Source organism: Hermetia illucens, chromosome 6, assembly GCF_905115235.1.
Source record: "Hermetia illucens chromosome 6, iHerIll2.2.curated.20191125, whole genome shotgun sequence".
NCBI lineage: Eukaryota > Metazoa > Arthropoda > Insecta > Diptera > Stratiomyidae > Hermetia > Hermetia illucens.
In genome coordinates this window covers 2867906-3156263 of record NC_051854.1, presented here as the reverse complement: position 1 = coordinate 3156263, position 288358 = coordinate 2867906, and the positions used below count along the sequence as shown (strand labels likewise).

Here is a 288358-nt window from a genome sequence, read left to right as displayed (position 1 = left end):
GGTTCAATGCACACTACCTGACCAGGGTCCCGAAGGGGCTGGCTCCTGATACACGTCACAACTACCAGCTTGGTAGAGCTACGTTTACATCACCCCGTCGACGTCGACAGAGAGTTGCCGATGGCTCCGGAAACTCCCAGTGTGTCCCGACGTGTACCGGTAATTCGTGGTTAGCCGAAAAGCTTTCTAGAGGCTACTACCTAGGACGCAGGAGTCAGAACTACTTACTCGGGCACCTCACCCCGTATCGTAAGCGACCCGTTGAGGGTCACTGACGGCCCTTGAGGATGCGACCCCTGATGGTGCGACCTCTGAGGGTTGCCCCTTCATGAGTTAATTGTAGTTTTTTAAAAGGTTTTTATTTTCTCATACTTGGCTGCCATGGCCTCAGTTCTATCGGGGAAACTAAGTTGATCTCGGAAGAGTCCCTATTTGACGAGACAACGCTAGTTAAAACTGGTGGTCGCCTGGTACCCAGAGTTCACCGTTTACGGCCACATCTTAACCTTTGTGACCATTCTGCCCTCGGCATGGTAGCCACACCTTGGCTTGGGGTTTTCATTACCGCTTGGCTTCGGGTGTCACCTCCCGTTTCTTGAGGATGCTTACTGAGCTCCCTCACCACGACAAGATATGTAATCGTCGAAGGAGTCGTTTCTATGTTTTGCATGAAAAAAGATTAGGGAATTCGTAGTTTGCATGGAACATACAATCGCTGACTGGTATCTTCCTGGTCACAGCCTTTCTTTCAATTGCCCGTTTTCACTTTCAACTTATTGAATGCACTTTCAACTTCCATCTTTGTTCGGAGTTATTACAGATTAGAACATAACCGGCTCTATCCAACTGCCTCCTTGCTTCACTTGGTTATGCAACTAGTGAAGAGGTACTAGGGATCAGTTGCAGCCTACTATCTACGACCAGTTACCGATGCTTTCTTCCGCGATAGAATTTTCATCTTGGGTCCACTATTAGTTCCTCGTAACCCTTGCAGCAAAAGTGGTGCAGCCACTCTGCCACGTAACTCTCCAAACAAATTATTTACAATTAAATGAACCACATGAAAGGGGCAGCAAGTGCAATATGAACCATTGCATCCATTTAAATTCAATTTCGATATTTTTGCGCAAGTCAAGCTTTTCCAGCGTAGGCGAGCACTGACTCCTTTGCCTCTAAGTACTCGAGAGTTACCTTTAATATGACTGATTGGGATTTCTCGAGAGAATTGCATAATAATATTAATGAAAGCATGATAAAGTGCAGCGTATTCATGCGTGGTTGCAATCGAATAAGTCCCCCTTGCCAATGCCTCACACAAAGCTATTCCCTGTTTGCTAGTCTTTCACTGGATAGTGTCCAGTTTTCACGGAGTTGATTTCGTCCAATAGTTTACGAATCAAAGGCACAATTGTCCGAGCTGATCTGCGATAAGGTCGATTAATCAAAATAATACTTCATTCATTTCCGTATGCAATTAATAGGCGTGCGATGAGAGAGAGAAATTCACACTTAAATGCGCGAACTTACTCAAAAATAGATTTCGTTTTTTTTCCTCTTCGGGGCCGCTTTCAATGTTCATTTGTTAGAAATATTTCGCTCAAATGGTTTGGAAGTGCCTTGAATGGGAGATGACTTTAACAAATTGTGGATGGCGTTATGCAAATAGCGCACTCACTTCTTGTCTGCTGATTCGAAAACTTATAAATCATACTGAACACTTGCAATTTACATCTCGGTTTCATCTTTATGCTGCCCCCGCTTTGAAGGATGCTTTCTTGGGGAAATGTATCGTTTTGATTTTGGTAACATGGAAATGAAATTGGAAAATATTGGGTGGAATGGAGTCACATTATAGATGCAACTGCATCCGTTTTGCCGTCTAGGTAGATATCATATTGGCTGGGGTTGATAACTCTCCCAAAAGGGGCCGGTTCTGTCATCATGTCTCGCCAACTTGTTTTATAACGTCAGTGGGCACTACCCTCACAGCGACTACTAATGAATCAAGGGGGTTGGGAATTCGTACGCCCAAAAAAGAGCATGACAGGTTGATCTGGTAAAACAGCGGGCAAAACTTCTGAAGGTGTGTTCTCTAAGGCGTCCAAGCTTACTAACTCGCGAGTTTTAGGACAGCTCGCCTTCCTAGCCGATCAATGTAATTGGTTCTGTGTTCACTGTCCGCTTTTTTCCAAATGTGAGGGTTTAAGAACTAAGCTGGGGGCCTTCAATTTGTCCACGCTGGCTTAGCAACGTCATGTAATTTGTATTTCTGAAACCTGGCTCCGGACGATAATATATTGAACACGGAGCTCCTTGAGGGATATTTCGCTTTCCGCAGCAATAGGGATCGGGCTGTGTTACGTAAGTCCATTGGCGGTGGGATCAGTTCAGTTCTAGATACTTTACATTGGAAGAAAGTGTCAATTTTTGTTCCTTTAACCGCGAGAGGTGAAATTCGAACACCCTCGTCTCCGTTTTGGTCGGATTTATACCAAATCCTCATCTTGCACCCCACAGGTACACCTTGGTGCCCTTCAATAATAACGGAGGGAAACATTCTTTACAGTAATATCAGTAAGTCATCGGCTTACGCGACCATCTTCACCATGCTTCTGTACTGGGGCGAGGAGATGAGTCTTTGTTTGACTTTATTGCCAACATAAACTTTTATTGCTGTGTAACAGGAGCAATGCAACAACCTTTAATTTCCCCAGCTCGGAGAACTGTGACGATTGCAAGAAGGTCTTTGATATCACCCTACTAACCATCTATGAGATTTTTTTACTACGAAGATGGTCGTCAATTGTTGTATTTTTTCTGGTCGAGCGAGGAGGCTGTGGAATAAATTGTAAAATTTACTTGGGAGGTAGTCCACACGCTAATTGTTATAATCTCATACGATAACGTAAGGCTCCATCCATTCACAGTGTTTCTATTTTCTTTCGTTTGACAGACTCAGATGTTGTCATTTGGTTTCAAAGGTGCCTCCTTTCCACAGAGCACCACTGTTTTGCTACCACAGCTGCCAGTACAGCACAGGATTTGTACCACAGGCCGATAAGGAGCAATTTTGATAACTGGAAGAGCAAGGCATCATTGAACTAATCACTGGGCGAGTCCGTCAATTTTACCCCCAACGCAGATAATTCATGGCACCTGCTGACTATCAAGACAAGAAGACTGGCTCCAGAAGATAAAAGTTACGGAATTTTCTGAAACTGACTTACCAAATATCGAACATTGAAGTCGATGGGTAACGACCAAAAGGCCGACCTAAATAACGGTGACCTGATATGCTGGATGGTGATTTGGAAGTTTCGTGACTGCATCTAGATCTGGCTTTGATAGAGTAAGGTTGCGCAACCCGATTTCGGGAATGTGTTACTTTTATCGTCGCCAGTTGACAGCCCCATGGAGTAGATTTTTCAAAGGCTTGTTTGTCAAGGAAAAGAAGACTCGTAAAGTGGTTACACACAACGAGGACGTTACCTAACAAAAACAGCAAAGCAGCACCTGGTAATGTTACTAGACCCTCGTTCCTGAAGCCAGATGTTACCTTTGCACTGACAGCAGATGACTCTCCCTTATCCTGTGCCACGTCCTGACTGGAAACGAGTTAATACCTAAGCAGCATCATACGGGAGAGCTTTTGACCCGATACACAGCTTGTCTCATTCCAGCTTAAAAGACATCGCACCATGGGCATAGAAATGCCACTCTTGCTAACGCTTTAAGGTGTACCTTTAAAACTTTAATGCTCTAGGTGCCAGATTTGATTACCCACATATCGACCTAAAAAATTGCCATAGGTTCAAGGGTTACAATACGGCCTTCAATCATCGACAGGATTACTTTGACATCCCACTACCTGACTTTTAAATGGTATTTACTCCCAGCCACCAATTCGAGTTATGATTTGGAATCGTGATTTGTATCATAAGTAAGTGGTGTTGCCGGCGTTTGGTGCAATTCCACCTGTCAGATCCATTGAAATCGACGTAGGAATCAAACGGCTATCGAAAACGGTTTATGATTCGATTGCAGAATGTGGACAACCTGCTGGACACGAGGGTCCCCAGAATGCTCACTTTCTCTAAGTGGAGCAAGAATTCCAATGATTTAACCTGGACATTCTGGGCCTAAGCGAAGTAAGATGGTGGGACTCTGGAGAGGTAATGTGCTTTTGTACTCTGGAAATCGAGTGGTAACAGATGCAAAACCGATTGTTTCTGACGGCCATCGTAAGCCACACAGCTTCCTTGAGGCTTCCTAAAGTTGACATTGTCATCGTGATTGGCGATCTGAGAGCCAAGGTGGTTTCTGACAGCACCTTGCGCGAATATGTGATGGGGAAGCACGGTTTTGGTGACTGTAACGATAATGGAGGGATGTTTGTGGATTTCTTCAGCCTGGTCATTAGTGGCACATTGTTTCTGCACAGAGCCTGCCATAAGGTCATTGGGTTTCAACTGACTGAAACCGTACGAGCAATCAGATCGAACACTTTACGACATCGCCGTCGTAGGGAGTCACCATCCGATTGTTACTTACCTTCGCTTACGTGTTGCGTCTGCTACTTTTTTCAGGGTTGCATAGCTGTGATCTCCCAAGTTCAACATCGATCGCTTGTATGAAACAGCTGCCGCCTGGCAGTGTAAATAGCTCTACTGATTAGACGGCAGATATACTGAGTAACCCGTCTGAGAACACGAATGTGCTATAATCAAAAATGCTCTTTCCCGGGAGCCTTACAGGTCGTCGGCTATGTCCCAAAGGGGCATCTTAATATCTGGCTGACTGCTGAATTATGAAAGTGCATCGATAAACGGAAGGAGGTGGGTATGACGCGTTCGAGCTCTGATATCCAACGAAATCCCGAGAAGTTCTGCGTGATGTACGCCGTGACAAGAGTGAATTTGCGATTCTGCTGGTCAGGGAAACGGAAAATGCCGCAGAATGCGATGATTTCAGAAGTCTATACCGCATCACCAAAGTGAACCTATTTGTGATATTTGAAGGGGTTTCGGCATGCTCCCTGCATCTCATGGGAACGCATTAAAGAACATATCGAAAGTTTGATGGACAAAAAGCAGGTCAGTGTCCTCTCCTAGAATGCGCAAGGACATGCATGTTTAGGTCCGTACCAACACTCCAAAATCGAAAAACACAGAGTTAACCCCATCCAACCGTTCACAGTACCAGATTGCAGACTTCAACACGTGCACTTAGACATAGTCGGCCCGATGATATCATCTAATAGTTTCAGATATTGTCTGATCATGATGCGCCGGTACTCAAGATGGACCGAAACGGTACAACTCTCGGATCAAATGGTCGCATCCGTTGCAGCAGTTTTTTACTCGAGTTGGGTTTCCCGGTTCGGCGTTCCACACATAGTGTCAGGGGGCACAATTTGAGTTCAACCGCAACGAACGGAAAGTTGGAACACTGGCATCGACCTCTTAAGGCCCCCATTATGTGCCACGAGCAGAACCCAGCGTGGGTAGATGTGCTCCTAACGGTTTTGCTTGGATTGAGGAATAGTTACAAGGATGACGTTGGGGAATCTAGTGCGGAGATGCTCTACAGGACAACGATTACGCTTCCAGGGGAGTTCGTAGCGTCCGAGGCCAAACGCATTTATGGAGCAACTTTGAGAAACAATGCGACCACTTCGGCCCATGCAAGTAGCACATCATTGTCAACGTAAAGTTTTTCGAAGAGAGAGTTTGGAAACCTGCAATCACGTTTTTCTTAGAGTGGACTCGGTGTGAAGTAGTAAAACCATACTGCAGGCCTCAAAAGATCTTGAGCAGAATATCCCAAGTCGAATAAAACATTGACTTCAATGGAAAGGAAATCAAAATTTCTACGGAACGTCTGAAGTCTGCACTTCTTAAGGTTATAGCATTCGTAGTAAGCAACATATCGACATCAGCGAGTAAGTCGACAACCGCGCCAACTCAGCGGATTCCAAGTGATGGGGCGATTCGATGAGCTGCAATCAACACGTCCCCAAAAAATACCGCCCGAACTTATCCACCAGCCGCGGAAGCGGGTAATAGTCAGCGCAGACTTCCTCAATCAGGGGGGGGGGGGGCACACTGTACCAATTCAGCTGAACAAACCCAGCTGGCTGCCACGAGATGCAACAGTGTCGATAAAGAGAGGTATCGAGAAGTCAGTCGCAACAACCCGTAACCTTCTAGCTTAGTTCCATCCGAGGAGTGTTTGTATTTAGAAATTTTGTGTTTCTTTTATAGAGAGGGCCGTACACGCCCTATAACTTCACATCCTTTGGAAAAGGCAACATAAGGGCTTGAGACGGGAAGCGAAATTACAGAGAAGAAAACAAAAGATTTAAGCGAGCAACTTGTTGTTTATTTAATTGAAATATATCCAGTTTCCTGAAGAAAATCAAAAGACTTAAGCGAGTAACTTATCGAAAATTTTGTTGTTAAGTTTGTTAGCAACTTTTTTTAGGTTTTCTTTAGTTTTTAATTGTTGGAGAAAAAATGGTTAGTTTTATGTAGAGTTACTTAACTAGGTCTGTTCGAGAAGGATGTTGTGGTAGGGAACGAAATAGCCTTTTGTTGTTCAGTTTCAGTAACTTGGCTCAGGGTTTATTTGAGGTGTGTAAATTGGGATTACTTTTGCGATGGTGGAGTTGGTAGCTATTAGGCTGAAAATGATAAAAATTGACAGGGAGGGATCAAGCACGGGTTCTAGCTCTGTACAACAAAAAAGAAGGAGCTAAATTTCCCTTTATGTGCTAAAAATCTCTTCCTTATCTTAAAAATCCTTCCGGTGTGAAAGTATCGATTCTCCTCTCATATTTCACTTATCCCAGGAATCGACCTTAACTTTGATCATATAAAATTATACTCACGACACCAAATATTTCGAGCCAAATAGTCATTGAATACCAGAGTCGTGTTATATGGCAGACATTACACGATTCGATGTTAATTTTCATTTGAACAACGACGCTGGGTTGATAGAGGTGAATCTTTCCTTCGTGGCCATAATAGATACGAAACGGCATTTGAAAGGTCCACCAGGTCCATGATGGTGTCTATGCATATATAGAGTGGAAAATCCAAGTGAGAATTCAATTCAATCATAAATGTTGACAAGACGAATGCGATCATCAGCATTAAATTGAGTTTTCCATTGCGATGATTGTGATTAATGTGCATTTTGGGATTTTCAATATATGACAAATGACTTCAGTCAAGTCGGGGAGTTTGGGCTTGTGGTGATGTTCGGTGGTTGGCGGTTAAGTCCAGATAGCAGTGTTTTACATTTTGGGGGCTTAGGGGGGATGATTTGAATAGATGAAGGAGTTATCGGTATTAGAAAATTTTTATTCGTCTTTTCTGCGTTTCAGTTCATGTGTCAACATGGATATTATCAAGTTTTATTTGGTAGACTGAGAGGTCACCTTCGTATAGAATCATCTAGTGTGATTGAGCATGTCAGCTTAACTTTTCTGGATTAGGAATCCTTCCCTTTCACTTTAAGTCAAGTACTTGCAAATAGATTTAAGTTCTCTCAAAGACTTCCGCCATATCGCAGTTAGTAAAACTAAAACGTTTGAAAATTATCTTTACATAAACGTAGTAAACTCTAAACTTGTCATTCTCAATGGAAAGGATACATACAATTGCCTGCATGGAAGGCTAAGTGTCATGGACGGTTAAATGCATTATCTTCAATCTTTAAAAATCCTCCTCTGTCTCGTGGCTGTGCCTTTATGCGCTCATGAGAAATTAACGTATTCCATTGGTCTGTCACTTGATTCAACAAAGGCTGTTTATTTTAAAACTAATGTACAAATATTTGCTCTAGTATAGATACAATGGCGTCGATATCATAAGTTATCTGAGCGTACAATATTGACACTGCAGTTGAATTTATGCATTATCCGTCATCAGTTTTAAATCCCTCTTGTAACAACGATGGGTTGCATGCTCTGCTTCAATAAGTTCAAAGTAAATATCAATGGAGCCATCTTTTCATTGGTGTTTACAGTCGAAGTCACTGTTTTGTGCATTTGGGTCTTGCGGAAGAAATTTTTTGTTAGTTTATGGTATACTCAACAACCTTTGCTGCAAGAGATTTGAGTCTATTAATCTAATAAGTTACTGAGTGTCCTTCGCCTTGCAACTTCGAGTGCTGACACTCCTCCTAGTCTGTATTGTTACAACCCTTGCGATTTCTTACTGAAGAGATGGAAAGTTCTAAAGAGGGAAATGGGAAAGAAGGTCTTAAATGAAGGTCCCAACATAGAGCCTAGCCAACTTTTTAGCCTTGATTTCAGCCCTTGTAAAACTGCATCTAAACCGAACTGAGGCTCGAAAATTTTCGGCCCCATATACAAAACTCCCTGGCTCTTCCTTCATTATCGTTACTTCCTCTACTGATGCCATTTTTCCAACACATACTGTTCCGGTGGTTCACATATGAGTTTCTAGTTGCTAGACTAGAGAAATGAAAATGCATTGAAATTTAATTTCAATATGCACTCACGCTTCGTATGGTGCACAACCGATTCAGGGTCAATGTTAAATTTCAATAGCGCGTTAATATTGGACCATGTTTCATTCCCTTCCGTAATGCCGCTTTAGTGCAAATGGATTATACTTTTGAAGGGCAAGTAAAAAATGCACCAACCGAGTGTGCTTTTGACGGTATTCAAGGTGTGGTGATGATCGATTTCTTGGGAGATCGAACTGAATAATGAGAAAGGAAAAAATGACTTTATGGTGTTTATGGCGTGCATTTAAAAATAATGATCACGATTTGATTGAGTGATATAGACGTGGTGAGATGTAGATTAGTAGATATTGGTGAGTACTAATTCAAACGCATAAGTAACAACGAAAATGATGTTATCCATTAAAGCAGGAGGAAGTTGTTAAACACTGCATTCATCAGACGAAGAGAGTAATTTCAATGCTGAGCTACTTCACAGTGGAAATGTTTCCTTTTGGCGGTCACTTGAGGATTTCCAATTTTCTTCCTTTATGGCGCTACAGTGTAATGTCTGTCCTTGGCTTCCTGAAGTCTTCATTTACACTCTTTTTGACCGAGCAACCCCTTCTTCGACTCAGCGTGTAACTTGGGTTAGCCACGGAGTCCTCCGATCTGTTTTAGGTGGCCATTTACCTTCTACCTTGATTTTGAACTGGTCTGGTAATTTTTATGACGTCCGTATGTTCAACATGACCTCTCCACTGAAGCTTTGTAATATGAATAGCAGCTTCTGGTTCGTGGTATGATGACACCACTCCTTGTTGCCTCTCATTCGCCATGCGCCACCTATCCCCATTGGATTTAAGATCCTCCTGAGGTCTCGACATCTTGTTGCGGTAACATAATATCGGTCGAATTAGCGGATGAGTTGTGGCGTGCATCGGGAGGCAGGCCCTCTTAGACCCTGGTTGGGTAGTGTGCATTGAATCGGTATTAGTAGACCGCGTGGTTCTGACCGATCACCGTTTTGTCCGTTAGTTCCGGGATCAGCTATGCGTAGGCTAGGTCTTAGGAAACTAGGGTAGGGGTTTTGTCCCCGAGGGTACACCTGAGCCTGACTATTGCGGTCCGGTCCTTTGTACAAGATGCGCTGATAGATTTCCTATTCAGAAAAAGTGTATAAAACCGAGGAGATAGTAGGGACGAAGAAAAAGTTGCCTGCGTTGGAGGGAAAATACTTCGCGCACTTCAACTTTCAGTACCCTGAAGAGGCATAGAGGAAATCGCTGAAACTGGGCAGATCACTTTGAATATAAGTCAAGTTTGAGCACAGTCCTTGCGAAGTTCGAAGACGAGGGACTTAGAAAGAAACCCGCGCTAGTTGTGAAATGGTTTCGATTTGTAACCTTCTTCTTAAAAACGTCTGCAAACGCGTGAAAAGCAGACTGAGGGAGCCGGAGGAATTCCTGGATAGCATTTGTTACTACAGGTGGACATGAAGGGCGATTGGAAATGCGCGAAATGAAGAACGACCGAACTTCCCGCGGAGAGCACCATAAACGCGTCAACGGGTTCGTAGATAGTTCGTTGTAGAGTGAACTGAAAAAGAGGAAAGTATGAATAATGGAGTGCCAAAAGGAGAGGAAGAGCGACGAAGAAGAATTATGAATGAAGGTGAAGGGCAAGATATTTTGCGCAAGTTCTTAGCTAAATTCGCTATAAGATCAAGTCCCAAAACAGTGAAGTAGAAGTGTCTTCCATATGAAAAACGAAGGGAGTGGAGTCTTCGCCGAATTAGGTGTAAAGACAACAAAGGTACGTTCTGTGAGGCGGTGAGGGAGCTATTGGGAGAAAAGGCTCGAGTCTCTAGCCTAAAATTATCATGTTTTCTGGACATCCGAGGTCAAAGTAGAAGAGTCCATCAACCGTGAATTTTGCCGACAATGAAAACTCTCTTTGTCGGAAGTTGCGGAGGAATACCTGAGGAAACTACATAACAGCGGAAAATCAGAATTGTTTGGGTTGTTTGTAGAATGCGAATGCGTATAGCCCTCGCTAAGTGTGCTTATATTGAAGGCATATGTCTGTCGCGGATTCTACAGGGGGCAGCATGCCACTGATGCGGACAGGTAAGTCATAAAACCAATATGTGTAACGAGGAACAGAGTTACATTCTCTATAGGGATGGTTTAGCGTGACTAGCCGTCAAGTCGTCTTAAGACGCGAATTGATATTGTGACTACAATCAGAGTTGCGTTGTGTCGAGTCCTGTAGTGTCAGTTTGTTCTGAGTCCAGGCTCACCATTCATGCTGGTTAAAGCAAGATTTGAACAAACCAAGGAGTACAATACCCGAGTTTTACATGAAGGTCCTGGGGGTTTAACGTGAGTACCTGCCGTGTAGGCATAATTCCACAGTCCTCTTCGGACACGGATTTATTTAGAGACCACAATCAGAGCCGCGCTATGACTGGCGCAGCGGTACTGATTTATACTTAGGGCAGGCTCAGCGCTCATACCAGCAAATGCAAGGCCTATCTAACACCTCTGCTGCAATTAATGGTACGCACCCGAGTTGTACAGCGCAAATCCACGCGTGAGCTCACAAGGAGCTCTGCCTGCGATATTGACATAACCACAATCACAACCACCATGAAGATTCCACAATAGTGCCAACCGCAAATAACCGGCCCTAGAACACATCCTCCAGGAATTTTCCTGGAGCATATGCTCTCAGAGGGCCATCCCGGTTCCCGTGGTACCAGATAACCTCCGATGAGGTTTCATTGCTAGAGCCACGTGTCTGATCGCTCTCCTCGAGTACGCGGGACCCGAGTTGTACAGCGCAACTCCATGCTTGAGCCCAGAAGGTCTCAGAGATCTGCGATATGGACATAAACATAACCCTCATCAAACTTAAATTTGGGGGCAAACCGCACTTACTGGGATTGATAATTCTCCTGGGACATATGAACCCAAGGGGCTGTCCTGGTTCCAATGAAACCAGATAACCGTACCGCATCCCACAGATCATTATTCACCAGGATGCAAACACTCATGAGTGGCTAGTGTAGTTAACTGCGGAAGGTACTGGGGGTTTAATGTGCGGACTTAGGACTCCCAGCATCCTCAACAAAAAAAATATTATTTATTTACATCGGCCTGGTTTAGGTCTAGACTGAAGACGGATTTCACTTAAATATAATTCGTACCCACTAAGTGTTTGCGACTATATTTAAATGGACCATTTTCCATCTATCGTTACTTTCGGTCACGCTGCTCCCAGGAGAGAGGTGAGGCAGCGTCTGATGAGTTGCCTCTGCCCTGGACGAAACCGTCAGTCAACTTTTTGCTTTTTTTTGTAAACTTGGGTTTAACTCAAAAAAAAGAGGAGTCCATTGAACTACAAAAGAGGGAGTAAGTTTCTCCCCAAGTGGTTCGGTCCGTCACTAAATGGGTGCGGACTTAGGACTCCCAGCATCCTCAACAAAGAAAATATTATTCATGTTATGTGATTGCAGAGGCGGACCAGCGCACACAGCAGTTTTGTTTAGTCGTAATGTTGGAGGTATCTCAGAATCCCTGCAGTTCCCTTTGTCGTAGTGGATCCATCGATGAATTCGCATGGCCTACAGGATCGGTAACTCTTCGAAACGTTTTCGATCTGCTAGAATCTCGTTTGAGGGAGCTTCATCCCATTTTCTGCATCAGGAGTGCTGCCGCAATTGTCATCGGTGCCAGCTGTTTTAGAGGGTTCAATATTCCGGCAATATTTGCTAGAAGGCATCTTTTTGTCACCTTTTTTGATGTATCACTTTTTTCATTTTTTAGCGAAAGTCATCCTTCAGAGGATTCTACATCTGACCAAGGTCGGTGCATTTATAAATCGTGCCATTGAGCAAAGTGATCCTTTTTGGTTTACCGAAAACGAAAACTGTTCTTTGATGAAGTTCCTTTTTTATAAACCCTCATTAGTTATCTACACTGACAGATATTTTTCAGTTCATTCCCAATCCACCTCATTCGATGTGACTTCAGAATTTCCAAAACTGACAGAAATCCCTGAGAAGCCCAGCAAGGCTATTTGCAGATCAAAGATAGCATCCCCATGCACTTTCCATCTTCATGCCTCCGGTGCTCACTTTATAGATAGACACATTAATGCAGACACCCAATTTGAGGTGGTTGCTTATACAACATCGAATCTAATTAGAAATCGATAAGACCTTATTAAAAATTCATTAGTCTAGGACGGTAGCAACGAGCCTTGGTTATATCGCGCGGCCGTAACCGTCTTTCAAGGAGTTTCTATCATCCCGAAGAGGGTAACGTCGCGCGGCCTATTTCAAATTTCGATCAAGATTTCGCTGAGAATGTGGCATTAATTACTGAACCTAGTATTCCGTACAGTATGCAGAAATTATCGAGATTACATATCGATGAAATGCAAGTTAGTATTCATGTCCTCTCGTCGTCTTTGGTAGTCATATAACGTTTTGCCTTGCAGATGGCTGAAAGTGCTAAAGATTATCATGAAAATGGTGGCTGGATGTACTTAATTAGTTTGATTTGCATTTAGCTTAACTAGTTGCGATGAAGGTAGAGGTGCTGCTGATAAGGTTGTCTAGTTGAGAGGGTATCGTGGAACATCTTCGTTGAAATGTATCTGAGAGCTGTGAGGGTATGTTTCGAAAAGATTCTTGGCTTTCGTGTGGAAGAGGGTTTTGTTCGCTTTTCAGGCTTAGGCAGCTGCAATTTCTAATAGATACATTCTATCGATGAGCTTGACTTCTGCTTTCAGAATGACTTTCTTTTCTGGGCTCGTTGTTTGGTGCTACTTTCACAGCTGCTCCACTAATTTGGGTCAAAAACTGTGTTGATTGAACCCCTAAGCTCCACATTTACCTTAATCAAGGTAATCGCAAACCCACTTGCTTTGCATACACTTATGAATGAAAATGTTCAACGGAAAACACAATCTGCTATTTTCTCTTCTTTATCACTTGAATCTCTCACAACTTAAATACAAACGCTACCGATACCTGCAAATTAACCCAAAAGATTTTCTCTGGTTCGCTAAGTAGCATGCCAGCCAGAGTCAGCTAGTTATGTGCACTAGAACTTTGCATGTCGATCGAATCACACACGAAAAAAAAACTAAATGCACATAAATGCAGGCACTGAATTATCCATAGGAAAACCAGAAAATGCTTTGGATTCTATTGGGAAAAACGGCAACAATAAAATTTCACTACTCCCAACTTGATTTAAATTTCTCGACCTAGAAACCGACATATGCAACTCTTGTTTATACTCGGACACATAAAGAAAATGTGATATTTACATAAATAAGCAACATCTCATGCTGATTGCAAAGCGAATCCATTCGCCTGTTGAGAAGTCAAGAATGTTGCAAGCAAAATGGATGTATGGACGCGCATATGGAAGATATGTGCAGAGGTACGTTCGCAACATGTCGTCTTCCCCACAGTCCACATATCCGTTGATGCTTGCATTATGTCCCTAACTTCTGTTATTAAAATCTAGTCTACTTCCTGAACAGGCGACGGCTGAGCTTGGAGACGTAAAAGAATCGTAATTAGCCTACGGTTAAAGATTAGATACTCTAGATGGTCGCCAGGGGCGGTGTTAAGATGGAGGGGCCAAAAATTGGATAAGTTTCTACCTAGTAGATTGTATTTATTGTTGAAGGATTGTTTAAATTATGGAAATAGGGTACAATTCAAGTATCTAGAAGGTGGGTGACATATAAGTTATTGACGCATCTGTAAGGATACTATGCCTTTCACTACTGGATGTACCACACGAAGGTTAGTTCTGTCTCTGTGGATTTCCATGAGTATGTGTCCGGTGCACTTAATCCGATGGTCTTTTCAAGATACGCATTAATTTTGTGACCACAATCAGAGCCCCGTTGAAGCGTGGCTTAGAACTCGTACTGGTGGATGCAAGACCTAGCAAAATCTCTACCGAATTATGGAGTACGGCCCCCGTGTTAAAATGCAACACCATGTTTGGGGTCCGAAGGTCTCTGTTCGCTTGAACGTAACCACAACCCCCATGAAGCTCCCATTACGGGACCAATCGCTACAACCTACCTGGAAATACAAGAACCAGTAATTCGTCTGAAACATGCAAATTCAGAGGGCGATTCCGGTTTTCATGGTACCAGTATACCTCTGGCAAGGTTTCGTGATTGAAGCCACTTCAGATGAGTCTCTGTATAGCCTCAGGTCTGATCGCCTTAATTAAGCCCTGGAACATTTATCTACCTCATCAAGGTCATCAAATCACCTCTCATCTAATGAAAGCTAAAATAAACGAAGTTCTTAGATTGACCCAGGGAATGGTTGCCTATGAACAGGGTTTGAATGCCGTGGGTGTGTCACGAATATTTGATCATCCTCTGGGAAACAATCGCATTTTAAATTATGTTTAAAAGGAGCCACGCAAATTACCATTTGTTCATTTTTAAGGCTTTGTTAACCTTATTAAAATCGGTTCAATGTCTGCCTGTCTGTTTTTTGTTTGCGTTGGAAGGTGGAAAGGTTCAAAACATACCGCTGGCTCCTGCCATACGGTTATGTGAGCATTTTTCTCACTAAAGCCACCTCTTTTTACGCGATACGCAGCTCCAATCTTTCTCTTATTTGCTGTATTTTTCAGTGCATCTGCCCATACTGGGGCTGCATACAGCAGGATCGAACTGACCACCGTTGAAATAAGGAGTCGACGGCTCGGCCTTGGACCACCTAAAATTGGTAGCATTCTCGCAACCAGCGCCCCAGAGCGATATGCCTTGCTTGCTGCACCCTCCATATGTAACCTCAAGTTTAACCTCTGGTCAATCATTCCGCCTAAGTACTTAAGCAGGCTTGGAATGAATTGCTTGTGTTCCAACTTTGATTTTCATGGAAGTGCACTTCCTCCGCTTGGTAATAAGTACTACTTCCGTCTTATGTTCTGCTAGCTGTAGACCAGCATTCTCTAACCAGGATTTAATATCGTAGACTGCTTCATTTGCATAAAGCTCGACTTCTTCGAGAAGGCGTGCAACAACCGTCACACCAATATCGTCCGCGAAACCAATGGAGGCCACACCAGTAGGAAGGTCTAGCGTCAGTACTCCGTTATGCATAATAATCCATAAGAATGGCCCTAGGACGGACCTTTGTGGAACTCTGCATGTCGTTTGGTATAATTTCATTCCTTCATCTGATTCGCAGCACAGAACCCTATTGAGTAGCAAGTCGGCAACGCTAGCCACCAGGTACTTGGCACACGCCTAAATTGATTAGGGACTCAAGTATCTTGCTCCATCTAGCGGAATTGAAGGCGTTCTTCACACTGAGTGTGGTCAACATTTGTCCTCGCCAAATGCGGTCTTAGCTACTAGGACAACTGCATCCGTTGTAGACCTCCCGTTTCGAAAACCGACCTGATTTTCGGAGAGACCGCTGGCCTTTTCGTCAATTGGAAGTAAACTGTTATAGATTGGTCGTTCGAATAGTTTGTCAGTATTATTTGGAAGGCATATCGGCCTATAGGACGAAGCTTAATTCAGCGATTTGTTTGGCTTGGGGACTAGTATTATTTTCTGCTTTTTGCATTCTTTAGGAAATGCTCCTTCTTTAAGGCACGTAGTGAAAGCCTTGGAAAACATATTTTCACTGTTGTTGTAAAGTTATCAATTATTGAGGATGCTATCCAAGCCAGGTTCTTTATTTCCAAACATTTTTCCGCAACTTCAATGACCTTTTTTTCACTTACCATGGGAACTTCGGCGGTGTCTACTTCGACAGTGGGGAGGTTAGCGGTACTCACATTCTGTGCGAAAAGATGCATTGCTATTCCATTAAGTAGAGTAGGAAAAGAAATTGGTGGGGAGCGTTTGCCGTTGGCTTTCGATATTATTGTCTTATAGGTGCCACACCAGGGGTCCGTGTCAGTTTCCTTGCACAGTCGCTTAAAATGTTCGCTTTTACCTTTTATTATGGCCTTCATGTAGCTGCTCGTATCCAGATCGGTTTCTATTTCGCTGACTGCATCTTCTGGTCTTGAGACATATGTTGCAGCATTCTTCGATTGCAGAGTTTCACCAAAAGTTCGGAATTCGTTTCTGGGATACAATACAACACACCTTGGCATGGAGGCGTCACATGCTCGCCGCAACTTTTCGCCGATCTGTAAAGCTTTATCTTCTGTGCTTCCTTCAAGCACTGTATTTCGCTGCAGAACTTCTTTGAAAATCTCCTCGTCAAACTTATTATCTGCTCACCTTTCAGCTCTCGTGCGGGATCACTTCATTCGTGTACCATGCATGATTTCAAAAATGATGGCCTGATGTATATTCTTTGTACATTCTTCACTGACATACCGCTGGAGATTCTTAGCTAAAATATCGCGAACAAAAGTGACATCTATCACGGACCTCATTTCTCTCTTTCGGAAAGTGTTCACGCATCCAGTGTTAGCAACTACAAGATTCAGACGAGAAAGAACTTCGAGTAATATACCTCCTCTTGCGTTCGTTTCTCGGCTGCCCCATTCTTCAGCCCAAGCATTGAAGTCGCCAGCTACTATCTTAGGACTATGGTCGTTTGCATCCATTGTTAGCTTCTCCATCAAAGAATGGAACTCCTCTCTCGTAAGGCTTGGAGCCGAATAGCAGTTGTAACAGATATTCCGCCTATTTTTGCTCTAGTGAAGCCACTCTTGACAATCATCGCGGTTCCTTCTATGGCTCGATTTCCTCATGTCCATATCGCTGCTTTTCCGCTCTTATCCGCGACCCAAACTCCACTGGCTAGATTTGTGTACTGCTCGCAGATAATAGCAACGTCAATTTTATGTTCCAATACCGTCTGGGAGAGCAGGTCCTTACCCACCTGACAATGGTTCAGGTTTAGTTGTAAGAACCTCATTTGGGCATCGTGTCGATCGCTTTCCTATACACCGGACATGTGTTGCTGCCTGTGATATGGGCGCTGCCAATGTCGTCTATTTTCCTGCAGAGCAGATAATTGGCTTTTTCTTCGCAGACTTTTGCAATGTGGCCTATTTTTCCCATGTAGGACACGGACCTGTAGTGTACGCTAGTACATATTGCAGGAAGTATCAATATTTATATGTGGGTACGTACCGGCATCCCCTGCCAGCGTTCGAAATTAGGCCGTTAAAACAAAAATTCAATCCACACTATTCCGGCTCCGGACCGGAGATTTAAACACGTTCACGTGGATATAATGAGGCCCTTAATCGAATCATAGGGATACAAGCATTATCAGATGATAATAGGCAGGTTCTCTAGGTGGCCCGAAGCTGTTATTTTGCCGGACCAATCGGTTCAATCGGTCGCAAAAGCGTTTTATAATCACTGGATTTCGCATGGGCTCACCTGAGTTGCTTATTACGGACCAGAGCACCCAATTTGAGTCAGCTTTTCTCAGGGTACTGTCGTCTTTGCTGAGCTGTGAAGGGAGGAGGACGTCCTCCTATCACTCATCCTCGATCGGCCTCGTGGAACGGTGACACGGTCGTTAAACCTTTGCTTGGGCATCGATGCATCAGCAGCCGAGATGGTGTACGGGTCGGAGGCAAGTGATGTGGCGGTTAAACACAAAAGCCAGCAGAGGATTTTTAGTCAGTAGTGAGAAGAGGAGTCGAATACGGAGTAGCAGTTGAGATTTAGACTTTAAAGAGCATGGAGCTTAAATGAAGTTTGTGTTTGTCAGTCAACTTGGTAGAGGTGAAATAAAGTTTTGTTTCGTGGTTAATTTTGAGTGGGATATTCTCGTATGAAAGAAATTTGGTTAGTACCCCTTTATCGTACGACAAGCCTTGCACATCCATGAGCTTCAAGCCCTCGTCAACATCTGTCTGCGTTGTATCATTGGAGTACGCTGACCTGACGTTATCTCAAACGAAGAACTTCGTTGGCGCACAGGAATGGCTTTCGTACGCACTATGATCGGAAGGCGGAAGTGGCAGTGGACTGATGATACACCAAGGAGGGGCGACAGTGGCATTACGCACTACGCTATGCAGTGGAATCCACTATCCTAAAATGGCCGACTAGTGAGTTGCCTAAGGGCTCTTGGCGCATAATAGTAGAGGGTGAGCGCGGGCGTCTCGGAAGGTCAACGGTGGAGCGTAGGTGTGATTGACACGCTATACTCTACCAAGGTAACTTTGCTCGACAAATATTATTTGTTTCCTGTAACGACCTTGAGGATAAAGCTCAAATGATGGGGTTGAGAGTGGCTTTTCTGTCCTCCTTCAATCAATTTCAGCGCTAACTCCTCTCGGTATTTCAACTGAATTATTATATTCCGCTGAAACGTACTCACTTGTATCTAACACGCACAACTAAACCTCAATATACAATTGACAAGTTCAATTACCTGATCAACAATCCCATAAAAGAAATAGAAACCCACAAAAGTCTGGACGACCTGCAACGAGGTAACATTATGATGTCTAACTGTTCCAATGTTCCGATCCCATCAAGCCAGTAATTTATATGCATAAATTCATCGTGGACTTAAGTCTAAACGTATTTCAATGTACGTATCCGAGTGAGCGGATACTGGAGCTACAAATGCACCACACCGAAGTGAAATAAATTCAACCTGCACTCGAGCAGAAGAAGATTCTTTTGCAGCACACATTGGCGCATCCATCCCGAAAAACAAGAGCAAGGTGGAAGCGCGTCGCTCCGGGTTGGCACTTTGTGAACACGCGAAGGCATTCAAAGAATGGCCACGATCACGAGCCAAGCCAGCCAACAAGCATATGTAGAAGACATGCTCTGGGAAAAATGACTTTCAGATGATCACAGTGGACTTGGGATAGTGTACCGGGGATGCCAGTCGTTGGCTAAGGAGTCATGTTCCGTCGGTCTTTTGATTCTCTTCATTTGCGCTGAGTGCTGGAAGGCTTTCCTTAGAAAGGAGTTTCAGCACATGTTAAGTCTGGGTCCTAGATTAGCCCTAATTGTCACCTCCCCCCATTTTTCAACCCTTCATAAGAAGCGTGTCCTTCGAGAATACCTCCTTTTTCCTGGTCTGCTTCTCAGTTGGCTGGTGGTTTAGCAAACAGAGAATCATCCATTGCGAAACCTAATCTAAACGACAACCCAACTCTCCGAGAAAAAAGTGAAAAACGACCCCAACGTTATGTTTATGGAGCAACATTAGATTCTATCCGCCTGAAGCAGGCTTTTTCCTTCAGGCACACATTATATGAATGTGTGTTGCATGTATCGATCTTCAAGATCAAGTGCAATATGCACTTATGTATGCTGCGCGTGCTTTTACTCGTTACTCGCAGCAGCGTGCAGTGCCGGTGCAGCCCGGGTGCATACATAGATATCTTGTAGTCTCAGCCTCATAACAGCATGTCTTGGCGCATTATGTTGGTTTTACCTCAAATATTTAGATCACTTTTCAGATCACATCTTGAAACAGGACTTGGGGCCAACTATTAGTAACGTTGGCCTATTTACAATCTTTAGTGTGAATCTTTTTTGAAGAAATTGTGGTGGTGATGAGTGGAAGATTGCAGGATGGGTGAAGGGTCAGTGATCTGCTGTTAGGGGATCAGTGAAGAACGTTCAAGTAAGTCGACCAGTATTCCTTTCCACGTTGCTCTCTCATGGGTCCTCAAATTAACAATCTTCAAGCATCCACTTGGCATCTAATTAAATCAATAATTGGCTTATAAATTATTTATTCGACAACTGACCGAGCTTGACACTTCAGCCTTCCTTTTCGCTGAGTAAGTGCAGGCACCTTAGGGCGTTTGTCTGCGCAAACATTCAATATTTGTATAAATAGCGGAAGCAGTAGGTAGCGTATCTAATTTTTTCTCACGTTCTTCAAAGCGTGACCAAGACTCAGATGGATTCCCGCGACGAGCAACAGCCATTCAACCTTCTCCGTGATACGGCCAAGTGCTCGTAGAAAGTAAAAGTCTTATCTTGTGGTCTACTTATTTTGACATTAAGTGCATTCCCGAATGCGGTCACTACGCGTTTTTGTTTTCCGTCTTGAAAAGCTGCCACTTCCATCATAGGAAACACTTTCGTTAGACAGCTGTTCTTTTACGTAATACCTTAAGATGGAGGCTGACTGACTTGCTGAATGAAGCAGCACCAAGTACGCCAAGTCAAGGTACTGTTGATGCAGCCTCGGCTCTTGGCAGTTGCGAAATCTAACAAGTGCTTCAAAATAAGCACTAATTTACATATTTCTTTATTTGATTTAAGATGCAATTGCTGTCAATATACAGCACTACTTAAAAGGTGTGCTAGATTTTCGGACCGAGCGTGCGGTCCAAATCGCCTTACAATTGTGATCTGTGGATTTGTAGGTTTGATATGAGTAATGTTTGGGCTTTTTTAGGCTTTCATTGGCCTTCGGGGATGAGTTTTTCATTTTCTTTTCCATTGTCAAGTGAATAGGCCAAAAGTATTTAAAGATCACTGGAAGTATATTTGAATCTTATTGTGGTCTATGCGGGAATTTATATTCTATAAAAAAAGGTTTCAGAATGCACTGGGCTCGATTCCATATCCAGTCTTCCCACCCAGACAGGAGCTGCGAACCGGCGACTATATTTTAGCCTTCCCAAATTAGGCATCATCCTTGATAGAGATTAACTCGCCTTTCTAGCCTTATCTCGCGCATAGTTCAGTTACCATTGACGGTCAACATGGCATTGATCATTACCCTCAAGTATTTAAGGATCGATTTCGCAACGATCTTGCGATTACCAGTCCGGATTTTGACAGCATGGTTTTACTTGCGATTGGTAATAAGGACCGCCAGATCCAGTTTTTCAATTTGTAATCATGCTTTGATGCCATGAATGGTTTCACTTCAATAAAATTCAACGTCCTCAGCATACTTTGCAACTGCTACCAACTCCAGGTCGTCTGCATACCAACCAAAGTTGTCTCCGTTAGCAGGCGAATTCCAAGCACTCAATCATAGGTTATGTTCCACAGCAGGGGTTCCAATACGAAGCTTTAGGAAAGACTTGCTGCGGTAACATATTCATTCGGTTCGTCATTGGTCACTTTTGATTATCGAGCTACGCAACCAGGAACATTCAGTTTAGCCAGGAGGCCTCTAATCCAGCCCCAGTTGGCCGAGTTGAATGCATTCGCGCAGCACTTACTAGCTAGATCCACGACCATTACTACTGCATGGATCGTAGAGCGCGCTCTCCCAAACCCATACTGTCGCTCCAATAGAATTTACCTATGCTTGCTTAGGCCGGCGGATCGATCGAGAAAGAGGGAAGTTCGCGCGCCAAACTCATACCAGGCCGTCAACCGTGGCGGCAAAGTACATTACGTCGCCACAAGCGAATTCTCCACGGTAATGCAGTCGTTGTTCATACTTCCGATGTGCCACCGCGCGCCACATCACTCCACCCCTAACTGAAATTACGTGGGTTCAGCGGAGAAACCCGGGACGTGATCCCGCCAATGGTGTTATCGGGCGAGCCTGACATCTTGTGGGCGCCTCGACGAGGAGACCTACTTGGGCTCTCCCCGAAAGCCGATCTTGAAGAAGTGTTTCCGTCATTTCAAGACTTTAAAGGAACATTCGTATAGTGGGTGCAGAGGCCTCCGAGGAGTATCCACCGTAATGAGGATCTATGAACATGTCTCTGGGTCCCTGGAGGCGTCGACCTCTGGCATCGTGTGCCGGGAAGGTGGAGTCGGCCGCAGTTTCAAAACTGACGCAGCATGCTGGAGTCGCTCAACCCTGCTCTGATATCCAGGGTCGGCGGGGCGCGCAGATTCTCCCCGTACACTATTTCCGCGGGCCTGGCAGTGAACTCTTCTCGATGGGCTATGCAAAGGCCGAAAAGCAAGGACTGCGACCATGATGGATCGTCGCGAGTCATCAAGGCGGCCTTTAGTGTCGGGTGCCAACGTCCAGCCATGCCATTGGACTACAGATGGTATGCAGTGGTCCTGTGATGTTTCAAACCAAGGAGCTTCCCTAACTCCAAAGAAACTGCATTCCCTGATCCGCGATGATTACGGCTGGTACATCAAAGCGTGGGATCCATTTTCGACAGAGGGGCTAGGCACATGATTATGCCGTAATGTTAGTTAGGAGCATTACTTAAGGCCACCGCGTAAACCTGACACACGTAAACCACAGACAAGTAATCTTGTCTGGTTGAATTCCGCCAGGCGTAATTATGCGGCCGAGAAATTTCACCTGCTTCTGTAGGAATTTGCATTTTCCAACGTTTAAAACGAGCCCGGCCTTAAGGAAAAATGCACTCGAGATGGTCGAAATACTTAGATTGGGAAGAAGAGGCGACCAAAACATCATCCATGTAATTGAAACAGAAGTTTAGGTTTGGAAGGGGAGACTGGATGAATCCATGAAATGTCTGCGCGGCGTTGCACAAGCCGAATGCCATCCTAGTGAACTGGAAGAGTGCAGATGGCCGTTTTCGGTATGTCTTCGGGCGCAACAGGTATTTGGTGATACATTGGCTAAATCCAAGGTCGTGGAAATACGGTAGTTTGTCAGGGAATACGCGAAATCATGGATGAGTGGAATAGGGTATTGATCGGGAATTCTCTGAGCATTCAGACGGTTGTAATCTCTGCAAGGCCTCCATTCGCCGGCTGAGGGACCCAATGGAGTGGAGATGACCAACAGCTATTAGAAAGTCTGCAAATACCCAGTTTCATGAGATCGTCAAACGGGGGGTGATAGAGGACGCACCTTTGAGAAGATCGGCGAGTCGGTCGTGTTGATGTAGTGTTACACATCGTGCTTAACGGGCTGCGAGCAACTATTTTCAGTAGTGGTTTTGCGATATTTTCAGAGAAGTATGCGAATGTGATGGTCGGCAGCGTCCTCGAAAATAGTGGGTAGCTGTCTTTTGCGGAGGTGCGAATTTTTCCTGATGAATTTAAAGAGGTTGCGCGGTGTTCTAAGTCTTTGTTCTGCAGGTTCACCAACAGCGCATAGTGGCATAGTGAGTCAAAGCTTAAAATGGGGTTTGTCCTCCCCTTAAGGCACAGTTGCTTGTAACAATTCCGCTTACTCTCCCATGTAGCCTTCTTAAGGCTATTTCGAATATCGCGATATTCTCTCTTCATTTGCCGATGTTTTGGCTTCTCCGTTGTCCTTTGACAAAACTTACACGCTCGCAGACACGATGATATCAGTAGCGAGATTTCTTTCTTCTTGTTCTTCTCAACCCTAAAATTGAAAACTTTGATGCAAATCGTATTGTTATTAAGAAGATCATAGTAACATAGCAATAATTTAAATTTGATTTCCAAATGCAATACATCGTTTGGACTAGAGTGTCTACAGCACTATAGCCAATATAGTTCTATTCAGATGCGAAGACCTGTTATTCTGGGATTTGTCAAACCTGAGGAGGCCGATTGTCAGGTTTGTGTGTGTGAGTATATGTGTTTGAAGTGGGGGATAGGCAAAGCCTCTGAGCGCTCAGCCCTTAGTGGTCCATTGTACTCGATTCCGCGTCTATCAGAATATCCCGGATTCGTTTATGTATCACAGGATTTCTGTTAGTGAATGTGATGCTACCCATCGCAGTGGTAACAAATCAGCACCAAAAATTTCATGTCTGATGCATCCGTAGACGGGGCACTCACATAGAAAATGTTCCGTAGATTCCGCTTTCTCATTACAGGATGGACACGTATCATCTCGGAGAATTCCTATTCTGAACAACTAGTGAATTATGGCCTCCACTTCTGAGACCTGTTCTCCCGGATGGTGTACTCCCAAGGGAGTCTGCATAGAGTCAACTGTGGAGTTCGTGAAAGTACCATTCAGTTTTCTAAGAGAGTCCAACTTGAGCGACTCATTCTTATTAAGGACTCTGCGCAACGTGGAAGTCTCCCTTTCACCTTCCAGTTTCTCACAGTATGCTCTAAAAGAGTCTCCTTTCGAACGTTTTACGAGCCTCTTATATTCAGGTCGAGTTCCGGAAGTTTAACCAGCCTTCATCTTTATTGCTTTTGCAAGCACGATTAGAAGTCATCTGGTTGATTTTCTGAGTCTTTGCAGTTCTTGGTTTCATCATGGAACCGTTTTACCACGTTGGCCTCGGCAAATAGTACAAGCCTCTTCAAAACACTCTCAAAGTTCGCGATTCAGAGTTTCTAATTGATATTCTATTGCCAAAGGAATACTTAGTCGCCTAGGGAACACCACTTTGTCGCCAAGAAGTTCATAGAACTCCGTTCAATCTATTTACCTACGCTTCCGTCTTTGTATTACAGACTGTTCGCCGGCAATATCTAAATCTGAGAGTCAAACTTCATCTAGCAGCAGTTTGTTAGGTCAATAACTTCACTTTTACTTGGCCCCACGAATGTAGGGGCACACCCTACGTCACCAGACCAACTGAAGAGATAATATCAAACAGCTTCTCTCCTTTAGGAATGCATTTGCTACTGTCCCAAAAAATACGGTAAGCCTTCGCATCACATCCTATTAAAGGTTCAAGGCCGCTTGATTCTGCATACGCTATCAGATGCCTTAGTTCTTGCGTCGGCGGAGGGCACAAAGAATCATAGGGTAAATGGGCAGAGGTAATTTTGACGTTTCTCCTCTTACCTTTAACCTAGTACTGCAAATCGATCGCAACAAGGTTTTGGAAACAAAATTGTCTCAGCATGGTTGCCTCTAACAATTTTAACATCAGAACGCAGGCCTTCGGTCTTATCTCATGAAAATCTCCGCTAACTGAAAAATCTGCTGCGTTCAGTGTGGATCTCACCGGGGCTACCAGCTTGTCCTCACCTTCCACCGAAAGTTCCTCATTCTTGCGTCCGATTTCTCTGGATATCGCCACACTCACGCACCTGATTCCTAAAAAAATTCGCCTTATTTCGCAGTGCCTTCCGTTTTCGTTGACTACAAGCCCCCCCCAGGTTCAAGGTGTCCGGGCTGCATGGATCTGTTTCCACATACCTGCGTTAGACCAGTTGCGTCCACATTGCCAGCTTCCCTTTCTTCCGTTTTTTTAGGGTACAGTCGGAGGAGAATATTCTGACAGGCAAGCCTGTTGTCCCTTCTCCTTTGCGGCTAAAGTATCCTTCTACCGAGTCTTCGTTTTCCGTATTTTGGGAGAGTTAGACAACAGTGCTACCGGCAGGCCGGCCGTAGCCAGGTTATCAGTTTCTCTCATTAGGGGAGTTGCTGTACTATCCTTTCTGGCGGACCACGCCGTAGACACCGGGTGTAGTTTTTCCACTGAAGTGGAGAGTCAGTCTTCCACAGATTTCTCCGTGGGGGGAACATGAATTTGGTGAGACCTCCAAAATCCGTGTCTCGGCCACGACCCGATTTCTAAAAATCGCGGGTGGATTCGAAGCCTGTGACTTCTTACCACTTAGAGAGTTACAATCCTCTGCTTCTATCTTCATATGGCGAGACTTCTCATTTCTGAGGAGGCCGATTGTCAGGTTTAGTCTGTAAGTTCAGAATTAATCTTTTCTGGTTTTTCCAGAAAACAGTCACAGTTACTTCCCAGGAAATCTCATTAGCAAATGGACTTATTTAATTCATACAACGATCCACAAATTTCACACGACAGAATTAATTGATTGGCTCCACATAACAGACCATTCCGAAGAACCGACACGTACCATCACCTCTTCCCAAGATATCCATGTCCAAGTGTTTAACGGAAACCATCCATCCATTTCTCTGTACTTTCTATTTATAGTTCTTCACTTGCAAGATTTTCATCACCGTCCAAGATGTATTTAAGTGTATGAACGATAATAATGGACGAAACAAGCCATAAATCTGAGAAACATTCTAATCAAAGACTTGGGCATGAAAGCTAGCATTTAACACGTTCTCAAGGAGATAGATTAGTGAAGGCCATTGCTTAAGGACTGCAATAAATCTTTTGTGTTACTGCTTAACATAATTGCGGTTACTGTCTACCGTTACTTAATTTCTTTTGTAGGATTTCCTGGTGTGCATAAAATTTTCCTGGATTTTCCATGGAAGGGCTCAGAATAATTCATAGTCCATTATGCAAAGGGGCTTCTAACAGACTCCGTAGGAGATAGTCTCCAGAGTGGCACCGCTTGTTCTATACCAGGGCAAGTGGTAGACGAGCCTGTAAATTAGGAAGGAGCAAGAATAAAAATGAAGTAGAACACAAATCACTCCCCATTCGGTCTTGTAATTTAAGACAGGAATTGCACAGCGCTTGAAAGGCTTCTGCCCATCACTACTATCTTTTGGATGCTCTCCGCTTTCAAGAACCTCTAAGACTGTTGAAGTATAATTTCTGCAGGAAGCCGGCACTGCATAAAATAACCATCGTTTTATGGTGCTTAACCTACCTTTAATCACTCAACTGTAAGCTTCAATTAGATTTATTGCACGAGCGCCTCCAGGCACAATTCTAACTGTCCTGTCTGCACCACCCGTCCGCCGATATGCAAAACCCCTACACATCACCATTTAACTCCTTGAAAAGGTGATAAAACTTCTCTCCTATTACGCTCAAAACAATTATTAATTCCATTATTGTGGAGCAATCAACCTTTTCATTAAGTCGGCCAACAGTAATTTTCGTTTGTCAGAAAACGAGAGTGGAAAACCCCCTTTCAGACTTGAGCCCGCGGACGTTAGCTTTCAAAGCAGATATTAATTACATGGAGGAATGATATCGGAGCTGAGATTCTCTACGATGATTGATTTGGCTCGGCATGTATCGCCTCAAAATGGCAAGTAGGTAACATGAGTGTACGCCGTATAACACGGGAGGCTGAAATCCATCAGCCATCAAGGTAGGCGCCATTTCTGCAATTTTCCCGTCTAACAGAACGTAAAAATACGATTCTAGCCGGGGACGTGACGTTTGTTGAAATTGTTAAAATTTCAATTACCAGGATTGAATCAGTGTAAATTATATATTTAGGGGTAGTTTATGTTTACATGTATAATTAGTTGGGAAGCTATATTGGAACATTGTTTACAATGCGATGTGGGAAGCTGTAGGCGAAAGGTTGCTCGAAGTTGATTTTATTTACAGCCATTAATTTTATAAATGTGATTAGTATTTTTAAGAGACTGGAAGGCAAGAGTGTTCCTTTTCAGGACCTTCTCAGAAATTCAAGCGTTATTTGTGCCACTTGAGGCGTTGGAATGAACATGAAACCCAGACACGTTTCAGGTACCTCGTCTTATTTTTTTACAAAATCAATATCTAGAAAAAATTGCCAAAAATACCCTTACTTCATTCAACAAGTGATAAGGTAACTAATCATGCCGTACGTCCCATTTAAATTTGGGTCCACTACTTGTCATTGTGGTAATTATAATATTATTTGCACCAAACCTCTCAGTTTCGGAAATTTTAAAAATTCCAAGTTCAATCAAAGGCAGGAGATATTGAGTATCACTATGTGAGTTGGAGCGAGTACTAGTTCTGTTGGTCAACGTCCTTGGGTAACGGGCATATTTTTGTCATAAGCCGTTTCACCGCACTTCCTTTAGTCCGTATAGTCACTACTCGAGTTAGACCATCTTCCCCTGGATGGAGCGTTAGGATCCGAAACAATGACCATTGGGTCTTTTAGAAGTTATCGATTGTGATGAGCACTAAGTAGTTTGGTTTCACTGTTCGATTCTCACTGGACCATTTTACCAGATAATCTGGGCTCCATCGCTGCCAAAATTACTGTTTCCATTTTTGGACGATTTGTCACTTTCTGCTCACATTATTCTCCGCCGCTCCGTCAGGTAGTTCGAATAGGTTTTCCCCAGTGAGGTTAAGACCATTTGGGTCTGTGTTTATAGGCGCCAATGGTCTGGAAATGAGGCGCGCTTCAATCTGGGCTAACAGCGTGTACATCTCCTCCATGTTCGATAAATTCGGTTCGATTACTTTCAGTAGATATTGCTTCATTGATTTCACGGCTGCTTCCCAAATACATCCAAAATGTGGACTTCGCACTTCGCAATTTCCACTGTATACTATTAGTTGCGAGTCCTTTGCTCAAGCCAGGCAACCCCTTTCACCAACGGAAGGGAAGGGGAGGAAGGGTTGGTTCAAGGAACCCCTTGCCATACGGTTCCTCCACCGGTCGAGTTGAATCTTCTTCTCAATAAGAAGAACACCGTACGTAATGCGCAACACGACTCCAGCTGCCAGTGCTCCTCAGCATCTCTCTGACAATGTTGTCCATAATACGTATCCCCACGACTTCGATTCTATCGTCCAATCTTCGTTTTGGACACAGGGGGTCTTCGTCAAGCCTTATCAGAGGACTAAGCTTCGTGAAAATATTCGGCCCACCCGCCTGCCTCGCCGAACTTAAATAATTCTAACAATTTTACATTGTTTTATCAAAATGTAAAGGGTCTAAGGACCAAGCTCTCGGATTTCAAATTATCTGCCTTAATATTCCAAAATCACGTCATCCACATTTCTGAAACCTGGTTGGATGACAAAATTTTAGGTTCCGAGCTCCTCGAAGGTTACTCAGTCTTTTGTTGTAACAGAGACTGTGCTGGGCTTGGCAATAGCTGTTAAGTCCCCTCTCCGTGCCGAAATTATCTTTTCCTCCTTCTCCTCCGCTTACGATTCTGTCACCATTCGAGTCATTCCGCCAAAGTTATGCCCCTTTATCATACCGTGTGTATATTTTATTTGCCTCAGCCTGCCTTCTCTGTACGAGGATTTCTGTCATAGTAGATATAGGGCCCCCAACATTCGCCATTAGCCAACTCAATACCGATACTCCAGCTGCAGCCCTTTCCGTTGCTGTTTTGATTTGTTTGAAGAACCTCATTTTCGAGTCCAGCATTAAACCAAGGTATTTAACTGCTATTTTCGACTCTATAATCAACTGGCCAAACGATATGGGACGGAAGATCGGGGTTATTTTTCTGGTCAAGATGACTACTTCGGTTGAAATTATGAGCAGTGATCCATCCGCTTATCCGTCGCATCAAAATGCCAAGTCTGCTTTTCGCATGTTCAACAGTGCGTCCGGCAACAAGTGCCGCATCGTCGTCTGCATAACTGACCAGGCGCGATTCTTCGGGTATATCGAGCCTCAGCAGACTATCGTAGGAACCGTTCCAGAGGTCTGGCTCTAGGATGGATCCCTATGCTACTCCCGACGTCATGTCCAACCTCCTCTGGCACTCTTGCGTCTGATAGAGCGGGGAGCGGTCTTTCAGATAATTCCTCAATATCCGCAAGAGATAGCTTGACAAGTGGAATGAGTTTTCTAACGTGCTTAGCATATTTGTCCATCATAAGGAATTGAAAGCATTTTTGACATCAAGCATTATAAGGAACACTATCCACGAACTATATAACAGCATCCATCGAGCTGCCTTGAGGATAAGTCCCCGGCAACGCGGATCGCTTCAGCAGGCCTACTCCTGATGAGCTTCTCGAGCACTTTTCCGGCCAAGTCAAGCATACACAGCGGTCGGTATGCAGATGGGAGCTCCGGGTCTCCTTTTCCCTTGTTAATCAGCACGAGTCAGGCTAACTTCCAGAGAAAAGGAAAAATGCGCTTCTTCAAGCAAGCGTTGAACACCCCGAGCAGCAAGGTGGGCCTTTGCCAGAACACCAGTTCCGGTGTAAGTCTACACGGAATGCCATCAGGGACTGGCGCCTTCTTGTTTTTCATAGCGAGAACCGCTTCTTCGAGCTTTCTCATTTTAAAACTGGCCAGTCCTCGACGTTTCCCGTGTTATTCACATCAACTCGCACCGGATGTCTGAGGAATAATGCTGGTACAATGCGGTCCATCTGGTCGGTATTTACCATGCAGGGTTTTCGCAGAGCGCGTTTTGCTGATTTATACTGTGCTTTATGGCGCATGCCTCCCCACTGGTATGTAAACGTGAACTTATGAAACTCCCACTGTAGGTCGGCAATTTTTGCCGTTCACCAGTACATAGAGGGCTTGTTACGGTTGGAGCATTTCCAGGGCACGGAAGCCTCACACGCTGTCGTTATCAGGTTCATCACTGAATTTACGACAATGTCAACTGCAACGCTACCACCCCGCGAAGCGCCCTTCAGCGCGACTCTGCCTGTTCCAGGAGCTTCCGATGTTCACCATCACGACATTCCACACGCAAGCGGAACGCCGGGTTGGTACACGCCCGGAAGTAGCGTTAGCCACTTCGAACGCGATGTACTACTGATCACTTGCTAAGAAGTCTTGCAGGACTCGCACCCATTCACCGATGGTGCCAGATGACAGGGATGCTTCCTTCGCAGTCTGGGCACCCAAACGTTGGAGTGGATCCGGTGTTTAAAACTGCTAGCCCGGTTCTCGCCGCCATTTCCAGGGTCCGTTTCTCTCTGGAGACTGGCTGACGCATGCAACATTCAGGGGCCTCAGCATCAAAATCACCGCCTACCAGAATTCGATCAAGACAGCACCGAAAGTACGACATTGTCTCATTCGGCGTCAAGTAAACGCTAAAAAAAAGTGTTATCCCTAAGCACAGAATCCAGACAAATCCATTCCCTCGGCCTTGGACTAGACAACGAAGTCGAACGTCGTCCCGAATCCAGATGGCAGCCTTACCCGATAAGTCAAGATGCGATAAAGTTGGGTCCCTGTTCCTGTATTGCTCACTGATTAGCACTAAATCAGCCTTTACCTCCGCAGCGAACCGCGATGGCAGCTGGTGAGTGGTTGTACTTTAGTTCATGTTAATTTGTAGAATGTTATTCGCGTCCTAGTCCTTTCTAGTTCCGCCCTAAAGATTGGAAACGATTTCAAACCAGTATTATGTGCGACGCTGTCACCAGACACACCACGATCCCTGCACCGAACGCAACTTCACAGGGTTTTGGTTTGTTGCTTCCTTATGGCCCTGGAAACTATTTTGATAAAGTCCCCTGTAATGAACTAATGAGATTTAGAGGGTCAAATGAGCATCCTGAGTGGTCAAGATGACCTAGAGGGAAGAGGTATCCCAAAACCTAAAGAAATTGGCAAAATGAACCGTGAAGGCTGCCCGTAAATACTGAAGCTCAATCAAAGCTCTCGGTTGACACGTTCTTGCACGCCTCTGTACTAGCCAGGCTCGGGAATGCGGGGAGTCCTTTGAGTGCTTCGATCCCTCACATGTCATTATACAAAATTAACGTGTCTGTACCGATGCGAGGGGCTGCGCCTCATTGAAAAACTGTGTCAGAGGAATTAATGATTGAGGCTGTGGTCCGTCGTAGATCTTTCATCCCTCGATCGTAGCACTCGGGTCCGGAGGTTTACGGCTCTACGCGCGCGGTTGAGCCGTTTTTTTTTTCTTTTCCAAGTTTAGCTCGCATTCTGTTTTAACTCGTTAGGCTATCGCGAATTCGCTTGTTTGTTTGGTGATTTTCAGATCCGGTGTGGACCCACGCATCGGTACAGATACGATAATTTTGTATAATGGCACGTAAGGGATCGAAGCACTGAAAGGATCCCTCATATTTCCGAGCCTGGCTAGCACAGGGGCGTGCAAGAACGTGTCAACCGAGTTCTTTGATGGAGCTTCAATATTTGCGGGCAGATTTAGATTTCTTTTAGGTTTCGGGGTAGCTCTAGGTCATCTTGGCCACTCAGAAATTGACCATCTAAATCTCACTAGTTCATTGCTCCTCCTTCAGGCATGTCTTCTTCTTTCCGCTTTTTCCCCAGTTCGCTTTGCAGTGGGCTATCTAAGATCCGTTTGGCGTGCGGCGTTATCAGCGGGAAGTGCGGCTGTTTCTACGTTCCTAGTGTCTTGGGCTATTCTCCACATTCGCCTGTAGAAGGGGATGCAGTCCATTCATTAAGTCAGATCAACCCATTTTTGACGCCTTGGCTGACGTTTCTCTGGAGGACCGTTGCCGACTGCATACACTTCACCCCTGGCGCGCATTTCCTGATGGACCTTTCTTCCTCGGCTCTGGCTAGGACGATCGATGCATTTCTGCTCGTTTCGTGCCCGAATCCACTTGCTTAGGATTAGCGATTTTGACTGGGCTTTTTTCCAGAACAGTAGTAGTAGAGGGTATTGGAGTTGCCGTCCCCGCACCGTCAGTCGATTCCTCTTTATTGGGGTGTCCTGGTGTCAGATCAGGTATTTCAGCCCTCGTTGCCTCTTTCGCTGATCGCTGCGGTGGGCCACGCAGTTTTGTGGTGCGCTCAAACGAAGTCAGCTCTTCCTCCTTCCCTGCTATTTCGTCGTTTTTCTTTTTGTATTATTAGATTTATCCTCTATGGAGGGGGGCCGCAATAGTCAGGGACAGGTGTACCCTCAGGGAGATAGCCCTTACCTGACCTACGCTTACCTGATCCCGGAACTCAAGGACGGATCAGACCTTGCTTGGGGCGACGCTGTCTACTAACACCAGTTCAATGGAGACTACCCGACCAAGGTGCCGAAAGGGCTGGCTCCTGACACACGTTACAACTATCACCTTCACAGAGAGAGCTTCACATCAACCCATCAAGTCGGCAGAGAGCTGTTGACGGACCCGGGGACTCGCAGTGTGTCCTGACGTGAACCGGTCATATGCGGATTGCTCTTCACCGAGGGAGTTTCTCAAGGCTACTACCTAGGAGACAGGTATACTGCTAGCTATGGGGTCAGAACTACTTGTTCGAGCACCTCGAGGACGTCACGTCCTGTATCGTAAGCGACCGCTAAAAGTCGCTGACGACCCCTGAGTGGGGTAAATGGCAACCATGCTCCCGGCGGAGTGCTACATTTTTTAAATTTAATTTTTGTTAATCAACTTGGATTTTCTTCTAATCTCCTATCAAACAATAACCTTTTTTACGCGTCATCATTTTACATAAACTCATATCCAAATACACTCCAGACAGACCGTCAATCGGTGATTGAATCTCGTAAGTCAGGAGGCAATTTTTGTTGCTTTTTATGAATCGTAAACAAAGTCATCAAATCATCGTGGCTGTTTCTGATGGCAAAGAAGATTAAGTGGAATTTTCATTATTTTATGTTGATTCGTAATTGTGTCACGAATAAGTTAAAGAAAGTTAAGGTTTCTGCGCCGGTACTTGACTCAAACCATGCGCATAAGAAGTCTAGGTTTAAAGCTCTTTAAGTATTGCCACTGAGATTTGTTATAATTCAGTGCACTTTCTTCGGAAGATGGGATATGGCACAGGTAGATTGCAATGGACGTTTTATATCTTTCGGTAAGAAGATAGAATAAGAAAAAAAAACACGCGGTATCTCATCTAACAGTTTTGAAGTTGAAAACGCTTCCTTTTATGTATTTAATTGATTTCTAGGTTATATTACCTGCCTTGAAGCCGAAAACCTCTGCAGATCTAACCTTTTAACGGGCCGGAAAACGGAGATGATGATATATTTTTTGAATTTCTAATAATACCCTGAGTACCGACCGTCGGTTCCACTCTACCAACTCAAATGTTGCGAAAGACCCAAATGAAAGCCGGAACCTATAAAACAAAAGATTTAAGCCAGAAGCGTGCGGAAAAATTTCAAGATGCCCAAGAGCCTGAATTTTGATCCAAATAATTGTCATAGGATCGGCAACACCACCCCAGTCAATTATCTTTTCATCGTTCATGCGGTTTCCATCTCTTTAGATGATTCTGTTACTGACGATGGTCAGAGATGAAGATTAGATTTAACGTCGAACGTTATAATCAGATTATCAGATTTCAAATTTAAGATTTTCGTTGCAAATCTTTTTGTTTTCACTTTCTAACACACGACACGGCAAAAGTTCGCACAGAAAACCGCGGTACAATCTCATCCGGTTTTATAACCGTTCGACGGGACATGCACCAAATCAAATTAAATTGTCGCGGCCAATAGTCGGCGGCAAATAGTGTTTGGTATCTACAGTTTTATAATGTAATAAACGCACTTCAATCTCATAGTGTCAATCAGTACAATGTCTCGCCTTTTTGGACGAAATTCATATTTAAATCAAATATTAGTTTTCAGATCTATCTGATACCAATAAATCAGAGCTGACGGCGCTAATTATACGCTTAAAGTGTCCTAATGTGTCCACAATGGACAATTTCGCGGAGTTTGTCACCCAATTTTGTTACGTGGAAACATGCTAACTATTCAAACAATCTTTGATCGGGTTTTGTATCTGTTTTTACGTAATATGCGTATTTAATCTAATTTCGAGAATAACTGTAAACTATTGCATAGCTGGGATTATAATTATTTCTGTGAAATAGCTGGATCGAATTGTGCAACTTGAAGTTAATTGACTGTTACATGTGTGACTAGAGTGGGAGCTTCTGGAGCAATGGTGATATATAGATACAAGTATTTAAGCCTTAATTATAGATATTAGGAAATGTCGGCAGGTTTGGCACTGAATTTCGATATGATTCATTTAGCAACATTTTAAGTTGCAATGGTAGAAGATGCTGAGGTGATTCATGTAAAAATTTCATCACTCTCTTCTTTTTCTTCAGTCTTTGTCCCTTCACAAGCGGGGTCGGCTCGTCGTGATCGGTTTCGCCATTTGGCTCTACCGAATGCCTGATCTGGGTGCAATCTCGAGGCTTTTAAATCTCCATCCAGAGTATCAAGCCACCGTTATTTCGTTTACCATCGAGTTCGATGTTCAGACCAATCTTGACAAGTGAATTCTCGTTAGCACGAATTGCGTGACCATACCATCGAAGACGCCTCTCTAGCAACTTTTCCACTGTCGATGCAACCCCATAACGATCGCGGATATCCTCATTTCGGATGTGATCAAAACGTGTCACGCCACTAGTCCAATGTAACATCTTCATTTCCATTACCGCAAGACGCCGTTCATTGTCTTTTATAGTTGGCCAACACTCAGAACCATAGAGAGCGACAGGACGGACAACATTGCGGTAAATTTTTGATTTGAGACGTTTGTTGATACACCGATCACAAAGAACACCAGTTGTCGAACGTCACTTCATCCAGGATGCGTAATGCGTGAAGCAATTTCATAACGCAGTTCTCCGTTGGGTGATAGCGTTGACCCAAGGTATTTAAATCGCTCAATTCTGGGCAGATCACTGCCGCTGACAGTGATTATGCCTGTTTCATGGGGATCCGTCGTTAAAAATTCAGTTTTGTTTAGATTCAATCTGAGACCGTGTTGTATGAGGCGATCATTTCATTTTTGGACAAGTTGCTCGAGATCATTTTTGCTATCAGATGCTAGGGAAACATCATCTGCCTAAAGCAGTGTGTAGGGCCCTGGACGTTGGATATCTCGTGTGACGGTGTCCATAACAAGAACAAAGAGGAGTGGTGAGAGGGCGCTTCCTTGATGAACACGAACAGAAACACGAAGCGGTTTTGATACACCCGCCATACTTCGAACTTTACTTCTCGGGTCGTGGTAGAGCAATTGAACCCAGCGCACGAGTTCTTCTGGCACGAAGTGTTGTCGTAAAGCATAGCAGATGAGTTCGTGTGGCACACGGTCAAACGCTTTCTCTAGATCCAGAAATGCAATGTAAAGAGGGCGATATTTCTCACGGTGTTTCTCCATGAGTAACCGTGCAGCGTGTATTGCGTTAGTTGTTCCATAGTTCTTGACAAATCTGACACGATTATTGCAAGAATTTCGCGAATACGGTTGTCAAGAATGCGTTCAAAAATCTTCATGGTATGGGAAAGTGATCGGATCGGACGGTAATTTGAAAATTCTGCTGGACTACCTTTCTTTTTCCATATTGGAACAGTGGTATTTTCTTGCAAGTCAGATGGTGTTCTACCTTCCTGAATAACCCGATTAAAGAATTCACTGAGACACAGTGTTGGGTCCCAGCTCTTCGCTTTCCAGAGCTCAGATGCGATGTCATCAGGTCCTGTGGTTTTCCTCGATTCCATTCGTTTTATTGCGTCCTCGATTTCAGTTGCGCTGACAGGTGGCACTGGTCCAAATGTCGGCAATGATTGTGGAAGTGGAGGATGAGCAAATTCTTCAGTTGAAATCTGCTCGAAATGTTCTCGCCACCTATCCGTTGCGACTCGACGGTTGGTAAGCAAAGTATCGTTCTTGTCATTAACGCAACAGAAGTGTTCGATATCCTGTGTACGTTCGTTACGACTTTTAGTAAGTCGATGTAGATCTCTCTCGCCATCCCGAGTGTCCAGTTTATCGTAAAGATTTCGTATTTGACCGCTTTCTTTGCTTTCCGGTTGGCATTCTCATAGATTTGCCAATTAGCAGGCGTTTTATCGTCGAGAAATTTGTGGTAGAGGCGTTTCTTTTCACGGACCTTCATTTCAACATCATCATTCCAAAGCCAAGTATCTCAGTTGATGTACCGCTTGCCCGGCTTGGTGACGCCGAGGGTTGCAGATTCTTCCACATTCGTAATGGTCGGCAATCGTATGAGTGAAATCGTTTCTTCTTTCTTCTCACCAAATCGTCACCATTTGATACGCAGCGAGCCAGTGCGTTCCTCACGCTGTTTTATCGGTGGCTTAATTCACAGGACGGCAATCAACGGTCGATGTTGAGGTGCGATGGTCTCATAGGGAACGACTTTGCAATCAGTGACGGTGGTAAAATGTCGGCGTCTTATGAGAATATAATCGATTTGCGTTTTACTGTTCCCACTATAAATGTAGGAAGATGAGACAATCGTTTGGTGAACCATGTATTCGTAAGTACAAGGTCATGGGTGTCCGCAAAATCGATTATACGCTCGCCACCCTCATTGCGCGCTCCGAACCCCTTTCCCCCATGGCACCTGTTACCGTCTGTCTTTTCACCCACATGACCATTAAGGTCACCGGCAATAATAATATAGTCGTCAGCAGGCGCGTGACAAGTCTTTTCACTGAGAAGTTGCCAAAAGGCATCTTTCTCGCCATCAGGTCGACTTGTCTGTGGTGCGTACAGCTGATATAGTGGTGAGGTTCATCAGCCGATCATCAAATCGTTCGACTTCTTTAATGACATCACGGAAACCCTCTGAGATGGCAATGCCAACACCATATTGAGTGTGGGGGTTACCAAAATAGAGAGGTTTATAGCTATTTTTACTGCGTTGGCGTTCAATCTCGCAGCTTTTTGTACCAGACCATCGGGTTTCTGGCAGAGCGCAGATATCAATGCGCCTTTTCCGAAGGGCTCTTGCGAGTTCCTCGGTCTTTCCAGTTAGGGCACCAACATTTAGTGTGCAGACACATATTTGTTTTGTTTGTTTTGTTCGGACTAACTTACGTCCTGACGCCGGCCATGCGTCAAGAACCCTTGCCCATTTTTCGACAGGATTAGGGCCCGTCCTGTCGCGGCGACTGAGGTGGACGCCCTAACATTTCTCCGAGGCTTGTGACTCAATCCGATCATCATGTTTGTAACGACATCGTATGCATTTTCTTGGTCGGCCTGTCGCGGGATCTGTCACCAAGAGAGATCAGGTAGGATTTAGCATAGTGGAATACCTCCAACTATACTCTATTTATCTCTTTCCCTGATCTCAGCATTTTATTTTTATTTTACTGAGGATAGTACAGAGTAAGTTGCCTCAAACCTCCTCCTTTACCTGGGCTTGGGACCAGCATATTATGTTAATAGCATGGCGGAGTTAAAAAAAAAAATTTCATCACTCTGATGGATAGAGTTTCATTTTCACTACAACCCGACCCATCTGTGTTTGAATTTCCCCAGCTTTCCATTTGGGTTTCAGTTTCAGCTGTGCCTATTGCAAGAACGTATAAATCACAAATTGACCACGCCGAACGCGACATTGACGAGGCATGAAATCAAAACTCCTGAAAAGAGAAAATTCGTCCTAATTAATGATGTTTGCTTGAAATATGATCTGTGTTGACTCGCCTAACAGGTTAAATACTATCATAAATTTCCTCGAACGGATATTCGAAATTTGTAGTCTTCATTTTCAATAAAGTGTATTTACCTACTCCTAACGAACGGACGAATAACAATCCATCAAATCATTCAATCGTTTTCCACTTGGCGGAGTTGAGCTGCGTGCAGCCGAGCAGGAAACAGATTGCAGAGTTTCGAGCTATCGGACAGAGAGTACTTCGATGACCGAGTGCATGGAGTCATTTCGAATAATGGTCATCGTAGTACAAATTAAAGTGTCCGCAGTTAATGAAACTGAGAAGTGAATTCATCGATTTATTTCAGTTTACAGGCAACAACTCAGACTTGATTAGACGTTCCGATCATTTGGATGGATTGGGTATGCGCCTTGGAATCAGGTGCATCGTCAGGCTGGAGCTATGACAAAAAAAAATTAGTTGGCAGATGCAAACGAATTGACCTCAGAAGGTCGCGCTTGTTCATCATCTTCATCAACATTGGCATGGGGAGAATCTAGCAGACACTGCAATCGATTAAATATCATAAATATTGAGCTAAGTACCAGCTGGTATTTACGCTACAATTAGTATTTGTATTGAAACTTTCACTGAAACAGGAAATAGTTGGAAGTACTGGACATATTTGCTGCGATAAGTATGATATATTCGTATAAGGTTTGAGGGGACGGTTTTCTCCTATTCAACACGTTTAATGACGTTAATATCATTGTCAACATCTAGACTTCCGAAAACTCAATAAAATCTCCAATCACACCATTTTCTAGCTCACAATTCAACATTTGCCCCTGGGGAAGTATTGAAGGCAAAACGAAAGATTTAAGCGAGTAACTCGATCTAACGAAACTGAAAGTACTTGAAAAAATTGACTGTGTTTGCTAATCAAGCTTTCTTGAGGTAAAAGGATTAATTAAAAATTATTCAACTAACCTTTTTCAATGGTTTTCCAATAAATCCTTACCTGGTTTTCCGATAACGAAGCAGCAACAGCTTTGCAACAAACATTTCCATAAGTTTTGATGGGGTCTTTTGGCATTTGCAAACTTCTGAACCACTGTTTCAGCTCCATCAAATTTGAAATTCGGTTGTAAGCCCAGGATTAAAGGGAGCACTCCTAAGCGCGAGTTTTCTCCTTCGGGATCTAGAAAGGGAACACACCTATTGGGATCTTTTAACTTTTATGGATTTTTTTTTGGGAGTAGGGTAAGTGAATGCGTTTACGGACAGAGTGTTGGACTCCCGCAACAGTATGCTATCAACTAAACATCTCCCTATCATCAGGGAACTAGCCCTGCTGCTCTCCCGGTTTTGGGAACCTTCAAGTCAGGGAATCCCTTTCACCAACGAGAGGGAAGGGGAGGAAGGGAGGTGTTAGTTTAGGGAACTCCTTGCCATCCCTTCACTCGTAGAGTTCAACCTTCTTCGTAATAATGAGAGCCCGGATATAATGTGCAATACAACTCCAGCTGCGGGCGCTCCTCAGTATCTCTCTGACAATGTTGTCTGGAGAGAGCTCCCCTGCGTCTCCATAAAGCTGCTGACGAAAGCCGTCCCACCTTTCGCAAGAGAAAAAGGTGTGTTCAGCGTCGTCCGTCACTCCATTGCAGAACACACAATCTGGAGATCTCGTCTTCCCAATCCTGTGCAGGTAAGACTGAAAACCTCCATGCCCGCTTAGAAGCTGGGTAAGGAAGTAATCAATCGGTTCAGCCACGGGTCTAAATTGTCGATGAGCCGCTCAGTCCATCTGCCCCTTGGCTTATTTTGCCAAGAGAGTTGCCACTCGATAAGGGTGCATTGACATTCTTCACGGGCAACCAGCTCTCTTAAGTTTTCGCCCTTACGGCGGTAGATAGCTTTACGCTTCTTGCCAAGGAGGGCAACGGAGGTCACTCTCGCACTTGCAAAGCTCCACGTCCTTGCATTTGAGCAAGGCGCCTACGATGAGACGTCTCCTAGTAGATATAGGGCCCCCAACATTCACCATTAGCCAAGGCCGAGATTCCAGCTGCAGCCTTGTCCGCTGCCGCATTAATTTGCTCGAAGAAACTCATCTTCGAGTCGAGCATTAAACCAAGGTATTTAACCGCTCGTTTTGACTCTATAGTAAACTCGTCAACAACAAGTGCCGCAACGTCGTCTGCATAACCGACCAGGCGCGACTCTTCAGCCTTATCGGGTCTCAGAAAACTATCGTAGGAACCATTTTAGAGGTCCGACCCTAGGATGGATCGATCCCTGTGCTACCCGCGACGTGATTTCCAACCTCCTTTGGCCCTCTAGCGTTCATAGAGCATAGAGCGGTCTTTCAGATAATCCCTCAATATCCGCAAGAGGTGGCTCGACACATGAAATGAACTTTCTAATGTGCCTAGTATATCTATCCATCTCACGGAATTGAAGACATTTCTGATATCAGGCGTTATGAGGAGCACTGTCTGTTGGGATCGGCGGCTGTATGCCTTGGCTCGATGAACTGCATCTATGACCTCCATAATAGTATCCAGTGTTCATCTCCCTGTTCTGAACCACCAACAGTATGCTATTTCGAACACGATGTGTTGGTGGTCACTTGCTGAGAAGTTGTCCAGGACTTGCCACCCGTCCACCGATGATGCCAAAGATTCTGACCCAAAAGTGATGTCAGGAATGTTTTCTTCACAGCCTGTGCGCCGAAACATTGGCGTGGATCCGGTGTTTAAAACTACGAGCCCGGTTCCAAGTGTGGCGAAGGATCATACGCTGCCATTCTCCAGAGAGTGAAAGCAGACTCCGAACTTAACAATTTGTGAGATAATGTTAGCCGCATTAGACGATCTCAGAAAGGAGACCTTAGGCTGGAGCTCAATAAGTCCAAGGATATAATGGCGGATAAATTCTTGAGTCAAATTGAAAAGTTTTTGGGACAGGAAGTCGAAATAAAGGTTAGCAGACCGAAGATCTTTATAGTTTGCAATGATATAGATGAGGTCAAGGTCACGAAGGGGGAGGTTCGCGAAGCTTTGGGAAAAGAATTCGACTTCATTGGACTTCAAGAGTCAGATGAGGGGAAAACCTAGGTCAGAGAGTGCTTGAGGAGGAGCTACGGGGAATATGTGGTAGGATCGGTGACAATAAGGCCCCAGATTTGGATGGCACTCTTAATCGAGCTTTGAAACATCACTGACCAGGCACGACCTTTTTGTCAACATCTTCGAGGGGTGCCTAAAAGAAGGAATATTCCCCGCCCAGTGGAAGAAGCAAAAGTTGGTGTTGCTTCCAAAACTTGATAAGCCTCCTAGAGATTCAGTATGCTATCGTTCAATCTGTCTGCTGGATACAATGGAAAATATGATGGACAGTGTCATATATAACAGACTCCAATCCATCATCGAAAGAGGTAATGGCCTATCGCAGCGCCAGTAAGGGTTTCTCCGCGCCTACTCTACGTGGATGCAATAAGCATGGTGGTGAGCCTGGCAAAAGACGCACTGAATGCTGGTGGTTGCTATGCCGTGGTGGCGCTGGATGTCAAAAACGCATTCAATTTCGCCAACTGGGACTGAATTAAGAGCGCCTAGGTTGACATAGATGTTCCTGAAAATTTGGCGTGTTTGGTGGCGAATTACTTCTCAGAGAGAACTGTCTGGTATGTGACGGATGAGGGTCCCAAAGAGTACATCGTCACATCGGGGGTACCACAAGGGTCGGTACGGGGTCCCTTACTGTGGAATGTCATGTATAATGGAGTGCGTGTGCTTCCCGTCCCAGAGGAGACTACGATTGCGGGCTTTGCTGATCACCTGGTTGTAATTGTTGCAGCAAAGTACCCAGCGGATGTGGAGGTTTATGCGACGGAGACGGTGCAGAGCTGGCTGGAAAAATACTGTATAAATCCTGGCCGATGAGAAAACGGAAGTGGTCTCAATAAAGAACCGTAGGAAAAAAACACCGTGAAGGTGGAAGCCGGTGGGAATATGATATATCAAGTACCTCGCGGTGATAATTGCCTTTACCCGCTATCGGAATAACAACTACGCTTTCCCGTTTCCATGCGCTTGGTATATATCTCAAGGTTATGCTGCTCTTTACCACCCTAAAGAGAGATTCTAAGATTATTTCTTATTTCTTACTCTAGCTTCCGAGCATAGATCTTTCACTAGTTCCTAGTACTCCTTTCTCCCCTTTTCTTTCGCTTTAGGGGCAGAATGTTATTGCCTTCCGCCGTGGGATAGGACCTTGGGAAATGCGTTTTGAGAAGTAGGTGTACCCTGTCCTCCTCAGTCTCCACAAATGCCCAATTAAATTGACAGAAGATAGTGCCTTGCCTTTGGCTATAGCTTTATATATCCTGGATGTTCCTGTGGTTTGTCCTATCACTTCACAAAATTCCCCTGAAGCTGATTCGTTTCGCTTTCCTGATCGAGTTGCTATACGCCGTCAGTGTTCTTTTGTACCTCTGCCAGTCCCCGGTTGAAGGGTTTTCTCTTTCATTCTGACTAGGTTCCTGTTCCACCAGGGAAACCCCCTGGATGACTTGACTGTCTTAGCCGGATAGCAGGCCTCATATGCATCAAAGACGATCCTATTGAAGCCTTCTATCACTGTTTCCAGCTCTATTTCCTGTTAAAAGCTTCAATTCAAGAATGATTTTGAAATCATACCTGGGGCAGGTTTCGAGGGTTCGTCCTATTGCCTCATAGGCATCCTATTCCGGCTTTGGAGTCTCTCCTATAGGAGCTTAAATGTTGATGAGGCTTATATTTCGAAACTTGCCTCGCAAACCCCTTTCCCTTGTGTTTTCAAAGCCGATAACAGCAGGTTTCAATTTTTTTGGCTGACTAGGAAATCTATTCTGAGCACATGGGAGGAGGTCTAGAAGGTCTCTATAATATATAGTGTAGTGGCTTTTCTCCAGGAAACCGGTCCCTGCTCAGCGCATCTCTTCCAACGTTTTTTTCACCAGCTCTCTATTGGGAAAGCGTGTCGGCTAGCTGCTTGGCAGCTCTTTTTCTATACAGGGGACGCACAATCCATGAGAAAATGCCTAAATTGTTAATCCGTTTTCGTTGCCGGGCTCGTCATTGGGTAGTCAATTCAGTCCAGGAACCTCGGTTTGGATTGACTAGGTGAGGGTAGGTTTGTCAGCGCTACCCAACCATCAACCTGGAGGTACAATTTGTCCCGCTTCAGGGGCGGGAGATTTGGCTTTATGTTTATTCGTCTGCAGTTTTTAATTAAGAAAGAATTCCCAGAGATCGCCACGTGGAGCTGGAAATAGGGTTTGGTAGTAGAGTTGTTGATGTTGGTTCAACAGGGGTTTCCCAGGTTTTATGCTCCATTGTGTGTACCAATCCATGTTTCGCCCTATTAAATTATTTCCTGCTCTTGGGGAGTGAGGATCTGCTCCGGAAATTTATTCCAAAGTATGGCCAGTTGAATGCTCATCACCGCATTAGCATAGCTAATGGCGGATCTTCTTACTCCTACCTTTATTTCTGATCTCTCTGAGATTCCCCCCTCCCCGCTTCACTGCTCTCTGCTTTCTTGGCTATAAAGGTGAAGGTTTAGGTCAATGCTGAGCCTTTTTAAGGGCCTCTTCTGCCACCTGGCCACTGAAGCTTGTCTCCTTGCTAACATCTGCCATGTTGACTTAGACGTAATCTTGCTGATCCGTGCTTTTTCAACAGGGATTTTTGCTTGGTGCGGTCTTCGCAGTAGGCCGACGTTGATTTGGTTTTCATTGCTTGACTTCCCAACGTCTTTCGTTTGGGTCTCAGTTTTGCGGCGATATGTCTCCGCCTGATGGGTCAGGTTGTTTATTGTTTCATTTCTTTTGAATCCCACGATTGTGAGGATTAGGTATTCGAACAAGAAAAAGGCACAACTGAAGACTACTTGAGAGAATGCTATCTAATGACGTCTCGGTCTCGGTTTCTGGAACCCCCTCTCTCCGTACATTAATTATAGATTCGAAGGATTAATTGGAAAAGTTCATAGTCTCTTCGGCTGTCCTTTCCGTTTGACCAGTCCTCATAAAGAATACAGTAGCCTTGCCTATCATTCTACGTTTTCTGTGCTATCATTTTTGCGTATATCCCTCTTCAAAATAATTGCAAAATATCATCGCCAAGTGTAAGAAGTTTAATAAAAGAGTAATCTGATATAGACTACATGTCCTTCCATTCGAATCAAAGATACACACTCGCAGCCAATAATAACTACATTAGATGACTGGACAACGCAAAGCCTATTGCCGAGTGCCGAGTATCTGAGTTACTATCTCAGAAATGTGTTTCAAGTGTAGCCAAAAGGCAAATTGAACGGTACACATTATCTTCGTTCCATATCGCAGTTCCAGTCCCCGTTCCGTCCGACATGATGTACCCAACCAGCATCTCCAGTCAACCAGCCGCGGACCAATGTGTCATTCATAATCTTCAATAGATATTTACATAGTAGTCAAAAAATTACCAAACGATGTACTCGTGGTCTTAAATCTTGAAGCCGAGCAGTTACTTATTCCTGACAGTAAATGATTATAAATAGTTGCTTTGCTCGAGGTTAAGTTGATTTTCAAGATGCTTCGCAACTGAACGTGTGCCACTGTATTTTCTGTATTTCAATGTAATTAGGAATTTCAAAACATGAAAAAGTCTGGGAAAGGTCTTCATTCGGATCTTGTGGAATGTTATGGTTGTTGATTCGATTCAATTTTCATCATTGTTCACATATGGCCGGCATAAGGGCAAAAAAAGATAGGAAGGCTACGAGGAATTTCCTCGAATCAGGTTAATTTCGTGATGTTATAATTGCGAAAAAGAAAAATTGCACATGTACCTAGGGCTCTTCAGTTGGTTGCACATCGAATGGGGTGTTTTGTAATCGGACCATGCTGGAGCCTCGTTCATGTACCCTTTTCGACTGAAGATACAGACGCTTAGTGGATACTTATCAGCACTCGATTCAAGAATTATTAGCATTTGAAAGTTTTAGAAGAAAAAGCATCTTTTATGCAAGGTCAGTATCTTTCGCTTTGATTTGGAATAAAAGATTGCCTGAGCGCTCTTATAGTCCCTCGAAACAAGGACTAGTCCGGCTCGAAAAGAAGTGGCTCTTGCTGGGATTCTCAGGGCTAGGTGTCTTCAGGCTAGTCCCGGATCTAATATTCTAATCAATCCGTTCTTCTTCTCTAATTTTTCACAGTTTGATGGCCCGCATCCAGTCATAGTTTCCCGAGTGTACTTAGACCGGTTTCCAGACTATCTATTCCGTTTGAAATTCCACGCAACTTTGACAATAACAAGTCAGATATTCACAGTATCTTTATGTAAGAGACGCGATTTGTCCGAATATAACGCTGAGGTAGTTGCCGGCAAAACAACAACATGATCAGATGCTAAATTGCGATTAAGCATGAAAGACTTTTGTTGACCTGGCATTAGATCGAAAAGTGAATTGTCTATAACTAATCATTGTGTAACGGTTGAATTGAATATTAATGACAGTCACGATTGTTAATTTCGGCAATAAACAAACATTGAAGTTTGTTTTTTCACGAACTCATTCCTGACCTCTACCAACATTGTATCTTTTGGAGGGTAAGTAGGATTTTTTGTTGCCGTAATTATGTCTGAATAAGATGGTGGTTCGGTTTTGAAAATATACATTTAAGTAGGAGGTTGACTTTAGGAAACCACTTGAAAAAAGTGGGTCAGTTTGATCCATATGTGTCATCGAGTTGTTACGCTGCAAATCTTGAGATATCTAGCGAGCTCCGAAAAAAATTTAGCTCCCCTGCTGATTGCATACCACATTGAACCATATTACTCTGCAGATAATTATTAAAATTTTCCATAAATCGTTGACCTTTTCTCTGAAAAATGAGTCATTCGTCTCATGGCGGCCACTTTATCTCAATTAAACCTCTCCTACAATTATTTCTTGGAACACTATTTATATCTCATGAATCCAATATTAATTACATCTAAAGAAATTAATGTGATCCATCTCTAAAACACACGAGCACTATCCGATCTGAACAATATCAGATGGGCATATGCGTGGTGTACTAGTAGTCGAGCTACCTTCGCTCCTCAGCTGCATAGTGAAAAATGCGCGAACCTCTGGAAACATACCCTTGAGGTAGAACAGAAAAAAAGCGAAATAAGGCACTTTATGATACTGACAAATCACCTGAATGCTAAATCATTAATTCGCTCAACTAAGAATGGGATAACAGAGCATCCTAAACATGTAATTATTGAGAGATATACTATCTCCCAGATTTAAAAGTGAAACGAACTTATGTGTGGATTGTCTGGTTGGAAATATTAATTTCTGTGTTGATTTATGAGGACGACTGGTGTTTACAACCTGATAGAAAGCAGAATATTGGAGTCAGGTTCATTCAGAGTAAGAGTGCTGGAATGGGGGGCTAAATTTTTGCCTCCTATCCTTTGTTTGCTTGTATAGAATTCCCCCGCCTTTTACGTTGAAGGCTATTATCCTGATTCCAAATTCTTGATAGTTGTTGAGGGTAGCGCATCCTATATAAACTGTTAAGTAAATAATTGTTTCACGGCAGAGCCTATCTAACCGATGAGTGATGGTTTGATTAGAGAAAACAGGGTAATCTTGTAGGTTACTAGTTAGGTTCCTTTGGTTCCTCAACTTCCTCAACTTCCTCCTGTTCTGATGATACCAAGCAAAGAAATATAACGTGCTCCAGATCCTCGGAAGAAGCGGTGAATATAGGATGGTTGGGAGATTAATCCGCTCGAATGGGATGCGAATAGCTCCTGCAACCATCGTGTTCATGAGCCGTGTCGGCACTTGTCCAGGTTTTCACTCGATCCTTTTTATCCCTTTTTATACCTCATATATGGCCCCTCCTGCTCCTTTTCAGGATTGCTCTTTATTGTTATTAGTGGCTCTTCAAAAGTCTGCCGTCTACTTCTCTTACTTAAGGTTATCTGGAAGATACTGATATCCTTGCTCCAATTTTTTGTGAGGCAGCCGTTTTTCAGCAAAGCCTTTCCCTAAACATGTTGATCTTAACGTCTTCTTTCTTAGTTCTAACAGTAGTTTAGTGGTCCTACGTGAAATTTTTGGTTATATTTGGAGCCATCTGTCTCACTTTTTACATTCATAAGAAATCTTTTTCTGACGCTATGAAAAAAAAGTTCAAAAACTCCCCTGGATCAGCCAAACATCCTGGTTCGCTTCTTTCCACAACGATTTTTGTTAGCGCCTTTTCGTCCCCGACGTTGTGGCTTGTAGCGCTCATTTACTTGAAAACCATCTGACTTTCAATGGACATAAAGTGATATTTCGGTAGTTTTATACAGGGGTGGGATAATTAACACTGTGGTATGCCCTTTCAGATCTTCAGAGCCACCTCGCAGCATTCACGAAAGAAAGCAGATCTCCCATCCTGCAGCTAGAGATCTCTCTGAAGTTCACAAGGAATGGTTTACCTAGTATCCGTGGTCTGGCTCTAGCTAGAGCTGGGTAATCGCAAAAAAGTATCTGAGGCTGTTCCCTCTTGTCTGTAGTTTCGGAAATACGAGTTGTTGGTTATGCCAACTCTGGTGTCATGGTTTCCTATAAGACCGTGCAGATCGCTGTAATATTATATGCATTTGCATGCGTCTGGCACAAGAGTTCTGGCGATCGGGTTTTGTTATAGACAGGCAAATTCCTCCTTTACTTGGCACAGGTTGTATTGCGAGTAGAATCCGCTCTTGACAGTCGCCAGCGAGACCCCGATTGAGTCCCCCGGGACAGCTCATTGACTTGCACCTCGGCTACACCGTGGGTATGTGTCGGGCAGGGGTTTTCAGTAGCGACTTCTGAGTTTTGCATTGGTTGGGCGAATTGCTTCACTAGCTACGATTAGTAAGTGCTACTAAAATAACTGGGCCTGTTTAAATCGCCTGTTGAAGAGCTCTGTTGGGATGTCTTGATTAGATCGCTCAGTCTCTTCGACAACATTAAGTATCCTCTCGACTTCGATGTTACCAAGCAGGTTCATGTCAACTGCAAATCTCATTGGTGGTGTGATGGGATTGTGGCAGAGCGATACCAAGTACCCACTTCACAGACCTGTTTAGGGCAAGCGATGCGGCCCGGCTCGAAGATTATTACACTCAGAAAACCGTTGAAATATCCAACCACGGCTTAAAAAGAACACTGGGCACAGTGGATAAAATACAGGACGTGCATGCGAGCCTCGTGGTTGCAGCGGTGTCTTGCGAGTCCGCCGATGTGGTGGAGTTGAGGAGATAGTTGACCGCTCTCAAGGCCAATATGGTCACATTGACGGCGGCGGTGAATGCTTTTTGTTCGAGAGGGTGCACTCTTCTCGGGGCCCCGAGCAATACGCCGCCTTATGGTGTATAACCCTCTTAGTGGGCGCAATTTTCTAGTAGTCCCTCATGGCGAGCAATACGCCGCCTTATGGTGTACAACCCTCTTAGTGGGCGCAATTTTCTAGTAGTCCCTCCCCGCCAAACTATTTCCTCAGCAACTGAAATTAGCGGCAGCAAACTCCACGCCCATCACAACTTATGGCTACAGGAAAATGGACGTGGGTCTTGGCTTGCGTACATTTTGGGTGATATAAGTGTTCCCATATTAGGCGCAAATTTTCTGTGTCTGTTGATAGATGTGCATCGTAAGTCTTCCAGATCCCACAATTCTCTTTAGTTTTCAGCAAAAATGTAGACCTGTTCGAACAACAATATTCTTTTTATCGGTTTTGACGACTTTGCTGGTCCTCGCATTCACCAAGGCTTATTAGCAAATACCTGTCGCTCCTGAAGATTTTTTAAAGAAAGCACTTTGCACACTTTCGGACTCTTGGAGTTTACACGGATGACTTTGGACTGTGCAATGCGGCGCAAACTTTCCAGTGATTCATCCACTCTGTACTATGAAACTTGAACTTTTGTTTCGTCTACTTGGATGAGTTTCCGGTCGCATCTTCCATCGAGGCGAAGCATTTGGCACATCTCGAGTGTATTTTTCAGCGTCTTTCTGATAATCACCGAATTATCAACGTAAAAAAATGCAAATTTCTCCAGGAGCAGGTGAAATTTCTAGCCCATTCCATCACCCCTGACGGCATTCAACCCGACCCAGTCAAAGTGCAACCGATCACGACTCCGCTGTGAAAGACTGTCAAAGACCTTAGAAGATTCCTGTGCATGGTAAACTTCTACCGTTGTTTCCTGCCTAAAGCCGCTCACCAAGAGGCATTACTTAACGCTTTCTTGTCTGGTCCTAAGACTAAAGATTCACGGGAGGTTGTGTGGTCTCCAGAAATCGTTCAAGTGTTCGAAACTATGAACAAACAACTGGTAGACACTTTTGGCATTCCCTCAACGATGCCCCAGACATGGCAGTATGGGTTAGTCTTCACTAGAGATGAATCGAAACTGGGAACCGCTGGGTTTTTTCTCAAAACAGTTGAATCTTGCTGAATGGAATTACAGTGCTTACGATCGTGAATGCTCTTCACTTTGTACACGAACCCTAAGCTTCTGACTTTTGCCTTACGCCGAAAGCCTTACAAAGTGTCCCTTTGCCAATTTCGGCACTTAGCCTAGATCAGCCTATTCACATCAGAAATTCAACCTATGTCCGGTAAAGACAACTTAGTCGTTGATGCTCTGTCCCGGATTTTCGAGGTCAACATCCCAGCTCGTACACCTCGACATTATAGATCCTTTGCAAGATTCGTACAGCTACAAGTATTCCTTCACGTCATTTGATCGGTTTACTCGGTGGTCTGAGTTAACACCTCTGAAAGACATAACAATGCAGTCATGTGCCGAGGTCCTCCGTCGAGAGTAGATTCTGTGCTTTCGTTTTCTCCGCTGCAATTATCATAGGCCAGGAAATGCAATTAGAATCTACCCTCTTCTCAGAACTCTGGCAACAGCATATCACTCGAAGTCTAATGGGATGCTAGAACGTTGGCACTGTACGTTGAAGGTAGCCATTGTAGTGCGAGACGAGCGGTCCTGGTCGCATGTCTTGCCTTTCGTTTTGTTTGGTCTCCGTACAGTAGCCCGTGAAAAGTTTCCTGCCAGCACTGTTAAGTTCGTGTACGGGGACAACCTACGACTCCCCGACGACCTGGTGCTCGACAAGAAAGACTGGCTAGGAGAGATTGGGTTGTGGCGTCTACTTCCAGAGGCTGTTCTCAAATTAAATTTCATATTTCTCTCCTCGTGACTGCCTTAGTTGAGTTCCTTACTGCTAAGCGTGAGACCAATGTCGTACCTGATCCCTACATCTTCCTTCTGAACCATAAACAACATATATCCCTGCCTCTGTGTACAATTTTCAATAAAAGTTTCGAAGAATTCTACTTTCATGAGTTGGAAAAGGGGCCCTTATCATTCCTATCCTCAAAAGTAGAGACTTTTCATTAGCTGTGAACTTCAGTCCCATCTTTCTTCTCTTTCTCCAAAATGCTTGAGAGATACGTCCACGACTGGCTGACCGCGCTCTTCGGTCACCTCATTTTGGAAGAACAGAATGGTTTCGTGAAACATCCTCCATCCTACACCTTCAAACTTTCTGGACTCTACCAACTTCGTTGCTAAACTCAGGAGGTGCACGCTATTTATACCAATTTGGCAGAAGCCTTTGATACTGTTGACTATAATATTTGCCTCTCTATACTCAACTTCACTCATTGGCTTACCTTCAACCTCCTCCTCCCGTCCTTCTTTAGTGCCAATTATCAATTATTGTTTTCTATAAGTAGGGATATTTTAATTGTTAATAGATAACTTCATTAGACATCCTGATGTCTTACTAGCCACCGCTCTTAGAAGCTTCGATTGCACGTTGCTCGTGCCGCGGTTCAACCTGTTGCCTTCTGATTCCCTTAGGATCGCCAAATTCTCCTACGCGACCAATTGCCTACTGTTCCCACATCCGTTGATAACCTCTACGTTGTGTGATGCAATATCTCTCCTTATAATATCCGATGCTATCAGGAATTTCAGCGATGTGATCCTCTCATTGTTTCTCCTAACTGTCTCCGCTTCTCGTTCGTGCTCTCCCCAGCATACCGAAACCAGCGCTTCTCACAATTTGGACATATTACTACATATATCCCCTGGATTCGTGTTCGTCCTTGGAGGTTCTTAGCCTGCTTTTCAGATGAAACCATGCCTTTTCTCGTTTTTATAAGTTTCGACGAAGCTACAGAGTGTGTGATCCCTATTCTTCTTTTCCCTTCCAATTCCAACTTCCAGTGCCCTTATTTCTTGTCGTTTTGTGTTTTTCCAAATAAGTTGGAAGCTTTTCTTTCTCAAATCTTTTAGCACTGAGGGGGGCACGGCGAAAAATTGGATCATTGCCTGGAAAGGGGCCATTTTATATGAATGGGAGTGATCCGAATTTTTTAGAATTGTTTGTTGTGTGTGTGTGTGTAGGTTTTCTATAGATATTAAAAAATATACTATTTTCCTCTGTAATGATCCTTAAATTAAGAAGTGGGAGTTTTCCATTCTGAATTTTAGGTTCCGATGTACCTTATTCAGGACTTCCAGCATCTCCTCCACTTTGTCCTCATGGGCAATGGTGAAAGTGTTGTCAATATACCTCGACCAGATCTTTGGAATGTAGATCATTCGCAATTCAATCCATGACCACGTATGTTACTCAAAAAGGGGCGATAGGGGGTTCCCCATTACCACCCCTGCGGTTCTTTTGTAGAACTTCCCTCTGAATGTCAGGTACCTCTTCGTCATGCATACCCCTGCAAGATTCATGAGCATCTCTGTTTGTATCTTCCACGAGAACAACATGGGATTTTTACGTAGTAGCCACTCTTCCACACAGGGGAGCGCCTCCTTCACCGGAATGCTTGGAAGCAAGGACCCCGCATCGAATTCGACCTTAAATTGTTTGCCTTGTTTCATCTTAGCAGGACTCTCGCAGTCCAACCGTTGGTACTCCGTTAGCAAGTTGACACTGAATGTAAGCAAAATGTCACTGAATGCGCTATTCACTTAAACGCCTTTCCCTGCTCTCTTGGCTGACAACCCCTTTCACTACTGGTTTCCTTTCCAGACTTGGGTGTAATCTTCAATGGCAAAGTTTGCTTCAGTTCCCACTTTATTGGCATCATCAATTGAGCTTCAAAAATGTCTGGTTTTATTCTAAGTTCCTCTTCCGGTTTTATCTCAATCCAGCCCTCCTTGATACTTTTCAATTCCTTTCTTGGAAACATCCTTGAGTATTGCTCTTTAGTTTGGTCCCCCTTCCGCAAACTTTACTGTCGCGTTCTTGAGACTGAACAGGGTAAATTCATCCGGGCCCTTTTTTCAAAAGAACCTTCTCCGTGTGGACTATTCATCACAGTTCCGCACCCCCAACCTCTCTTCCCTGCAGCAGCGTCACATCTAATTAATATGTGTATCTTTTTCAAACTCTCTCTCTCGTAGTGCGCACATTTTTGAACTGTTTTTCTTGGAGCTCAACATCTATTTCTGCTTTATAAATTAGGCTCAGATATGAACACTTTTCTTAAAATTTGTCAACCTCAAGCATTTCGTGCTCTTTTTCTACTGAAACAAGCGGTCACCAATCTTTTTTGTTTCGCGAATTCGGCTTATTTACAGACATAACGGTGCTAGAAAAAGATAAGCCATGCACTTTAAGGTTCCAAATAATTGCTAACATAGATATCCTATCCTAGTTGGACTTTGCTCAACTGAAGTCACAGATAAGAGACTCAATGAAAGCAAAGCTGATCGGTTGGTTTTATCTGAGTATCTTTTTGATGACAAGAAAATTCTTTGTTGCACCAAAACCATCAATTTATATAATTTCAGAAAGTTACTTTCCATTTCTACTTCCGCTGAATAAATAAATTAAAATTTTCAGTTTTTTTTTTAGATTTTTTTATTTTATCACAAATACATTTGTCATGAAATCTGCGTCTACAAATGGTAATAATTAGTTGTATCACAATCATATTTACAATTTCTTACAAACAAATAATACTTAACCGTTGAAATGTGTGTGTACAGGAAGATATTTATAACTTATCTTACATCAAATAATAGTTACATACAAATAGTAGATACTACACTTAGTGGGTAGTTAAAAGGAAGATACATTTTGCATGTTGCATTGGTTTCTGCTTACATTCATGGAGTATTTCACTTTCTTTCGGTTGGAACTTTTCTGTAATGTTTTTGTCTTTCGTTTTATGTTCAAACATGAACTTGTGGTAATTAATTTTGAATAAAGGAAGTGTCAAATACTCAGTGATGGACGTTTTTTCCTGTCTTTGCTGTTCTTTCCAAATATATTTCCTAAGACCTGGAATAGGAGATAAGTTGGAATTGTGGTTGAATTATTAGAAAATATTCTCTTGTCATGAGTAATTTTTATTATTATTAAATTAATTAATTACAAAATAAAAAAAAAATAATTCGGTCCTTTTAAAAAATTATAACTGCAATGGTTTTTTATGTACATATATAACATAGGGTCAATCTTCATTTTTTGACTATGTATAACTTATAAGTCTGTATTTGGATGCTAAGTTGAGGTTAAAGGGCTAGATAACCTATTAAATAGATAGCCTATCAAAAGACAGTTGATGTTATGCTTATTCAGCTGTCTGTGATCCGAAATATGGCCGGAGGTTATCTAAAATATTCATCAAATTATAAGGGTCATAATAAGTGGCGTCAAGTTGGGTTATAATAAGGCTCAAGATGAAAAAGGAGTGAAAGTACCGGGCGAGTAAGCTAAACAACATAGACAAGCAGCTCAACTCCTAAGAAAGTCGAGTAGATGAGGAGCACGGAGGATAGGAGTGGACACCAGCATTAGAACGTGGAAGCCCGAAAAGAGATGATAGGTGGAAGGGGAGAATATGACCAGAGTTTATGATTACCACCAAATGAGGTGAAAGTTGATAAGCTAACTTCCTGAGGAAAGTGAAAACAAGCCTTGGTGGGGTAAAGTTATCCGCATTAGACGATCATAGAAAGGAGACTTCATATTGGAACTCAAGAAATCCGAGGATGTAACTGCGGACAAATTCTTGGGCCAAATGGGAAAGTCCTCTAAAAGGAAGCCGATATAAGGGCTAGTAACCTGGAGATTACTATCGTTTGCAAGGACATAAATGAGATCACCCTAAAGGAGAAGATTCGCGAGGCTTTGGAAAAGAAATTGAATCCTATTGGACTTGAAGAGTCAGCAGTAAAAGTCCTACGAATAGCCAACTGTGGGACATAAGCCGTCATCAACAGCCTACCGCGTGTGTGTGTGTATGGTGGGGAGAAGCTACAGCTCCTGAGCACTCAGGCCGTGTTGGCCCATTGTACTCGCCACCCCCGTCTATCGGAATATTCCGGATTCGTTAACGTATCGTAGGATTTTCGTTAGCGGATGTGATGCAACCCGTCCCAATTGGAGAACATCGGCACCAAATATCAGATGACTGATGCGTCCATAGGCGGGGCATTCACATAGGAAATGCTGCGTGGATTCCGCTTCCTCATTACAGGAGGGACACGTATCATCTTGAGTAATTCCTATTATGAACATATATAGCTAGTGAATTATGGCCTGTCAGAATGCCCACAATACATCTGCAAGTCCTCCTGCTTTTCGACAGGATAAACTTTGCGGTACGTATGTTCGGTTCTGGCAGGAAAAGTTTGGTGTGTCGAGCAGCATTTAGACTCTGCCACCTGTCATTATGGGAGGCTTGTTCCCAGTTTTTGAAAACAGACTTAGCCAATGCTATTGATACTCCAATTGCTGGCTCCGGTTCCGGCATAGGGGAGATTGACCCGTCTTTCGCTAGAGCGTCCGAGATTTCATTTCCCTCTACGCCACAGTGACCAGGTACCCAGAGTAGTTCCACCGTATTGAATCTAGACATAGAGTTCAAACGGTTTCTGCATTCTTGAACGATTTTCGAGATGATCAAAGGATTGCTCAATGCCCTCAATGCTACTTGGCTGTCACTGCACATTGATATGCGCCTGCCCTTCAACCGCTCGTCAATCACCCAGTTTGTCGCCCTTAGGATCGCATAAACTTCGGCTTGAAAACCCGTTGCATATTGTCCCAAAGGAAAAGCCTACTTCTCGTTTTTATTCGAGAGGTAGACTCCGGCTTCAGAGCCCTGTTCTGTTTTTGAGCCATCGGTGTAGAAGACTTCCATATATCCCGCCACGCTGATCTTCCCAGTCCTCTCTACGCTTCAGGGTAACTTCATATCTTCTACCAAACAGATGTATGGGAACACGAGAATCGGAAGATATTGTAAGAACTGGATTCAGTCCTCCCAGTAACTCTTCCAATGCTCTGTGTCCCCCACATCCGTTGTTTCCCCATAGATCTAATCGAATTAGTCTATGAGCTGCTCTCATTTGCAATATATCCAAATATATCCAGGGGCTGCAAATTGAGTAGTGCATTCAGAGCTGCGCCGGATGTCGTGCTCATGGCACCAGTGATACCCAGACACACAGTTCTTTGCAATGCGGTTAGTTTACGGTGAAAACCTTTTTGTCTCACCTTAACCCACCACACTACAGATGCATATACGAACATCGGCCTAATGATGGCAACGTATATCCACATTACCACATGAGGCCTGAGTCCCCATGTCGAGGCAAAGGTCCGTCTGCACAGCCCATAAGCTGTGAGAGCTCGTTTCATCTTTACCTCTACAGGTTTGTTCCAAAGAAGTTTTTTATCTAGAGTGACCCCCAGATATTTCACTTCTTCGGAGAGTTGAAGGCTAGTACTCCTCATCTCAGGGAGACAAAGTCCATCCAGTTTTCTCCTTTTTGTGAATAAAACCATTGTGGTTTTATTTGGATTAACTGACAAACCATGTCTAAGGCACCAACTGTCTATCAAATCAACGGCACGTTGTATATTGCTACACACCGTTCCAAGATCCCGATCAACAGCAAGTACAGCCAGGTCATCAGCATAAGCAGTTCGCATAGCAGTGAGTCGATCAGCATACTCCACAGAAGCGGCGGAAGCACACCCCCTTGGGGCCAGCCCTTCGTTGCTTCCGTAGTCAGGTAGCGATCGACCCCTACCTCAGCGCACAGCAATCTTTGCGTTAGCATAGCATGGATCCACTTAATTAAAGCATCATCAACACCATGCTCTCTGGCGGCATCACAAAGTTTTTGAAAAGGCGCACAGTTAAAAGCCCCTTCAATGTCCACGAACACCCCCATCGCGTACTCACCATTCAAAGTTGCATCCTCTATCTTTGTGACCAAAGAATGAAGAGCAGACTCACAGGACTTTCCACGTTGGTAAGCATGTTGGTTTTCACTAAGTGGATGTGACCTAAGTGCGTTTCCACGAATGTGGTGCTCCACCAGTCTCTCCAAACCTTTCAGCAAGAATGAAGTCAAGCTGATCTGTCTGAAGTTCTTTGGATTAGAATAGTCATCATTCCCAGGTTTCGGTATGAAGACTACCTTAACCTGTTGCCAAGAGGAAGGCACGTAGCCCAGAGCAAGACATCCTCGAAAAATATTTCCTAGATGTCGCTCTAAATGCTCCATACCCTCCTTTAGCATTGCCGGATAGATGCCATCCATGCCAGGTGTTTTGAAATGTTCAAAGGACAGTATGGCAGCTCTCACCTTTTCATGGGTAACAACCGGTTTTGCAGTGTTCCAGTTCCCCTTGCAACACTCGCGTGTTGAAGGGGTTGCAAAAACCGTCAACTCTCCCCCTACCATTTCTCTCACGCGTTCTCCCGGGAGGTGTACTTCCAGGGGTGTCTGTACTGAATCCAGTCTGGAGCTCGTGAAAGTACCGTCGGGTTTTCTAAGAGAATCCAACTTGGCCGACTCATCCCTTTTGAGGACTCTGCACAGCCTTGGCTTTACGGCCAATCTGAAAATTCTAGATGCCAGCCGATCATATGGTTTGCAGATTCTTCTTTCGAAAGGCATAATCCGTCGTAATCACCAAAAGAGAAGAATTGTTGAAAAATGACCACGAGTCTTTCCATATTACAGACTTAATAATCTTCACCGACGGGTCAGTCATGGAAAATGGATCGGACGCAGGGTTGCTCTCGGGAAATCTGATTATGGGACTGGCTCAAACTCTCGGAAAAATGATGCCCATGTTCCAGGCGAAGATATATGCCATTTTATTGGCAGCAGAAGAATATTGGCAGCAAAATGGAGAGGTTACACCACTAAACAACAGCGACATATTGAGCTAGTTGGTGTGGAATTGTCATCAAGTGCTGCTGAAACTTGGCCGACTGAACGCAACATTCCTGATGTGGGTGCCAGGATACTCATACATCGCTGGCAATGAGGAGGCTGACAGATTGGCTTGACAAAGGTTCTGTATCCACAATGGTGGGGCCAGAACTAGCTTCTTGGAATCCGATCAGATGAGTCTACTCTTAAGGGAGAAATTGCAAGGACTCACGCAACCGAATGGGGAAAGCTGAACTTCTACCGCGAGACGAAAATCTTTGTGAAGAAAACCGGGGTGGAAATTTTTGTCGTCCCTTAAGATGTGGGATATGAAAACCCTAATAGGGCTTTTATTGGGACACTGCTCCTTAAACTATCACATGGAAAATAGGAGTGGTGGTCACGGTTATACCCAGGAAACGTGAGGAGGAGGAAGAGACGCCCTGTACTTCGTATGCAGCTGCCCGGCCTCCTCAGACGTCAGACGAAGATATTTTTTGGTATGGTTTCCTTCAACAAAGAGTCTGCGCATTCTTTGTCTCTAACAAAGGTCTGAGTGCTTGGGGCTGTGGCTCCCTCCACTAAACTAAATTAAATGAAACTAACGCCATGCAGTGGAAGTCACTCTTCCAAGATGGCGACGTGTGGGTCGCCCCAAGGGCACTCCGAGCAGAACAGTCGCATCCCGGGAACTTAGGGGGGGGGGGAGATAACCGTGATCGATGGCGCATAGAGGAGGTTAACGTGTTCTACCCCACTAAGGGGTAACCAAATTAATGACGAGCTTGGGTTAAAAATAAAGGTTGTACATTTGGGTTGATTGGCATATTGGAGCAGTGCTGCCGAGGGAACAAACATAGTTCGGGACTAAGGAGGGTGTGGTGTTGTGAATTTCTCCATATCTGAAGAGGACTCATCTAGAAGCTTCTCGTAACAATGACAATCAATAGTAAAAACCACCCCCAAAATAGATCGACATGAGAATGTCAAATTTACGTCGAACTCTTGAAGCTCGGGAGTGATCTTTGAGAACTGAGACTTATGAGGAAGACAAATCGTAAAAGGCTGACTTATGAATCCTTTCTGTAATTTCGCTAATATTGACTATCAGTGGCAAATGTTTTTTCAAAGAAATCCCCAAAAGAATTTTGAAAGTATTCAAAAATTAATGGTACCAATCTGCAACCGAACCCCTGCATCCGGGCCGATATGAATCAATCTTGAAATCGACCTAATTTCTTTCGCACATTTCGTTTACATTACTATCTTCGAGGGTAATAAATGATTTTGACACAAACACTTCTGGTTTACATGACTTACTTTCCCAGATTAATATCGAAAAATTGAATTTTTATAGAGAGGTAACTGCCGTAACTGTTCAGATAAAATTCGATTAGATTGGGAAGTTACAGTTGAAGAAAGCAATTTCAACCTGAAATTTGCATTCCATTGTAATGTAATGTTTTGCGGTGATAAAATCTGCAGTTTGGCGGTCAAACTTCTTTCACGCATGTACGAGAAGTTCAATCGCCAAACATAGTTTTCGCGGATTCAGATCATATCAGGTGACAATGAAGGTGTTGGGTGAAAAGTTTCTTTCGTTTTGATTAATTGACTTCAGTTGGGAGAGCATGTATTAATGGAAGAAATTTGATCCTTTTTATTTTTTTACTGGTTGGGTTTCAATCTTTCAGTCACAAAAAATTCCATAAAGTAACAAAAGGTAACCATCTAATTACCATGAAATTGGGACTTTTCTAAATCCTTTTCTAGAAAAAATTTTACATCAGAATCAGAAGAACAATTTCATTTAGGAAAATCGCAGGAGAAAAAACAATTTCTTAAAAGTAATGAAAAATGTCTAAAATTCCACTTCATCCATGTATGGATCTTAGATACTTTGATCACCAGTCCAACTAAATAAACTAAAAAATCTAAATAGCACGGAGTAAGATAATTAGAGCTTAAGAAAAACAGGGACGAATTGGGCCCTTGGTTAATATAAACCTAAAAGTTCAGTTAAAACTCACTAACTTTTAGGATAAAAGATTGTTTTTGCAGTTTTGGGATTTAACCCTGGATTAAGTATCTTTTTGCCTTCTTTATAGATTGTTAGGGATATAAATGGCTTTCATTCTAGTTTATTCATTCACATCAAGAATTTCGTTGAGACTGTAACGTCGTTTGAAAATAATCTTTGGCTTTTCGAGGTGAATCATATTTTTTTCAACATGGGTGATAATATTAATACAAGCATTGAGTTCCACTTGGAACAGATCAATATATTGAAGACTACTAGAATGGAGGTGGAAAATCTTCCACGAAATGCTTTGGGGTTCGTCTGGCATCCAAATGATGAGGAATACAGGGATCTGGTGACGGCAGATGATGTGCTGCAGCACCTGGACCTCTTAAATGTAGAAATTAACAAGAATGAAGAGAGGGTGCTTGAACTGAACATGGCTAAACTGGAGCTGAATTTGACTGATATGTGTCGACTAGAGGATGATGGTGTTCCAGAAGACTCCGATGCCACCGTGGTATACCAAGCGGCCAGGATTACTCCGCCATGTCTGCGCCGACTGTTCATGGGTTCGAAGTATCCTAGTCAGGACGATAATTTGGCTACGAATTCATCCAAAAGCTCTGTAATAGGATCGGAACATGACGACGATGATAGCAACTTAACTCTGCTGCCCAGAGATTCCAAGTGTGAAGACGAGACTAGTTCTCTGAAGTCTGAAGGGAGTTCTACTTCCACAACGGATGAAGATGTCCCCGCTTTTCCATCATTTGCGGACCAGCTGAACCTTAAGATCACATACGAAGATATAGTTGCAACGCGTCCTCCAAGAATGCCATTTCGAATCCTACGTGACTATTATAAGGAAAACACATCGGATTTGTGTTCTGATGGTGAAAGCTGCCCGGTATCTTCGCGTTCCAAAAGTGATAATGGGGGTGAAAATGCACCTAGGAGTGCCGCAGTGCAGTCACCATCCGACTACATCAGTTGCGTTGATGACAGAAGTTCAGGTTACTTTTCTGGTGGTGAATGTTCATATATAACTGCTCGACGTGAAACGACAAGAGAACCAAGCGAAAGAGAACCTACCCGTCAACAAGGGACATTTTATCGGGATAATTGGTGGAATAGACGATTTATTCCTCCTGCTCGACGTGAAACGATAAGAGAACCAAGCGAAAGAGAACCTGCCCGTCAACAAGGGACATTTTATCAGGATAATTGGAGGAATAGACGGTTTATTCCTCCTGCTCGACGTGAAACGGCAAGCGAATCAAGAGAACCTGCGCGTCAACAAGGGACATTTTATCGGGATAATTGGAGGAATAGACGGTTTATTCCTCCACGTATCTTGAGGCTACGTAAATTGGGTTGGAGAGTATAAATTGTTATCTTTGAATAAGTATGAAAACATGTTCCTCTGGAATTGAATGTGTGTGAATGTTACTGAATAAATAAATTAGTTCAGTAAAACAAAACCCTTTTGCGTTTTTCTATGGATTTGTTCTTGGGAACTCAAGGCCATCCTTTTTCAACAGCCATTCAGCCCATTTCGAAAATGGGGACTGTTGATTCATTGGCTTGTGTGTGGCTTTTCTAGTGTAATCGTGGAGTTGGTTCAGTTTCGGAACAGCGTCTCTGAGCAGACGGAGCATGTCGAAGCCGTGTAACCCTCCACCACGGCGAGCCGAACATTCTCTCCGTACACCATCTCACGAGGAGGACGAAAGGCAAAAACTGCGATCACGGTGAATCGTCGTGAGCCATTAAAGTCGCCTCCAGCGTGCGGTGCCAACATTCCAGCGTCTCATTGAACTGCGGGTGGTATTCATTTTGGTATACCAAAACGCGGGATCCATTCTCGGCAGAGCCCTGGCACATGATTATCCAGGAATGTCAATCAGAGGTATTCCGTGGTCCTATATCGTTTGAAACGAGAAAAAGTAGACTCAAATTGGTTCACCAGAACGAGGGATCCATTCTCGGCAGAACCTCGGTACGTGTTTGACCAGCAATGTCAATCAGAGGTTTTGCTTTAGGCCTCCGCGTAAACCTGCTGGTGATTGCGAGACAATACTTATAACCATCTGAGTCTCACAAAGGGCCAATGATATCTTAGTGGATGGTGTGGAATCGCTTCGTCGACCAAAAGCAATATCCTTGCTTCACTTTTTATGTGCATGGTCATCTTACATTTCTGGTATATGATGCACTGTCTGACTCAAGAGTTTAGGTTCTTGTTCATGGACGGCTAGAAGTATTTTCCGGTGGCTAACCGGTTCGTCATCCTGATGCCTGGATGCGCAAGATCGTGTACTGTGTGGAACATTTCCTCGCGGAAATTGGCCGGAATAAATGGCCTAGGTGCCTTGTCTGAGGTTTAAGTAGGAGTTTGAGTTGAAGATAGGAAACTCGTTGAACTTCTACTCAGGCACCTCGGCGATTACCATATAATCGACCGCGGCGGGGAGGGGGGGAGGTTAGCGACAAAGCGTCCACAACGACGTTCTTTTCCAGACACATGTCGGAAGTCGAAAGTAAACTGGCTGATGAAGGCCAGTTGCGCCCAAATTGACGAGGAGACACTCTGTGGGGCTTTTGTTTAAGTTCGAACGTAAGGGTCTTGAGGTCCCTGAGTACAGTAAACGGCTTGTACTTAAGGGAAGAAATGGAAGTATTTAACGGAGATGTATGTGGTCTCCCCCTCCCGATCGTAAGCGCTGTAATTGCGTTGGATCGGCTTGAGTTATTTTGACACGTTGTAGTCACGAATATAGCTGTCACTCGTTTTAAAATTAAACACTTTCTTTCAGATGTTTTTCGAATTGATCCGAAAAGAACAACTACTCTCTGCGGCGGTCACGGCAAGAAGGAAGAACCGTACCGCGATATGTCGGCGGCAGTTCCGTGCATGGGTGGAGGCGTTCATACTGCCGGCGATGCACAGGGTGGTTCACGTCTCCGCTGTATCGCCACACTACCTCATCGGGTTTCTCTTGCTTTCAATGATCTTTAATCCAACTTTTCTGTTGATCTCACCAGACTTTGGAACGCCTCTAGCGATTATGTATATCAAGTTCAATAACATATGCTACTTCTTATTTTAAGGCACTATAGATTGATTTCTGTTTTTTTTGAACTCCTGAAGAATTGATCTGCTGTCACTATGGTCGTGCGTCCTTCAATTTGGAAAACCTCATGGCAGGTTATTGAATCCCAACTGTTTCATGGCTTCGCTGGTGGTTGCTATCCTGTTTACATTCTTTTTCCCATAAGTCATCTGAAAATCCTTGGGTGGCTTCGTTGCTGACCCAATGTTGATGTAGAAATAAGGGTTATTGACAAAATTTTTACGAGTAATCTAGCCAATCATGCACCGGGATGAGTTTTCTGCAATTTCACGCATAACAGTGTGAAGTTTTAGTGTTTCTGTCCGTCAAGAAAACTTCCTTTATTAGGTACCAGCGCAGCAAGCAGCGAACATTAAGCCCAATAATGGTTTTCCAGCCTTTTATGGGCTCAAGGTTTTCTGGAAGTAGTAGTTGTGGGATTCCAGAGTCCCACAAAGGGTTCTGACCAGAGAGTGTCAGCAAAGGACGGAGGTCTGATAGTCGCTAAACCGCAGACGTTTCAAAATCCAAGCATAACTGCTCGTCCCGCAACGACGACCATTTCATGACCAGATGTGAACATGTTTCTAATTGATCTGTGCATGAAAGGAGAGAGCGCGTCAAATCAGCTAGGCAACACTCGGGACTAATGTTGTTTATTTAGTAGCGGCAGCAATTATGTTACTACAAGCAAGCAATGATACTACTATCAGAGCAAGAGCTCCTTTCACCCTAGGAGCTGAAGCGTCAAATATTCCAACGACTCTTGTCTGTATTATGGAGGACTGATATTTTGCGAACATGGCCCTAGCTGGCATCCGACATACCAGCATTTCTACTCTGAAATTTAAGATTATCCTGGCCTTGACATCAAGATTCACGTTGCACAGCGACTTCAAATTTGGCTATACTTTTGCAAACGCGTGATGAGGAGAGGAGGTGCGCGGGTGTCTCGGGAGATCCTGGCGGGAGTTGAAGCGCATTTAAGCCAAATGATGGCTTCTGTGTGTGGTTGACGTGCTATACCTCACCAACGGGTGAATGACAACCACGTATATATTCAGTGTTAGGTCCGGATGGCTTCGCGGTTAGAGCGCTGGGCTAACGTAGCGGAGAGTCGGCGTTCAAATTTCACATTTGTATCATAATTGGATGTTTGATACTAGCCGACTCAGATGTAAAGGAGCACTTGAGCCAAATTACGGCGAGCCCAGTGCTGATTCTCTCCTTCAGTGCACCATGTTCTTATGGTGTACCGTTACGGCCTTGAATGAAATGCAGGTATTTTCTTCAAAGCCTAGTATGCGAATTGCAATTGTTGGTGCTTGCAGCATCTGTCCGTTGTGTTCAGTTCGCTGGACCTCCAAATTGACGATATTCTAATTGTTCAGTACCCATTGCTCCAATATGCCTATTTGGTCGGATTTTCGGTGATTTACAAAGTATCTTGACTCCCTGGGACCAGCTAAGTTACAAAAGTACCTGGGAATCTTGAATTACAACAGCTTTTTGTGAGATTTGCCCTCCTTGTCGAATGCTTTGGAGGGACGGTAAATAGCTATCGTCGAGGCGCCACGAGGCCTCGGTGGAATGATCCTACCTTATCACAGTTAAATCCATCCAATCATTACATCACTGTACATAGGGGACAAATGCTAGATTAATAGTATTGGATTCTGAACGCGGGCAATGTAATTAGATATGTATTACCACGCCTAAAAACGGGACAAATTGTGCCAACTGGTCCTCCAGGTTGGGAGGTGGGTAGGGCTGACAACCCTACACGGAAAACAACTTGTTACGAAGCCACAACAGGAGCCTCGGACTGGACGGATTATACAACAACGAACCCGGCAATGACAACGGAATAACGATTTGCGTATTTTCTCATAAAACGTCCGCTCCCTGTACAGAGATGAAGCTGATGAGCAGCTAGCCGATACCCTGTCCCAATATAGGGCTGATGTAACAGCCTTACAGGAGATGCGTTTGGGTAGAGACCGGTGTTCGGGAGGAAAGCCGCTACACCATATATTATAGTGGCGATCCAGTAAACTATGTGCTCAGAGTAGGTTTCTTAGCCAGCCAAAAAATGAAACCTGCTGTTATCGGCTTTAAAAACATAAGCGAACGGCTAAGCACTCTGCCGTTGCGAGGCAAATTAAGACTTTGATGAGCTACTGAAAAACCACAACATCGGCGTGTTGGAGGTCCCGCCAACTGATGACGACGGACCAATACTGCCACCGCCAAGTTTAGGAGAAACAGTCCGTGCAATTCATCGGCTAAAAATCATAAGTTGCCAGGAGCCGATGGAATTACAGCCGAATTGGTTAAATATGGAGGCGGCCAGTTACACCAAGTGGTTCATTAACTTGTGCTCAAGGTATGGTACAGCGAATCAATGCCTGACGATTGGGAACGAGGCATTATCTGTCTCATACATAAAAAGGGAGATATCACACAGTGCAGCAATTATAGAGGTATCACGTTGTTGAGTACCATCTATAAGATATTCTCCTCTATCTTGCTAGGCCGGATAGCCCCATACGCCCAGAACATCATTGGTCCATTCCAAAGAGGCTTCACTCCAGGCAAATCAGCAACAGATCAGATTTTCTCTGTGCGGCAAGCGATGGAAAAACTGTTGGAATATGGACAACAGTTGCACCATCTATTTATTGACTTTAAAGCCGCCTATGATAGCATAGCCAGGGTAAAACTGCACACGGCCATGAGAGAAATTAATAAGACTGACTAGGCTGACCCTGACCAATGTGCGAAGCCAGATAAAAGCAGCAGGATCACTCTCAAGACCATTCGACATTAACAACGGTCTACGACAAGGGGATCCCCTATCATGCGTCCTCTTTAACCTGGTCCTCGAGAAAGTGATCCGTGATGCTGAGGTAAATGCAAGAGGTACGATCCTCTTTATAGTTTATAGTTTAACTCACGGACTGAGGGGAAAGGCTTTTCAGAAGCGGGATCGGCTCATTTTGATCGGTTGCACCATTTTCCTGGCCTGATCTGGATGTTATTGGTTGTCAAATGGTAGCATAGGTTATGGGGTGACACTAATTTCTATTTCGGATTTAATTGAGTTGCTCAAGCATCCGTCATGGTTAGGAATAAATAAATAACAATACAAAGCTGGGAAAAAGCTTTATGAGAGGTTTGATGTGGGATGCTGCAAGGCCATCCACAGAGGAAACCAAGCCTACAAGCAATATTTATAGTACTGAATTAAGCCAATATGCATTTAATATATAGCTCAATGCGACAACAAACAACAGAACAATGAGCAGGGAGAGGTGAAAGTAGGCGGGTACGTCATTCCAGCTGCCTTCCTATCTTCAGTCTCGTGGACAACACCACTAGAAGATATCACCGGGGCGTTTAGAATCGATTGGATTGTTGAATTGCCAAAGAAGGGACAACGACTTAGGATCCTACTCCAGTAGAAAAAATTGCATAGACGAAGTGATATCGGACGAATAGCTCAAAAGCATAATCTGAGCAACATGCAAATAGGTGAAAGACTATGTTGCAAAAGCCCTGGAGGGATTTCAATGTTGTGGACCAAATTATTCGTATTTCTTTTCCAATTTCGGTTCGAACGCGGTAAGAATGGGCTTCTTCTCTACTTTGGTAGCTCACATACTCAATTGCCATCTCAGAGTGTTTCCGTGATACCATTAAAGAAGTCGAACGATTTGATGATCGGCTGATGAAGCTCACCATTACGAAAAAGGCAGGAGAAAAATCCATTTCTTAAAAGTAATGAAAAATGCCTAAAATTCCACTTCATCCATGTATGGATCTTAGATACTTTGATCACCAGTCCAACTAAATAAAATCTATCTAAATAGCACGGAGTAAGATAATTAGAGCTTAAGAAAAACAGGGACGAATTGGGCCCTTGGTTAATATAAACCTAAAAGTTCAGTTAAAACTCACTAACTTTTAGGATAAAAAATTGTTTTTGCAGTTTTGGGATTTAACCCTGGATTAAGTATCTTTTTGCCTCCTTTATAGATTGTTAGGGATATAAATGGCTTTCATTCTAGTTTATTCATTCACATCAAGAATTTCGTTAAGACAGTAACGTCGTTTGAAAATAATCTTTTCCTTTTCGAGGTGAATCATATTTTTTTCAACATGGGTGATAATATTGATGAAAGCATTGAGTTCCACTTGCGACAAATTAATATATTGAAAGCTACTAGAAAGGAGGTGGAAAATCTTCCACGAAATGCTTTGGGGTTCGTCTGGCATCCAAATGATGAGGAATACAGGGATCTGGTGACGGCAGATGATGTGCTGCAGCACCTGGACCTCTTAAATGTAGAAATTAACAAGAATGAAGAGAGGGTGCTTGAACTGAACATGGCTAAACTGGAGCTGAATTTGGCTGATATGTGTCGACTAGAGGATGATGGTGTTCCAGAAGACTCTGATGCCACCGTGGTATACCAAGCGGCCAGGATTACTCCGCCATGTCTGCGCCGACTGTTCATGGGTTCGAAGTATCCTAGTCAGGACGATAATTTGGCTACGAATTCATCCAAAAACTCTGTAATAGGATCGGAACATGACGACGATGACAGCAACTTAACTCTGCTCCCCAGAGATTCCAAGTGTGAAGACGAGACTAGTTCTCTGAAGTCTGAAGGCAGTTCTACTTCCATAACGGATGAAGATGTCCCCGCTTTTCCATCATTTGCGGACCAGCTGAACCTTAAGATCACATACGAAGATATAGTTGCAACGCGTCCTCCAAGAACTCCATTTCGAATCCTACGTGACTATTATAAGAAAGACACATCAGATTTGTGTTCTGATGATGAGAGCTGCCCGGTATCTTCGCGTTCCAAGACTGATAATGGGGGTGAAAATGCACCTAGGAGTGCCGCAGTGCAGTCACCATCCGACTACATCAGTTACGTTGATGACAGAAGTTCAGGTTACTTTTCTGGTGGTGAATGTTCATATATAACTGCTCGACGTGAAACGACAAGAGAACCTACCCGTCAACAAGGGACATTTTATCGGGATAATTGGTGGAATAGACGATTTATTCCTCCTGCTCGACGTGAAACGACAAGAGAACCTGCCCGTCAACAAGGGACATTTTATCGGGATAATTGGAGGAATAGACGGTTTATTCCTCCACGTATCATGAGGCTACGTAAATTGGGTTTGAGAGTATAAATTGTTATATATATTGTTGTATGAAAAAATGTACCCCTGGAATTGAATGTGTGTGAATGTTACTGAATAAGTAAATTAGTTCAGTAAAACAAAACCCTTTTGCGTTTTTCTATGGATTTGTTCTTGGGAACTCAAGGCCATTCTATTTCAGCAGCCCTTCACCCAATTTGGGGGCTGTTGATTCATTGTCGTCTCCTGTGTGGCTTTTCCAGTGTAATTATACTCAATCCATTAAAGGGAGCTGTCTCCGCTAGATTCAGTTTCGACAAGAGAGACCTATTTGAGCTCTCTTCGGACGCCAAGCTTGAAAGAGGCTCCCGGACTTTAAAGGGGAACCCTCATGAACGTTCTCCATGATGAGGACCTGCATGCCTCGAGGTCCCTGTAGGTGTCGGCTGCTGGCGTCGTATGGCGTGAAGGTGGAGTTAGTTCAGTTTCGGAACAGCGTCTCTGAGCAGGCGGAGCATGCCGAAGTCGCTTAACTCTCCAGCACGACGAGCCGCAGATTATCCCCGTACAACATCTTACGGGACGTGAATTCCTTTCTTTGGGCCGTGCGAATCCCGTGGAGGCAGAAAGGTAAAAGCTGCGAGCAGCATGTCTTTGGACTGCGGGTGGTATTCCGTGGTCCTATGTCGTTTGAAACGAGAAGAAAGTAGACTCGAATTGGTACACCAACGTCGATTCTCTCCATAACCATCTCCGCGGGGCCCACTGTGAACTCCTCTCGGAAAGAGCGCGACCACGACGGATCGTCGCGAGTCATTAAGCCGGCTTTCATCGTCCGGTGCTAACGTTCTAGCGTAAGATTAGGCTGTGGACGGTATGCAGTACGCAAAGCCATGGAGCTTGCCTAACTCCGAGAAAATAATAAACTCGAATGGCATTTCCTGGTCCACAATCATTACGGCTGGTGCATCAAAGCGCGGGATCCATTCTCGGCAGAGCGCCTCGCCACATGGCCTCCGCGTAAACCTGCTGATGATTGCGAGACAATACTTGTAACCGCACGGGTCTCTGAGAGGACCAATGATGTCGTAGTGGATGGTGTGGAAGCGCTTTGTTGACCAAAGGGAATACGCTTACTTTATTTTTTATGTGCATGTTCATCTTACATTTCTGGTGCGCGACGTGCGTGACGGCTTTACGGTTTCTTACCAGGACAGAGGTAAATCGTCAGACGCTGCCTCACCTCTGCTCCCAGGTCACTTCTGTGCTGGGAGTGTCTGACGATAAGAAACCGTAAAGCCGTCATCGCCTGACATTTGTTTTTAGCTGAAGTATTTGAGTGAATCGGTACCAGTCCATTACTGGCACATTATGCGATGGGACACTCTCCCCCAAAAAAGGCCGACGCGTGGGTCGCACCAAGAGCACTTGGCGCAGAACAGTGGAGGAGGTGAAGTCCTGGAGGGCGTTAAAGCGCATTTCAACGAATTGTGAATGATGGTGTAGGTGGTGTGATTGACGCACTATACTCCACCAAAGAGTGAATGACAACCACGTGTATATATATACACTGTCAGCACAACCTAGGTTTCCTTTTTAGCTAAAGTGAAAAGGATAAACTCCCCTTAGAAGTACACATTTGACAAAATAATCGTTACGATTTTTTGGTCGATGAGGCTACTTAGCTTCTTCTAAGCACTCTGAAAAAGAGCTTGTTGATATCTTAGCAGGAGACAGGGTGGACGTAAGGAGGGGGTAAGAAAATGGTTAGTTAATCACAATATTCTGCTATCACGCCAAGGATTAAGCAGACAGATATTGGAAGCTTTTGGTCGAGATCCTATCGCAGCACCTTGAATTACAACAGCTATTTGTGAGACTTGTACTACTTTTCGAGTGCTTTCGAAGGACGATAAATAGCCACTGTGTTCCATTCTATGTCCTTGTAGAATAATTTTACCTTACCACAACTAATCCATCCAAAGTACTAACAATCAAAGCTTCTAGTGCCTCGAAATTGGAGCTATGTTATGTAGCGCCACTTTTGTTGGGAACTATGGGGGGGGGGGGGGTTGACTTGGAAAGCTTGGTACTGTGTGCATTATCAAGTGCTATTGCGCTGGCTTTAACCTCACCCCTCTAGGCGGGAAAACTTCGCAGTCAAAATCACGCGGACTGAGGATAATCTCTACATCAACACCAGGAGTCTCTACTCTGGTGGAACGCCCCTATTTGATTACTTCAGTACTAATACCACTGGCAAGCCATTTGGGATTCCCTCTTAAATCAAGAGTCATGCAAGCGGCGGTTGCTTCCGTGTGCTTTTTTTTGGCTAACTCAAAAAGAGCAGTTCTCTTCCTCGGGGGTGCAGCAATTCTCGTCTCCATGTCATAGCGAATTGACTACGTTGATACAAAGTCATCGAGGGAGCTAATTGCATCACACTGTACAGGGGACAAAAGCAAGTTCTAGCTTATGCTCATAGTCATAGTTTCTGACTTGTCACTTCGTCCTCGTTGAAAGTTCTGGCATTGTACGGTGATAGGAGGCAACGATATGGAGCTCCAATCTGAGCGATCTGAGGAGGAAAACATTCCCCGGAATATTTTGAGATTCATTTGACATCGGAATAATGAAGGATATATGGATCTGGCTATGGGAGATGATGTGCTGAATTACGTAGAGCTCAAGAATGAAGAATGGATCCATGAGCTAAGTATTTTAAAATTGGACCTGAGTTTGGCTTCTATGTGTGCCTTCAAAGATGTATTAGCATCGGCTCAAATTACTCCATTAAGTTAGAGTGAATTGGTCAGACTTTTCAAATGTGAAAAGCAGGCTAGGCCTTACAAGTGCGAAGACTATCTTAGTTGCATAACATATCCAGACAACTGGATTACGCAATTACGTGAGAACCGGTTTGATAGGGATGTCAAGTGTTAAGATAGGATGAAAAATGCCCTGAGATAGGCAGTTAGGAAGATAAACGGCGCTCACGTCTATTTTCTGGAGATGTTCTTGAGTACTTTCTTGCCCTGGCTAGCTCGAAGGGACAGATGCATCCTTCACAGTGTCAGAGGGTGAGAGTGACACAGATGATGACTAGATATGCTTGTCTGTTCGGGTCATACATGTGAAAGATAACTGAGAAGATAGTATGCTTTATCCCTTTCGCTGGTAGGGAGGCAAAGGCCACCTTGAAGGCCAGAAGGTTTTCCTCAAGTCATCTCTTTCCCTCTGGTAGGATGATTGATGATTGAGTGGTTAATTATAGTAGTATTTTGCACCAAACTTTCCATTTCCGTGAAGTTTATCATATTTCCGTAAAAGTTTCAGACAGAGAAGGGTGCAGGCGAGTTAATAGAATAAAGAAGGGTAAGGCTTTTACAACGGACCCTCTTTAGACAACCAATCGTCATGGAAAAGGGGCAGTAGGCTCGAATCGGAATAAATCAAAAACCGCGACTTCGGTAATGGAATCGAAGATCGTTCACTAGCTATTCTGGGGAGTGCCATGACCCGATATTCATGCTTTAGCACTCCAACCTAACAGTTGTGAATTTGTGTGGTGTTCTTACACAATCTCTATTTGTCAGAAACAATTCGAATAACCGATAAATAAACTCTTTAATGGGTGGCTCATTAATTACTTTGCGCTCAAGGAGGATAAGGGAAGTGGAATTACGAATGGATTTCGCTCCGTTCGGGAACTTGTATACAACTGACTGGGGTCTAGAATATGATTGGACGACTTCAATACATAACTCGATGGAGACATTTGAAGGAACACCAGCGGCACATAGCCTGTTTATGCCTATACAAAAGACAACATGCAGCGGCTTGTAGACTATGCTACCAGTAAGAACTCCATGATCAGTTCGTGGTTACATTCACGCTGTTTGGCAAGACGAGTTTGAAAATCTACTTAACATGAGTAGGGTATAGGCAGACTTTTCAACCGCAGTTGATAATCTTAACTCCATCTGGTCCCAAAGCCCAACGGCGAATGACGACCTTGTGGAGATGATAGACCCCTGAATGATCAGATGATTCCGGACCGATACTTTGGTTTCGTGTACTTGGATAATGTTCTGGTCGCATCTTCCACCAAGTCCGAGCATTTGGCACATGTCAAATGTATTTTCCAATTACAATTATTACAATTATTCCAATTATTTGTATTGAAAAGTGAAGATTTCTCCAGCTGCAGGTGAAAATTCTGGGCGATTCACCCCTTGATGGCATTTAACCCGATCTAGACAAGGTGCAGGACGACGATCAAAGATCTCAGAAGGTTCTGATGATCAAAGATCTCAAAAGGTTCTTGGGTATGGTCAACTTCTACCGTCGTTTTCTGCCTAAAGCTGTTCACCACCAGACTTTACTTAACGCTTTTCTGTCCGTTGCTAAGATGAAACAGTCGTAGAATTGTGTGGTCTCCAGATCTCCCCAATGTTTGAAACAACCAAGCAACATTTGGTAGACCCCAGACTTTAGACATTTTCTCAACAAGATGTAGTTCGTCGATGCCTCAGACATTGCACTAGGCGCTGCTCTTCACAAGACTGTGAACCCAAGCTGGGAACTGTTGGGTTTCTGTTCAAGCCAGTTGAATCCCGCTCAAAGGAATTACAGCCCCTATGATCGGAAATTGCTAGCCGTGCGTCTGAGCATCAAGTACTTCTGTTTTTCCCTTAAAGGCAGGTCATTCACCGTGTTCACGAGCCATAAGCCTCTAACTTTTGTCTCTAACAAAGTGTCTCCGCGCTAGTTTCGGCACTTAGTCTACTTCAGCCAATTTATATCGAATATTCGACATGTGTCCGGTAAAGACAATTTAGTCGCTGATGCTTGATTTCGGATCTCCGAAAGTAACATCCCAGCTGCGGTTGATTTTTCGGCAATCGCTTTGGCCCACAAGATCACGGAGTTCTTCAGAACCTGCCAAATAAAAGTTTAAGGATTTCCGGATGTTCCGGCCGCCTTTCATAAGGAAGTGTTTTGCTCAGTGCACAATTTTGCGCACCCCGGCATTCAGACAACAAACAGGTTAGTTTCCAGCAGATTTTTTTGGTCATCCATGAACAAGGACGTGAATTCTTGAGCCAGAGAGCACATGGCACATAAAAAGTGTAAGACCATTAGGCATACTAGGAAGGAATGATGTGTATTCCCTAAGTCAACAAGGCGCTTCTACGTCATACGCCTCCGCATTGTAAGCTCTTTACGAGACTCGCAGGGCTACAAGTGTTTACGGGGTGGTCTAAGACAATACCTCTGAAAGACATTACAGCGAAGCCATGTTAGTTGCAGTTTGCACTCATTTATCAACGCTAGGTGCAAGCTGCCCAACATAACCTAAAGGCGTAATAAACTATCTGGAATGTTGACAGATTACTAAAGAAGTTGAGTAACTGAGTTGCTTCAGCAGTTTTCTGCTCGTATCCTATTTAACTTGACATTAGAATATATCATCAGGAAAATATCAGAGGTATACCATGCTTTAACTTCACTCAATTAGTAGTGGACGCTGGTGGCATTACCATAATTTCTCAATTAATGCCATCTGTCACGCGGCTTTTGGGTCTAGAAACGAAATTGGGTTAAAAATCGATGAAGCCAAAATCAAAATCCTGGCCCCAGCACGAGCCAATAGGTCGTTCCAATCAGGCATGATTTTGATAATGGGTTTTAACTTCACTCACGATCTATGGAGATGCTTTGACTTTCCTTCACTGTTTTGCGTTATTTGTCGGCCTTCCAGGAGTAGCGGGCTCAATTTCAGGATTTTGCCAATTTTTGACAAAACAGGGGGACTTAAAGCTGTTAATTTATTGAGTAGCATCAAATTCTAAAGCCCCTATCTAAAGCCCTCCATGTTTTGGCCAGTAATGCAAATACGAAAAGTGGGCTGATTTGTCAGACCGAGTTGATGGTGTTGTTGGTTTTTATTTTCAGTACGATAACGCTTGACCACTTCTTTAAGTCTAGAGCTGTTTGGCCAAGGTCCGTGGCAGTCGAATCTTATCAGCGTAGTCGAGGTGTTTAAGAAAAGATAACATCATCAGTAGACTCTCTCCATGTTCTTCAGTCAAGCCATAATGAGGGACGTCACTGATAACGAGATGAAATAGTATTGGTTTCTTTGGAATGCTCTCCTTAGAGCGTTTCAAAAAGACTTTTTATTCTCGCTGCCTTCTCGGAATCGATTTTTTCAATTGACCTGGGGACCAAGAATACATTTAAAGTACTTCCTGCCGTAAAAAGTGACTAAAAATGATAAAAGTTGTTGGGCTAGCAACCAGAAAATTTCGAATCATCTTGCTACCATTACGACCTTCCCTATCATCAATGGTGTGTGCTTGGTTTCTGGAATATGTTGCGCTCTCCGCCAAGGGTACTGAAGGTCCACATAATGCGCGCTTTCTCCGACTTGAGCGGGAATTGCCACGATGAAAGCTAGAAATCCTAGGATTAAGCTGAAGTGAGCTGATGGAACTCTGGAGAGTACTCATAATTGTAACAGATCAGAATTCATAGTCGGACTATTAATAAAGGTTACAGGAAGGTGCACTTTCATGACCTGGAAGCCGAGGATTTCTGATTTATGATCGTGATGAGTGATTTTAATACCAAGATGGTCTCTGCTAACATTTTGCTCGGCCATGGCTTCGATAATCATAAGAACAGTGGTGAACGATTTGTGGACTTCTACAACTTTCACCGGCGCCAGAGGCACAGGGCTTGTGGCAAGCTCAGTTGGGTTTCGACTGGCCAGTTTGGACTAACCAGATCTGTCTTCCAAATAGAGGTAACAAAAGAGTATTAACTTCAGCCAAAAAAGGTATTGTCATTTTAAGGGTCGCTTGCCTACGTTTTCATGTTGCTACTCCATCTGCGCTGGTGAGTGAAGCAAAAGTTGCTGCCATAGCAATAATTTCACCTCGGTATGTGGTATCACGAAGAAAGCTTTCAGAGTGTCATAAGTCTTTCGATAATCCTTTCAGGGATACTATCGATGATGAGCAACTGGAAAGGTGGACGGAGTACTTTGCCAATCATGGTATCGCGAAATACCACAATTCGTGGATAACTTGAGATGCTTTTAAATTTTCACTTCATCTATGAGGAGGGCTCCTCGCTTCCCTAAGGGATTGTGGGGAGGCGTGGTTCGAAGAATTCAAGGCTTACCTATAAACTCGCCTATTCAATGAGCATTTCAGAGAATGGATGTTGATAGTTTGCATACGCATAGTAATCTTCATTCCAATAAATACAATCTTGAGTGCGTATGACAGACAGACTGGCAGAGCAGACAACCATAAGGTTTTCACAAACATACATCTAAAAACGAACATTTGAAAATGACTTTTCATTGGTAAAGTATAAGTTTTGGCATTGAATTTTCAATCGAGGGTCAAGGAAATTGTAGGGGATGTGCGAGGAGATTGTAGTTTGCCCAAGATAATAAATTGTTTCCAGTCCTCCAGACTATTAATAGATGTACACAATTTTTACACATGAACACCATATTCAGTGAATGACTCTAAAAGTTTTTCGGCTGTATTTTGGGTTATCTGAGTTTTCTCATTCTTCTTCCAGTTCTTCCTAAAAGTTCCACCAAGGTGGAAAAATTGTTGCCCATGTCCGTGTTTAGCCTTTTTCGGGGGGGAACCGCTCAATGAGGAGAGAAGAAACAAAGAAATGAACTACATTCTGGAAACAGGCAAGAAAAACGGATACAACAGGAACCTCATCGAAAATCGGATAAAAAGAAACTACCCGAGGCCTGAAGACAGCAGCTTTCAACACTTTTCCAGGAGGTGAACACAGAACATAAGCAATGGATAACACTAACCTACTCGGGTTAGACGCAGAACATCAAAAGGCAGCTACATAAACGTGGATTCCGGGTCATCTCGACCAGCAGACGATACTTACTTAGGACCCGGTTACAATCAGTCAAGGACAAAAAAGAGTGTACGGAAAAGAGTGACATTTATAAGATTTCCTCCTCAGACTGCGACAAGATTTACGTCGGACAAACAAAACGGCTAGTCCACATCAGGGTGCTAGAACACTTAAAGGAGGCCGAATCCGCTGAAATAAGAATAATCCACACATAAGATCCGCGGTTGCCAAACATATGATAGAGCAGGGACACCATTTACCATTGGATAACGCCAATATTTTGAAAGAAGTGAACGACGTTAGGAGATTAGATTCCTACGAGAGCTTCCAAATTTCGAAAATTCCTCTTCAAAAAATGCTAATCAAGGCGATTATTATTCTGTTAAGGGAAAGTCGCATCGCGTCCTTAAAGAGCTATTGCGCCTCTTTTACTGGTTATAGTGTACCTATTGATCATAGTATCTCAAGCAGGCCTATAACCGTCAGGAATTTTAGTATGTTCCCTACTTCCAGATCTTTCAACTTTACATCTGGTATTAAGTGTTCTCCCAGATGCCTCGACCTCCTGTGTGGAGTTGCCAAATCTCCCATCAGGCGCGTCCCTTCGTGCGGATAAGGGAATGCTCGGCGAATGTGTCATGGCCATGCACATGCACGCATCCGGAGATGTGCGTGTATGGGCATGTTTATGCGCAGGCCGGGTAGGTGGGAAGTAAACGCCCACCCGTGGATAAAAATTGGCTATGGGAAGGATACCCAGAAATAAAACCAAACATGGAGGAACAGAAAAAGGATGAAGTTACGGTGCAAGGCTTCGGAAACCCAGTACCGGCGGTTTTTGGGAGTGAGCCAGCGGGTTTCCGGCCGTCGATATCCAACGACTGCAGTGCCTCATTAGTGGGAACCTTGGCTACTGTGGCATTTAATGTTACAAGCGTACGTGAGGTACTTGAACTGGCTCCAGTGACGGATCCGTTGAGGAGGAGCTCGATTCGCAGATCCGCTCCCACACGGGCACAAGCCCCCACGATCGCTATCACCAGTGGGAAGCGTATAGCGGGAGTCTTCAATGAGGAAGAATCACTGACGTCGATTCACCCGAGCGATGTTTTGGGCAATGATCGGTCTGGAGCTGCCTTTACTGCCCTCGGTAAAAAGATCATGGAGCTGTGTGAGTTTATAAAGGAGCGCAGGAACATTCACCAAAATATAAGGGCCATGATAAGAGGCATCCGTTTGACGTACGGCAAGGCCCAGGATGAACGAGTAGGGAAGTCGCCGATTGGTAAAGTGAACCAGGCAACTCAAGTAACGCCGGTTCAAAACATAAAAGGGGAGAAACCGGGGAAGTGGCTGCGCGAGAAGCTGAATGACTCAACAGGCCAGCAAACTCCGAAAAAAAAGGACTCAACTCCCAAAAAGGCGGAGTTCATGAAAAGTATGCATGAAGCTGCCAGTGAAAATGTTGCAGTGGCTACCTCGAGAAAAGGGATCGAACCTTCAAAGGCGGATGCGGAAGCTTGGGGGAAGGTAGAACCGCGGAAAAGCAATGATCGGAAGAAGATAAGATCGGAGGTGATTTTCATTTCCAAACGAGGCGAAGAGTCATACGCCGACATTCTCAGGAAAGTGTAGGCAGACACCGAACTCACCAATTTGGGAGATAACGTTAGCCGCATTAGACGGTTCCAGAAGGGAGATCTTATGTTGGAGCTTAAGAAATCCAAGGATGTAACCGCGGACAAATTCTTAAGTCAAATCGCCATCATCAGCCTACCAGTGGAGAACGCACTCAAACTGTTAGCAGCAGGGAGAGTAAGAATAGGCTGGGTTATGTGTCGCCTTAGGGAACAAGTGTCGTTAAAACGGTGCTTTAGATTGCTTGGCTTTGTTCACATTGCGAAGGCATGCACAAGTGCAAATGACAGGTCAAAGCAATGCAGGAGATGCGGAGTGGAAGGCCATATCAGCAAGGGCTGCGGAGCTGACCCAAATTGTCTAATGTGCAAAGGAAAGGAGGTTGTGGATCATCGGCGCATTGCAGGCAGCAGCAGGTGCCCGGAATACAGGAGAGCCCTTAGCACAAATCACAGATGAGGTTGATACAAATCAACCTCAACCACTGCGAGGCGGCGCAGGATCTACTCGCGCAAACCATCCGCGAGAAAAACATCGATGTGGCCATACTAAGTGAACCATACCAACACCACGGTGGTAGTGTTTGGGTCAAAGACCAAACGGGCCAAGCGGCGCTATGGTCTTGTGGAGAGCAAGCCTTCGAGAAAATAATGGAGCATCCGAAGGAGAGCTTCATCAGAGCGAAGGTCAGGGCATCCACATCTACAGCTGCTATGCTCCACCCAGCGCTACACTCGTCGAGTATGTGCGGATGCTTGCCGCTCTTGTTTTGGATGCAAGAGGACGTTGGCCGATCATAATAGGAGGTGATTTCAATGCGTGGGCTCTTGAATGGGGCAGCCGGATAACTAATGTGAGGGGACGTGTTCTCCTCGAAGCATTCGGGGAGCTAGACGTGGTACTGGCGAATGTTGGGTCTTCGTACACTTTCTGGGAAGGGGCCTGGGGTCTATAGTGGGCCTGACATACGTGAGAGCCACTTGGCATGTCAGTGAGGACTATACTCACAGCGACCATCAGGCAATCTGCATAGAGATCAAGGACGGATGGAGCTTGAAAAAGAGTTTTCGCAGAATGCCGGGTGGTATGCTTGGCTGGGCAGTGAAAGCTTTCGAGGGGGACACGTTTTCCGTGGTGCTCAAATCCGACATATTCCTGAATGGTACGGCTAGAGAGAAAGCCACCCAGATCACTCGATGCGTGATGGAAGCATGCGATGCTACTATGTCAGAAGTCGATTGCTCCCCAGTAGGCAACCCAACTACTGGTGGAACAACGAAATTGCAAGTTTGCGAGCCGCATGTTTTCGGGCAAGTAGGCTTTGTCAGAGGCTCAGGGGGAAACCGGTGGTGACGGTCGAGAGGAGGCACACAAGCAATTGCGTGGCCGCCTAAAGGAAGCCATTCGGAGGAGCAAAAAGGGCTGCTTCAAACAGCTGTGCGACCATGCCGACATAAACCCTTGGGGCGAGGCTTACAGAGTAGTGATGAAAAGGCTGCGGAAATCATCCCAGGTGACCTGTCCGCGCCTCCTGAAACATATTGTTACCGCTCTGCTCCCTCACCACGAATAGGGGATGGCAAATTTTTGTCCAGCTAAATGACGGCATAATACCGCCTGTAACTGTGGAGGAGCTGCGGGAAATATGTGGTACGTTAGGTGATAACAAGGCCCAGGTTTGGATGGCATCCCCAACCGAGCTTTGAAACTGGCAGTGAAGACTAGGCCCGTGCCTAACAGAAGGAATATTCCCTACCCAGTGGTAAAAGCAAAAGTTGGTGTTGCTTTCGAAGCCTGGCAAGCCACCTGGAAACCCAGGGTCGTATCGTCCTATCTGCCTGTTGGATACAATGGGGAAGATGATGGTGAGAGTCATCTACAACAGACTCCTGCCCATCGTCGAAGCCAGCAATGGTTTGTCGGAACGCCAGTTTGGTTTCCGACGCGCCCACTCTACGGTGGACGCAATTAATATGGTGGTAAACCAGGCAAAAGGTGCACTGATTTCTGGCGGCTGCTGTGCCGTGGTGGCGTTGGATGTGAAAAACGCATTCAACTCGGCCAACTGGAATAGAATTAAAGGGGCGTTGGCATAGGTGTCCCCGGATACATAGCGAATTTGGTGGAAAACTACCTCTCAGGGAGGACTCTCGGGTACGGGACGGATGAGGGCCCCAAAGAGTACATTGTCACAGCCGGGGTGCCACAGGGATCGGTACTTGGTCCCCTGTTGTGGAATGTCATGTATAATGGGGTGCTTGCTCTTCCCGTCCCAGAGGGGACTACGATTGTCGGCTTTGCTGATGACCTAGCTGTGGTTGTTGCAGCAAAACACCCAGAAGATGTGGAGGTTTACGCGACGGAAACAGTGAGAGCGGTAAAGTCCTGGCTAGAAAAGGCCGGGCTGACCTTGGCGGACGCGAAAACGGAAGCGGTCTTAATAACGAACCGCAGAAAAAATAACACTGTGAAAGTGGAGGTCGGTGGACATACGGTCGTCTCAAAGCCGGCTATTAAATACCTGGAGGTAATAATTGACACCAAATTGAGTTTTAGGGAACACCTAGAATATGCATGCTAAAAGGCAGCCAGTGCCACCACGGCACTTGCAAAAATGTTGCCAAATATTGGTGGACCGAAACGGACGGAAGCAGGTGAACTCGGTTTACCGGCGGATGGCTTTGAGTGTTTGCAGTGCTTTTAGAACCACATCAGATGAGGCAGTATTGGTGGTGGCAGGCATGATCCCGGTTGACATTCTGGCCAAAGAAATGAGTGTCTTGTACAATGCAAGACGTATGGAGGGGCATGCACAGCGTAGAAATGTGGCAAGGTCAGAGTCGCTTGATCTCTGGCAACGCAGATGGGACGAATCTACGAAAGGTCGGTGGACGCACAGGCTCATTCCCAACATTAGGGTGTGGCTTGAGCGAAAACATGGGGAGACCAACTACAGGCAGTATCTGCACTGCTTTGGGTTGGATGATTCTCCGAACTGTCCCAGATGCGATGGCATACCGGAGGATCCAGAGCATGTGATGTTTCATTGCCCACGATTTGCGATGGAGAGAAGGAGCTTAAACCAGGTGCTGGGCAGGAGCGGGACCCCGGAGAGCTTGGTTACGGAGTCCGAGGAGAAGTGGTTTGCGGTTGGCTCCGCAATCATCCAAATGCAGGAGGAGTTGCTTGCTGAAGGAACAAAGAAGGAGGAAAGCTGCAATTAGGAGAAGGATGAGCGCCTAAGAGCAAACCTACCCCGCGAAGTAATACCTTAATGGTGGTCCCGCGAGGCTGGGGCTGGAGAGACCGGGGGTGGTTTTTAGTGGGTGTGAATCGCACACGCGCCCGCTGTAGTTCCGGCGTTCGGGCGGTGGAGCTGCGGTGGACGTGTCTTTCTAAGATTTTCCACCTCCGTGTACGCACAAAAAAAAATGTCTCGACCTTCTTTGTACAAATGCCGGAAACTGTCCCAGAACGTGTATATACGTTTCGTCATACTCCTTACAAAACTTGCAGGCAATATCCGTAGATATCTCTAGCTTCCCTAGGTGATATTTCAGCCGACAATGACTAGTGAGAATTCCCACTATGTTTCGGAGGTTCCAGCCATGCATGAATATTGCCCTCCCTGCCTGTATCTTTATGTGCAGATGGAGAGGGGTTAATCTCAGAAGGACCCCCAGGGATGCTATTGGGCATGTCCTCATTGCCCCACTGATACCCATGTAAGCCAGCCTTTGGAGTTTATGTAATTCATTGGCTTGTGTGCTGAATTAAATAAAATATTATAATCACAGAAGTAGCTATAAAAACCCAAATTGTGAAGGAAATTTTTAGAAGGTAACACTCAGGAAGGAGACAGTTGGTCCCCCAAATACATATTTGTATGGATTAGATACTTTTAGCCAATAAAATGAAAATATCTTCCAAGGCATTCTTTAATTTTAAGAATTATATGACTTTTTCCGCTATGTTTTAAGGTAAATCCCGATTTTTCAATTTCCCTCAATAATTTAGTTAAAATTGAAATGACACTCTTTTACTTCCATTTAGTTTTGTTAAATTTTATTTATTTATTTAGAAATTTAATTTAAATTTTTATTTATTTATTTAGAAACTTAATTTAAATTTTTTCCCGCATTTGCAGATATTACCAAAAGCTCGATTGAACACAAGATATTACCTGTGCGCTGAACAAGATTCGGAGTGGGCTAAACAGAGAGAAGAAACGAGTTAGTCGCTTGACGCCGGTGCATGCGGTGCTGACAGGAGTGATGACATTGTGCATTATTGTTAATAATATAATTAAAAACGTAAGTTTAAAGTTGTTTTTTTAAAAAAAAATCTATTCGATGCATGAGAAGTATCGGTTTCAATTTTTTTCTGAATTCTATAAAAAGCAGGAATTTTGCTAAATTAGGAAGTAAGGATTGACATCCAAACGAAGGAGAACTCAGTAAATTTCACTTTGTTCCTTTCGTTTCAGTGAATAAATCAGGCATGCGGATGGATGAACTGAGTTGGGTGGGAATTGCAGATGAGAGGTGCCAATTCTCCAGTGTTTATATATCATACCAGCGCCGAGAGTGAAGGCAAATAGCTAGTAAAACCGAAAGCTGACTAATCAAGTAAGTGGCGTTCTCTGATTAAGTAAGAAACTAGAAAAACTAAGTGTTAGACTATTAACGAGTGGGTGAAAAAGATGGGCGCATACATGGTATTGCATGTCCAGAATCAACGGGTCAGAGCTAGGATCCTATTCTTTCAAAGGAGTCGGGCCGCCACAAAGTATGATTGAAGGGTAGGTGCTACTGAAGAAGCCTGTAAGGATTTATACACTAGGAGCAAAACAAGTGCAATAAAGTGGGGTTTACTTGATTGCTGGTGACCCTATCGAACGAATTGATCAACGTAGCAATAGATGCATGAGAGGAACTTAGGGGAACTTACTATACACCGAAGACTTGTTGGATGAAATCGTCTTCGATTATCTTTTTCAAGTTTTGTGTAAAATATATTGGGTTCCTTTCGTTTGCTTTGAATTACAGGAAAACCGAGATTTTTCGTAGGTTTTAGGTTTATTTCCTAATATTTTGCTTTTACTCCTATTTTTAAGGCATTTGAGGTATTTATTTTTCGTGAGCCTAAATTAAAATAAATACAAAATTTATTTATTTTTCATCCCATTTTTATAGCCTTGTAATTGTAAAAGTTATGAAAGAAAATAAAGATGATTTAATTTTTTTTATTTGTGGAGCCTTTACGCTCCTGCCCATAGCATGACTTTTCAGTTGAAGGGGGTCCTCACACTTTCATCATTCAACCACGAAATATTAAAATAGCGAGGACACCAAAAAGGAGAAGTCATATTTCATCTGAGGTAAAGGTAAGCATCTGACGAGTATGCATGGTTTCCTTCCATTTCATCATCATCAACAGCGCAACAAGCGGTATTCGGTCTAGGCCTGCCTGAATAAGGAGCTCCATATATTCTGGTTTTGCGCCCAGGTCCACCAATTCGATATCTCTAAAAGCTATCTGGCGTCCTGGCCTACTCTATCGCTCCATCCCAGGCAGGGTCTGCCTCGTTTTCTTTTTCTACCGTAGATATTGCCTTTATAGACTTTCCCGACTGGATTATCCTCATCCGCTCACAGATTTCGTCGTTATGTAGACTATGGAATCGTCCATCCACACGTAGGGGGCCAAAAGTTCTTGCGAGGATTCTTCTCTCGAACGCGGCTAAGAGTTCGCAATTTTTCTTGCTAAAAACCCAAGTCTCCGAGGAATACATGAGGACTTGCAAGATCATTGTCTTGTGCAGTAAGAGCTTTGACCCTATGGTGAGACGTTTCGAGCGGAACAGTTTTTGTAAGCTAAAATGGGGTCTGTTGGCTGCCTTCAACCGTGCGCGGATTTCATCGTCATAGCTGCTATCGGTTGTGATTTTCGACCCTGGATAGGAGAAATTTTTAACGGTCCCAAAGTTGTAGTCTTCTACCTTTATTCTTCCCGTTTGACCAGTGCGGTTTGATGTCGTTCGTTCTTTTGGTTTTGACGCTGACAGTTTTTGAAAGCTGAAATAGGCTCTGTTGGCTGCCAACTGTGATTTTTGACCCTAGATAGGAGGAATTATAAACGGTCTCAAAATTGTAATCTCCTATTTTTATTCTTCCCGTTTGACCAGTGCGGTTTGATGTTGCTGGTTGGTTGGTTTTCAGTGCTGACGTTGCCATCATATATTTTGTCTTCCCTTCATTGAAGTGCAGCCCACGATCTCGCGCGGCCTGCTCGATCTTGATGAAGGCAGTATGTACGTCTCGGGTCGTTCTTCCCATGATGTCGATATCGTAACCATAGGCCAGTAGCTGGGTGGACTGGAGGATCGTACCTCTTGCATTTACCTCAACATCACGGATTACTTTCTCGAGTGCCAGGTTAAAGAAGCATTCGCTTGTTGTAGACCGTTGTTGATGTCGAATGGTCTTGAGCCTTGAGCATCAGTTGATGAACCACTTGGTGTAATTGGTCGCCTCCATATTTAAGACTATTCCGGTGTAATTCCATCGGCTCCTGGCGACTTATGATTTTTTAGCCGATGAATTGCACGGACTGTTTGTTCTATACTTGGTGGTGGCAGTATTTATCCGTCGTCATCAGTTGGCGGGACCTCGAACTCGCCAATATTCTGGTTGTTCAGTAGTTCATCAAAGTACCCAACCCATCGCTCTAGTATGCCCATTCTGTCGGAAATCAGATTTCCCTCTTTGTCGCGACAGGATGAACATCGAGGTGTGTAAGGCTTCATCCTGTTGACTTGTTGGTAAAACTTGCGTGCCTGGTGCGGTTGCTGCGTACACTTTTCGAGTTCACAGACCTGTTGGTTCTCCCAGGCTTCATTTTTCCGTCTGTGAAGTCGCTTCTCCACTCGACGGAGTTCGTGATAAGTCTTCGCGCGTGCCCGCGCCCTTTGAGAATGCAACATTACTCGGTATGCGGCATTCTTCCGTTCCGTTGCTAGCTTATATTCATCGTCAAACCAGCCGTTCCGGCTCTTTACAGCTGGGGCCAAGTATGTTTGCGGCCGTATTCATGATAACGTTCTTTAAGTGATTGTGAAGATCATTTGCTGATGCTTCATCTCCAGGTCCTCTGTTGACTGCGGTTATTGCGGCATCCACTTCCCTTTTACAGGTGTTGCGGAGGGCTGTGTTGTGGATGGCTTAGGCGTTAACCCTCACCTGATTGTCAGAGGGGATTCTAGGTGTTGTTGCAATTCGAGCTCGGAGCCCCATGCCAACGAGGTAGTGATCCGAGTCTATATTGGCCCCTCTATATGTTCTGACATTCATCAAGGCTGAGAGGTGGCTGCGTTCGATCAACACATGGTCAATTTGGTTGAAAGTGGTCCCGTTAATTGAGCAAAAGGGTAGCAAAATTTGCATTATCAAGTAGTTGTGTTTAAGTCCATAGGGGCCAAACATGCAAAAGAGGGATGTAAGTTTTTTTTTCATCAAACACCGTCATCCAATGAAAGGTCTCAGTTAGTACTTTCCGAAGTTGGTCTTAGTTTTGGTATTAGTTGGAAAGGTATTGAGTGCGGAGGTCGAAAGTGATCAATTCTTCAACGGACCCATTCTCAGAAACTACCCAACCGAAAAATCTGAAAAAAAAAATCAGGAGGGTGCCACTATATGATGCCTCGGCTCCGAAATACCCCCCATACCGATATTTATAAATGAAATACACAAAACCTTTCATACCTGAAGCGTCCAGCTTTCGGTTTCCCGACTTGTTTCAGAACTAGCCAGGAAGGTGGAAGTGTAAAATTGTTTCATGCTGAGTTTAAGGAGGATCTACGTACATGCGAAAGAGTGGTATAAATTATTTTTTTTAGCCAAATATGGTCATATGGGGTATCAAATGGAAGGTCTCTTCTTCTTTTTCTTCAGCCTTTGTCCCGTTCACAAGCGGGGTTGGCTCGTCGTGATTGGTTTGGCCATTTGGGTCTATCGAATGTCTGATTTAGGTGCAATCTCGAGGCTTTTAAATCCCCATGCAGCGTATCAAGCCTTTTGGTCGTTTACCGTCGACTTCGATGTTCAGACTAATCTTGGTAAGTGAATTCTCGTTAGCACGAATTGCGTGACCATACAACCGAAGACGCCTCTCTTGCGACTTTTCCACGATCGGTGCAACCCCATAACGATCGCAGATATCCTCATTTCGGCCCGCTGAGATTTTCGAACCAGTTTAGAATCGCCGATATTTTCAGTTCACAAAGTAATCCTGTGAAAGATTCTGGAAAGAATGGTATGCCATTGAAATTAGTGACTTTTCACTAAAACGTATTTGTATTTCTGCGTCGCTGAAATTAAACAAGCAACTTGAAAGGTTTGTATTTTCCGACCATCAATTTTACTGACTACTTCATTTGCGGTGCATCACGACTTCGTCAACCGAATCTGAGAATCCGGTGTTTTCCAACCGGTCATCGCCCTTTGTTCGCCCTTTTAATACGCTTTGAGATATCCGAGTGTGTTTCGTACGTTGATCGTGGCCGGCCCATTGCAGCTACCAAAATTTGACTATTTGGGGGATTTCAGAGTCGTCAAATATTTGATATAACTCATGGTTGTATCGACCCTGGAACATCCTTTCGTTTAGCTTCTATTATTCTCCTCAGGATCTTCTCCAGCACCATTTTTTTTGGAAATTTATGTTAGCATCCATGTTTCACATCCGTGTCGTTCGGACTTCGGCTTAGTGGTTAGAGTGCTAGGCCATCGTAGCGGAAGGTAGCCATTCAAATTTCACCGTTCACGTTTACTGTGGCAGAAGAATTTGTATGATGACTTCCCCCTATCCATTTGGAGGCATTTGGTCAAGGTACACAACTCTGTGAGAGGGTTAGCAGATGTCATTAGCGTAGTCAAGATGATGGAGAAAATATGACAGTCTCTTAAACCCTTCCATTTCCTTTAGCCAAGACAAGGTGAAGGACGTCGTCGATAACGAAAATAAAAAGTATTGTTGAGAAAATGCAACCTTGTAGGACTTCTTCAGAGATTCAGAGCAGAATATTACTCATCATGCCCTTCCTCCAGTGCCAGAGTTTATGAATTTGTTGGAGTACCGACTATGCAGAAATATTTCCCACGGTGGCTTTTGTTGGCACAGATGATTTCACTTCTGTTTCTGGGAGTAATTCATATTCACATGTAACAGTGGCTTGCCCTATCATCCACAAAAAGTAGAACTTCATCGTTGTTGTTGTTATAAGATTGAGAATCGTGGTGAAGTGCATCCTCAGCCTCCTCAACCGCTTGTAGTCACTTCCGGGGGGTTCGCCAAACATTTAAAAGTTAGAAGCAAGTTTTCTCGATTATTATTTTTCGAAGTAGATATCAGTTTTGACATTGGTTGCAAAGCAGAGGGGGGTCTGAGCCACAAGCTGGCCCCTGGCATTACCGATATATTCGTCTCCTCCAAATACTGGTGTACAATAGTAGATATGTGCGGTTTTGAGTTATTATACGTGAGAACAAAGTGTTAACCGAAGAATCCTGCAGAAGGCATGACGTATGCCTTCAAGACTTCTTCAAGATAGCGTTGTACAGTAAGTCCACGTGATCTGCAGTCGCAACTTGAGCTTGTAATGAAGACAAAATCCGCTTTTGCTTCGAAAATCATGCCTCCCCAGAAGATGCAAAATGCGCCGCCAAAAGATACTAGGTCTGAGATGCAGCATGGGGTAAATCGCTTTGAAAGTCTTCTTTGGCTTAGTAAGCATTCTTATGGATTGTGTTTAGTCACAATGGTTATTAATTTCGCTTCATGGAGTACTACCACAACTTGCACAACAGCCCCAACTGGAGTAACTACAATCGGCACCAACGCGCCATCAGGACTATTCGAGTCAGCGGTAGAAAGTGCAATAGCACCAACGACAACAACAACGTCTTTTGCCTTCGAATGTAGCCATAAGCACCACCCAACCTGCATCGATCCAATCAACTCCATTTAGCTTTGGAGAAGCAGCAGGACAGCAGCCCCAGCTTACACGCACAAGCTTTAATTTCGGTGCAAGTGCCCCAGAACCCTTTATTTTTTTTTTGCTTTTGATGTTGAATTCAATTCAAATTCAATTCAAATCCTAGAATGTTTAGTAAATTAAATTAATAAAAGTTGAATTCTCGCTACAAGAGCCGATGCGAGGTTTTTGATGAGGAAGGTTCCGCTCTGGACTCTGCTCGGGTCTTTTTCTGTGTGGCTGCATTGTTTTAGATAATGTTGCTTCGGCGGTGCGTGATTGCATCCCTTTTTTCCTTTTTCTCAATTTCCACTCCGGTCTTCCGCCTGCACTTCGTTTACAAGCCCCAAGTAATAACCTGCGAGAAGACAAAACGGCGGGAAGCGCATCCCCCATGTGGCAGCGGTCGCAGTCAGGGCGCCCCCCTTCTGGCGGCGCAATCCGGCGGCGTGCATTTGCCAATTGGAAGCGCAATTTTTGCTCGCAGATGCGAACAAGAGACCATTGGGCTGATAGCGGACGTGTTGGAGGACTGCTTCAAGGACCAGCTAAAGGAGCAGGTCATACGCTGGCTGTCAGTAAGTGGGGAAGCGAAGTTGAATCACTTGCTGAACGAGCTGACACTGGGAGTTCGCACCTCAGCCAGTTGCTTCGAGAAATGAACTTTTGAAAACGCTATGGCTGCAGCAGCTCCCGGAGCGCTATCATGGTCTGCGTGAATTTGGGGTCGCTGCAGGTGCTGTTCGCCATGATCGACAAAGTCCACGTGGTGTACACGTGCCACGTGGTCGTGGAAGTGTCTAGGGACACATGTCGGGGGGTCGAGGAACTTAGATCAATGGTGAATACACCTATGGATGCGGTCTCCAAACTGACGGCCACTGTAGGTACTTTGCGTTGGGGAGGTAGATCTCGATAGCAATCACGATAAGGGCGTTCGGGTAGTCACACCCCGGGATCCTCATCGCCCTCGATAATTTGCTGGTACCTCCGTAAATTCGGAGCTCAAGTGAGGAAATGTACCACTGGATGCAATTTCAATGCAAGAGACTAGACTCGCTGGTGCCTCGGTAGCGGCTACCCGAAGCGCAGTACCATGTCACCTTATAATTTTCGACTCTCTGAGCACACGTTGCTTTCTGGTCGACAAGGGATCGGAGGTATTCGCTCTCCGCGTGCCTCGTCCGAACGTCCGTGATTCTCGGATTGTGCCGGGCGTTTTCGTGGCGATTTGTTTGACAGACAAACGCCTGCTTCTCTCGGTTGTTTCCGCAAGGGATTAATATCCTATTTGCAAATTCTAAGTGAAATGAGCAGCATACGATCGCAACAGTGGTTTCTCAGTGATTTCGGTCCGCTATTGTATCTTATTCTTCTACTTGACCTTTGTCCAGTTCAGTAGCCGGGTTGGCTCGCTTCGATCGATTGCGCATTATTTTCGGCCATAAGCGTAATCTAGGTGAAGGTCAGGGGTTACCAAATCACCAGATAGCGCATCAAGCCGTTGCCGTTTGGTCGACCCTTTGTTGCTTCCCATTGGTTCGATGCTCAGGCAATCATTCTTAGTCACTGAGTTCTCATTAGCATCTCCTCCCAATTTTTCCACGACGGGGGTAAACCAGCAGTCTCAAGTTCCTATGCTAACCCAAAATTGGCTCCTTTTGAACTGTGGGGATATCCAAAGGAAGTAGAGAACTGGTTCCAGATATGAAGGATTAAAGTAAATGGGTTGAACTGGAGGAAACTGCTTTCTCCTTGCTAAAAGATGGCTGTCCTCAGGTGAGGATCTACAACATCACTTACTCCAATACCAGTATCTTCTCTGGACTGAGAAAGGTGCATAAGGAGTCTATAAAGATCACGGCCTAGTTTCCTATTAAAATTTTTCTAATCGAATTTCAATTAAATTAAAGTATATTAGTATTAGTATATTAGTATTAAGAATTGACATCTATCTGCAATCGAATAAGTAATGTTTATTAAACAAAAAAGTTATCGATGATATTCTCTGTATTTAGAAGGATTATTTTTGACCTTTCCACAATGAGTTCTCGTTTTTTAAACGAATCCACGAGGGACAAGCCTATCATGATTAACAATCGAAAAAGCAGTGTTCATTGGAAATGTCCAAGTGTACTTTTTTGTATCTTTTTTTTTCAAACCAATACTTATGATTTCATAACTTCAGATCAGAAATCATATCTTTCATATCAAATTAATGGAAAGAAATATCACTTAAGCAATAGAATCAATGTCAACAAGAATCATTCATTGCAAAAACCACAACATTATTCATTACCTACATTATTCAAGGAAAAGTTTAATTCAACTAATGATCAAATTACCGTTTTTACTTAGTATTTGATGTGGTCTCAGCAGAAAAAACTAATATGGCCATAATTTGAATATGCATATCCATCTGTAGTCGCATATCGAACCTACTGGCAGCCGCTGTATTTTTTTATCCATTACAACTTAGCACAATTAATCGTATCGACTGTGATATTTTTAACCGCCTTAAATGATTCAACGAGAGGAGACAAGCTAATGGACCAATTAAAGAGTGTTTTTCTTCCATATGTGAATTCAAAACGCTCCAGTGCGAATTTAATTTGTTCGTATCAAGGTCAATTTATTAAGTGGACTTTAAGTAAGTGCGCATCTTTGAAGATGTTTTCTTTAGTAATAATAATTATTGGTGGTAATGTACTCTTGGGCAGTTGCGAGGGCCACAAACGAAATGGGAGAATATTTTGGATGGGGTTTGTCTAATTAAGGGTCATATGAAATGCGTATTTAATGTGGAGGATTTGGCTTGAAGGTTCCTTTGATACAATTTGGAAGACAACAAAGAAGCAATGACCCAATCATTGAGAAGAATAGCAGTTGATGTCGAAATATTACCCTTCAAAGATGGAAATGAAATAAATCGCCGAATTCAGCTCACAAACATAACCTTCTACCAGATCCTCCCGATTCTAAAAGGCAGCTGCATACACAGGAAAGCGAAGCTCCGAATACATAAAACGATAATAAGGCTTGTGTTATACTGCGGATGTGAAACATGGACCCTAACACAAACTTCCAGAAAACTGGTCAAGACCTTCGAGAGGGGGGTTATCAGAAGAATAATAGATGCTAAACGAGAAGACAATTGCCCAATTATAGGACGCGATCGAAGGATCGAGGATGGTTGGAAGAAGGATATCCTGAAGGCCAAGGCACCGAATAGCGGCTTTATACAAATATACGTAAGGACTTCAGGATTCTTTTTGGACCCAACCATCCCAGCAGTTCGTGAACGACGTGATTTTTGGCTTACATTGCAGCTTCGATTACTTTGACGCTATCAACATGGCTTCATCATTGGACGGGGAAACATCTCGAGCATATAAAAGTTCTGGTTTCTCACCACCCCTCGCCACCCTCGTGGCTACCGTCTCTAAGCTGGCGGCGACGGTGGAAGCTTTGTGTTCGGAAGGTAGGTCCCGAATCCGTTCGCGGTCCGCCAACCGAAATGGGGTATCGAGTAGTCGCATGTAGGGCACCTCAACGAGTCTTGCAGTTTGCTGGTACCACTACGTCTTCGTTGACAAAGTAAAGAAGTGTACCAGTCCATACACGTTGAGAGCATCGGAAAACTAAACTCATTGAGAGCTCTGGCGGAGGCTACCTAGAACGCAGCTCCATGCCGCCTAACCATCTACGATCCTTTGAGCAAGCACCATTGCATAATCGACACAGGCGCAGACGTCTCGGTTCTCACGGTATCACGGAATCACAAGTTGATCCCGTAACAATTCAAACTGGTGGTGCCAAACTCCTCAACCATACATACCTACGGTTACAGGCAAGTGAACGTAAGCCGAGAACTTCGAGGGACGGTTCCATGGTGTTTTGTTATAGCGCACATCAGCAGCCCATATTAGTCGCAAACTTCTTAGGCCACTATGGATTGCTGCTGGATCTACAGAACAGGTCTCTTATAGACTCCGCAACCTCGCTCAGGTCTTCAGGAAAACTTGCCACCTGCTTAACCGTGAGTCTTTCTATCATATCATATCACAGCCGACCATCGCATTTGCACGCTCCTTCAAAAATACAGCAACATAACTACCGAAATTATTGTCTCGCAGCTAGCTAAGCATGATGTATAGCATCACATCCGCACCACTAGCTCCCCTATCTTCTCGAAGGTGGGTCCATCACCACCCCAGAAAGTCACTTTTGTTAAGAAAGAACTTGACGTACTTTTAAAGTAAGGTATCTACAGATAATCAAATAGTTCCTGTTCTACTCCACTACACATGGTCCCAAAGCTTCACGGCGAAAGGAGACCATGTAGCGATTACAGACGTCTGAATACTCAGACAATTCCAGACCGCTATCCCATACCACTCATCCATGAGTTTGCGCACAAGCTTGCTAACTGTCGCGTATTCACGACCTTAGACTTAGCCAAAGCGTACCATCAAATCCCTGTAGCTACAGAAGACATTCCGAAAACGACAATATGCATACCCTTCGGACTCTTCGAGTTAACACGGATGCCTTTTGGTCTGTACAATGCGGTGCAAACTTTTCAGAGGTTCATCCACTTTGTCCTGCGAAACTATATCTTTTGTTTCGTGTACTTAGTTGATGTTTTGGTCGCCTCTTCCTCTGAGTCTGAGCACTTGGAACATCTCGAATGCATTTTTCAATGTCACCTTGAGGCCGGTCTTGTACTTAACAGTGATAAATGCAAATTGCTTCAACAGTAGGTGAAGCTTTTTAGCTATAAGATTTCTCCAGAGGGAATCTATCCGAATCCAGACAAGGTTCAGGCCATTGTAAACTTCTCACAACCAAACACATTCAAGGATCTGCGAAGGGTTTTGGGTATGTTAAACTTCTATCGTCGTGTTTTGCCCAAACCGGATAACATTAACTTTTCTGGGCCCAAGACCAAAGACTCGCGTGGGATTGCGTCGTCTACCCAGGCCATCCAACTTGGTCGTACATGGCAATCAAATACTTCCGATATTCCTCAGAAGGCAGGTCGTCCGCAGACTTCTCGGACCACAAGCCTCTTACCTTCGCTCCTAAGTAGAAGCCGCACCAAGTATCCCCTTGCTAACTCTGGCACCTGAATTTCATAAGCCAGTTTACGGATAATGAATTCCGAATGCGGTCGATACTTGGTCAGCCCTTTCCACCACTGGGCTTTTCGCTTGCTCCAGGACGCCGTGGCCAAGCTAAAATTACCCCCGCCGTCCCGTCATTCTTCCACGAAGGCTAACGCTCCTAGGGACCTAGATGTACACACTTGGCTTGGTGCGCATGAATGCTTCCCGGAGCCCCCTGCAACCACCATATGAGGGCCCATATAAAGCGTTCAACAGAGGGTATTGCTTCTTTAGACTTAAAGTCGACGATAGATCCAAGAACGTCTCCGTGTCCAGACTAAAGCCTTTTATCCTCGCAGCTGAGATCTCGGGGAAATTAGGTGCATGGCACGTGAGATTCGGTTTGCGCAACTAGAACTGGCGGGCCAGGAGTCGGGTTTTGTCGCTGAAACCATTTATTAACTGGGGGTGGCGAAGTGTGGAGGCACTACAATGGTTGTAGCACAATTCACTACGCCCGAGCGACTCAAAACACACCTACCCGAGCAACTCGCCTCCTTGTCGGTACCAGGATGACAGCCACGAGGACGACATAGGAACCGGGCTCGCGATAGTCTACAGCCAGCTGCTAATCCTGACAGTCAATTTTTAATAGTATTTGGAATAGCCTAGCCGCTAATGCATAAGCCACACATTGAGGAAAGTGTGCTTGTAATTGGTAGTAGTCAACTCCGATGGCCTCTTCCTATTCATTTCTAATTTCAATGTAAATTACAAAATGGCGCCCAATGTGGGGGGTGTGGCGCCATACATTGCTTCGTCTAAGAAAATTTCGTGATTTTCCTCAATTTCCCCACACCAGGTAAAAAGTACCCGAAATTTGCATATGATGTGTGAGGGACTGAAGAGGAGCCCCCACTTTCACGAGCCTGGCACAGAGCGTAGAGGTCGAGGGGAGACTTCATTGGAGCTGCACCTAAATGTTTATGGGTCCGCATGGCCAACTTTCTACTTTCTACGCGGATTGTCATTCTTTCCACCCGAAACTGTATGTCTGTGGTAAGGATGTACAATACGTGCAATATTTTTGCACAAAACGGATCAAATTTCTGCTATATGCCGTTAAATTGACCGCTGATTACTTTCGGTGTCGTTTCTTGGACTGAAATCTCTCCTTATCAGATGTACCACCACTCGGGCTCATGCAGTTTTTCCTGAAAATGGTGACCTATGGCTTAGATTATGCGCCCTGACAAGCAATTCGAACGCTTCATCAGATAGCCAACGACAATGCTCCTGATGTCAAGTGAATCATCAAGAACGCGTTCTATATGGATGACTTGTTGTACGAGGCGTCCAGTATAGAAGAAGATCTGGAGGTCATCCGTAAAAATTAAAAAAAACTCTGGGAAAAGGGAAGCTTCCCCTAACGAAGTGGGCGTCGAATTGTCCAGAGGTTCTGATCTATATTGACGAAAGTCGCCGAATTACTTCGTATGTCGAAGCTACCAGGGAACTTAAGATCCTGGGGTTGTACTATAGCCGCCGGGGCGACTGTTTCGTGTGCCGTATCAAGCCAAACTTAAATGTGGTGTATACCAAACGAAGGGTGCTTAGTCTAGTCGCTTCTATTTTCGATCCTATAGGTTGGCTGCTTCCGATCGTAATGGAGCTTCGAATAGAAATTCACGACTGGGATGACACTATTGAAGACCCGTCTCGAGGTCGATTAGAAGAGGTTTTCTCGTCCCTAGAATACGTGAATGAAATCCGGATTCCACATTGGAGTGGGCACACCTCCAGGGATGAAGAAATGGAGCTAGTAAGCTTTAGTGATGCATGCGGTGATGGTTACGCCGCGGTCATCTGCAGCCGGCACCAAATTGAGACGGCGAATATCGTGTGGTTAATCGCAGCCAGAGGACGCGTTACACCTTTAGAGGCATGAACAAATATAAGTTCCAAAGCAGGCACGATCCCGAAGCTCCTCGGAAATTTGTAGCTCAAGAGCTGTGGTTCCATGGACCTCACGCATCTAGCGGCAATGGGTGTCAAGCTTGCACTTGAACCAGATTTCATTCAGCGATTTTCAAGTTTGCCTCGATTGGTAAACTCAATCGTATGGTACACTTCAAAGAGAGGTAGATTTTTGGCTTCTATGAGGCCAACCAAACACCATGGATCATCATATTGGCGGCTCATGTGATGGATTTTCTACTATTTTACGAATCCATAAACACTCAACTCTTGATATGGCGTATGGAAAAATTAGGATTGAAGGGAGAAGAGAATATCTTGCACTGATGAAGGAAACAACTGGTTCCCGAAGTATGGTTTTTGCAAAATAACCTAAAAGGAAAATTGTCTTATTCTCTACATGACTTTGTTTATGAATTCCTATTTGTGTCGTTTTAAAACAAAAAAATTACAACCTTGAGAAACGATTTATGATACCCATTCAACCCGTCTTACTTTCGAAGTCTAATTTTAACACAATTACCTTGGACACGCTATTTACCCCAAGTTTTCGCCTTATTGGCAATGCTTTCAGCAACTGTATAGATTTCGCTTCACGCAGGAGCGACTGGAACGCTAAGGACACACCAGCAAAACTTTCAGCAGCTGATACTTCGTAGAATTGACAAGAATATTTCAATGATAATTCATGTCCTTCATTTACTGATACTTTTCTGAAATTAAAGCAAATTATCTCATCTAAATTTTTTGGTCTTACCTTTTGGACGCTTCTATACCTTACGTGATCCAAATCACGCTTGTTTCCTAGAAGTAAGGTTGTGTAATATGATGGCAATTTAAGTTTTGTCAACTGTTCCAAGTAGTCTTCGGCGGCTGAGAAACTTGGCTTATCACAGATAGAGTAAACCACTACGAAGGCATCCCCCCATCTGATGTGTTCGTATAAACAGCCAGTTTTCTGGAAAGAGTCATTTAAAAAATAGGAATATAATATCTTACTGTAAAAGGAACGCGTGGTCTATTTAAATATTTATTTAGCCTTTTTAGTTAGTTAGTTTAGTTCAACAAAGAATTAGATAATGAAACCTTCTAGTTCGATATGGAAGTCTGAATGACCACCGATAGATACTTCATCACCATCAAATTGAGCTATGAAAAAATCAGATAAAGATACAGATATAGGTAACTGACAATCGGATTAATTAAATATACTACGATTCGCACCAAACTTTGTTGAGTTTCGGCATCACATACTAACCAGCATACGTTGAAGTGAACTGCCGAGACATAAAGTTGGAGATTGTTTCGAATGCATTAGCGTAGGGAGCTGCTTCTGCAGTATGTCGACCCGCCTCCACGGTGCCGAATCTGGGAAGTGAAGATGACGAATTTGTTGTGAAAGATTTTGGGATTACCAGTGCCCCTAGGCTTTAAAGGCAAAGGCTTCAATTGCGATTAGGTAGGATACATGGCTCGAGATTGCGGAAGGACCTGAAAAAGGTCCAGCTCATCCGAATCGCATGAGGGAGAAACTAAAATGAAATGGATGGACAAAAGCCAAACTAAGTCGTCGATACATTAATGGACGCCAGTTTAAAAAGACATGAGCTGGCTCCCACAACGGATTGCCACAGTATCTCCATTTCCCAATCCGAAGGAAACGTAAACAGCCTAACCGTAGATGGAATGTTTAAAGGACGGATCTTTACGATGACATTGGACACAGGAGCATCACATTCTATCTTCCAAAGTGACCTAGTTGGTGGAGTGGAGCTGGTCACAGGAATTTGCCATAGGACCGCTGCTAGTGAGAATAAAAGTTTATTGGGGAAAATCGCTGAAGATGTTACAATTGGTACAACAGCAGAGAAGCCTGAATTTATAGTAGCGGACACAGTTGACGATATCTTTCTGGGAATAGGTTTCATGATAAGAAAGAAGAGAATTTTTGGATACGGAAATACAGAAATACCTTTGAATCTAAACTGCGAAAAGTCACCGTTTCCCCAGGAGACTTCTATTATACAGCGAAAAATTGTTCCAGCCAACATTGAAGCCACATTATGGGTAAAATTAAGTGGAGATTCTAGTGGAGGTTCGTTGTGGTTAGTCGAGGGTGACCAGAAAGTATATCGGACCGAGTAGCTATTGGGAAAACGCTAATTGAAAAGAAGAAGAGAAGAAGTTGGTATCAGTAAGCGTTTTGAATTTGAGCAACAGACGAAAAGTGCTAAAGAAAGGAGCAATCATCGCTCGATGCCAATAAGTTACGACAATGTCAATACCGGAAAAGGGGAGGATATTAGGGAGCTATAAAACGGTTAGACCAAAAAGCTACCCGAAAAGAAAACAACAGTGGTAGAACTTCAATAGTGAAGCACAGGATCGATACAGGTAAAACCCCTCCGATCTGGCAAGCTCCTCGAATGTTGCCATTAACAAAGCGAGATAAGGTCGAAAAATTGATCAAAATGCAACAAAATAAGGTCATTGAGCCATTAGCAAGTACATGGTGTTCCTCCGTTATACTCGTGAAGAAGAAGGGTTGCAGTACTCGGTTCTGTGTAGATTATAGCAAATTTAACGACATAGCAATTAAAGATGCCTCGAATAGATGACACTCTGAATACACTATCCGGCAGCAAATGGTTTTCTGCCCTGGACCTGCAAAGCGGATTCTGGCAACTGGAAATCGACGAAAAGGATCGAGATAAAACTGCAGTCAGCGTTGGTAATGGATTGTGGCAATTTTTACTGATACCTTCACTTCTATTCAACCCTTCGGCTAGTAGTTTACATAAGCTTACGGGAAAGGGTTGTAAATGCTGGTAGGGTAAGGAGCAAGAGAAATCATTCTTGCAACGGAAACGGGGAGGGGGGGGATGTTAGATACTGATGAAAGCAATTACGGAACTGGGTGTGTTCTGTCCCAGGCTATTGAGGGGCAAGAGAAAGTTATAGGTTGTTTTAGCAAACTCCTGGAGAACCCTGAAAGAAACTATTGTCTTACGCGGCGGGAGTTGTTGGCAGTAGTTACATTCGCGAAAGACTTCCATAATTACCTCTATGGGCAACATTTTCTTTTGAAGATGGACCATGTGGCTTTATGGTAGTTTCTTCAGTTCAACAATCCGGAGGAACAATTAGCTCGATGGATTGAGAGACTCGAGAGTTATATTGAATTTTATATTGAACCTCGTAGAGAAGGTCTGCATAGGAACGCGGATGCATTGTCAAGACTTCCGTAACCTGTAGAGTGTAAGTTTTGTAGCAGTCCAGAAGAAAAGACGAAATCATCGGCTTTCTAGAGGTTCTACTGTATCCGCATGCCTCAAGTGGTTAGAGCGCTGGGCTCTCGTAGCGGAAGGTTGCGGTTCAAATCTCACTGGTGGCAGAGGGATTTGTTATCGTGACTGGATGGCGGATACCAGTAGACTCAGCTGTGAATGAGTACCTGAGCTAAATCAGGGTAATAATCTCGGACGAGCGCAATGCTGACCACATTGCCTCCTACAGTGTACTGTAGTGTACCGTTACGGTCTTGAATAAAATGCTCTAACATACTTCAAGGCCCTGATCCAATATGGATTGCCGGTCCCAATACATGCTGTAAGTAGAACTATTAAGTACTGCTTGCGGCTCATATCGGTAAACCGGACATGTTCCCGTGATCAACCCATGGTTGTATGCAATGTTTTGATGGATCACCTTACATACAACTCGAGTGTGGGTTCCTTGCAGAATTCGTAGGTACTTGTAGAAGTCTCTCTCGGTTATAGCTGTGGAGGTTACCAATGCTATGTCCGGAATGTGACTCCTGATTACCTTTGCGGATGGCTTGGATTCGACGCTTGACAGGGCTCAGTGATATGCAAAACCAAAGGGGACTCAAAGAATACCCCAGGAAGATGCCTCTACGTATTTGGATAGGCTCTGGGGTATTAGCACCCTCAGATGAAGGCACTGATAAGGTACGCCACTCTTTCATGACCGTCGCCAAAAATTTTATTAATTTACGATCAATGCGATACAGATGTAGAACATCGATTAGCCAGGTATGCTGGACGCTATCGAAAGTCTTGGCATAATCGATGTAGCAACTAAAAAGGTTTCTCTGGCTTCTAGTTGCTTGTCCTACAACTACCAAGTCGATAATGAGTTGCTCTTTGTAACCCCTTGATACAACTCGGCAGCCCTTCTACTCCTCGGATAGAATGTTGTTTCCACTAATAATGGACGTTATGAATTTTCAGGGATCAAGTAATCGGTCTTGTGTGGGCGGGATCCTGCACCGTGCCCTTCTTAGGGATAAGGTAGATAATCCCCGCAGTGAGGAAGGGTGGAAATTTTTCCGGCCGGCTATCGACCTGATTTATGCTGTGTGGCGACCGACTATGTATACTGGTGAACATTTTGTACCAGAAGTTTTGCACCCGATCCAGACCAGGGCCCCTCCAGTTCTTCGAGCTGTTCATGGCTCGTCGAACTTCCTCTTCGGTAACATCTGCACATTTTATGTCAGGCGTATTGACATGGCGGATGTCTTCGGGGGTGATCCACTCAGCAAGCTCAGCATGCTGGGCGGGTAACCCCAAAGTCCACCCCAATACTCTTTCGCTTCTGTCGCTGAAAACTGCACTGTCTGGACGGTTTGTTGAGATTCGTTGAGTAATCTGAAAAAACTCCGTGGGTTCCTCGCGTACGTTGCATTCTGGACACGCCTGGAATAACTTTTGCCATACGGTCGTAACTGACAACATACGACAGAAAGTTTCTGCTTTAGTGTGTCCTGAATTTCAACTACGGTGTTTCACTGGGGATGGCATAGTTCCTGTAAACCCTCCGCACTTTATTTTTCACCCATCTGCTGATATTGCGAGAGTTGATTTGAATCAGTCTAGCAATGTCCTGCCTTTTCTACCCTTCCTGAAATTCAAATTAGGATCCAACCACAAAGGTTAATTGGGCTCAATTGCACAGCCTCTAAATAATCCTGGCGTTTGATTTGTGACTCCTAGAGGCAGTCACAATGGGAAGGACCTTGTCGAGTAGTGAAAAGAGTAAATGACGTTGTTTTTCGGATTCATAGGTTTGGAAATAACAAAGCGAAATTGAAAGTAGTACACCTGGGGAGACTAGCACCCTTCATAAAGTCCGGAGGATAACAGCGATCCTTCTTCGAACAAGTTTGAACAAGTTTAGGCAGTGGGCAGTGTGACGAAAACCACTTTGGGAAAAAATATGTGCAACGTCAATTTAAACCGTAGAAATGACAATTAGCTATGACATCAAAATTGTACGTGGGATGAATATTTAGGATAATTGTTAACAGATAACTAGAATGTCAGTCGGTAGATTTTGTCAAAGGCGCAAAGTAGTTTTCGTGCAGAGTGTTCATATGCCTTTTTGGAGTGTACTGCGGGGTATAAAAGGGCCAGAGGTCTTCCCTCGGAATCAGTCAAGTTTCAAGTTGTCTAGTGCTGCCCAATCGAGTGATGCGGATCTATGTGCGATTCGTACCAAATTTTGCTGTGTCTCGACATCAGCGATACGTCGAAGTGAATTGTGAAAGCATGCTGTCTACTCCAAGTTTAGGACCTTCTTTTTGGAACGAGATTCGATGTGCATTAAGAAGAACATATTTGTCGTGCTGGTCGAAATTGTCAATTCAGATATTTTCAATTAAGATTTATTTCTTTTTGAATGACGTTAGCCATATTTTGGATTTTTTTTTTGTGAGTTTATTTAGGAAAACCTCATTGCCTATCACGCTCTGGTAAAATCAATTTCTTGAAAATCGCTAAATATAATTATCGCCTCATTCCTCCTAGATACTGAAAAATTCTTCTGAACATAGCGAAATCGATATCGCATGCAAACTAAACAAAATACTGATTGACATTGAATACAATACAAAATCCTCGAACTGTCATATGAAATTAACTCGGTGATTCCAGAGACTGGTCGACATGATGTTGCCTGAGCCAAGAGGGTGCATTGGAGACGAGCGATCGGACGGACGCATGGATGGTTGGGTAATTCAATATTCATGCTCCACATATTCATAATATGAATATTTATAAAAATAAAATTCTCCCACGGCGTAAAATCATAAACTTTTGCAGTTTCCTTTCGGTTTCGGTGCGGATTTTTACCACAAAAAGGGATTCTGTTACATGTCTGCCCTTGCATCACTAACCTGAGGCATTTGTTTTTGTTAGTAGCCATGGACTTGTTCCACGAATTTTGAGCTTGAGTGGGTATTATTTGCTTGTTGCTTTCCGTGATGTGATTAAAGGGTCCATATGGAAGATGATTCCGTGGAACCACAACATGGCTTTTTCGGCTACTGTTCAGATGAACCGATAAAGCGAAAGCATTTCTGTAGAATTTTCAACTCTGATTAAAATTTTTGGAAGGGTTCGCTAGTGCCAGCGGATGTTAGTAGCTGACAGCAAGTGAGCAACCCAAATTATATCAGTTTATTCATAACTGTGTCAGCTTTCGAAGGAAGCAACAAAGCTGACTTTTTGCTAAATGAGTTTATAATTTTTGAAGATGTTATTGTGTTCCACAGAAAAAGTTAATTCTCCAATAAATGCATATCTTCAGACTGATTGAGTGGAAGGACCCTGTTCAGAGCGTGCCTATCACCACGAGGTTACGGTTCCAAAGAGCTTGGGGCATGAGAAGAATCCCATGTCTGATGCTTGAAATAAAGCGAAAGGGTCCAGAGTCTATGGTATTTCTAGGAAGGAGTTGGGTGAGGGGGTGTGCATGCCAACCACTATACGTAACTACGTATTTATTATGAGAAAGAATCGCGCTGTTTCAAGAAAAGTAGGGTGAGATTTAATACATTTCTGGTACAGTCTCTTTAAGGAGCAGAATGTTTTCCAAAACTAGTAGAGTGTTTGGTGACAGTCGTGAAAGGATGGCATACCATCTTGTCAGTGAGTTCAACTGTAGGTACCAACGCATACGAAGAAGCACTTTTCATTGGGGATTCATTGAGTCCTCTTTCGACCGTGATACTCAGATGGAATTTGGTTTAGACAAGTGTCGAACCCAAGCGATCCGTAAAGGCCATCACAAGCCACATGTCGGACATAGCATTGGTGACTTCGATGTCCAAACTATGACCGAGTCAGACTCCTATATGTACCTACTAATCCTGCAAGGAGCCCATGTTCGGATTGGTGAATTTAACAATGCTCGATCTGGAAAACATCTAGCGACCAATACGTATTACTATGACCAAATACATTACCCAAATTCTGGCGTGAAGCTGGTGAACTTGTTTTGTGACATCGGAAGCAGGGGCGTGGTTGATGTTGGGGCGCGAGTCCCTTTCATCCGTCTGTTAATAGCGTCGATTGCCGATTGAGTCAACTTAACTTGAAAGATCGATTTTTCAATACTCTGAGTGGGGTAAAGTCAGACCCGGAGCGAATCATTGAATGGAAGTCGAAGGCAATACATGGTAAACACATGAATTGCCTCTGTCAGCCATTTGTAGATCTTCATCTATCGAACAGATGGCTGTGTGTGGGGAAGCGCTTTGCTGAGATGAAGGGATTTATATGAGTCTTTCAGGACGGCGTGTGACCGGAATGTACGCCTTGGCGCTAGAGAGGTTGTACTATACCATTTTTGACTGCACTATTATGGCCACAATCCATCAAGCGCGGGTTGATCATGCGAACATGTCCTGGTTACCGACGAGTTTTAAGTGACATATGCCACACAACAAGGCTGGCACGCTGAGAGATGACAAGACGTATAACTCCGTGAATATTATGAATATTGTTATCCCCCATAATAGCAACATTGGAAGGAAATACGTGGTTAGGAAGGTAGACTATGAGCCATTGGCATTCGAAATCTAGGAAATTTGGCGTCTCTCGGGGGATTTTCTAGTTCCCGCAATAGTGTCAGCTATAGATATTATACTTAAGTCTCTCCGCTCTAAATGCTTGGAACTTAGTGCTAGTATTAGGTAAAATTCGACACATGTTGATCTGTAGATATTGTGGTCTTGATTCCCAATAATGGTTTTTTAAAAAGTATTACTATAAACTGGTTGCAACTGTCCTTAACTTTTGTGCGTTACTTTGAACGATTTCGCTGTCTATTGACCCCTTTATTCGTCTAACTTTTGCTTTTGTACATCCTACTCTTGAGGTTACGATGCCAAAAATGTTCTCGCTGTGTTACCAGTAACCCCATTCTGTTGAAACCATATTTGTTCAATAGAAATATGTTCCTTTCGTAATTCGGGAGGCATGTGCCATAAAGGCACAGTATAGGTCAGCGAAAAGGAGACTCTGTAGCGCTATAAATAAAACCAAAAGTCGCGGTTGGCAGAACTTCGTTAACGAGGTGGATGAGGACCCGTGGGGGCTTGGCTATAAGCTTGTCACCCGGAAAATCGGGGCTTTGCAGAGGCCCTGCATACTAAGTACTGACCAGATGGACCGCATTGTGAAAAGCAAGAAGGCGTCAGGTCCTGATGGCATTCCGGCGGAAGTTTACAAACTGATGTTCCGCCAACGGCTAGACTTGCTGCTTGCGGCGTTCAACGCTTGCTTGAAGGAGGGCATTTTTCCTTGTCGCTGAAAGGTGGCCAGACTCGTGCTGACCAGCAAGGGTAATCAGGAATAGACTCACTGAAACGATCCGCGCTGCCGGGGACTTATCCCCAAGGCAGTTCGGGTTCAAAACAGGGAGATCCACGGTGGATGCTGTTATGGAGGTCGTGGATGCAGTTCATCGAGCCGAGGCAGACAGTCGTCGATCTCGACGGATAGTGCTCCTCATAACGCTTGCAATTCCGTAAGATGGACAGATATGCTAGGCACATTAGAAAATTTATTCCACGTACCAAGCTATCTCTTGCGGATATTTAGGGATTATCTGAAAGACCGCTCCCTGCTCTATGAGACGCTAGAGGGCAAGAGGAGAATGGAAATCACATCGGGAATAGCACAGGGATCCATTCTAGGGCCGGGCCTGTAGAACGCCTCCTACAACAGTTTGCTGAGATTCGATATGCCTGAAGAGTCGCGCCTGGTCGGTTATGCAGACGACGTTGTGGCACTTGTTGCCGGATGCACTGTTGAACAGGCACAAAGCAGACTTCGCATATTGATGGGACGAGTAGACGGATGGATGACTGCTCATGGTTTCAGCCTTGCGCTGGACAAAACCGAAGTGGTCATATTGACCACTATTGGAGAATCCCGGCCTTGCCTCTCATATCGATTGGTGAGTTGACTGTAGAGTCAAAACCAGCGGTTAAATACCTTGGTTTAATCCTTCCTTTTTCGAGCAAATCAAAGCAGCAGCTGACAGGGACGCAGCTGGAGTCGGCAAATGGCGAATGTGGAGGGCCCTATATCTACTAGGGGTTGTCTTCTTAAGGCAGCAATACAGTCGCTCCTTGCCCTACTAGCCAAGGAGCGTAAAGCTATCTACCGCCGTAAGTGCGAAAACTTAAGGATGGACTGCGCGGTTCATCGACAATTTAGATCCTTGGCTGAACCGAACGCACGGTGAAATTGATTACTTCCTTGCCCAACTTCTAAGCGGGCATGGAGGTTTTCAGTCTTACCTGCACGGGATTAGGAAGGCGCGATCTCCTGATTGTGTTTTCTGCAATGGGGTGGCGGACGACGCACATTTTTTTCTCTTGTGAAAGGTGGGACGGCTTTCGTCAGCGGCTTTATGCAGATACAGGGGTACTCTCTCCAAACAACATTGTCAGAGAGATGCTGAAGAGCGCTGGGAGCTGGGGCCGTGTTGTGCATTATGTTCGGGCTCTTATATTGCGAGAAAGATTGAAATCGACCGGCGGAGAGACCGGATGGCAAGGAATTCCCTAAACTAACACCACCCTTCCTCCCCTCCCGTTGGTGAAAGGGATTCTCTGACTTGAACAGAGGACTAGACTAGTAATGTTTTAAACGGTTCCAGGCTAGTTATCTGATGACAAGGAGGTGTTTAGTTAGTAGTCGGACAGCGTACTGTTGCGGGAGTCCAACACTCTGTGCGTAAACGCATTCATCTACAGTACGGGAAGCATGTATAGCTTACGACAAGATTTCTACTGCTGGCGTAGTCAATTAATCGTTGACCGTTATGATTACATTCCTCATGGCGGCTATGCCCTCCAGTGGTTCCCCAATGTCAACTTTTGTTTCCAATTTTCGTATTAAAATCCGCCAACAGTATTTTGACATCATTTGTTGGGAGTGAGGGAAACAGTGTCCCCAGGCGTGCATAAAACTCGTCTTACACTGCATCTTCCTTGATTTCAATCGGGGCGTGCACGTTGACCAGCCAGAGGTTGAAAAAACGAGTCTTGATGCAAATTGCACACAACCTTTCGTTGATAGGTTTGAAGTCGGTGACGTGCGGCTTTAGTTGTTTGCTTACTACAAATGCAACTCGAAACTCCTTGCAACCTGATGGTTTGCCACCTTTGGAAATTATGTGCGAATTCATATCGCTTATTTCGCTACCAACCCAATTTGTTTCCTGGACTCCAATCATGCTCAATTTGTAAAGCTCGATCTGTTGAAGGAGGGCCTTGACGGTCTCTGGTTTAATCAAGGAGTGTCATTCCAAGATCGTCGTTCATCCATCCAATCCGATGCAAATATTCTAGGTTTCTTGACATGAAGTAGTTTTACATAGATGGGTTGTCAGCCCATCGCAGAACCCTATCCATGGGTGGCTTTGGTGATAGCTGCTCTAGGTGGTTCGAGACGTGGCAGAGTTTATACAACTATGTTGCAGGTCTGGCTACGTAGTTTGTGACACCTTTATTAACTACTCATCGCTTGAGATTCGTGGTAGACAAAAGTGAATCAAGAGAGTGCGCCTCATTTCGGTACGCCCTTCAGAGTTAGAAATGACGATACGCAATATCAGACACTCAAAATTGAGCTAATAAAGGCCAGTAAGCCACCCCAAGGAGCATTTAACAAAGAAGCCCCTCTGGAAACAATAGGACGATACAGTTGACCCAACTAGTGTGACTATATTAGAATCCGGGAACTGGAAAGTCAGTTTGTAAGAAGAGGTTAAGGTAGGAATGATTTGTTAGATGAATGATGGCACTAAGTCAACACAGATGAGTTTCACTGAGTATCTTCCATTATACCATCGAAGAAATGTCGAAACCAGTGAAAAGTATATTTCTGCTGTTCACTCCCTTAAGAAGCCCCAGGCATCCAAAAAGTCCCTCCTTTCTTGTTGTGATTTTCACCTATTAATGCTATCGAAGGGGCGAGGCAAGAAGCATGACACAATTGGAACTCGAACCCCGGACATCGAAACCAACTGGCCCAACGCACCATCATTCATTCTCAAAACTGACTCGAATCTTTTGTCGTCCCATAGCAGTTCTTCCGTATTGAACCTTGCGCACAGGACTATCTGGAACATTCACTATGTTCCGTATTTTAGCATCTTAAAGAAATGACAGCAATTGGCCATGTTATACGAGACAATAACAATTAAAGCGAATATTTCTTGGGGGAAATTCATGTAAACCGTCAAAGAAAAAGTAATGAGTAAATTGTACCTTTCAAATACGGATACAGATAATCAGACAACGAAATTACCATCTCCTGGAAATAACTCACGCCTGATTTGTAGGCAGGCAATCATCAGGAATGTCCGTCTGTCTGTATGGGGCCACCATAACAATCGACTTGCATTTTATGTCTTTACGAATTTCCTCCGTGCATGCGGAATTTTCTTAATATTCTTTGGAAATTGTTCGAGAAAAAAGCGCCAAGTGCTTGTACCATAGTTTCCTTGTTTCCGAAGACAAATAAATTTGAAGACCAACGTCTTTTAAAATGCCTGAGCTACTCATTTCATTGTAATTGCAACAGTGCCGGGTTCATGTGCGAATACCATGTTTTTATTTATTTTGGTTTCTCGTGTAATTTGCAGTAAATCTCGTAATGCCATGGCGTTTTCCTGACTTTAAAGAGCTGCCGCCGAAAAAATAAGGCACAAACATTAAGATTTTGCGGTGTCAGTTCTTTCCGCAAGCGTACGCGTAGCTAAGGCCGAAAAAAAACCAAAGCAAGCAACGCATTGACCCACTTTACCTGCAATTTTCAGGTGTACGCACTTATTAAATTGTTTCTTATCTTCCGCTTTCTTTTGCATGCTGAAATCAAAATGCGTCTGATACGGGCTTAAGCACGGGGAAATGGATAAGTAACTTTTGTTCTTTGGGAAAATCGTGCAGAAAGTACTTGTGTGTGTGTGTTTCTGCGGTGAGAACACCTTTTTTTGCTAGCGTGCGGTTTCGAGTTCAAGACAATAAATAACTCTTTATTGTCGCCTGAATCTAAGATCAAATCGCGAGGTTCAATGAAAAAGATACAACTTTAATTACAATCATGAATGCATCCTGGGAAGATGAATTAAAGAAACGCCTTCACGTGGTAATTGACCAGTCTCGATTTGTTCATTTCGATTACAAATTGAGGAGTGTAACCTACTTTGGTGAATAGTTCTTGGGAATTGTATGAGCTTAATGGAGTTTGTGGTTCATATTTCATCTTTTTCGATGTTCCCCCGATGTTTGTTAATAGGCTGAAATTACTGTTCTTTTTTTTATAAATCTGAATGGATTTTCGATCAGACAACTATCTTTAATGAGGACAAGTTGGAAACCAGAAGCTCGGCGCTTCAGGCATGAAAGGTTTTATTGATCCTTTATGTAAAAATGTTTGCCTATACGATGGTTCCACTTACATATAGCTCGAAGTGTAAATACGTTGGATATACCCGGTGTCAATTCGACGTGTTACTGACATTTTATCTTTTATATAATACAACAACCGGTATCCGGTCTAGGCCTACCTTAGTAAGCAACTCCAGGCACCCCGGTTTTGCGTCGAGGTCCACCACTTCGATATCCCTAAAAGCTGTCTGGTATCCTGACCTACGCCAACACTCCATCTCAGACAGGGTCGACGTTGTCTTCTTTTTCTACTATAGATATTCCCCTCACAGACTTTCCGGGCTGGATCATCCTCATCCATACGGATTAGGTGACCCGTTCACCGCAACCTATTGAGCCGGTTTTTATCCACAACCAGACGGTCGTGGTCTCACTCATAGATTTCGTCATTATGTGGGCAACGGAATCGTTCATCCTCATGCAGGGGGCCAAACATTCTTCGGAAGATGCTTCTCTCAAACGCGGTCAAGAGTTGGCAGTCTTTTTTGCTTAGAACCCAGGTCTTCGAGGAATACATAAGTTTGGCAAGATCATAGTCTGGTACAGTAAGAGCTTTGACCCTATGGTGAGACGTTTCGAGCGGAACAGTCTTTGTAAGCTGAAATAGGCTCTGTTGGCTGACAACAACCGTGCGCGGATTTCATCATCGTAATTCCGTTGAGCGGGATTCAACTAGCTTGAACAGAAACCCAACAGTTCCCAGCTTTGGTTCACAGTCTTGTGAAGAGCAGCGCCTAGTGCAATGTCTGAGGCATCGACGAACAGGGCTACATCTTTTTGAGAAAATGTCTAAAGTCTGGGGTCTACCAAGTGTTGCTTGGTTGTTTCAAACATTGGGGAGATCTGGAGACCACACAATTCTACGACTGTTTCATCTTAGCAACGGACAGAAAAGCGTTAAGTAAAGTCTGGTGGTGAACAGCTTTAGGCAGAAAACGACGGTAGAAGTTGACCATACCCAAGAACCTTTTAAGATCTTTGATCATCAGAACCTTCTGAGATCTTTGATCGTCGTCTTGCACCTTGTCTAGATCGGGGTAAATGCCATCAAGGGGTGATGGAATCGCCCAGAAATTTCACCTGCAGCGTCTCCACAAGGTCGTCATTCGCCGTTGGGCTTTGGGACCAGATGGAGTGAAGATGATCAACTGGTGTTGAAAAGTCTGCCTATACCCTACTCATGTTAAGTAGATTTTCAAACTCGTCCTGCGAAACAGCGTGAATGTAACCACGAACTGATCATGGAGTTCTTACTGGTAGCATAGTCTACAAGCCGCTGCATGTTGTCTTTCGTATGGGCATAAACAAGCTATGTGCCGCTGGTGTTCGTTCAAATGTCTCCACCGAGTTATGTATTGAAGTCGTCCAATCATATTCTAGACCCCAGTCAGTTGTATACAAGTTCCCGAACGGAGCGAAATCTATTCGTAATTCCACTTCCCTTATCCTCCTTGAGCGCAAAGTAATTAATGAGCCACTCATTAAAGAGTTTATTTATTTATTATTGTTTCTGACAAATAGAGATTGTGTAAGAACACCACACAAATTCACAACTGTTAGGTTGGAGTGCTAAAGCATGAATATCGGGTCATGGCACTCCGCAGAATAGATAGTGAACGATCTTCGATTCCATTACCGAAGTCGTGGTTTTTGATTCATTCCGATTCGAGCCTACTTCCCCTTTTCCATGACGATTGGTTGTCTAAAGAGGGTGCGTTGTAAACGCCTTACTCTTCTTTATTCTATTAACTCGCCTGCGCCCTTCTCTGTCTGAAACTTTTACGGAAATATGATAAACTTCACGGAAATGGAAAGTTTGGTGCAAAATACTACTATAATTACTACTACTACTCAATCATCAATCATCCTACCAGAGGGAAAGAGATGACTTGAAGAAGACATTCTGGCCTTCAAGGTGGCCTCTGCCTCCCTACCAGCGCAGGGGATAAAGCATACTATCTTCTCAGTCATCTTTCACATGTATGACCCGAACAGATAAGCATATCTAGTCATCATCTGTGTCACTCTCACCCTTTGACACTCTGAAGGATGCATCTGTCCCTTCGAGCTAGGTAGGACAAGAAAGTACTCAAGAACATCACCGGAAAATAGACATGCGCGCCGTTTATCTTCCTGACTGCCTATCTCAGGGCATTTTTTATCCTATCTTAACACTTGACATCCCTATCAGGCCGGTTCTCACGTAATTGCGTAATCCAGTTGTCTGGATATGTTATGCAACTAAGATAGTCTTCGCGATTGTAAGGCCTAGATTGCTTATCACATTTGAAAAGTCTGACCAACTCACTCTAACTTAATGGAGTAATTTGAGCCGATGCTAATACATCTTTGAAGGTAGACATAGAACCCAAACTCAGGTCCAATTTTAAAATACTTAGCTCACGGATCCATTCTTCATTCTTGACCTCTACGTAATTCAGCACATCATCTCCCATAGCCAGATCCATATATCCGTCATTATTCCGATGTCAAATGAATCTCAAAATATTCCGTGGAATGTTTTCCTCCTCAGATCGCTCAGATTGGAGCTCCATATCGTTGCCTCCTATCACCGTACAATGCCAGAACTTTCAACGAGGACGAAGTGACAAGTCAGAAACTATGACTATGAGCATAAGCTAGAACTTGCTTTTGTCCCCTGTACAGTGTGATGCAATTAGCTCCCTCGATGACTTTGTATCAACGTAGTCAATTCGCTATGACATGGAGACGAGAATTGCACCCCCGAGGAAGAGAAATGCTCTTTTTGAGTTAGCCAAAAAAGGCACTCGGAAGCAACCGCCGCTTGCATGATTCTTGATTTAAGAGGGAATCCCAAATGGCTTGCCAGTGGTATTAGTACTGAAGTAATCAAATAGGGGCGTTCCACCAGAGTAGAGACTCCTGGTGTTGATGTAGAGATTATCCTCAGTCCGCGTGATTTTGACTGCGAAGTTTTCCTGCCTCGAGGGGTGAGGTTAAAGCCAGCGCAATAGCACTTGATAATGCACATAGTACCAAGCTTTCCAAGTCAACCCTCCTCCCATAGTTCCCAACAAAAGTGGCGCCACATAACATAGCTCCAATTTCGATGCACTAGAAGATTTGATTATTAGTACTTTGGATGGATTTAGTTGTGGTAAGGTAAAATTAATCTACAAGGACATAGAATGGAACACAGTGAGCGATAGCTATTTATCGTCCTTCGAAAGCACTCGAAAAGTAGTACAAGTCTCACAAATATCATAGCTGTTGTAATTCAAGGTATTTTGCAAGTGGGTCTGTAAATTCTAATGTTCTTGTGGCATCGTAAGTAGTACCCCAGGCAATAAAAATACTTTGAAAATCAACATCAATAACTGAAGCTAGCTATCCTATTTGACCAAAAAGTGAGACCACTTCCAAAAAAGTTAGTTCTCATAGTAATGAAACGTGATTATTTGTTATAGTTAACCTTGAAAGCAAAGACACCCAAACTTTGTATCCATAGGATTATCCGTGCTGCGATAGGATCTCGACCAAGAGCTTCCAATATCTGTCTGCTTAATCCTTGGCGTGATAGCAGAATATTGTGATTAACTAACCATTTTCTTACCCCCTCCTTACGTCCACCCTGTCTCCTGCTAAGATATCAACAAGCTCTTTTTCAGAGTGCTTAGAAGAAGCTAAGTAGCCTCATCGACCAAAAAATCGTAACGATTATTTTGTAAAATTTGTACTTCTAAGGGGAGTTTATCCTTTTCACTTTAGCTAAAAAGGAAACCTAGGTTGCGCTGACAGTGTATATATATACATGTGGTTGTCATTCACTCTTTGGTGGAGTATAGTGCGTCAATCACACCACCTACACCATCATTCACAATTCGTTGAAATGCGCTTTAACGCTCTCCAGGACTTCACCTCCTCCACTGTTCTGCGCCAAGTGCTCTTGGAGCGACCCACGCGACGGCCTTTTTTGGGGGAGAGTGTCCCATCGCATGATGTGCCAGTAATGGACTGGTACCGATTCACTCAAATACTTCAGCTAAAAACAAATGTCAGGCGATGCCGGCTTTACGGTTTCTTATCGTCAGAGACTCCCAGGACAGAAGTGACCTGGGAGCAGAGGTGAGGCAGCGTCTGACGATTTGCCTCTGCCCTGGTAAGAAAGCGTAAGATGAACATGCACATAAAAAATAAAGTCAGCGTATTCCCATTGGTCGACAAAGCGCTTCAACACCATCCACTACGACATCATTGATCCTTTCAGAGACTCGTGCGGTTACAAGTATTGTCCCGCAATCATCAGCAGGTTTACGCGGAGGCCATGTGGCGAGGCCCTCTGCCGAGAATGGATCCCGCGCTTTGATACACCAGCCGTAATGATTGTGGACCAGGGAATGCTATTCGAGTTTATTATTTTCTCGGAGTTAGGCAAGCTCCATGGCTTCGCGTACTGCATACCGTCCACAGCCCAATCTTACGCTAGAACGTTAGCACCGGACGATGAAAGCCGGCTTAATGGCTCGCGACGATCCGTCGTGGTCGCGCTCTTTCCGAGAGGAGTTCACAGCAGGCCCCGCGGAGATGGTTACGGAGAGAATCGACGTTGGTGTACCAATTTGAGTTTACTTTCTTCTCGTTTCAAACGACATAGGACCACGGAATACCACCCGCAGTCCAAAGACATGCTGCTCGCAGCTTTTGCCTTTCGTCCTCCACGGGATTCGCACGGCCCAACGAAAGGAATTCACGTCCCGTAATATGTTGTACGGGGTGAATCTGGGGGTCGTCGTGCTGGAGAGTTAAGCGACTTCGGCACGCTCCGCCTGCTCAGAGACGCTGTTCCGAAACTGAACTAACTCCACCTTCACGACATACGACGCCAGCAGCCGACACCTACAGGGACCTCGAGGCGTGCAAGTCCTAATCAGGGAGGACGCTCATGAGGGTTCCCCTTTAAAGTCCGGGAGCCTCTTTCAAGCTTGGCGTCCGAAGAGAGACCAAATGGATTTCTCTTGTCGAAACTGAATCTAGCGGAGACAGCTCCCTTTAATGGATTGAGTATAATTACACTGGAAAATCCACACAGGAGACGACAATGAATCAACAGTCCCCAAATTGGGTGAAGGGCTGCTGAAAAAGAATGGCATTGAGTTCCCAAGAACAAATCCATAGAAAAACACAAAAGGGTTTTGTTTTACTTAACTAATTTATTTATTCAGTAACATTCACACACATTCAATTCCAGGGGTACATTTTTTCATACTTAATCAAAGATAACAATTTATACTCTCAAACCCAATTTACGTAGCCTCATGATACGTGGAGGAATAAACCGTCTATTCCTCCAATTATCCCGATAAAATGTCCCTTGTTGACGGGCAGGTTCTCTTGATTCGCTTGTCGTTTCACGTCGAGCAGGAAGAATAAACCGTCTATTCCTCCAAATATCCCGGTAATATGTCCCTTGTTGACGGGCAGGTTCTCTTGATTCGCTTGTCGTTTCACGTCGAGCAGGTATACATGAATAACCACCACCAGAAAAGCAACCTGAACTTCTGTCATCAACGCAACTGATGTAGTCGGATGGTGACTGCACTGCGGCACTCCTAGGTGCATTTTCACCCCCATTATCACTCTTGGAACGCGAAGATACCGGGCAGCTCTCACTATCAGAACACAAATCTGATGTGTTTTTCTTATAATAGTCACGTAGGATTCGAAATGGAATTCTTGGAGGACGCGTTGCAACTATATCTTCGTATGTAATCTTAAGGTTCAGCTGGTCCGCAAATGATGGAAAAGCGGGGACATCTTCATCCGTTGCGGAAGTAGAACTCCCTTCAGACTTCAGAGAACTAGTCTCGTCTTCACACTTGGAATCCCTGGGGAGCAGAGTTAAGTTGCTGTCATCGTCGTCATGTTCCGATCCTATTACAGAGTTTTTGGATGAATTCGTAGCCAAATTATCGTCCTGACTAGGGTACTTCGAACCCATGAACAGTTGGCCCAGACATGGCGGAGTAATCCTGGCCGCTTGGTATGCCACCGTGGCATCAGAGTCTTCTGGAACACCATCATCCTCTAGTCGACACATATCAGCCAAATTCAGCTCCAGTTTAGCCATGTTCAGTTCAAGCACCCTCTCTTCATTCTTGTTAATTTCTACATTTAAGAGGTCCAGGTGCTGCAGCACATCATCTGCCGTCACCAGATCCCTGTATTCCTCATCATTTGGATGCCAGACGAACCCCAAAGCATTTCGTGGAAGATTTTCCACCTCCTTTCTGGTAGTTTTTAATATATTGATTTGTCCCAAGTGGAACTCAATGCTATCATCAATATTATCACCCATGTTGAAAAAAATATGATTCACCTCGAAAAGCCAAAGATTATTTTCAAACAACGTTACTGTCCTAACGAAATTCTTGATGTGAATGAATAAACTAGAATGAAAGCCATTTATATCCCTAACAATCTATAAAGGAAGCAAAAAGATACTTAATCCAGGGTTAAATCCCAAAACTGCAAAAACAATCTTTTATCCTAAAAGTTAGTGAGTTTTAACTGAACTTTTAGGTTTATATTAACCAAGGGCCCAATTCGTCCCTGTTTTTCTTAAGCTCTAATTATCTTTGGCAATTCTGGTTTCCTTAGTTGTTCATGCTGCAGCCCATACAGGAGCAGCATAGAGCAAGACTGTGCTAATGACTCGAGATAGCAACACTCTACTGAAGTACTTGGGTCCACCAATATTTGCCTTTTTTGACGTTCTCTATGTAGATGCAGTTTGAATTTGAGTCTATTGTCGAGCATTACACCCACATATTTAACCGCCTCTTTGCTTCTTATTGTCTGTCTGCGGACCCGAATTTTGAAGTAATCAGGGTCTTTCTGCTTGTTTTCAAAACGACTTCTGTTTTATGATCTGTGAGCACTATTTCAGCAGTGTCCATCCAACTCTTGATCTTCCAGATCACTTCATTTGCTACTGCCTCAATCTCGTAGATGCACTTTTAATTTACAACCACAACAATATCGTTGGCAAAAGCCACGGGTTTTACCACTTCTGCTAAATGATATTCCACCAGAGTGGTCCCAATACCAACCCCTATGGGACTGAGGCTGAGATACAGTAGGAATTTGCGTCTTTATCGCTCTCGTACTTCAGCTCTCTGTCTACAAAGTAGTTAGACACTATGTTTCTCAGGTAGGGTGGGGTGTTCATTCGGATGTGGACATTTTGATGGCTGGCCACTTTACTGAGTTAAAAGCATTCTTTATCCAACGTGACCACTGTGTAGTACTCTTTTGACTCCCATCGCCATCTTTTATCTTCTATGGCAGCGGCTGCAGGGTCTACCACTTTTATTGGATCGACAGTGGAGCGACCTTTCCAGAATCCAAACTGCGTATCGGGAAAAGTCCTTTCATGTTCAGCTATCTCGCGTAATTATTTCCTCCAGTATGTTCCTCGTCATATCTAAAAGCTATATTGGGCGATATGATGACGGATCTCTAGGTTGTTTGTTTCCTTTTGGTAACAAAACCAAACGCTGCTGTTTCAATTAGGGAACATCAATTTGTCGAGGCATTTTTGAATTGGTTGTATAAACGTGTCTGGTCTTCCGTGGGTGGCAGTATGGTATTGTGAATACCATTAGGTCCCGGTGCTTTCTTGTCTTTTATTTTTTTACAAACCTGGAGTAATGTACACAGTTTGGTTTCTAAACCGGTTGCACCGATTATTTTAGACAATCACCACTTTATAGGCTGTGCCCTAGGGGTTTACGTCAGCTTCGTTGTGGAGGCTTTTAAAGCTTCTGTTTTTAGAAAGTAGCTCCGGGAATTTAATCTTTTTCTCGAACGTTGGACAATTCTTCGGGCTTGTACCCATTTTGTAATTAGTGCCTTTATTTCCTCACTTCACCAGAAGCATGGTGAGTTCTCTGCTGCTGGGAAGTCTTCTCGGCATTGTAGCATCGCACGCGTTGACTACCGACAGAGTTAGATGTTTGGCCATTTTTTTCTGCTGATGCTTGCTTCATGCTGGTGGAATTCATCCTTCCCGTGACGTTCATCCCAACCCCTTTCCCCTTAAAAAGTTATGGCTCCACATCATGGGGGCCCAGGTTTAGATCGGGGGAAAATTTCTGGTATAACAAATTTACAAGGATACACAGCTGGTTGAAATATAGTCTAAAACAGGTCATTAGTCGGCCTGAGGAATTTCCACTCTTCCGCACTGCGGAAATTGCTTATGTTGCTTGCTGACCAACCCTCTATGAATACATAATGTCCATTATTAATGGAAGGGTCAATGCGCACCTCGAGACCAATAACATTGCGTCCGAGGAACAGAAGGACTGCCGAGGCAGGTCAAGGGGTTGCAAAGTGCAGCTTAATATCGCCTGGGTAGTTGTAGGACAAGTAACTAGAGGCCAAAGAAACCTTTTTAATTGCTATATCGATTATGCTAAGACTTTCGACAGCGTCCCGCATACTTGGCTAATTGATGCCTTGCGCCTGTATCGCATTGATCACAAACTAATAATGTATTTGGTGACAGTCATGGAAGGGTGGCATACCACCTTATCGCATTATCTAAGGGTGCTAAACCTCAGAGCCTATCCGTATACGGAGAGGCATCTTCTAGGAGGATTCGTTGAGTCCCCTTTGGTTTTGCATGGCACTGATCCCCCTTTCTTGACTACTGAATGATGGTTTTTGAATAAAATATGGTCTACGTGCTAAGGGTGAGCTGACACACATGGTGTACTTACATGACATCAAGTTGTATGCTATTGACGACTACCTTAGAAGTCCGTTGCGAATAGTAGACATGTTCAGCCGTGATATTCGGATGGAATTTAGATTATACATGTGTCGAATCCAAGCCATCCGCAAAGGACATCATGAACTGCATGCCCGAGAGAGTCTTCCATAAATATCTCGGAATTCTGCAAGAAACCCATGTTCGAGTTGGTAATCTGAAGGATGCTCTGCTGTCGGAATTCATACGACGTGTAGAGCTCGTGCTGAAGTCGTATCTCTCGTCAGAATAAAATAAACGCATTGAATGTATTCGCTATCTCTTCACTGGCTTATGCATTCAGAATGTATCCGTGGATAAAAACCGATCTGGAAAACGGCCAGCGGCGGGTACGGACAACTATGCCCAAATTCTGAATATACCATTGAAACTCTGCCGTAGAGCGGATGAACCTGGCTTGTGACATCAGAGGCAGGGGCGTGGTAGACGTGGCGGCACAACATCATCGCGAAGTCAACTCGCTGCACGCAGGCGCAGGCGCAGGCGGGCAAAGAGCAGCCGATCGATGAATGGAAGTCGAAGGGAATGCACGGTGAACATGTGAATTGTCTTTGGCAGCCATTTGTCGATTTCCATTTATCGAACAGATGGCTGTGTGCTGAGGAGCTCTTTGCTGAGACGGAGGGGTTCATGTGTGCCATTCAAGACGGCGTAGTCACCACCCGAGCTTATAAAAAGCTCATAATGAAAGAACGGGTGGAGAACGATCAGTGCAGAATCTGTTGGACCATCTCATTTCTGGCTGCACTGTAATGGCACGAACAGGCATAATGCGGTATCTAGGGTGATTCATCAAAACCGTGCAAGAGGTGATCACGGGAACGTGTCCGGTTTACCGATATGAGCCGGAAGCAGTATTTGATAGTGCTGCTTGCAGCATGTACGGAATTACGTGGAGAAGAAGGTGAATTCTGAGCCACTGGTTCGAGAAATCAAAGAAATTTGGCGTCTCGAGCGGGTGGTTGTAGTTCTTACAATATTGTCAGCTACAGATATTGTGCCCAAATCATCCGCGGCTTCCTTGATGAAATCATGCAGAAATACACCATTCTGCATATATGCTAGATGTTGCGGGGAGTTCTCGACGGATTCTCCCACTAATCTATCACCGGCCACCACCAGCGGCGTCCCTTTATTTTTTAAGCAAGTGTGAGCTTAAATGCTTGGCACTTAGTGCTAGTATTAGGTAAAATCTGGCATCTGCCGAGATTGTGACAACTCGGAAAATAAAAAGGAAAAATCAATAAAAAAAATGCAAAATAAAATATTAGTCCCCAGAATTCTTGGAAGACATCATTAGCACTTCACGACAATTTGATTTTCAAAAATAAATTTCAGGCCTAAACCCCTTCATCTTATTATTTCCTTTGGTCCCGAACCTACTTTCTTTATTTTAATTTCCCAATTTTCTCACTTAGAAATCACAAAGAACTTTTTGGTTCATTAACAGTGACGAAACAAGTCATCTAGTCAGCTGAATTCCGGTTCACTTTCGCTTAGCTGCTCAATCAACTGCTACTTTTTTCGGCTTTGACAAAGAACTCAGAATACGTCATCATTTGAGACAATAGCAAAAACTACTTAAAATTTTTCTATATTTTGCATTGAGCCATTCTTCATTGGGCTGGCCTCTTTCCACCAATAAAATCCGCGCAATTGCACTCGCTAAGGCTAAGACGAAATGCTATACATAGAGCATTTCACCTTAGCTTGAAACAAACGCTAGGAATGCATTTAACAATATGCAACATTCTGATAACCCTCCTTGAATACGTGGAGATGCCAATTCTTTAATGTAACAAGGACAAAAGGAATTGCCATTCAACACAAAGGAAAGGTACTTCCAAGAAGCTCGGATGTGTAGCTCAACACGCTAGCGCAGTGGCATGTCAGCTTAATTTTTCATTTTAATTTACTATTGTGAGCTAACAGGATTAGATATATGTACATGTAGGGAGCAGATACTTTGCAGAGAGGAAGCAGATTAGTGCGTATTATCTGTTGTAGGTAGAACTGCAGAGAGCTTGATTAACGTGTCCATTAATTACTTCGCTCCCCCAACGTTGATGAGGTATGACATTAGTTATGCAGAAGTCAAAGCGAAATTAACATGAAAAAACCCATCTCATCAAATATTCATTGTGGCTTATTCCAAATTCTTAAAAGCAAATCGAGTGGAAACCTCTCATATTGACCCAATTGCGAGGAAATTGCTCTACGCCCGGCCACCGGCATGCAGTCAATAAATTAACACCTGTACAAATGTTGAACTTGAAAACTGCTGAAGGCCGCACACTACTTGGCTGCCACCTAATACTCGTACTCACCGCGCATTTCGACGTATCCATGATTTCGACCTCCGTGGAGACGTTGTCGAACGTTACGCTGTGCCGGTAGAGGAAGTCTGTAAGTAACAAGAAAATAAAAGTCAGAAAAAAAAGATACGAAAGAGAATAACAAAACGCTACGTCAGATTAATTATTATGTAATCTTGTGTTCGAAAAAATCTTGTAATGGGTTCAAAATTTGAGTGGGTGTTGTAATTTCTTTATATCTTTTCGCTTTTAAGTGGAAAATCCCGTTTCAAGGTTTGCTTGAGTCATAAAATTGTCATTTTGTTAGAAAGTGTATGCAGAAATGTTAGATTAAGATAGGTCGATGTGGTGAAAAAATACTGAAGAGAATTTTTAAGTTTGTTTACCTTGCTGAGGTATGGGAACGGCGTTTTGCAATGGTTTTTGGCAAACTCACATTCGACCAAATTGAAACACTAAATTTACTAATGGAAAATGCTTCCAATTAATGGAATGTGAAATAATATCTCGAATTGGGATTTGGAATGGTTTAATTTTATTGTCTTTTGCATCGGAATTGCAAATAACAGAGGAAACTGGGGAGTATGGGGGGTTGTTTTTGTTGCCGTTTGTCTGTGAGTCGATATTTCACAATGACCCAAACTTTTTCGATATGGTCTGCATGAGTAGAGTGCGATCTATCTATGATAATAATCTCCCTGGTAACATCATTTTCATCGTTCCAATCCTCAGCTTTGTTTCATTGTTTTCTTGCATCAAGTTTCCATGACCGGTTCCAAAAATCTTCTCTATATATTCCAAAAAGCTACGCCTACAAAGTTTGAATCCAAACTTTGAACAAACTCAGAATGGCTCTCTGAGACGCATCCTAGACATATCCTTTCACAGTGTGATCCCCAAAAATAAATAAATGTTAGAAATACTTTCATTGGAGGAAATAATGTTACAGATTTTGAAGGTAATAATAGTCCCTGTTTTTGGGGGTAGTTAAACGAGCTTCCTGATTCATGTTTTATTAGACGTTCTTTGATCACCTTCGAACCCACACGTTTTTCACAAATGGCGCCCAACGTGGGATTCCTATACAGTAGATTCGGTAAAGAGATAAGAATCTATTCTGGCTCTAAAATTCATCTTCCCATTGACGAATGGAGATAGGTGAGTCTGCTAAACTTAACATGCAACCCCTTACCCGTCAAACAATAAAAAGGTATTATATCACGGGGCGGAGTCAATTCACTCTAGCTTGGTCTTCCTTCTTCCATATGCGGGGTCCGTAACTGCGCTTTTTTGGTCTTCTCTGACTTTCGCAATTTGCTCTGAATAGATCCAGTCATGAGTTGTTCGCTTCTCAATTCACCTGACATGCTGGCATTCTTCACCCCCGATTTTCTGGTAGTGAGATCTTCCCTAGAGATTCGTCTTGGTTTCTCCTTTCTTCCACGAACCTTGATCGGTGAAAGTAGTTTGCGCAATCAGATGAGGAGTCCAGTTTAAACCTGTAAAGAAGTTGGCGATGACCTCTATGCCCGCAAGAAACTGGATGAGATTATAATTGATATCACCTCTCCAACCACACCTTGGTGGCAGCGATCTGGGGTGTGGCCGAGCCTTTCATGAGTGGCCTCATCGCTCTTACCATCACCTGTGAGAAACGAGAGATTGATTTCGCATTAAATATTTTCACCCTCTCATCTGCCAGAATGTGAATTGGTATCATTCCCGAAATGGCAAACGTTGCATCATTTGAGACAGTCCTGAAGACAGAGTTCAGCAGTATCTCGGTCATAAGCAACCTGGAAGTATAGCGTCACCTATCTCTAGTGAAGCTTCAACAGCACTGATTGCTTCAGATGAGTGTAACTCATCATTTACCAAATGTTTTGCGACTAGAAGCAGTGTTATATCATTAACGTACCCTCCTGATGTGGCTCTGTCCGAGATCTGAAGATAAAGAACATCGTTGCACGTGATGCTTCACCGCAGTGAGCCAGATAACGTACTCTCGGTGTGATAGGCGGGATTTTCGGAGTTTCAATCGGCCGAATTAAATGAATTTTTCACGTCACATCTGTGCAATATCTGCTAAAGCTACCCTTTCTATTAATTTCATCTTCGGCCAAACCAGAATGATTTATTTTTTGATGACATGATTTGGTTTTATAAAACCCATATTGCTGATCTGAAAGGCCTTTTTGACTCTTAATACACGGAAGCAATTTATTGTTGATGACCTGCTTTAGCATTTTCCGCACAGAGTCTGGAAGACATATCTGTAAAAAGACGGGTCATCTGGATGTTTATTAACCTTAGGTATCAGTTCTACTGCCGGTTCCATACTGCTCAATCCAAACTTACTATCTCTTATTGTACCGCCGGTCTCCACTAGCTCGTCTTTGGTATCAGAATCGTCGTCCTAGTACAGAGTTCATTGGAAGCTATTAGAAGCCACCCCTCCTCTCTCCATGATGATTTTCAATAGGTAGGGCACATAATTAGGAGAGATTTAAAATCTTCCCATCACGATTTAATAGCTGGTTTATATCCGCCTCTAAGTAGAGCTGGCCAGCTTGAGAATTTTTCGAACTTCCTTGTAGGTTTTCTCTATTTGCCTCTGATTGATTCCACCTTTCTCTGAGCCATTAGTCTAGTTCCGGTGGAGGCTGATTGAGGGGTGGCCAGTTCACTACCCCATCACTAGTTGGGTTGTTCACTGGGGAATGTGCAACTGCTAGGCATGGACGTGTCACATGCATTTTGCCACATAGTGATCTCTTTCCGTACAGTTGCTTGTTTAATAGTTTGGTCTAGCCACATCTCTGTGAAAGTCTGCTCCGTCCTGTGGCTCCACCCATAGTTAATGTGAGTGCAGTTTTTGCTGATCCACTAGGACATACTACGCGCCAGTGCAACGCGGATAAAGGTCAGCTCAACAACCGAATCAAACCCCCCCTTTTTTTTCAAAAGGTATTTATATCACTCTATTAGTGGTATATGCGACCCATACGTCATTAGGATGATTTCAATAAGGTTCACTCCTTGGGCAATTCTCATCTCCGATTCATAGGTGGCCTACTCAAGTAAATCCTGCGCGAGTGAGGTCCTACAATGAGTGAGGTTTATTCAGCGCTTTTGTAGTTTCCGGGCATTTACCACTTCTGGCAACAGGCGCCATTATCCCGACCCTCCTTTCCTTCGCACAATATGCATTTAAGGTCTGTCTCTATTACAATCCATGTGACCTTTTTCCCCACATGACAATATGGCCTTCCACCCCACACTTTCTACATCGATCAGATCAATCAATGTCGATAGTGCATGCCTTTGTGAACTGTCCAAACATGAGGCATTTAAAGCGCCTTTTTAATGAGATTTTACTCTTAAACGCCACACTATTTACTTAAACATTTCCAACCGCCAACGACTTGTGCTGCCTGCACTGGTTATCGTGTACCATACCCTTTGGAAATTCAGAGCAGACTCCTCCGTAAGTTACTCCAATTTGAATTGCTCTTTCAAGGCAGTACAGATTTCCCCTTTTGATGTCATCTCACCAAGCTGCTTACAATGTATTTAGGTCTATAGGTCTCATGCTTTACGGCACGCACTGTGGCATTTTACTTAGTGAGTTTTTAACATGAGTACGCTAGATTTTTTTAGCTTGAAGTTGAGATCCCCTTCCTGTGTTCTTCCGATTTTGTTGAAACTTCCGCTTGGACCTTTTAGTTTGCAATCAACTTTGACCACTTTCAGTATCTCCGCGGCAATCTGTCGTTGCCTGTAATGGAGATAACAATGACTTCTTGACAAATTCGGAATTTTCCTTTTCATTTCACCGTTTTATTGGTAACCTTGATCCATCCTTTGTTTACGTTTCCTTTAAATTTAGCTACACTAGTCGACGTTCGCACTTTCGTAATATACTTTAGCTTTTCGGAACTGCTTGTATTTCTTTTTTCGTCTTAGAGGCTGTTAATGTCCTAGATGACCCCCTCTCTTTTTTTTTCTTCACTCTTTTATTTGACTATAATTTGATGGCATTACGGTTAGGTGTCACTTGGTTGGCCTGTGACACTGTTGGAACAGCAGTTTTCGGCTTCTATTTGAATTTATTTCTTCTTTGTTATAAAGGATTCTGCCTTTACTACATTCCCATTGCTTGGTGCACGTTGTCCTTATCCTTGATAGACTCGGACAGCTTAATCAGGTTTGTACTAAACTGGGTAAGCGGCAACTCTTCTGGATCAGAGCACTATTCTCTATGAGTCCGGACGCTTCTTCACCTTTGGTATGTATTGTCCTTCCCTGTACCTTATTTTCCAGGCTCCTCCTCTCTGAGTAAAATCGTGGGCAGTAGAACATAAGATGCTCCGGGTCTCCAGGTGTGCAACCGGGAGAATTATCCAACCTGAAATGGTGCAGATACTTCCTGTAGTCACCATGCCCTGACAAGAATTGCGTCACATGGTAGTTAATCTCGTCGTGTTATCGCTGGATCCACTCCACAATGCGGGGAATCAAAGTGTCGGTCTAGCATCCTCTCTGCGAGCCATCCCACCGTTGCTGCCACTTTTCCAACGACTCTCGCCTTGCTGCCTGTCGGCCAGAATGTCCACCGGGATCATTCCCGCAATAACTCACGTTGGCTCGCCTGATACGGTTCTGAAGGCGCTGCACATCTGCCAGAATGGCCACGGAATCATTTCCGCAATAACACACGTTGCCTCGCCTGATATTATTCTGAAGGGGCTGCACACCCTCAGTGCCACTGAGCGGTAAGTGATGTTAACTCTCCTCCAATTATTCTCGCACGCTAGTGCTTCTTCCCAAACTGAAGCATCTCCAGCCATACTTTTATGGCGCTAAGGGTTTCGTTAGCGTACATTCCAACGTCTTTAGGTTGTTTCGCGACGACTAGACGCTAGATTATTTGCGAAATCGATTATTAAATAACTAGGGATACCGGTTTTAGCCAGTGTACTTTTTATCTCAATAGCTTGCAATGGGCGGGTCACCTAATCCATATGGGTGAGGATGATCCAGACCAGAAAATCTATATGAGCAATATCTAGGGTAGAAAAACAAAACGTAGCAAACCCTGCCTTAAATGGAGCGACCACGTAAAATTAGACGGCAGATAGATTCCGGGATATCAAATTGGCTGACTTTGGCGCAAACCCGGGATCCCTAGAGTCTTAATTCCTTAGAGTCTTGAATTCGTTTAGTCGTAGATAGTTGGCTTGTTGTAAGTCACCCATCTTTAAGGCCGCCTTAGTACATAATCGTCAACCATATTTTTAAAACTGTTACAGAAAGTGCATAGCAGTAAGATAGCTTTATTTATACAATTTAAAGGTTTCTCCGAGTTGCATATTGATTGAATCAGTATGTGGCACTTTGTACCTTTCAGGAGTTCCGAGAGTAAGTTGCCTTTGCTCGGTATTTTTATTCCATGATTTTGATGGTGGTATCTATTTCTTCTTCGGGTTGAAATCTATTGTAGGGATGGAGGGTCTGTGTTCCATAAGGGATTCTTACCCAGAAGATAGTTGCAAGTTACAAGATTACTTATGTACGTGTTACCTTACAGGGGTTGATTCATTTGTCTTTCTCATGATCAGGTGTCTTCATTAAAAATGTGTGCCAATTATAGTGTTTAGTATTGGTCCCCTTGATATATCATTTATTAAGTAAATTTTATTTGTTGCTTTATTATTTGTGAACCTTCTCTCTTGACATCACATCCATCGTGCTCCAGCCCCACGTTGGGCGCCATATTTATTAAATCAAAACTAGTCGGGGTAGGCCAAAAGACTGCCTTTATGGATATCAAAAGTCAACCAGAAAGGGGTTATTCATTACAATGGCCATTACAAATTACCGAAATTCATCACAACAACCAGTCTAGCTTTTAGAAAAGTGTATTTTTACTGAATGGTACACCACTATTGAGCCTAAGCCTAGCCTAACTAGCCAGTTACTGACTAAGTTCCTTACAACTCTGCGTCGTTAGCTACCTATCAAGTAAATTCAGTAGGCATTCTTCGCAGGAATATCTTTCGAACAAGCTTTTCCGTCCCTTCATGAATCGAGTATTCATTGAGCTTCAAATGTGAGAAGGCATCCAAAACTCAGTATGAGTAGCCCTCCAGGTTTGTGGGAGAGATACTTTCTATGAATGTTTCTGGAAAATTACGACATAGTTCCTGATAAACATTGCCCGCTACTAAAGCAGAAGAAGCGAAGCTGAGTCCAGGCTGAATAAGTAAAGCTGACTCCACTTCTCGTTTTCCAGACCACGGCTCTTAACGAGAGTCCTGTTCGGCTTCCAATTCTATCCGCTAATGCGAAGGAACCATTTTACCTAGCGTCATCTTCCTCATCCTACCTTCCCTTGGTTGTAATGACGAAATCTTTAATGTCACCATGAATAAATCCCCAAGTCCAAAGTTCTACTTCTGCTCGCCTATTATGAAACAATCAGACAAATTTCATGTATCTTTCTGTCTGATTAACAGAGTTCATCTGTTTTAATTGAAACTCACTTTCTCTTGAAACATTACATCATTTGAGGTCGTGTACTTTATGATTTGCAACTTTAGATTAAACAATCTTTTTTTCACAGTAACGTTCAACAGAATGAACTTCTAATTCGCGACGACGTCAGTGGCGTCGACATGAAGTCATGGCAAAACCGACAAACCAAACTAAAAGGCATACCTACAAAATCGAACATTTTTGACGCTAAAACCAAAAGAGCACAACTCGTAAACCAAACTATCTTCTAGTCGCATTCGTGAACTTACATAATAAAAAGTGAACTAACCGAATTTCTCTCATTAGCAAATAGTCGTGCTTTCGTGTAATTGTTGCTAATATGGATATGGACACAATATAAGGGAAGAGATATAAAATGAAATCAAACGACTGAATTCAAAGCACAACTGAGGAGGGAGAGAGGAGAAATAAGACCACAAGCTGAAATAAAAATAAACAATAAAAAAAAACTGGAAAAATTTTGCGGAGACAGAAACAAGGTCCAAGGCCGATAACATCGCTCCCGCGGCCAAATGCAAAATGCTGACCTTTCGCTACTTATCTAGGCGAAAGCCTAAAGTACGAACGATTTTAGAGTTACCTTTCTATTTGTTTTCAATGAGCCCATTGAGAAGTTCGATCCATGTTGTATCTTAATTTGATATTCTTCGCTCCAGATGATTGAGGTGGACAGTTTTCTTTAATTTTCGGACCAGCTCGAAATCTTTATATATCCTTTGCACTGAAACAAAGAACCTGTTATCCCTTCTCAAAAAGGAGTATCTTTTATTGAGGCCTAAAATGACTCTTAGGCTGAATCCCTTAGTGCTTAGAGCATTAAGCCGTCTATAAGAAATGTTGTCTTTTGAATCTCGTTGATTTTAAAAAGATTTGTAACGCGGGTAGGCTCTCGGATATCAGTCAGTCGACAATGAATATCTTCTTTGAAAAAGGGCCCGCTTCACCATCGACTATGATCATTCATCGCGTTGGGGGGCTGAGTTTAAATTTCAAAAGGCCATCCTGAAATTCTGATTTTAGCCCTGGTAACTATCCACCGGGATTTAATTTTCACTTCCTTTACATGGAATCAAAACTCCGAATTTTTTATACGATTTTATCAAACCTAATCCATGGTTAGTTCCCTTCCACTTAAATCAATAAAAAGCTCCAGGAAAGAAAACATACTAGCTTTTCGGAAGCCTAGCTAATCTCACTCATTTTAAAGCTCTACGAATCGTTGACACTTAAGTTCAGGGGGAGCAGGAGTATCTAGCCAGCGCTGCATTGGTTTTCTGAAATTTGAGGCCTTTCCAGTCTCACATCGGCAACACGCACTTTCCATCTCTTCCCTAGTTCTCTTCCACTTTCAGGCAATTCCCAAGCTCCTCGGCTGACGAGCCTTAATTATCTGTAATTAATCTCCTCCTAATGGATGCCGTCTACCTTGCATCTACCCTAATTCTTCCTAGATCGGGTACCTCATTGGTAACCTTGGCACCAATGTTGCACCCGATTTCTATGACTCTTCTAACTCTATAATGACATAATGGGATCAGACGATGGTCTAAAAATTATCCTGAGTGGTCAGAGGTGACTATTATTAAAGGGCATCCTCCAACAAAATTTCCTGAGGATGTCAAGGCAGCGAGGGAACCTCAAAGGCCGCGACTCGCCGCGCATCAGAAGCAAGAGAAACATCAATAGAGGATGCGATCCGTCGTGGACTTTCCCTGTCGATCGCGGCATTGAGTTCCGGAGTTTTACGGATTCACAGGCGTTGTGTTGTTTCAGTTCCGATTTAGCTCGCGTGTTGTTCATTCGATAGGTGAACGCGTGGTCCCCCTGTTTGTTGAATTTCCGGTATCCCTTGCGATGCGTAGGTCCTCGTTTAGATGGACATGTGAATTTTGGTACAATCACACGTGAGGGATCAAAATGTTCAAAGGAAGCCTATATTCTCGAGCTTGGCTATGACAGCGGCAAGAGCGAACGTGTCGACGTAACATTTGGATGGAGCTTCAATATTACCGGGCGGACCTAAACGATCAATTTCGCTATCTTTTTAGATTTTTAGGGACAGCTCTCCCCTCTTGGTCGTCACTGGTCACCAAACACGGTCTTTCGGAAATGACCAATCACACTTTGCCATTATCACTCCCTCTCTTCTTTTTGCTAAAAACCAATCAATAAGTTTCTAAACAAAGAAGTGGCGATCATAATCTTTTTGAATCATTGCCCAATCTCTCATCCTTCCTACAATTAAAAAACCGTTTAGAGATTTGTCAACTGCTTACTTTTGCCACTTAGGAAGGCACGTTAGAGAGCAACAAAGCTTTGTGAAATATTGGTCCACTGCTACCAAACTAGTAGAACCAGCCAACTTTCGTGGCCACATGAAAAAATTTCTTGCAGGAAGTTCACATTTTCTACGTAGATTTCGATAAGGGATTCATTCTGGGTCCACTGTTATTCTTATTCTCCATTAATGACTTTCCCTCCATCTTCAATGTCCTTTGCTTGTTTTACGTCGAAGAGCTCTTTTCCTCTGTGGCCTCGGCGGAAGACTGAGTGCCTCTACAGATGAACTTAAACACGAATCTACTAGCGCTGCATTGATGAGTTGTCACTAAAAGTCAGCAAATGGTACTCGATATGCTCCTCTCTTTAATTCTCTTCACAATCTTTTCCTATTTTGCTAACGGCTAGCTTTGGTCATACCCAAAACTCCATCCATGACTTCAGTATAACTTTTGATAATGATAAACCCTGCTTGGTTGGATGTTGCTTTGACGCCAGGAATAGCGCTTTCAGAACATCTGACACCATGTTGCATACCTCTTCTGATTTCAACTCTGTATAGCCTTATTCAACAACCTTCACCTCCCTCAGTCGAGGCCTCCCGCAGTATCTGGTTACTTTCCCCAAACTGCTATTTTCTCGCCGATTTCGGTCCCTTTTCTTTAAGAAGCACTTTCCCCATGTGGTCTATCCTATCCGTTTCGACTTTTTTAAATTCGCTTAATTAAAACTATGCGGAACCCTCCCCGACAGGCGTACTCTCTTTAAACTGTCTGCTGGTCCAATAGACTACCCCGTTTCCACTAACGGTACGACTTTGTATAGCACACGCAGCGTGAAAATTTTCGGAGTGTCCTTCATGGAGTTGATATTTTATTTCAATCCCCGAGGCTATCTCGCATTACGTTTTGGATGAGACTCTTTCTCCTATTATAATGTTAAGCGTAGGCTAAGCTTTCTACTCCTCCTTCTAGGGTAATAGTTAACTATCACGCGTTGATTGCGCGAGCTGGATCACGGTAGTTTGCATATGTTGTGTTGTCTTCTCAATATATCGATGTCTTTCATATAGGCAAGCAGTGCGTTCGAAAACTGTATTCTATTTAACATTCACCTCCGCGTCGCGGATAACTTTTTCTAAAGCCTGGTCAATGAGGATACATGCTAGGGCATCCTATTGTTTAAGATCATTGGAGATGTTGAAGGGCTTTGAGATTACGCATTTTACGAGGGTGTATATAAATGGGACAGATTTTTTTTAAGATTTCAAAGGAGTCTTATCACTGGAAAGGATTGATGTACAGGTTGCCGATACTTCTACCGACGGTAATTCTCTCAAAGCCCTTAGTATTGAAAGAAACCATGAGCGAGGAAGAATTGTGCCAGCCTTTGGAGCAAAGATTTATTATTGAATTTTTACCAAGGAGGGAGTGAATTCGGTCCGAGCGATTGCGCGCACAGTTCGGAGAAAATATCCTTTCTCTGAAGGGCGTGAGGAAGTCGAGAATCTGAGCCACGATCGCCCCCAAAGACGAGTGTTACCGCGGAAAACACCTGTCACCTGTGACGAAAATTGGGTGCACCAATAGACACCCGAGTCAGACCAATATGGCATAGAGAGGTGAGAGGGCGTCAGTAGTTTTTTTGATAGGATAGTTGTTATTCATCTGGATTTTCTCCATAATCGACGCACTGTTAATGCACAGAATAATTTTTAAAGAATCAGTCTAGTTTTTATTTGTTACGTGTTAAAATACTGCTGGAACAGTTCAGACTGTCTGTAAGTGAAACGACTAAGCTGAATCACTGACAAAGCTAACGTTTGGTGATAGCACGCCAAGTCATCTGCTGCACGAGATGAAGTAGTTGGGGGTGACAAGATCGACATCGAGCTGTTACAGTCTTTGTGACTACAGAGACTCCCGGAGAGAACATTGGCCATCCTGTCTTATGCAGATTCGGGGTATATAAATACGAGGTCCACGCGCGACCCGTAGTTGCCGCGGTATCTTAAGATACATCAGACTAGGTGCCCTAACTTCAGTCGACGGTGACAGAATCAACAGTCAACGATTCTCAATTAGCTGAGACGGTTGGTGCTATACGTTCGGGAAATAGAACTAGCTTAGAGTCTAAGTTCACATCCCGAAAATGGCAATCTGGTAGTAGGTTATCGGTACCCTCGAGAAGTTCCGGGCATGCTGATCCTACCAAAGTTTTCCGGAAAAGGCCACTAAACGTTCCAGTCTCTGCACTTTTTTCCCACAAAAGTAGAATTTCCGGAGCCTCTGACGACGCCGACCCGTAACGCATCACAGTCATCGCTTAACAATTTCTTATCCCAGGAACCGGCATCACTACACAACAGATGCAGACGCTGAAGTCTCGGTTCTCCCCGCATCCCACAATAATCGACCAACATCACAAACGCTAAAACTCGTGATAGTAAATTCCTCTTTGATTCGCACTTATAGCTACAGGCAAAAAGATGTTCATTACAGCGGATATTAGAGGCAGACTTACTATGCCACAATTGCTAGTCGATCTGCACAATTGATCCCTCATCGCTCCAAAACTTTATTTAGATCTCCTGGAAGAATTTCAATCTGCATTGCTGATCACATATTCTTCAAAAATACCATAACATCACTACCGAGCTTAGTCTCTCTGAGTCGATTAGGCATGATGTTCAGCACCACATCAACACGACTGGCTCCGCTGCCCAATCTTTTGTAAGATAAGATGCTTACACTACTACTGCAGAAGTTCGCAGTTGTGCAGAAGGAGTATAAAGAAGCTTCTAGGCAGAGTATTAGAGAACCTTTAGGCAGCGCTACTTCACACTCTCAATTGCAGGCTGCCGTGTTTTCTCGACCTTGAAGTTAACCAAGGCATATAATCGAATCCCTGTAGCTCCTGATTCTGAAAACGGCAATATGCAGACCTTTCGGGATCTTTGAGTTCACTAGAAAGACTTTTGGACTATGTAATGTCGCGCAAACCTTTCGTATATTTTGTCCTCGAGTGCATTTTCCAACGTCTCCTTGACGACAGTCACCTGGTAACTCTTGAAAGTACCCAACTAGGGCCAGCCAAAGTTCAAGCGATTTCGAGCTTCCTGCTTTCAAAAACGGTTAGGGATCTGAGAATGTTCTTAAGCGTGTTAAACTTGTACTGTTGTTTCTTATTCAGTGCTGCCCACCGTCAATCGATCCTTATCGCTTAGGAAAAAAATATTGTCGGTATTCTGTTTAAGGCATAGAGCTCCCAGCGTTCACGGATTATGAGTCACTCATTTTGCAGAGTGTCCTCTCTTCTATTTTCGCATCTGATCTTTACCATGCCGACTCTTTGTCACGTGTTACAAAGGATAAGATCCCCTTCACCCTCGATTTTCCAGCAATCGCGGAGACGAGTCAATAGAGCCTATTTCAGGTTATAAAAACGGTTTCGCTCGAAACGTCTCACCATGGGGTCAAAGCTCTTACTGTACAAGACTATAATCTTACCAGTCCTCATGTATTCCTCGGAGACTACGGTTCTTAGGAACAAAAATTGCGAACTCTTGACCACGTTCAAGAGAAGAATTTTGACCCCATACGAAAGGGTGGACGATTCCGTAGCCTATATGGCTGTAGATAAAATCCGGCTAAATAGGTTGCGGTGGCCGGTCACATAAGCCGCATTCCCAGCCGAGAAAGTCTATAAGAGCTTTATCTATGATAGAAAAACGAGACGTAACAATCCCTGCCTCAGATGGAGCGATGGCGTAGTCCAGGATGCTGGACAACTTTGAGGGATATCGAAACGGTGGACATCGGCGCAAAACTGGGATGTCTGGAGCTCCTTTTTATGGCAGGCCTAGACTGAACACTGGTTGTTGCACCATTGATGATGATGATAGAAATGTAATTTCGCAGCAGAGCCATTATTTCGGCCCATTTCTGTCATTTAAACGTAATCGGTCATAGCCGTTTCAATTATTTTAGGTGACCCTTAATGTCCTTTCGAATAGGTAGAACTGTGAGATGTCAATAAAAATAATTTCATGGGAGCTACTAGCAAAGTTTCGGGGTTAGAATTCCCATTCTTTAGTAGAGGACAATTGTCTGAAAAGTCTGGTTTGGTATTCCTCATCCACAGGGGAAGGCAAGTGGTTTATTTTTAATGGGATGAACTGGGAAGAAGATGAATGATTACCTCGTTTTCTAATCGGATGAACTTATTTTAAGCATTTTTTCTAGAATTTTGAAATTTGGGATAGAGAGATTTGCGCTTTATTTTTCTTAGTTGGCCATCAACCTTGATGTTTGTCGTGTTTGGGTTGTTGGGTTTTCGAGCCCAAGATTAGTTAGAATATCTTTTTTGACCTTTTAAGTAGCTTCCTTCTACGAGACCCTTGTGATAGACCATGATATTAACCGCAAAGGATGTTTTTTCTCTTTGAGGCTACAACTGGTAAAACCATGACCTTAGAGCTATATTTTGGTAGACCCTATACGATTATCTAAACCTTGGAGCCTAACTAATAGAAGTCAAAACAGGATGGACCTACTAGTGCCAAGTTATGCTGACTAAGCAGACTAGCTAAGATCGTCCACGTTGACCGACCCCTTTCATTTCCGATGATCATAAGAAGTTCAGGACGGACGACAACACTTCCAGCTCGCCGTCTTCAAAACCAAGTTTCGAAACAATTGTATCGTTGTTTATACTCACGCTTTTTGTAAACACTTAATTAACTTTTTCTGCAATTCCGGTCTGGGCTTATATTAATTTCATTCATCGGTTATTACATTTAGTCCCCGATGACTGCGATATTGAAAGCCTCCGGCGAAACATACTCGAGTTGACAAAACATAATTGAACCATGTACCCTGCCAGCTGGCCCCGGCAAGCAGGTATTGCAGGTACTGCATCTGATTACTACCGTCGTTGTTATTATTATTTTCTTATTGCTGTCGTGGTCCAAATGGAAAGAAAGCCAAAACGGAATTAGATCTTTGCTTTGAAGATGGCTAGGCTCCGATGTTTGCTCACTAGCTCCGCTACCGCGGGTAATGTCCATGTGAAAGAGTAAACAACTTTTTGAGTGTAAATTGTGGGAAGCACGTAACAATAAAGTCATTAATTACAAGAAATCCGGTGGTGGTGAAAACCAGCGACTTGAGTTAAAAGTTGGAATTAGAAAAGTCTTGTAATGACCTTTCGTAATAAATTAATATGTTTGTTTGCCATGCGTTATTGTCCAGCTGTGATTGCGAATTGTTGACAGAATTTATGCGCTCAGGCGACCATGTAACATTCCAAGGAAGTCACTTGTTGGGGATTTGATTAGTAACTGATGTAACAGATTTTTGTAATTGTAAGAGCTATCAAGCAAAAGTTATTGCTTCAGATAGTAGTGCTGCTATGGATCCTCCACATTTCGAAACTGCTCATTAGCTTTCTAACAGAGTTCCTGGGGCTATTAAGCCAGAAGCATCGGAGCTACAAAATTACAAATGTCTTGCTAACCACAATTTAGATGACTTTATTATGGGTGGTCTTTAACTGGGGATAAATATCTATCTTTTAGTTTTTGTTACTTCTTGCTTCTGAATGAAGAGAAAAGATAGCAAGGAGCTTGCGGCAGGCATTTGGCTGGCAATGAGATCTAATTTAATAGAATGTTTCCAAAGAAATGGGTCAATGCAAATCTAGTTTAAACCTCACTCTTCGTTAGTGAATTTATTATGGAAGAAAAGCATTGGATTGAAAAAAAATTCAGGCTTAATGATGCAATAAATCTGCCAACCATATGAGCAGTTGTCATTTCAATTCTTAGTTATGGAAATATCTAGAACTCACAAAAAAAGTTTCTGAACTCCAGGCCATATGAACCAAGTCAGTAAGACTGCTGAAACATTAAGGTTCCACTTCCTTTTTCCGTCTCTATGAGAGTTTGGAAGCATGCAAAAACGGTGTCAAGTGTTAGTAACTTTCGCCCCATTTAAACCCAGGATACCTTTTGCTATGAGTAGGTTAGATGAATGCATTTATGTACAGAGTGATGGGCTCCTGCAGCTTTACGTGGTGGAACTATCAACGAAACACCTCCTCGGTGTTAAAGAACTAGCCTGGAACCGTCACATTACTTTGGACTAGCTCTGCCACTCTCCAGCCTTACGGAGCATTCAAGTCGAGGAATTCCTTTCCTCAACGACAGGCGAGAGCAGGAAGGGAGTTGTTAGTTCAAGGAACCACAAGAAAAAGGTCTACAAGGAAAAGTCAGAGGATCGTGCCAATCTTGTGCAGGTGCGACTGAACATCTGTGAGAGGGACAGCAACTCGGCCGTCCGAATCAACACCAAGTGGCCAAGAAGAACCTCCACTTGGTGGCACTGGGAAACGCTGTAGATTGACTTAGTGGTCATGAGCGATCAGATTCGAGCTTTGTACGCGGACTCATCTGAAGTAGTTCCGACCTCGAAGCCTCCTCAGAGATTATTTGGTATCGTGTAAAACGGAATATCCTTCCGAGTTCATATTTCTTAGGAAAATTCCTGTGGGATGTGATCTCAGTCCGGTTATTTGCATTTGGCCTCCTAATGGGAGTTTCATGGGGGTTGTGGTAAGGTAGCTTTGTACTGATGAAGGGGGTAAGTCGCCTCGAAATATATATTTTCATTTGTAACCAAAAATTGTAGTTTGGAGGAAGCTACCCGTTGTCTATTAAGTTGTGGTGACGTCCGCACCGCGGACAGAGATTTTCGGGGCTCAAGTTTGGTAGAGATATAGGTAGGTGTTGCATCCACGAGTATGAATGCTGGGCTATGCACTCAGAATAGACTGGTATGCTGCTTGTTAAGGCGTGCCTTTGATTATGATCACCAAATCAATCCATGTATCAAAAAGACCGACTCCCGTTAAGTCACTCAGACATAACTGTACTTACGCAAGGCGCTTATACTTTCTTGCCAAGAGTATCAGTCCGCTCCTCCGTCCCGAAGAGCAGAATAAACTGCGTTGCACTCATTAGAAGACATTTCCTTTTAGAGGTAGGACCTGCAATGTTTGCCATTAGCCGACTTAAAGTCAAGACTCCTGGTGTAGCCCTGTCAGCTGCTCGCTGCGGGCTAGGGTTACCCTGTGCTACTTCGGCGTGCTCTCCACTCAACTTTGACCCTCTAGCGTTACATATAGAATATAGCGGTTTCTCAGATAATCTCACAATATCCATAAGAGATTGTCTGGCGCGTGGAATGAATTGTCTAGTTTGCTTAGCATTTTTTTCCATCTTACAGAATTAAAAGCATTTCTGACAAGAATCACCCGTCGAGATCGGCGGTCTTGGCTTGATTAACTGCATCCACGGCTTGCAGACCAGCATCCACAGTGGATCTCTTTGCACTAAAAGCCAAATATCTTGGAGATAGGTGCCCGACAGAACGTGTCGATCCAGCGAGTCTACTCTTGATAAGCTTCTCGAGCACTTCCTCAGCTATGCTTACCATAAACAGTGGTCAATATGCAGACGGAAGCTCAGGATCTTGCTAATCAGCATAAGCCGCGTCACCTTCCAACAGCAACAAAAAGAACTCTCTTTCAAGGAATAATGTCCATACAATACGGTATATATATATCTTAGGCGGTGAACAGGGTTTCTGCAGAGCTCCGATTCTCGGTTTACAAGTACATTGCTGTGAAGCCTCATGGATTCCCATGCACTTCGTCGTTTAGGTCTTGCGTTTGTTACGCTGGGTCGGTTTTTGGCTTATATATCCTTGTCATTTTTTTGTACGATTCTTCCCCGTTATTTAAAGGTTTTGTCAAACGGCGGAGCTTATAACACTCCTTCCGACAACTTCCACCTTCCGTAAATACAAAGAAGTCTAGGTACCACCGTAAGTGTGGAAGCTCCACATGCTGTTCCCATCACGTTCATAACTGAGTTCACGACAGTGTGGACCGAAGCTCCAGTGTCCTCCATCGTAGCCTTACCTGCTCTAAGAGGCTTCGATGAATCTCTCGGTGTTCACCTTCTGGATCTGGAATCTATGCATAGGAAGAGTGCTGAGCTGGTGCGCACCATAAGATAGCGTCAACCACTTCAAAGACGATGTAGTGATGGATGCTTACCGAGAGTTCGCTATCCGTTCACCAGCGGCACCAGTGATTTTTTCGGGAATGCTTCTTTCGCAGTCTGGACGCCGGAAGGTTCGCGTAAATCCTGTATTCAAAACTACGAGCCTTGTTTCCGCCGCCATTTGGGGAATCCGCTTTCCTCTAGAGTTTTTGTGAGGTATGCCCCATTTGGGTTCGCTAGCATTGAAGTTACCCCAACCAGAATGTGCCTCCCATTGCCTCCCTTGCAAAGCCCGGCATCGCCTCATTCGGTAATAAATAGACACTAGGAAACGCTAATCCGGACGAAACCGGTCTTGGACAAGACCCTAAGCGGCGTGGCACAAATTGTACCCACCGAGGAACTATCGAAAGTAGAGTGCTGCCTGACCAGTCCCACAGATCGCTCATTCCCTTTCTTATGACATATGGAACCCAGAGAAGGGTGACTTGGAGCATATCCTTCCGACTCTTTAGTGCGTTCCTGCACTACTACACCAAGCTGCTTTAGTAAGAAGCTTTAATGGCCGCCAGGCTATAAGTCAGAATGGCTTTGTTATACCTCGGGCTCAAATCCTGTCTCAGCCATCGTCAGACTTTCAGCATCGTCAGTGTTTCCATTTGGAATACATTAGGAGACTGTACTACGTGGTTACGTTGTGTCTGTCTGAAAAAACCTTAGCCCCGGCTTCATACCCTATCTTTAATCCGTCTATAAAGAATACTGGGTCATAACCTTGCAACACGTCGCTGTTCTTCCACGCTCTCTGCCCCAGGTGAAAAGTCCACAACAATTCTTTGTGAAGTTCAATATGTGGCGTAATCTGTATCTACAACACATTGGATTTGCCAATTTTGTTCACCAACTGTAAGATCTACCCTACAAATTCGACCGAAGAGCAGGCAAGTAATGCCTTTGCATGTCGAGTCCTCAAGGGAATTTAAGACCCAGAGAGGGAGGATGGCTAAAAACGAATCGCGTTTTTTATGACGAGTTAACATACATATAAAAATTCATAATGGATGATTGAAGAATCCCTAAAAATATTTTATTTACTGGCATGCTATCGCTTGGAGTATTTCGGAGGAGCGAAGGTAGGAACCTTGAAACGTCAAGGAGTAACACCGGGTTAATTCAGAAACTATCTTCAACTAAGATTAGATTTGTCTTTTAATAGCAAAGGACCATGGCTCAAATCATAATAAAACCCCAACATACAACGCGGCTAGCAGTGCGATATCTAAGGTGGTTGAACGTCAGCATCCCGCTCTTGTTGCTCCGAGTTGTTCATGGATATATGTGTTCGGCTTTGTGTTGTCCGGCTATTATGCATCAAATTAAGGATTATAGCATAGTCTAATTAAAAATCAATGGGCCGCATCCACATAGGAATGTTAAACGGTCGTAAGCTCCATTCTATTCTATGCACTGATGAAGGGAACAAGTTGTTCCCGAAATATCGGTATTTGCAAAATATAAATCAACACTAGCGAATAGGAAAAACAAGTTTTTATTATTCCACATTTTCAAAGAATTGTTTAAATAGCGTCCACAGCTTGGTTCTAGCTAAAGCTGCCTGCAGACTTCTGCCTCCTCTCCGCATATCGGGATGGTCCCGGTGTCCCCTGCATACCACCTGCAATCCTGTACATATTTGTATAAGTCTGGCCCAGCAGTTTTCGTAATCGGGTCTAGTTATAGGCGACCTAAATCCTCTTTGATTTGGCGCAGGTAGCAGCCTTTTGCCATTTGAAGTCAGCGGCTTCTAAGTAACGGTATGCAGAGTGTGCCCACTAAGGGATTTGGAACAGCAGAGCCTCGCCTGGCCAATCAGATAACCCATTCATTGTCCTTTATGTTGTTCTGATCGGGAACCCAGCGGAGGGTAACTTTGAGCATGCCTCCCATATTATTGAGCGCATCTTTGCACTGCACCACCATGGAAAATGTCCCCATTGTGTACAAAGCAATAATAGCCGTCTAGCGATCGGTCAGAATGCTATGTTAAGCTTGGGGCTTGGATCGTGTCCCTGTCATCGACAGGCTTTCAGCATCGTCAGTACTTCCGCCGGGATTATACTGACAAGGTCATTTTTGATCCGTCGAATAGAAGAATATTGTATCATAACCTGACAGCACGCCTTCAATTCTCCACTTCGCCTTGGTTGGAAACTCCACAGCAAAGTTTTTCGTGAAGCACGGCTTGCCCCATGGACTGGGGAATATCCAGTGTTTCCGGGGTACTTTGTCTAGCATACCTCTACGGTCACAGGCCTTCGTTGTCCAACATAAGGACTCAGGTAGTCAGACAGCACTGCATGCTATAGCGTATTCATTGTAGAGGTCCAGGGGTAGAAGGTGGCTTCCACCTATAAGGATTATTTTTTATTACTTCGCATATGTGGTAGCAACTAAGTCTCCCTCAGTGGTTATTACTGGTAATAATGAATGAGAATTGTATTATAATTGACGTGAGTGTAATGCAATACTACTTCCCTTAGCGGTCGACTTTAATTTCCCGTCAAAAGTTAACATTACCCCGCCTTCACCCAAAAGAACGTACTCCAAATTCCTAAGTTCATTCCTCCCCATTTTTCAATGCCAGACCAAAATATCAATATCGTTTTTGTTTTAATTCTTTTGGGAAAGAACAAACCATACAATGTGGTCAGTTCGCTATAAACAGTGAAAAATTTCGCGAGCATGTGCATTCCATGTAAGAGTAATGAAATTACCAAAATTAGAGGCTGGTAAACTGGCATGCAAGCAAACTAACCGACAAATTGCCTGGGGCCATAAATACGAATTTTTCTCCTTGCAAAGTCAAATGGTAATTGGTATGGACAATGCATATGAAAGCTATAAAATACGCGCGAGAGTTTGTGTTGCCGGATAGGATGGAATCACAATTATAAGATAACATTTTCGATCAAATAGGTATTCAAATAACTTTACTAAAAGGATAGGTAGGTAGGTGTGCTGTGGTGCGCCGTTTTGATGCTATAAACTCCTAAGACCGTGCCTGCTATTATGAGGACAGGTACGCAAAGTCCAACCGGCTCAAATCTTTAGAGCCAGATAGTAGCATTCACGAAGGAAAGCAGCTCTCACACCCTGCAGCTAGAAATCTCACTGAGTTTCCCAAAGAATGGTTTACCTAGTGTCCGTAGCCTGGCTCTAGCTTGAGCTGGGCACTCGGAAAGGAAGTGTCTGATGGTTTTCCCCACTTCTCCGCAGCTTCGGCAATGCGAATTATAGTGTATGGCAAGTCTGGCGACATGGTCCCCTATGGGCCAGTGCCCCGTGGGGACTGCCGTAATCTTGTATGCATATGCATGGGCTATGTTATAAGCGGGTCAAATCCTCCTTGACTTGGCACAGGTGGTAAGCCTTCGCCATCTGAATCCCACGGCTGGTAAGTAGTTCGAGTAGATTTTGCCCTTGACAGTCGCCAGCGAGACACCGACTGTACCATGTTTTCTATCCCCGGGAACCCAGAGAGGGTGACCTTGAGCGTGCCGCCCAGACTGTTCACCGCGTTTCTGCATTGCTCCACCAGCCTGGAGGATGTCGTTGCTGAGCTATCGGTCAAAATGGCTTTGTTACGATTAGGGCTCCAATCATGCTCCAGCCATCGACAGATTTCCAGTATCGCTAGTACTTCCGCTGGGAATACACTGGCGAAATCTGGGAAACCATACGACTCGGATACACTGTGTGTATTCGACCCGCCGCACCGACTTCACAGGCCATCTTTGATCCATCGGTGAAGAATACTGTGTCAAGTACCTGAAATTTTTGAGTAGTAAAGCTTCTGCGAATCCATTTCGACGAGCTTTCATCTCTATATTGCATAAAATGAACCTCCAATTCTCTCAATGCCTGGGTGACGCTCTCAGTAAACGCTAGTGAATACCCGCTCAAGTCTCTTTTTACTATCAAACTTGAGGACTAGACGAAGCTTCCCCGAACCAAGCTTCCGAACTGTCCCTACAAAAATTCATTTATCTGATTCTTTCGGTGGAGAGTTCTTGTCTATAATGAGAGAATAACGAACAGGATCTTACTAACAATCTTCGGATCAGTGGGGAGCAGCGTGCGGAGTTTAGATTACCGCTCCATCAGCTCTTCATTTATTTCTGTATCTGGAATGTTCCATGCATGAGGGCCATATCAACAAAACTAGTAGTTATTATAAAAACGACGTGCTGCATCGAGGTAAAATTTCAGAGGAATTTAAAGCCGAAGTGAAGTCTGCAATTGTTCCTTTAATCACCCATACCTTTACTTCTCGTTATCGGCACCTTTCTCCGTGCTCCTTTGTCTGAATGATGTGGAGAAGTTCAATGGGCTATTTTATCTTTCCTCAAGCACTTTGACTACGCTGGTGGCATCTGCTTGCCCTTTCCGTTTTCGCTATTTTGTCCAAAATCAAGAAATGCTGGATAGTCGCATTTCCCGATTTTGGACAACCAACCATTTTGGGACCAACATCAAGTTGAAGCTGTTCCGTGTCAATATTCTCCTTACACTGCAATAGGAAAGTAGTACATAGTACATGGTCGCTAGTGTTGTTTGGAAACTCCACTCTAGTCTGCGTCTTCCCATCGGCACATTCTGGTCCGAGGCAATTATGAATGAAGCACCTGGTTCGCAACCGGGTCAGACACCCATGGACGTGTTGATGAAAAGGCGGAAGTGTCAGTGGACAGGTCATGCATTAAGGAAGGACGACAAATCCATAGTATTATAAGTTACGCTATGCAATGCAATCCACTACTCCATGATGGTGGTGCTCAGAGGTGGCGGCGAGGAAGACGGGGCGGCAACCCTATCGGCCAAACCAAAACCAAGTGGTCGAGGAGAACCTCCATAGTGGTGGCACCGGGAGACGCTGTAATTACTTTGGTTTCCCGGCCGTGATTCAGTAGGCGAATGCTCCAAAGACCTAATTAGGACAATTAGACCCGAGTCTGCACGGGGACTCATCTGAAGTGGCAAATTGGTCACGAAACCTTACCAGGGGTATACTGGTACCATGGGAACCGGGAAAGCCCCTGGACTCACATACTTCGGGTGAACTCCTGTTGTATGTGAGGACAGCTCGGTTATTTGCGGTTGGCCCCCCTAGTGGGAGTTTCATGGTGGTTGTGGTTGTGCTCAAGCGAGAAGAGACCTTCGAGCCTAGACGTGGTGTTGCGTATCAACACGGGTGCCGTACTCCATAGTTCGGTAGAGATTTAGGTAATTCTTGCATCCACCAGTATGAATGCTAAGCCATGCACTTGGTATAGACTGGTACCGTTGTTACTTGTCTCAGCGGGGCTCTGATTGTGGTCACAAAATCAATCCGTGTCTGAAGAGGACGGTAGGATTAAGTCTCACGACAGGTGCCTACGTAAAACACCATGGGCTTCACTCCATGATGGTCTCTGAGTGGGTCTTCTAGAACTACGCGGCAGAGGAACGCAGGCTTCCCAAAAAATGGTACGCGGAATTGAAGCACATGGTCAACAATCGATAGGAATGGGCTCGTCATTTTAGTTTCCCGATTTCTGTTCTTGTAGTTCAGTTTGGCAAAACAATCAGTAGCTCCCCACTACAATGAGTTTCATTATTGCGTATGTCCATGTATTTAGAGAGCGATTTACTTATTTAAACATACCCAAAGCGACTCAATATTCAGCTAGTTGGTTCGAGAAAGAAAGATTATAGAAAAGGACCCACAAAACAGTCCTGGCAAGTGGTATTTACCAGATTAGGTGGAACGATTGCGAACAAAGTTACACTGTCAACACAAGATTCAGTAACCACATAATGGTGAACAGCGGGTCATGCGATCATCGGCAGCACCGCATATTGTCTGGGAAGAACACTGCTGGGACATCAGCAACCTGGAGTTGCTAGCACAAGTACAAAGAAAAAACACACTAGGCGCTTGGGAAAGATTGGAGATACTACGGGAAGACCCAGCCAAACTACTGAACATCGACCAGGGAAAATGCCCATCAAGTTTAACTAGGGATGTAATATATCTAGACGGCAACGTTTGTTTAAGGGTTAGTAATTGATCTACCAATATATATAAGACTTAAGAGATAGACTATGGAGTTAGTAGCGGTTGCACTGAGGAAGCAGGTCGCTCCCGAAATGCAGGCATCTACGTAACGATAAAATTAATTGTTTTAGGAGAGCTACTGATATTTTTTTCGATGGTCCGTTGGTTTGCTCAACGCACTACGTTCCGCTATGTGTTTATGGCAACCACAAATATATATATTGCGTTCCTAAGACAGTCAGGAATTCCTGCTCCGTCTCCAAATAATGCCCTGAATTTTGTATTCTCCAACATTGCTGAAAATCGCCTCCTTTTACTACTTAGCCGTGCAGTCTATCATAAAGTCGCTGTTACCCAATTTCCCTTGGAGCTGCTTTCCTTACTAACACATATTTCCAGATTTGATTTTCAAATTTTGTCATCTAGCCTTTGAGTTTCTTCAAGACCATTTTTACTTTACATTCGCTTATATTCCACTCCTTCCGTTTCTGATATAGCTAAGGTCGTAGAGACAAGTTGACGGCCCGGGTGAAAATTGTGTGAAAAACCTGTCTCCATGGTGAAAGTAATGCGGGCCCCTTATTATCCCTTTATTTTTCTGAAATTTTCATTGTCGTCCACGAGAAAGCTTCGAGCCCAATGGAATCAACCCCTTTCCGCTTTCCGTCGTCTTATCTGGATTTTGGACAGTATTGGCTTTAACGTCGGTTACAATCCCGATGGACGTATCATTATATGTATTTCCGTTGCTCTCAGCATTGTTTTTACTAAACATTTTCTCTTTTTCTTAAGTACTCCTGTATATCTAATTCTGAGGGGGGGGGGGGGGGATCAGTGCCAACGATTAGCTGTTACTAACTTGCAGAAGTTCAATAATTGTAGCGTAAAATCTCTGAAGATTAGAAGCAATGTCCCTAGAGCCTACACTGACTTCTCCAGAGCTTTTGATTCCGTCGACATCCTCTTGCTTCTCTCCAACCTTCAATGGTATGACTATTCATTATCTATCTTCTCATTTTCCATTGGATCTTATCTATGTTGCTGAATATGTATGTCGAGTGTATTTCAGATAAATTGTTTCCCTTGGCAGTTCCACAAGCTTTCCCTAACTCAGGCATATACATAGGCCCACGACTTAAAACTTTTTTTGGTTGACGGCTCATCTATTGGAAGAACAAACCTTCAGTCTTGACTTTTTGCCTGCATTGGATTAAACATTGCAGACAAATTGGCCCCCAACGTAGACAATTGTAATCCAATATGTTTTTTGATAGCTTCTCCCAATTAGCCAACTTGTTACAGTCACCTGCTAACTTCGATTTTCTCCGACAAGGAACTGGGTATGAAGTTTGATAGCAAGTTTCAATTTAATCTATATAATCGCGACGTCATTGTACTTCAATTTATCATCATCGATGGTGCAACAACCGGTATCCAGTCTACGCCTGTTTTAATAAGAAACTGCAGAAATTTCGGTTTCGCGCCGAGGTCCGCCAAATCGATATCCCTAAAAGCTGTCTGGCATCCTGGCCTACGCCATCGCTCCATCTGAAGCAGAGGCTGCCTCGGCTCACTTTTCTACTTGAAGCCAGAAGACTTTCGGGCTGGATCATTCTCAGCCATTCCGATTAAGTGACCCATTCATGGCAACCTATTGATTTTGTCCACAAACCAGACAACCATGGTATTGCCCATAGATTTCGTTGTTAGAGGCTATGCCATCAATTGCGCTCCCAAAATGCTGATCCTCTGCTCCTTCTATCAATTCATCGTTACCCGTTCCTCATACTTTACAATTCTTTTCCTCTCAATTATACTGTCATATTAGAAACTTCAAAGGAAGTTCACTCGCTTTCTGTACGTCAAAGAGCCTGCTCCCCTACATAAGTTTTCTTGACATCTTGGCTTTCCTTAATGTATTACTTTAACAACAATGAAGACTAACCAATTTCCACGTCTTTCAGTCATTACCCGCTTCAACAATTCCCTCATAATCCATATGTGTGGGTTAATAACGGGTAGCTCACCAGAAGGTTTACCAGCGTCTGGTACCAACATCAGCTTCTGCCATGCCCGTAATGGTGGAAAGATCTTCTTTGTAATACATGTTCCGCAAAACTTAGCAAACGTGTCCGCCTTTGTCTTTATTGCGATAGTTGATTTTTTCTGAGGGTATTACAATTATCCTGCAAACCTCTTGTAGCAGTTGCGATCCCTCTCCTACTTAGACGATCCAAATGCAATTCTTGAATGACGATGAAACGATTGCATATGATCCCGCGTATCGCCTTAAAGCGATCCTACCATCATCATCATCTATCATGGAGACTCTAAAATTTATGTTCGTCTCTGACCGGAGCCTTTTTTAGATCTGCCTTACTGTCAGGTACTAAAACCGACTATTATTATTATTATTCTGTTAAGGGAAAGTCGCACCGCGTCTTTGAAGAACTATTGTGCCCCTTTTACTGGTTATAGTGTACCTGTTGATCATAGTATCTCAAGCAGGCCTGTAACCATTAGGAACTTTAGTATGTTCCCCACTTCCAGAAGTTTCAGCTTTGCATCTGGTATTAAGTGTTTTCCCAGATGTATCGACCTACTTTGGACAAGTGCCGGACACTGTCCCAGGACGTGCATAGAGGTTTCGTTCTCCTCCTCACAGAACCTGCAGGCAGTGTCCGTAGATATCCCTAGCTTCCCTAGGTGATAGTTCAGCCGACAATGACCAGTGAGAATTCCCACTATGATTCGGAGGTTTTTTTTGGTGAGGTTTAAGCAATCCTTTGTACGCATGGGTTCGTATCCCCCAATAAGCACCCTGGACTGCTCCATCCCTGGTAGGCCCGCCCAATATAGTTCCCTCAACCGTTTCTCTTCGTTTCTTAGATTCATAGCCATGAAACCGTTTCCGTTTCCACAGAAGGGTTCTGGCTCGTGTAAAGGCATCCCTGCTCCCTCCTTGACTAGTTCATCCGCTGCCTCATTGCCTTCCAACCCAGCATGGCCTGGAACCCAAAGTATCCAGACCTTGTTGGACGAGCCGAGTGTATTCAGTCTCTCAAGGCATTCCCATACCAGTTTAGAGTTCACCTGGTTGGACCTAAGTGCCTTGATCGCTGCTTGACTATCGGTGAGAATAGCTATGTTCTGCCCCCTGTAGTTCCTTTGCAGATTAAAGGAGGCACATTTGTCTATGGCGTAAATTTCCGCCTGGAATATGCTAGTGTACCTGCCCATTAGCTCAAAGTACATTTTCCTTGGACCAATGACACCGGCACCCGCTCCCTCTGCTGTGAGGGATCCGTCAGTGTACCAAGTAATTATTTGCTGGTTTAAGCCGTATGTCACAGCCACGCTCTCCCAGTTTGCCTTGTTACTCCAACGTGTTTCAAACTTCTTATCGAAGTGAAACCTCGTTGTCATGTTGTCCCTCGGTATCAGTAATCGGGATACCGCCTAGAAAGGATATCAATCTTCCTTCAATTTAGGCAGCTCCCCGCCTCACTCATACTACCGGCCATCCTGAATATTGATCTCCTTGTCTGCATCTGTATGTGCAGATGGAGAGGGGTTAATCCCAGAAGGACCTCCAGGGATGCCGTTGGGCATGTCCTCATTGCCCCACTGATACACACGCAAGCCAGCCTTTGGAGCTTATGTAATTCCCTGGCTTGTGTGCTGAGTTGGGTTCTTTCTGCCCAGATTGCAGCTCCATAGGTAATCATTGGCCTTATTATTGCAGTATATATCCAAAGTAGTATCTTTGGGCTGCAACCCCATTTTTTTCCTGCTATGGATCTGCAAGTCATCAGAGCCCTCGTGGCTTTTCGACAAGTGTTTCCGACATGTGTCTTCCAGAGTAATTTTTGGTCTAGCGTGATTCCCAAATATTTGACCTCTGTTTCTCGTTTCATCTCCATATCATGTAATGTTATGGCTTTCAGGTGATTCAGCTTACGCCTCCTAGTGAATGGTACTATGGTGGTTTTGGTTGGGTTGATCCGCAGTCCCACCTTCCTGCACCAGGCACTAGTAACCCTTAATCCAGTTTGGATTCTATCACATAGGGTATCTTCATATTTGCCCCTACAAATTAGAACAATGTCGTCCGCGTAGCCCTGGACTTGTATTCCAGTATTAGTTAACACGTCCAGGAGTTCATCCACTGTCATATTCCACATCAGCGGCGATAGTACTCCACCCTGTGGACAGCCTTGAGTGGTGTTCATGATAATAGAATTTGTATCTGTTTGTATCTCTATTTGTCTGCTTTCTAGCATTTTGCCCATCCAGAGTGCCAGGGTGTGTCCCACTCCTTTGCGGCTCAGGGCATCCTGTATCTCTGTGTGCGATGTGTTGTCGAATGCTCCTTCGATATCCAAAAACGCGCACAGTGCAATTTCTTTTGTTTCTATGGCATCCCGTAGTGCCTCTGTCAGCTGATACAGAGCAGTTTCAGTTGACCGTCCTGCCCGGTAAGCGTGTTGACAGTGATGTACGGGATTACGCTTTAGAACGTTAGTTCTAATATAGTTGTCTATGACCTTCTCCACCGTTTTGAGTACGAACGATGTTAGGCAGATTGGTCTGAAAGATTTAGGGTGAAAAGGATCCTTTTTACCCGCTTTCGGAATAAAGACCACTTTTGCCCGTCTCCATGCCCTTGGTATGTAACCCAGTGCTATGCTCCCCCTTACCACCCTCAGAAAAGACTCTAAGATAATTCCTAGGCCTCTCTGGACAGACTATAGACAGATCGCTATTATACCAACAGTAAAGTTTACTGATAGGAAGTGTGCATCATCTGCATTTGGTTCTGCAGAAAGCCCATTTTGCCTCGGCACTTGATTTAGATCTCGAATTATGGGATATACGGATAAATTAAAGAAGCCCCTCTACAGGGACAGTTGAAATTGCGATGAATAGTTCCACAGGGAGACCGTGAAGGCTCATGCCAACAATAAGAGACTTCAGCTCCCTAAATTTGCCGATCCGTTTTCAAGTTTCGGCAATCGTTTAAATGCTTTGGCGTCCTTCGGACGTGGCCTACAATTTCAGTTGCGGCAGAGAGAAAAGCAATTGGTGACCAATATCCGCCATCCGATCAGCAAGAAAGTTTCCACACTGCGGAATGACTACCGGGTCTGGACCATGTTGAGCCTAGAAGTTCGTCCACTCGCAGGAATAGATGCGCACGCTATCGGAAGTGGCCATCAAGTGATGGCCTCGCTGGAGGTCGAGGTTAACTCCCCTTTTATTTCGTAAACTCAGAAAGCAACTCCTAAATCTATTTCTGACCGGTCTACCTAATTAGATATATGCAGCCTGTCAATTAAAATCCATCGAATCTTATGGCAAACCCTCACCATTGTCATTAGGGTCACTAAGACTATGCTTCTCCATCAAATGCCCGAGCATGGTATTATCGGAGCCTACCTTGGCGTTTAGATCATCCATTGTTATCCATTGCGCAGTGTCACCTTTAAGGAGTGTCTCCTGAACGGCATGTCTTTCCTCCTCAAAGAAGCCCTCTCAATGGCTATTTTCCGTTGGTGCGGAACACTTAACTAAGCTGACTTTGTACCTAAACAACATGCTCTCACGTCAAATCCAAACAAAGAAACAATCAATCTTACGAGTTGCAGTCTAGGAATTCTTTTTGCCCAAGGGGTTTCAGAACCTGATCAAATTAGCATCTCATCTCCCGATATCTTTTTTATATGATCTCATTTTTTGTCCTAGAGAGGTTTCTTTGACACTCGGCGTTGACCAGCAGGTTATACAGCACACATGCTCGACAGAACGAATGCTTTTTATTGTGATTGCGGTGAACCCCACATTATTAAGCCCCAGTGTATGTAATATACGGTACAAAAAAAACGTCAGTGCTTCAATTCCGTAGGATTTAACACCGTTTCTCGGTAGCTCGATTCTCCCAATAACTTTGCCTCCCATCCCTTTGTACTTAAGAGTCTTGCACCAGTAGCGGCTCAATATATCTCCTCCTCTTACGTCAATTACAATTATGCACTTTCTTGTATTCAATTTTTCTAACCTTTCTATTTGTGTTTATTTACAGGAAGACATCCATGGGAGATCATGTTCAAGAAGCCTCCGGAACCATCATCAGTCATCATCATCAACAACCAGTGTCCGTCCAGGCCCGCGTTAAGAAGAAACTCCAAACATTCCGGCTTAGCACCGAAGTCAACCAATTCAATATATTTTATAGGCAGTGTCTGCCACGTCCTCTTTTGCACCATAGATATTGCCTGTTTAGATTTTCAGAGTTGGATCATCATCACCCATACGAATTAGCTGGTTCGTCTTCCGCAGCCTATTAACTCGGATACTCTCTCTTTTTATGAGTGCTTCTTCTGGCCTTTTTAGTCAACTGTGAATAACACATCTCCCATTATTTATGGATCGTATTACCTATTTTTCCCTTTGTTCCAAAACACTAAAAAGAAACTTCCACGACGAGTTGACCATGCACTTCGCTCTCCTCATAACGGAAGAGCCTTTGTGGAGCTCGGCAACTATTTTCACTTCCAGGGATTATGAAGGTTTAAAGCCCCCTACATCTTGATCCTTTTGGCCCTATCTTTCTTTTCAATAAGGAATAAGCTACTTACTTGCACCTCCCACTGAGGACACTATGCATTTGGAATTTTAATCCACTGTGATTTGCTCCTCGAATTAAGTAAGTAAATAGCCAAGACCGCAGTTCTGACAGGGGCCATGGATACTAGGAAAAGAGATCGTTATCGTGATTTCGTGATGTCTTTCAAAGATCTTTTACGTACGGATGTAATGTAAGTATTCAGAAAAGTATTGGATAAGTTGGAGGCGATAGTTCGTTGATGATCAACACCGTCTGAATCATCAGAACTTTTGACGGGAAGTTAAGAACAAATCGGAAACCGGAAGCTCGGTGTCATGGAAATGTGGTTAGACCAGCGAATAAAGAAAGCATAAGGTCATAAAGCTTCCTGTGAAGGCAGCAAAAAGTGTTAATGCTACTTAAGCCCGGTAAACCTCAGAGTACATCATCATCCAATAGACCCGCATGTCTTCTAGATACCATAGGGATAACGATAACGATAATAGATTCTCCCCGGTTGTCAAGATTCAAAGAGGCGTTTCAGGCCGGCAGTATGGGTTTCGTACGGCCAAACTATTGATGTATTGTAATTCATGGAAAAGCGAGTCAGCCTCATGTTCGACAATGTGCAACTCCTCATCAACTGGGCTCATATATTGTTGCTACCTATTGCTTATGCCGCTACTCGATCGTCGAAACACATTCGAATGGTGAAACCCTATCATTTTTGTTGTGAATATTCTTCTGCTAAATAAAATGACGGATATCTCCGCCTGGAATATGGTCGTCATTTTTCCCGAAAGGTCGAGCCAGTTCTATAATCGAGAACACTCCGTCTGACACGACTGACATGACGTGCAATGCTGATAATTATTGCGTCTAGATCGTCCTCAAATTCTTTCTTGAAGACCTTGTGTATTCCAGGAGCCATGACAGAGGGGAGAGAACCCCTTCCTAGAGGCGCCGAAAATATCCTGCCTCTCTGATCATATATGTGGAGCTTCCTCCTTTCCAGCAACTGATTAACAAGGAATCGATTCTATGCTGTCTTGCCGCATCACTAATGGCTGCGAATGATGCTTAATTGAAGGCACTTTCGATATCCATGAATGCACCTAAGACGTATTACTTTGGGTATTTTGCCTTTTTAATTTTTGCCGTTTCCGTGAATTTTCTTTTCTGGAACTTCACTATCGGCTCAAGCGATTTAGTCTTTTTGCAAAATCATCGCCAGGGGAAATCAACAAAATCAATAAAAAGGATCATTTTAATCGACCGGATTTAAATAATCTATAAGATCATCTAGTCTGTGGACAAGGAGACTTTGCCAAAGGACCAAACCTCGATAAAATTTCCGACCCGTCCGACTATCTCGCCGACTTTGAATGATTTTCCAAATATGCGGCCATTTTGCCAAAATGTAGGAGGTCTAAGGACCATGCTGTCGAGTTTTAACTTATTTGCCTTCTGGTTCCGTCATCTGCATTATTGAAACCTGGTTGGATGATAGTATTTTAAATTCCGAGCTCCTTGGAGGTTACTTTGTCTTTCGTTGTTGCAGAGACTGTACAACACTTGGCAAGTAAACCAGTGGAGGTGCTCTGATAGTTGCCAAGTCCCCTTTCCATAACGAAACCACTTTTTCTTCTTCCAGCTACGATTCTGTCATCGCGGGAGTCATTGCGCTAAATAAATACCCCTTTATCATACCCTGTGAATATTTTCCTGTCTCAGTCCGTGCGCTTTTTTGAATTTGATTCTCAGATCCCCAGTCATACGCAGGCTTACCAAGTTTAACTCTCGTAAAACAAATTTTGAAGATTTGAACTCAGTCCTGGTGACAATTAGCTGGGTGCCCACCTCTTTCCAAGTACTCAGCACTTTCTATAGCATTATATGAGGTTGCCTTCCTTGTTACGCTCCCCTTCCCCCTTCCTCTAAATTCCTGTTCTCTTACCTAGCCTGGTTCACCACTGAAGTATACAAAAAAAATCGCAAAAACTTACTGCTAGGAAAAATTTACGTTTTCTGGAAACCATGTTCACCATGTCAAATCTCTAATGTTTAAATTCAGAAAAAAATATCTGGCCAGTGTTCAATATTCACTGGAGTGCGGAAATTTTAAACCAATGTAGTCTAAGATTCGCAACACCTGCAATTCTGTGAAGTTATCTCCTCCTTGCATTAAATTGTCTAACTTCTCTGCTAATTGTCCTTAACTATCTTGCAATTTACTCCCTTTCCTCCTCCTTGTCTCACACGACTGGATGCAGCGTATCTCCTTACATTCCTTCCCTTAACTTTTCCCTTGTCCCTGATCACAGTGGTCTTCCTAACGTCCTTTGGATTGAAACTGATCAGTTTATTTTTCCTCTCCTCCATTATTTGCAACAAGAGCCTCGAAAAGAACTATTTTCCTAATATGTGGAAAAAGGCTACTATAATCATCATCATCATCATCAACGGCGCAAAAACCGATATCCGGTCTAGGCCTTCCATAATAAGGTATCCGGTATCCGGTGTAGGCCTACCTTAATAAGGAACTCCAGACATCTCGGTTTTGCGTCGAGGTCCACCAATTCTGCTGCTTGGCGTTCAGACCTACGCCTTCATTCCATCTCAGGCAGGATCTGCCTTGTCTTCTTTTCTACTATATCTATGCACCGGGCTGGATCATCCTCATCCATAAGGATTAAGCGACTCGCCTACCGCAACCTATTGAGCTGGATTTTATCCACAACTTGACGGTCATCATTGATTTCGTCGTTATGTAGGCTCCGGAATCGTCCGGCTTCATGTAGGGGGTCGAAAATTCTTCGGAGGATACTTTTTTTGAGCGCGGCCAAGAGTTTGCAATTTTTTTTGCTAGGAACACGCCTTCATTGATGTGCAAACCATGATTTCGCGCCACCTACTCGATCTTGATGAAGGCGGTATGTACGCCTCGGGTTGTTCTTCCCTTGATGTCGATATCGTCAGCATAAGCCAGTAGTTGAGTTGGCATAAAGAGGCTGGTTCTTTTCGCATTTACCTCAGCATCGCGGATCACTTTTTCCAGGGCCAGGTTAAAGAGGACGCATTATAGGGCATCCCCTTGCCTTAGACCGTTGTTGATGTTGAATGGTCTCAAGAGTGATCCTGCTGCTTTTATCTGGTCTTACACATTAGTCAGGGTTGGCGTAGTCAGTCTTATCAATTTCGTCGGGATACCGAATTCTCTCATGACCGTGTACAGTTTTACCGGGCTATGCCGTCATAATCGGCCTTAAAGTCGATGAAAAGATGGTGCAACTGATGCCCATATTCCAACAGTTTTTCTATCGCTTGCCGCATAAGGAAAATTTGATCTCTTGCTGATTTGCCTGAAGTGAAGCCTCTTTGGTATGGGCCGATAATGTTCTGGTCGTATGGGGCTATCCGACCTGGTAAGACTGCGGAGAATACCTCTATAATATAATATATAATTGCTGCACTGCGTGATATACTTATTTTTATGTATGGGACAAATAATGCTTCGTTGCCAGTCGTTAGGCACTGATTCACTGTCCACCACCTAAGTCCCAGTTACAGGTGGGACAGTGAAGCTTTCATTGACTTTTCGCCAAGCTAGAGAAGAGAGAGGAAATATTTCAAGCAAGTCCATTCGGAGGCGGATGGAATCATGTGAAGGAACAGTCGTTTATCTCCGCAGATCACGTATCCTACTCTCTTCTTGAAAAGCATCCGTAGGTTAATCCTGGCACTGACACCTTGCAGAAATCTCTGAATGAAACAGCAGTTCAGGCAGTCATCAGAGACGAGCTGCAAGAAATCTGCAGTAGGAAAGATGATATTGAAGCCCCGAGTCTTGGCAGCATACCGAATAAGGCCCTTAAAGTCGTCGTGAAATTCAGACGGGACATGTTCACCGAGTTATTTGAAGTGTCCACGTTTGATATTCTCAACATTATGCAAGCGAGAGAAGTTGGTAATGCGGCTTAAAGCTGGTAAATCTAAGGTGAGCCGCCTTTCTCTAGACGCATACGTCTTCTGAACACTATGGGGAAAATGATAGAGCGGCTAATCTACAATAGATTGCTCTCGGTTATTGAAAGTCAAGGCCCTTCAGATTGGCAGTATGGGCTTCGAAAAGCCGGATCAACCATTGATCCTATGAAATTGCTTACTGGCTTGGCCGAAAATATAATTTACCCTGGACGTGAGGGATGCATTCAAGTATTTGGACTTTCAAAGGGCAACCTACTATGACCTGTCATAGTGGATATTGAAACCTACCCTCATGTAAAAATTCCCTAGAATGGAAGTGGACAACATTCTCCAGGAGTTCAATTTATACTTTATAAATGAACGCCACGTACAATCTAATATTCAGAGCATTTCCAATCAGTAACGTAGAATTTCATGGCGACAACAAAGCAATGTTTCGAAGAATAATTTTCGAAAAAAAGATAATAAGCGCCCAATATTGAAAGCCTTAACCCATACGTCTGAAGAGACCACAAGGAGCACATCACAAAACGGCTATCTCCCAACCAACTAAGTACTATTCATTTCAGAAAGATTGGAGAGAATCTTTCAACACTCCATAGGCATAAAAATATCCTACAAAACCCCGGACAATGTGGAAAGATACTTCTCAAAATTGAAAGACCCAGAGCCCACCCTTAATCAAGCGAATGCGGTTTAAAAGATGAAGAACTTGCCGGGGAAAAATTAACGAGGAATGCCGGGTCGAATATGTTAGAGCAACAAGACAGTGAATTTGTTTAAATAAAACGAAAAGATTGTTTTTTTATTAGGAACAACCCTATTGAAATTATTTACAGACATCGATATTTCGGGAGCCAGTTGTTGCCTTCCTCAGTGCTTACAATCTGTAATAGCCCTTACATATCACTGAGCTGGAGAAAGAATACCCTGATCTTCTTAGTATCCTTCAGGTGGTCATACGGAAAAGTAAGCGGAATAGCTATAAGCAACTTTGCCTTGAGCCACATATGAATCCATGGGGCGTTGCTTAGAAGGCTGTAATGAGCAACATTCGTGGTCAAAAATCACCCACCCCACGTAATGTCCTCGCCGTTGTTCAACATAATTGCAACCCTTTCCCCACAACGCAAAGAAATTAGATTTCAGCTAACAGTTCAATAGGATATACTGAGGAGGAACTGCGAGAACTCTGTAGACGAATTCGGGATAATCACCATTCGAGATTGGATAGAATTTCGTACAAAACCCTAAAATTTGCTGCTAGACTTAGGTGCACATGGTTCATAAGCACAGTTGAATTGTGGTCGAAAGGTGTGTGTTCTGGTTCCTTAGCTCTCATAATTGAGGGTTACTTATCAGCTTTCTAGTACTAAAGGGATGACGGGTCGAAAGGCAACAGTAGCGACAGCAGGTTTTCACCAAGGCTCCATGTAAGGACCCTGCTATGGAACATAATTTAGGATGAAGTGATTGGCCATCGCGTACAAGAAGAAGTAACTTTGACTGGTTTTGCAGATGACCTGACGGTGGTGGTAGTCCTGAAGCGCTACGAGGACGTGAAATTTCATGGAAGTGAAACTATTCATGCCACCAAAGCACGGTTATGACTGGTTAAACTGGACCTGGGGTGGCAAAATCCATCCTGCTGCGGGCAGCTTCTGCTTCAACGGGAGCATTGCACAATGCCATGAACTGGAACATTTTGTAGCGCATATTGAGCAGTATCGACTGATGCAGTGTGCGCTATCGCGGAAGTGATTCCCCTGGATCTTCTAATAAATATGGCATACTGTCTCTTGCAGAGAAGCAGGACGAATTCAGCCGATGTGACTGCGGACTTCCGCACAGCCAGTAGGAAGGAGCTGGACAGAAAGTGGCAACAATGGTGGGATAAATCAGGAATTTTGGCAGAGACCCATATACTTATCCCATGTAGAGATGAGATATGGGTCGAGACGAAACACAGAGAACTGAGTTAACCAACTAACCCAATTCCTTAGATACGGTGGTTACAGGAACTGTTTACATCGCTTCGCATTGGACGAATCCTGCGACTATTCCGAACTACATTATGTTCTATAGCCCGCGGCGAAAGAGGTAGGTTGAGTGACGCCCTCAAAGTAGTTATTGGAACGCATAGTCCCCCCCCTTCCAAAAAAAGGAATTTCGTTAGTACCCCTAATTGGCGAAACGTTGGGAGAAAATTAAATAAATATTTTGTCAAAAAATGTTTGTCCAGATTCATTTTTATTAAAGTAAAAAGTTATCCTTTCTATTCAATCTCCTAAAACGGTTCTTTTCTTATTTCTTTTACAGACAATATCCGTCATGATCCATCCGAACATCAACTACATCTGTAAAAAGAGGATTGGGTCCAGGAAGCTTCCGAATCAAGCTGGGCGAAATGGTCTTTGACACTACGTCGGGTGACGGTATCATTGCAACTTCCAGGACTTTTCCGACTGCGATTCCCGATCATCTCATACCTCAGCTGGGCGATCCTTATTTTGGCACCATTTGCTGTTTCCCCGTCAAAATCTGCGGTTTTTCGTTGAGAATTGTCCTTTGCAGGAACCGAAACCTGACCTAATATATGAATATATGTAGAAAAATGTGTTATATTTTTATATTTTTCACCAATTTTTGTTAATAAAATTGTTTTCTCGCTTAAATGTTGTGTTTTTCCTCTAACTAGAATAAGAATGCATCGATGGTGCTCCGTTCTCCGCTCGTTTGATGAGTTCAAAATCATGTATTCATGGAAATTAGTCAATATCGACATTTCAAAATAACCGTCGAAAATCGGCCTCCCCAACATCGCGGGTTAAATTCCCTTCAAAGTGGTCTCCGGCAAAATTCCAATTTATTCGAGGAAAATACTAGGCCCCCAGAATTCGCAGAAAGCAAAAATTCGGGCTTTGTTTACATTGAGTCTGTTTACATTGAGTCTATTTACTTTGAGCTTGTTTACATTTATTTTGTTTACGTGGGACGTGTTTGCAGTGCAGTGCCCTTCAAATATGAGGGGCCTTTAAAAAGGGCAAAAGTGACAAACTTCACGTGGTCTCAATGTAAACATAAACAATATGGCGGAGTAAACAAACTCAAATGTAAACAAACTCAATGTAAACACCCTCAACGTAAACAAACCGAACGTAAACAAAGCCCGAATTTCAGCCCATCTTGTTTGCTTGCTGCGGATTCTGGGGGCCTAGTATTTTGCTCGAATAAATTGAAATCTTGGCGAAGCCATAACTTTCAGAAATTTTAACCCTGATGGTCCGAAGTCGGATTTTCAATAATTTTTAAGTGATTTTTTTGTAGCAATTTTGAGTTCAATTAAATTAGATAAACGGAATTTGGAGGATATAATCAACAAATTGACGTCAAAGGGAGCGTTCTCGGTGGTAGTAAAACGTCTTCTTATTCCAATTGAAGAAAAAACGCAACATTTGAACGGGAAAAGAATTTTATTAACAGGAATTTGTCGAAAATATAAAAAATAGCACATCCTTGTACATATTTATGAACGTATAAAAATTTCGAACGATGCGTTTAATAAATCTAGATAGGTTGCTCCTGCGAAGGACACTGCTTGACGAAGGACAGCAGATTTCGACAGAGAAGCAGCAAATGGTCCTGAAATTAGGGTTCGTCCAGCTGAGGAATGAAATGAGCAGAAATCGCGGCCTAAAAAGTCCTGGAAGCTGTCCTGACATGGTGACACAACGGAGACTGATAAAAACAATGCCGTTGAGCAGAATCTGAAAGTTTCGTGATTCCCAATCTCCTTTTTGGTGCTGTATTTGATGTCTGGAAGGATGGCGGATACCGACCTGTAAATAAATGAGAGAGAAAATGGTCAGAGAGGGGTTAAACGCAAAATTATAAAAATTAAATTAAACACAAAGTATTTGGATGAAAAGGGTATAATGATCCAGTATCATTGCAGTATTTGAGCTAAAGACTAGGTTATTAGGTGAAGCGAAACTGGTCCTGTAGCTGGATCTTTCCAAATCGAACGGAACTTGGACTTCGCTTTGTTCTCTTGTGTCGAGCATCACCTGCATTGCGTGTTGGGTTTATCGCTGCCATTATGAAACAGGAGCCTTTTTGCAAAGAGGCAGAGGGTCTGCCTCAAATTTATGGACATCTCCACCATAATTCCAAAAATCAAGGAGCACGATTACATCTATGGCTGACGCAATCGGGGGACTTCCAAGGATCACTTACTTTTCCCTTTTTTTATCCTCACAAACTATGCTAGGCTTGAAATTCATCGCTCTTCTGCCTGAACAAGCATTGCAGCAATGATAGACTGTCTGCCTGAAGAAGGAAAATGGGACTCTTACGCAGAATGTGGCGGCCAGGGTACATCTGCTTCTCAGAATTATGGCAGAAGACAACAGCGGGGTATTATCGCTGTTAATTTTGAGTATGGTAGTTGACATCTTGCGGTAATGGAGACGAAGATGTTACGTTGGACTAGTGGCGTGACACGTTTTGATCCCATCCGAAGTGAGGATATCCGCGATCGGTATGGGGTTGCACCGATCGTGGAAAAGTTGCGAGAGAGGCGTCTTCGATGGTATGATCACGCAATTCGTGCTAACGAAAATTCACTTGCCAAGATTGGTCTGAACATCGAAGTCGATGGTAAACGACCAAAAGGCAAGCCTAAACAACGGTGGTTTGATACGCTGGATGGGGATTTAAAAGCCTCGAGATTGCACCCAGATCAGGCATTCGATAGAGCCAAATGGCGAAGCCGATCACGACGAGCCGACCCCGCTTGTGAACGAACTCCTAGCAAAGCTAACAAATACTGTATTACAGGTCCAGTGTTAGGCTGCCGAAATTATTGAAGGAGCAAATATGAGGGCTTCTATGTGAAAGATTCCAAACTAGACTAAGGACTACTAGCACCCGGTGCAGGAAGGTGGGGCTGCGCATCAATCCAGCCAAGGCGACCCTAGCACCAGTCACTAGAAAACGCAAAGCTTAATCAGTTCAGAGCTATTAGATTACTTGCCATGGAAGTTACACGAGAAACATAGACAAATATTTGGGAATGGGACTAGACCAAAAAAACTATTCTGGAAAACATATGTTGGGAACATACAGGGTCTGCACCTGGAGGGGTGCAAACTATTATCCTTCTAATTCAAGGCACCATTACCAACCATTTACCCAATCATTGAAGGTGTCATGGAACTCGACAACAGGTATCTCCTTCAGTGTTGCCGTCGTACATACTTTTATCGTTTTCAGTGTCCCATACCGAGCTCCTTACAAAGTTCTTTTAATCCTTGGGAACAAAAGGAAGTCCGCTGGAGCTTGATTTGGACTCGGAGACAATGTGTCCGGTGTGGCTAGGCGCATCGTCATGGCGCCACATCCAATTGCTTCAAATTTCTCTTCGGACGCGTAGAACCTTGTTGCGCATTTGAGTACCTCCCAATAAACCCTGTGTGACTGTTTGTCACTGGGAACCACTCCTCGTCTCGGTCAAAGATTACAATGAGCATTTTCCTCATTCGTTATTTATTCATCCTCGCTTTTTTTGGGCGGGGCGCCTCCCTAGTATTCCACTTCCTACTCTGCCGCTTTGATTCGAGATCAAACTGGAAAATCGACGTCTTGTCTTCTGTTATCTGTTTCTTAGCGTTCATGGGGTTCCAGGCATTTTAATAAACGCTGCCCCTTCAATCTCACTGGTCAAGACTTTCGGTAGCAATTTCGTGCAGTCTTTCCTATTATAATTTGAAGATCATCTGTTAAAATACGATGAACGATTGTTTTGGGTATCCTGCACTTCTCTTCAATTTTCCGAACACCTAATCGTTGATCTTTGTCTGAAATTTGACGCACTTCTTTTCCATTGTCCCGTTGCCGTAGGCTTTCCGAAGTATTTCCCGCTTTTCCGACTCATTTTTACCTAGTTTCACAAAAAAATGTTATTGCAGAAGGCTGTTCTAGAATTTGTTCCAGGTTTTCCTTGACGAGGGTGCAGTATATACCTCTACAGAGCGCTGGAGTTGCCTAAATCAAAGGAAGTTTGATATTCTCTCTAGGCGGTATCCCGAATTATTGATGCCACGAAATACAACATGATAACGAAGTTTCGATTTGCCAAGGAGTTTCAGTAAGTTTGGAGTAGCAGAGCAAACTGAGAGAACATGATAGTGACCTACGGCTTAAACCAGCAACTAATTTCCTGGTACACTGACGGATCCATCATAGCAGAAAGAGCAGGCGTCGGGCCAATGCTCCAAAAAAACGTACTTCGAACCAATGGGAAAGCACATTAGCATATTCCAGGCGGAAATATACGCCGTAGATAGCTGTGAGTCCTTTAATCTCCAAAGGAACTACAGGGGCAGAACATTGCTATTCTAATTGACAGTTAAGCCGTTGTTAAGTTTCTTAAGCCCACTTAGGTGAATTCCAAATTTATATGCGAATACTTTAATAGACTGATTGCGCTCGGATCGCTCAAGAAAGTCAGGATACCCTGGGTTCCAGGCCACCTTAAATTAGAAGACAAAGAGACAGTGGAAGATCTGGCCAGGAAAGGAGCAGTAACGCAGTCGCACCGTCCAAAACTCTTCTGTGGAATAGGAGAAGGGTCCATGGCTACGACACTTAAAAAGAAAAAGGAGTGGCTGAGGGGACTGTATTGGCGAACCTACTAGGAATGGATCAGTCCAGGATATATATGGAGGGACACGAACACAAGCGCTGGAAGTTGTTGAACCTAAACCAGAAGAACTTCCGGATCATACTTACTCGGAATACTTACTGATAATTATACCCTAAATTATCACCGTGCGACTCTAGGGATATTTATGGACATTGTTTGCAGATTCTGTGAGGAAACGGAACATACAGACATGTTTTGGGATAGGCAATTGTGGTAGGATCATAGGAGCATACTCGAGAATATTACGGACAAAATTTTTTTCAAAAAGAATGACTAAAGAATGGATTTGTAGGAGCTGGTGGGAATAAAGGAGGGTAAAGCCAAACTTTTTGGAAGCTGAACTGAGTGTGTCGATAAAATAATGTTTAGAAAGCGGTTTGTTATCAAAGTTCACCATAAATGCTGTTAAAGGTTGTCCATCGAGGTAATAAAGGGCTGCAGTCCAAACGGATAACAGCTATGACGATGAAATCCGCGCACGGTTGTAGGCAGCCAACAGAGCCTCTTTCAGCTAACAAAAACTGTTTGGTTCGAAACTTTTCACCATAGGGTCAGCGCTCTTACTGTACTAGACAATGATAATGCAATTTTTTATGTATTCCTCGGAGACCTGGGTTCTTAGCAAGAAAAATTGTGAACCCTTGGTCGTGTTTGAGAGAAGAATCCTCCGAAGAATTTTTGACCCCCTACATGAGGATGGACAATTCCGTAGCCTACATGTCGATGAAATCTATGAGCGATACCACGACCGTCTGGTTGTGAATAAAATCCAGATCACCTAATCCGTGTGGGTGAAGATGATCCAGCCCGGAAAGTCTATAAGAGCAATATCTATGGTAGAAAAAGAAGACGAGGAAGACCCTGCCTGAGGTGAAGCGATGGCGTAAGTCAGGATGCCAGACAGCTTTTAGGGAAGTCGAATTGGTGGACCGCGGCACAAAACCGGAGTTCCTTACTAAGGCAGGTCTAGACCGGATACCGGTTGTTGCGCCGTTGATGATGATGGTGATGTAGATATTTCTAGGGAGTAATATAACGTATAATATTTGCGCACATTCAGCACTAACATATTCTGAGGGCAAGGTTTGCTTGAAACAGCTTTGCCCAGTAGGGGAATTAACGGCGGAAAATAGTTTCAGATCGTCGGCATATAGAAGACAGGGAGATATGAATGAGGATGGGAGATCATTCATGAAGAACGAGAATAGGAGCAGATCAAGAATAGACCTTGTAGATTACCTTGGATTAAAGAAGGAAAGGAATCAAGGTGGAACCATTGAAGGAGAATGTATATAACCTGCACTTAGGTATAGGCAGGCAACGAGGAGAGAACCGTTGCGGAGTTTTTCGAGAAGTAGAAAGCGGTCAACCGAATCGGAAGTTTTGGAGAAGCCAGTATATAATGTATGGACATCTTAAGAGGCTCCACACCAACGTTAGCAAACTCAAGCAAATCAGTAACAGTGGAGCCTTTAGATATAAATCGCTGCTATTGCTCCAGAACAAAGGATCTAATCGACACGGGAGGTGATAATCCGTTACGAAGGGAAATGTGAGGCTTACATTTTTTGAAGAATCTGCCGTTAAAATCAAAACTTTCGAAAAAAAATACGACAGCGGAAAAATTAAAAAGAAGAATAAAGGATGTGCTGCCATAGGCCAGAATCATAGAGGCTGGAAAAGGAGTCGAAGGAAGAAGTAGAATTATAAATTGAGAAAACTGATCTCGGAGAAAGTCATAAGCATATTTCAGATAATTTTTATAAAGTCGGCGAATTTTGCAGTAGCAAAATATCTGAACGACGGAGCAATCGATGCTGATGATGTCCAATTGTTCTGATTGCGATATACGCTAAATTAGGAACCAGATCGGGAGTTTATAAACGTTAAGAGAGCTAAGTTTGAGTGTGTAATGAATCAATTGTAGGACGGAAAGATTTAAGTCATGTAATAAAAGGAAGATTGAAATTCCAGAGAATAAAATTCCACCAGGATATTTGAACAGCAAAACATCTGACAGGGTATCGAAAAGCTCCTCGACAACGGAAGCTGGGCAAGAACATGCAAAGTAGACATAGGCTGTTATGAAAAGGAGGCAGTTAGGATTAGTAATATGAACAATAAGGGAGTTATAGAGACGGCCGTACAAGGAACTAAAAGCAAAGACCGAAATATGTTGTTTAACGGCGATAAGGACACCTCCTCCAATAGTTTGCCCCAAGCCTGAAAATGACGATCATGTACGCATTGAGTAGCTTACCATTGAGTATATTAGAGCCACGTCTCAGTTACGCAGATGATATCCTGAGTTGGCGAAGTCGCAAATAAGCAAAGCTCTAACTGCTTGCTCCTGACACTTTTACATTCCGGTAATGATGTACGTCGCCAAGGATGATGATCTTTTCAGAAATTTGCAGTGCGGCTCTGATCTTTGAAATTCTTGACGAAGACGCCAGGAGACCCCAATGATGTTAGATTCAACCCTTCCCAAAAATATTTTAAAGAACGCTATAATTTGCCCCTGGAGGAGTCATTGAAGTTAAGGTTGTTGGGTTCTTCATAAGGGATAGTGGAAATATTGCTTGCTCATAGCTCACCCGTATTTCGCTACCAGGGTCAAAGGATGCGCCTATTTATGGATGCTTACGTGAAGATCCAGTCCTTAGTCTTGATTTTGAAGATTTGATCCGTGTTCCTCGCAGGTCGGTCATTCGTAAGCTAATGCCGCGCATAGTTTGAAGGAGGTGCTTAAAAAGAGGGGGAGGGACGGAGTTTAGGGAAGACCAATTGCAAAGAATCTCGAAGATCTTGAGACCCTTTTCGATGTCAAAGTTGGTAAAAGATGGAGATCAAGTGAGCTCCCAGGAAATAAGGTACAGAGGATAATTACTCTGTCCAAATCCGTAAAGACAAATTCGACGGGCATTAAGTATATATTCAGAGTCTTCAGGTAACTCAAGATGATCCTCGAATTTCAAAGTCGTTCAAAGTTCGAATCCTATGAATCATGGTAGGAGAGGTAAAAGGACCTTTCATTTGAAAAAAACAGGTCAATCAGAAAAGCAGAGAAGGGAAAATCTCGCGGTGTTGTGCATCAGGATTGGGTCAAAGAAAAAGGTAACCCTTAGACTTTTCATTCCGAAAAAGACTCTAAACAAAATTTAAGACGAATCAGACATTCCCAAAGTTGAACCAAAGGGATCTCCTGGAAAGGCAGCAGAAAACTTTCTCTTACAAGATGGAGAAGTTCATAGGACAACAAATTCAAAAACCAAAAGGTAGGAGTTCATTCATTGACAAAGTTATGATGATGAAGGAGTGCGTCCAAAGTAGTTTGGACCTGCTTACGAGGAGAAAAGCGATTCAAAGAGCAGGTGTCCCTGAAACGTTGTTTCAGGTGCTTTATTTTTGATTACATGATGGCATTGTGCAGTGACTACGATAGTGCCGATTTATGGAGTAGACATGAAGGAGAAGGTTACATATTTAAGGTGTGTAAAGTTCATCCTCTCTGCAATGAGGATAAGGATGCAAGGAGTAAGAAGGGAGCAGCAGATGCCCAACACTTGGGAGAACCAAGAACGGACTCAAGAAATAAGGTTGATACAGGTCAATCGCAGCTATTATGAGGTAAGGTATGATCTAATCTCACAAACTATTTGTGGTAAGGAAATTGGAATAGTCTGGGTCGAAAACTCGCCGCCCCCTCCACAAAAATGGCACCGCAACATTCCAACTGGTAAACCAACAATACGGGGGAGAAGAATCAATCCATCAAAGAAATGGTCTGGAAACCAGTTCCAAGGAATTTAAATGCTTCCGAAAAAAAAGATCCCGGCAGCGCTTCAGAGGCAGACCAGATTTCGGGAAAACGTAAATGAAACTTTTTGCAGAGGCAGATTTGTTATGAAAAAAATTAAGGGGACAAATTCTAGGCTGATTTATCCGCGTCTCCTTTTCGATATAATGACTTGTTCTTCCCTACAAAAATATAGTGGAGCTCTGAATACTTAAACCTTACCTACAGTAAACGAGCAGGAACCTGGAGAGATTTTTAGGAAATTTCAGGTGTTCTTGGTACACGGAGGATGAGGCTCGCGCTGGGTCTTTTACCTAAAATTATTATTAGCACGTCCGCTGTGTCTTACATACTTGGAGCAAATTTAATGGAGGGTCATTTGCATAGATAAAAATATATGTGGGTGACCTTTTGGAGTGACAGATTAGTTCTAGCATGCCCATTCAAAAACCAACAACATGGATGTGTTGTTGAACCGTGGTCTCGTTGAACATCAAAAATGAGTCCGGGTCGGTCGACTGGGATTGGGTATGTCCATAGTTTTTGGACTAAGATGATTGAAAACTATATCTCTAAAGGAGTGCTTTGGTACTAAACGGATGAAATACCTACGGAAGACATTATCGCAGGAGGAGTTTTATGAGGTTTCATGCTCAGTACCCTCTCCCTCCCAGACGTTGAAGGATATCCTAAAGAAATCAAGAGAGTCATAAAAACGTGGATGAAGATGATTGATTTAGACTTTACGGAACAAATGATGGACAAGCCTACACCATCAACCAGAGGGAAAAGGATATGGTTAGTTTTTGGGTGTGGAAGCCACTCTATCACTTCAAAGCTTGGCATTAAGTGCTTGGGAAGGTGTCCAATGTGAAGTTAAATTTCATATATGAATTATGCCTAGTAAGTAACTCGCTGATAGCGCAGATGATACCCAGAAATTGAGTCTGAATTGGTTCGAAGTCGGAAAACCTGAAAGCAAGCACTACCATCTACTAGCGTTTGGGAAAAGTAAATCTAATTTTCAACTTAGTTGCATTAAGCATGTGCCACGCTTCCATGGCAACCTCGGTTGAAGTAGCGTGCGTTAATGCAGAAGTGGCCCTGACGGATCCTTTGGTAAGTGAGGCGTGTACCACAAAAAAAGAATGAATAATTTTGAGAAATGTGTAGTGTAATGAAGAGCGGTAGGAAAAGTGACGACAACAGTAAAATGGTTTCCGAAAGCATTAGTTTCCGTATTAGGAAGTGGATTTGATGATAACATTGCGATATTAACTTCCATTTGATACCATTACTGACAGTACAAGGTGGGCATTGCAATAATCACGATAACCCAGCTGAGGGTTTGTGGTGGTTTTACTGCTAGTAGTGCACGAACCTACTGAAGTCCTGTATGGCAACAATCAGCAAATCTAACTCATTTGCGGATTTCGTTGGGTTTGCCACTGTAGATTGTTGAACTGGAGTTTGACCAGATTTGGGGATATCTCTCTAGGGAGCGTGCATTGTCACGATGGTTTCCTGGTGTTGGCTTACGATCGAGTTTTCTTCGGTGTCGTTGGCCATCACGTAAGAGGATTCGCGTCGATCCATGGTACTAATAGACCCGCTGGTCATTACCGAAGGAGCACTGTCTCGCAAACTCAAGATAGTAGCACTTTTTGTAGGTTCATTTTGCGATGTACTGTGTCAAATCGTTAGTTGAAATATTGACGTTACTGATCGTTGCGGAGTTTGCCGTTGCTGATGTTATTGGCTTCCTCTGCCTATCTTCATGTAGTCCTTGGTTTGGAGCGCAAGTAAATGTGTTTTCATATTTCGGACAGACATAGGCAGGTATCGTGAAAGGGATGAAACGGGGTTTCATCCATTTAATGACCTCGGAATTGAAGCTCTAATGGTACCAATATATAGCCTTCGGATGAAGATTTTTGGATCTGCGCTGTGTACTTGACCTCGACCGAGAATGTTGAGATGTCCTCCCGGATGAATTCTCAGAGTGAATTTGCCGTTTAACTGTGCATATCCCCGCTCGCAGCCCTGGGGGCTGACTTAATAATTGTTGAACTAGCAGCAATAAGGGTATTTCTGGTGCTGAAGGAGAGGATGTACGCATGTCCGATGTTGCTTTCACGATGCTTGGTGTAGAAAGAAGTGCGGCGTAGACCTTGTCAGCTAAGTCGACTGCAGTTTATAGTGGCTGATCATTTATCGTCGCCATAATTGGTTGAAAGGCAGATGGTAGGTGTCTCACCCATAGACTACGCATTAGTGGCTCTGGAATTGTGGTACTGCCGAGACACTGCAGACGGCGGAGGAACTGGGAGGGTTTCAAATCAGTCATCCACAAGCTGCCGTGTTTTCACCTCCTGGCTGGCACTCAGCCGCTTTATCAATTGTTCGCATAGGCTATATGGGTTATCTGTCACCGACTCTAAAGTTATGTCGCGAACTTCGGTGACATACCGCCTTGGTAGCACTGCTATGACTTGGAAATATTGCTGTTGTGGGTCTGTTATGCTACACCTGACAAAGCTTGTCTCCATTATTTTGAACCAAATTTCGTGCGGCTGGGGATTGAAGTCCGGAAATTTTGAAACGCAGTTTACCGGGGTCATGTTTGCAGGCATGTTGCTTGATCTCCGTTGTCATTGCTTTCTACCTTCAACCCGGCAATGCTCCTTTTGAATTCGGAGTCACCATTTTGGAGGTGGAGGTGGAGCAGGAGTGGCTGATTGTATAAGTTTAATGAAAGCCGTGTTGATATATTTAGTTTGTTTATTTGACTGGAACACCGATCCTGCTTTTCATTGTGGTGTTAAAAAAGTGAGAGCTGCGAGTAGACCCCTTCTTCTATCGAGTGACTGCTCTACTTAACCCTCTTGCAACTGGCTAACTTTTAGGGTGTATGGGGCACAGATTAAAGAAGTTTGAATTTGAAGTTCATTTTTTCTTAGAGGTAGGTTTTTAGGACTGTTTAACGAGCAAAGAGAGAACAGAGAATGGAGATCATTAGTGGATAGCTCAGTTTTCTATGTACCTCTACCTAGGATATAAAGCTTATTCAGATTCCTAACAAGAGCGAGTGGAAAGGGGAAATTCCAACGGGGTGAGGCCTGGATAGTCTTCCTCCCAAACCTGTAACCTGTAATTCTCACCCAGGGTATCGTTTTACTGCACAATTTTCCACTTGGGCCGGATTTTCTCTCCAGGGCTCTGGTTATCCCTAATGAAACCTAACAGTACTTAGTGTTTGCTCATACCGTGTTTACTACAGATGGAAATGTAAAGCAATAGAGGGGCTATTCAGATGGTGCTAAGAGTGCTAGGGCCTCCACGACCATTAGAGAATATAATCACATCTATATGTGAACCGGTAACCCTTTCCACGAAATATCCAACCATTTTTCAACTAAATCTCAAACAAATGTGCGTGCTGTAATGGACATTAATTCCAATTGAAATCAAGAGGGCAAAGGAAACAAACAAAACAGAAAAAGAAAAAGAAATTGGCAATTTAATTCGTTCGCTGATAAATCAAAATTTGTCGGAAAACAAAACCGAAAATGTGAGGCTCAAACACAAACAGCCACTTATTGTGTTGGCATTGAATTACAAGACGAATCAAAAAAGGCGTTAACCTGCTTTCTGCGATTGCATTTCTTCTTCTACAGCAAATGTTTGTTTGATTCACGAATGAATGTCCGTGAAATTAAATTTATATGTCGGGCAGTTGCAGGGCACACTCAAGACAGAGTATGCGGTTCGATTTGTGCTTTAAATGCGCACAATGCTCGCGGTTAACATTGGTAATTACATGCTTTGAAATATTCATGGAAAATTCGAAGCTTCTTGAAATTTTTATTGAAATTATTGAAGAAAAAATTCAGAGGAGATACCTTAAAATATTGGATATTTCGGGGAAAAAACCCCGAAATTGCAAGCTCACTTACAATTGTTTGACTATGGGAATTTGGGAGTTATGCTATTGCTGTCTTTTGGGACATTGGGAGGGTAGTTCTTGCTCGTTTTAATCTTCATCCATTTCGATCGAATATCATGCAGGCTATGTCTCCACTTAAACAGATCTCGGATTTATCTAAACAGTAATTCGTCCATTCCTGTTGTACCGAACATAACTCTATTTTTGTCTTTATATTGCCATAAAAATCAGAAATGATCTTTTATATTTGCGTGTTCCAGGCTCGATTTCGGTTTATGTTCATTTCTTCTGTACTTCTTTCAGAGAGAAATTTGAATCGCGTTTTCGCTTTTATTGAGACGTCCTCTTATCTAAGTCGCTACTCTTTCCCCATTTGTTTTGATTCAGGGCTTTAGTGGTAAACCCCCTCGACTGGAAAAACCTCTTCCTTCTTCATCATAACCGACCGATAACCTCTGGAAAATTCCCAAACGAGTGTTTTCCTACCAGGAGAAAGAAACCGAGGAACGCATCGTGTTGAGATCTGTGAGAATCCAACTTAGACCTACTGACAAAGAAATTTCTTCAAAGGTGAGGCAGTAGCCCTCTCCCCGAAGCTCCATAACTGGATGGACGTTTTCATCTGCGATGGACTGTGAAGCTCTGATTTTCCGCCATTTCGCGTCATTCAGAAAAACTTTTATACCACTTGCACCTGCCGATTTCGGAGAGAGTTTCAGCTCCGAATTTGTGGTGGTCGCGGTCTTTTTTCGCTTGGACGCAACCATAACCCGCATAAAACTCCCACTACGAGGCCAACCGCTTCAACCGAGATGAACGCACATACAACAAGAATTCTCCCGAAGTATGTAAATTCAGGGGTTATCCCGCTTCCGATGGTACCAGTATACTCCTGGTAAGATTTCGTGACCTAGTGCCACTTCAGATGCAGAGTCGGGTCTGATCGCCCTAATTAGGCGTTTGGAGCATTTGCATACTGCATCACGGCCGGCAAACCAATGTGATACAGCGTCTCCCGGTGTCACTACTTTGGAGGTTCTCTTCAGCCATTTGGTTTTGCCTCGGTCAATAAGGCTTCCGCCACCTCTGAACACCAACTCCCAAATGTACAAGCACCTCATTTGCTAGTGCCTACATTATCATGGAACGTTGGTGTTTTCGCAACGCCATGTTCCAACATAGCGAAGGGATCGCCGTGTTGCTGGGTGCATGCTCTAACCGTTTTTTTGTTTCTGAACGAGGCATGGTTTTTATTGTCGCAGAGCTGGCATGATTTTCCACGTTTAGTGCAATCAGGATTATCTTGATCGGGACCGGCTGATGAATGGACAGCTGACCAGCTGGACCGAGGAGCCCATTAGGTGTCTTGGAGAGAGTCAGTCGCTTTTTTTCTTGCGGAAACTTGTGAAACCCTCCGAGGACCTTAACAAATTGTGTTGCAAGTCAGTGCTAAGGAAAGTTTTATTGCTTTGAATCCTATAAAATACTGAGCGTAAATTTTTAAAAAGGAAGTAAAGAAAATAAACTAAATAGGAAGATAATTTTCGTCCTTACTTGAGGGTGAAGGGAGCTTTAGTTTTCGTCGTGAAAATGTGCACGTTTACCAGACGCCAAAATTTGGAAATTTTTGCTGAGTGTGGAAATTTCAAGTGTATAATGACGGATACGAATCTAATAAAGGACTGTGGACGGGGATCGATTTGCTCTTTGAGGAGATAGGAAGTGTTAATTCTTGGAAGAAGAGAGCATTAAGTGGGCAAGTTTTGAAGCGAGTAAGGTGGCTCAGCGAGTAATTAAAATTAATTAATTAATGGTTGGATTAGTTTCATAATGGTGATATATAGGAAAGCAACCGGAACGAAGCAAAACTATTGAATCGTGAAAGTGAGAGTGCAAAACGGCAGAAACTAGTTAATTTTTTTGCAGAGAATGCTGGGATGCTTGAGTCCACACCCACTTGATGACAGACGGGACCACATGGGGAGCAACTTACTTCCTTTCTTGTAGTCCACGGAGCCCTCTTTTGTAAGTTAAACACCCAGCGTCCTCTGCTCTGGACGAAACCGTCAGTCAACATTTTTTTGAGTTAATTTTCCAATGAAGAGAAATGAATAAAGAAAAGAAAATGAAGATGAATTTGAGCTAAGCTCTTTTTGATTTGAGGACCTCCTTTTTGCCTACTCTTCTCTAGCCCCGCAAAACCCTTTCTAATGAGGGGCATCCTCCAACATAATGGTTCGAGTATGTCGAGATAGGGCGAGAACCTCGAAGGCTGCGCCGCAAAATACATCTGAGAATCCTCTTTTTCGATCAAAGCACTAGGATCAGCAGTTTTACGGCTCCCCAGGCGCAATCGAATGTTGGTCATTCGATAGGCTCCTGGGAATCCCTTTTCGTTTATTTTTCAGGATCCAGTGCGGACAATGCATCGGAAGGGTGGGGATAAAAGTGTTCGAAGTACCTCTCTCAACCCCCCCCCCCCCCTCACCCAAAACGTTCTCGAGCCAAACTACCACAGAGGCGTGCAACACGTGTCGAGCTTCAATATTTGCGAGCAGACCTTCACAGCCGGTTTCTTCATTCTTTTTTTTTTGTTTTTTTTTTAAGATAGATTTGCCCTGTTGGTCGTTTCCGACCACTTCGGACGGTCTTCTGACTACTGCCAATCTTATTTTGTCATTACAAATTGCACCCGTAAACGTGTTACCATTTCTGAAGGTTTCACTTCTTCTCGTGTTAAAACCCTTATTGTAATCCATTGCACAGTGGATATAAGAATCACTTCCTTCCAATAATGGGGTTAGAATATTGTATCTCCGGTGCAGTTCAAACTTCTTTTGAATCTTCGTCTAACGGAAGATTCCTGGCTTTAATTTTTAACACACCGACTGAAGTGAATCTTAAAATTATAAAAGAAAAGAATAAAAACAACCGAAATGTTTTTTTTTATTGAAAAAAAAAACTGAAGTCCAGTACCACGCAAACCCATCAGGCGATGCCGCTCTGCAGTATTGGAAGCTACATGACTATGTATGTCTCCCCCCTTGTCTGTGACGTTTTTAAAATTTGATGCTTGCAGTACTACGAAGTGTTAGCACCTGATGAGTTCACGCAATAATGGATGAAACCGTTGGTCACCAAAAAGAGCAACAAGTTTTATTTATTCTCCTACATCATTTTAATTTTGTCCAAGTTTACCTCACACCTTTCTTAATACCAAGCCCTCCAGGATTAATCGCCAAAGGTTTCGGAAGCATGTTCCTTTCCAAATGTTTTGAAGTATTTCCAACTATTTTTGAACCGTTTTATAGGCCAGAAGATATCAGCACAATTGTCCTTAAGGGTCCGTTCTGTTGAGGCTTAGGCTTATTACTTACGCTGGATGTACCTCTCTAGACCATCATCTGCTAGTGGGTAATGCGACCAAAGTATTGTGAATCCTTTAGAGTGCTTGACTTTCCCTTTTCGTTATTTCCTTCAATTTCTATCGTTTACATGATATTATGATAAGTTCCGCCACTTCTCTTCCTCACAAACAGGATCACAAAGCTAAGTATGATTTTGTAATTTATGTCCTTTTTTCCGGCATCCGACCATGCCTTCGTCTAACCTTGGTAAGAACAATACTATATTTACAAATATAAATACCACCCCCTTACCTTGGGGAAGTACTACCATATATCCTTGTAACAGTAGTAGTATTTTTTTGCTCTTGACTTTTAATCCTTAATCTTTTGCTTAAGTAGAAAAATGTTTCTTCGCACCCTTTTCCCTGTCTTTGCTTTAAACCATTCTGACCGAGTGTTGCGAGAGTTGTGCACGAGAGAAGACTTTTGTTGACACCGGCCATTTCACTAGTTGCACTTGGTCCCAATTAATTTTTTTTCATTTGGCTTTACCGGTAGTGAAATGCTGAAAGGGAAGGACAAACTGAGTTAAAGCGACTTTAAACTTACATCTGCCCTCTTTGGCCCTCGTAGATTGCAATTGTTTTCATCGTTTTGGACTGAGATCAACAGTCGATGCAGCCAGGACTTTCTTTTTGATTGTCAGCTATTGCTTTTGTCTAACACTTTTATTGATTAGCTCAGCATATGGCATCTAACATTACTAGCATGCAGGACAAAATAGGACTAATCTCAGCGGCGGTGGATCCATTCAGAAAAAACTTCGGCCATCGTTTTTGTTCACCTTTATGAGCGACTCCTGCGATATTGAAGATATAGATACCTCAAAGCTGTGGGCGCCATCACTGATCGAAATAATCAAGCAAGTGCAGCAGTTATCCCACCTGGAGATAAAATTATAGAGAGCTATTAATTCATCCAGAGGAGGCAGGACACTTACTGGGACATACGGACAACAACAAAAGATATGAGGGTAGCATATTTGAACATCTAGGACCATGCGACCGTAAGCCCTTGTTTGAGGAGATGCAGGCAACGCAGGTGACATCCCCTTAACATAGGAGAAATCTGGTAAGTGGCTACGGGCCTGACTAAATAAATCAAGCGAGCAAGGTACTAAAAAAGGGGGAGGGTTTCTCTCAAATAATTGCGGAAAATAGTATCTAAAGAACAAATGGCCCCTCTTAAGGTGAGTGGACATCAAAGGGAGAACATAGCGACCTGCAAAAGGACAGAACAAAAGAAAAAGGAAGATAGGCAAGGAATATGAACTTCATGTTTTCCAAAGCTCTAGCAACTGATATACAACTGGACGGCACTGTCATGAAGAGAGTCGCTAAAATCATAGGATGAGCACTTGATTAAAATTTCTACAGAGAGGGAGGAAATGAGTTATTTGGTTGTTATCAGAGGAAAGCCGGATCAGGATCAATATTGGTTAAGGAAGGGACGGGTGTACTGCAGAAGATATGGAGTAGGCTGCTGGTAAGGGAAATGAAGGAAGAGAGGAGTGATATACTAAGAAAAAGCAATCACAAAGTAAGTTAGACAATAATTCGCGCAAGACAGCAGAGGAGCCTGAAAAATTGCTGAAAATGGGAGAAGACTGGGCGGAATAAGTAAATAAGCTTGATGTTTCCAAATGGCCTGAATACTAGCCAGATACCCTCTCCAAGGTTTACATATCAGTCAGTTTACTGAAGTTAGCGGAGCCTTGAAGTGAGCAAGATAAGCGTAGTCCTTACAAGTTTTAATTTTTTTTTTTTTTGCAGCGTCTTTTAGACAGAGCTTCCTATGAATCTCAGTGGTAAACCGGAACATATAAAAGCACTGAGACCTGAGGGAACAAGGACGTAACAAGGAAAGAATTGGTGTGATTGGAACTAAAGGATACAAGAGCTTCGGCAAAAGTTAAAGGAGTGAGGATGAGAGCACCGTTGATAGTCGGCAGGGCTAAATTTAAACCTTCAAAATTGTACCCTGGAAAGTTGAACTTAGCAGGCTTGGACATAACTTGAGAATTGATGCAAATGATTTGCGCATTGAAATCTTAAGCATGATGATAAGGATCAGAAGGGATGCAAGGGGAAGCCTCTACAAATAAGGAAAAGTAAAGCACTGATAAATTGTAAAGGACAAGATCAACAGTGTCGTTAAGTTATTGCTGGCAAGGTTGAATAGCAGAACCGGGTGAAGTGAAGAAGAAGCGGGGAGTGGTGGAGGACCGGAAAATTAGGCATAGAAAGTGTCAAGTCAGAGAGGGAAAAACTGCTGTCAGGATATACGATATTCCGTGTTACAGGTGAGAGGGCCAAGGCCGGAAAATAAATACAGGACAAATGGATTTGCGTTAGGTGGAGAAATGCGCAAGATAATTCTGTTTTAATGCGAAGAGTAGGAGGGAAAGATAGGTTCCGTATAGGAGGGAGACTTTAAAGCGATTCGGACGATTCCCCATCAGGCCATACCGGAAGCATTGCTATATCCGTCACAGCGAAAGATCGAGAAGCTCAGGAACGAAAATCTTTTCATCCAAGCCGGTTTCAGAAATATACATAGATGATGAAGTGATGGTAGTTGATGGTTGATAGATGAAATGGCTTAGACCTTTCACGCTTTCATAGAAGAATTCAAAGCTAATGAATGATAGATTTATTAGTGAGAATAAAGCCAGTCTCTAGACTAAAACTCACTGAGGAAGAGGACAACTAGTCCTCGAAATACCGCTATAAAAATAAGCCGGACAAAACGACATACTTAACAGTAGATAGACTTATGGTGGGAAGGTAGGTGGGTAAAAGGATGGTTAGCTGATGACATCGAGGTAGAAGGGAAGGAAGCTATTAGACGACCGAGGTGCTATTTTTCGTTACCTTCACATAGCAGAGAGGCGCCAGAAAAGACGTGGTTTTGCTCTTGTTATAGTCAAGAATGTTGTCCGAAGAAGTTAAATAAGCCAACCTGGATACGAAGAGTCGCTTAAGTGGTGAAACAACTTGCAGCAACGTTCTGGTGAAGCACGTGGAGAAGAACCCGGGATGATATCAGTTGAAGCTTGCCGTGTTCCGGGGGCTATCGTCGGTTGGACGTTGGAAGAAAAGTGTGTTGAAGCGGGGTTCGATATCAACAAAGTAATTTGTGGTGCTTCGCGGCATTAAAATTTTCTAGCAAAAGTGGTGCCCCATTCATGAAGCATAGATGCCGGATGAAGCTGATCTAAAAAGTAAATTTGAGGTCTAGCCAGAGTCGCGTGGAGTGAGCAATTACGGAGGGCTCGGTGTTCGGGGTGACTTAAATATGACGCCAGTATTAACCCCAACTTTGGTTGAGACGGCGCCTTTGTGACCGGTTAAACACTGACTTCCAATGAAGGAGTAGGGAGGAGTTGTGCCTCGGAAGAGACTGCAAACCGGACCGCTTTTTTAGATAAAAAATCTAAAATCTTCTTGGTGTTGAGGAAATATCTCGATTGAGAGTAGATGTAATCAAGATTGAGAACTGAAAGGATTTTCGCGATAAGGAGGCGCAAGATATTATGAAAGCAATCATTGGGGCATCTGCAACTTTTCTTTTGTTTATAAAAATGTATAGAAGTACAAAATCGCCTGATTCCTCGATCCAAAAAGGGAATGGCCGAGATTCAACAGATTTTCAACTTCAGACTGTGTATGTAAATGTATAATTTGTTATTCTTTCTTGCCTCTAGTATTGCTGATAACAAATTCAGCTTCCCTCATACCTCATATAAAAACAGGGGCGGAGGAGAAAGTAAGTAAGTGAGTAAGATTACTTCATACCTTTTTCTCGAGAAATCGGCGTCTATTCTATTTGCGGTCGACTGATAAGCCTCTGGCATTATTTCAACGTCAGCCGGTTGTTAAAAACGGCAATTTACGGTCAGCTTTGAAGTACGATAGACTAATATGTAGGTGTAGGTGCAGTGTTGACGAGGAAGCCATGGAGTCGGCCTGCTCGGTAAACTCCTACCTTTTAGTAAAGGCATCTCCATTATATCACAACTCAGTCTATTTATTTACACCGTAGCTAGCTACAAAATACAATCGGTTACGAAAAAGCAAGAGTATCTATTCCATGAAATCCTGTCCTCTTCTTTTACTTCTCAAGCACAGTGGACTATAGTTCATATCCCACTTCCAAATGTGCACAAGTTGTGTTGGCTAATAGAGTGGGAAGAAACGTTGAAACTGCGGTTGATGGCTTATCTCTTTGGTGCACCTCGGTACCATCACTGACTCAAACTGTTAGATTGTTTGTCCTTTAACACGATGCAACTCTTGATATAACCACCGCTCGCTGTTATTCGTAACTCGAAGTATCAACATTGATGGACCCAATATTTATAGTGATTTTCTCCCACGAACGAAGCATATCTCAACGAAGGCATTTGCCGGGCTATACTTCCAAGCAACAACTCGAACACTTGTATATGGTTTAAAGCTAAAATTCAAATGACCTCCCAATGACTTTGGTCCAAAATTACATCCAAGTGAAGAAAACCTTACCCTTCGAAAAAAACATCCAAAATATATACTCACCGCTTGTGGAACTGTATTCACCGATGTATCTTTTTGTAAGGTATCTCACTGTAACCGCTGAAAGGAAAAGAAAATTTGAACATCAGTCTTTAGATATATTTCTAAAACGGCAACTTAAGCCTTAAATCTTAGGTCCTCCGGTCAAAATTCACTGTCGATCTAAGAGTAGATGGATTGAGCTGAATCTTTTCAGCCTACTAAACTTTCACTGAGTGGTCTGGGTATCAATACTAGTATTTACTTAAAAAATAATAATAATACTTAAAAATGGGGTGAAATGTTGAGATGCCAGTTTGATCTGGCAGTTATCACCAAACCTTGCGAGGTTTGCGAGGCACAGGTTTACGAACCTGTGCATTACCGAATATCATTCGGATTGACTGACTTAACTTTGCGATTGTTTCTCGGTCTATTAACGTAAGACATTATCCTCTTTAAGGAATTGTGAGTGCTCCTGCTTTTTCAATTTGCATTCTAAGAAACCGAATTGCATAGCGAGGCTCAATATTTGATGTAATTCCAAATAATCTCAGAAATTCTTGCATCCTTTTGTGTTGCCGGGAAGCATAATTATGCATAATCTGAGCAGAGTTTCCTGAGCCACTGATAAGGTTTCAGCAATTCCATCATCACCAATGGTACAATAATCGGTGTCTAGTCCAGGCCTGGCTTAGTGAAGAACACTAAACATCCCGGATTTGCGCCCATGTTCACCAATTCCAACGCCTTCGTCCCATTTGAGGCAGTGTCTGCCACATTGTTTTCTACCGTAGATATTGCCATTATAGACTATTCGTGCTGGTTCACCCTCACCCATACGGATTAGCTACCCACCGCAACCTATTGAGTTAGATTTTATCCAGAACCAAACAGGAGTAGTATCGCTCATAAATTCCGTAACCTAAGAAAAAATATTCTTGGACTACCGAATCGTCTATCCTCTTGTAGGGCGGTCAAATATTGTTTGGAGGATCCTTATCTAAAAATGAGTACAAACTACAAAGTGGTCATTTTCTCATTACGGCGGTCGGCACGGGCACTGGCCCATACCCTACAATTCGCATTGCCAAAGCTGCAGAGAAGGAAGGGAAACCCACATACGCTTTTTCTCGATTGGCCACCTCTAGCTAGAGTCAAGCTACGAACACTGGGTACACCATTCTTTGTGGACCTCAGAGAGATATCCAGCTGCAGGGTGGGAGAGTTACTTTCCTTCGTGAATGCTACGGGCTGGCTCTGAAGATTCGAGCCGGCTAGACTCTGCCTCCCTGCTCTCAAAACAGCAGTCACGGTCTTTGGAGTTTGTGGCATCAAAACGGCGCACCACCGAGCTAATTGGGTTTCTCGGAGCGGCCACTGATACCTACCTACCTACCATCTTGATAACAAACCAACTCACCGAAGAATACATGTGGGCTGCCACGATCATTATGTTGTAAATTAAGGCACACTTTAATTCGATAGTGAGACGTTTCGAATGGAATAACTTTTGTAAGGTTCAACAATGTTATATCCTCTTTATTATGTCTAATACAGGACCCGATGAGTTATTTGTAGTTTTCAGATTAGTGGGGTAATATGAGATGCTAAGATCAACGGTAACCACCAACGTATCATCATCATCATCAACGGCGCAACAACCGGTATCCGGTCTAGGCCTGCCTTATAAGGAACTCCAGACATCGCGGTTTTGCGCCGAGGTCCGCCAATTCGATATCCCTAAAAGCTGTCTAGCCTCCTGACTTACGCTATCGCTCGATCTTTGGCAGGGTCTGCCTCGTCTTCTTTTTCTACCAAAGATATTGCCTACCAACGTATAGCCCGTGTAATGAACATGAAATCTTAGGAGCGATCATACGATCATCTTGAATTGACAGTGACCGAGAAAAGATTCATACTTTAATTCGGAAAAATTAGCTCGCCCGGATCTAAATGTAATTGCGCAAAAGTGCTTCCTTTAACTTGCTTCATTACCGCCTGCGAAGAATATTTGTATCTCCTCATCCACTTCCGTCCCAAAAGCAGGCCTTTTCTTTTTTCTTCTGCTAATTCTCAGTAGGAGTCGGTAAAGAACACCTCAAACGTAGTAGACCATGCCCAGCCGAGAAGGAGTGACCCATGGGGACCATTTTACTCTTTTACTTTTTATTTCTGCGATTAAGCCTTGCAAGATTTTATTACGGTTTTAGTCGCATCTGAACTCTTGAAACAGAAGAGCTGGGACCCAACACTGTGGCTTAGTGAATTCTTTAATTGGGTTATTCAGGAAGGCAGAACATTATCTGATTGGGAAGAAAGTATCACAGTTCCAATATGGAGAAAGAAAGGTAGTCCAGTAGAATGTTCAAATTACCGTCCGATCCAGTTACCATCCCATCCCGTGAAGATTTTTGAACTCATTCTTGACAACCGTATTCGTGAAATCGTTGAAATAACCATGAATCATGAATTTGTCAAAAACTGCGGAACTACTCACGCAATACACGCTGTGCGGTTACGCGCCCTCTTTACGATGCATTTCTGGATTTAGAGAAGGCATTTGACCGTGTGCCACACGAACTCATCTGGAATGCTCTACGACAACACTTATTGTCAGAAGAACTAGTGCGCTGGGTTCATTTGCTTTACCACGATTCGAAAAGTAAAGTTCGCTTTATGCCTCTGTTGTTTATGTTCATCAAGGAAGCGCCCTTTCACCACTCCTCTTTGTTCTTGTCATGGACACCGTCACACGAGACATCCAGCACCTTATATACTGCTTTATGCAGATAATGTTTTCCTAGCGTCTAATAGCAAAAATCATCTCTAGCAACTTGTCCAAAAAAGGAATGATCGCTTCATGCAACCCAGTCTCAGATTGAATCTGAATAAAACTAAATTTTTTCCGACCGATCCCCACGAAATAGGCACAATCACTGTCACCGGCAGTGATCTGCCCAGAACTGAGCGTTTTGAATACCTCGGGTCAACACTATCATACAACTGGTGTTCTTTGTGATCGACGTATCAATGAACTTCTCAAATCGAAAATTTACTGCAATGTCGTCCGTCCTGTCGCCGTCTATGGTTCTGAGTGTTGGCCGACTATTAAAGACAATAAACGGCATCTTGCGGTAATGGAGATGAAGATGTTGCGTTGGACTAGTGGAGTGATACCTTTTGATCACATCCGAAATGAGAATATTCGCGATCGATATGGAGTTGCATCTATTGTGGAAAAACTGCGAGGGAGGCGTCTTCGATGGTATGGTCACGTAATTCGCGCTAACGAGAATTTGCTTGCCAAGATTGGTCTGAACATCGAAGTCGATGGTAAACCACTAAAAGGCAGGCCAAAGCAACGGTGGCTTGATACGCTAGATGGGGATTTAAAAGCCTCGAGATTGCATCCAGATCAGGCATTTGAGAGGGCCAAATGGCGAGGCCGATCACGACGAGCCGACCTCGCTTGTGAACGGGACAAAGGCTGAAGAAAAAGAAGTCACTTAAGGAACGTGTATTTTGATAAAATCTCAAATATGAGACCGAGTTGCCAAGGATTCTCCTCAAATTTGGAACCGTCTTGCGCAGTAGCATAGATGTTCCTAATGATGGTTGGCAATAGTAAAACCGATGTGATCAATTGATCGCCCCCAAACTCCCGTGTTCACCTCCCCCCAAAAAGCACCTTAATTCGCATCTCTTCCATTTTTCTTCCACTTCATCTTTTCTGTTCCATCATTATGCTTTCCTATTTCAGAAAGCTCTCTTCGGTGATACCATTCGAATGCAATCAACTTTTTCCAAATTTATCGAAATCATGAAAAATCAACAACCTCATTGCACACTTATCGTAATTACTCCATCCACGAATAAAGTACTCGAAAATCAGTTACTTAATCTATCAATATCCGATCATGATGAATTCCTGTGCCAATTCGTCCAATGCAAAACAAAACAATTTAATTAACATTTTCCAACCATTATTAACATCTTCTTGACCTCATCAGCGAGGTCGTATATTTTTGCATTTCTCCTTTATCATAATTCAAACGAATTACACTTTTCACCCAGCCATGGCCCCGTACTCGTACAAATTTGCAAATTCATTAGAGGCAGCAATTTGATTTCGAATGGCTTCAAATAGATCATAATTCCGAATTAACTGTACCTGGGCAGGCTGGATACGACGCGGACCCGGCTTAATGGCGATCCAGTCGTTCTGGTCAATTCATCTTAATCGTCTTCGAATAACAACAAAAGTCGATAGAAGACGAATGCATTATAGTTGGCAAGTTGTTTGCGAGAATAGTATCGAAAAGATAATCGACAAATATGGATAGATGATGCCCAATGGATACTTTGGGGCCTCGTTGGACTTTTGTGCGGATTTTCATGTCTTGAAAATAGCGAGATAAATCGATAATCCAATCAAGCGAAGCGAGCTGGGTACGCGATGGCCGAGGACCGAGGACCGAGGTGTGCAATGGCCAACGATGGCAAATAAGATACATAAATTTAGCGTAAAGGTGAATACGATCATCATTCTTAAAAGTTAGCCTCGGAACAAAAGTAAAACGCATTCTGGCCGGCTAGGAAGATCGGAAAAGTTTAGCATTCGATTATAGGCGTCTATTATGCAGTCATAACATGTTTATGCGGATAAAGATGCAATCAAACGTACAATGGATGAGGCAATTTGTCAACAGTCAAAACTGATTCCGGAATTGATATGTTGATGTAATAGGATGGTGCCATAATAGTGAATTTAGATGGCTCAGATAGTGTCGAATTGAATAGTCAAATTGCTTACGAAAATGATTGGTACTGGCCTTTTCACTGAGCAATCTTTTAGCCTTAACTCTCACTTCCATCTCCATCTTTTACGATAGGCAATTTTTGGGTGTTGATTGTTGGGTTTAATATGGTTCAGTGACTGCTTGCAGTGATAAAAATTAGCGAAAAAACTTGAAAGTCAAAATTTTCTGTCCCCTCCTCAACTTGAGCAATCTTTATACAGAGGAATCACAATGCATAGATTGATTGGAGGTCTTGTTGTGTTGACCTACAATGCAGACTGTGAAAAGGTCACAGAGTACTTTCGCTAAATCTATTCCCCAACCAAAATTAAGTCCATGCATGCACATAGTACCTTTCTAATCCTACTAATGGAAAGTACCATGAATCTGACGATTGAGGGTGATCAAATTATTATTCAGATTGACAATTATCAAATGGCGCCCAACGTGGGGCAGGAACCCTTATTAGCAAATGTTGTCATTTGACTTCTGTTGAACTAATTTCCGCAAGGAATATTTCTGATTGAAAGTTTTATAAGATGAAAAAGACGTTTCCGCTCAAGATGCAGGGGTGACAAATTTTTTTGTTGCTTCTCGGGATAAGGATTTGGTTCGATTTTGGCTTCATTCCAAGCTCTGAACCAGAAACCGCGCACTGAATATCAAATATCTCAATTTTATTCGTTGTGGTGTCTATAGATATTAGAAATGATGACGAATATGAGCACAGGATTATGGAGACTATAAAGATAAGACAAGTATGGCGGACTACTGGCTACAAGGATGCCAGATAGCCCCGCTTAATTCTATCTCAGAGGTCGTATCTAACGTCGTATCAATATTGTTTTCTCGTACTTAGTGTTCGATGACACGCCAACATCTTCGTAGATCATCTCCTTCTCTTCTGAAAGAAAATGCTGATCATCTCAAAGGATGTTGACTAAGGACTCGACTCTCATGTCTTCACGAACCCAAACCTATCTAGCACCAAGCAGCAGATTAGCACTTGAGTTACCATCATGGTACCGCTTATAGATTTCGTCGTTATGTAGGCTACGGAATCGTCCATCCTCATGTAGGGGGCTAAAAATTGTTCGGAAGATTCTTCTCTCGACCGCAGACAATAGTTCGCAATTCTTCATGCTAAGAACCCAAGTCTACGAGGAATAAATGACAACTGGCAAGATTATTGTCTCCTACAGTAAGAGCTTTGACCCTATGATGAGACGTTTCGAGCGGAACAGTTTCTGTAAGCTGAAATAGGCTCTGTTGGCTGCCAACAACCGTGCGCGGATTTCATCATCGTAGCTGTTATTGGTTGTGATTTTCGACCCTAGATAGGAGAAATTATCCACGGTGGTATTTATAAGAAAGTTTAGTTTATTAGGAATGAAAGTTAAGGTCGCGGAACGTTATAAGCCCATAGATATCTATTGTTGGCGACTGTTGGAAACTGATTAGTGCCGCCTACTCTTTGAATTGGATACGAATTCTCTCCCATAAGTACTTTTCGTCGCTAATATATTGTTTTGCAAAACTATAGGAAAATTATTATTATTGTGAACCGTGAGAGTGTTAGATTTTGCTAACTAGTATAGGTCATTGCCTTGAGTACTGTTTTAAAGCGTCTACTCCAGATCTATGTAAGAAGACATGCACAAAATGCATCTTTAGGAGTATGTTTGCAATCTCTTCATCCCTCACTGAATGATGATGATGTATCAATATCGCCATTGCTCAGTGATGAAATTCTGCGCATAGAGTTAAGAATTGATATATTCTTATGATGAGAATCGTACTTGGTAACTCCAAAAATAAGGTTGAAAAATAGCTAGTCTTCTATAAAATGACTGAGGGACATAATTTTAGCGAGAAAGCGAGAGAGAGTTAAAGCAGGCCTATCGAATTTGGATGTAACTGAAGCACGATGATCTCTTCGACCGGGACCTTTCCGCAAATCCGCAAATATCCTATCCTGGTATAGCATAGTCTATCCGCAAAAGAACCGTAGGGTATGGATGGACACCATAATGAATGCTAGTAAGTTAACATGGTCAATGGTCGATGATCAAAGATCATCCTGCGTTGCTGGAGTTGACAAACTTCATTAAGTCATTACAAACCGGGTTCAAGGTCTGCCCATTTGTAATGATTGATGAGTGTTGGTTAACTCTGGCCATTGAGGATGACTTTCGACTGTCGATCAACTTTATTAAGCTTAATATTATAGACTGAGGATCCCAACGCAGGGTAACATTTCTAAGTTCCGCGCCTTTTGAATATATCGATTGAGGATGCGATCCGTCGTTGACTTTCTCTCTCGATAGCGTTACTCAGGTCCGGAGCTTTATGGCATCACACCCGCGGTCGACCCACCTTTTTGGTTTTATTCGCCGCATGTTTATCTTTCATTAGATTTGCCTGATATCCCGATGATTTTCTTTCTTTCAGGTTCCATTATGGACCCAAGTCTCGATATAAGGACACGTGAAGTTTGGCTAAATGACACAAATCGGTCTGAAGTGTTCAAAGAACCTCCCACATTCCGTGGCGATGGTACACTTTGGTGAAACTCCAATATTTGCGGGTGGGCCTTCGCGGGAAATTTCACAACTACTTAGATTTTGGAATAACTCTCCCTCAGGATGGTTATTTGGCCATTAACCAATCCCACTATGTCATTACACTATTGAGAAGGAAGAAGTTACATGCAAGTAATAAGCTTTGATTAGCCACAAGTAAAGGAAAAAAATATAAACCTATAGCTAATTGACAACTAGGGCACCCAATCTTTGGTCTGCACATCGAAGTCGATGGTAAACGACCAAAAGGCGAAACAACGGTGGCTTGATACGCTGGTTGGGGATGTAGAAGCCTCAAGATTGCGCCCAAATCAGGCATTCGATAGAGCCAAATGGCGAAACCAATCACGACGAGCCGACCCCGCTTGTGAACGGGACAAAGACTGAAAAAAAAAGTACTATCGCCGCTTATGTGGAGTATGGTAGTGAACGAACTCCTGGGCGTGCTCATAAATCCTGGAAACAGGTCCAAGATTATGCGGACGACATTGTTTTAATCTGTAGGGACAAATATGACCCTATGTGATTCAATCCAAACTGGACTAAGGGTTACTAGTGCCTAGTGCAGGAAGGCGTGACTGCGGATCAATCCAACCCAAAAAATAGGGTTGCAGCTGAAGATACTACTTTGGATATATACTGCAATAGTAAGGCCAATGATTACCGATAATATGGGCGGTAATATGGGCAGAAAGAACCGAACTCAGCACAGAAACCAGGGAATTATGTAAACTCCAAAGGCTGACTAGTGTGTGTATCAGTGGGGCAATGAGGACTTGCCCAACGGCATCCCTGAAAGTCCTTCTAGGATTAACCCCTCTGCATCTGTACATAGAGATGCAGGCAAGGAGAGCAATATTCAGGATGGCCGGGAGTATCAATGAGCCGGGGAGCTGCCTAAACCGAAGGAAGATTGATATTCCTTCTAGGCGGTATCTCGAGTTACTGATACCAAGGGATAACATGACAACAAGGTTTCACTTTGATAAGAACTTTGAGACACATTCGAGTAACAAGGCAAACTGAGAGAGCGTGGCTTGAACATACGCCTAAACGAGCACCTGATTACTTGGTACACTGACGGATTCCTCATAGCAGAGGGAGCGGGTGCCGGTGTCATTGGTCCAAGGAAAATGTACTTGGAGCCAATGGGTAGGCACACTAGCATATTCCAGGCGGAAATATACGCCATTGGCAGATGTGCCTCCTTTAATCTCCAAAGGAATTACAGGGGGCAGAACATTGCTATTCTCACCGACAGCCAAGCAGCGGTCAAAGCACTTAGGTCCAACCAGGTGAACTCTAAACATGTATGGGAATGCCTTGAAAGACTGAATATGCTCGGCTCGTCAAACGAGGTCTGAATTCTCTGGGTTCCAGGCCATGCTGGGATGGAATGCAACGAGGCAGCGGACGAGCTGGCCAAGAAGAGCGCGGGGACGCCTTTACACGGGCCAGAACCCTTCTGTGGAATCGGAGATGGTTTCATGGCTATGACATTAAGAAATGAAGAGGAACGGTTGAGGGAACTATACAGGGCGGGGCTACCAGGAATGGAGCAGTTCAGGGTGCTTATTGGGGGATACAAACCCATGCGCACAAAGGATTGCTGAAACCTCACTAAAAAGAACCTTCGAATCATAGTGGAAATTCTCACTGGTCACTGTCGGCTAAACTATCATTTAGGGAAGCTAGGGATATCTACGGACACTGCCTACAGGTTTTGTGCGGAGTGTGATGAAACCTCTATACACGTCATGGGACAGTGTCCGACACTTGCGCAAAGTAGGTCGAGCCATCTGGAAGAACACGTAATGCCAGATGCAAAGTTTATACATCTGGAAGTAGGGAATATACTAAAGAAGGAAAGGGTCCAATCATCTCAATTCGCTTAGACCCAGAGTGTCCAACTTATATCGGAAGCATTCTGGGAGCCTTCGATATTATTGTCGAAGGGGATGCAAACAATCCAGAAGTCAACGATTAACTGTTGTTGATAGTCGTAGGTCATAGCGCTGAGGTCAGCAGGGAAGGCTTTGAGTATATTTTTAAACCGGAGCTCACAAGGCATTCTTAATTGTAGCTTGGTTATTTTTAAAACCAGTCAACCTCGGTAATTCTTTCTTCCGTTATTTGGTCGTGGATATTTCTCACTTGAGATCTGACTAATTACAATTCAATCTATAAACAACTCATCAATAAAAGTGCCTGATATAGAAAAGTACAGTTCTCAAAGTGTGAATACGCCACTCCATCAAGTTCAACTCATTCTATTCTAAAAAAACATTCCCAGAAATAATCTCACACCAGCATTGGCGCTAGAAATAAAAACAGCAGAAAATCAATCATATTCAAACGAAGTTGCAACAATTCAGATACTTTCCATTATCTTAATTATTTATTTGCGCATTTTTATATTCCATGGCGCCGATCTCCAGAAGGTCCAAAAACTATTGAAAATTTCCAAATCAATTCAATTTGACCGAAATGGAGTCAACGATGAACTTTCCGGGGTCCACGTCGAGAACAATTCAATCAAGATATATTTATTTGGGAAAGTTCGCAATTTAAGTGGACTCCAACCAGCTTGTAAAAAAGTAATGAATATGAATTTATTTGTGTAGTTGTCATAAAAATACAACGCAGCAACCGAGCTAGAATAATTTATTGAAGCAGATAAAATTTTGATGAATTGTCCGCGGCCGAAACTCGTGTTTCTGTTGTGGGAACTTGACTATGATTGACTGCATTTTGTTACTTTTATCTTTCAATTCAATTTTGAAATTAATAAAATGAATCTTTAGAGAAAATTGTGAATATTAGTTTGAAATTTTCGAAATTAACCGCCAAGTCGACTCCACTTCCTGAATGGAGGTGGTCCAGCCAAATTTGCGGATTATCTCTTACGTAATGCGTAGAAACATCAACTTCTCATTGCACTGAAATCGAAAACAATCTGCAAATAATAATTTCACACACAAAATTTCAATGCAAATAATCGTTTATGTGTAATTCATTGAATTTTCTAGTTAAACGCTCTCATGTCCATTATTCATTTCTGCACATGCAAATCATCGAAATTATATTTCCCATTTCATCTAAAGATGTCGTCCTCAATTGCTTTGAAAACATTAGGTATCTGCTATGAAGTGCTTCAATATTGCAGAATTTTCCCCATCTATGCGATCGAGCGCGTACTGTGTTGCGCAAAGATTTGTACTTTCCTTTGGGAAGTGTAAGATTTTAGTTGTAATTGTTGTCCAAGAGGTAGTGAGGTATCGGACAAGCACAGTGAAAAATTATTGTTGTGGAATAATTAGAATTTATTGGTATCTACGTGACATTTAAAGATTTTCAGAGTCACACAAGCGGAAGCACATCAAAGACCAAATGATCACAAGGAGAACCTTCCCCTGGCATCCTCAAACATCAGATGGCGCTGCTGATGGTCCAAGTAATGAGGGTCTGGTCAGGTTAAAGTTGCATAATTCGGCAAGTCCTCAAACAACCTCCTCGTGGTGGCCGCTGCAAACCATCTTCAGATGGGCTAATCTAACTAACCAGGACCTGTTTGCATGCTGGTCATGTATTAAAGGAAAGTGGGCTGTCGTCAGGGTGGAACAGCATACGCCGAGGGCTGCGTGGCCAATGGGCCAGCTTGATCTTTAGTATGCGAACTCTGAATACCTTGGACACCTTCACTTTCAAATAAGACCTTTACCTTGGTGGTCGGACTAGGGTGGATATTATTCCGAGACTACTTGTGGGACCAAGAGAAATAAAAAAACCAAGAAAAACAGACGATAGAAAAAGGGGTCGTGGTGCCAGCCGCATCGGAGGGCGAGCTGCTGGCTCCCAACCCGGAGACAGCAACCTTTGGGGGCAGTTCAGTTGGTACCAACCGTAACACTGTGCTGATAGTACGCGGCAGAAGGACTAGTGGTTTCCCGTTTGAAATTCACTGCCGTCGAGCTAGGTGTCACGAGTACCAGCCATACCGTCAACGTCGGGGGCCCCCTCAAAAGCAAGAACTGTGCTGTGCGAAGTACCAGAAGGCAATACATATTCTGAGCAAGATAGCTATTAGTAAAGAGGCTGGTACTGTCATCAAGCAGGATGAAAGGGACCTCGCTAAATACCAAGCGAAAAATGTTAAAGAATATAACAGCAAATGGCTAGCAGAGGCGTGGAAGGCGAAGCTCACCGCTCTCAAACGCAATCAATCTGAAGATGAGGTCGAACAAAAACACAAGCGGAGCAGAGTGTGCAAGGATGCAGACGTGAATCAACCTCTGCAAACAAGTACGCAGCCAACAGGTACAGCCAGCCGACGAGCCACGAACTACGAAACCCTCCACTAACGTGACCGGGAATCGCTTACTGGTGGCGTTGGCGGGTGGCAATTCCACTAGCGGTAAACTAGCTTCGGAGATGTGGACCAGTGTTGAGGCCTGTAGGAAACGGTCATCAAGTATCTCCTGAACGGCAAAGACGAACACACGGGATCCATCCCGTGCTTCGATTCCTCTCAGGTGGTTTGTAGGTTCAACGTTATAGCATGCGAAGACCAATTCTGCAGGGAATTTTTTCAGTTCATGCGTCGCTAATATCCGCAATGCTTGGGAGTGCTCGCATCCGGTTTCCGAAGATCCGCGTTGATAAAGACAAGCTCGTTCGATTCTTATGCCTTGAAAACCCAAGAACACTCACGACTGAGACGAACTCCAGGCGAACAGCCAACAATTCATGCTCCGTATAAACGAAGATTGGCTGGATGCACTGGAAACCGCAGAATACAAAATGCGGTTCGAAATCAGGAACGTAAATATGAAATTGACCCGCTACGGAAAATCGGATGACGATCTGAATCCAGTCGACGTCGTCAAAGGGCTGTTCGAGGAAATGAGGAGATAAATAAATCTGCAGCACTCGAAGTGCGCCTCTGCTAATCTGCTTGTCTTCCCCCTTCTGGAAGACATCAATGTAGCATTAGTATAAGTTCGGAGGCAACCGAATAATCAAACGACCCCAAAGCAAATATTATAATTTATTCCACAGCACAAGAGACGCCTATACAAGGCGTATTCTAGGGGGCAGCTCGAAAATCAACGGCGTGAAACAGCTGCAGTAGCAAGTTGCTATTTTCCCAGCTTGGAGAAGTACGACGTTTGGGAGGAGGTTCTTGATATCACCCATCTAACTAACAAATGGATTGTTAGTGACGAGAACTGGAAAATGACTGAGCAGAGATCCTTTTCGGAGCATAGTTGGATACTTTTCAGTTTATATCTCACTGCAGAGGTCCCCACACCCTGTGCGCAAATTAGCCACATTGGCACAAGAGACGAACCGGTGTCAAAGGTCAAAATTCGAGGCTCTGGAACAGCCATAACAAGGACTGCCTGAAGAAATACAACTCGGCCATCAAGACTGGCAAAAGGCGGTCCTGGTTGCACTATTGTCAGAACATTAAAAGCACCACATAGGAGCCCATGCTTTCTTAAATAGTTGAAAGACTGTTGCACGGAATTGTTTGGTGAAACCCTGGAGCTGCTGGCTCAGACGCACTTCCCCGTCAGCGAGGAGGACTCTAATTTAAAGCCTTACTTGGAGTGTGTGCAGCTGCCCCAGCCCTAAGAGACTATCAAATCGTTAATTACCGAGAATAAGATCGGCTAGCCTGTAAACAGCTTCTCCGCATGTAAATCTCCGAGCCCGGATTGTATGATGCCGATCATGCTATAGAAGTATCGAAAAAGGGTTTACACGGTAGCTTGTTGAAATTTATCAGGGCTGTATCTTTTTGGGTTACGTACCACAGTCTTGGAGATGCGCACGATTAGTTTTCATACCGAAAGCGGACAGGTGCGGCCATGAGTCTGCGAAGGACTTTTGACCAATGAGCCTTACCTCTTTCGTGTTGAAGACCCCAAACACCTTTCTTCTGGTGTACGGGCCACGCTTTTTTTCAAATACCCCCCTTTGCAAAAATTACTGGTAGTTCTTTCGCCAGGGTAAAGGTAACTCTTCACAAGTTGTGTCACCTTACCCCCCCAGATTTCAATCGATTTCTGAAATGTTTCCACGCTCCTCAATAATGATATCGAGGATTTCTCATTCCTCCATGGTACTGTGCTTTTGTATTTTGACACATCTTTGGTTTTCATTTATGACACTACAGCCCAATGTAGGTCTTTGACTTCCTGAAGTCACCTCCATTCGTCTCGGTTGAGCGACAGTGTCCTCCAATTTCGGACACCGAGTAGCGTGTAACTTGCGTTGTTTACTGGGTCCACCCAGCCGACCTATGTTCCATCAAAATAGTGCAATTTTACGCATCTAGGGATATTTCTAGTCGATTGAAAAAGGATGTTTTTATAAGCATCAAATTCAGGAGAAGCTTCCTAAAAGTGATATTGTGTAATGGGTGATTTAAATTCCAAGGTGGACTTTGACGACCCCTTGATCATAAAAAGGAGTCGTTTACAACTCCTTGCGTGTCGTGATCATCTATTTGCAGGAACCATGGATTTTGGTTGGGTTGATGGACAAGCTCTGTTGACTGGTGCAAAAAGAGAGGAGCAAGTAAATGGATTATCCTAGGCTCAAAATTAAAAAAGGAGTCAGAGTCCAAGGAAAAACTGGTCGTCGCAAGGTCGATAAAACTGTAGTTGTAACGAACAAACATAATTTCAGTACCGTACATCGCATCATGAAAGAGGTCGCAGATGGTCCTAAGCTGTTACTGCATCAGCAGTTCAACACAATGCTCAGTTTTAGATATCCCGGTTTGTGCTTCACCTCCCCTCAGGGGAGTATACCCGCTTTTCAAGGTAGAAGTAGGGTTAGGATTAAAAGTTTATCGACTTTCCAAGGAATGGAATGAAGTTAAGTTCAAATTTTGCCTGGGTTATGGGTGGTTAAGGGGGCTGCCACGCCAACCCTGCAGTTTAATGCACTATACTTGACAAATAGGAAGCATGATGTTTCTTTGTGAGTCAAATTCCAATGATTACACGGATTAGTACGAGGCCTTAACTTCCGGGTTGATCTGAAAGGATTTACGGGCTTTGTGACTTAACAAGCTTAGACCATATAGATCATCCTCGATCCTCTTCAAAAATAGGTTACTCAATAGGGTATTTCCACGCCTCCGGCTCCTTTATCAAATTTTCCTCTAAAAGTCAATTAACTTTCTGTCATGTACTCCCGGCAAGCTTCATGAGCGTACCAGGTTCCTATTTCCGGGTCAATGTTGTGGGATTTTTCTCCACCAAGTAAAACAGCGTTTGCTTCACCAGGATGCTTGGAAAGCACAAAGATGAAGTTTAGGATATGTAGGAGGTTCTGAACAAGGTGCATCAGGCTTGAGGATTTACGATGGAAATGGAAGACCCCGGAGATTTATAGACTAATAACTAGAGGGGAAAGAAGGATTACGAAACGCAGAGGACAGCACTCAAAAGAAGCGCAAACGGCCGGGAAAAATAAAAGGATGATCACTTCTTTGAAATGGATGCTAGCACGGCACATCTTCGAGGAACATCACATGGGACTATATGGATAAAACTAACTTGAAACTGATGAACGGATTAGATGAAAAGTAAAGAAAAAGTAAGAGCTGTAAATTTGTATTGTAATTTTAATTGGAAGTATCCCCGATATTATGAGGTCGATACTCTAGAAGCTCAAGAACTCTGTACACAGCCCTCGATAATTTCCACACACTCATATGTGAAACATTTAAAACGAGCTGTTTTGAGGCGGTTGAATTAATGAGCAAATAACACAACGATCAAATAGGTAAATAAATTTCATTATTAATTTATTTGAACTTGTTGTGCATCAACATTACATAACACAATTGTTGTTTTGTAGCCATCTCTATGCTGCCGATGCTATTGATTGCGGAGTTTCTTCTGGAACAGCTTTGTTGTTGTTAGTTTCTTCTTAACCACTTTCCAGCGCCTACAAGCATAATGTGGTGGGCTCTTTGGAGAAGGCGTAAACACATCATGCACTGGTATTATCTCACAGGCGACAGACCAACATGAATAACAATTAACTAATCACGTTAAGTCATTTGCCACGAAACAAATTAGTCACGGCCGATAAGAATCAACACCTGATTCGTTGCGATTTGTAAGGAGAAAAAAAAATTGAAACAGGTTACTCAACGTCGATGCGGAGACAACGATCAATAGCGGCAGACAATGAACGTCTCTTGATCGTATAATTATTCAATGAAGATTGGATCATTGTCGTAATTGACTTTGGATGATTTGAAAAGATGCAAAAAATGAGTTGCCAAGATTAGATCGCAATAATATATAATTTGGTCCATGGACGGAAGAAAGGCACTTCGATTTACGCTGGCAAATCAAGTGGTCATCGCAAAGTTAGTTTAGTGTCTCTATTCATATGTACTTAATGTCACTTTGCTTTCAATTTTGTATCCTTAAAATCCCCCCGCCTGACATCAAAAAGCTTACATTACACGAGGATTCATAGGCACCACTGACCGACCACTGACGAGTCCCACATTGGGGGTTTTATTTCTACCTCGTCAATACAACATCCATCAATTTCTATAGGTTTACTTTAGAGGTGTCAATGTGGAGCAATTTGATATGGTATTGACCTCTATGTGTCCACCATAGTTGCGTGATTCCTTTCTTTTCAGCTGAAAACAATTCAAACAATCTCCTGTGCATGTGTTGCAGATGGTTTTCAGTCCTACCGACAAATGCCTTTGATGTGCTTCTATTGTTCCGCCCACCCCCCCTATCTTGCAACTACTGGAAATATATTGTATCGTGCGTTGCTCTCGGATGCTGGACAGAGAAGCCCTACGACCATAGTAATATGGACGGAAAACCTCGTTAATTGTGGGTATTCCTAGCGGACTACACCATATGCGAGCCGAGCTTTACAGGGAATTTTGGTGTGGACTTTCCGACTAGAACAGAAGGAAAGAGACGACGTGTTGCAATGTTATGTATGACACGGTATTCTTCAGCGACGGATCAAAGATGGTCGGTAGAGTCGGTGTGGGAGAACTTTCTCGGAAACACAGAGCGTATCCGAGTCGTACAGTCATCCAGGATTCGTTACTGTATTCCAGGTGGAAGTGCTGGCGATACTGAAAGCCTTTCGGCGAGTGGGGTATGACCCGAGCGCCAAGACTAAGATCCAGAATTCAGCATACCCTCAGGCACTTCCTTTACGATTGCTCGGCTCTATCTAGAGCGAAACAGCGGACACTAGGTAAACAACTCATGGGGGACCTAAATGAGATCTCTGTGATTCAAAGCAAACAAGTGTTGGCGAAGGCTTGAAGCTTTTATTTCCATAGAGCAACACGGAAAGAACATTAGTACTTCATTTGAGATTGTGGACTAAACAGTGAAAACATGTCCAATGTTGCTAAGGCTTTCATTGACATGCTGCTTAGGTATACAAATGGATCAACACCTGCAATATTCTGACCATTAATGCAGATAGGAAAAGTACGACTAGCCGTCGTATCTTCTTCTCCGAATCTAGAATCATTTGGCTACAGTCAACAATTTTGTGACAAACCAAACAGATATCGGAAGAAGCGAAGGAAGTGAAGCTCTGCCTAATTTATGACCTGTTAGTTGCTCCTTCTGCCTTCTGATCGATACTCTTACAGTCATCCGTCTCGCATGTAGAAAAAGTTCACAGTTTCATCGGAATATGTTGATATTTTTTTTGTCGTATTGCCTTTGAAATCAACCAAAATTAGACCAGGCTGTTGAAATGATCCCTCAGACAGTTTTGTGTCAATAATTTTCGCATTTATGTCAATGAAAAATTAAGAGAAGTACCTATAGATTTGAATGATCGTATATTACCGTATCAAGATATCAAAGGAGCCTCTAAAAAACAATATCCATATTTGCATTTATGGCGCCCAATGTGGGATTAAATTGCTTCGGGACTCAGTACATTTTGAGTGAAGTGGCGCTCCCCAGCTGATGTTCTTTGTGATGGACATATTAGCGAACGACGCTAGACAGCTTTTAGTGATATCTAATTGGTAGACCTCGGCGTTAAGTCGCGACGTTGGGAGTTCCTTACTAAGGCAGGCCTAGACCATATACCGGTTGTTGCTCCATTGATGATAATGATGATTTACCGCCGTGTCGTTTGCACTATCTCTCCCTACTGACCGATTATTAAAGATAATGGATACCACCTCGTAATGGTAGAGGAATACATTGTGTTAGATGAATGGCCTAACATGCTGTGATCATATTCGAAATGAAAATATTCGTGATAGATATGCGGCTACACCCACCGTGGTTGAACAATATCGGAGTCGATCAATCACAAACGGTATACCAACTTCGATTTTCTCTGAAAGTCTTCGTGGGTTACATCGACTGCGAAGAAGATACCTTCCAGAACCTCCTCGTCAAACAAGACAAGGGCAAGGGGAATACGGGATATGCCTGAAGCTGACTAAATCACTATTTGGGATGACCTCAAATATCATGTCGGGTAAAAGAAAGAATCTGTGCCAAAGCAGTAATGGCTCCGGTGCACAAAGTGAGGGTGAGTGTGCTTCCCACCCAGGCGAACTCATAAAAGGATATGGTCATTACCTTCGCTGGTTGAAGTGGTTGACCACGTTGACGACGAATTGAAGAAAGCCTACAAAGTAGTGAAGAGCCTAAGGCGTGGATGTCAATCCAAAACTACCCTTTGTGAAAACAAAAACGATTCCTCCTTAAATTCCACGTAGAATGATGTAACTCACTGTAAGCGTGAGCGTTCACAGTTTTGTTTCACACACAACCTTAAACAAGTCGGAATACCGGAAGCTCGGGCTTCGGGTATAAAGGTTTTGTGTTCATCTTATCTAAGAAATTTCAACGCACATTTTTCTATCCGTATACAACCACAAAACTACGAGACATACGTACATATTACAGCTGTAGATGTTACGTTTACCCTAAACAAACAAACTGCCTATTTTCGAATACTGTACACATATAGGCACGTATATAGATTGATCGTACCCATATTTCCGGTTTACTTCTTATATCTATCTGAATTAGGCACTACCCGCAAAGTCCATTAGCACGCATATACTATATATTTACATACACACATGTCCCGTTGGAATAATTGATATTCATATACAAATGATTAAAAAACTAAAACAAAATAATTCTTTTCCACCCAATTCATACGAACTTACTTCGTTGTGGTATTGACGAATTGATATGTGATGATGACGTCATGCAGGTTGTAGAGTGCACGAAATTCACAAAAAATTGTAAAGTTTCACCCCCTATAACTTTGTTACTAATAGTTTGATTTTCTTCAAACTTCACCAAATTATGCACTATGTTGTTCTTTATACGCGTGCCAAATTTTGTACTTCTGGGATGAAAATAAGGAGGGTGTCGGGTAAATTTCCAAAATGGGGAAATATACTATTATTAACTTTATTTGTGTAGATATCGGAACCGGATATATTTTGAGGCCTAGATTTCGTAGAGATGCACTACTGCGATTTTTTTCAGATTTTTCGGTTGGATAGGTTCTGAGAACGAGACCTGTTACACTTTTTGATGGTCATATTTTGAGCCCTCACTCCCCTATGTTTCACCCAATATCAAATGTTGGACCAGTTTCGAAAAGTACTAATTGAGACCTTTCATTTGATACCCCACATGGCTATATTCTGTGAAAAAAAATTTTGCACCCTCCTTTCACATGTATGGAGCCCCCCCTTAAACTTAACACAAAATGGCGTCAGTTTCTACATGTAAAGGGAACGGCAGATCACATATTCTTACCAATTTTCGTGATGATTGGTCCAGCCGTTTCCGAATAAATCGGCTGTGACAGACAGACAGACAGACAGACAGACGGACAGACAGACAGACAGACAGACAGACAGACAGACAGACGGACAGACAGACATCGAATCGATTCTTGTAAGGTTTTGTTTCACACAAAACCTTAAAAATGAACAATGCACCGGGCATATATGACATCTCCGCTCAACTCATCAATTCAGGCAGGCTATGGACCAAGGAATCCATCTATAATTTGGTTCTCACCATCTACAACCACGAACTGATTCTGAAACAGTGGAAAAAAAAGTGTGATATGCCCTATCCGCAAAAAAGTGACAAGTTGACATGCGAAAATTACAGAGCAATTCACTACTTACTCTTATAAAACCTTCAGAAATATTCTGTACGCTAATAAGAAGATTGGTGAATACCAAGATGATTTTCGGATTGGAAGATTGACCACTGATCAACTATTTACGGTCAGCCTATAGATGAGATTCAGATACCTAAAAGGGCAATTGAAAGGAGAGCAGAAAGACGATGACCGGTAGGAAAACCTCGAAAGCAATGGGCAGATTCTATTGACCATGATATATTCATCAGTAGATCGTCATCGGATTTCAGAGTAAGAGGATGCGTCGAGATGGTTGGAGGTAAGAGATCCTGAAGACTAAGCCCCAAAATGAGCTGTAGTGCCTCGACGACGAGGAAAACAACTAGAAGACCGCACCACGATAGCCGCGATAAATTGCAGCTATTTCGCTAGAAGGCAGAAGAAATTATCTTACTCACGTGAATACCTATCATCATGACTACCAAAAATAGGAAGTCTTAGGAAAACGAAGTCTACAAGCGATTCATGAATAGCACGATTTTGTCTATCAGGGCGATATATAGACTAGTTTACATCCTACCAGATCTTATGAGGGCGTTTGACCGTTTGACATGCAAACGTGTCTGCTTGCGATAAAACCTAATGCGAGAGGAAGTCATTTGTCGAACTTAATCGGTCTATTATGGTGATGAAGGCGGAGTTAGTTACTACTACATTGTCGTTGGCGTTCATCAAAGAAGTGTCCTTTCATGGCTATTCTTCATACTCATTACGAATACATGCCATCATACAATCCTTAATCTTAGCATCTTACGTCAGCAACACAAGCAGCTCACCAAAATTTGGGATGATTATCTCATGCAACACGAACTACCACAAAATCTGAAGTAAGCAAAGTTTCTGACGATCAACATACGACTAGCGCGATCACTGCCGGTGGCAGCACCTGTCACAAATTAAAGTTTTAAGTATCTTGGATCGGTGCTCTCAGTTAATGGTACAAGGAGGTGATATCAAAGTAACCTGGATAAAGTGAGGCCCCGCAGCTTTGGGATCGACGTGTATCAACCCAGGTAGTAGGCTTAAATTCTACCGTAGTATTATTCGACTGGTTGCCCTTTATGGTTACATGGGCGCGCAAAATGTGTACTCACTGTCGAGAAGGTGGGAGGAAGGTGGCATCATGGTGAAGTCCTGTTTCTCTTAGTCCCAAAAGCCAAGTCAATAAAAACCAATCAGATCACGAGACATAGCGATAGTTTGCCTTACTACAGGATAATTTGAAAACTTCTTGACTCACGCAATTCAGTCTAGCCAACTCAAAGCCCTAAAACCTAGTTCCCCCCCCCCCCCCACCCCTCTCTTGTCCCGTCCAGATTAAAGCCACCAATGTACGACCATTATAGCGTTAGTCTAGTGCTACTGTACTTTATATTTTCACTCTGACCGAGAAAGTTTATATCCTGAATACCCTTTAACCACATGAGCTTTAATTCGGAGACAGTAATAGACAAGGAAGACCCCCATGAATACCATCCAAGTCAGTTTTCTCTGTAACTGGTAATCAATGTCAATATTGGATGGTCGTCGCTAATTAACACTGAGTTTGGCCGGAAACAGAGACCTATAGAGATCCAATCATAAAGAAATTTACATTTTGGTCTTCTTATTAGAAAAGCAAATTGTTTCTGATAGACTGCAACTCCGTTTGAACATCTCTCTTGGGACTGTTTTCCGCTGTTTATTCAAGAGAAGAAACACTACCAAAGGCCAACAACCAAAGATCACATACCACATTGCAATATTTATTGCGCAAAATCATCAACAATCTCGACAATACTGATCTGTTGCCACTACGTGAATGCACGCACTATCAAAGAATAGCTACTTTAGATACTTTGGCTTCTTTAGATACTTTAGCTACTTGCTTGATCTGTGCCCCATCAAAGTCACACGAGCGACCAACATTCTTCACCTCACATTGTGCCACTTTGCAGAAATCAATTGGCCGCTATTAGATAATCCACTTGTTGGGTAAAAGGCTCGAAAGGCTCTTTTTAATTTAAATTATTGATGCGTACACAATACAAGTTATTAACGTATTAATTCACCACTCATAATTCAGACCAATCAATCTGCAGATGTGGGCCAATGTGCCACCGCGCAGCTAGCCCCGCACCCGGAGAGAGGTGGATTTTGAAAGGTTGACTATCAATTTTCTGGAACGATAGTTTTGCCGGTGGTTCTTATGTTGTGCGGAAATGATATTTTTAACCTGAATATCTGCGAGATTGTTCTGCATTTTGTGAAAAAAAAAACACGTTTATGTGTAAATAATCAGCGGAGTGGGTTGGAAGTGTGATTTTTAAAATATTATTTCGAGGTTTGAGTGGGCTGGACAGGTTGATTAGGTAATTATCTAAATTCCCGCTGAACTGAGGTTGCAGACTGTGCCCGTTTTGTATCTTACTTTGTTTCATTTTAGAAGGTAAAAAAGACAAAAATATAACCACAGTTCACCTGGATTCCATCTGGTATGGAATTTTCGGTATCTCTAAGCGACTTTCATATTTACATGTGATATCTTTTTGGGTAATTTAGAATAGTTGAAATATTTGCTGCAATAAAATATGTGGGGAACAACGAAGCAATGAGGAGAGCCGGAAACTTCGTTGACTATCGAGTCTGATACGCTTATTTTCTGGTTTATTATAGAAAGAATTCTTGTAACAGAACGCGGCCAGCAACAGATTTAAAAAATTCGCCAGGCCAGATGCCCAAGTCCAAGAAATAGTGCTATTAGAGTAACTCATCGCGGTGTTACTGAAAATGTTCAAATGAAGTAAGGTTATATTATTATACAGCTACAGGTTACCCTACACACCACACACCACGATATGACATTGACAACTAGGGTGGTGCTGCTATGTGGCTCAAGCTTCGCCTAGAATCGGACGATTGCTGGCATAACAATGATAATTTTCATCCCTACGTTCCTAATCGGTACACAAGTGTACAACTAAACTCACTATTAGTATCAGCCTGTGTCCCTACTACAAGGAGGTAAATAGGCTGACAAGTAACTCCTCTGACCCTTATTGAGGGCCTGACTATTGAGGTTGTACTAGTAGTGACTGTAGAAGAGAACCAAGCGGACAAATGTGTCCATTTTTCCTCCAGCAGGTCTTCGTCGAAAGATACTTGTTTTTATCTTTTAGTGACAACCGGAAATCGTTTTTCTAAGACTTTAAATTGGATGTACAATCCGAAAGGTCCTAGGACTACGTTGCCTTAATCAAAGGAAGAGTGGATATCCTGAATCTATATTTTAGGGACATGTAATTCTTACCATTTACCAAAACGATCCGCCTAGATATGAAAGATGCAGGATGTTTATTTGAAAGCCTGGAAAACTCGTCTAGATTGACGAAAACACTTCTTGGTCGATAAGTCAGATTTCCTCTTTAGTAAGTCAGCTGGGACCAAACATGTGGTTAGGGCCGTCAAGTTAAATCTAGATTTGGATTATAAAGCTCCCTCTAGCAACATTTGTTAGTAGATAGCCTATCTTACGTTCAGAACATCTCATTGCGTGCCGTGGTAGAATAAACCAAATCCGATGATGTACCCGTCAGGAGGACCCATGTACGCGGGTATTCCTACGCGCAAACCGGGTAGGTGGGGAGCAAACGTCCATTCGTGGTTAAAAATTGGCTATGGGAAAGATACCCAGAAATCAAACTAAATATGGAGGACGAGAAAAGAAATTCATTTGCGGTGCAGAGATTCAGAAACCTGGTGGTCCTTGGCAGTATAGGTTGATATCCAGCGACCGCAGTAGTAGGAAACTTGGTTACTTTGGCATATAATACTACAAGAGATCTTAGTTGAGTGGAAATGAAGTTCACACTGGATCCTTTTCGCAAGTACTCACAACTTGGAAGCTCACCATCGAGGGCAACATTACCCCTAGGCAGGAAAGGAACTTGGATAGTCCTCGGATCGACATGATTACTGATACTGTAAAAAATGTGTGTAGAAGGCAGCAAACTGCAATAGCATTTCTCTCACTGAGAGAAAGCATAAACGAACTCTGTGAGTTCACCAAAGAGAGGCGGAATATCCACCAAAAAATCAGGGCTCTGATACGAGGCATTGATTGTATATTAGGGTGGTGGAGGAGGAAAACTCCCAAACGTCATGTGACAAAGTAACACAAGAGACACAGGGAATGCCTCCTCAACATAAGATAGGTGAAAACGTGGGCAAACGGAGTAAGGATGGAATAAGTGAACCCAATAGTGCCCAACAGGCGACCTAGAGGAAAACCCCTCATCGCCGAGGATAGCTGACCCGTCGAAAGTTCCAACTTTGAGAAAAGGGAAAGACCCGCCCGGCTCGTAAATCCGAAGAATGATCAAATTTGGGCGGCAAAAAGCGGCAGAAGAAGAGAAAAGAGGGAAAAGAATATTCGTCCAGAAATAATCATTATTTTCAAGAAAGGTTATATGCCCTACGCCGATAACCTTAGGAAAGTCAAAGCCAATCTGAAACTGACAGACCAGGGCGGCAGTGTGAGTCATAGCAGGCTTCCGCAAAAGGGGGATCTGATGCTGGAGCTGAACAAATCTAGCGAGAAGATAGCGATCAGGAAACCAAACTACTGAGGGAACCAAGAAATTTCGCTATTGACAGCATCTTGTTTGCGAGCGAGGAGGCTTCCCCAGAACATCGGCAGTCGGAGAAAGAATACCGCGATCCTTGAAGTAGCCTTAAGAAGACTATACGGGAAAGTAAGCGGAATTGCTACAAGTAGTTGTGCCTTGAGGCAAATACGAGATACAAGGTTGTAATGAACAAGATTTGTAGACAAAAATCAACCCAGCCCGCAACTCTGGTTCAAAATAATCGCAATCCTTTTCCCCACAATGGTTCAATAGGACGAGCGTAGATGGTAAACGGCAAACTGCAATAGTTTTTTTTCCACTGGGAGAATGCATAAATTAACTCTGTCTGTTCATCAAGAAGTCATGTGGCAAAGTCACGTGGGGGACAGAGGTGAAACCTTTTCAACATAAGTTAGATGAGAACGTGGGCAAACAAAAGTACGGACGGAATATGTGAACACCTTCGTATCCAGCAAGCGGCCAAGCAGAAAAAAATTGCCAAAGTAAGCTGGGTCAAAGTTCTGGGCAATGCTTCGATTACGGTCCCAACTTTTAGAAAAGGGGAAGAATCTACACCTTGTTAATCATAACAATGGACAATGGACCCGCAGGAAGAGAAAAAGAAGATTCGTCTGGAAATAATAATTATTTCCAAGAAAGGGGATATGTTCTTCTCAGATATCCTTAGGAAAGTCAAAGCCGATCCGGAATTTAGAAACTTGGGTGGCAGTGTCTGTCGTATCTGACGTACGCAGCAGGGGGATTTGCTGTAGGAGCTAGACAAATCCACCGAGAAGACAGCGGATAGTTTTCGCATCTAGGTCGAAAGGGGGTAGGCGAGCAAGCAGAAATGAAAGCCTGAAAGCAAGAGATCACAAGAGGATATCTGTGCGGAGTTAAGGGAATAATTCAACCTTTACAGAATAGAAGAGAGCGCGACAAAGAGGATGAAGAAGCTGTAGCACAGATAGCTATTATTAATTTGCGGTTGAATTAGGGGTTAAAGTGATTACTGTGGGCAAGGTAAGAATAGGTTGGGTCGTGGGCCAACTTAAGGTTGAAGTATCTCTCAAGAGATGCTCCAGGTGCTTCGATTTTGGTCACTTTGTGGCAGCAAGAAGAAGAGCGCCATCTTTTTAAAGATTGCACTAAAGGTCTACAATGTATGTTGTGCAAAGGGAAAAACAGAGTGGAAAACTGGCACTTTGCAGGTGGTGTCCGGAATAAAGGAAGGAGCTGAATCATAGGGCTAAATGAGATTGATACAAATCGGCCTCAACCATTGCGAGCCAGCTCAAAACTTGCTCTCGCAAGCCATTCTACAGTCGAATGTGGACTTGACGATAATTTGCGATATTATGGTAGTGCTACGCGGGTGAAAATCTCATCTGAAAACGTGCGATATGGGCATACGGACGGCAAGCCATTCAGGAACAATGGCATTCCCAGGAGCTGGCTTTGAAAGAGCAAAGGTCAATGGTTTCCATATCTAGAGCTGTTACTCTCCCCCTAGTGTAACATTAGGGCAGTATGAGGAAATGTCAGACGGATTGGTCTTAGACGCCAGAAACCACAGCTCTCAAATTATGCATGGGCCTTGGACTGTGGAAGTCCAAACATCGTACTAACCAAAGCTGGTTGCATGTCACCTTCCGAGGCAAAGGGCGAGGCTTGATCATCGATCTGACTTTCTTAGTACCCTTCTGGCAGGAGGAATTGTCTGGCGGGTGAGTGAACACTACACCCACATTGACTAGCAGGGCATCTTTCTCGACATCAGATACAATAGTCGAATGAGCAACAAAATAGGAAAAACCAGGGTAGTACACTAGAATTTTCTAGGAAGAGATATTCCTAGCAGTCACGATCGGAAGGGAACGGTGTTTGAAAGAGTTTGCCAACTATGCCAACGGATAACTGGCCTAGTGGAAAATGCAGAGGTTGACGTTGCTGTCGAAGCCCCAAAAATAACCTGGTGCACTCTCATCATATCCCTTTATCTGTATTTCAGACTGTCTTTTAGTATATAGATAAAATGTTGGACAGGGTGATATACAACAGGCTACTTCCGTTCGTCGTGTTAGCGGGTGCTCTATCGGCCCTGGCTCGAGAGGCATCGGCCGCTGGAAAGTTCTGCGCGGTGGTGACGTTTGAATTAAAGGCACATTAGCTATACTGTGTCTCTCTGATTACTAAGCTTGGATAATCGAGTGTAACCTATCGGAGAGACTTCTTTGGCATCAGGCAGATGACGGGCCAAAAGAATATGTTGTGACAGCAAGTGTTCCTCAAGTCTCCGTATTGGGACCCGAGCTTCTTCTTTTTCTTTAGCCTTTGTCCCGTCCACAGGGGGTTTGCGTCGTCGGTTCGGATGCAGTCGCGAGGCTTTCAAATCCCGATTCAGCGTGTTACGTCACCATGGTATCTGCCGGTGGGGGTATACTCCTCGCAAAGTAATACTTCATGGTGGTCCCGTGGGGATATGGGCGGAGAAATGAGGGTGGTTTTTCTGAGTGAACCACCCCCATTCAGTAAAAAAAATATAAATAACTCTCTTTTGCATATAAACCAAATCGGGCGGAAAATCTATTGGTTGTTTATTAGGTTTAAGTAACGAATAAGCCCCTGTATTCCCGTTGACGAGCTGTCATTCCACTAACAGTTTGACTGCTCACTGGTGAAAACTCGTCGGTTTGGTATGGCAGCATTGCATGCTTTAGTGAGGAGTCTAGTTAATGATACTATCTTTTCTGGAGCTGCACAATTAAAACGTGTATTTTTACTGAAGCATTCCTAAAGAAACAAATGTTTCCTTGGACCAAACCAAATTTTCAGCTACTCATCTGGCTGACTGGCGCATACATTTTTATTGACAGAGGCTATACATATTAATATACAATTTGATGGATATATGGAGGCTGAGAAAACCTATCCACGCAGTACATTACATGATCTTGTTTCGAGTCTAAGGGGCGGGTCCCCATTCAAGCAAAGGGAGAGTCACTTTTTGTGGATATAGCGCTGGTGGGTATGAAATTAAAGCCCAACTAGTGTCGGTTCGATTGTACCCCTAGGCATTATTAAGGTTAAGCGTTTTCGGGAGTTATTCGTTCTTTATTGGGGGACATGGAAAAGTTTTGTTGAACTTTTCTCTATCTTTATGGGCTAATTGTAACACAGATTGATAATAAAAGATACGATACTACTAAAGTGTCTTGCAAATCTTGCCACTTTTAACAAGGTTACTGTGGCTCAGTTAAAGCCGCCTTTGTTGTTTTCACACTCACCGTAAGAAATCTATTTCGAAACCTCAATATCTTTCCATCAAAAGATCCTTTTATAGTCAGAGAAGGGATTTGAGGTTTTCTCCCCAAACTGAAGAGGAATTCATGGGTACTGCGCTTATCAGCCTTCATTACGTAATGCATATAAGAATTTAATCATTTATGCGCCGTATCTTACTTGAAAGTTTGTTTATTTGTCTTTTTTTCGCCAAGAATTTGCGCTGTTTACTGCGTAAACATGTTTTGCTGAGCATGCATAACACTTGCATATATACCTACATATATCAACTGGGCTACCATTCCAATAGCACTTTCAAAGTCATAATCGTTTCTGCTTTTTTTACTTTTGAAATTTGAGATTTATTGTTCGGCCTGAAGCACAAAAGGTTGAACTTTTTTCATCTCTCATTATTTCGATATATTATCCGCATGAAATCCATTGCAACGTAAGTAGACAGTTATTGTTATTTAAATAAAAATTCTGATTGCTTTATTACCTCCCGCCTTTGAACGGTGGGTAGTATTCATATCTCAAAGGTTCAAAGAATATGCTGGTTTTCGCCGCTAACTTTTTTCGAAGGTATCCATATTTTGGAGATATATATGTATCTACTTTTCAACTTTATATGTTCAGATTCGGTTGGATAAGTATACCAATGATAATTATCACTTTTAACATTTAAATTTGGGAATGTCTTGAATAACATTTTTAATTGGAATGAATGCAAGCAGATTCTTCAAGTAGTTTAATTGAAACCGAATTCAATTCAAATTACTGAAAAGATTAATGATTGCGAACGATGTGATGCAAGCTATTATTAAGATGGAATGAAAATGAGGATTTATGGGAAATTTTATAAGTCAGCACAGACAATTGAAGAGTCTGTCTGCAGTCGTTCATGGCGGTAAGGACGCTCTGATGTAGAAGGTGCGATCTGTCATTAGTATCTTTTCAGGATTTCGGAATCCAATGTGACCTTACTGTCTCTTATTTTTCCTAGGTATGTGCCTGATACAATTCAGACTGACAGTATGATATTTCCACTGCACTACAAGTCAATGCCCGCAGATAATAACGAAGGTTATCTGAATGTATTAACACCATTCAAGGGTACAGTTACTTAGTTACCCTTTGTGTTGTTTAGGTTTTAACGTAGATGGGAGTTTAACTCCTGGAACTTCGGTCTGGGCAAGAGTTAGCTTTTTTGTGGGTACACTCTGTAGGAGACGACGGTAGCTGCTGATAGAGGTCCATTGTATATGACCACAAATTTAATGGTGGAAAATCTCTTTAAAATTTTACAATTAACTAAAAAAGTAGAAAAGTTGAAACAAATTTTCACATGTCCCCCATCTAAAACCTAATGACTCCCTAGAATGCTTAACCCCGACGGCCACTCCTATTTTGCACTCCCGATAATTGCTAACCCCTTCTTTTTTATGTAAAAGAAAGGCGCGATTGACAGGCAAATAGGTAGTGAACGACAGGTGCAACCTCCCCTTTTACACGGGGGACAAAGGTGCAGACGGTGAATACCTCTGCAAGCAAATAGGAGGCTCAATTGCATTATTATCTCAATTCAATCTAAAGAGAAATCTATCCAATGTCGATTACTGAACCTCAGAACGGGTCAATTTCAATTTCATCTTAATTTAGCGAACTAAATGAAGGTCAATCCCAGTTCCCTTTCACAAACCTCCATACTAATCCCTTTGCCTTTCCGTCGATCTTTCAACTCTAATCCTAACTGTATTTATTGCAGAAGATACATTTATTTTGCCAGTTAAACTACAAATTATCTATGAGATTGTCATAGACATTACGAGATAGAATACGAGTAGCAGAGGCAATTCGTTGACTGGAACTCTTCCCAATTGCGGTTTACCGCGTGCACATGAAGCAACAAAAGATTCACGTCAGCGGCCGCTTCTTGTTGGTTATTAAAATGCCGGTGCTTTTGTGATTTATGGACAAAAATCACTCTTGCCAACTTAATTGAAACACGGTGCCTTCCATCAGTGGATTTCTATTGCGATAGGATCGACTACTGCTAACTTCTTTGCTACTGAGCTGGTAGTGCCTTTGTTGGTTGGCCGCGCGACAAATGACTCTAAACTAAGATGTCGTCGCGGGCAAGGAGTGTTGACGAACTTTCACTAGTTTTCAAGATATACCGTGGACGAGGGAATAAGCCGCTTCCAAGTTTTAAGACTCAATCAACGCTTCTTGGAGGTTCAGCCGACTCCGTGTGGATGCTATTGAACTGCACGTGGGCCAACGTCAGGTGCGTGAACGGGGTTCAGTTTGAGGGGCTCGGATAATAAGGCAAGGATTTATGGATTTATTCCAGATATTACAACGGTGTACTATGACTGGAATTTAAATCAAATTAGAAGATTTGAAAATTGTTCACTGAAATCGGGTCACTTGCGGGAACAAAGTTGCCGCTCGGCTTTTGGTTAGCTATGAGAGTAGCATTGAAACAGACAGAGAATAGTAAATTTCGGAATTGCACGATTTCAACTGAAACTCATTAATGTGACTACAAACAAGCCTTAAATCGCTAGTTTCTTGGAGGAAAGTGAAAGCAACTATTTAAATCATTAGGACAGCGCAGGTTATATGACTACTTTTCAAATGAGAGAAAGCTGTTGACAATAGAATACAGACACGTTGTTGTAGTACAATGAAGCACAAGGACCTTCCTTCAGTTTTAGATATAAAAATTTTGGCATTGAAACCGAAAAGATTGCAGAATTTTTGATGGGTATCAACCACATGACTCTGCACCTAAATAGTCTCTTGGACTACGAGATGAGAATTCCAAGGAAAATGTGATGTTTCCCCTACACTCTCATAATAGCTCATGTTTAAAGTACTGCCTAGCTTCAAAGAAAAGATCCCATCCCATATGTTCCTGGTAACTGGTCTTCATACTGATGGTAGTCATAACAGTGGTCCACCAATTCTTTGTCAGAGCTGTGGATTGACCGTTGTCTTAACAAATCTGCTTCAAATGTTGCACTTTACCGATTTTCAAACTTCTGAGTTTTGGTGGTCCTAGGCTTGATTTCTAATAGGCAATTTTGAATCTACGCATTTCCTATTGCATTTGCTTTCCTTCCTTAATAACCGGGTATCATGCACAGCTAGACCAAACCCTCTTCCACGGAAAAAGGAGAACTATTAAGGCACTTCCTGTACAGTACAGGCTCGGGATTTTGCTTTCCTCCTTTCAACTGCTAAACTCCAATGGATGCGTTTAGATTTATTGTACTTAAACTCCAGTTTAGCCGAGCTTTGGAAGTAGAAAACTATTTTTTAACTGTTCCCATTAGTAGGTCAGATATCAGTTTGCATCAGATTGTTCATTCAGCTGTAAATGAGAACTTAAATCAAATTAGAGTAATGACCTCTTGCTACCTGCAATGACCATTGGCAATTACGAAAATAACACTATCCTAAAATCTGAAAGGACGCTGGATATTTACGGTGCAAGATCGCTGCCTAAATTGACCAAGCCAGACTGAATGGTCATTTTGGTTAACTCCAGCCAATATATTTTTAGCAAACGACGCCCAACGTGGGCCCTACTGTGAGGAAAATCACTTTGGGACAATGATGTCAATGTAAATAGTAGTAATGACAATTATCCCGGACAATCAAATTGTATAACAATGGGTCGAATATTTAGTAAAGATAATTATTAACAGATGTTTCTAAAGCCAGTAAGGAGATCCTGTCAAAGACGCAATGTTCCGTGGAGTATAGAAGGGACGGGGTCTAGTTGCAGAGTTAGAACAGGTTTCGTCAGTTATGAATACACTTCGAATTGTACCAGTTGAAAGAATTGCCCTATAATTAATTATGCAGTATGGTTGTATATTTTAGTATAAAATAAACGCTTACATTAAAGTAATTCTATTTTTTGTCTAGTGCTACGCAATCCAGTGATGCGAGCAAGTAACGTAACAATTAGTGACAGTTGTGGGATTGCATAAGCCGAAATGGTTAAATTCGGGGCTTAAAAGTAGGGCAGTTGAAAAGAGAGCTATCAGCGTTAGAGCTCTTTACGACGGGAACCAAATCAGAATTACAGACACTTCGCGAATCTTTGGAGTCGTGGGAAAAGAATTAAAGGAAAAGATAAAGGAATTTAGGCGAAAGTGACTGTAGAACAAAAAGACAATCTAATCGAACAGCAAACGGAAGGCACTGAGTGTTTGGAGGAGGAAGGTTCTGAGTGTTTGGAGCTTCAGGAAAAGTATGGAAAGACAACAGGTAATTATAGAGCGGCAGGATGAAAACCCGATGTATTCAGAAGTGAGTATACAGAAGGAAGTAATACAGTATGAGGACGCCAACGAGATCACAAGGCCAAAGGAGCTGAAAACGGCAGGAAGAAGTTTTTAAGTTGCATGAGAGTACCAGAAAGAGAGAGTTTCAAAAATCGCAAGAATTGATCTGTCACCAGGTAACTAAAGAGCAGGAGCGAAACTACAGAGAATTAGTAGACCTTAGAGAGGAGGTCTATCGAGAAGGTGTAAAATGGCACTAGAAGGCCATGCTCGAAGCTACGAAACAAGAGGAACAAATTTGTAAGCAAGGTGAGCATACTTGGCAGTACAGTTCAAAGCCGGAGGAGATGGCTATTCAAGAGGTGATAAGTCGGCAGATGGAAAGTGTGAAGTGGCGAAAATCCCTCTCAAAGAATGCAGACACGCGTAGGCTTTACAGACAGGAGAAGGAAGCCTGGGACAACCAACTAGACTATGAACTCGAGAAGTACAGGGAATAACCGCATCCGGAAATTTTACCAACAAGTCGTAATATCTACGGCAGAAAAAGAAGACCATATAGAACCTGCCTGAGATGAAGCGACGGTGTAGGCCCGGACGCTAGACAGCTTTTAGGGATTTCGAATTGGTCGGCCAACTACGCCAATCGGCATGAACCGTAAAAATTGGCGATTTCCCTAATCTCTAAGTATAAAAGAATATATTTTGGAAGCTTCAGAAGAATCAACCTTGCAATCCACGACCAGGAAATAACAGAAGCAGACGCTTTCAGTGCCTAAAGTTGGACCCCCATCTACAAATTCCTCCTTGGGATCGGGAGTAATAATAATTCAAAACTAAGACCGTGTTCGGAAAACCGAGGCCGTCCTTTAGCATGTATAGAACTCCCCCTCCGACGTAGAATGATGTAACTCACTGTGTGCGTGAAGGTTTACAGTTCCAACCTTTCCACCAAATGTGGTGTCAATGGCTATAACCGTTTCCGAGAATAATGCATGTGACAGACAGACACACAGACACACACAAAGAGGTGTTTCCAGTGCATCAAATTTAGAGACATTTCGAGAAACTATATAAGTAAGTACGACAGGCCTAAGTTGTCCCGAAGAAGCGAAGAGGAAGGGCATATTGCCAAAGAGTACAACGCCAATCCCAAATGAATGCTATGCAGAGAACACAGGAGAGTAACATCTGCAATGTCACAGGCAGTTACAGATGTCCGGCGTTCAAGAAGGTGATTTCAGCTTTTCGTAAACGAAATTCCTGTAGTCGAATTCAAACCATTGTTAGGCAGCCCAGGACCTGCAGCCTCAAAGCATATTTGAAAATAAAATTGACATTGCCATCCTATGTGAATATTACAAAGACCTAGTACAGTAATGTTTGTATATCAGACAGAAGCGGAGACATTATCTGGACCTATGGAAAGCGAGCAATCGAAGACACGAATAATAGCCCAGAAGACGGATCCACACGAGTTAAGATAGGCGACGTTCACATATTCAGTTGCTACGCTGCGAAAAGCCCCATGGATATCTAAGAAACTTGGCAAACAAATGTTCGAGGAAATAATTCTGCAGGAAGCGATGACAATGCGAAACGCAGAAGAAAAGGTGTCGCTGGTTCTTAAAAGGATATGAAAAGTATGTGATGCTTCCGTACTATGCCGCACTGTACTCAAGAAATGAATGCATAACTTCTGGTGGAATGCTGAAATCGAACAACCACCGTAGCAGAAACCGGCCTGACTCTGAAGAGTTACACAACCAAATTAATAAGGCAAGTAAAGAACTGCAAACAGCCATCTCTAGAAGTAAAACTAAACACTTCAAGATGTTATGCAAGGAAGCGGACTCCGTCCAATGAATGCACCTCTCATTCAAGGCAGTCATGGCATCAATAAAGGATAAAAGCTCGCTACCAATCACTCACACATTATTCATACTCTCTTCCCACTAGTTTCAAGCGAACCTACTCACTGTTCAGATAGAGCTCGATGAAATTCCCGAAGTAACCACTGAAAAGGTCCTGGAAGTCGCAAAGAAGATCGACTAAAGTAAAGCCACAGACTAAGATGGCGTTCCAAATAGAGCTCTGATAGCTACCGTTAAAACATTTCCAAGGTGGTTCGCTGAAACATTTACGACATGCCTCAAAGAAGGGATTTTCCCGAAAAAGTGGAGGAAACAGAAGCTTGTATTAATCCCAAAGTCAAATAAACCTTTGGGTGATCCTTCGTCTTATAGGCGTATATGCCTATTACACGGCGTTGGGAAACTTTTCGACTGGGCCATCTACAATAAGATTGTATCGATCACAATAAGCAGGGTGGCCTCTCAGGTAGACAGTTCAGATTTCGCAAGGCAAGATCTAATGTCAATGCAGTCAGTAAGGTGACGAAAATTGCTGAGAAAGCGGTACAGGCCAATAGATCTTGCGCGATAGTTACTCTTGACATGAAGAATGCCTTCAATACTGCAAAATGGAGCAAAATAATTGCTGGTTTAGTCGTATTGGGCGCTTCCAAATACCTCATAGAATTTCTCCGGGAGAGGCTATTGTGTTACGATTCGGATGATGGACCTAAGACGCATAGAACAATTTGCCGGATTCCACAAGGATCTGTCCTTGGTCCTCTCCTGTGAATAATAATGTACGGCGAAATTTTAAAGTTGCAACTGCTCAAAGGAGTGACAAACGTTGGCTTTGCAGACGACATCATAGTGACTATCCTGTCACAAAATATTGAAGAGATCAAGGTCCTCATAAACAAGGCACTTTTCGAAATAAAATCTTGGTAAGAAGACGCTGATCTGAACAGAGCGAAAAACCAAAGTAGTTTTGATCATCAAGTAATGGAAACAAACGTCGGTAAAGATAAAAATTGGCGAATACATCATCCATTCACAACCAATGTTTAAATAGCTAGGAGTCACGCTTGACCAAAGACTAAAATTCAAGCCCAAAAATGGCTTCCAGGGTTACTACATTGAGAATGTTATCAAATGTAAGTGGCTCTATGCAAAGCCGTCGACTCCTTATCTCGAGAGTTGTCAGCTCCATCTTGCTTTATATAACTCCAGTCTGGGCATAAATAAAGCTACCAGCAAATAGAAGAAAAATCGCGGTCTCATAAGGATTGAGTGCATTGCGAAAGTTGTACGCTTACTGTACAACATCAGACGAAGCAGGATGTGTGATAGCAGGCATTGTCCTCATCGACATCTTGGCTAACGAGGGTCAACGCCTATATGACCCATCATATCCAATCGGCGAGTCCTGTGCTATCATCGGCAATTAGGACAAAAATTAATACACCAGTAGCTTCTTTCTAAGCTAAGTAACTTTGTGCTGATGAAGTTACCCCTTCCTCCCGAAATATATATCTACACTGAAAAATAAAGATTGTAGTTTGGAGGAAAAAAGATAGGATGATTCAAATAAAGTGCGCCTGACTCATAGGATCATTCCATATGTCTCAAAATGGATCAAATGAAGTCACGGTGAAGTTAGCTACGACCCAACTCAATTCCTAAGTAGACACGGAGGATGCCGTGTACACCTTTATCGCTCCAGGCGTGACGACTCCCCATATTGCCCATGTGCGATAATTCCCGAGGATGGTGAACATGTTGCTTTTCACAACCCGAGGTCCGCCGTACACAGAGCGGAGGCGGAAATTGACGCCGGAACGCGATTGTGACCCGAGAATATCGTGGATGAAATGTTAGTCTCTGAGAAAACTTGGAGGGTGGTGGAAAAATGAATGAAGGCGATCCATAATCTGCAAAGGAAGGAGGGGCATCCGAGGAAAATTGAAAATGACGACACAAGTCGCAGTTCTTAGCTGACCCTGCCCCGCAACGTAACACCAAAACAACGGTCCGGCATTGTAATCGAAGGAGAGGGGAGGGTGGTTTTACTGAGTAAAAGTCTCACATAACCGTATGGCAGGAGCCAGCGGTAAGTTTTGAACATTACCACCTTCCAACGCAAAAAAAAGACATCTTACGCTGCTACAACAACTCTGGCTCCTCCTTGCTACGAACTTCACAACTCGAACAATATCAAACCAATCAAGTCAGGCCAAGAAGTTTTTCCAGAGGAAATTCAACATTGAGAGCGCTGTTGTAGTCAGAAGATAGCCTTGCTATTCCAAACGCCTGAAAGGTCCTTAAAAATACTGACGGTGTCTAAGTTGGCCTGGTACTAACTAGTTAGGTGGACAATTTTGACGCTGCATCAGTTTTCATTTATCAAATCTGAAATTGAACTTCCCACTTTGATTCAAAATTTAAATAGCGATTCAGGAAGAGAGTTTCCAAAGTAAAACGTAAACCTGGAAATAGGAAGAGGTCCGTAACCTATCATAAAACGCAGTTTCCCAGGTAAAAGATGACCCTACAAGTAAAAAGTGGTCCCCAAAGTGAATGAGGAGCGAACACCAGGGGTTTATATATAAAAAAATTGCGGGATATCATGCTGACAAGTGACTTGCAACTAGGAAGGAAGTGATAAGATTTCGTCAATGGCTCACGACAATCGTCAAAAACGGTCATGTCAGAAAAATACAAATATATTTTCCGTGGAATGACCACACAGAAATTCCTCAATGTACACAAAACAAACAACATCCAACTTTTCAGGTACGACATTATGACTTCACGTTTGCCCCATCCAATTTGCGTAACGATACGCAGCATCAGTAGCTGCAACAGCACAACATCCCACATCAGAGGGCAAAGAGAGATTTGCATTAGAGGAAGAACTAAGCCATGCCGTTTATCATAAGTGGCAATTAGAGCTACGATATGTCTTTTAAGACCGCTACCGACTTTTCGCCGGCGAAAGGTACATTTGCCGAGTGCTCGTATCTCATCCGTCTACGTCTATTTGCCAGCGTAAATCTTACAATTATACATCCCGTTGCTCATGGATGCGGACACGGTCGAATCATATCATTTTTGTAGTGCACATAAGCGGAATGGAGTTTGAAGCAAGTCGATCTTGGCCGGCTGGTGGTAGATAGTATATAACCTGCTTAACGGCTTCTTAGAATCGATTGAAAGCTTTGGAAAGGGATTCAAGATTTTGGTATCGATCTGATGGGTTAATTTTGGAGAAAAAGATACAACAAGGGAAACATACAGGCGAAAAGCCAACGGGTCTTGAAGAGTCGAAAAAACAATTTGGGATGAAGTTAGGAAGGTTCTTACGTTAGTTAGAACCTACTCCACTTCAGGAAGTTGCCTTAACTTTAAATCTTGGTCTCCTATCATCACAGCATTGAATGGGTGAAACTACAAAGTCCTGACTACACACCTGGAAAAGGGAAGGAAAAAAGGTATTTTCAAAAATTAAAAAAATTCGGCTCCTCAAAGGGGCGGAAATTGGACCGCAACAGTTTGAGTGACGTGATTTCCTGGAATGCATAATCTTTGAAATCATTGAGTGAACATGTAAAGTATGAATTTATCACTCTAAAATTCAAACTATATCTCTCGATATTCCGATTTTTTTCACAAAAGCTAAAAGGTAGCGCGGGACATGATCCACCCCACGTTGGGCGCCATCCAGGAAAAGATATTTTTAGGTAAATTAAAGGAAGTATTTACTTCTAAAGAACAAGGAACGTAGCCCTAGGATTTGAAGGACATATTTTAGATGCGAAGTACCATTTTGATGTTGTTAGTCTATTCATCTTCCCAATCGATCTATTGACCATCATCCACCATCCCTACCTTAACTATGTGACTTGCAGTATATCCAAAGTCTCCATCATTCGATTATCCAGTATAATCTCGATGTCAACCGGGGCTTAAAATAAACGCCAGTACGCCTACACATTTTTGAAATGTTTAACGGATGACAGTTGTTGGGCTGTAGGTTAGCACTGACCGTTAGTTCTGTGATCCATGTTTCACATCTATTGGACCCCGAGTGCAGCATGAGTTAGATAAATTTTTTATCATGTCCGCAGGTAATTCAGAGCTCTCACTGGTTCTTCTGATTCCAAGGTGAGGCGGAAAAGTAAATAGAAATATTATTTAAGGAGTTTTTATTGTTTGTTGGTTGCAGCTATAATTGCATTCATAACGCCTTCACCGTACTTCTGTGATATATGTTTTGATAGTGGTGATTTTACTGGGTTTCTATGGTCATGAATTGTGTTTACAAATTAATTCCAAGTGTAATAACGGTTCTATGGGGTAATATTTTCTGGTATTCCAGAGACTGAATGGGATAGGTGTGAATTATGATTGTCTTCCTTGTGATAGATGACCCTATGTGCGCTGTGAGTTAATTTAGTAAGAGATGGTGTTTGAGAATGGGACCAGAGTGTTATCTATCATAGGGAGTTTGTTGGAAATCCTTTTATATTACGAGGGTTATTTTAGAGAGGCATTGGAACTATAGGCATTGGAACACGCTGGATTGGTTAATGGAGATATTTACAAAAGTCTTGATATTTTTTTGTGGCTCCTTGATTAGTTCAAAAATTCTGGAGCCTCACCCAAGCGTAAAGATATTATCACCGAGCTGTAAGTTATATAAATATGTTATGCTACATACCGAGCAGCGAAGAGTCAGTAGCGACGCTCTAATACGGCTCTGGCTACGATTGTTTCTTTGACCGCGTTGTCTGGAGGGGCCTATATGGGGTCCACATTGTTTTGAATAGACAGACCTTGATAGGAAAAAACCAAATCTAGGCACTAGCATAGCCTTAGTTGTAAATAGGTTGGGTCTAAATGGCGTTAGCATGGGCGTAGAAGCAGGACCCTAATGAAATAACACGAAATAAACTTTTTATTATTTTCCCACATCTACCGCTGAACATAGCACCAAGTGTGGATCTAGCTTTGGTCTGGTTAGAATTTATAATTAGTGCCTAAAAAAAGCACTAACAAATTAGGAAGGGTCAAGGGCTTAGCTTTCCCTGAAAATCTCAAAATTTAAACTGGACCAACCTAGCTAGGGCGTGGTGCTTAAATCTGATGAATATAAAGGGAGAAGTGAGTCTTTTTAGGATATTACTCGCCTTGTTTTCGAGTGCCTCCATTTTCTGATGAACCTTAGGAAATTATTTACTAGTAAAATGAAGCTTTAAAATTATTCCAAGATACCTAAATTACCGCCCCCAGCTGTCAATAATATAGAAACTTTGCGGAAGTGTTATTCAATTTTAAAATTGCAGTAACTATAGACAGAAATTTAATAAGCCTATCTGCCTTAAAACGACAAAAACGGTTGCGAACCCAGGGCCCGATTAATTCCGAAAAGTAGTTCCACTACTGCTGGAAATCTATCTAGACTTAAAAAACGCAGAGCTGGAGGTCAAATTAGATGGAAATACCGATAAATGGGATGTATTTAAACGTCTCAAGTTTCTGAGAATCGCCCGACAATTATTCCAACCCTAAGCAATCGAGTGACTACAGTGCTGAGAGCTAAGAGTTCACTGGAGTTAAGATGAGGCCGCAGACGATAAACCCTGGATACCAGATAGTCCGTATTTTAAAACAAATCTTATCTCCAGCTCCAGCAATCCACTTTTCTCTCTTTTAGTGTCAGTCCAACCCTAAGTGAAAAGGCAATGAATTTTGACTTAAATTCTGAATTTTTCAATTAAAAGTCAACCTAAGTAGCTCCTTCCGTCAATAGTCCTGGAACAAGGCTTGTACCGAACAAGCAAACTGCCTCCGTGCAGAACAATGCCCCCCGGCATTTCACAGCCATCAGGTTACCTATGGGCAAAAATCATCCAAGGCAATTTACAGCGGACTGATTTATTGACGGTTGAAAGGGTAGAACGTCAGCCTCTCAAACTCGTTGCTTTGGATTCGAGTTCCAGTCATCGTAGATGTTTACATTCGTTTTGTGTTTGCTCCTGTGAGCTTACCGCTTAAACAGCGTTAAGTGCGATGATAACGCAACTGAATTATAGTTTCATTGAAAAATAGAATTAAAAAAAAAATAACAAGGAAGACACTGATCGATCCCTCGGGATGAATACACGAAGTAGTGAATCTGCTCTTTAACTGTGCATATATCCGATCGCAGCTCGTCGAGTTCTACTGTGTTTTTTCTGCTGAGGACGAGGGTGCTTGTACGACCGACGTTGTTTCCACGATGCAGAAGGAAGTACGGCGTAGACTTTGTCAACTACGTCAACTGCAGTTTGTAGGGGCTGACCATCAATTGTCGCCATAATCGATTGAAGAGCAGATGGTAGGCATCTTAGCCAGAGACTTCACATCTGAGGCTCTGAAACTGCTGTACTGCCGAGCAAGCGGTGGAGGAACTGGGAGGGTTTTTCGTCATCCATGTACGTGTTCTTCACGACCTGCGTCATCCTCTCAATGAGGCAGCAAATATTGCTGCCGTAAGTCTGTTATGTTATACCACACAAAGCTTGCGTCTACGATTTTAAACCAAATTTCAGGGTCGTAGGAATTGAAGCCTGGAAAACTTGGTGCACCGTTTATTCCAGTCACAGTCATACTAGTGTCTTTAGGAATGTTGCGTGTTATGGTCATTCTCTTTTTCATTGCTTTTCTGATTACCTTGAACCCGGTATTCTTTTTTTGGACTCGGGGTCACCACTTCGGAAATTACGAGGTGAGGTTGATGGTTGGGAGCAGAAATTCAATAATTCAACTGCAGCTCCTGCTTGCCAGATTTGTTTTTGAAATAGCCGCAATCACCAATGGAATGGGTTCTTTAGAATTAAAGGCACAAAAATGTTCACTGATGCATCAGCCGGAGAAAAGGAATAGGAATAAGGGGTGCTTTACCTGACAGCAACGAATATGTGCACTACTTCATTCAATCTGTTCTGACGGCCAACCCGCGTTATCAGTCTCAAACAGCAATATTATGTGATACTCGTTGATGTAGAGTTGCAGCCGGTTGTCGATAACAGTGGGTTCAGAGTAGATTTTGGCATTAAGTCATCCACCGGTAAGCCAACTCTGAAAGGTGAAGCTGCAATGTTTCATGCTGCCATATGTAGAAATCTGAATTCTAGCCGGCAGTTAAAAATCATTGTGAAAGAACCGGAACTATAACAAGGAAACAATCAGGGAAGTAGCCTCAGTTATATTATATGGTCGTCACAATTGACGCTCGTGTATGCACGACACGCCCAATCTGCTGCCTCTGATCTTGCTTGGCCTGGACGCCACTTTTAAGGACGATTTGCAAGTATCCTCTGCGGAGATGCTGAACGACACTTAGCGTTTCGTAAGGATAATTCTCCACTCAGAGCCCACCACGTTCCTCGAGTTTCCGCAGCCTTACGCAGATTATTAAGCTGGCGTCACACCTTCAAGAAATATCCTACAACCACCATACTTTGGTCTGCAGGCTACACCATAGACCTCCACGGCCAGCATTGTATCTTCGCGACAGATACCTTAAATTCTCGAAAAGGTCGACCGCCAAATCGACGGTATCTCGTCAATCGATTTACACAGCCTGGCACGACCAACACCTCAAAGGCATCCGTCAACAGCTAAGCAACTTAAAGGTTCAACATAGGAGGCAGCCACGCCTCCAGGAACCGGAATCCCTAAGCGCCTTAAAACGGTTCGGTCTATTCGCTTCCAGCGTACGTCACTTAAAGGAGAGTTCTGTGCCCCGGGGCTTGGCCAGCCGGTTGCTCCCATTCAGCCGAAACCAGAGCAGCCTAGGCCACAATTGCATAAGAAAGCGGTAACACGGAGGTAACATTTCATAAGTCTCTTCGGCGGATGACATCGTTGAGAAATTAAAGAAGTCTACTACTTTCGCTCCGCTTGCGATGAACATAAATTGGACACCCCCCCCCCCCTTTTGGAAAATGAAGGTTGCCTGGTTTACCACGCTGATTTTTCACTCATGTTTCAGGATTTCTAGCCCAGACGCAACACACTTGTGCTTCACCAACTTCTGAAGCTTGCGAACTTGTGGAAACATTACGTGAAAGCTAAAGGATCAGGTCATGCCAGCGTTGGCACCGACAGTGGAAAAATCATCTGGAGAGCACCTCAAGCAGAGTACTTTGCAGGAGATTAATGTTTAAAAATTGCACGTCTTCAGATAAAAATATCAAAACAGACTGAATGATGGGCTTCTATCAACAAAACCCTACAAAAATTTACGAAAACCTAGACATTTGGCATGAATCCTACCCATCACCTGACTAGAACATTAAATTCATGACAACCGGCGTCCAATCGAGGTTTGCCGCAATCGAAAGTTCCAGAGAAAGGTACACCCAAAAAATTCTTGACAATCTTATATAAGCCATAGGTCCATGGAAGGAAGGGTTCACGCCGTCCTTTCTTACCATAGATATCCATCTCGCATCTCACATTTTTGGTTGGTGGGTTTCCCGCGTCCTTTTAGATCAAGATATCCGCCCACCACAGTCTGCTTAGTCCGATGTTATCCATCTTCAGCATTGGCAGATCAGATATCCCTTTTTTCTCCCTTCTCCTTTTGTTTGGCCTCAAGGGTTATCTCCCCCGCCCCGTGGAACCCCCTGATAATAATTTCAGATAAATTTTAGATAATTAGATAATTTTACGCTAGTCGAATTTTTGCTGAAAAACAGTGTAGTAATCCTAGCGGCAAAGACTAGGTCCTCTGGTTTAGGTCTTCATGACACAACCGTTAACTTACCACTTGCAAAACTACAATTGTAAAAATGATTGAGTTAAAATTGGACCACATTAAGGAAGGACAGGAAAAAAAATATGTTCCACGTAGAAATAATCAGAAACACATAAACAAAAGATAATCCTCTTATTGTTCGATATCTAATGGTTTAATGACAATTGACTGACTTCCTTAGATTCGATTATGTAACTCAGCTCAGCGTATGACATAATTTCAGATGCATAATAAAGTAATAACGCCCACGAGAATAATAAAGGAATAATATGACAAGGTGTGTAGGTCTGCGCCCGTGGTGCCCTGCAGCTAATTCAAGTACTCGCTGCCGGATTATCCGTTGTTTTTGCTGATAAGTGCATTAGCTTCTATTAAATCCGCGGATTTCCAGATCTTAAACGCGTTTCGGAAAGAGTTTCTAACCGGCCACTGCTTCCTTTATTCAGAATCAAACTCATTCGAGCCCTAGCAACATGCGATTCGGACCAACTTAAAAAGCTACGCTTACCTGACTTTCCAACTTTGGAGCTGCCAAGAACAACTACTTTTATCCGATTCAGATGCGTCATATTAGCAGACCTGGATACCAATTGTCCCAAAGCAGTCGTTCATCATCTTCACAATATCTTTTTGGGGTAATTCTGCAGCGTGGCTTCTCGCGTACCCGAAGACCTGGTCACCGAAAAAAACTGCTTGGAATGCACTTGATATTCTTAGAAGAATTGGCAAATGATGAGGTTTCCGCGAAAAAAAAATGAGCCGGTCGATGGCAAAACAGTAATGTTAATGACACAGGTAACTTGGATGGTCGTTCACGGTGAATTGTCTATGCAAACTTTTTTCACTTGTTGGCCGCATCTTAACGCCACAATAGCGCCCGTTATGTAGTTGAGGCACGTAAAATTCAGGAGGGTTCACTAAATTAACCGTAAGTCGGACGAATTGGCAGCACACTCTGCTACGACGTTGTAATGATTATTACGCAAATTTATTGTGGAAATGAATTTGCAGCAACGGTAGAAGGTCATTGTGATGTCGGCGAAGAAGTTTGTTGTTAACATGGACATGTTGACAAGTGAATTTAACGGGCATTTGTCATACGCGAGATGGATTTGGATGGAAAATCTGAAAAGGAGAGAATTTCTAGTTAATATGGATGGTTTTCGTAGGAATTATTAGAGAGAAATAGCTTGAAATAATGTAATAATGATCCATGAAGACAATCCACATTTGGTAAAGGTTCAATTTTCAATCCCACCCCCACAGGGAGAGGTGTTTATGGAGGGGGATGAATGATGAAATTGAGGGTGTTTTGATATCATCATAATAAAATTTGATCAACTACCCCCACCCCGGAGGAGAAGGGGGAAAAAGGATGTGTAGTTGGGAGAAGAAGGTCCCCCTCTTCCTAACACTATTGAAGAATTGTGGCGAACACTCCTGCGTGCGCAGTTGCAGGACGGAGTAGAGGGGCAGATATGGCAGACAAAAAGCTTATTGATGATACGAAAACGGCTCCCTTTCTGGGCGCCGTAACTTTAAGTAGTGGCTGCTACGGCTTTTAGATAGAGATGGAACGGGGAGACCTTAGGAGAAGGTTAGGAAAGGTACCTACAGATGTTAATGGTCATATATCACCATATTCAGGTACTAAAGAAGCCAAAAAAAAAAACAATACCAATGTTTATACGAATGGCGCCCAATGTGGGATAAAATGCTTATGTCATCAACACAACTTGAATGAAGTGGCACACCACAGTTGACGCTCTTTGTGATCGATGCATCAGGGAACGCCCCAAATAAAAAATCTACCGCAGTGTTGTCCGCCCTATCGTCCACTATGGTTCAGAGCGCTGGCCAAATTCCAAAGACAATTCCGCCACGCGGTAATAGAGACGAGGATATTACATTAGCTGAACGTAACACCTTGTGACCATATTCGAAATGAGGACATCCGTGATCGATACGGGGTTGCACCAAGAAGGCTACATACAGCAGGAGCAAATCGAGTCTCTTGGCGGCACCGACTGTCATGGCATACATGCGGGTTAGGTATGAAGTAGTTAATTGGAAGGTGAATCATTGAAGCCCAGATGGGTTTTTGTGTATGCTTCCCCTTGGAGGCAGTCAGCAATACTGTGATTGAGGGCAGACCAGCAGTGATTGATAAGTTGACACCCACCGAAATGGTTTAGTTACAAGGCCCGGTCGCATGACTTGCACCCTGCGTGTTTTAGATATCTTGGCTTTAATCACCGCGTGGCTGACTGCCGTGCGAAGGACCATGTCTGCGCTCGTTGCTCGCAGAGTGGCCATATGGCCCCCTCTTGCAGTAACGAGGTTCACTTCCTGCTGGGCATATGCTCCGGTCGATGTTTTGCACGACAGTTGACCTGCGCCGGAGCGCCTGCCGTGATGTATGATCACGGCCAGCACATGTGCGAGCAAAGCATTAACGTAGCCATGTTGCAGGAACCGCGGGCAGTTAATGACTACGTCAGGGACTTGCCTGGAGATATGGGTGGCCAAGGCGGCCGTCATCGTTAATGATATGCGGCTGGATTGGTAGCTTTGCTTATGCATGTACTGTCCACCCACCGATGACCTGAGCAGTATATTGCGTACCTGGATGAAGTGGTTCACGTATTCGCGTCTTCTCCCGCCCCTTGGCAAGGCCCTGGAGAGGATTATAGTCCAGCGACTGGAGATCTGGTGTCTAACAGACATTATGGCTTCCTTGCTGGCAGGTCCACCTGTGACGCCTTAATGTATGTGAAGAACTTTGTTGTCCGTTGTCATAGCAAATACGTCCTTTGAATCTTAGTAGATTCCAAAGGCGCATTTGATTACCTAAGTTGGTCGTCGGTGTTGTTGTTAGCTCTGTGGAAGAGCTACTTCCATGGTAGGAATATATTTGTCCAAGGTGTCAACGAGCGTGTGTGAGTGAACTTCGAGCGCTGCCGCCCACAGGTATCTATCGTAAGTCCATTTATATGGAACCTGATGATGGACGAACTCTTCGGTGAACTTTCTACTGTCGCTGAATGTGTTGTCTACGCGGACGATTTCCTCATTCTTGTTCAGGGGAACAGTCGTCTTGAGCTCGAGCAGCAGGGTACTGAGTATGGAGATGATGCTGAAGGGCTGTTTACACTGACTGCCCTTGGTTAAATTGAATGGAATTTCTTTGAAATACCGGCAGAAAGTGACATACTTGGGAATAACGATCACGGGGTCCTTGGGTCCGCACCTGCGCGAGCTCAAGCCACAGTTGACTAAATTGGTATATTTGTTGAGGCGGGTGATGAGGGGGACTCTTCCTTGCATGTTCGTACGGATCCCCTATATTGTATGATTTTCCGATAACGGCACAGGACAGGAAACTGTTCCACGCTTACCAGCGAGTGGAGTTGTTAGCGTGTCTTCTTGTATGTCGTACGGTCTCAATCGACGCCATGCACGTCTTGTTGGGTCTTCCTTCTCTTGATATGAAGGTAGTCCGGCATGCCACGGCCTACAGGATCAGGATGGACTGCATACAGACTTAGTAAGTGTGGATCAGGTGGAGGGTCTAGGGCCCCTTGCAATCAAAAGGGTGTTTGATGAGACTGTAGCATCTAAGTGGCAGTTCAGATGGAACGAATGTGGAATAGGTGGACTAGTTGCATGTCCTCTGTGTGTGTTCAGCGTACTGTGACATCCGTAATCTAGACAGCATTGGCGTTCACGTGGTGAACGGTAGATATGATTTTAGCCAGTGCCTTGCAAGCAGTGATACACTTCAATGTGCTAGTGAATTCGCGCGTGCTGCCTTCCGACGAAGGAGGGAGTTCGTCGACGCTGCTTCACCTGCAATATGATGGGCCAATGGCCATAGTGGCCGTGGTAGACAGCTATCAGCTTTGTGTGTTTTGTGTTTGTGTGGCCTTGTGACGTCTTTCATTTGGTATTGTACGCAAAGCGATAGTTGACTTGTGGAAAGGTTTCGTTACAGTGCCCCGCTTCGAGCTAATTCCAGTAAACCCGTTGAGGAGTGCTGTCCTTACGTACTCGAGGAGGGTGATCAGACCCAAGTCTGCAAGGGACTCATCTGAAGTGGCTTTTACCACAAGGTGTCACCGGAGGTTATCTGGTACCATGGGGCCCTACCCCCCCCCCCTCCCCATTAACCTATGGTTGTCAAAAGAGGGTATCAAATCTTTTTTCACCAAATATAGTCATGTGGGGTATCAACTAAAAGGTCTCGATTAGTACTTTCCGAAGCCGGTATTAGTTTTTATATGGGCTGCAAATAGGAGAAGTTCGGGGCTCGGAATTGGTCAATTACTTCAAGGACTCATTTTAAGAAGCTACCCAACCCAGAAATCTAGGAAGAAAATATAGTGGTCTGTGCACACGATAGGGTATTTTGCGATCTAGCCACAAAATACTCTCCATGCCAATTGTCTCCTGTCTGCCTGACTAATTTGTAAGAGGTAATTACGAGTGGTTGTTACGTACTTTAATTTGGATACCAAAATTAAGAGAAGAATCTTCATTTGTAGTGAGCCCAATAGGCAGATAGTTATGTATCTTTTTCTTCTGAAGCAGGTTTGAAGTTTCTGGTACTTTCCACTGATTGACCGTAAATTGAACAATGTCCAAGGGTTTCAATTTCTCTCTGCCTCACCACGAACTCCTCCTCGAACTCCAAAATTCATGGAAAATTCAAACCAAATCCGATCGAGTGTTTATGATCAAATTCTTTTATTGTCCGAAACGACTAGCAAATGCGAAAGTCAAGTGGCAAATGGTCCATTCATCCGTTCAAAGTTCACTACCCTCAGCTGCAACAAAAAGGCTCAAAAAGTTGCTTTCGCTATTTTTGAGTGTTGCGGATTGCCTGGAATTCCGCGTAAAGTTTTGGCAACAAAATCCCAATTTTTTGCAAGTCATCAAAAAACAAGACAACTCTTGTAATTGCTACCGCCTTCAGAGGCTTCCCGTACATGCTACCACCGCCGGCCACGGCGGTGATGACAACAAGTAGTTTTATTTTTGAAAGCTCATTACAATCTGCACACCGTGGTCGCCATAGGTATTTCAGTAAAGCTGGTTTGAGTATGTGCGATCTGTATCAGCTTCATCGACCAATTGGCAATTTGCCGGGACTGTGGCGATGATGACGGCCTGGCAAAATGGAAATGATTTTTATGAAAGTTTTAGCATTTGGTGTTGTGTGATCGAGAGCCACCGACGAAAGTTTGTAAATTTGTCGAGTAAGGTGGAGGAGGGCACGTAAGTGGTTTCTTGATGGCTCAATTCAATGATGGAGCGCGACTTACGCGAGTGCTCGAGTTAATTTGCTAATTCTCAAAGAAATTTTTGCGGCTATTGCCTCAGTTTGTGGCCGTGAGTGGGCAGTATTAGGGTCGATCGGACGATTTGGAAGATATCGGAAATCTGGTCAGGTTTCGATTTTGCCGGTGTATTACTTGTGAAATGATCTAGTTGTCGTTCATGTACGTGCTGCCAAGCACGTACCCAACTAGAATAAATCTGCAGCATGATCGCACTCCCACCAAACCACAGGGACTACTAAGGCCTTCCGGGAAGGACCTCCTGTTTTCATGACCTTGTGAGACCCACCTCCTAGATCCCAACCCAAACATCGGATCTTTCCACATATCGGCAGTCCCAGTCCACCCCTACACAAACCACTTTTTTAAATCCACTAAGCCCATAACGCAAAGCTTCTTAAGACAATCTCCTCTAATTCAAGGCTACGATTATCGCCGTAATCCGCCACAAGTAATTTTGCATCTCAGTTCCGGTAAATTAATTGAGTCAGGTACTTGGCAGCTTTTTTTCTTCTTTCTTCATTTTCCTTGTCTTGTTAAGTATTTTGAAAGACAGTAATGTTTGCGGCACTTACGCTTACGTTTACGATCTGGTTTTTTATTAATTTCATTTATTAAAATTGAAGAAAGTGACGCTATAATGGTTCTTCATTTGGGTAGGTTATTGTTGAATTCTGTAGAGTATCTTGTATATTTTTTTCCGGTGAAAATAGCACTTTCTGCTTAGATTTGCTGCGTCACATTGAAAGTGAAATGATGTGAAGCTGACAGTGAACATTTATTAGATTTTGAAGGAGTGTTTACACGCTGGTAACCGGAGAGAAATGTGAACACCCAGTCGATGAGAATGTGTTTACTATTCATTCAAGATATTTTTCTTCTTGATGATGTTGAATAGATTTCTTGCTATTTCGAGTGCTTATTCTCTGTTAATCTTGCCCGTGTTAAATATTACAAGCTTGACCGAAAAAGGGAGGGGATTTGGTAACTTGGACTGCATGAACTTCCTGATATGAGTCACAAGTTTGGGCTTAGATGAACCATTGAGCTGAAAATCAAGTACTATGCGGAGAGATCTCCAAGAAATAGCGGTGGATAGTTCATTCTACATCAAAAATTGAGCTTAAATCGGATTGAAACATAAGCTCCTTGACAAAAACATGTTTTACGCTTTCCTGGAAAAAACCTTAAGGATTTTTGTTCCCAGGACAAAGGTGAGGCACCCTCTGCCCTAGAACCAAACCAAGCCATCTTCGTCCCTCTTTTGGACCTTAAGGATTATCTTACATAATTCTTAGATTAAAATTTCTAATTCACCAAAATGCTGGTACGGAGTTAGAGCAATACCAATCTTGGTATTTTGAGGGCCATTTGTTGAAGGATTTCTCTGTAGATCCACAATGCATTTTGTCCTACAGGAAAGAGGACGTGGCAGACTGACAGATGGTGGCAAATGCCCGATATATAAGAGGAAGTTGGACCTCACTGGTTTTCAACATTTCAACAACTATAAAACGGCTCAAAACCTGTTCACACAAATCGTTTTAGAGTCAACTTCAGACATAATAATTACCAGCCATTATTGGATGTAAGCCCATCTTCCAAGGTAGATCCTCGTTAGTAAGGAGAGATATGCAGACACTGGGAGCTCGCTCAGGACACCATTTTCAAAAGGAAATTGAAGAGCACTGATAAATGGAGCTGTGTTGCGTGTTAACCTTGACTGGCGCGAAACTGTATTACAAGGTGTTCTTTGCACCAATGACTTCCTTCCATACTCTCACTTCTCTAAGTGGGAGAACCCGAAATGATGTGTCAAACAGTTCCAGTCCAATTATTTGATGACAGGGAGGCACTCTGTTGGTAAGCCGCGGCTCATTATTATGGATGTCCAATACTCAGGACGTGGACATATTCGCCATTCACAAAAAAAAAATTACCGTATTGAAGTCTCTGTTGTGGCACGCATGGTATGATGAACTTCATGCCCCCATGCACCGGGGCGTAAAACGTTGATAGACTTTGTAGGCGACCTGATGGCGATTGTGGCTGCGTAGTATCACAAGGCACATAGAACTATATGGTAATAAGACCTTCCATGCCATTAAATCCTGGCAACGAGGCAAATCACTCACGTTGAGGGTGTGTAACGCATATGGGACAGCATCTGGTGGGGAAGTGTGTGCCATCGTAGAATAAAGAAGGATGGACAGTGGAACAAAAACATGCCTAGAAGGGATGCTAAACCCCACATTAGAAAAGGCAGAAGCAATGTTGACCACTAAACGAAGGAAATGAAAGAAAGCCAATCTTGGAGTTCAAAGAGTTGCTAAGTTCGAACTTAGCTGTGGATGCAAGAAATCAGAACCCAAAAATAGAGCACCAAGGCAACGAATGCGAAAGGTTATGTCTTCCTTGAGGATTTGAAGCTAGACATAGGGTAACATACACCAGTGCAACGTTAGCAAACATCACCAATTGAGATGTTACTAAGCAAGAATCACATGCCGATCACCAGGCAATCTAGTTTGCTCCCAGGTTTCCTGACAAAAAGAGCGATAGGGTGCGGACTCGATCAAGATTTTGCTATAAAGTGGATGATACAGATCAAAATTCGAGGACTTTTGAAGCATGCGATGCGGCCATGCTGAGATGGCGAATGAACTTCTCCTTCCAGTCAATAATTCCAATCACTCAATTATGACCTCCGCATCTCTTTCAGCGGGAACACTTTATCAGAGGGTGAAAGGTGTGGAGGGGGGAGGTAAAGGGATGGTAACAAAATTGAAAAAAGTGATGTCTTCATTAATAACCTGCTTGGGGCTTCTAAGAAAAGTGGTTCCCATCACTTCCACTTCGTCGTCATCACTTCCATAAATGACCTATTAGAGATTCTAAGAAGACTCTTTCTTCTCCATGAAGAACGGCACACTCTCGCAAGCGTCACTCGGTACCTTCGTGATACCTACGGTTATGTAATATGAGTTGAAAGAGAACTGCGGATGAATAGGCAGCAAGGAAGTGTCGTGTGCTATTGGGGCAACATAGAGGAACGCAGATTAAGTCATCGCCGTAAAGCAAGCAAGGTAAATTGAGGGGCAAAACAAGGTCCTTTGAAAAAAAAATGAACAGAATTGATCCTTATGGTACATCAGAGAAGATAAGAAAAAAGGAAAAAGGAGGGGAAGTAGCTCAGGATAAGTTGGGAAATGTAGGAGGGGATGCATGAAATGAGTGGTAGGTAAATATTGAGTGATGCAGGTTTAGATAGAAATAAAGAATTAAGGTCCTTCTTCCACAAACAAACAAAAAAATAACCTTTGGGGCTTTCCTTAAAAGCTATTCAGAGTAAAAGGCAAATGAACTGATTGGTTTTAGAAGAAAGAGGTTCGGTAAATCGTGAGAGCCAAGTCCAACGTTGGCATTATAATTTTCAGCGAGATATTTGTAAAAGAAGGGCTGAAGGCAAGAAGGCAATAAAAAGGCAGTGGTTGTTTTGTGTCAACACAATGACACTTTGACGACGAATCAGGTTGGAAAGCAAGCAATCAATTTGTTTGCTCAGAGAATGTTCCAGGCAAATTTTTGATTCAGTGACGAAGCATTGCCAAACCATACATAAAAGAGAGTTGTATCTTTTGCGTGTAGGGCAGAAGGACTACAGGATAATCCCCAGATGCCTACTCAAAGGCGAAATACAACCTATGGAGTAAAGTTAGAAACTTCGGAGTGCAAGGTAAGTCACCGAATAATTGAAGCAAGTTATCGGAGAAGACGATGAGCTTGATGAAACTGGGAGAGGTCTTGCCAAATTTTACGGGAATTGCATGAGATCAGATAAGCTGGAATTTTTTCCGTGAATGTGACTTCAACACTCACTGGATACTCCTCTCTGGACCCAATTAATATAATTTCATCACTAAATGGAGGCTGAGACTGGCGTTTTAAGTACACAATTGAAGAGACTTCCCGGCAATCGTGACATTAGCTACCGCCCCATGTGGAATCAGACTCAACGAGAGATAAAGTAACTTTCGAGGAGCAGAGCATTCAAAATCTGGGATTGGTAAGCCGGAGAGTTAAGTCCTTGAGGGTTTTACGTGAGCACCCGTCCGGAAGACTTAATCCCACGGTCTTCTTAGGACACAGATTGATTTTGTGACCACAATCAGAGCCCCACTGTGACAAGCAACAACGGTACCAGTCTACACCAAGTGTATGGCTTAGCATTCATACTGGTGGATGCAAGACCTACCTAAATCTCTACCGAACTAAGGAGTACGGCACCCGTGTTGAAATGCACGCCGAAGCCCGAAGGTCTCTACTCCCTTGAGCATCAATACAACCCTCATGAAGCTCCCACTAGGGGACCAACCGCAAACTACCGAGCTCTGATTAGGCCTTTGGAGCATTCGCTTACTGTATCACGGCTGGCAAGCCAAAATGAGTACAGCGTCTCCCGGTGCCACCACTATGGATGTTCTCCTCGGCCACTTGGTTTTTGTTTGGCCGACAGGGTTTCTCACCGCCACCTCTGAGCACCTGATAAGCCGGACAAATAAATTGATGCGGAATAGCTTAGTGCTTAGACCTCTCTTAATCTAGCAAAAGAGTTTTAAATAAAAAAAAAATTAAAATTTGGCCAATAATGGCGAAGTTTTTTATTCCTGTAGTAGATTTTAGAGAAATGTCTCCATGGTCAAAAGGAAAATTCAAAACGATGTGTAGGTCAAGGCGATAGATCGCTTCTAAGGAAGCTACCATACTCTCAAGGAGTCCATCCTTCTTTTTTACCGCGCAAAGAAAAAACCGGTGAAGGTGAACTAATTTTAATTCGGAGATAGTCAGAAGCGTCGTCGAAGAAAGAGAGTTAGCTAGTCTGATTATGAAGAATTATTTATAATGTGAAATGAGGCAGAAAGTTGGTAGATATAGCTTGTGGTGCGTGGTGGGACGTTGGAAATGTTGTACGTTAAAGAAGGTTCAACAGGATAATTCGCAATCCTGTGGAGCCCTAGTATACCACAGTGAAAGTCGTCCTGCTCTAATGAAGTACGGTTGCTGAATGAAACTATTAGCTATTCACGCTACAAGTCCCCAGTGTAGTGAATGAGATCTGCCTGGAAGGCGTGTTAATCAGACCGCTTCCTAGCTCAGTAGAAACTTGCGGAAATTGACTATTATACATCTCTAGTCCATCATGATTTTATTGAAATTCAAAGTTCCTATAGTCTCTGCCTCTTCTCAGACGTATTTCCATAACCTCTCCTAGTTTCCTCAGTAGGCAATATAACACTTCACAGCAGGGATCACCGCGAGTAGTGTTTGTTCAAACAGGTTCCTTATACAACACTTCCCTGATTGACACGTGTTTGCAGAAGTGATATGCCAGGAATCTTTCTTAAATGCAGGTCGAATGCTTCGGGTTATGTTCTCTCCAACTGGTAGCATACCCCCTGCGGGAACTGAATTACTTATAAAGAAATCCAAAGCAAATTGAACTGAAAACCATCCCACAAATAATAGTAAACGGTTTCCTCCACTGCAAGGCATCCACTGAGCTATTTAACGTGAAGCGTAAGCACATGTTATGCGAACAGTAACGACAATTTCCACCATGCACGGCTGCAGAATAAAAGCGGACAAATTGCTCCGGTTGCCCGTTGCATATCATTCATAAATGAAATTGTTGCAAGTCCAGTTGCATTCGTACAAATCAGTTGTCTCTTGAGCGTATGTAAATAATCTCTGCGTGACTGTAATTGTACTCGTGATATTCTAGTACGGATGCTGTAAGTGCCGGACAGGCGGATACCATTTCTCCGCAGTTCCACAGTGAAATTTTTTCTTCTCACTACAATGCCCTCCTCGCAGTTGAGAAAACTCATATGGATTTCAGCTTTTACATTTCACAATTGCAAGCGTTTAGCGTGATCCTCATTTGGATTTGTTGCATTTTTTCTTCGCCTGCAATTCTTAAATTACAAAGAAAGCATCATTTAAGCGCTTCACGGAAAGAGGGAAGAGTCCGTGTAATGTGGACATTACATGATGGACAATAGGTTTTTGGCTTACGTAAAAAAAAGTTCAGCACCCTCGGCTATTTTTTTCCTGTTCTACGTGTTGTGGAAAGCCTGGTGTTGTGCAACACACGCTGGCGTAATTGTTATATTTATAGTCGACATCTTGACGACGAATCCACAATTTTTCGATCATACAAATCATGCAATTTAGTAGTTTTTCTGTTTTGAGTTGACACAGGTGTCAGGTATCAGCTTTTTCGTTGGCTCAAAACGAATTTGAATGGCTTTTTATTGGGAAGTACATTAGTTAATATTTAAGCTGAATAAAATTATAATATACGAACAAATATTTTGACGAGAGGTGAATTCGAATGGAATTCCTGGGAATGTGGGGCGAAAAAAGGGGGTGAGGCTCACACAACATTTTTGCATTTCCAAGATTTAGCAGTTTCTATTTCTTGACAATTTTCGGTCAATTCAATGTTATATATGTTATGATAATCTGCACAACCAAGTATAAGTCACTTCTTCACTGAAAGAAGAAGCCAGTATGACTTGAAACATTTCTAATATGACTCTTTTATAAAGAGTCAAAGGTTAGTATAGACCCCAGAGCGAAACATGGATTGGTACCCACAATGGAGCATAAAACCGGAGAAACGCCTGCTGAACTAACACCAACAGCTCGACTACCAAACCCTATCTCCGTCTCCACGTGGTAACCGCTGGGAGCTCTTTCTTACGGAAAAGCTGCAGACGGAGTAGGACGAAGGCGAGTCTCCCGCGCCTAAAAACGGGACAAATTGCACCAACTGCTTCTCCAGGTTGGGGGTTGGGTAGGGCTGACAAATCTACACGTGAAAACCGAAGTTACGAAGCCACAACAGGAGCCTCGGACTGCACGGATAACACAACGACGAACACGGCAACGACAAAGGAATAACGGTTTATGCATTTCTCCATTTTTTATAAGCTCGGGTGGCGACCAAGCCATTCTGACTGGCACACACGAATACCTCCGTCTCAGCAAAGAGCTCCCCAGCACACAGCCACCTGTTCGACAAGTGCAAATCGAGAAATGGCTACCAGAGACAATTAACTTGTTTACCGTGCATTGCCTTAGACTTCCATTTAGTGATTCGCTCTTGGTTCCACTTCAACCCATTCAGAGGATTGAAAGATCGACCCTTCAAGTTAAGTGAATTCAGCCCACAGTCTACCTTACAAACAATCGCATACAAGGGAGTCTTTGCTCTTTACTATAAAAATAAGCGCACAGCGAGTCGACTTGACGATGATGTTGTGCCTCCGATGTCACGAGGCAGGTTCATCCGCTCCACGGCAGAGTTTGGATGATGCACCAATGCCATGTCTGGCATGCGGCTTGTGATGACCTTCGCGGACGGCTTTGATTCGACACTTGTCTAATCCAAACTCCATCCGAATATCACGGCTGAACATGTCAACTGTTCGCAACAGACTCCTAAGATGGTTCAGTACCACCATACAACTTGATGTCATCTAAGTAAATTAAGTGAGTCAATTCGCACTTAGCACGTAGGCCATACTTTATTGCCATGCCATGCCCTCTAGCATCATTTAGTAGCCATGAAAGGGGGTACAGTACCATACAAAACCAAAGGGGACCCAAAAAATTCCCCTGGAAGATGCCCCTCCGTATATGGATGGGCTCTGAGGTATAGGCACCCTCAGATGAAGGCACCCTTTCATGACTGTCGCCAAAAATTTTATTAGTTTGTGATGAATGCGATACAGATGAGGGACATCGATTAGCTAGGTATGCGGAACGATGTCAAAAGCCTTGGCATAATCGATATAGCAACTAAAGAGGTTTCTTTGGCCTCTACTTGCTTGTCCTACAACTACCGAGTCGATAATAAGTTGCTCTTTGCAACCCCTTGACCCAACTCGGCAGCATTTCTCCTCCTCGAACAGAATGCTATATAGTTTCATTTTGATCCAAGTCCCAATTGCGCAATAGCCGTAGACATGCGATTTTTTTATTCGCTAATGGCCGGAGACGGTCGAACTGCATATAGTTGCTGACGTATCTGCACAGTAAAGCCACACTCACCATATTTTAGCAGCTCGTATTGATCGTTTAGCCAAGTCTACATTAAAGAAACCCCACTCTCTAAAAAAGTGAAATCGGACGTAAGTTCAGATTAGCAGCCTTTTAGTCATCAATAGTCCAAAATACACTGTTAAAGAACTAGCCCAACTCTGGTGACCCGATGACTTGACGAAGTCCACAGCAGTGTGACCCTGATAAAATTATTATTATAAAAACTTCTCTAGGAGTCCCCATCCGATTCGCTGTTTGTTCCTTTTCCAACCTTTTTCTTTTTTCCCCAACCTACAACATATAACATGATTTACAGGAAACTTTCAAGTTCTCCTCGTTTCAAAAGGCACTTGCTCTTTTTGGCTTCACAAGTATTTTCCCATAGTTGTCCAATTACCATCGCGTATTCTTAGAAGATCTTCCACATAGGCAGCATCTTTGATATAAAATGCAGCATGGTCTATTTGAAACGCCACACAGAGTCGAGTTCGTCTCATTTGATTGTATCCGACGAAGGAACTTGCTTTTGAACCTATTTGTCTAATATATCTCTTTAATTTTTGGTGTCGTAAATTCAATTCAATTCCATATTTTTGGAGGATTTCAATCGGCCAGATGAAGCAAGATCTAGAGAGTGCCCTCTTTCTTTATGTATCAGTTTCCCAGTGGACTTCGAGAATTCTTATACAACAAAAATTAGGAATTTACCAGAACTCCCTGCGTTTAATATTTTTCTGGCAATTGTTCACTTGGTTCACGAATTTTTCCAAAATTTCCCAATCACCCTGCCAAATGATGAACATACCGCCAATGCTTTCTTGTTTTTTTTATCGAAATAAAGGAGACTTTTCCTCCAATAGTTTCCACAAAAATATCAACCCTAGCTGTTTCCCTATAGTCAAAGGAAATATTTTTAAAGCATAACTCAATCAACTCTGGTTTACCTGGAGAAATTATGCTCCTTATGAATCGCATACCTTTTATTCCGGGGATGCTTTCTACATAGATCCTGGCTTCCCAAAGCATCCTCTGGCTCCAAGTCGATGTAACCCAATTTATCGATAAGCTCATTATGACATTTTATAAAACGCCCATTAACCTATACAAATTGTCAAAGTTTCATCCCTGGGTAGGTAGGTAAGTATCAATGGCCCAATTAGCGCTGTGGTGCGCCGTTTTGATGCAACAAACACCCAAGACCCTGACTGCTGTTATGAGAGCAGGAAGGCAGAGTCCAGCCGGCTCAGAACGTCAAATGCATTCCGTAGCATTCACCAAGGAAAGCTCCGCAGCTACAAATCTCTTTGAGGTCCCCAGAGAATGTGTCCGTAGCCTGACGCTGGGCAATCGCAAAGGAACTGCCTGATGGGTTTCCCCTCTTTTCCCCAGTTTCGGCAATGCGCTTCCGGTTGGATTGCACTGGCGAAACCCGTCAGTGAAGACTACTGTGTCGTAACCTTGCAACACGCAGCCGGTCTTCCACTCTCCCATAGTTGGAAAGTTCACCGCAAAGTTTCTCGTGTAGTCCAGCTTGCGTGTGGCATAGTCCGTAGGGATTGCTCAGATTTCTCGAGATACTTCGTCCAGGAGTTTCATCCCTACGTCTGTGAAAACCCTGTGTAGCTGAGATGCAACAGTGCTTAAGCTGGCAGAAGTCATCTGATATTTTACGCCGATAATTTATATTCCAATGTACACGACACAACATTTAAATTCTTAAATTACCAGAACATTAAGGATTAAAACTCATTTACACATGCCTTACATCACAACAAATATAAGGACAAAAACCAGAAAAAAAGGCAAATACCCATCTTAGTTGGAGCGCAGCAACCGCTTTAGAGATCGTCGATGCATGTATAATAATAATAATAATCCAAAGTTAGTACCGCCAAAGATGGCAAGTAGCTCCTTTTCGCGGGAATCCATTTATGTTACTACACGACAGTACTATCCTTTCAGACTTCAAAGGGAACTTTTTCAGTAGCTCAACAACGTACTACTCCGTTCACAAGTAAGTAGATATTTCCATGCGTCTTCCAGGTGGTAACATCCTGCTATTTTGTAGTTTTACTTTTTGACGACCCCGGTGAGCATAAGCCTTGACATATCCCTGTATACTCACCTACCAATACCAAAGAAAGATAACAATATAAAATTTATATCTTACAATATTTTTCGCTATGATCCTCTCCAAATTCAATAGATTCGGCTCAACTTTTCTCCATGTTCCAAATACTTTTCTAAAATGGATTTTTTTCGAAATAACAAAACGCTTCCTTGGCTTTTCCACTGTGTACTATTGAAATTTCTGTAAAGCCTGGAAAACGATGAATTGCAAAAAATTAGATGAACAAATTTTGATCAAATTTAAAATGAATCTTTATTAATTTATAAGTACACTGAGTGGTGAAGTTTAGATTTATCAGTCAAATTCAATGATACGTTCTGTAAAGGTGTGTATTCAGTCGCTATCGTGAAACTGTAAAGCAGATTTTAAGCCAGAAAGTTTCTCAGATGAAATTAGGTAACCACAAAAATCAAGCTGCAGAGGTGTGAGTCTTCGCAAGACGTATCTCCTGTAGTGTTACTTCTGATCCCAGAGTCCAGTTATACCTCAACCTTATTCTAAAACATGTAAGCCACAGCAGTAGGTAAAGACAAAGCTTTTGACACCAACTTCAATAGCAATAGCTACTACCACAGTATTAAGGTAGAACGGTACCTGGTGCGATACCGGTAGAACGGACTAACTCTACATTATATAGCCAAGCAAGGTTCATAACAAAAGCCTTCAGGAAAGATGAACCCCCGAAGAAATCTTCCAGAGAAAAAGACTATTGTCTTCTGAGCAGCTTCTCAGTTTCAAGAGAACTAGACAACTTCCGGCCTAATTAATGCAACGAGAACTCAGCCGGATCTATCACCTTCATTGTGAATTCCCAATAGGTGTGTCAACGATAGTAATCTTCATTGAATACTAATTTTATCCTCTGTGAGTCTGAATCTGCTAAAGTTGTTGACAGAATTTTAATCCTGGAATACAACTGTCAACTGATGGCAATATCCTATTTTTATAAGAAGAACCCGTCTTATTCTTGCTGGTCTTCAAATGGCTGAGATTCCTTAACTCCTTGTAATATTTCAACCTTTCATCAATCAATGCTGCGTGGCATACTCCACTAGCGAGCCTTCCATCTACAATGGTACAGTATTGTACGCGCAGTGGCAAAAGGGGATGTAGGGGATCAGCCTTATTTAACAAATCTGGAAGACTTCACTCAAATTGTCAAGGTGTGCTGGGAGGTCGGGATGTTCGATGGGATAAGGGATATAGTCAAGATTACGCTGACCCGCGGTAATAACCATACTTGATTCAGATCGTGATTTTATAGCTGAAGCAACTGATATTCAACACCCAACCACTAATCTTCTCAAACACCCGTAAGATTTTAGAAGCGACTTTTGGTTGCGAAACCTGTAATTATTAACCCATCCGGATATCAGCAATTTATGTGTCCCAGCTTTGTAACCATGTACCATACATATTAAGCGTACCTCATCTATGACTTCATTTATAATTCCGATCGCAGCTGATTGGATCCTCAATCAAGATTAAGCAGGCATTTTTTGAAAAACGTATAGGGCAAGACCTAACATGGATTTCACAAAAACCTGACTGACTTCCTGATTTTAAATCAGTAAACGATGAAATGAAAATATAGGCCACAATTTACTAGCCAGCGCAAATGGTTGTCACAAACAATAAGCCACTCTTAGTTGGTAAGGGGTCTTATCACCGTTTTCAGAAGACCATCGTTAATGTCAACTACGATTTACAAAAAATAGTGACCACTGTGGGGTTACATTTGCAGTAAACATGGCGAACTTAAAGCAATCACAAGATCACCCCGGGCGGACTTTTTGTCACACAAGACGGGGGAACAAGACCTAAATTGGAAAATAGAGAATAATGGGAGACAATTCCGCCTGAATTTGTCAGCCAATAAAGCCTATTTCAGCTTACAAAGACTGTTCCGCTCGAAACGTCTCACCATAGGGTCAAAGCTCTTCTTGTACAAGACAATGATCTTGCCAGTCCTCATGTATTCCTCGGAAACTTGGGTCCTTAGCAAGGAAAATTGCGAACTCTTGGCCGCGTTCGAGAGAAGAATCCTCCGAAGAATTTTTGGCCCCCGACATGAGGATGGACGATTCCGTAGCCTACACAATAACGAAATCTACGAGCGATACCATGATCGTCCGGTTGTGGATAAAATCCGGCTCAATAGGTTACGGTGGGAGGGTCACTTAATCCGTATGGATGAGGAAGATCCCACCCGGAAAGTCTATAAGGGCAATATCTATGGTAGAAAAAGAAGACGAGGCAGACCCTGCCTAAGATGGAGCGATGGCGTAGGCCAGGACAGCAGACAGCTTTTAGGGATATCGAATTGGTGGACCTCGGCGCAAAACCGGGATGTCTGGAGTTCCTTATTAAGCCAGGCCTAGACCGGATACCGATTGTTGCGCCGTTGATGATCATGATGAATTCCGCCTGAATTTAAGGGCATCTCCCCGAAGAACGATCCGAACTTCAGGAGATTGAAGTTGAAGTTTACATATTTTTACTGAAGTGAGTATTCCACTCATGTCATAGTCATAGTGTTTAACACCGTTTTATTGACTGTGATTATCGGAAATCGTTCCGAAATGCCTGTGGAAGGACAGGAAGACGAAGCATTCTGTCATATCAATCTCAGTTGAGGGTACTCTAAGACTACGTATATAACGCGGTTGTATCCACTTCTGGGAATGTTACTTAGAATAAATGTGGCCAATCTAATGGGCCTACAAAATTTCATTTCTTCGAAATTATCCTTTTCTTTTTTAGCTTGTAAAAGTCCAAAACAACAAAGCATTCAGCGACCTCTTACCAACACGGAAGGAAAAATTCAAATAAGACGAAATCGAAAAGATTTTAGGGACTTAACTTGACTTCAGTTAAAAAGTTGATCAAATCCTTCAGTTGTATTGTATGTCCTTCTGAAATCGTCTTCAAGCATTATACCTTAAAGGTGGACTTCTATGTTACTCAGTATCGTCAATGCACTTAATATGCCAGTATGCCACACGGGAGAATTCTGTAGATCAACTTGCACCAGACACCTAAAATGTGAATCTGAGGATAATTGTGAAGGTAAATACAGTGAAGCCATCTGTGTATAATATTATGCCAAAGTTGTCCTCATAACGAAAAAGATCACTCGTACGGAAAATATGCTGGAATATCAAAAACTTTTTCAAGTTGCAGCCGTTCACAAGCTGAAGAAGTCGCAAAAAATTCTCTAATTTATTGTAAGCCTTAATCATGACGAAAACTTTCTCGTGTAATCCAACCGTGAACCCCTCATTATCAGAAACCCCCAGGAAAAGTTTAACAGATTGATGACTGGCAAAAAACCCGTATAGCTCGGCCTTAAAAAAGAATAGTATCCCATTACCTTCCCCCCGGTATCCCCAAGTAGAACATGAACAGGTCCGAAACCCAACGTACCCCACTTTTGGATACTGGTCCTTTGCCAAAGTGAGCCACTTTGAATGGCTAAGTTAACTCATCACCCTAGTCAAAGTGCTAACTGCCCAGTCTAACAACATAAAAATTCAAAAAGCCCTGGCCATAACAACTTAAAATGATAACCGCCTCCTATTTGTATTTACCTGTTAATCACCTGAAAGTTAAACGATTCAAATTTTACAGCATAATATCCAAAGTTTATCTAAAAACAAATCCACGATTAAATTCTTCGCAAATACCAATCAGTATGACATCCTTGCCTTGCAAGAGCCCTAAAAAATAAAGTACAAACCCAATTGATCTACAGTCATATTAGGCTTCGTACTGATTGCCTTTTCCCTTTTCTCACCACAACTTCAGTGTACCTTCCTCCTCACCACCTCTTGACGTTCCGTTCTCCTGAAATTTCTTAGCAATAAGCCAAATGTCAGTGTAGCAGGGAACTTGAATGCTAGAGCCTTGGTCAGTGAGAATACGTACACCTCACTTAAACGGCAAGCCATGCTGGACCTCGTCTGTAATTCCGAATTTAGCTTTCTGAACAATGACAACTTTCCGTCTAATGACTCGGGGCAGACACCATGGATCAGTCCCAGACATAACGTTTTTCAACACAACAAACACTGCATGATCCTGGAGCACTCTGGACATTTCTGTCTCCAAAAGCCACCATTAAATCATCTCGCTAAAAATTAGCAAACACCTACAATCTCTTCTTCAGAAGCTTCGTACACCTCAAACCAGAGCGCAGGTAGAAAATGGAAGCGGTGCATATTATTCGGCCAATAATACAGGGTGCGGCAGCATAACTTCCTTTTTTAAAATGCGCGCCTTTGCCGTTGAGGTTTACTTTTCAAGCGGATGTTCGGTTATTGCAACACAGCGTGTATTTCGGAATCGCTTTAATTTAGCCCCGTTGGCTCCCGTCCCAGACCGCAAATCAATTGTTACATGGGTCACCACATTCAGACAAACTGCAAGTGCGACAAAAGGAAGAACTGGAGTCCCTCGGCCCGTTAGATCACCTGAGAACATTGAAGCAGTGAGAGCGTCAATGTTGCGATCGCCACGGCGTTCTGCGCGCAAACACGCATCTGCCCTTGGACTATCCGATCGTTCTGTGAGAAGAATTCTTCGTGATGATCTTCATTTTCATCCCTATAAGATGGCGATAGTGCAGGAACTTTCAGAACGTGACTTCAATTCTCGGATGAACGCGTGTGAGCTTCTTCTTGATGTCATTCCCGAGGGTGCTATTGTTTTTTTTCAGCGATGAAGCCCATTTTCATTTGTGTGGGTCGGTTAACAAACAAAACATGCGCTACTGGGCTGACACCGACCCTCGAGAATTGCATCAAAAGCCTTTGCATTCACCCAAAGTCACAGTGTGGTGTGCAATTTCCTCAGCTGGAATTATTGGTCCCTGGTTTTTTGAGGAAAATGAGGTTACAGTGACAGTGAATTCGGACCGGTATGTAAGCATGCTACAGAATTTTTTTCCCACGGCTAGAAAATTTGGATTTGGGGGACACTTGGTTCCAACAAGACGGTGCAACAGCACACAGTTCAAGAGCATCGATGGCTGTTTTGAGGGAACACTTTCCAGAGCGCCTTATCTCAATTAGAGGCGATTTGGAATGGCCGGCACGCTCTCCCGATCTGTCCCCTTGTGATTTTGTTCTATGGGGTTTTTTGAAATCCCGTGTTTATGTGAACCGTCCAAGAACCCTACAAAATTTGAAGACTAACTTCCAAGAAGAAATTGCCAACGGAACACCTGCTATGCTAACAAGAGTCATGACAAACGCCAGAAATCCGTTTACGCAATGTATGGAGAATGGGGGATGTCACCTAACAGATTTGATCTTCAAAACAATGTAAATAAAAACTTTAGACATGTACCTACATTATAAAAAATAAATAAATATTTCCCAATGCATACAATAGTTTTTATTGAGTTTTGAAGGAAGGAAGTTATGCTGCCGCACCCTGTATAATATAATATAATAAGACTCGAGCGCAATGCTGACCACATTGCCTCCTAGTGTACCGTTACGGTCTTGAATGAAGTGCTCTAACACACTTCAAGGCCCTGATCCAATATGGATTGTTGCGCCAACGATTATTATTATTATTATGAAAATCCTCGAGCTCCTATTGATGTCAATATGATTCACCCCTTTATCTAACAACTTCTTACTTTACAGGAACTACATGTTGTACTTAACAAGAGCCGTTGGGTCCTGGGGGTGGATTGGATCAAATACCATTATACGGCCTGGCGCAGTCCCAAGACTAAAAAAGCTCTGCTCAGCTCTTTAAACTACTTCGGGCTCCACCTCAGGCCAACGAGTGAATGGACTAACATCAAAATCATCCCAATTCATCAAAAGGATAAAGACCTCAATGATCTTCAGACCAATTTCACTGATCTGTCTCTTCGAAAAAATTACAAACTTCATAATCATGGGCAGGCTGACGGCCTTCCTTGAGGATCCATACCTTTTACTGTCAAATTTCTATGTTTATAGAAGGAGCCTATTCTCGGTATCTTGCATTAATGATTGACTCCTTCAGATTTCGGTTGCCAGAGGGGAGAGTAGATATGAGCAAATCGTCTCCTTTGACCTGATAAACGCATATAAAAAATTGGAAATTCGGATCTTCGCGTCGTTTCAAGTTCCCGCTTACTCATCGGTCTGGACAATCAAATTCCTGCCCTGCAGGAAATTGATCCTAGGCCATGAAGCCACCGAAATATACAAGGGCATTCCTCAAGACTGTGCCCACAGCCCAGTCCTGTTTGACAGATACACCTTCTCTTTTTACACCAGAATGTCCAACAACACCAATATTTTTCAATACGTCAATGATTTTGGAGGATAGCCTGCTGGATGGTGTCGGCTATAAGGCGCACGGAAATGAAGAAATCATCGCTACTCAGACTCGCGAGGTTCGAAGTGCCGCCCAACCTCGTAGAATCAGTCAATCTCCTTATCGCACGTAAAGCCTCTCAATCTTCGAGATAACAACATCTGGCTAGAATATGTGGGATCCAATGAATTCGGACATCCAGGAGGGTAGGGTTATAAATAGTTCGTTCACCCTCAAGGAGCCCACGGATGAGGTTTCCTGCAATGTTAAAAAAAGCTGCTTGGATACTCAGGTTTCTCTCGGGGCACACAAGAGGTATCCCATCTAGGGCTTAAGGATCTACAGAAGCATCATCAGATCCAAAATTAACTATACAGCTACCCTGTTCGCCCTTGAGAATGTCGAATCCAAGCTGTCCTTGGCGGCTACTCAACTAACAACGTGTCTGACAAGAACGGCCCCTCTCCATGTGGCCTTTGCCTGGGCGAGTGTGCCCCCTTCGCAGGAGAGAAAGCTTTGGCTTACAGCAAAGGAACTCATCAGATTGAAAACGAAATGTCCAAATACCTTCCAGACGGTCCAAAAAAGCACATAAGGATCGGAAAAACTAGTTTAGCCTGTTTGATTTTTTCAATGAGAATATGGTTCCGCTTCATCATTATCACACCTAGTCCTCCACAGGTGATAACTCTGCAGCAACAATGAACCTCTATTAAACGCAGACACTGCACAAGTACGGAAAAACGATACCTTCTGGTCAGCACTAGCTTGTCACTGACTTCTAAGAATTTACATTGCTTGGTTGGAGACCAATATTGGATTTCTTCAAATCGACAGTCTTCTGGGCGCGATATTAGGTCAGTAACATACATGGTTTCTGTTCACTTCTAAGTCGAGCACAAGATATCTTACGCAGTCCTTCATATGCTCAACAAAAGATACTAAAGGGGATCAACCTCAATTTCCTTATCTTTCCAATCAAAACCGTGTTGAGGTGTCCTGTCTGTCATCACTTAGATGACGGGCATTGGAACCCAACACGACGTCGAGACAAAGTGGACTTTGTCCAGGCGCATTTTGACCGGACCTCAAATTTCTTACGACGAAATCACGATTCTATCGCAAAAAATTGACGCTTCGATGGTAAAAACGACAAACCCAAAAACTGCAAGCGCTGCTGCTCCACTCGACTGGCAAATTTCTTATTGCTCCGCCACAAGATCAAATTACAAATTTGCAACGTCGGGGCACCGTAGAGCACTTATGACAATCTTAGATAGATGTATCTGGATCGCAGCGAGTGGCAGTGCAGAGCGGAAACGGTGCAACAGTGCACACGCAGCCGAGTCAATATCGCGGGGCTGATTGCAGCCAGCCCGACCGCGAGTTGCAATGCGCCACTCCATTGCACAAAGAAAGGCCTTGGACTATATTTACGATGTGACAGATTGGCCAATTGCAGCGAGCGCTGGCAGATTTGCAATTAGAGGCTCGGCGCCTCCGTGGCTTCGGCAATTTGTCAATTTGTTAAGAGACGCAAAGACAGTAACCAAAAACGCTACTTGAACTTACACAATCGTCGCGCACTTGAGGCCGCGCGACGTCGAAACGCCGCTGACCGCTATCACCTGGCCTGTTCAGGTAAGTTTTGTAACGGAGCTCGAAGCTTACGCGCGAATACGCAAAGAAGCCGCGAAATGCGTGTGGGCGGGCGCGAACTGGACTTGTCACATTTTACGACCTGTCGCCGCCGGTCGTTGCACAAAGTCACACTTTTCACTGGCGTTTTCGCTTTCTGCGACCGTACTACGTCTCCTCTCTCCGCCTCACGCGAGCACACTACTCTTTCCTTCCTCTTTCACGCGGAACACACACGCACCTGACACACCTGTTCAACACCGGTCACAACAGACACCACTGGAACTGGTCGCAGCCCGCCTCGCTCGCATGCAGTCAGGCGTTGAGGAAATTCGCACTTGAGTGATAGACGGCCCGTTCTCGGAATGAGCAAAATCCATCCGGTCAAGCCGCTAAGCTGGGCTAATCTCACGCCACCGCGAAGGTAAACAAAGAGCAAGAAGACCCGCAACAGGTGATGCACTCACTGAACCCGCGAAACCGCCAAGAAACCGCTAGTCAGCCAGAAACCCAACAAGTTCCACCGCAGACGTAAACAGACTGGTCGCCGTGCAGAGTCTCGGTTGGTTTTATCAATCGACCTGGCCCGTTTCCAGATAGTTTCATTCCATGGGCACCGACCCAGAGCAATCTGCAAGTGCGAGAGACTTGCTAAGATACTGGAAAGTGCAATTTGTACAGCATCTTGGATCCAGCTTAGTGTTACCGGCTCGGGGGGTTAGATAATCTGGAAAGTACACAAGTTTCAATTTGGTTTAGTAGGAAAGATAGTAGATTTTTTCAAGACTTTGTTTACTTGAACGAGGCAATAGTCAAGCAATTATGCAAATTTAGATTCTGTAATCCTATAAGCAGCCATGTTTTAGTTTCGGGTCCTGGTCTTACTCTTCTGTCTTCAATGTTACCACTGGGCTTCGGCGTTAGCTTGATCCTTGGGATGATAATGAAGGAGCTTCGAGGATGGCTTCTACTCTGAAATAGGTAGCTTCTGGTTATTGGTAGATTCATCTTTTGGTCTAATTGAACGCTGAAGTCATTAAAAGGCCCAAATGTAGACGAATCCTTGTTCAAAGGGAGCAGCGCCAGCTACATGGATACCCACATTGGGCACTGAACCTTTAAAGGTTTCTGAAATTTGGCCAACTACAGCAAGGATGCCATTATTGAGCTGGATATAAAGAATAGATTAGGAAGTTTTTGCTCGCATCAAATCAGTGTAGAATTATAACGTTTTCATTACTCGGCGGTGCCTCAAGTTCAATTCGCCCATCGAAGGAGAGAAGTTAACCCACACTTGGGCGCCGAGATTTTAAAGATATCTGAAGGCCAGTAAATTGTGGGTAAAATACTTTAAAGTTGGAAAATACAGATATATTTGAACAAGTGCTACTCCAAGGAGGTCGTTATATTAATTTCTCCAAATTCCAGTAGATTGCTGAAAATATCTTATTTATTTATCTAAAAAAGGATATATACAGAACATACAAATTACGTATGGTCTTCCGGAAGTGGGCTTAAAACTAAGCAAGGAGATATAGTCAGAGGAACCAAACTGAAGCTGTTTGAAAGACCAGGAAAAGCTCTAGTGAAAGTGGGTATCACATTCGCGGTCAATACACTCGGGAGGAGGGTCCCCAGGAGAATAGTAGGAGCTAATCGAAAGTACAACCACTGGCGAATCAGATACAAACCATGAGTTGTACCAAATATTTGACGACCTTAAAGGTCGTCGTCTCCAAATTAACGAAACTTAGGAGGCTGCAATGGACTCACCACTTTCAACGTATGGGCGACATTCGGATATCTAAAAGGATATTCGAAGGAAGAAGACCGGTAGGGAAATCCCGAAAGCACTGGGCAGATAATGTTATCGAATGCAACGCATCACTGCTCGGATTTAAAAATTCAAGGACGTGATTGATGGGTCGAGATGGTTGAAGGAAGGACATCCTACAGGTCAAGGCGCGAAATGGGCTATCGAGCCACGACGTCGACAAAGATCAAGCTCTGTGAAAATGTCCTCCTTAATTGTACTGTAAGAAGCAATGGAGAGATGCTACCTGAGGTAATGCGAATTAAGGAGCTTGAATATAGTATACACATTAAGGAAGATTCGGCGTTGTTGCAAGCAACGGAAACTAAGAGCCCGAAGTTGGGATTGGTAGTCTATATGAGGAGAATTTTTTTGACAATAGAGATCGGGAGAATTTGCCTTGTACAGCTTCAAGAGCGAAGCAGTTAGCATTGTTAAAAGGAGACCAAATCATAGAAATATATTTAAGGAATTGTGAAGTCTTACAGAAAACTAGACTGAGGAGGAGTTGGAAGTACAGCGAGGGATGAAAACATACATTTTGGAAGCAAAATTTATCATGTGGGCAAAATGGAGCTCCTGCTCGAGATCTGAAAATGGGCTTAGATATGTGATAGACATTGTCCATCTAGAAAATAAAGAAACCATATAGGGAAAAATTTAGTGAGAGTCAGTAATATAGGAAGCGGTGTTTGGTGACATTTATTTCACGGAGCTTCAACGCACTAAAGTGTAAAAAAGGACGGTCCATGGGAGACGAAGCACATGCAAAAAAAAATAGGAAAAATTGAGGATCTAGTATAGATCTTTGAAGGAGTCTAAACGAAGGAGGAAGAAATGCGATGAGCCATTCGAAGAATGTGAAAAAAGGGAAAAATATCGCTCGAGAAGGTTGGAAAGGAGAAGATCGAGATGGAAGTCCAAACAAGTCTTGGGAGTGTTAAAGATATTCATGAATGGAGCTATTAGAAAGGGTTGGAGAGCAAGAATGATTAAATTAATTAAACGTAGTGTCAATGACTGCATCATTTCGTTTGCTTTGTCCTATGACGTATCGACGGGAGACTTGAATGCTAATAGCATTTTTTCATTTTTCCCTATTCAGGACTGCTTGGCTTCTCCATCCCCTTCCTCTCAATTCCCTACTTCCCATCCCAACATTCACTTAAAATTTTAACCACAAAACCATCTCACGTTTTTACACTTACCGAAACCATAAAAAAACGTTTAAATATGTCTCATAGTGTATACGCTTCCTACAGTTCCCAATGAATCTCATCCCAACGTTTTGTTTCTTTAATAATCTCACTTTTTAGCCAAGATGACTGCTTCGATTTTTCCCAGCGCAAGGTTGAAAAATCGAGCACAGTTATCACACCGATTTAATAAAATGAATCGTCACCCTACCAGCTCATCACTTGGCATGAGGTTATAATGACTTCTTTCTATTCCTCGCTAACAAGCAACCCAACTACTGGTGGAACAACGAATTCGAAAGTTTTGCGAGCCGTATGCTTCCGGGCAAGGAGACTCTTCTAGAGGCTAGGGAAAGCCCGGTAGCCATCGTCGAGAGGAGGTACACAGGCAACTACGTGGCCACTTAAAAGAAACAATTCGAGGGAGTAAAAAAACTGTTTCAGACAGCTGTGTGACAATGTCGATATAACATCTTGGTTGATAATCAAAAGCTGCTGAAATTACCCCAGATGACTTGCACTCGGTCCCTAAAGGAGATTGTTAGAGAGCGATGAAAATAACGGAAGGTAACCTTTTGTCCAGCTCAACGAGGGCATAGTGCCCCCGGTAACTGCGAAAGAGCTGCAAGAAATATGTGGTAGAATCGTCGGCAACATGATCCCAGGTTTGGGTGGCATTCCTAACAGAGTTTTGAAGTTGGCAGTGTGGACTACGCAAACGTTTCCGAGGCGTTCCTAAAAGAAGGAATATTCCCTGCCCAGTGGGAAAAGCGAACCCAACAAGACACCCGGAAATACAGTTTCAAAGCGGATTATATGGCAGCTGGATACAATAGGGAAAATGATCGATGGAGTCATCTACCACAGACTCCTGCAATATCGTCGAAAACAGCAATGGTTTGTCGCAGCACCAGAATGATTTTCGACGTGTCGACTCTACATTCAACAACGCCAACTGGAGTAGTATAAAAGGGGCGTTGGTTGATATAGGTTTTCCCGAGTATTTAGCGACTCATGTTGGAAATTACCTATCAGAGAAGATTTTCTGGTACGGGACGGATGTGAGCCCCAAAGAGTGCATTGTTTCCTAATGTGAGGCATGCATGCCAAAAGGTAACCAGTGCCACTGCGGTACTTACAAAAATGTTGCCGAATACTGGCGGGCCGAAACACTGTCGGAGGCTGCTTCTAGCTTTACTCGTCACCTGTGTGGGCAGAGGCGCTTACAAACTTTGAGAGACGGAACCAAGTAAATTCAGTTTACTAGCTGATGGTTTTGTGGGTTTGCAGTACTTTTAGAAATATATCAGATGATATCATGATTCCTGTCGAAAGAAACGAGTGTGCTGTACCTTGCAAAATATATGGAAGGGCATCGAGAAAAGGAGCTTAATTCGTGATCACTACTATCGGGGGATGGTCTGAGCTTCAAAATGATGTATAGAACGCAGGAATGCCACGGGGTCAGAGTCGAATGATCTCTGGTAACGCAGAGGGGGGAGAGGGGAGTCTAGGAAGGGTCGACAGACACATAGGCTCATCTCCAACATTAAAATGTGGCTGAAATGGAAACATCGGGTGACCAACTACCACATTACTCAGTTCCTCGAAGTCCAACAGGCAGCACCGCTTTGGGTTTGATGATTCAAAAAATTGTCCTAGATTCGATGACATACCGAAGGATCCAGAGCATCTGATGCTTTACTGGCCAAGGTTCACAATAGAGAGGAGGAATCTGAACCAAGCGTTGGGGGGAACCTAGGCTCGGAGATGCTGAGGTCTGGGATTGGGACTGGAGAGACCAGGGGTGGTTTCTAGTGGGTACAATCCCACACGTGCCCGATCTACTTCCGGTGTTTGTGCGGTGGAGGTCCGAGATTAATGGAAGCGCAAGGCTAATCCTAGAAACCCTGGAGTCACAAGAAGGAATGCAATGAACAAGACTGTCAGACTAATACCCCAATTTAGAAGGAACTGAAAACGGTGTAACAAAGGCGATGTTGATTGAGGCAGTGTTTCCCTAAACAGGGTTGAGTTTGTAATACTCTTACCCATTCCACAAAAATACTCAGAAGGACTTATTTGAAGTGGGCGCGTCTGTTTTGGAAACTCCTCATGTTTTTTGAGCTAGAGAAGTCACAGGGTTTCTTTGATGAGGCAGACTAAAGGCAGGTGTACTTGTTACGAGAGTTAAGAAAACTGAGACCACAACACCATGTATTTCCCGCAAATATTGCAGAATCACATTTGAATGATGACCAATATTTGGGCCGAAAATTTAGCAACAAATCACTACGAATGCAATTCTGTTGCAATTCCTCCTAACTGCATGACGCTGCTGCATTACAAATCATCCAATTACAGGTCCACTCCTACCTCCAGCGCGGAGGCAGCAAGAAGCTCCCAAAAAAAGTAATAAACCGAAATTTGTACCATTCATTAAGCGAGTACGTATCATATATGCACCGACATCTCCCTTTGCACATATTAACCGATGATAGCGTTTTCAATTTACTTTCACTGCGGCCCATATGCAATGCGGGTGCATATTTTAGCATAATATTCGCAAAACTTAATGAAAAAATGAAAATACTGAAATATATGAAGTAATGTGTGTCTGTAAGTTGGCTTAATCATGTCACTCGCTTCAGCCTGGACTGCAGCGACCAGGGCCAGGGCAAAAAAAAACCGTCCCCGGGTAGATTAATTTAAAAGCAATTACTGACGAAGCATCAATTATTTGTTGCAGATCGTAGATTGCAGGTGATGCCAACTTTGCGTTGATTTGCGACCGGTTCAAGTAGCACCGCCATCCCGCCGACAATCGGCAAGTGATCAATAATATTGGAATAGTCGATGATGCGTGCACTTTTTGGCAGCGAATGCATTGCAGTGCATAATAAGTGCATCATCAGATGCAAGTGCAAGTATGCGAGGATGATGATCCGCGGATCATTCGCTGCGATGGGAGCTTGCTGTTTGTTTTTCTTATCAGAACAGATGGGACCAGGCATTATAGGATCTATCGTCGCGAAAATATGCTGCGATAAACAACGATTAAATGTAGGTACGTGCGTATTAATTTACTTCGACGTATTTATTACTTAATGCATCTAGTGACAGTTGCAATTTGCACTTGATAAAAAAATCTTGACTTGGAAGTATTTGCTTGAATGTGCTGCAATTTAACCCAGGTGCGATTGCCATGGGATGGGGGATGATTCGGGGATATCTTTCGTAGTACTGACATAGTTCAGTTCAGGATTCATTTAGTGCTGAAAGATAGTTGAACTTCACTTTCTAATCTTTAAATAGACTCTTCGAACAAAGGATATCAATTAATTCATTTTTTCCACCAATCCAGCGTAATCGCAATATAATGCAACTTTGTAAAGATACAATTCCATCTAAAAACTTCTTAGATTCTCTCCCTTATCTAGACATGTGCGGATCCAAATGTCTGAAATCAATAGCATATTACAGAGCTTTAGTTTTTAATCTACTTAAGATGGTTAAGTCAAGTAATATCTGACCAGAATTTTGAAATGATACTGACAGGTTTGAATAATTAAAATCTACGGAAGCAAGTAATGTGAAAATTACCGGAAAAACATATTCATTGGCATTAGAAATGTGTAATTCAGTACGAAACGTGTATTTGATAGTTGCAACGTGCTTGCAAAACCAAGTTTGTGGTTTTGTACTTTTTATCGTAAACAAATGTAAGAATAATCTAAACACTAAACGTGAAATGCATGCACTATGTAGATATAGGGGCTTTAATGGGATACATATGTTGGGAGTGTCGAAATTTATCCACGTGCAAAGATCACGTGAAGCGAGAACTCCAGAAGAAAATGGGAAATATTGAAGGGCTTTCTCAATCTAGCAGGATATATTTCGCAAGGAAAGATACGTCCACTACTGAGTCTTGACCGTCTTTTTGGGAAGGACTAACATATCTCCATGCCTAAATATTAGGTTGCTGCATATGAAATGGCCAATTTGGCAATCGAGTGAAGTTAGATGCGATTTTGCTGTATCAAATCACCACCAGTTGGCGCTGTTGGTGTCGGATAATGAAGTATTAATACTCCTACATTTAATCAAGAAGTCATTTCAGTTTGACCATCGTTGTGATAACAGTGAATAAAAAGGAAAAAAGGATGGAAAAGCCAAGAACGTATACTTTTTTATGTATGAGTTCAAATTCGGTCATAAAGGAGCGGAGGCGACCAGGAACATTAACAGCGCATTTGGAGCTGATACGGTAAGTGAACGAACCACACGGCGGTAGTTCGAAAAATTCCGGTCAGGCGGCATAAACCTTCAAAATGAGCCACGTGGACATCCAGGACCATCGATTGACAACGACGAGCTGCGTTTGCTAGTTGAATCCGACACATGTCAGTCTGTGAGAGACATTGCAGAGAAACTGGGCGTACACTATTCGACAGTTTCCCGGCACTTGCAAAAACTTCGAAAGGTAAAGAAGCGACAAATGGGTTCGGCAAGCCCTTACGGAGCAAAACATGGCGCTTCGAAGGGGAATTTACAGTTTTTTACTCTCCTGCAACAGAAGCGATTCCTTTTTGCACAGAATAGTGACATGTGATGAAAAGTGGATATTATACGACAATCGTCGCCGATCAGCACAATGGCTAGATGCTGATGAGCCGCCGAAGCATATGCCGAAACCGAGCCTCTATCCGAAGAAGGACTGTTTGGTGGTCTACAGCTGGAGTTATCCACTATTCTTTCTTGGCACCTGGAGAAACGATAAATGTACAGAAATACTGCGCCAAACTCGAGGAAATGCACCAAAAATTGAGTATTCAACGACCGAGATTAGTCAACAGAGATGATGTGATACTCCCTCACGACAATGCACGACCTCATGAATCCAGAACAACGGTTCAAAAGTTGAACGAATTGCAGTATGAGACTCTGCCTCATCCACCATATTCATCGGACCATTCGCCAACCGATTACCATTTTTTTAAGCATTTGCATGATTTTTTGACCGAAAAACAATTTAGGAATGGAAAAGCTATCAAAATTGCCTTCGACGAGTTTATTAACACCTGAAAATTGGGCTTCTACGAAACTGGCACACATGCTCTTGTATCTCGCTGGGAGAAGTGTCTTGAATCGACTAGCACTTATTTTGATTGAATAAATAAATTTCAGTACCAAATCGGCCATTTCATGTGCAACAACCTAATAAAATGTTGGGATCATCGGTGTACTTGCAAAATTCTAAGAACCTTATGTACTATCAGAAGCAGCTTTATATCATGGTCTAATTTATCTAGCGGCATTCACCAAAACCGACTAACTTCCGTATGCAACGTCACTTGAATCGATGCAAGATGGTCGGAAAATACAACCTACCCCACACAATACTTTCCTTCCCCCTCAGTAGGGATAATGAATAAAATGGGGCACAAGAGAACACCCAAATAAATTACATATAACTGCGGAAAGTTTCAATTGAATTTGATTAAGTTTCATTGACAATATCTCCATTATTGCTAATTCGACTGGAAGATGATTGTTAAGAGAATCATTATATCAATAAAAAATTCATAAAGTAAATTTTAATGGATTCGCGACAATAAGAATATTGAGAACAATTTGAATTCCATCACAGAAAGTTAAGATTAAATTCAGGCGTAAATAAATTAATTAAGCTAACCCAAATTAAATCATTTATATGTGCAGATTCGGCACTAAAATCTTCTTTTTTTTTATTTTAGATCTTAGAAGGAAGACGCCGATTAAGAGAAACGAGAGTTGAAAAAGTGGTGTATTGGTTGCAAAATAAAAAAGCAAGGGAAATAACGAATTCGCACCCACTAAAACCATCTCGGGTCTCTCCGGTTCCAGCCCTGCAGGACCACCTTCACTTAGATATTACTTGGAGGCTGGGTGGTGGCTCCTCTCAATCGTCCCAATTGGCCTCACAACCTTACGATTTCGTTGTTCCACAAGTAGTTGGAGGCCTTTTGGGCGTACCAGCATCGCATGCTTCCGTCGCTCATCGGATGATTTGGTTAACTTTATCTCTGGCTGAAATATCCAGGAATTTTCGAGCTTGAGTGCCGCGGAAAACGTGCCCCCTTAAAAACTTCCACCGTCCACTTGGCATTCTGAAGAAGCTCTTATTCAAGCGCGACTCGCTCTGTATTCCCATGCCGATTGCCTGGTGGTCATTGTGAGTGTAGTCCTTACCAAGCAACTTTACTGGCTAAAGTGGTGCTTATATGGGTCCAGGGAAGCCCAAACCCTTTTCTTTAAGTTTCGAAATTCGTGAGTACCAAATCTAGTTCCAATCCTTGCTGAAATGGCCTTCTGCGCCGTATCTCCTGCACTACTTCGAAATGCCATTTGAACTGGTGCATGCTTTCATAATGTGATCGAAGCGAACACAACTCAGCCTATTCTGACTCTTCCTGCTGCCAAACAGTAAGCGTGCTGCCTCCACTGTTAGACTAATGATTGTGGTTTGTCTTTCATAGTAGGATTTTTTTTAGAATTTTTATAGCTAACTTATGTAGTCCGATAAGATCTAATTACTTTTCCAAGGCACAGCGAACCTTCTCGTTCGAGATGATCTCGTCGACATCCTTGCAGACTATAGTGATATCCGGCCTTCTAGCTCTTATGTCGGATTCCAGTCCTACTGATTTTCCAGCTTGGCTCAATGATGTCTTCGGGGTCTGCCTTCACTCTTCTAAGGGCGTATGACATTTCAACTCGTTTGGAGATGATGATAACCGCCGGTCTTATCATCTTCCGATCTTTCCTTTTCGGAGGCTTCCACATCCTACTTGTGAGATCCACTCCCTTTTTAAAGAAATCGCGACTACTTGAGTTTCGCCGGCAGCTTCCTCCACAGCTTTCAGCTGAGCACTTTTTTCTCTTCGCGGTTTGGTGACCTATTCAACCGTTCGGCCAGCCTTTTCCCTGGTTTTTATTCTCTCCTGTTGCGAACAGGCGTTACTTTCGTTACCTTGCTCATTTTCTATTTCAACGTCTTCACTCTTCTTTTCAGGCGATGCTTTTACAGTGCAATAAATTTGCGAGGGAGAGTTAATTTGAATCCACCATAGCTTTTTTAATAATAGCTGGATTTTCACCAAATTTTCCAGAATCGTAATCTATTATCTGCGCTTTAAAATCAACAGGGGGGAATTCCTAATAAATTATTATTTTTAACTTCATTTGGGCAGTACCGGATGGAGAGTACTGTCAGAGATTTCATGTAGAAACGTCATCATGATTTTTTTTTAGATTTTTGGGGTTGAGTTATTTTCGCCTTTGATCCAAACACCCCCTCCCCCCCCCCCCCCCACACGTTTTAGAACTAAGGTCAAAACTAAAACCCCCATCTGACTATATTCGGAGAAAAAAAGTTTGAAAAGAAGAGATCGAGATAAGCTTCAAGGACGTTTTGGTCTGAGCTAACCTAAGCTGCTCAGCAGCCTCATTTCTCGAAACAGCTGGCGGTGGGACAGCTGGCGTATGAGCTGCTCCTTTAGCCGGTCGTAGGAGCCGTCCTGCTAGCGCACTAAAGAATCAAATTATATCAGGCATTCAACCAGTAAACCTTGAAAATCTTAGACAAATAAGTCCCTCTCAATTCAAGGCGGTTATCTTTTTGATAATGAATCGAGCCCACCACGCTATCGAATGAGGCAAAAACTAAAGATGAAGAAGAGAGGAATTACAGAAAAAAACGATAACTTTGTGCCATTTTAACCAATTTCTTTTTCACTTTACTTCTTATGGTTCTTTAAACTGCTGGAAATCCTTTTAGATTCTCAGCTGCTTCTTGCACTGTAACACAGAACGTATAACCGAGTGCCGGCATTCGTCGAACTTCCATAAATGGATCCAACCAAACAGTGTCCTTGCAGTTACCAGTTCCAAATATGTCCGGACTTTTAGAGATGAACTATGTAGAAAAGATACGTAAGGACACTACTCGTTACGAACAATTTCACTCAGTACTTACTCCTAGGAAAGGCGAGTTGATTCCAACTACCACCACTTCAGATATATTCTGGTTTCTGGGTTTAATATAATTCCATATTTGCAGTGGAACAGTTTCACTAGTCGTCGCATCAACCTATCAGAATTCGAATTGAATGATGGGATTATTATTATGCAGATAAGACTGGTCACCTACGTACCTTGTATGTGAAATTCTTCATTTCATAACATCCATCATCAGCTGGATATCGGACAACTTTTGATGTTCCGGCGTAAATATCAATTGGTCCGTCAACTGATAGTTTTTCCAGAATTCCATAGAACGTTTTCCAGTTGTCCGACTTCAGCGTTGACCACCATGGAATTAAATTTACGGCTTCAAAACTGTCTGTGAAAGGACGGAATCTTCCAGCGTAGGATCTAACTGGTGTCAAGTCGTCGAAGCTATATTGAGCGATTTTCTCGTAGTTTGGGAGTTCCTTTTTGACTCCTGCTCTTAAGGCACTGTCTCTGAGAGGATTTAAAAGGGAATTCAGGATTAGTTTTAAGTTATACACTGTTAATTTGGAATAAAGCTGTTGAGGCTTACAATGTTTTTAAGTTCTGTTCAGCAAATGTGAAAAGTTGGTCCTTTTGTAGTTGATACGTGATATTGTTTGGGCTGACATCAACCTAGAATAAGGAATAGGAAAAGGTCACTTTAAGTTATTTCACTTCACTTCGCCACATCTAATGGTTGAAGAAGAAAGTATTGGGCTAAGTATTGCTATCATTAGAAAACTAGGTACCTGTTTTCCAAGGATAATCGGTCGTTCTCCCATCACAAAGTGTATGAAGTCCACTTCCATGTTCTCAATATCATAACACACTTCAGCGAATATAATCGGAGTCCCATCGATATTCATTCCGTAAACCAATCCCAATTTCTTGCAATAATCCACAGGACCAATGTAGAAGGAAGCTTGACTTTCATAGCACGCGAGTGAATATCTCGACTCCACAGGTTCGAGACTATCTCCGGAAAGGTAGAAGATGTCTCCATTCTGGCACAAGAGGGTTACATTCGTGAAAGATTGATTGTAGCTCTGTTGATTTCTTAGTAAATTTCTGAAAATAGAGTCCGATAGTACAAGATGCGCCTTTTTATTGCTTTGGGAGTTGGATACCTAAATCCCGAACTACAATATCCTTGAATGGTACTTCCTTCAGCGAATGACACAGAACCGCCACTAACGTCTAAGACCAGCTTTTTAGAAGAAAACTGCTGAAGGAACACTCCCGGTCTATTTTTATCTAAGGACAATTCACATCCTTCAGCAAGAAATGCTGACACTAGCAGGACTACTAACACTTTTAAATTAAACATTTTGTGGTCACTAAACACTAAGTATAAATTCTTATAAATTACGGGAACAACTGGATCGATTCACTTCTTGACTATGTGACCTAACCGAAAAGATTCGGAATATATAGCTACAGCAGACATTAATCAGCATTGGAACTGATAAACATGATAAAATATTTAAATCGCTTGGAATAACTGTCTGAATGGATTAATCAATCATTAGCCGATTTCCGATACTAAACAGTGTGTGCGATGAGTATCTTTTCTATGAACTTTGCTATATTATTCCTTATGTTTCGCACCGTGACCCATAAAATATCCTCAACTCACTTAGGGGATAAATCTGTTAAATCCTTTTAACTCCCCCAGTAACTATGAGGTCTGAAGCGCAAAATTGATTCATTTTTAATCCCTTTTAATCCGAAGCTTAAACTGTGATTAGTTTTCGATTTTATTCTGTCTGGTCGAATATTTTGCATGGCAAACTGTTTGTTACGGGGAAACACCAACTTTTCTGTAATTCGTTAATTATTAATATAGATATTTCCTATAGATACAGTATCTTCCGCAATGACAAAATTTGTTTTCAAGTGTATTCTATGACAAAACCCCGATGATGGGTCACAACAACATATTGATATCAATTTCAGAAACATTCATAGATATTTGTATCTGCTCGTATGCGTCTATTTCTATTAAATAATGATAAATTATCTATAATCTTCTAGAAGAGACAGAACCTGTGATAAAGTATTGTCAACTATCAATAATCAATAATCAGAAATCAAAAGCATTTGGCGGTTGTTATCGAATCGATAGCAGTAATTAAATGCTGACCGATTGAATCACGACTGTAATACTATTTTTGAAATATCTACGTATAGGGAGGAAGTGTATCGATTCATCGTAAGATAGAAGATTTGAATAGTGCTTCCGATAAATTGAAAAGTACACGGCATACACGCAATCTTTCCATTGTATATTGTTTTAATTACGAATGATGAAGCCATGAATCAGTTTCATTACCTTTAACAATGGGTGATGCACAGAGACAGAGTGAGAGAAAAAAGGGAGATTTTGAAAAGTTGCTGATTCAGGCCTCATCGCCTGAAAGAAAATAGCGAAAAAGACATTATCAATGCTTTTCCAGCTTAAGATAAAGGTCTATCTGTGACTCAAAATTGATCTATTGGATTTGAAAATATTAGCACCGAGAAAGGGGTTTTGACACTTTCCGAACTGACCGCTTAGCCCTCAAAAGGGTCAATTAGCGTCCACGCTTAGCATACTCCGAAAAACTTGTAGGAAGAGTTCCCAAGAATTTTGAAAGGACAACAGTGAAGAACTCCTGTAAAGTTTTTGACGTCCACCGCTTTTTGCAGTTTACCCTGGATCGTTACGATCACAGAGCTGATCGCATTCCAATCCTCCAGGCAAGCTACCATTCTCCGGACAAAATTTTCCGGTGACATTATTTCACCTAGATTTTCCTTTAAGTTCCTATGTTCTTCCGCGAACTTCGGGCATTTTGGACAATCAGATGAGGTGTCCAATGTAAACATATGCAGATATTGACTGCATCCTCTATGATCGGTGGGAAGCTTTCTCTTAAGACACTCCCTGATAGTAGGCATAAACCGGTGTGCCCAACGACCTTTCTGCCATCCAGTTATAGATGATTTTTCCTTTCGGCTTTTTTCGCCTCCAATAGAGGAGAGATGTACTTGATGTTATGTATGTTCGCCATCAACTCTGCTAAGATGTCAATCGGCATTATTCCCGAGATGACGAAAGCCACTTCATCTGAAACGGTCCTAAAGGCTGAACCCACTCCACTGTTCTTTTGTAAACCACCGTTTCCATATTTTCCTCCCTAATTGCCGGCCCAACCGTACCCAACCAAGCCCAAACCGCACTGATAGAAACCAGTGCAATGTCGTCAGTGTAGCCCACCACCATGACCTTCTCTGGAACCGGGGTATTAAGTACATCATTCTACATGATGTTCCTCAGTAGTGGGCAGAGTGCGAGCGCTTAAGGATACCCGTCAATACCAAGAACTCCTGAGATATATCATGCAAGGCATTCCAGAGCCTCCGTTCTCGCAAGCAGCCATCCACAATGGGAGCGAGATAGGTGGAAACACCAACCGACGACAGGTACCTCTGTATATCATTCTAATTAACCAAACTGAATGCATTTTTCACGTTCATGGTTACTACCACGCAATATTTGCTAGTACCATACTTTCTGTGAATCGCACAAATTGCATTCAATCAAGCAAGTAACCAATTTACGGAACCCATACTGCCAATCTGAAAAACCTCCTTGGGTCTCAACAACCGAGACCAATTTATTGTAGATTACCCATTTTAACTTTTTTCCCATAGTGTCTAGAAAACATATGGGTCTATCTGGGGATAGCTCAACTGGAGGTTTGCCAGCCTTAGTGCCGCTCTTTTCCTAGAAGAATAATAGGTTGAATTTTAGCAAGATGGTAGGGTACGTATTCTGTGTACATGATCGGCCTCTGAGTTATCAAATGACAATTTTATAGGCGCTCCCCCATGGGTTTATATCCGTCTTCATGCAGAGCTCATTAAAGCGTTCCCTTTAGGTCCGCTAGACGGCCAGCATAGGATTTTTGTTTGCTTCCTTGTATGCATGCTCTTTTTGCGCCTGGCCAACCTTACTTACGGCCCTTTGAGCCGTTCGCCTGGTTCGGTAGTAGGCTAGCAGTTTGTCTTTTTTGCTTCAGCTTATTCTTTTGATCCAAACTAGAAACATTTCTATATTTATTGTGGCTTAAATTCAAGTTCTGGGCCTTGCACTTGTAACCTCAGCTTCTCACTTATCACGCCCTTAGCCCCGTTTCTCAATGTCGATATTATATTTTGTGGTTTTGTTTGCCTAGAGGAATGATCTTTTTATTCCTTTTGTTTGTCTGGTGTAGGTGCAACTCTTTCTTCTTTGACTAAATGTGGGGTAGCCTTATTGCATTAAACATATTTCTATGACCTAACACCCATTGTGGTTTTCTTAAATAATCTCGTAAAGTTCAGCTCTTTTACTCCAATTGCGTCAAGGAGGATTCCTCTAATTCAAAATCCAGTTCCTCCCTTTTCGTGATTTCCTGAATTGAGACTTTGTAGGCGAAGTAAGATTAACGGCAACGTAAAAGACAACTGAAACATAATAAAGCACCTTATCGGAAGCAAACCCTCTCGTACCAGCGCCGTCGTTAACTATCTGTTTATCAAGCAGACGAAAACACCATTAAAAAGTTTAAATGAAAAGAGGTTCGAACTATTTCTTTTGTTTTAATTAAGCGTCTTCCTTGGTTTCGTCTGGAGCTCCCTTACCCCATTCCCTCTCCTCCTCACCAATTTTTCTTCCTCAGACGGGAGCCGACGGTCGCCCTTCAAATTAGAGATTGCAACAGGTAGCGGTATGTCCTTGGTTACGTCATTGGTGGTTTAACGTGAGTACCTGTCGAATTGCCTTAACCCTACGGTCTTCTTAAGACACGGATTGATTTTGTGACCACGAATAGAGCCCAAAGCAATGAACGTACCAGTTTATGCATGGCTCAGCATTTATACTAGTGGATGTAAGGCTTACCCAATCTCAACCGGACTAAGGACTACGCACCCGCAAATTTGAAGCCTGAAGATCACTTTGCTCGCTTGGACGTAACCACACCCCCATGAAAATCCCATTTAGGGGTCAACACTTACAACCGAACTGAAAGTACATGAACCAGGGATGAAAACTATCAATTCAGAGGATTATACCGGTTCCAATGATATCCGTTTTGTGACCGAAGGTACTACTTGCAGACTCGGATCAGATCGACCTAATTAAACCTTGGAGTATTCGCTTACTGTATCAGACGAGCAAGTCTAAATGGTGCAACGTTTCTTGGTACCACCGCGTAGAGGTTCTTCTCGGCCATCCGATTTTATTCTAGCTGACAAGGTTACTGCCCCGTCTTCTTCGCTACTAGCTCAAGACACCAACAAATAGTGCTGACACGTGGAATAATTTATAGCTATGATATGGAAATGAATATATAGTTGAATCCATTTGATGGATGTGGTGCGATGATTGAGGTGGCTGGCTATCAGTTTGCCAGTGGAGCACCTTGGTTCAAATTGTCCTGCCGGGACAAAATATTCTAGATATTCCAAAAATGTCCTAACCTGAAGTGCTGTGTTTCACCAAATAAATGAAAAAGAAACTATTTTTCCCATCACCCCTCAAGCTTTTATTAAACTTCCAATTAGTGCAACCGTTGATATACCTGGTCTCCTTAATCTAAATAATTTATGAAAATTTCTCCCCTCGTAACAATAACTACGACAAATTCTACATCTCCGCTCTCAATCGCTACACACAGGAGGAGAAAGGATCAGTTTGTCTCATATGCACACCGTCTCTGCATGTCCTGGCATCTTCCTTGACGTAAACATATACATAGAGAAGGAGTTTGAGGTTTGAATTGAAAAGATACTTTCATACTTGACAATTTGTTCTGACATCAATTATTAGTTTGAGGGAATCCATTTAACAATTTCCCAACATCATCCGGATGACAACAATATACGTATCCAAAAGCTGGCATGTGTGATGTTAACAATAACGAAGACAGCCAGTCCACATTGTGACACACATCGTTGCAGAGGAAAGCATCCTTGGCATTTTCCTGTCAAGAGAAGTAGCAGATAATAGATAGGGATCTATAGTATCTATGTTTAGATATATTTGAACTAGCTAGACTAGATTTTAGACAGGACTTAATAATTGAAACTTACATCAAAGAAGGGACTATTGACCGCAATAATTGTCACACCTTTGTCCTGAGTATTTCGCTCCTTTATGTAGACCCAGATATATTTCGGTACAACTTTTATAATCTTTCCATCCTGAAAGGAAATTATTTAGATTTTAAAGATACTTTTATTCATTTTTGGCCATTCTTCTTACCGAATAACTCAAAATCTGAACAACCTCGTCATTGTTATTATTTGGGTATGAAATGTTCCCTGATGTCCCCATGTAGATATCATAGACACCATTTGCCTGGATGTTCTCGATGGCTGCCATAATAGCCTTCCAATTACCATTTTTCAATGATGACCACCAAGGAACCAAATATGCATATTTAAAGTCCTGGGTATACTGGATAAACATATCGGAAAGAAGGTTAAGTGGAGCAAGTCCTTCGAATTCATATTTGATATCTGCGGAAAGTAGTGGCGCAAAAGTAGCGATGGAGTTCCTCAGTGATTCTTCTCTTGTAAATTGGAAATAAATAATAATTTCGACGTTTTGAAAGATGTCCTTATTGAATTTAGGTGGAAGGATACTTACTGTGAATTCACTGCTTGACTACTGAAACTGAATGCTTGCTGGCTTAGTATTGTAGATATATTCGAAGGGTTGAGTTTTGTCTGGAACAAATTTAAATTTTTTTATAGCATATATCTTAGTTTGACAGGCAAAAATCATCTACCTGTTCCCCTAAAATTTGTGAGCGATCTCCCAGAACAAAGTGCACAAATGTTGTTTGCAACTGCTGATTATTATAACATAATTCTGCAAGGGATATTGGAGTACTTGAAATTTGGAAGCCATATTGAAGGCCCATAAACTGACAATAAGGCACTGGTTGGGCATAAAACAGAGCTTCCTGCTGGCAGCTCATTTGACTATCATTCAATTTTACGGGGGCATAGTTCGGAGCAGGAATATAAGATATAGTTCCATTTGCACAGGTGAAGGTCAGATTCTTCAATTTCCCATCAAATGTTTGGTCACCTAAATCACTTGAAATCAAAGAAATTAGAATTTACTATTTTCGAATAATAGAAAGTTATTGTTGATGTCTCACGTGAAATTTGTGCTGCAAAAGGCTTCAATAGAGTCACCATTCGATAAAGGGATTTTTCCATTTCCAGATGTTATGATACTCAAGTCCCCATTGGATTGCTTCACGAAAATTCCAGGTGCTTTATAGTTATAACGTAAATTACAGTCTCCTATTATTAGAATTTTTTTTAATATTAACATAAATAAATTATTTTATTGTATTATAACCAAATAAAGCAATAAAGCAATTATAATTCAACTAGATATGAAACTAATAATAAATACAATACAAAACAGTAATAATATCTAATAAGTGCGAATAAAATAAATTATACTAGGGAAGAATTAAAAAAAATATTATAAAATAATATTATATTGTATTATAATACAAATCAATACGAAATTAATAATATAATTAATTATACTTTTAGAATGTAACTTACGCGGTGAATTTCCGCTTACAAGCGAGACTACAAAAAACGTTAACACAAGTGCCTTCATTACTGAGAACTCCAAAGATACTGCCAATTTTATATCACTGACAATTATTTATAGTTTATTCAGTTGAAATGCGATGATCCTCACACCCAAAATAATAGCTAGTGAATTGACACTATCAAGAAATAATGTCACTCTTTCGATATAGTAACTATAGGTTAACTTATCTTTAATAAGACCAGAAATTGGACGCGTGTCAAATACTTTTGGCTTTAGGTCTTTATCAAATTAGAAACAATCAAAAGAAATCAACAAATATTCATTCAACTGACAACCTTTGTAATATTTCTCAATATTTTTGTAATACGTAATGCCCGATTTCGTTTCTAGATAATCCAATGACAGAATCTTCTACAAATGTTCATGTGACTCGTAAATCAAGGTAAAGTCTTGCTGAAGAAGGTGACATTCAATTTCTTGGTATGGAAGAATGAAAAATGAATGAAGGAAAATGAAAAATAGACCTATCTCATAGCACAACAAAATAAAAAAGAAGATACAAATGAAAACAATTTGAATAACTTTCCATAGTAAGCTTATCTAATCTCTTATCTTTTTATTTAAAACGATATGATCCCTTCTTCAGTATAAGATCAAATGGTTGCCGAAATAATGTCAGGTCTTTGATTACAAATAATTCCCGAAATACGGAACATGCTACCTACAATGAAAAGTATTATAATTGCTTTCATTTAATAATTGGCTATCAATCAACTGTTGAATCGAGAAAAGAGCCCTTAAGTTTCCCAGAAAGAGAAACTTAGCCCGCTCACATTGAGAACCTCGCTTTCGTTGGTAATAACCTGCAGACCAACTCTTTATACACATTAGAAACCACGAGGTTTGGTTGACCATGCCACGAATGCTGATGGAGAGGGAGACGGAGCAGCAACCCTGTTGGCCAAACCAAAACCAAGTGGCCGAGGAGACCCTCCACGAGGTGGCACTGAGAGATGCTGCATTCACTACGACTTGTTGATCGTGATGCATTAAGCCAATGCTCCAAAGCCTATTTAGGCTCGATTCTGCATAGCGACTGATCTGAAGTAGCTTCGGCCACGAAACCTTATCAGGGGTATACTGCTACCACAGGATAGCCCTCTGAACTTTAATATCTCAGGAGAATTCCTGGTTCATGTACTTTCAGCCCGGTTATTAGTGGTTAGCCCCCGAGTAGGTGTTTCATTGGGGTTGTGGTTGACATCCAAGCGAACAAGAGACCTTGGCGCTTCAAATGTATAGTTGGGTTACAACTCGGAAGAGTACTTCTTAGTTCGCTAGAGATTTAGGTGGGTCTTGCTTCCACCAGTATGAATGCTGAGCCATAAACTCTGCATAGACTAATACCGCTGTCCTCGCCTCAGTAGGGTTCTGAAAATCAATCCGTGTCTTAAGAAAACCGTGGCTTTAAGTCTACACGACAAATACTCACGTAAAACCACCAGTATATACAGGATCCCACGGACGATGCTGATACAATTTGTAGCGTTTTTAGGCGTGCGAGACTCGGCTTCATACTTATCCGCTTGTAGTTTCTCGTTAGGAAAAAAACTCCCAGCCGTCACCACGTGAAGGTGGAAATAGGGTTTGGTAGTAGAGTTATTGGTGCTGGTTCACCAGTCGTTCCTCAGATTTTATACGCCACCGTGGTACCAATCCACTTTTCGCTCTGGAGCCTATACCACCCTTTGACCACCGCCGTCATTAATATCTGGTATAATTACTACGTTCCAATTGCCACGCTCAAAAGAGGTAACCTTCTTTGGAATCTTAAAAATAATCCCTTTCTTCAATGTCCAAAAAAAAACCGTCCCTTCCGTTTAATATATCTCCCTGTCCAACAAAAAATGTTCCACACTGTTCTTAATTCATAACCCCAATTCAATCCTATTCTCCATTACCAATCCCTCGTACCTCCCCGTTAAAATAGACCAACGACAGCTTTCAAAGGATTCCTGCCTAGGTTCACCTATTAGGAAACGATTAATAACTACCTCTTACGAATCTAGTCATAGACGACCGTATATTTGCACCATTTCATCGAAAAAAACCAAAACAAAATTCTGAAAAAAATAGGGACTAACGGTTTCGTCCAGGGCAGAGGCAACTCATCAGACGTTGCCTCGCCTCTGCCCTGGGAGGAGCGTGACCGTATAATATATAAAGGAGCGTTTTCCACCTGTTGCCACTTACGGTCACGCTGCTCCCAGGGCAGAGGTGAGGCAGCGTCTGATGAGTTGTCTCCGCCCTTGACGAAACCGTTAGTCCCTATTTTTAAATGCTTCAGTGCTATGCCCCAAACGGAGAGATCCGTGGACCAAAAAACGTGAGAGTAAGTTGCTCTCCATTTGGTCCGGTCCAACATCAAGTGAATGTTGACTTAGGATCCCTCAATGTTGGGAGTCCTGAGTCGCATCCATTTGATGACGGACTAGACCACTTGGGAAGCACCTTACTTCCTCTCTTGTGGTCCAAGGACTCCTCTTTTTGGATTAAACACCCAAGTTCAAAAAGAAGAAAAAATCTCGACTGACGGTTTCGTCCAGAGCAGAGGCAACTCATCAGACGCTGCCTCACCTCTTCCCTGGGAGCAGCGGAGTTGTCACCTGATGCTGCTGAAACTTGAACGACTAAACAAAACATTCCTAATATGGGTAGCAACGCACTCGAATATCGTCCACAATCGTGGGTCCAGAACCAGCTTTTGGCATCCGGCCACCCCCTGTCATGTTTACTGTGAAGGGTGAAATTCCAAGGATTCACGCAGTGGAATGGAGAAATTTGAACTCTTGCCTCAGGCGAAAAGTTTCCTTAACGGACCCCCAGATGGAAAACATTTGGGGTGGTGACCTCAGCCAACGTGAGAACGGGGAAGAAGCGGCCCTGCACTTCATATGCAGCCACCCGACTTCATCAGATCTCAGACAAAGTTACCTCGGTAAAGTTTTCTTCAACGAAGAATCTGCGCCATCTCTGCCTCTAGAGAATGCGCTCAAAATCACAAGAGCCTGGGAACGCCGCCAGCAGGAGGGCACCAACTAGGCCATCTCCGAGAATAGTTCAATGGGCCTAACGAAAGGCCTGAGTACTTACAGCTGACGCTCCCCCAACTAAATTAAGCTAGAATAAAGCAAGCCCCGTCCAGCAATTAACACATTATCTTTGGTGGTTTCAATAATATCTTTTATTCTACTGATTTTTAAAATAATACTAGTTGCGAATTCAAAAAAAGGTACTCCCAAAGCGAGAATAGATTGCACTAAAGTTGCTTCAAAAAATGTCCGTTTTTAAGCAAAATTTAAATATCGTCTTGTGGTGGTTCTATTATATATAGTCCTAGTAGAGATAACAGTCGGTCTAGGAGTTGTAGTTGTATACCAGGGTCTTGTGGTTCTAGTAGGGCTTGCTGTTGTGAAAGATGGTCTAGTTGGTGTAGTTGATCTAATAGTTGTGGTATTCCAAGGTTTTGTTGTAATGGTGTAACTTGGCGTTGTGGAATTCAACCAAGGATTGGTTGTGTAATTGAAACTTGGCGTCGTATTTGTATTCCAAGGCTTCGTCGTTAAATTGTAACTTGGTGTTGTGAAATTCAACCAAGGATTGGTTGTATAATTGAAACCTGGCGTCGTATTTGTATTCCAAGGCTTCGTCGTTAAATTGTAACTTGGCGTCGTGAAATTCAACCAAGGATTGGTTGTGTAGTTGAAACTTGGTGTTGTATTTGTATTCCAAGGCTTCGTCGTTAAATTATAACTTGGCGTTGTGAAATTCAACCAAGGATTGGTTGTGTAGTTGAAACTTGGCGTCGTATTTGTATTCCAAGGCTTCGTCGTTGAATTGTAACCTGGCGTTGTGAAATTCAACCAAGGATTGGTTGTGTAATTGAAACTTGGCGTCGTATTTGTATTCCAAGGGTTCGTCGTAAAATTATAACTTGGCGTTGTGAAATTCAACCAAGGATTGGTTGTGTAATTGAAATTTGGCGTCGTATTTGTATTCCAAGGTTTCGTCGTTAAATTGTAACTTGGCGTTGTGAAATTCAACCAAGGATTGGTCGTATAATTGAAACTTGGCGTTGTGTTTGTATTCCAAGGCTTCGTCGTTAAATTGTAACTTGGTGTTGTGAAATTCAACCAAGGATTGGTTGTGTAATTGAAACTTGGCGTCGTATTTGTACTCCAAGGCTTCGTTGTGAAATTGAAACCAGGCATCGTAAAGTTTAACCAAGGGTTAGTGGTATAGTTAAAATTTGGCCAGGTTATCGTAACCCAAGGCTTCGTTGTGAAATTAAAACCAGGCATTGTAAAGTTAGGCCAAGGATTGGTTGTGTAATTGAAACTTGGTGTTGTGTATGTAGGCCAAGGCTTCGTTGTAAAATTGTAACTTGGCGTTGTGAAATTCAACCATGGATTGGTTGTGTAGTTGAAAATTGGTGTGGTTTTTGTATTCCAAGGCTTTGTTGTGAAATTAAACCAAGGCTTCGTTGTGAAGTTGTAACCAGGCGTAGTGAAATTTAACCAAGGGTTGGTTGTGTAATTGAAACTTGGCGTAGTTCTCGTAAGCCAAGGATTCGTTGTAAAGTTATAACTTGGTGTTGTGAAGTTCAGCGAAGGTTTCGTTGTATAATTCCAACTTGGCGTTGTGAAGTTCAACCAAGGGTTAGTTGTAAAGTTAAAACTTGGTGTTGTTCTTGTAATCCAAGGTTTTGTTGTGAAGTTCAACCAAGGCTTCGTCGTGAAGTTATATCCAGGCGTAGTGAAATTTAACCAAGGGTTGGTTGTGTAATTGAAACTTGGTGTGGTTCTCGTAATCCAGGGTTTCGTTGTAAAGTTGTAACTAGGCGTTGTGAAATTCAGGGAGGGCTTCGTTGTATAGTTGAAACTTGGTGTCGTGAAATTTAAGGATGGCTTCGTTGTTGTTGTTCTTGTAATCCAAGGCTTTGTTGTAAAATTGTAACCAGGCGTAGTGAAATTCAACGAAGGTTTAGTTGTGTAATTGAAACTTGGCGTGGTTCTCGTAAGCCAAGGATTTGTTGTAGAGTTATAACTTGGCGTTGTAAAGTTCAGAGAAGGCGTTGTAAAATTCAAACTTGGCGTTGTAAAATTATAGCCCGGGGTTGTAGCATTACTAATTGACGTGGTTTGATTGAAATGTGGTGTCAACGTTCCCGTAACATAGCCAGAAGTTGTGGTGTGATCATTATAACCTGTTGGTATTTTACACTTCCAACTTGGCAATTCCTTTTTAGGTAAAACAATACTTCGCGGTGACCTAAAACTAGAAATTCCTGGAAATACATGTTCAACATCTGCTGGTCGACAGCAAAACATATAACCAAGGCTTGATATTTTTCGTGTTTTTAGAATAGGTTTCAACCATTCGTAGTTATCACAGATGTCTTCACAAAAAGTGAAATTTTTAAAGTCAACCTGTAATAATAAGGAAAATTCAAACAGTGAATGCTAATTGCACTCATTTCTGTAATAGCTGAGTGCTCACCTCGACGAATGGCGAATTGATACCAATAACAACTACACCCGGCCCTCGTTCGTCCTTATTGAGTATATTGTTCCAGATATACAGTGGTACAGCTTTCTCAGTTGAGTCGACCTAAAATAAATTTTCAAGAGATTAGGACCCTTTAAGATGCATCTTTCTTTGGGAATTGGATAGACTGAATCCATGGATATTCAGGCGAATATTGGGTTGTTGATGTTACGATGGGAGTACGACTGTGGCATCACCTTGGCACCAACACGGTCACCAAGGCTGTCCAACCAAACTCCCCAAACAGGTTTGCCAGTCGGTGTTCATATCTGGCAAACCAGGCTGGTTGGCAGCCTTGGTAACCGTATTGGTGCCAAGATAATATTCAAAATATTATCTCGTACAGTCGGTTTTCACGACTAGTAAACCTATCAGGAGAGTTTGGCTGATTGACAGCCTTGATGACCATATTGGTGTCAAGGTGATGCAAAATTCGTCCTCTCATCCTAACAATGGCTTAAGCTAGAGCTCATAAAAGAAATACATGGCCAAAATTTAAAACAAAGGCCAACCGAACAACTTACGTTATAAGTAAGGGATCTAGTAACCCCACAATTTCCATTAACGGGATATTCTACCACCCCGCCTGTTCCAGCAAATATGTCGTACTCTCCGTGTTTATGTAATTTTTCGATAATTCGATCAAATCGTTTCCAATTCCCTTTTTTCAGTGGATTCCACCATGCTACAAAATTCGTCTTCTCAAATTGCTGGATATAGTTCCTGAAGGCACCAGATAGTGTCTTCATCGGGACAAACGAGTCTATTTCGTATTTAACGAAGTCATAGTCGGAGGGAAGTTTGGTTTTGGTGGACTTGCTTAAGGCATTTTTCCTGTAAAGGAAGGTAAGTGTGATTAAGCTCTACATTCGTCCTGATACCGTTTTTAATGGACTTACTCTTCCTTAAATAAGTCTTCCTTGAATACTTTCTCTTTTGATTCGGAAGGTAATTCGTGAGTTGAGTTGAAGTTACCCTGGAAATAAGGAAATAAAATCGCAATTATTAATACAAAAACTCATTCGCGCACGAGTTCCATTATCCTTACCTGTTCCTCCAGTACGTTGGTGTGCACTTTGGACAAATAGTGTATGAACACTGGAGACTTGGTTTCCACATCGTAGCAAACTTCAGCCAACGGCACTGGTGTCCTCCCAATATCGAAGTCAAACAGAAGTCCAGTATGGTTGCAATGCAGAATTTCCATTTCATAGTACGTACCAACCATATCACAGGCAAGCGAACCTCGGTTTCGAATTTTGATTTTCTCATTTTTGTCGTCCGCGTAGTAAACGGAGTTGGAAATGCATGAGAAGGTCACATGTTTGTATTGTGTCTGTTGTCCCTTGTGGTCTAAGTTCCTATAAAATGAAAGTAAATATGTTCACCATAACACCGAAAACAAGCCCTATTAGATAAAGATTTCAAAAATGTATCTAGGTAAGCGGGGATTACTGTTTTTTAGATGAAAGAGACATCAAATTTAGGAAATTCAGTCGGAATTTAAAGGGGGAAGATCCTGAAAATCTCGAAAACAAAGTTAGCCAAATAGTTTTGCCGCTCTCAACGGGGGGCGCACTTCAATTGGTGACGGCAAAGAAATGCCTTCAAAATTATGCCAAGCCGGCATCTGGCATCTTGGATTTGTTTAGTCAGAACCTTGCAATAGACTAATTCGATTAGATTTATGGGGAAACAGCAGAAGTGAGGAGCACAGAGCATTGGAAGAGTTAAGAAGTTAATAATTCTAGTTTTAGATTGAATTCGGTGAAACCACTCTGGGTACCGAGCCACAGTGGTTTGGAAGGAAATTAAATCTGGGATGTCTTAGTAAAAGGGAGTTTAATTTCCCTCATGGCCGGACCGGAACCAGCAACCAAAGCTGTGAACAAGCTGTAATGAAATGTGGCAGAGCCTTAGTGTTGCTAGACACGCCGAACTCTTCCTGCCAGACCCACAAAAAATACTACAAGTTTATCCTGTCTAAAAGTAAAAGTATTATGGACATTCTAACAGGCCAGGCCATGTTCAGAACAAGGGTTCCTCAAGATGATAAATGTTCGCCCTGTAATGAAGAAGCGAAATCCACGAAACATTTTAAATGTGAGTTCCCCGCCTATGGACGCATCAGACATTAGATTCTTGTTTTTTTTTTGCTGATATGCTCCCAGGTAGGAGAGATTAGGAATTGAGTACAATGGACCACTATGGTGTGAGTGCCCAGAAACTTTGCATCCCCCTAACTTCACACTCGTACACATAGTCCCTGAGCGAACAGTAGACTCCTAGGCTCCTACGCTTATTCCTGACAACATGGGCGAAGACACGTGGTTGCTGCAAACAATATTTGTACCACTTTGGATTGGTGGAGGTATTCCCCTAATTTCCCTTGAAGCAGTAGCATACCAGAAGATTGTTGGTGGTTGTTTGCTGCTTGGCGAACGAAGATGCCTGAAAGAGGCCCTAAGGACAAACCTGCAGATTATAATTGGGGAAATACCGAAGTGGTCCTTCCAATTCAGCGCTGGAGAGACCAGGAATGCTTTTTAGTGGGTAAAAATCTTGTGCACGTCTTCTCTAGATGACCTGGAGTGAACGTACCTCCATAAAAATTTTACACTTCGGTGTTGTAAACAAAACCAAACAGAGGCAAGTACCGTGGGCTCGTTTTATGTCCTCGAATATGGACGTTAATTATACGGACTGTGCCTTCCACGCGTAAAATGCATAACTTTTCATAAATTATTTCAAAATTGGTAATAACAGACTTCATATTTTTCCTGTAGTAGATATTGAAGTCCAAAATGCCAGGCCCTGTTTATCGCATGGAACATGTTTAGGTAGACAAAATATCGGCCAGCTGTTGTGTAGCTCGAATTTTATACAAGGTGCGCACATTTCACGAGAAAATATTTATATCCTTGTCGTTATTGCAATTCATCCCAATTTGCGTAGGCTAAGGTGGGAATAGCACAAACTTACGCCCTACTTTCCAAGCTTGTGGTCAACCGATGTACATCGGTTCCAAAGCACATCCCCTTTGGCAGGTAGCTAGCTGTATGGTGCCCCTTCTCAAGGCATTTTCTTTGAAAAACTCATTTACCCCTCAAGCGCACGCTATGCTCTAAATTCGGAAACTGTAATTTAATTCCCTATGAGCTTACCTTAAGGGGATCAGATATATCCATCATATATAAGCCAAAGCCCAATGAGCCGATGTTGTCACTCCTAAATCCTTTCCTATTTATTTTCCCCGCAGCCTTACCTAGCTTAAGGCTCGAATTTGCACCATGTTTGCTTCTTTAAATGAAGAAATCAAGTAACTTTCTAACTCAAGAGGAAATCAAAGGATATAATTGAAAAAAACTCAACATTTAAAGGGGGGGGGGGAGGGGGGATTTACGTATGTTAGAAAAGTTCCTTTCAGAATTTTCAGGTTATTCGCCCAAAAATCTCAAATTAGGAGGACAGAAAGCGCTAAATAAAGTTTGCTTTGATCTCCAACTCACTGAGGAGTCACTATCTTATTGGATCGATCACTGTCCATTTATCGCTGTCGTCTCAACCGAGAATTTTTCTAGATATTCCTTCACCGTCCCAAATTGCAGTGATCTTATTTCCTTGTTGTTGTGGCCTATTCCAGGATGGTAGATTCGATAAATGGTAAAACCTGATAATTGGTTAGTTTGGCTGCATTATTTCTAGTAAGGGTAAACCGTTCGGTGGGCTGTCTTCATCAAAGGACCTTTAAATTATTTTGAACATGAAGGAATTAAAGCGCAAAATGAACATACTCTTTAAAAGGGAAACTCCAAAATTTGAGCATCTGAAGTCACTTACCTAAATCCAGAAGTGCAATATCCTTCAATTGAATCTCCATCTTCAATTTCGATCTCACCCTCATTTCTTGTGATCACCAAATGTTTTTCACGGACTTTCCGAATGAACACGGCAGGATGGTCCCTATCATATCGAAGGACACAGTCATCTACAAATAAGATCGTTAGGAACCTCCAGTATGTCGCACTATTCACTACCTCAGCCTCCACTCACCGGCTAAAATTACGCTAGTACTAAATAAAACACAGAGCAAAATTCTCAACATCTTTCCTCGTCGGAGCCAAGAATATCGCTATGAAATTCTGCTAAGCTTTTCACTTTGTATTTATACAAAATCTGATATCTCTATCTCTGCAGATAGTGATAAGCATTTCCTGCAGAGGTATTAAAAAATGTTGACATCCAACTATCAATGACTCAGGCTTAGAATCCCAATCCACACCTTCAATTACTGATAGGAGCCAGGCCAGTAGCTAACAGATGAGTCGCGATTAATTCAATGATTAGCAGGAATGACAGTGAAAGTAATTATCAAGCCTCGAGTCAAGTGTTAGCTTTATTTCGTAGCGAAGATTGCTAAAAGCCGCGATAAGCGTCTTTGAAACACAAACAGGAACCAGCTTGTAAAAAATCTAATTCTACTTCAGATAAGGGCTGTAATCGGAGAAGCTTAAAAGAGATATTTTTTTGTATAGATGAACAGCAACTTGGGTAAGACCGTGGAACATCTTTCGCAACCTGTTCCCACTTTTAATGCAACTCATTTATTGACACAGCGCAGGTGGAAAGATATTTTAATTTATTTTTAAAAATTACATGTGTATCTTTGGATTCAAAAAAATTCCATAATTCAGTAATTCTTTTGAACCTGGCATTACTGAGGTGAAAACTTATGTTGAACCGGGAAGAGTTAGAATACGAGCAGATCCGCAACAGCAGAAGGTAGACTATGCTAGTGATACTGGATGACAGGGAAGGGGAGGGGAATCAGGATATGCGAGTAGAGGGTTAATAAGAGGATTACCCTAGTTATGCTGAATGATGGACAGGGGAAAAGGTAGGCTACATTATCAATGCTGGATGGTAGTAAAAAGGAGTAGTTAGGCTGTGCTAGTAGTGTTGGATGACAGGTTATGAGAGAAGTTAGTATATGTTAGTGATGCTGGACAAAATGGGGAGGAAACGTACACCCTTACATATGTTATGCTAGTAAAACTAGAAAATTGTGAATGATGAAGAAATATTATTGTATATGACGACTCGTTATAAGCCCAGAAGACAAAATTGAGCGAGGTCATATACGGAAAACTAGCGAGTAGGGAATACGACCTTCATTCTCAATAGAACTATGTTAGACTTCTAAGCCTAAACGCTTCTTCTTCTACCAATAAGATAAAACACAGTAATTTTGCCCAAATATGATAGGGACCTAACCAAAGGAAAGATAATGTCTAATACTGGCGCAATCTACAATCTTTTGCAGCGGCTTGGACCAATGACGGTACTAAAGAAACTACTGCTTCGCAAGAACTGATTATCATAAATTGGAAGGGATATTCTTCTTCCGGTCAAACAAACCATTTCAGGACGAATATGTATAAACCGGTTTACCACCCTGCTAGAAGAGTAGACTTGCTTTTTCATATGAATTACAACTAAGGTGGAATATTTGGAACTAGTAAGCGACTTGCGCTCCCCCAGCCATCCCTCTTCATTTCTCACTGTCGCAGCCATGAACCCATTTCCAACTTCACAGAGTTACATAGCGGCGTCATAGCTCCTTTCCGGGTAAGCTCGTCCACTGCCTCATTGCCTTCTAACCCAATGTGGCTTGAAACCCAGCGTATCCAGGTTTACTAAGCAAGCCGAACGTGTTCAGTCTGTTAAGACATTCCCATATCAGTTTGGAATTTACCTTGTAGGACCAAAGTGCCTTAATAGCCGCTTGGCTGTCTGTTAGAATAGCAATGTCCTGCCCCCTATAATTCCTTTCGAGGTTGAAAGAGGCAGCGTTGAGGTTCATCCCCATTTATTCCATACTGTGGAACGGCAAACCATCAAAACCCTTGTGGCTTTCGAACATATGTTTTCAACACGTGGCTTCCAGAATAGTTTTTGGTCTAGTGTGATTCCGAAGTATTTGACTTCTGTTACTCGTTACAACTCCTTGCCAAGTAATCTAATAGCTCATTCGGCATTGGATATGAAACCGGAAATGGAAATTTTGCCTATGAGACATGTCGCAACCCAGCCTGTACTAAAAGACCTGATTTGCATAATGGTGTGACTTTCATTAAACGAACAATTTCTGGTGATGAGACGTAGATCTACAAATTTCAAATGGAGATAAAACAACAATTGCCCCAGTGGCCCTTTAAAGACGAGCTAAAGTCGAAAAGGCAGAATGCGACAAGAGAGCTAAAGGTCATCATTTTGTTGCCCTCCCAGCGGTGTACCTGCAAGTGGGTGGAGCGCTGGCACATGTATTGCTTCACATGGATGTTATTTTGAAGGAGCCAAAATACATTTGCCTAAAATTTAGATCACTCTCGGTTTGTTTATAAATCTTTAGTACTTAGAGTATATGGGAGAAGTCTTTTTGGACACTGCAGTTCCTGTCAAGTCATTAAGAAAATTTCGCGTCTCCTTAACCCGATGCAATGGAAGCGGGTCCTTAGGACTATTTTGACTGATTCTTTAGATATTTGGTATAGCTCTATCCTCTTAGTTTATCAACTCTGATAATCTTTGGCAATCGCGTAGTCCATCAAGTTGTTACAAGTGGCGCCCAACGAGGGGTCGAAACACCTTCTTTTGAATCCGCCTAATTGAACTTAAAGAGGGTAGCTCTCCTTCTCCCTTTTTTGAAATGACAGACAGTTTCTCATTTTTATCCCCGCCTGGGCTCCATCTAATCTTGACTTGGTTTTTCAAAGTCAGTGTGAGATGCCTTTTCCCCTGAAGCAAGTGTTCCCAATTCTCATTCTCAAATCAAATGCCACCTTGTAGAGTAGTTTTCGTTTCTTTTGTGCAGCTACATGCTGGTAGACATTGCCATCCGTGCTTGTGAGGAGTATCTTTAACCTGCTTTTTTGTGAACCCACAATCTTTTCGCTCAACTATTTAAAAGGTCTCATATTCTTGAAGTGAGGGGTGAAGTAAAACTTTAATGGAATACAAAAGTAGTCGACTAAAGGTGGGCCTATTCCCTCCTTAATATGTCATCTTCTCTTGTCGAAGAAGATTGACTTCCCTAGTGGTCTTGCTCTTGCTTTTTCACCAAGATATTACAAAATCAGAAGCCGCTTGCGATTGGCAAAGGTTGTAGCTGTGAGGTCAGTCCTTGTCCAACGCACTGTTTACGTTTCGGAAGTAAGAAAAATTTCCAAATTTACAGGTTGCTAGTCCGGAAATTTCTATCCTTTTAGCTCTTCAGGAATATATAATAACTCGATTGAATTTGGATAAAACGTTAACAATTAAGACAGTGTATCATCTAAATAACTAAAAAGAAACACGGCAGTGTGAGTATAGGAATATATTCAGTCAAATTATCAAAAAAATGTAAATATTTTAATGTTAACTTTCATATAAAGCCTTCTCAACAAATCGAGGTAGCACAAACGAAGCTCGATGAGTTTCACTAGTATAATAGCGTAGATTTAACTTATCAACCTCAGCCTTGGTAAAAACATGCAAAGGTTCATCGAGTTTTCTTTCCGGATCCAGGCACCCAATAGCAAAACCGATACTGCCACAAGGATATGAAGGTATAGTTGTGAATGCATAAGCTGCTGTTGGAAAGTGTTTCTTGCAATTCTCCAAAAGTGATTTGCAATAGTCCAATCCGCACCAATAATTGTTTCCTTGAGAGCACACAATCCCACCTGGCCTTAGTGCTGTCTTTAGAAGGCCATAGTAGCTCTCCTCAAAAAGTGCAACTGCTGGTCCAATAGGGTCTGAGCTGTCTGTGATTATGACATCGAATTCATTCTTATGGTTTTTCATGTATTCGAAACCGTCTCCAATGGTGAGATGAAGTTTGGGGTGATCAAAACCACATGCCATTTCTGGGAGGTATTTTTTGGACAGTTCAACTACACGGTCGTCGATTTCTACTTGATGAACCTCCTTGACGGCGGGGTGTTTGACTGCTTCTCGGGCCACTCCTCCATCACCACCACCGACTATTAGTACCTTTTCAGGATTTGGATGGGCGCAGAGGGGCAAGAATGAAATCATCTCTTGGTAGGAGAATTCATCTCGCAAGGTGCATTGGATGATGCCATCTAGAATTAGTGCTCTTCCGTAGTCTGTCCTGAAAGAAAGAAGAGAAATAAGTGTGTTAATTGTTATTAATTAATGTTAATATTGGGATTAGGGTTCTTTAAGGTTTAAGGATTTTTCATTTATTGGTTTAAAAAGGACGAATATTTCGAGAGTCAAATGAAGTCAATTCCACAAAGAAGTGAGGATAATTTTATTGCAGTAGAAAACCTATTGCCTGTCAAAAGCTGGTAGCACCTGGATCATTAGTAGAATATAGATCGATTTCTAAATACCGCAGTTGACATAGGAACCTCACTTTAGAGCAGGTAAAATGTTATCCAATCAGCTGCACTTTCTTCTACACATGAAGAAATAACACTCTGTAGTAGAGAATTGCCGGAACGAATTTAATAATTAAAACTATAATTGAGAAAGTTCGCTATAACAAAATAGTTCTAGTAAATTACCTTGGGAAATCAGATACAAAGTCATATTTTCTAAGTTCTTATAAATTCCGTTTGATGTGAATACATAAGTTATTGTAGAATGAGTGTGGGGCACAGTCCAGGCCGTAGTTCCTCTAGTAATTCCACTTCAAAGTAAAATTTAAAAGTGAATCCTTGCAGCTTTGTTTAGTTACTTTAAGGACATTTTTAAAGAGCTTCACCACTGAGTAAACTGTATCACTTCACAATTGGAGCCATTTGGATTATCCGCAAGATAGGGTATGACAAAACTTGGTTAAAATAGTTCTAACCTCACTAGTGAATTCAAAAGTACTCACGTTTCAACAATCTGTATATCCTGATACCGTGACTTCTCCTCGTGAAGTACCTTTTTCACACGCATAGAAAACGCCTGTCCAGGAAGTAGATCCTCATGTATTTCACTAAACCATCCTTTCTCAATGGTATCCATATTGCTGAGCACCTTATTCGACGATATCTTCACCGTTCAACAGAATTCCTAATACTGAAATAAAAATGTGGTCTCGGTAATTCCATGGATTTAATTTCAAGTGAAAAATTATTTTATACTTCAACAACCATATCAGATTGTCTTGACCTTTGGCAATGGCATTGGTCAATAAATATCAGCAGAAATGCTGATTGGTCTGAAAATTATGTCCCAAAGCGATTGTTGTTGAATGCGAACGCGAGACGTTTGTTATCAGTTCTTGGTATCACTTTTCAGAATCGTATACACGCTTGGGTTCTGGATTGAGAATTCATTTGGAATTTGAATAGTCAAATGTAAGATACGCAGGATTAGTAAAAGATAGTGATAATGGATGGAAAATAAGATAGAACAAAGAGTAGTATTTGAAACTACTGTCTCTTAGCTCAACTGGGGGTGTTCCCTAGAATGAACCAACAGAGAACAGATAAGAAAACAAAGTTGCTAACTCAATAACGTAATTATGAAGTCTGTGAAGCTTTTTAGAAACGAGCATTGAAAGAGGATTCTGTAAAATACTTTATGATAGTACTCAACCTATTGAGAATATGGTGACCTTCAAGTAGCACACGCTTATTATGCGTTTAAATTTTGCTCCCTTTAATAACTAATTGATAAGCAATTCCGAATTTCTTATGCTTCATATTTTTCAGCAATGGTTCAATTCTATTCAAGGTGGCTCAGGCTATGATGGCCTAGTGCATGCCTCTAATAATTTCTCGTTAATTTGCAATTTTCCTCGTAAATCAATTGGAAACTTATATTCTAGATAACAAATAAACTCTTGCTGATTCCTATAAACACTGCAATTCTTATCATCATTTAACATGCATGTATTAAGCAAATATCTGTTTCAGCCCCACCGTATATGGCCTTACTTTGGAAGGAAATATATTTTCCAATTAATCAAACCATTAAAACATTGTAAAGTTATTCACAGTTCAGTACTAGGAATTAATTAACCCACGCTAGACGAGACTATTAATAAGAACAAGTTTACATATAACGATCACCAGCTCCAAGTAAGTCAGCATTTCGACTCACACATCGCAGATGCCAACACCTGGTGCCTCTACCGTAATTCAGACTCGCAGTAAGCAACAGATTCCGCCACCACCTAAACAACAAAAACAACTATCACAGGTGAGTACCAGAATACCGCATTTTATCAATATCGAGTCAACAGAGAGTTTCAGAGCCACTAAGTCTAGAATTCTACCTCAGTTCTCTGGATAAACAAATTAGCAGGCTTCAAACATCGAGTTGTCCAACCCTCTAACTAAGGTAAATACCTTAACTTCGTGGAGGTTATGGCTAAAAGGATTGGTAATAAACGGGTCCCTTATCCCGATCATCGGGTTAATTTACCAACTAAACATTCCTCCACTCGGTCATCTTTGTCTTTCGCCGATGCGTTGTCTAGCACCAACCCGACCCTGCCCAGCTGGTAAATCATGGTACCTGTCTTTTAGGAGCGACTAAACACTAAACGTAAATTTTCCCATTTTAGTCCGCTGCTTCCTACTTTGAGTTTACGGAATACTTGCTCACCATTTCATAGATCATTTCCTGATAAGTAGTAACACCAACGTAATTTCGAATCCCAACACCTTCTCTTTCGCTAAGACCTCTTCTGAAATACCATCAGGCGTTGGCGCCTTCTTGCTTTTCATAGAGAGATCTGTCTGCTCCAACTCTTTTATAGAGAAAAGTGGGTAGTTCACGGCGCTCTCCGCGCCGACGTCATCATCCCGTACGGGGTGCGCAGAGAATAGTGCTCGTACAATCCGGTCCATCTGCTCGGCCTTGAGTGAACAGAGTTTCTGCAGAGCCCCGATTTTTCGGGTTACTAGTTTCACCTCGTCCACCAGATCCTGCCAGCAGCGAGCTTTGTCCTGTATATTGCGCTGTGGAATTTCCTTTTGGCTGATCTGTACTCTGTCATCATGGTACATGCCTCCTCTCAGTCATTTAGACGTTGTGTTAAGCGGCGGAGTCTGTAACACTCTTTCCAAAGCTCTGCAACTTTGTCGTTATTAGGTTCGTAACAGAATTTAGGACAGTGCCAGCTGCCGCGCCACCACCCCCAGGAGTACTCCTCTGGAGTTTGGGTGAACAAGTGCCTTGGCATTGAAGTCACCCCCGACCAAGTTCCTCCCATCTGTGCCTAAGATAGCGTCCTCCAGAGCATCAAGCCTGCGTCGAAAGTCCAGCATCGTCCCATTCGGCGGAAGACAGACACTGAAAAACGTTATCCCTATACACCGAATCCAGCCAAAGCCGTCTTTTCGGCCTTGGGCATGAACCTTAAGGAGGGTGCCGTCCCAAACCCAAATGGCAGATGAAGCTGATATGTCAAGATACATGAAGTTTTTCGCTTTTTCCTAAATCCACTGCAGGAAGGATTGCAAAGTCAGAAGGTCAAGCAGTAGCTGCGACAAAAGAAGCGAGGATCTCCCTTAGAGGAGCCAGGAGCAAGCCATCGAAGAGGATGGAGTACTGTATGGTCCGGGAATTGATTCAGACTGCTAAGATCGATTTATCCAAGTTTTCATAAAGAATTCTCTCTTTCTGTTAAGTAAATTTTTCTCAAAATGCCGTTTTTTGAAATAAAGATAATTTGGTACGCTTTCGGTAAATAACAGCTAACACATGCCATTCTCGTGTGAACCTCTAACTACAGTTTGTTTTCACTCAGAAATATTTTCTTAAAAATTTTAAAATCAAAAATTTTTAATAGTTATTTTTACAGTTTAAGCCGAGGACTTAAATGGAAGGTTCACACAATAATTACAAGGGTCCTGATTGCTAAGAATTTTAGTTTTATGTTTCAGGCCGATCGGAGGGTTGTAATCGTGCCCGTCAATGGACGCCGTTTTTATATACCCCAAACGGTTCAATGGCGTAGAGGGCGCTAGGGAGGGGCTAGGAAGGTCTTTTTTTTTAAAAAAATGAATCCAAAGATGTGGCCGATAATTCTATTTAAACAATAAATACCTAATTTGTCAATTTTAGCCTTGATTTACTTCTGAAAATAGACCTCATTTAGACACTTCTGCACTGTAATCTCCCTTTAATGCAATGCAATTTCTTCTTTTCGCTTTTGCTACGTCGACCTTGAATTTTGAAGTCCAAGGTCGAAGTCAGCAAAAGTGAGAATTAGCGGAGTCGGGACCCCTGTGATCAAACACAGCTCTGGGGGAGGTATTTTGATTGATTATTGATTATGTTATCTTCCATTATTTTTTATGTTTATGATTGAAAATATATTTTAAAATGAATTCCAGCTAATTTCTTGCCTGCGAATCTCACTACATGCAGTGAGTCACATAGTTACAAGTGGAGTTTAAGGGGGCTCCCCATACATGCAAGCAACAAAGTTATAATAGGTCAAATATTGTGAGTTTTCTGCAAATTTCTTACATTCAAAGACTTTGAATGTCTGTACCATACTAAGCTGAATGGTCTAAAAAACACAGACAAATGCCAACTTAAATATGCTTATATAAGAAATACACAAAACCTTACATACCAGGAGCACTTAACTTCCGGTTTCCCAACCTCTTTATTTTTATCTTTTAGTTTGTGTGCACACTGTGCGAACCCTAGCATCGGTCAAAAGGAGATGTGATTTATCGTATAATCGCACTTGAAGGATCAAAGATCCCCAAAGAATCCCTCATATTCCCGAGCCTGGCTAGTACGTGTCGACAGAGTATTTCAATGGAGCTTCAATATTCGCAGGGAGACCTTCATGATCAATTTCGTCACTTTTAGATTTTTGGGATAGCTCTCCCCTCTTGGTCGTCTCCGGCTAGTCGTTTGACCATCCGCCCAATTCCGTGATGTCATTACACATATCAAGGCTACGCGCATAATATAGTCACTTTTCTCCATTTTCCAAATGTGAATTCCAACTCTTTCGTGGGATGACAAAAATCGACTCATGGGCAATCTTTTAATCAAACATGAATGTACCTAGGTATTTCATAAAATACTGGATGGAAGTAATGATGAAAAATTAATTGAAAGTAAAGAGTGACCAATTAACAACTGTGTCGGACACATAGTTGCGAATTAACTGGGATTTAACCTATTTTTAATGACCTGAAACTTAAAAGGATAAAAGACGATTTTGTTTCACAGAGCGTCTGGAAAGATGCTCGTTCGTGATGAAGGTCCAACCATTTGGAATACTGGGTTAAGAGAAGGAAAGTTTTCCTTAGTCGCAATTATATGCAAATCAGATCATAAAGATATATCAGTTTGATAATTTCATGCAACTTATGCATACTTAATTCAAAATCCTCAATATCCGTAACCTCCTTTAAGCTAGAAACCTAGCAAAAAGCCATTTATCTACTTCATGATTGCTAGGATTCACAAATATGTGTCGGATTTCTGCCCTTGCAGAAATGACTTGTAGATGCCTTCTATAATCTTTTTAAAATTTAATTGAGCAATACATAGATATGATTCTCGATTAACTTTCATAATCTCATTTAGATAAGCATTCACTTGGTTACCCTCTGCCCTCTCACAATATCTAGCATTCCTTTCCTACCTACCGTCCCGCAAAATATACCGCTTTTGTTTTCAAACTCTTACTCAGTCCAAGCTAATACATATATAGCAGGTTTCAGTAATATAATATCAAAAGTTGATAACAAACGTTTCAGATTCGCATTCGACAATATCAATGCAGGCATAATTTAGAGAACAATCATCATTTTTGTGGCTAGAACTCGAAGTGAACTATCGCAAGCATCTAACCTGTTGTCGAAAAAATACTAGAAATATGGATATCATGAAGAAAGGCTGGTTTAGTGAGATACACGAGGAGCTTCTTCCTGGACAGGCGTTCTCGATGCGTGTCAAGAAAGTACTTCATGAGGAGAAGTCCCAGTATCAGGATATAAAGATCATTGAAACGTAAGTAGTACAAAATTCACTAATTAAATGAGGATTCGTATCTTTTGTTACTTTTACCAAAGATAATCACATATTTCGGTTGATTTGAATTGTGAAGTGATACAGTGCCCACTAGAGCCATTGTGACGGTTACAGTGACTCAATTCGTGCTCAGTGCTCACGGGGGTTACCCGGTTACCTATTCCATGTGCGAAAGACAACAATTTTTGCGAAAAACAACCCTTTTCCCATTTTCTAAATAAATGAATCTAAACTTATAACTAACTTAGGGATTACCTTAACAGTTAAACTCAATCTAAGGTATATCATGAAGCTTAGCCTTAGCACTGCGGCAGGATAGGTGGCATGCGGACAGAGATGGGAATCAGGAGCTTGGAGGCGAGCTAATGATGGGTAGGTCTAAAAAATTCTGAGTCGGAGTAATTGCCTGCGTAAAAGACTACTCTACCTTGGGGATCAAAAAGACGGTTCTGAAATTGGAGGGATAGGATGATCTCGGAAAACAGACAAGTCCGAAGAAGGTTATTTTCAACGATCTCGATCTGCATGGCTTTGGATACAAGAGGATTGGGATGGGATTGACACTTGACCAGGAAGTTGAACGCATGACTGTCAAGGAAGGCATCGATACGTGGGGTTCGTCAGGACTCGTAGAGGAGCAGGTTGGAAATGTATTTGGAGCGGTCTTCGTTTTTAAAAATGTTGGCGCAGTGGCGAAAGTTTCTGCGCTCTTTAAGGCGGAGTCGTTCCATTTGGGATGGGGAGCAGTCGGACCAGAAAATGAAGCCGAAAATGAGGAGTGGTTGGATAAGCTGCTTATAACAGAACAGCTTAATCCTTTTTGAAGTAGGGATATTGTATTTAAGGATAGAATACAAGGACCTGAAGGCACCAGTTGCACGGGCTAGTGCCTTCGTTATGTAAGGGACGTGGGAGAAGCGCGAGTTCATTGTTGTTCCGAAGTATGTAGCTTCTTTTACACTAGGGATGGGATCGTCCTGGATTTGATCTGATGTCACTCCACATTTTCGGCGTCGTTCTCATATTTGCATGGAAGACAATAGTCCCGCATTTATCGGGATTTAAGGAACGTTTCCAATGGGTGAAATAATGTTAAAGCTCTTCTAAATAAGAATTCAGACGAGCTTCACCCTGGGAGCTGTTTTTGGTGGCGGTTTCAAGATAGGGGGCGAGATAAAGGCAATAAAAAGAGGTACCAGGCGCGAAAAGAAGGGGTGGGGACGGGGTTAGTTATGTCTAGTTGGGTGGTTATATGGTCGCCCTTCACGCCTTGGTGGGTTATAACGTGTCAACCATACTACACGCCATCGCTCGCAGTTACCTGAAATGCGCTTCAGCTCCCTAATGACTTCCCCAACGCTCCCACTCATCCTCTACTATTCTGGGGGCGACCTGCCGACAACAAAGCAGGTTATGGTCCCAAAGCATCTGGACGATACTGAGTTGTACTTAAACGAAGAAATCAGTACTGTTAAGTCTTGGTTATAGAGTACTGGACTGACACTCACAGAGCAAAAAAGACGAAAGCGCTTTCCATCACTAAGCGCCGCAAGAGAAATCACGAGTGAAAACTAACTTCGCTACTGATGTAATACCTAATGGTGGTTCCACGGGGCAGGCAGACTCAGTGGTGATTTTAGTGGGTAGAAATCTGACACTATGACGCGCGCAGGCCAGAGTCCTTTCAAGACATCCATCCCTCAATCATATGAGGGATCATGCCCACTAATTGAATCATCACACAGCGGCTATTTTGCCAGCTGCCATAAGAGATTCGGAGGTTTGGAATGGGATGTAGAGCAATTAAAACTCGTGTGCGAAAAGAAAAATTAACGAAGTCTTCAAGCTCACGGTAAAAGCAAAGTTAGTTCATGATTTAGAAGCTTTCCAGATTGGTAGTATGACTTGAAGTGATTTCATTATTGAAATCGTAAAATTAATTACTGGCCTTACTGAAAATGTGTCTACGTAAAAAATGCAAAATCTACCAACTGGAACCAAAATTGTGAACTACCTAGTGACGACTGCTATTCTCAGTTATCTTGTGGTTCTTTTTCGCACCTACCCGTAGGGGCGACTCCTCTGATAAGATGCAGATGGTGTACTCAAGGAATACACTAGCTCCGCGAAAAAAAAGATTAAGTATGTTATATACTTTTAGAGAATTCAAGCTTGAAAAGAGGAGCAGATTCCACTGAGGCCCAGAATTTTCTCTCTAAGGCCCTGCCTAGGATTGTACTATCGGCCAAAGTGAGTTCCCTTACCAACCGGTGAGCAAAAACGACAAAAGCAGCATATTCCCTTTGCGTCAGTAAGTTTCCATATTTGGCAGAAGGAATGTGATTTTTCGGAGTTTAAAGTCGATACCCGGAGTAATTTTAAGAATCTTCCGACCTCTAAACTTTGGTCTTTAGAAGAAAATAAATAAAATCTATTTCTTCTACTTTTACTTGCAGGACAGATTACGGAAGAGCACTAATCTTAGACGGCATCATCCAGTGCACCTTGCGGGACGAGTTCTCCTACCAAGAGATGATATCATTCTTACCACTATGCGCCCATCCAAACCCTGAAAAGGTACTAATAGTTGGTGGTGGTGACGGAGGAGTAGCACGAGAAGTAACCAAACATCCCGCCGTCAAGGAGGTTCATCAAGTAGAAATCGACGACCGTGTAGTTGAACTGTCCAAAAAATACCTCCCTGAAATGGCATGTGGTTTTGATCATCCCAAACTCCATCTAACCATTGGCGACGGTTTTGAATACATGAAAAACCACGAAAATGAATTCGATGTCATAATCACAGACAGTTCAGACCCTATTGGACCAGCAGTTGGACTATTTGAGGAGTCCTACTATAGTCTTATGAAGGCAGCACTTAAGCCAGGAGGGATAGTTTGTTCGCAAGGAAACAGCTACTGGTGCGAATTAGATTTTTGCAAGTCACTTTTAGAGAATTGTAGGAAGCACTTCCCTGCAACAGCGTATTCATTTATAACCACGCCTTCGTATACTTGTGGTAATATTGGTTTTGCTATTGGTTGCCTGGATCCGGATAGGGAACTCAGTGAACCCTTGCATGTTTTTACCAAGGCTGAAATTGATGAGATGAAACTTCGTTATTATACCAGTGAAATTCATCGGGCTTCGTTTGTGTTACCACGATTTGTGGAGAAGACTTTGTATGAAAGTTAATGCTAAGTTTTTAGGTTCCTTTAATCAGTTAGGTGTCGGGTGCTGTTATTCTTATTTTTATTGTTATATGTTAGTTTTATCTGTACGAATAAAGGTATGGTTTGGTGTTTGGTGTTTCCCTGCTATCAGACATATTTTTTCATAAAAAGTATCACACCCTCCAGTACGGCAATATCAGGCCGACGCTGTATACCCCGTAAAGACTACCACGAAGTAACATTGGCTGCTTAAACATCAAATCCAACCCTTATTTTCGCCTAATGCCCACTGGATCGAAGGCCCGTCTCCCTGTAGCCTTTACCGATAGGACAATCAAGTGTTCTCAAAGGGCGTGAGCTAATCAAGAAATCAATCCCCCATCCACCCACCCATAATCACTTGTTCACTCCTTTGTGGAGCATAAAGTATTCACACAGTCTCCGGTTTCAATGAGACTTCAGTTTCATTGACATCACATTTAATGACATCCAAGTGATAAGCCTACCGCAACGGGCCAACACATTAAAACGAAAATCATTTCTTCCCCAAAAAACCTCCAAGTTTTATTTCACTTCCTAATTACATTTTCGATTTGGGAGCTGCACCATTTTTTGATTTTGCAGCACTATCTGTACCTTCGTTGAGCGGGAATCCTTTTAAAAGATTTGCAACGACCTGAGGTTTGCAGCAGTAGATGTAGCCAAGTGAAAGAATTTTTCGGCTCCGGCTCATTGGTTTCAACCAACTTATTTCATCACAAACGTCAGTGCAAATTACAGTTGATGGGCCAAGCTGCAAATTGAAAACATGGTTAGAGTTTTTGTTGGAAGGCCACGTCTAGAACACTAATTCAATCTTCACTTAGTTCGTAATGATGTCGACCCTAGACCCTTATCGAGATCACCAATATTATAACCGAAGAAAGATGAGTTGAAAGCAGATCGTTGGACGACAAAAACGGTAACAACATCCACCGCATTTGTTCAAGAGAGGCGACCGCGGGAGGTACTCCAGGACCCATTCAGAAGAAGCTCTTCAACACTAAGATCTGAGAGAATCCAATCGGGGCTCATGGAAAACAAGGCTTGGTACAAAAATATTTGAGCTGTCTGAGTTTATCATGGACAAGCTATAAACCATCCAAAAGGGAAATTTGCACTCCCTTGAAGGAACAGTTCAAGTTAGAGGAACTTGCCGAGGACACGGAAAAGATAGTACCAGTAAATATAGCCTGCTGATAACCCTGGACACGAATCCCTGGTAGGTCGAAGCCCAAGCACTTCGAATCTTTTAACCTAGTATACTTTTGAAAATGTGCCTTTTGTCCAAAAAGTGGGTTGGCATCTCCATTAGTTCTCCTCTGAGGTTATTCAAGAGGGCCTTGCTCGAAGTTTCGATACTTATCTCCGCAGCCGAACAGAACATTTAAAAGACCAATGAGTAGCGTATGCAACTAACCCACAACTGTCAACTTCGTAAGTTTGCTACGGAATAAACACAGGAAAGGACGCAAGTTGTCCCGACTGAAATCTACAAAAAACACGAAAGTCCACTGGAGTCCTTTTTAAGAGCCAGTACCAGAATGCCATCCATATTTCAAACAAGATTGCCATGAATAGGAGAGTAAGTACGACCGATGAGCGGAACGAAAACGTTTCCTAATAAATACAAAAATAAACACCTGCTTAGCCAGTAGAACAGCCACCAGTAAGCGGCCTCACAAGGAAATCGGTTCCGCTAACACAAAGAGCTGCAGCATCAGTTCCGCACACCAGAGCGTATCTCCTACTTGGGGCAGTCAAACAGAATAATCAAAAAATAAAGGCCTAGATTTCAGCAACCCAAAGCCCACTTCAGAAGCCAAGTTCAGTTCTTCTCTCTTCTTCAAGGACAACGGAACACACTATTCAGTTCTTTATGGAAATACTATCAGCGAACTATATCCTAAATTTCAAGTTTTGATCCACATACCTCGACAATAGGTGAGTTGACTGCTATTACCACTGTGCTAACATCAGGTTTACCTCTGGCTGTCAAGTAGTACCAAATATGGAGAGGTATATTTACCTCTAAAGTGTCCTCCTAGAAAACAGAGAATATCTTTTACAATCAGCAAACTCAACATTTTTGTCCTTCCAGCAGGTGTTATCCTACTTTTCTCATAAAACTTACCCAAACACTGAAATCTGTTGTTGAATTACATCTAAGATCGTAAGGATACTGCACTTTTCCCGATGTTCCAGCATAAATCTCGAAACTTTCTTTCATGCTTTCCTTTCTGAGCAAGTCCTGGAAAATTCGCCAGTTGTAATTTCTAAGCGTGGTCCACATTGGAATAACATTTGGATATTCGAAGTTATCAGCCAGGTTTCCGATAAGTGAAGAATAGTTCGCCATCGGTGCTAGATATTCCAGTTTGTACTCAGCGATATACGTGTATCCAGGAAGAACGAAAATTTTGTCTCTGAAATATGGAAATGATTAATTCAAGGACATGGTTTTTGGTTCTAAGTGATCCGGTAACTCACAGTGATTTTTGCATCTCAGCATGGTTTGGAAAAACATATTTGCCGAAGTTGTGCAGATGTTCACTCATTAAAGAAGGATTGTGCTGAGTCTGTCAAGAAAAAGGGAGTAACCTCAGCCCCAATGTACGTATTTCAAGCCCTACCTGATTTTCAAGCACCACTGACCGTTTGCCTCCAATAAAATGAACAAACAACGTTTTATCCTCGGCAATATTATAGCAAACCTCCGCCAAAATCACAGGAACTTCCTTCACCATGAACCCATACAAGAACCCTGTTTCACCACAATTCGCAACGTTAGCCTTATAGAACCGCGCCTTATTGTCCTTGCATATCAAACTATTCTCCTCAACGTCCTGTTTCAATCCTCCCGGCAAATGGTAGATCATATCTCCATTTTGGCAAGTAATCGTTACGTTCGTGTATTCCTCATAGTCCCTGCCAGGTTCTCCTTCAATCTTTCCGAAGATTTGAGGGTGCCCGGGAAATCTGCAAATATAGAAGCTATTTTTCATCCCTGCAAGTTACTTTTCCTTGACCCGTAATTTATATTGGAAACCGCTAAAAGGATCTAAGAGTCCTTTTTTCCATGAACCGAACTATCTCCAAGTCCAGATCTTTTCATCACAAATACCTGAATCCCGAACTGCAAACAGCTTCCATGGAACCCTGGTCAGGGATACGTATCGGATTCCCTTGGAAGTTCACCATTGTATACCCTTCACCGAATTGTTGCAGAAATATCCCGGAATGATAATAGCTATATTGACTGAATTCACATTCTGAAATATATGGCACGCAATTGAGGAAAAAAGGATTCGTACAAATGAAAATTGAAATTTTCTTCAACCGAATTACCGGACTGTACGTGACTCGTTGCCTGGAGCAAGACTACCAGGAAAAGCGGCAAATGAATACGTTTGGACGTGTATTGCATTTTCGTATTAATTTCCCGAGAGATTCGCTTGCGGAATGAACAGAAAACTTTTGAGGAACTCACTTTTCTATGCATTTATAAGGCATGTGAGTTGCATAGATTTTGTACGTTGCAATATGTTTGTTGTGAAAGATACAAGTGTCCGGACAGATGGTTGCAATGGAAATATGGAAACAGATGAAAGATATGTGGCAATTGTTTTCAGTATCAATCTTGAAGAGTTTTACAAATAATTGACCAATATGTTTTGATTGAATATTCACGTCGAACACATTAAGCACTTAGAAAATCCGAACCTTTCTTCTGACCTCTATCTTTTTAAGACTACTACGAAATATTCTTCCAGGAGAAAGATTCTGATCTAAATTACACCATCCATAGCACCCAGCCATTATGCTTCCCTTAAGCACAGGTGAATATCAGTAAACATATTAGCATCTAAACTCCTCCCATGGTTGCCGTCGAACCTCCCAAATTTTCGGACTACAAAAAGTTCGATTTTGATTCCGGTCACCAAGGACTTTCTGGTTAAGGCATCAAGAAATTAAAATCAGCAGATACCCCTCAAGAACAAAAAGGACTACACAGCGACTAGGAGCCTCTTTGTGAAGGACCAAGCCAAGTTCTTCACCAACACTTTCTCTTCGGAGAAAACCTCATCGCTTAGATTTCGTGGTCTGGACCATACTCCACACATAAGATTGCTGAGGAGCTGAAGGCCCAAAGCATTCAACGCGGTCAACTTAAGTCGCAGGAAGGTGTATAAGACACCTCTGCGACAACTTTCGCAGACCATTCGGGGGCTGAATGTTAATATGGCAGTACAGTGGAGGAATGCATCGCAAGGAAGGCTACGATTCCCTCTAACATATAGTGCCATAGTTCCGAAATACAATGGTACTTGCAAACCATGCAGGTCTGACCGAAACCATCTAATCCATCGACGCAAGGAAAATGTAATATAATTCGAATAGATGTTAGATAGTCTGATCTTAGGTACAAAATATCACAGCCCTAAGATAGTACCTGACAAGATGAAACTTATAACCCATAAAACGGGGATGGCAAACATCAAAGGTAAATTCTACCCTAATGCTTAGCTGGAATCAAAATAGGACTGACAAACAATGGAAGCATGTTCCCCGTCTGAAGAAGAGAGCTATGCTCACTTGCCAATCTACAAGAAGAGGATCAATTTGGCAGGAAATTGGCCAAAGATCGTCTAAGAATCGATCATCATTGAATGCCTAAGAGCAGGGCCTAAGCGGAAAAAATCCTGGCTCAGGATGAAAATTATGCATGTCAGCTTTCAGAGGGCACTTAAATCATCTAAAGAAAATCCGACTTATTTTTAGATGGATTTAAACTGAAATTATAGATTTTACGAAATCCAGAAATGAATGCAGAATTTTGGGTAAATGTGAATCATTCATTCATTCCATAAACCATTCATGAGAAGAAAGTATGGTCCCAAATTGGTTGGTTCGTTAAATGGTACGTAATGGCTGGTGACAACCAGATTGCCAAAATTTACCTGAACATCCAAGTCAATGGAAAACGATCCAGAGGTCGATCAAAGTAAAGATAGCTTGGCGCACTAGGCAATGACTTAAAGCCTCTCAACTCCACCCAGACTACTGAGCAAAGCAAAGATAGCTTGGCGCACTAGGCAATGACTTAAAGCCTCTCAACTCCACCCAGACTACTGAGAGGAGCAAATTAAATACAGATAAACCAACCCTACCTACCCTAACTACGCCAAAAAGAAATACTCTTCATGCAAGTTCCAAGATATTACTGTAGGAAATCGAGGGGTGCTGCGAAGTATAAAGCCCGGCAATTTTGCAGCTCGTACGGTTGATGGTTGTCGAAGCGGAACTTATTGTCGAAATTGACTCCCAGATCTTAAGGGATCTGATATAATAAGACTACCAGCGAGCCAGAGTGTCTAGGTTTGATGGAGGTCGTCGGTATAGAGCAAGCAGGGACAAGTAACGAGGGGGGAGGTCGTTATTAAAGAATATAGATAATAAAGGGCCTAGAACAGATCCCTATGCGAGACCAGAGAAGGAGGAGAAGGTACGGGATATGCGATAACCAAAATAGGCGGGACAGGAAAGGTAAGACGCAACACATAAAATAAATGATATGGAAACACCGAGAGAAGACAGTTTGGACAGAGGTGTCTTTTGATCTACGGTGTCGAAAGTGTCAGCAAAGTCAGTGTATCTGTGTGTCCTGCCGTGAATTTACAGATTTGAAAATAAAGTTTTCGAAATCGAGCAGGTTTGAGGTAATGAACCTACGCTTGACAAAGCCGTGCTACTCTTTCACTATGTGGACCAAGTGGACGGACAATTAAACGCTGGCATACCTGTCCAAGATTTAGGAAGAGAAGGGAGCGTAATGGCGCGGCAATTCTCAGCAAAAGTGCGATCGTCACTTTTTGTGAATGGAAACAGTGAGAGTAGTTATCTTTGAGGCTCTTGTTGGCAATAATGGAGAACGAAAGCAATATGGACTGACCAGTTTTTGCAAAAAGATTTTTGCCAGACCGACGTAGCCAGAGCTGACATTGACGTGAAGCTTGCCAACAATGAGAGGAGTAAGAAGATGAAGAAGAAGAGGAAGGAGAGGGAAAATAAACTGAAGAAAAACAATTACAGAGTTAATAACATGATACTTGAGGAAGTTACCAGGGGACCCAGAAAATTTAATTGAAGGAGGGGATAACTGGTGGGACTGTGGGAGTTGTGAATGTGGGACAAAAATCCTCTGAGGCCCTAGTCGGTATGCAATACTGACCAGATATTCCCTTCTGGATTTAATTATTAACGATTTGATCAAGAAAGGCAGAGTTTTGAAAACAGCGAAGTCAACATGGGTTCCAGAGGACAGGAACTTCTTCCTAGCAGTGTGTTATTGGCAAAGTTGTTTGTGCACTTCAGTGGTAAAACAAAGAGAGTAATAGTGCA

At 42.8% G+C, this 288358-nt stretch overlaps 8 protein-coding genes across 14 annotated transcripts; 2 read left to right on the top strand and 6 right to left on the bottom strand.

The window, feature by feature from the left end:
- Positions 1-53273: 53273 nt before the first annotated feature.
- Positions 53274-240997, bottom strand: LOC119658623 (ras-related and estrogen-regulated growth inhibitor-like protein). Of its 3 annotated transcripts, XM_038066119.1 has the most exons (8): positions 240392-240997; positions 232538-232687; positions 217428-218044; positions 174480-174536; positions 118481-118557; positions 95343-95524; positions 95090-95279; positions 53274-53701 (listed from the first exon to the last, which is right to left on the bottom strand). In XM_038066119.1, exons 3-8 carry the CDS (start codon positions 217486-217488, stop codon positions 53636-53638), a joined length of 633 nt encoding a protein of 210 aa, XP_037922047.1. In that variant the 5' UTR covers positions 217489-218044; positions 232538-232687; positions 240392-240997; the 3' UTR covers positions 53274-53635. The 3 variants fall into 3 exon arrangements, with proteins under 3 accessions (XP_037922047.1, XP_037922046.1, XP_037922049.1); XM_038066118.1 differs by lacking the exon at positions 232538-232687; XM_038066121.1 differs by lacking the exon at positions 232538-232687 and having other exon boundaries at positions 95108-95279.
- LOC119658622 lies at positions 59738-61105 on the top strand. Its single transcript, XM_038066117.1, has 2 exons — positions 59738-60192; positions 60256-61105. Exons 1-2 carry the CDS (start codon positions 59832-59834, stop codon positions 61008-61010), a joined length of 1116 nt encoding a protein of 371 aa, XP_037922045.1. The 5' UTR covers positions 59738-59831; the 3' UTR covers positions 61011-61105.
- A 10217-nt stretch (positions 240998-251214) lies between the features above and the next one.
- Positions 251215-252922, bottom strand: LOC119660430. Its single transcript, XM_038068980.1, has 6 exons — positions 252631-252922; positions 252253-252571; positions 252054-252136; positions 251665-251974; positions 251487-251600; positions 251215-251426 (listed from the first exon to the last, which is right to left on the bottom strand). The coding sequence occupies exons 1-6, from the start codon at positions 252828-252830 to the stop codon at positions 251265-251267; spliced, it is 1188 nt and encodes a 395-aa protein (XP_037924908.1). The 5' UTR covers positions 252831-252922; the 3' UTR covers positions 251215-251264.
- Positions 252923-257118: 4196 nt separating this feature from the next.
- LOC119659354 lies at positions 257119-259276 on the bottom strand. 4 transcript variants are annotated; one of them, XM_038067405.1, is made up of 8 exons: positions 259124-259276; positions 258703-258850; positions 258325-258637; positions 258183-258262; positions 257796-258105; positions 257624-257734; positions 257323-257514; positions 257119-257267 (listed from the first exon to the last, which is right to left on the bottom strand). In XM_038067405.1, the coding sequence occupies exons 1-7, from the start codon at positions 259179-259181 to the stop codon at positions 257350-257352; spliced, it is 1185 nt and encodes a 394-aa protein (XP_037923333.1). In that variant the 5' UTR covers positions 259182-259276; the 3' UTR covers positions 257119-257267; positions 257323-257349. The 4 variants fall into 4 exon arrangements, with proteins under 4 accessions (XP_037923333.1, XP_037923334.1, XP_037923330.1 ...); XM_038067406.1 differs by having other exon boundaries at positions 257119-257263; XM_038067402.1 differs by having other exon boundaries at positions 257331-257514.
- A 3071-nt stretch (positions 259277-262347) lies between these two features.
- On the bottom strand, positions 262348-268877 carry LOC119659613 (mucin-3A-like). The gene is made up of 7 exons (XM_038067786.1): positions 268779-268877; positions 268566-268713; positions 265774-266086; positions 265625-265701; positions 265250-265559; positions 264678-264788; positions 262348-264607 (listed from the first exon to the last, which is right to left on the bottom strand). The coding sequence occupies exons 1-7, from the start codon at positions 268828-268830 to the stop codon at positions 262466-262468; spliced, it is 3153 nt and encodes a 1050-aa protein (XP_037923714.1). The 5' UTR covers positions 268831-268877; the 3' UTR covers positions 262348-262465.
- Positions 268878-272088: 3211 nt separating this feature from the next.
- LOC119660559 (spermidine synthase-like) lies at positions 272089-274105 on the bottom strand. Its single transcript, XM_038069199.1, has 3 exons — positions 273872-274105; positions 273619-273806; positions 272089-272883 (listed from the first exon to the last, which is right to left on the bottom strand). Exons 2-3 carry the CDS (start codon positions 273750-273752, stop codon positions 272145-272147), a joined length of 873 nt encoding a protein of 290 aa, XP_037925127.1. The 5' UTR covers positions 273753-273806; positions 273872-274105; the 3' UTR covers positions 272089-272144.
- LOC119660560 (spermidine synthase-like) lies at positions 273402-282067 on the top strand. 2 transcript variants are annotated; one of them, XM_038069200.1, is made up of 4 exons: positions 273402-273559; positions 274808-274934; positions 278471-278723; positions 281201-282067. In XM_038069200.1, the coding sequence occupies exons 3-4, from the start codon at positions 278590-278592 to the stop codon at positions 281937-281939; spliced, it is 873 nt and encodes a 290-aa protein (XP_037925128.1). In that variant the 5' UTR covers positions 273402-273559; positions 274808-274934; positions 278471-278589; the 3' UTR covers positions 281940-282067. The 2 variants fall into 2 exon arrangements, with proteins under 2 accessions (XP_037925128.1, XP_037925129.1); XM_038069201.1 differs by having other exon boundaries at positions 273490-273559; positions 274649-274934.
- A 394-nt stretch (positions 282068-282461) lies between these two features.
- LOC119660557 lies at positions 282462-285419 on the bottom strand. The gene is made up of 7 exons (XM_038069197.1): positions 285305-285419; positions 285081-285228; positions 284590-284935; positions 284447-284535; positions 284091-284382; positions 283890-284000; positions 282462-282710 (listed from the first exon to the last, which is right to left on the bottom strand). Exons 1-7 carry the CDS (start codon positions 285381-285383, stop codon positions 282498-282500), a joined length of 1278 nt encoding a protein of 425 aa, XP_037925125.1. The 5' UTR covers positions 285384-285419; the 3' UTR covers positions 282462-282497.
- Positions 285420-288358: the final 2939 nt, after the last annotated feature.

Excerpts from the sequence above, each read along its gene's own strand:
- LOC119658622 (XM_038066117.1), top strand. The coding sequence starts at position 59,832 with ATGGGTGATAATATTAATACAAGCATTGAGTTCCACTTGGAACAGATC. Across the intron at positions 60,193-60,255 it reads TCTGCGCCGACTGTTCATGG|GATCGGAACATGACGACGAT; the intron begins GTTCGAAGTATC and ends GCTCTGTAATAG.
- LOC119658623 (XM_038066119.1), bottom strand. The coding sequence starts at position 217,488 with ATGACGCATCTGAATCGGATAAAAGTAGTTGTTCTTGGCAGCTCCAAA. Across the intron at positions 174,537-217,427 it reads CTCCAAAGTTGGAAAGTCAG|CGGTTACAGTGAGATACCTT; the intron begins GTAAGCGTAGCT and ends TTTTCCTTTCAG. Across the intron at positions 53,702-95,089 it reads GGGTAAATAGCGTGTCCAAG|GTCTTAGGAAATATATTTGG; the intron begins GTAATTGTGTTA and ends CTCCTATTCCAG.
- LOC119660430 (XM_038068980.1), bottom strand. The coding sequence starts at position 252,830 with ATGTTTAATTTAAAAGTGTTAGTAGTCCTGCTAGTGTCAGCATTTCTT. Across the intron at positions 252,137-252,252 it reads CGATTATCCTTGGAAAACAG|GTTGATGTCAGCCCAAACAA; the intron begins GTACCTAGTTTT and ends TCCTTATTCTAG. Across the intron at positions 251,975-252,053 it reads GAACAGAACTTAAAAACATT|AGACAGTGCCTTAAGAGCAG; the intron begins GTAAGCCTCAAC and ends AAATCCTCTCAG.
- LOC119659354 (XM_038067405.1), bottom strand. The coding sequence starts at position 259,181 with ATGAAGGCACTTGTGTTAACGTTTTTTGTAGTCTCGCTTGTAAGCGGA. Across the intron at positions 258,263-258,324 it reads CACAAATTTTAGGGGAACAG|ACAAAACTCAACCCTTCGAA; the intron begins GTAGATGATTTT and ends AATTTGTTCCAG. Across the intron at positions 257,735-257,795 it reads TTCAGATTTTGAGTTATTCG|GATGGAAAGATTATAAAAGT; the intron begins GTAAGAAGAATG and ends ATTTCCTTTCAG.
- LOC119659613 (XM_038067786.1), bottom strand. The coding sequence starts at position 268,830 with ATGTTGAGAATTTTGCTCTGTGTTTTATTTAGTACTAGCGTAATTTTA. Across the intron at positions 266,087-268,565 it reads TATTGCACTTCTGGATTTAG|GAACTTAGACCACAAGGGAC; the intron begins GTAAGTGACTTC and ends TTCATTTTATAG. Across the intron at positions 264,789-265,249 it reads CTAGATCCCTTACTTATAAC|GTCGACTCAACTGAGAAAGC; the intron begins GTAAGTTGTTCG and ends AATTTATTTTAG.
- LOC119660559 (XM_038069199.1), bottom strand. The coding sequence starts at position 273,752 with ATGGATACCATTGAGAAAGGATGGTTTAGTGAAATACATGAGGATCTA. Across the intron at positions 272,884-273,618 it reads GATATACAGATTGTTGAAAC|GACAGACTACGGAAGAGCAC; the intron begins GTGAGTACTTTT and ends TCTTTCTTTCAG.
- LOC119660560 (XM_038069200.1), top strand. The coding sequence starts at position 278,590 with ATGGATATCATGAAGAAAGGCTGGTTTAGTGAGATACACGAGGAGCTT. Across the intron at positions 278,724-281,200 it reads GATATAAAGATCATTGAAAC|GACAGATTACGGAAGAGCAC; the intron begins GTAAGTAGTACA and ends TTTTACTTGCAG.
- LOC119660557 (XM_038069197.1), bottom strand. The coding sequence starts at position 285,383 with ATGCAATACACGTCCAAACGTATTCATTTGCCGCTTTTCCTGGTAGTC. Across the intron at positions 285,229-285,304 it reads AACGAGTCACGTACAGTCCG|AATGTGAATTCAGTCAATAT; the intron begins GTAATTCGGTTG and ends CATATATTTCAG. Across the intron at positions 284,536-284,589 it reads CAGTGGTGCTTGAAAATCAG|ACTCAGCACAATCCTTCTTT; the intron begins GTAGGGCTTGAA and ends TTTTCTTGACAG.